Source organism: Danio aesculapii, chromosome 3 (genome assembly GCF_903798145.1).
Source record: "Danio aesculapii chromosome 3, fDanAes4.1, whole genome shotgun sequence".
NCBI classification, from domain to species: Eukaryota; Metazoa; Chordata; class Actinopteri; order Cypriniformes; family Danionidae; genus Danio; species Danio aesculapii.
In genome coordinates this window covers 49562425-49850782 of record NC_079437.1, presented here as the reverse complement: position 1 = coordinate 49850782, position 288358 = coordinate 49562425, and the positions used below count along the sequence as shown (strand labels likewise).

Sequence of the window (288358 nt, the reverse complement as noted above, 5' to 3'; positions counted from 1 at the left end):
CCTGACGTGCTGAATATGTTCCTGGAGAGAATGGGAAAATATCAGTATGTCATCCAGGTAAACATAAATGAACTGATCTAGCATATCTCTCAACACATCATTCACGAGTGCTTGGAAGACTGCAGGGGCGTTGGACAGACCGAAAGGAAGGACGCAATACTCAAAGTGCCCCCTGGGGGTATTAAAAGCAGTCTTCCATTCATCGCCCTCTTGAATACGGACCAAATGGTAAGCGTTGCGGAGATCTAATTTTGTAAAAAAGGACGCCCCCTGCAGACGTTCAAAGGCAGAAGACATCAGCGGCAAAGGATATGTATTCTTCACCGTGATAGCGTTCAGCCCTCGGTAGTCTATACAAGGACGGAGGGAGCCATCTTTCTTTTTCACAAAAAAAAATCCCGCCCCTGCTGGTGATGAAGAAGGACGGATGATCTTAGCTGCTAGAGAATCAGAAATATATTTCTCCATGGCCTCCCTCTCTGGAGCGGAGAGCGAATAAAGTTTGCCTTTAGGCGGAGACGTACCTGGCAATAACTCTATAGCAAAGTCATAGGGACGATGTGGATGAAGAGAAGCAGTTCGAGACTTACTGAACACTCTCTTCAGGTCGAGGTACTCACTGGGCACGTTTGACAGATCCATGTGTTCTTCCTGAAAAACAGAACGAGACACAGAAGAACAGGCAGACAACAGACATGTAGCATGACAGCTCTCACTCCAAGAGATTATAGACTCCTGTCTCCAATTAATATGTGGATTGTGCATTACCAACCATGGGTGCCCAAGGACCACTGGAGTGACAGGAGCTTCTGTTAAAAAAAAATGAATAACTTCAGAGTGGTTACCAGAGGTGATCAATCTTATAGGACAAGTGGAATGAGTAATGGAAGGAAGAGAGAAACCATTGAGAGCATGAACAGATATGGGTTGGGAGAGAGAAATCACAGGAAGTCCAAGTCTTTGAACTAAATCAGAGTCAATAAAATTTCCCTCCGCACCAGAGTCAATAAGTGCTTTAGTCATAAAATTCCCAGATGACCACTCCAACTTAACCTTCAAAAGTGTGGCTGCAAGAGAGGATTTGTCCAAAGATACCCCACCCGTCAGTAACCTCTTACCTACTGACGGGCTCTGGCTTTTACGGGACAATGCGCCGCGATGTGACCCGCACCAGCGCAGTACATACACAGGCCCTCGCTGCGGCGTCTGCGTTTCTCCTCCAGCGACAGCCTAGAGCGGCCCATCTGCATGGGTTCAGGTTCCGAGAGGGGCGTGTCCACCAACCCCGGAAATACAGTGGCAGCCGGAAGAGGGGTATTCTCCAGAGCGTATGTGTGTCGCGTGTGTCTCTCCCGGAGCTGAAGACGAGAGTCCACGCGAATGGCTAGATCAATAAGCCCATCCAGGGTTTTAGGAAGATCCAAAGCAAAGATCTTGTCCTTTATGCGATCCGCCAACCCGTGAAGAAAGACGTCCCATTGCGCCTGAGCGTTCCACTCACTCTCCGCCGCCAGGGTGCGAAACTCAATGGAGTAATCAGCAACACTCCGCTGCCCCTGTTGCAACTCCGTGAGCATCCGGGCCGCCTCTCTGCCCGCCACGGCTCGATCGAAAACCTTCTTGAGTTCCTCTGAAAAGGCTTTAAATGAAGAACAACATGGCAGTTTCTTCTCCCACACAGCGGTTCCCCATAGCGCTGCTCTCCCGGTGAGAAGCGTGATGACGAACGCCACTTTAGACTCCTCCGTGGAAAATGAGGAAGGCTGCAAGGAAAAGTACAGCGAGCACTTCGCTAAAAAGGCACGACACAACTCCGGTTCTCCGGAGTAGAAGGCCGGAGGTGGGAGACGAGGCTCGGAAGATCGAGCAGCTTGATCAGATGCGGACACAACAGGTGGACTGATGTTTGCTGCAACAGGCTGTTGGACACCAGCAGTATGAAGATGCTGCAGCTGTGTGGTGAGTTCAGACACCTGTGTGACCAACGCTTGGATAGCGCGACTGGTGGTGGTCATCTGTTCATCTTGCCTGTCCATGCGTGTGGTGGCTTGCGAAACAAACTCAGCCAGGCCGGAGATACTTGCTGGATCCATGTTTGATCAGTCCGTTCTGTCACGATTCTTAGACAGGATCCAAATGCAAGTTTTTTAATGAAGAACAAAGGGAAAAAGTCTCAAAGGATACCACAGGAAACCACGAATCTTTCAACGCACATCGAAGGAATCAGGGGAACAATAGACAAGGACAAACAACGGACTGATAACCAGCAGATACCACAAGCTGAAATATATAGTCAGCAAACAAGGATCAGCTGGAGGATGATCAAGTCAGCTGACGAGTCAGCTGATAGAAAGCACGCCGTCCACACCAAAGGTAAACAAATAACACACCCTCGCACACGACAACACACAAGGCATGACACATAACATACAGAAAGAACACACAAACCCATCAACCGTGACACCTTTCTTGTATGCTGCTTTTGTACTAAACCATAAATACAATCACCTGTTGACATCACCTGTTTCAAGTCACATCATTATTCAACCAATTTACCTAATTACTAGCCCTGAACTGCTCCTGTCCCAACTTTTTTTTTGCAATGTGTTGAAGGTCTGAATGACAGGAAAGGATGTATATTTACAAATGAAATGAAGCTGACCAGACAAAACATCCAATATTTTGTGTTCGTATTGTCATTCATTTAAACAATTATTATGCAATATATTAAATCAAACAAACTGGTATTAGGGTCACTTTTTACACTTACATATTACTTTTAATGGGCAGAACATTATATTCCTGTCATTGTGCAGAAACAAATGTGATTTATAGTGGTTGGCAGAGGGATTGTGGGAAATGCATGAGGAAAGCTAGAGTTTGCTGCGATGGCTCCTGACAGCAAAGACAGCATGGGGAGCCATAATGATAATCATTTCTCTTTAGTTTCCACAGCAGGCAGTCTCCACATAAACACCATCTCAGAGGACAAGATAAAACCATAACCACGCTGATGATTCCACCTCTCAAGACTGCAAAATACTGTTTTGTCAGACATTAAAAGAGTGATTGGTTAATTTATGAAGCTGTGTTATTTTCAAGGTAGACATGTCAAAAGCCTTACTTCTCATGACAGACAAATGCCTCAATGACAGTGAACATCTTTTCTTTAAAATCAACACGGCAGAAATAATGAGCAAGTACATCATAACTCCATCTGCCAAACTGTGCTGTTGTCATATGGGGAAGGCTATAAATAATAAGTGTTTATATTTGTTGGGATGGATTTCATACACACAGTGGTGTGAAAAAGTGTTTGCCCCCTTCTTATTTTTTGCATGTTTGTCACACTTCAATGTGTGTGACTTTCAGATCATCGAACAAATTTAAATATTAGTCAAAGATAACACAAGTAAACACATCTTGCAGTTTTGAAATGGGTGTTTTTATCAATAAAGGGAAACAAAATACAAAAGTACATAGTCCTGCATGTTTTTGCCCCTCTAATCTGATGGCCCTGTCCACCCGGGCCACATGGGGATTTTCAAAAATGAATTTTTTATGCGTTTTTTTTGCTTTTTCCACATAAAAACTGAGTATCGTGTCATTGAAACAAAAACTTTTTGAAAACCCTGGGCTGAAAATTTTCTGAACTGTTTTCTCCTTACTGATTGACTCACACCAAATGTGAAAGATGTAAACAAGGCACATTTTGCACAGTCATGGTGAATGCATATTCCCCATTGTTCAACCTTGGGACAGTAATGCGGAAACAACTCCAATGAGCATGAACCACGTTTTAAGGTCATGTCACATCAGCTCAATTGGATTCAGGTCAGGACTTTGACTAGGCCACTCCAAAGTCTTCATTTTGTTTTTCTTCTTCAGCCAAGTTTTCACAAAGGGCTATAGTTTAACTGCATGATGTGTTTACTTGTCCCATCTTTGATTAATATTTAGTTTTGTTTGATGATCTGAAAATGAAACATTAAAGTGTGACAGTGTGGGGGCAAACACTTTTTCACACCACTGTAAATGTACAGTATACAACAGAAATATGTACATACCCAGTGGGTGTGATTGGACACATATCATACATATTGTGTAGTATAGTGTGGATGAAGAGAAATACCAGTCTGGACAAGGAGTGCCATTTTAAAATAAAAAATGCACTAGTATAAGCTAAAGGCTCAGTCTTAAAACTTAACCCTATATACATTTTTGGAGAGCACCAAATACCTCCCAGAAGGTACGTTTTTTTTGCAGTTTTTGTTTTCGCGATTTCACCAGAGGCCGATGTGTACGCTTTTTGAGATCTCAAATTTCTATCACGAGTGCCATTTGTGCCTGCTCCTCTTGTGTAAATCCACCAGAGGCCATTGTTTTTTACCATGTTTTCAGATTTTTCCTTATTCTTACATTGTTTTTACTTGTTTATTTTATTTTTTGGCTGTTATTTATGTCTTACCTGCTTTCTGGAACTGTTCTTCACTGGACTTGAACCCCATCGTCACTGTCAACTCTGCTCCACACCACAAGTCCGCTGACATACGCAGCGAGGCACTGGACAAACTGGTATCAGCGGAAAAGTCGTCCATACTGATGTAAACCATACCTCTGGCTACATAATTTGCGATCTCCAGAAATGTATATAGGGCTACATTTTCAGAAAAAGCCTATGTTGAGTGTAAATGTAGACCATGTGACCTATTTATCTAGTAAACATGGCAACAGTTGTCATAGCTCAGGATAGCTGATAATGTTAGTAATGCTTGGGACTCGTTCTTGATGTCAGTACTGTCAGCATGACAGTACATCCTTTACTTCTACTGTCACCATGATTATCTGGGGGACCTTTGCAGCTCAGACACTCAATGGCTGCATGTGTGCCGAGTGCTTGCAGAGGGTCAATGGCCAACAGAGATACTGTCTCTGAGATTACTTGATGTGGGATGTCAAGAGATAATTTTTTCTTGTATAGAGCGTCACAGTGAACTACCTACAATGGAACTGACAAGAAGACTGGCATGTTCAATTTTCATGGGTTTCATCCATAGACTGTAAAATATATGGACGGAGTATCCGTGACGTCACCCATAGGTTTCTGAAGAGCGCAAAAGAAGCCACAAGTAGGCGCGGCCAACCGTCGCCATTTTGTCCGCACGTCATCGCACCCACGGCGGGATACCAAACAAGGGCAAAGAGGCGGAGAGTGGGCGGAGCTACAGACACCTGCTGGCACTTTGCTTAGACCTGGCAGACAGACTTTACTTTGGGAGAAACGCTTGATACTCTATTACCTGCGACTCGTTTGTGTTCTTACCACATGTGCTTGGCTGTACATTATATCAGTAAAGTGATTAGACTTTCAAAAACACTGTAGTAATACATTGAGCCACTAAACATTGCTCTTATGAGGTTTTTCTACAGGAGGAAAACGCGAATTACTTCCAAACACTTCAGATATAGTCTGTGTTAGTAAATGCAAGACTATTGATAAAATCCAGCACAACACTGTATGACAACGATTCAGATGACTGTTCTAGAGCCTACAGCTAATCAATCTGTCAGATTCTGGAGTGCTTTACGGGTCTAAAGAAAAATATTAATGATAAATGATCTTAAATAAAACAAATACATTTATAGAGATGGTATACAAGTATATAACTTTACTCACATGGGAAACGGAGGCCACGTGAACGGTTTGTGAGTACAATTAAATGCACACAGCATCCCATATCATCTGATAATTGTAAGAAATAAGTCCAAAAGGCAGCTGACTGTGTAAAGCCACATAAAACAACACAAAAATACGATGAATATGCCGAGATCAGTGGCTAATCTGCCGGATTCAGCTGAGGTGAAGTGACGGCGACCAGCGAGACCTAGCTGTCACTCAAGTGGCCACGCCCTTAATTATGCAAACTTAATATAACCTAAAATAAAGGAAATGGATGAGTTATAAAAAAATTCACCCCCCTCACAGTTGTCATGAAGGGTAATAATAGCTATATGAACCAAAATCGTTCTTTGTACCAGGCTGTAAACACCTTTTTTTTCTGCTGTAAAGTTGGCCATTCTAACAGTGGGCTCAATTGCAATTTGCTCTATTATGGAGCCAGGACTAGCGGAATTTTGATGAATTGCAGTTTCAGTTACTTCCGTATTGGCCTCCCGAGGGAGAGCGGGAGGTTGCCGCTTGGTTTCATCACATATGTTGATCAGCACTGAATGTGTTCTGCTTTCAGCTTTCAAAGGTAACAAAATGAAAGAGAGACAATGGTTTGGTGGGAATATACAGTGAAGAAAAGCTTCATGGAGTTTTTTTATTAGACATTCAATACAACCCTGTTAAATAAAACAGCATATGCTTAATAGGTAGGTTTTGAACCATGGCTGCTTATTAAGCTAGTTCTTACCTGGTTCTTTCCATAAGCTGCTCCTGAGCTCATGACTAGCAAGAGTCAGCTTAAATCAGCATGGTTCAAAACCAACCTGACCAGCATATGATGTTTTATTCGGCAGGGAAAAAATACCACTTTGGTTTGCTACATTCTTGATTCAGGAAGTACTGACTTTTTACTGTGTCATAATGAATGCTGTTAAAGCAGAAAATTATGGCTGGTGCTGATAGTTTTGTGGGCAGTGTGCTGATATGTAGCATCATATGATAAATTATTGTCAATACTGGATTATTTGCACACTATGGGCCCTATCATACACCTGGCACAAGGAGCAAGGAGAATTTTAATTTTCCACGTTGTTTAAATAGTAAATCCATTTGCGCTGTGTTGTGGGCTTATGGGTGTGTTTTGAGTAACCAAAATAGACTGCGCAATTGAACAGCTGAAAGCTGGTCTAAAGTCCAGCCAGAGCGTGTTAGTTGTGTGCCTTAAACGCATACACATTGCTTTTCACTTTATTCATGACAATTTGCTTTTGTATAATGTTATTATTATTAGTAGTAGTGATTATTATATGTGTATTTATATTTGTTTTAATAAACACAAGCTTAGATTTGTCCACCTGTAAGGTTTTGGACCATATGGGGCATAGGATGTGTGTTTGGATATAACTCAGATTTTGACCGGTCAGTTTAACTGCTTTCTCACAAAGTCCGCCATGTAAATAGCAAATGCGATGCACCTGACTCTTAAAGGGAATGGTAGATGACACTGGTTAATTGGTTGACTGGTGATTGGTTTAATGCAGGTTGTGCTAAAAACACACCCATAACACATTAAAGGGCACCTAGTTTACCCCGTTTTCAAAATTTAATATTAATATTATGGTTCTTCAGAGTGTGCCAGTTTAGGTTCAGTTCAAAACACAGTTCAGATATTTTTTATTATAATGTGTTAAAAAGTGTCACTTTGGGGGCATGTACACAGGTTGTTGTTTTAGGGGTGTGTTGCTTCACATGAAAATTAGTTTCAACTTCCCGCCCAACTTAACAAGGGGGCGGAACCAAGAGCTCCCCCGCTTTGTGTATGGCAACAGACAGGTAGACAGAGAGAAGCAACATGAGTGAGAGGACCAACATTCAGCCATACACGTACAACCCGGACTCGGACACAGACCAAGCAGAGACTACTCTTGAGGAATCAATATTCCTAATGTGCCAGAGAATGTTAGAGTGGCAGTTACAAAATCATTTGTGTCTTTGTATAGTTTTACAGCCACTATGTAACGATGCATGCGTCATCCATATAGGGATGTAATGATTAACCGGTTTCACTATTAACCGCGCTTTAATTTGTCACAGTTAAGTAATCATAAAGGCTTCTCAACACCGTGTTTCTGCAAGGAACAAAACTGCGACAACTAAACAAAGTTATGCCAACTGTGTGCTAGTTTAAAGTTCCGAGCTTGTACACCGAGACTTATAACCATGCACACTGGATTAACTTTGACTGAGGCTATAACTTAGGCAAGTTCGTTATTTCCAATGAAGGGACGCGCATGTGAGGCAACGCGCTCACGCTTTACAGCCTCACTTAGTTGAGATGACAGGGAGCTAATGTGTTTTTTAATGGCCCAAATCTCGATACGTTGCATTCACAGCGTGTTCAGCGCAAATGGCCGATAAATGTAAAATCTCTGTTGCTGATTCGCAGAAAGACAATGATGGCTCTTGTATTGAGCCCAATGAGCCTTACATCCAAAAATAGAGCAAGGGTGTTCCTATGGTGACATCGCTTTGGCTCACACGCTGAAAATGGCGGATGTGATACAACAAACTGAGGATATGGATTTGCGCACCTGTGTATCAATATTGGTGGGTGGGGGGACCGCAATCCTACATCAAGTTGTGGTCAATCTCAAAACTGCTCCAACTGGTCCACCGTTTTTATGCTGTTAAATTGAAAAAAAAAAAAGGACTGGGTGTGTTCATATAACCCCAATATGATGGTCTATACACTATACCTACACCCATGTGTCCAAACAGCTTGAAAAGAAGATTTTTCGCCATAGGTGCCCTTAAAGAGAATAAGCACAACCCTGTTAGACCATGCACCGCAGCGCAAACCTTATTTTTTCGTCCTTAAAATAGCAAAAGTGGATTCGGACCCTTAATGCTTTTGAACCATGCACTTTAGACTTTGCACCTAGATCGTTAAAATAAAACCCTATAAGTCGAAAACACACATTATCGTTTTGTTTCCTACATACCGATGATTTTGTATCCTTTTGTTATGTTGTGACATATCAGTGATGTATGGATTACTGTTTCCAGGTCCAAGCCGCTACTCATTTGAATTGAGAAAATATTAGTTTATGACCACTTTGTCATATCACACACGGTGATGCACCATGACAGTCTCTGGACTTGCGGCATCATAGATATCAATATTTTAACAAATTATAAAAAAAATAATCACGTTTTTGCTATTGTACATTAGGCATGGATATGGTCTCACGGTGGCGCAGTGGGTAGCAAGATCGCCTCACAGCAACAAGGTCACTGGTTTGAGCCCCGGCTGGGTCAATTTCTGTGTGGAGTTTGCATGTTCTGCCCATGTTTGTGTGGGTTTCCTCCGGGTGCTCTGGTTTCCTTCACAGTCCAAAGACATGTGCTATAGGTGAATTGTGTGAGTTAAATAAGTGTAGTGAATGTGTAGTGTCTGTAGTGTATGTGTGTGAATAAATGAGAGTGTATGGCATTTCCCAGTCATGGGTTGCCGCTGGAAGAGCATCTGCTGCGTAAAACATATGCTGGATTAGTTGCTGGTTCATTCCGCTGTATATATTGTATATATATATTGCTATCATGATTTTTGAAAGTATTACAGCACTTTGTAAACATTTATTATTACCATTTGATGAGTCTCCCCATACAGTTTGATATGGTACAGTACTTGGACCCGGAGGCCGCTTTGCATGACGTCACACTTAACAAGTAAGAGCTTTATTAGGTAAACAAAATATGAATATGATTTTGTGCAACTCTTATTATGTGTCATTTGCTCAGTTATGTCATGACAAACTGACATTATCAAGAAAACATAACTTATAAATTCTAAACATGACTGTCATGACATGACGCCATTAGAATTCTGTCATGAACATTTTTTCTAAATCACTTTTTAGTGGAACAAACAGTATTTGTCATTAAAATGTCTCATTATAAGTTTCATTACTCTGTAAAATAAGTTTTAAGAGTTTCATCAATAGGAATGTCATCTATCACTGTGGACGGTCAAATATACATATTTAAATGGCTTCATGACAATCACGTTTATGACAGATTTATCATAAGTTTTGTTGACTTGGTAATGACAAATTGTCATGACAAAGATAAAAACAGGTTGTGATGTATTTGTTTTTGTCAAGTTGTCATAAAAAGTTATAACTCAGTGAATGACACTTCATGACAGTTGTTATAAGCATGCATAAAATCTCATTCACATTCATGACAGTCTTGGGCTGGCTCTAACAGCAATAGAAACTCGCTATGTTTACAAATGATCTAATATATCCATCCATTTACCACAGATAACTGTTGACTGATTAACTAATTGTTTTGAAACTTAAAAAATCTCAATGGACATTAAACACATCAGAGTCTAAAACCAATAATGCTTCCACACTAGACAAAATCAAGCTATTGATCACACAGAAAAGAGCGCAAAAATCGGATCACATTAACAGACACACGGCTTGAGGGAATTAGGCGACTGGAAAAACACTAATTGCGCTCTTAGTATAATTTCAGACATAAAGTGACATTTAGTAGGCATAATATGCTGTCTACACTTTTAACCTCTCTATTTATTGTCCTTTATCCACTAGAAATAAATAGCACAATGGGGAACACCAGTTTCCAGATAATATTGTTATTCAGGGCTTTTCTTGTGATAAAATGTGTTATCAGTGCTGGAGAAAACACATCGCTGTCATAATGGAGACCACAAATGGAGGAGTCTTTATCAGTTGAGTTCCTCTGACAGCTAATATTTGTGGTGCTGCCATCTACAAATGGTAAGTAAATGAAGACAATAGACTGGAGGATAATAAGTCTGCGTATAGTGAGTCACAGTATTTTGTTTGTGTGCTCTTTCCTACTTCTTTGTTATTAAAGATACACACAAAAGAATTCACAATGAATGCTAATGAAGCTCAGTCAAGGACTCACAAAATATACTTCGATCTTGATCTGACAGAAAAATGAACACTAACCCTCATCATATACAGCACATTCATTAATCCAGTCTACAATTGTTCTATCAGCTAACACTGTGTAATAAAGGCTTAGTCTTTTGGTGCTTATTATGGCTTGCAGTCAGAAAAGTATCTTCAAATACTAGTGAAAGTCTCATTAACCCACATAGCATATGTTTTCTGGACCAGCCCCGGGCCACACAATAACTTTTTCCTCAGCCCAAGTACCGCAAAGAATGACGGTTCAGACAAGGGCCACACATGGGCCATAACCGGCCTAAATCTCAGCCAATTCAATACCCTTAACAGGTTTATTATTGGTACCAATTCCCAGCTATAAGTTAACCATATCAACACCACCCTTTGACCAGAAACCCCAAAAACTTAGCCATAACCCAGCCTAATGTTACCTAAACAATGTGAACAATCGTTACACTGATCTGGGCCACACACCTCCCATCCACAACTGGTCCACATTCGGCTGACATTATGCAAGCCAGTGCTGGCAACACGCTAGCAGTGCCATAGTGAGACCACATTTGGGCCAATTCCGTTTGCTATGTGGGAAAGAACCTGTGTAGGCCACCAATTTAATTAACAGTATGACGAAAGCATTATCTTTAAAATCACCGAATATATAATGGAAAGTTAAATGCAGAGTGTTTGTTCAATATTATTACAGTTTTGCTCAGTTGCTTTGGTACATTTCTCAGATCAGAATTGAAATTCTCAAAACTACCTGTCCAATCTTCAGATCAATTCAATTCATCTTTATTTTATTAGCTCCTGTTTATCTAACAAGCCTTCTGTCTCGCTACAATCCAACTTGCTCTTTAAGATCTCAAAACTCAGGGTTTCTGGTAGTACCTAGAATATAAAAGTCGAGTAAAGGAGTTAGAGCCTTCTCATTTATGGCTCCTAAACTCTGGAATAGCTTTCATGATAACATCCGAGGCTCAGACACACTCTCCCAATTCAAAACTAGATTTAAGACCTATCTGTTTAGTAAAGCATACACTCAGTGCATCACTTAGCAGGTTTCCACACTGGTTTCTGCATCATGTTTATGTATACTATTAACAGCAGCTACGCTAATTATTCTCTTTATTCTCCATTTCCACCTGGCGATATTCTTCCCGAGGCCCTCAGACTATGCTGAGTCACTGATTCGATCCAAGACCAACGACGAGATGATCCCAAGGTTTCCATATCCTGGACCAGGCTGTATCCTGAGCAGCTACTGTTGTGGTCATGGAGCAGTGGAGAACATGAGACTGATTCCTGTGATGCTCCAGGGACAGACGAGGCTTCGCTGAGGCCAGCTTCCAGCCTCGGCCGCTGATACTGAGAAATCAAGTTTAACCAGATTAATTGAGTCTGGTTTCTCTCAAAGATTTTTTTTTTCTTCACTTCACCAATTAGTGAAGTTTTTTTCCCTCTCCGCTGTCGCCTCTAGCTTGCTTGTGATTGGTAGAGCTATGCATCGTTGGATTTGCTCTTCAGTGTTTGGACTCTCAGTAGTGATTTTTAAACCACACTGAACTGAGCTAAACTGAACTTAAACACTATAAACTGAACTACACTGTTCTAATTTACTATGACCTTTTATGTGAAGCTGCTTTGACACAATCTACATTGTAAAAGCGCTATACAAATAATTGAATATTTCTATAGCGCTTTTACAATGTAGATTTTGTCAAAGCAGATTAACATAGAAGTTCTAGTAAATTGAAACGGTGTCAGTCTAGTTTTCAGAGTTAAAAGTTCAGTGTAGTTTAAATTTCACAGCTGAAAGTCCAAACACTGAAGAGCAAATCCATCGATGCGCAGCTCCACAAGTCCCAAAATATTATCGTCCGTGTGTAAGATTATCAAGTTTCTCATTCCTTTGAACAAGTTGCAAATGCTTTTGTACATCCACGCAAATGATTGTGCAATTCTATGATGTTTCTTACATTATCAATGGCTAATGTCATGTTTATCAAAATTATACGGTTTCTGTCTGAATAGGCTCACCCTGTCATATTTAATTGTTTGTTTGTGTCCTGGAAGGACTCTGGAAACCAGGCTAGTGAATAAATAGACAGTTTATGAGATTAAGGATGGCAGTTAAGACATAGAACCAGAGACACAGGGAAACTTGCAATGGCATGAGCGGAGGAAGGGAGACCATACATGGAGATCAAGCGGCTACCAGACAGGGAACCAGGAATGAGGACCAGACATTGGAACACAGATGATGACCAGATGAGGATCCACATTAGGAATGAGACATAGACATGGGAGAGAACACAGAACCAGTAAAGGTGAATAAACTTTAGAAAGTACCTACAACACTGACCGTAATAGAGGTAAAGTCCTTTGTTGAAGCAACGAGGTCGAACACTGAGTGCTGGGTGACTATGGTTTTTATGGTGCTGGGGTGATGAGAATTAATGATGTGCAGGTGCGGGGCTAATAGGCTTCAGGTGAGGGTGATTGAGAGAGAGAAGAGCCTGGTCTGACTATGACAGTAAAGCTGCGGTCACACTGAGCTTTTCCCTACCATAGACTTCCATTCATACGCACGCGAATGTGTCAGACCGGAAACGCAGGGTCATGCGTTAAGTTTCGCAGTTCGCTGTGGTGCAAAGTTCAAGCTTGGTGAACTCTCTGACCTCTCTGATCGCTTGACTGCGTGAGACCAATCCAGGATCAAAACAGGACCTCTCTGGACAGAAATTTAAAACATGGAGCAATCGCTCGCTTTTTTAAATGTCTAATCGTCTTGTTTAAGTAGAATTTCGCACACACAAAGCCTAGTGTGACCGTAGCTTAAAGCTGCGGTCACACTCGAGTTTGAGCATGCAAAATTCTGTCCTACGGCGCTGTTAAAGGGGACAGGATTAAACAAGATGATTAGACAATTAAAAAAGCAAGCGATTGCTCCATATTTCAAATTTCTGTCCAGAGAGGTCATGTTTTGATCCTCGATTGGTCTCACGCAGTCAAGTGATGTGATTTTGCAGGTCAGAGCTCACCAAGCTTGAACTTTGAAACGCAGTGAACTGCGAAACTTGATGCACGAACTTGTGTTTATGGTCTGACGCATTTGCATGCGAATGAATGGAAGTCTATGAGGAGAAGAGTGATGGGTGACCGCAGCTTAAGTCTTTTCATGCAAAATGGCTGACATAATGCATTTTTCTAGGCATTTCCATTAGACCTATTTTCTAAATCTGTCAACTGGTCAATTTCTTCCAGGTGAATCTTGACTTTTTTTCTAATTAAGGTGCATGTCAGAGGAGATGCCTATGTTCACATTTCTACTTTTGTTTAGATTTTTTCTTTGTGCTATGCAGTGTTGGTCCTTTCAAAAAGCCATAGTTTACAACAGAACAGCCCTCCAGAGTACACTGTTGTATTGACAACATGACTAAGTAATTTGACTGACTTATCCGTACAAAATGAAACAAGGACTTGTCATTCTGATGACATTGACATGTTCATTGAAACAGAAATTTAGTTTTGAGAGATGAACTAAGGATTTTGAGCAAGATACTAGCTTTTGCAGGCAATCCATGGTGTTTTGCTTTTTATATGCTTTGTTTTAAGAAATGCACTTACTGTACTTACTTATGAATTTCAATTCTAATATGAGAAATGTACAAAAGCAACTGAGAAAAACTTTAATAACACACTACCTGACAAAAGTCTTGTCCCCTATCCAAGTTTTAGGAACAACAAATAATAACTTGACTTCTAGTTGATCATTTGGTATCAGAAGTGGCTTATACTGTATGAAAGGCAAAGGCCTCTAAATTACTTTTATTTTATCAAAATAAAATATAATCATGCCTTGATTTTTAATTATTAAATTAGGACAGTAGGGTCTGGCTTTGCTTAGGCAAAAGTCTTGTCACTTAACATAAATCGTGTACAGTATAAAATATAAAGTCATGGTGCAGAGGAAAAATAATTAATATTGTGTATGACTCCCATGAGCTTGGAGGACTGTATCCATATATCTTTGCAATGACTCAAATAACTTACTAATAAAGTCATCTGGAATGGCAAATGCTCAATAATATTCATGTCTGGTGACTTTGACCTTCTTTGATTTCGGGACCTTGATGGAGGCTGAGGTATGAGTAGGAGTACTATCCTGGTAAATTTGCCCTCTTCTGTGGTTTGTAATGTAATGGACAGCACAAATGTCTTGACACCTCAGGCTGTTGATGTTGCCATTCACTCTCCAGATCTCTTGCATGCCCCCATACTGAATGTAACCCAAAACCATGATTTTTCCTTCACCATACTTGACTGATTTCGGTGAGAATCTTGGGTCCATGTGGGTACCAATAAGTCTTCTGCAGTATTTGTGATGATTGAGATGCAGTTCAACAGATGATTCATCAGACAAAATTAGCTTCTGCTAACTAGATGTCAAGTTATTATTTGCTGCTCTTTCAATTGGGATTGGCTATAAGACTTTTGTCAGGTAGTGTAGTTGTCGACTTGGCTGAATCACTCCAGGCTGTATTTTAATACAATTAAAGGGTATTCAGGGTATTCTTGTTATGCCTAAATATATTCCCTGCTTATTGTAAAAAAGGCTATATGATATTAAATTATTTAAATATTAAAAACTTTCATGAATTTTTTAATTCTGATGACCTGTTTCATCACCACCTTGTGAAAATGATTACTATATTATTATTAACCTATTCTAACTTAACCTGTTATTAACTTCAATTGATTTACAAAATAAGTGTATGAAAAGCAGAAATTGTGTGCAAACTATGTAAATAATTTGTACTCATGTAAACAATTTGTTAAAATTTCAACAATGCACATGAATGTTTCTCACACATACACTTAAGTCTTAATTGTTTATTTATTTTTCAAATTGTATTTTTTTCTTCTAAATGCCCCTTTAGATGATCTGTATAATAGAAAGTCTGTTTATTTATTTATTTATTTTTTTTACAAAATTTTCCCTCTAAAAAAGTATATGGGTCTCTACCTAGCAGGCACACAACGTCTTAAGACATTAATATTAGGTAAGATTTAGGTTGTGGTGTCAGATGACCAAAATTCAATGTCTAGCCAGCCTCTAAGGACAATATTATTTTGACGTCCAATAACAACTTTAAATGATGTTGATATTTAGTTAATCTTAGGATGTGTTGGAAAGTGACCAAAATCCAATGTCGAGCAAACATCTTAAACCAGCGTCATATTGACGTCAAATACTGATGTTTATTCGTCAGGCATGGCAACCAAAATCCAACATCTGATAGACGTCATAGTGATAATGTCCATACAACGTCATGCTGTAACATAATTGGACATTGATATTTGGTTGATTTTAGGTTGGATGTTGACCTGATGTTAGCTTCTGACAGCCTGATCTCACGTGAAAACGTAAGTATTTTACGTTTTGTCAGTTTAATGGCTAATTCATACGAGTTCAGTCGTACGAAATTGTATGATTTAAAAAAAAAGGAGGCGTGGCACCTAACCCCACCCCTAAACCCAACCGTCATTGGGGGATGAGCAAATCGTACTAAATTGTACGAATTAGATTGTACGAAAATCAAAAAATTACAAATTGTCGTGAGATTGTGTTGGTTCTGACGTCAACCTCATTTTCATTACCAAACAAAATAAAACGTCCCCACTTTGTTGGGGTACAACGTCAATCTGGTAAAACAGAGTTTGAAAATGAACATAAAAAACTTTGAGATTCAGTTTTGAAAGTCTCAGAAGGCCAATATAACCTACATTCTGAATGTACCAGAATGTGTGTGGAGAAGCAGTACCCTAAAACACATTTCCAAGTTACAACAGAAGACAAAATATGCTTCAATTTATTGCTTTAAAATTGTTTTTCTAATAAAAGGCTGCATTTGCTGAAGGAATTGAAAGCACACAGGTTTTCAGAATAGCTGACCACATCTGCCATGCAGAAACACACGCAGTTGCCACTGGCCATGTCTAAACTCTCCCATTCGGGTCAAACAAAAAGACTGAGCTGGTATATCAACACTGTCATTCTTGATAACACTTAAAAGTAATGAGAGTTGACAACGGATCTTACTCTGCAAAGGTATTATGCCTATTCTAGGGTGCCAGAAAATATTTAATCTGTATATTCTAATATCACAAACATGATTGAATTTTATGACTGATGATGATACCTTTTTATTGCATTCAGCAGGGCAATTACAGGAGGGTGTCTTTCAACACAGGCTCACTGTAAACACAAGAATTAGTTTACATTTTTGTTTTGTTAACCACAAAAACATATCTATTATGCCTCAAGTTTATGGCGGGAAATAATTATTAAAGCATAATGAATAATGATTAAAAAAAAAAACATGGGTTGTGGTGTTTGTCACAAAAGGGGGACAAGACCAGAGCTGTGAGTATGAACAACAGTATATTGAATAGGATGTAGTAAATGACTGAATTCAGAAAGTCTATTGCAGGAGTGATGATGCAGTGGACCAGATGATAGTATTATTGGTGCTGCATTTGATACAATCGATCATAATATTCTCCTTGATAGGCTTGAAAATTATGTTGGTATTACAGGAAGTGCATTGGCCTGGTTCAGGTCTTATCTATCTGAATGCTATCAATTTGTGTCAGTTAATGAAGAGGCATCATACAGATCAAAAGTACACTGTGGGGTACCACAAGGCTCTGTTCTTGGTCCCTTACTTTTCACACTATTTCAAGAGTTCTAGCTGATAATCAATAAAGCGTATTTGGCATGCTGTCCCGGGAGAAAGCCCTGAGCTCGTATTATCCTTAAGCCTGGGGCTCCCTCCCGGTAGAAGGGCGAAAGGGGAGTTCGAGCTCAGGTAGGTCTCAGGAACTCCCCTGCTTGTTGCCGTGTGAGAAGTGTGAACTAATGTTGTCTTAGGTGATAATTTGGTTTAGTTGATTGGCTATGGTTTATGTTTTTTGACGGTGGGAGGAAACCGGGGAACCCGGGGGAAACCCACGCAAACACGGGGAGAACATGTAAACTCCGCACAAAAACACCAACCAACCCGATAGGAGGTTAGACCAGCAATGTTCTTGCAGTGAGGCAACAGTGCTAGCCACTGGGCCACCGTGTCGGAAAAGGGGGAGGAAGTAGGGGTGGAAGGGGGGGAAGCTTCAAGACGAAGGTAACTGGAGGGAAAAACTCTGGTTATTTATAATGCTTCCGTAAACATCTAATGGGGCAGATTACGGAGCTAATGAGGAGCCAGCCATGTTGATCTTCTGAGGGGTGTGTTAGGGTTGGGGAGGTTGCCTAGCGGAAGGAAGGAGCGTAGCAGAGGGACTTGATGCTAGAAATAGGAAAGTAGCGGAGTAACTCGACGCTGAAGGAAGAAAAGGAGTGGAGGATCTCAAAGCTGAGAAAGGGGTAGGGAGTGGGAAGTGGAGAGAAGTTGTAGAGGGAGTGGAGAAAAGAGCAGAAGCATTCAACACTGGAAGGAAGTGAAGGGGATGCGGAGGAACTCAATGCTGGGAAAGAGAGAGCATGTGATGCGGAGGAACTCGACGCTGGAAAGGTAAAGAAAAGAAATCTACTGGGCCTGGGGGGGGTGGAGTTTTGTCTGAGACTCTGAGCTCTGGGGACGACTCCGTGGGAGTTAGAGCTGTAGGATTGCACTACTACTGGAGTCTGGGAGGGGTGGGAGTGGTGGAGACTCCTGTAGGAGATGGACTGAGCGGGACTCCGGGGGAGTCCAAGCGTGGGGAGTGATGCTATTGTGAAATATAGAAAGAATAGTGGAGGAACTCAACACTGAAAAGAGTAAAGTAGTGGAGAAACTCAACGCTGAAGAAAGAAAGTAGTGGAGAAACAACGCTGGAAGGGGGATTTGGGAGTTAGAGGTGGGGAGAGGAAAGGAGTTTTAATGGAGGGGGGGGGGAGGAAAGAGCGGAAGCATTCAACACTAGAAGGAAGGAAAGGAGATGCGGAGGAACTCAACGCTAGGGAATATAGAACAGGAGATGCAGAGGAACTCAACGCTAGGGAATATAGAACAGGAGATGCAGAGGACCTCAACGCTAGAAAGGTAGGAAAGATGCATATTTGCCGAGCGAGAGACTCTGTGGGAGTTAGAGCTGAAGGGTTAGACTCCTACAGGAGTCTAAATAGGGAGGGGGTGGTGGAGACTCCTGTGGGAGGTGGGCTGGGCAGGACTCAGGGGGAGTCAGAACTTGAGGGGTGATGCTTAGGCTGGAAAGGTAAGAGTAGCGGAAAAACTCAACGCTAGAAGGAAGGGATAGTAGCGGAGAAACTCGACGCTGAAAAAAGAAAGGTAGCGGAGAAACTCGACACTAGAAAGGGGGTAGGGAGTAAAAGATGTTGGGGGGCTGGTGGAAGAGGGAGGGGATGGAGGAAAGAGCAAAAGCATTCAACGCTAGAAGGAAGAGAAAGAGGTACAGAAAAACTTGACGCTAGAGAATTTAGAACAGGAGATGCGGACGATCTCAATGCTAGAAAGCAAGAAAGATGTATATTGGCCAGGGTGGGGGGTGGGGTAATTGATTGACTCCGGGGGTGGGGGTTAGATCTTGGAGAGTGATGATTAGGTTGAAGAGATGAGAGTAGCGGAAGAACTCAACGCTTGAAGGAAGAGATAGTAGTGGAGCAACTCCACGCTGAAAAAAGAAAAGTAGCAGAGAAACTCAACGCTGGAAAGGAGGTAGGGAGTAAAAGATGTTGGGGGGGTTGGAAGAGGGAGGGGATGGAGGAAAGAGCGGAAGCATTCGACGCTTGGAAGAAGGAAAGGAGGTGCGCGAGAAGGGAAGCGAAAGACTGGGTGATTTTCTGGGGGGCTAGCCTAACAAATGTTGTATTTCTTTGAGGTGTTTTTGGAACCAAAATCGAGTTACTGGACAGTTAGCGTCATCAGCAAAAAGTGGGTTGGGGTCTTGTGATTTCCTCAGCTGCAGGAATGCTAGGAGGATTTGAAATGGGAGTGTGGGAGAGGGGAGGTCAAAATGTAAAGTGGCCATTGTAGATTTGATCTGTTTTGCTCTGCAGGATAAGGAAACCATCTTCTCCCCCATTAAGCAAAGTTTAATCAGAGATGGTGGGGTGGATGGATTAGTTATAAATTTTGAACATCCAAGAAGTCGTAAAAGGCTAGAGTGAACATGGAGTTGTGAGTGTGAGCTGTGTGGAAAGACTGAAGCTTTAGCGTAATGCGTGTATACATTTGGAGGGATGTTATGTGTAATGGGGGCTAGTCGATAATAATGGGTAAATACGCTCCCGCGGAGGCATTTAACTGCTGTAGCAGTCCTGGGGAGTGTGTCAGTAATGGTATGTTAAATGGAAGTGTGTGTGAGCTAAGGTAGAGTGTCACTGCCTTGGCAGTGGTGCAGAGGTAGAATAAGGCTCGGCTGAGCATCTCTGCTGATGAAAAGGTGCGGTGGTAGTCAGTATTACAGCATTATGAGTGCTCCCGCAGAATATTAAATGCTGCCAGTAGTGACATGTGGACATGAAAGGAATAGGGGCTCAGGTAGAGCGTCAGTACGGTTGTAGTGGTGCTATGGTGAGTGTAGCTCAGCGGAGCGCATCTGCTGTTGAGTGCACCCACAGGAATGTTAAATACTGGCAGTAGTCATATGTAGAGATGAAAGTGAATAAGGGCTTAGCTAGAGTGTCACTGCAGATGCGGTGGTGCTATGGATGAGTGTAGCTCAGCGGAGCGTCTCTGCTGCTGCAGAGGGTCAGTATGGAGGCAATGTGTGTTCCCACAGAAGCATTTACTGCTGTATTAGTGCGGGGCAGTGTGATGCTAGTGGTATTGGACATGTAAGTGTATGTAGGCTTGTTTAGAGTGTCACTGCTGCAGCAATTGAAAATTGGGGTGACTAAATGAGTCTGAGCTGTGGTGAATGAGAATGAATGGCTGTATGGGATAGTTCAAGTTGTGCTTATACCTAAAAACACATCTGAAATGTTCGAAATGTGAGTGGGGGAGGGGATGTTGCAAATGTATAAAGAATGTGCTTTACGGAATTGATCGGTTTTGCTTTGCTTAATAGAGAAAGATAAAGTTCCTTCTGTCAGATCAGATATGGTGAGGTGGATTGTCAGATTGAGATTGATGTTAGTTCGGAGCATCTTAAAACCCAAAAAGGCTAGTGTAAAAATGGCATCGTGGATGTGGGCTGTATGAGTGGAAATGTATCCTTTGTGTAGAGAGTGATTGTATTTGGAATGGATGTGGAATGTAATAGGTTGGATGAAGGTCAGCTTCTGGGGCCAGCTGTTATGATCTCTGGAATGAGAAATGAGAGAGAATTAGAAATTAAATCTTACAACATGGTACATGTACAGCAGACATAATAAATTGTTTTAGCTGATATCCATGCGAGGCATCTTAATAAGGGTATGGGCAACTGTGAGCTTCGTTGTTGCCGTGTGCGAGCATGGTAGGAGTGGGCATTCATCCCCCCACAGGATGGCAGATGGAAGCAGAGCTGAGGATATGGGTTGTGGCTTGTCTGGTGGTCCTGGAAGTACCTCTTGAAGACTGAGTGGTGGAGTGGAGTTTAAACCCCTTAGTGATATAGAATTTGTTTAACATGCAAATGTATCTAATGCTGAGTCAATAGATGAAGCATTACTCCATTTATCAGAAATGTCCACCTTCATTCATAGCAGTCAAGCGGGAAGTTTGTTTTTTTTGCCATTTTCACCTCCAACCAATGTGCCATTATAAGGTTAAATATGACACTTGTGTATGGACATATGCGTCACTGGCGTATTACAATTGGACTTCTGTGCTCGATGTGGTAAATGTATCTCGCTGGTTGGGTAATAATCTTTTCAGAAGTGAAATGGCAATTTTTTTATTCATTTATTTATTTTAATAAAATATATCAAATGCCAACATCAAACTCTGAACTTTAAAAAGTCACCACTTAGTAGAAACTGTGTTAATGCAAAGTTTGTTATGGGCTTTATTTTAATCCATGTTTAAATAACATGTTAGGGATCTTTACGTGATTAAATTCACAAGCATATCTGGCACCAATTCATTCACAAAGTCTTTTACAGCTGAGTTCATCCATAAATTGTCGAGAGAGGGCGGAACCATATCGAGTTTTTGGAGCTCATTAGATGGTGTCACCACTCCTTTCAGCTATTGGCTCAATGGAGTGTCAATCAAAGATTGGTGGCCATTTTGTTTACCAAATACTAGTGTACACTACTGCACACCAGTGACTAGTTTGGATGATAACAGCACAATTCATGGATGTTTATCGACGTATGAATATGTCGTGGACTAATGTTTTCGGATTAGGTTGCCTGGATCATTGCAGTCAAATTATGGATCTGTGGACGTGTGGGAGGCTTGAAGGGTGAGTTCTTTGTTTGAAATCTTTCTAGTCACGCGAGTCTTGTCTTTCAAAGGATTTATAAAAGGTTTAGTCTTTGTTGGAGACTAGTTATTTTTGCGAGGCTTCCTTTTAAAGCGTGTTATATACGTTACCGAGGATGCACTGCTAGGAGAGCAGTGAGAATTCGGCTTTATTGCATGGTTTGGATCACCGACGTCTTGGGAGTTTAGTTGGAGTTTGTAGACTGCGTTTGTGTGAGGCAGTTTGAAGTAGAAGGTGGAAGAGCTTGTGGGCCGGCGTTTTGCGGGAATTCAGGCTCGATGCTAGAGCATTTTGTAGCGGGAAGCAAGCTTCAAGACGAAGGAAACTGGAGTGAAAAACTCTGGTTATTTATAATGCTTCTGTAATCATCTAATGGGGCAGATTACGGAGCTAATGAGGAGCCAGCCGTGTTGATGTGATCCTCTTGAAATTAGTTTATAAATAAACCACACATATGCTACCGCTAGGCGATATCATTAAAAAACATCCACTTCCACTATTATAGTGATGATACACAACTTTATATCTCCTCTCAACCTGATAATTTGTATGAATTTGCAAAATAAACAGATTGTATAGCTATTGTATAGATATTACATTTGACCTCTCCCACTGAGCCTGGTCTCACTCTAGGTTTTTTTTTCCTTCACTTTCGTCAATTGGTGAAGTTTGTTCCTCGCCACTGTTGCCACTGGTTTGCATGGTTCGGGACTTGTGGAACCGTGCATCGATAGATTTCTGGATTTTGCCTAATCTACATTGTAAAAGCGCTATAGAAACAAAGATGAACTGAATGAGACGGAGGGACCAGAGGATGAGATGAATCCAGGTACATGGAGGGATCGGAAAGCACACAACCAGATGAGACCAGGAGGGAACTACACTAGGAGGGAGAGATGCAGACACTGGAGATCATAGGAAAACAAGACTAAGTATAACTTAAGTGTTTTGAGTTCACTGCCCATGAGAGAGTTTGTCCTTTGTCTTGCAAAGAGGCAGGACACTGAATGAAGTGAGGTGCAGGTATTTATGGGGCTTGGGATGGCTTGGGATGATGTGCAGGTGCGGAACTAATCAGAATGCGGGTGAATTTGATCAGAAATATTGCCATGTCTGTAAGCGGGGAGAACCTGGCCTGGCATCACATTGTTAGATTTCCATAAAAATAGCTGGATTTTTTAAAGGAAAGGAGCATCTCTTCCGCGCAAAAAAAGAAACATGAAAGAACAGGAAGCTCACTTAACTCCCTTAAGAACCTAAAAATCAAACTGATTATCAAAAATAAATAGGCAGGACATCCTAACAGCTCAGATTTTTAAAAGATCTTTTAAACACATCAAACACAAACACACACACGCACGCACGCACGCACGCACGCAAACACACACATTGTCATTGTATTGACAATAAATCATTCAGATGTCATTCAGAGGGGGAAATCAATGAGCAACATAATTTATGTTTTGCAAAAAAAATAAAATAAAATAGGCTGAGGCACATTTTCAAAGAGAGCCTAAATTTGGATCATTTCTGAATATTATTGTTTACATTTTTTAGATGTCCCCATAATGAGTCTGCAAAGATTTAGCTTAATATTTTGCACATTTAAGTTATATTATGCTGTGGATTACGATTGAGATTGAATGCAAAAAAATATACTTTTGTCAAGTTTCTTTAAATGCAAATGAGCTTCTACATCCCAACCCCTTTTTTCATAAGAGGGGGGAGCCTTTACAGACTGTGTCTTGGATACTGTCAAGACAAAACATCTCTATGGTTTCTTTTGTGTCCACATAACTTTTGAGGCTCTGGTAAACATGAAATTTGGTATTTGGATCACAGTGATACAACCCAATGTTCTTTTTAAAAAACTGTCATATAAGTAAGATAGATCAGTTAATTCTGGATAGCTAAACCTGGGATTTCCAAATCAGGGGTCCATTGTTCTTACCTTGCTTAAATAACCTAAGATGATTTGGCAGATCCTGGATCTTTAAATCTTGATAACTGATCTCAGACTAATTTGGTTCTTTAAACAAGTTTGTGAATCGGATTAAAATGTCTGGATGAACTGATCTGAGATCACTGGCTGTTTATCAATTGCAGAGAACAGATTGTGTTCTTGTGGAGACCTGTCTTGCCAGGTCACCTGGGAAGAACAAACTCGGGAGACTGCGAGAACAGAGAACGCGTCCTGTGACAAATGAACTGCTGCGTTCTTCCTGATTGTAACGCGATCTTCGCACGTTTTTAATGGAAAATTATTTAAACATTACAGCATTCATACAATGATTTTTCCCCTTTTCACAATATATGCTGTGCATAAAGACTTTACAAATATACGTTGCACGGTACAAATAAAACAAATTTCTGCAAATAAACATCCTTAATGTGTTAATGCCTTTATTAAGATTTTCATGGTAATGTTTCTATTCACCGTTTCATTTAGGGAAACTCCTGAGACAAACGAGTTATATCTCTGAACTTTAATAATATAAAACTATATAAAATACTGCACTTCACACCTCAAGTCGCAATGACTTCTGGGACTTCTAGAGCGAGTCTGCCTCCATGTGTCCTCGATATCAAGAACACATCCGGGAGGTTTCATGCATCCTCCGTTCTTGCAGTCTTGAGTATTGGAACTGAACTTTGGCAGTTGATGATGACGATACACGAGGACACAAGATCGCTGAAGAATGCATATTGAGAAACAGTGTGCGTTATGAGGGACAGATCTATCGATCCTCGAAATCATGATCAGCAATGCAATGATTGGCCGACGGCACAGCAGCGTATGACATCATATGATTCATATTCAATTATCCATGTGAGGAAAATTACACACAATTCAGAGTAAGCGGTTTGTTAAATATGATACACAATAACTGTTCACCTTTATTGTGGGCTGCAGGCTTTACAATCTCATGTGTTAAGAGTATTTAGCAATTTATTTAGTTTTACATTTTAGATCGGATTTTCTTTATTAAAGTAGCCTAGGCCTATTTTAGTTTCTTAATCAGTGTAAGGACTTTTAATTAATTTTGTTTGAAAAAAACATTTTGATATCAGTAAAGGTGTCTGCAACTTTTACAAAGCATCAAATCACTGGCATATTAGCGGTCAAAACATGTGCATAACTGCATAAATTATTATTCCTTTATAAAAAACAAACAAACAAAAAACAGTTGAATATTGTTTATGTCTACAATCTTTCAGAAATTGTACTAAAGCTGGATCGGTACCTTTAAATAGTATGCATTTGTATCTAAAAAAATCCACATTAATAAATGTCCTCTTTGATCCCCTTAGGGAAAACCACCTCATTTTTGTACTTTTTTTTTTACAAATTTATATATATATATATATATATATATATATATATATATATATATATATATATATATATATATATATATATATATATATATATATATATATATATATATTTAAACGTATATGTATTGAAACATAAATATTATTAATTATTTAACATTAAATATGATTAGGGGGACGCAGTGGCACAGTAGGTAGTGCTGTCACCTCACAACAAGAAGGTTGATGGTTCGAGCCTCGGCTAGGTAAGTTGGTGTTTCTATGTGGAGTTTGCATGTTCTGCCTGTGTTCGCGTGGATTTCCTCCTGGTGCTCGGGTTTCAGCCACAGTCCAAAGACATGCGGTACAGGTGAATTGGGCAGGCTAAAATTGTCCGTAGTGTGTGAGTGTGTATGGATGTTTCCCAGAGATGGGTTGCAGCTGGAAGGGCATCTGCTGCGTAAAACATGTGCTGGATAAGTTGGTGGTTCATTCTGCTGTGGGAACCCTGGATTAACAAAGGGACTAAGCCGAAAAGAAAATGAATGAATGAATAAATATTATTAATTATTATAAATGTGTATATATAAACTTTTTCAAAACTATTTTACTTTTTTTCTCCAGTGTTTGTAATCTATAGGTTACCACTGTAAGAAAATACCAAGATTCAGTACATACTTTCAGTATTATCTTTGCTTGAAATGAGCCAATCTAATCCTGTCTACATGATATAAACCTGCTCCCGAGCAGGTTTGAGCTAACAGAACTGTTGCTACAACAACAACTTGAGTTTTGAAGAACGAAACGATCCTGAATCATGTCAAATCGTCAATATCCAAATCCAGCTAACTGAGTACTCCATGTATGAAGAACAGACCCCAGGATCAATTTGATCCAGAGTAATTTTTTGTAGCTGAGCCTGACACCTAAATGGAAGCAACAGTGCAGCCTACTGGCTTAGCAAAGAAAAACAGGTAGGCAAAATACCAGTGGCCACAGTCATTGTTTGTTTTAATGGTAAGAAACAGAAACACTGCAATCAACAAACATTTTATATTTTTTAGTTTGTTTTAATATAATACTGCTTTGATAGTGTTTTGTTGTTGTTTTTGTTGTTTACCACCTACAAATATGAAGGAATTTATATATCATTCGTGACCATTAAGTTTGTGATCATTCACTTAAAAAAATATAACTTTTTGTATATTTTATTTAGGTATTTGCTTCAAAATAATTGCAACAGAATACAGCCTTCTGTTGGGATCAGGATAATCCTGATTTTTGGATATTATGTAAGATTAATTTACATTGTCTGATCTTAATTCAAAATTGCTCTGTTACTTTTGAAAACCCCATTTCCAAGATTTGATCCAATCTGTGATCTAAAATCCCCGTGGATTACTTATAAACATTACTATTTTGTAAGTGCACAGGAGTATTTCTATGTCAGTAGATGGATCAGAATGTCTAATTCAGTAGTCTGTAATGTCTAATTAATTTTAAATACTCAAATACTGGAACAATATATTTTCAGACACATTCCTTGATTTATGGAGATTATAAATAAGGACTATTAGAAGTTGTGTGTTTATGCACACTGTTTAGACAGACATTAGTGTTAAAGATAAAGTTCACTCACCATTTACTCACACTCAATTTCTATGGTTTTATTAATTTACTGCTTCTGTTGAACAAAAGTTATTTTAAAGGATGTTGGAAAAAAGAAGCCATTAACATCCATAGGATCAAAACATGAAAGTTAATACCTGCTGTTTTTCAATATACTTCAAAATAGCTTCTTTAATGTTCAACAGAAAAAACTCATAAAGGTTTAGAACAAATAGGGAATTAGTATGATGACAACATTTACATTTTTGGAGCGAACTGTCCCTTTAAAAGCTAAATATAAGTAATAATGGATAATAGGTCCACTTTCAGTGAATTAAATTAGTATTTAAATGGCATTTCATTATATTCAAACTGCACTATATCTTCAAGTTTAAAAGAAATATCCTGCTTTTGTAGCTAGAATATACCCATTTCTGTCTCTCAAATGTTTATGATGTGCTGACATAATGTACTGTGGTTATAGCCTGTAGTGAAATGATGATGATATTGCAAATGTATTATGCTGGCCAAAACAAGATGTTCACATCTGTCTGTAGTTAAGGCACCCATTATAATTTTATGGTTATGCATATTTTGAAGTATTAAATACAATGAAGATTCTGCATATGAGGCACAAAAAAGAGAGCAGGACCAAATGGCTCAATGTGAAATACTGTTGCTTTTCAGGTTTCTGGTGTAACTTAATACATTTTTCATACATTTAATACATGGCTTCTAGGTAAAACATCACATTAAGACAAGAGGAGATTAATTATATCTGAGTGCTGTTTTTGCCTACTCCTATAACCGTCTCAGCCACAGGAGATGGAAGGAAAACAGTGTAGATGTGTGTACGTCTTAAGGTTGGCATGTATGTTGATCATCTCATTAGGTGTTATGATGGTGCCATGGCACGCACTGAATAACTCAACCATGAACATTTCTAAGAAATTATTATTTTTTTAACAATTAAAAATAATTCCTAAATGTCATATTTTCACATGCTGTCAGTTGTACATATAGGTTGGCATGAATAACTGGTGTACTCTGCAATACAAATAGTACAAATTGTACAAGTTCTAGCTTTTCACATGACTCTCCAAATTGGAAAAATGCCTTAACATGTTGTAGGAAGTTGGAAAATCAGACCATCCAAGTTGAACAAAATGGAGAAAAGCTGCAGCTGTTTCTTTTTTTTTATTTCATTACCTCAAAAACTATGAAATAGAAAAACATATCATTCAGAAAAAAAGGTTATTTGTTTATTTTTTCCCCAGAAGGCTCTGGTCTGATTGACTGAGACACCGGTCGCCTGGAGGGATCCCTGGTCTCAAATTTACTTAACTTTGACCTTCAGCAGATTGTCTTGGCCACGTCTACATGCCTCAATGCATTGAGTTGCTGCGATGTGATTGGCTAGTTTAGTTATTTACATAAGCAGTTGAACAGGTGGCCAGTGAATGTACAGTCAATCTGGTCCATGTCCATGTTGCGAAACACACAAAAGGCAAGATAATGGCTGTGTTTGAAAGCCAGAAAATGTTGCCTTAGAAGAATTCATTCTAAGGTAGAAAGCGATCAAGGCATATTCAAATCCAAATCAAACTTCACTCCCTGTCTGCTGAGTTTCCTTCATTTGCCTGAATTTTGAAGGCAGCATAGTCTTTCACATCCTTTGACAGCCCACAATCATTTGTGCTCAATTCCTGACAGCTAGGCTTAAAAAAATAAAAGGGCATCCAAATGTATAGATAGAAACTGGTATTGTTGCAAAAAAATATTTCCTTAGTTGTTACCAAAGCACTTTCTATTTTTTGGTACATGATTAAAGGGTTATGCTGTCTCAGAATTCTTTCTGAAATCAGTTTTATGATGTGCCACTTAGCACAACACCTGACCATTGGCTTGGTGTGTCACAATTTGGGTTATGGAAAGGACAAGGACTCAATCGCAGGACAAAAGCATGAGTTTATTAAGCAAAAAACAAAACAAAAAGACAAAAACAACTCTGAGGGGGCAAACAAACAAACAAACAAACTTAACTGGGAAGGCTGGGAAGGATTAGGGCTGGTCAGAACAGGACAAGACTGGACTGGATAACAACATATGAGGAACTGGAAAAGGACAGCAAACAAGAGGGAGCTATAAAGGGGCGCAAATTAAGAAACAAATTGGTGAACAAGATAAACTAATAATGGGTCAACAAGGAGGGTGGGACTAGACAATAGACAGGAGAGCACATGACACAAAGAAACAACACAAGCCATGTGCTCATGTAAAACGGAACTAGAACATGCAGTCAATGAGAGAACCCATTAACCACATGTTCTCATGAAATACACAACCCAGGCATATTCTAAAAACGTTTCGCTATATACATTTCTGGAGAGCACGAAATACATCCCAGGAGCTATGTTTTTTTGCAGTTTTTGTGTTTGCCAATCCACCAGAGGTAGCTGTGTACACTTTATCAGATCACAAATTTCTTTTGCGAGGGTCATTCGCACTTGCTGTTCTTGCGTAAATCCACCAGTGGTTGCTGTCGACTGACTGATTGACCGATCAACTGACCCACCCTCCTCCTTTCCTAAACCCAACCAATAGTGTTTTCACCATTTGACCAGAGAAACCAGCTTGACTGAAGTGCTAGGAATGAAACAAACATAAGAAAAAGGGAGCATGGGTGAACCGAGCCTTCTTGGGAGCCTGAGGATGCTCGCTACAAAGACAAGAACAATGAACTATGATAGGAGACAGCGAACAAGACAGGAAATACAGTAAGTGTTCGGCCAGAGAAAACTCAAGCCAAGCACAACATACAGGACAAGACAGGACTATTGTCTGGACTCTGCAACCAAAACAAGACTCAACAAGCCTGAAGGGGCAGAATCCTGACATGGTGTGTCCTGGTTTTAAGCTTTTGGATGAAGCCTATGTCAGTGCTGCAGGTGCGTCACGTCTGGGTATGGGCCGGTATAAGATTCTGACGATATAACCTTTCGAATTACCTTGGATAAAAATATCACAATTTCACGGTACCACGGTACTGTGATTACTGCTGTAAAATATATTCTTTTTAAATGTCTGGGTAAAAAAACTAAAACTTTTTTCCCCTTTGAACACAAAATATTTTATTTTGAGAAACATTTAAAATATTTTGGAGCATTAAACATGTCAGGCCGAATAATTCAAATGAATCATTGACTTCTGCTGTCTTCATTTGTTTCAAAAACAGATGTCTTTACCATTTAAATGACTTTGGATGTTTTTCTGCTGGAGATACTGTTGTCCTAAAAACTAAAAAAGAAAAAACATCTTACACAAACCTTAGGAACGGTACTAAAATGTTGGCAGTTTTAAAACCTTGACTTTTTTAAACCACGATATAACTAAAAAACAGTTATCGTCCCATGTCTAGTTGCGTCACATAATGACTGACAGGTCCCTGAACCAGTGACAGCGCACAGAGAGCAAATAAAACAACAACGTTTCCAATAGATTAATAAACATCACCATAAATCAAAAGAATCATGCAGCCATTGGCTAAATTCTCCATCAGTCAAACTAGGAAGTGGCTCACAGATACTGTATGCATTTGCAGAACGTCAAAACACTCAACTACTTTGTTTAGATTTTAGTAACTATAACTTTGACTTTTTATTCAGTTTGTGGTCTCATTTTATCTGTAACGATGTAAGCTATGTATGACATTGAAAGCTGTTTACTACAAAGATGCTGTTTTCGCGTGTAAGAAACATGATAAAACATGTAATAACAGATCGCTGGCAGAAATGGTGACATAAACGAATAACCACCACTATTGTGTCAGTGGATTAAATTTATTTGATGGGATGTTGTTCTGTGGACTCTTACCATTCAAAATGAACTGTGATGTACAGCAATGAATGCATGTGTGTCTTGTTATTATGATGATGTTCACTCCATATTTAATAATGTTTTTTAGTAATCTAAAAACAACTAGCTGCAATTGCTACTTGAGGGTTGTAACTTTAGACTAATGTATAGTTTGTCAAGATTACGCATGTTCTTTTTGGTGTAATCTATTCATAATCATTGACATGTGCAAAAACAGCACAACAGTGCATCCATGTCCTGACGCTGACGAAGAGTTCAACATTTTTCTATTCTGTCTGGGTTGTTTTTTATTGAACTTTTACCTATGCTAACATATTAAAGCATATGTATAATATGTAATATGTATTTTGTATATTGTATTTTATGTGGTTTTGGTAGATGGGTTAGTCATTTGAGGATTTGAGGCCGTTGGCTTTTGCCGGTTACTCTGCTACTCATTCCCATTGCAAACTCAAGTTTGTTGAACGAGTTTCTCGAGTCACCTTGAAGAGCAGAGCTGCATGTTAAAAGAGGGTGTGTGTTTGTCAAAATCAGTCAAATTTCTAACAGAACAAGAAAATTGATTGCCATATGTAAATATATACACAGCCTGTCTTTTGTTCCACAAAATTTGTCCTTGCTGGTGAGTCAAGGGGTTTCAAATGGTTGTACTATAAATACATCTTTGGAAGGTACAACTTCTTATGAGTCAATACTGTGACAAAAACAAGGGAATAAGTACAAAAAGATCTTTACATCCCCAAGAGTACAGACAAATCAATACCTATAAAATGAAAGAAAAAAAAAAACTCTACTAAGAGCATCATATTCCCAATTGATTATACAAGTAGGAGGCTATTCAGAGAGATAGACACCAAAAGACCATCATCAGTGGCTAAAACTGGAGAGATTCACCAGGGTAATTCACAGTTTTATGGAGAATGGAAAACAGAAAGGCACTGTTTACAAAAAAACACTCTAAAGTCTAATGGAATCCTTGAGTTCTGCAGCCTTGAGTTCTGCTCAATTATTTCTCTTGTGGATGTCCATAAAAGAAAAGTCTCCATAACTCCTCAGTTATTAAAGAAGCACTTTTAGATTAAGTTAATTTCATGGTGGACATCTTTGTGTTTTTAATGAACCAGGAACTATGTGTCTCACATGATCATTTTAAATTCAGATCCTGTTACGAGACACTGTTGTAAAGATCCTCCACAAATTGTTTTTACAAAAGCCCCTAACTTGCGACAAATGTTGGTGAGAGCAGATCAAGTTTCTGATTGTTCTGATAATCCTTTCTCAGTACCTGAAGGTAATAATAGATGTGGTCAATGCGCACAGTGTAACTTCACAACTAAAGCCCTGCTCACCCTATGAGATTTTAGCCATGATTTTGTCATCTGAGACAAATTTGGGAAATGCTAAAAAATTCCTGAATCTAGGCTTTGATTCATCGTTTGACATGTTCAATGACAGCCACTTAAAGCCCGTTGCGATCAGATTTTTTTCTCCGATGAAGTTCTGCCAATGTCAGAAGATTTCAGACACATTCCAAGAACCAATAAGAATGCCGAATTTGATGATGCAATCGATACGACAATTCAAATGACAGCAGGGAAATGTCAAAACTGTTTTTTTCCCCTAGTTATATTATTGAGACATGCTGTGTGCAAAATTGCCGCTTCAGATTGTTTATGTTTGCTGTGAGGAATCATTTCAAAATGCAGGACAGTGAAAGTGTCACGGGTGAATGACTTCAAGCTCTTTCTTTCCTGTTTGCTGCGTCTTCATTGTCGTTCAGTCTAACTTTATGATAGCTGAGATCTTACAGTGTAACATGAGAGCCATGTTCGAGCAGTCTGACAAGCGTTCAGGATTCTAAATAAAATTGCACAGTGTGAGCCAGTCTTAAATGTCAGTTTTTTAGTAATCGCCATTCAGGTAAGCGGTTAAAGATTATAGGCGATAATCTATAAGTGATCTATATGATTACATTTCCCTGTGGTTTAGCTTACGTCGATTAAACAACACAAACATTAAAAACATTAATTGCTGAACACAGAAGTAATATACGATTGATCAACAAAATCCTATTTCTGTTCATTTTAATGCATTGAAACATGACCTTTCAACATTACAATATATTGGCATTGAACAAGTAAAGGTTCTGAGAAGGGGTGGAAATATTGATAGACTTTTATTGCAGAGGGAAGCGTTTTATATTTACACATTGAATACTTTGTCTTTTTGGATTTGGATTTTAATTTGCAATCTTTTTTGTAATTGTATGTATGCAACTCATATTGCCATATGTATTCTGTTCTTTTAAGCCTGTTGGTTGATTGATGTGATTCTCGTTTGCAGGTGTGATATGTTGTTGTTATGGATGGTTCAAGTAGCAGCTTCAGCTCTAGTGATGAAGTAATTATTATTGTTCACCAGTGCAATAAGCAGCTCCACGTTCATATCACCTCTGGGCATCTTCTTCAATGTGCGCTCGCATTGACAGTTTTGCACTTGAGCGCCTCCAAGTGCTCTTTACTGTAACTTCAGCAGCTCTGTGCACATGAACAAGAGTGCCAATCAAAAAAAACGAGCATGAGGCATTTCTGAAAAAGTGACGCTTTTACGCCTGCCGTTTTGCGCGTTGGTGTGCACCAGGGCTTAATTTGTGCCGATCTCATTTTACCGATCTCCCTCCTCAACCGCACTGCTCGCCTGTCCACCGTTCAGTTTCACTTTCGTCCATGACACCCCTTCGCCATCCAACGCCCCGCATTCCCCCCACATCCCTCTTCCTCGCTCTCTACTTTCGTGCACAGACACCTCCACATCCTTGGCGTTCTTTATTTAGTCACGAGGTGTTAAACGTCGATGGAAAACGTGAGCAAAAAGCATCCCGGTGTGCACAGGGCTTAAGGCTGCGTCCCAAACTATCTACTACTCAGTAGGTACTGCAATTGAATTTAAACTTACTACTCGGCCGTTAGAAAAGTACGTTCTATACAGTATGAAAGTGAGAAGTATGAATGGAATTCGGATGTACTACATCCACCATTTTGTCATGTTCACGTGATCTACCTGCGTCAATTGCATCGTTTCACTCCCATTCATGTATTCTTTTGCAGGGCATCATGGAATAGCGCAGCATGCATGGGATGCGCACTTCAAAATCTCGCCGGAAGTAGTAAGTCATCTGGGTTCTTCCCACATAGTGATTTTCGAATTCTATGAATTCGGACATACTATTCAGCTTGCATACTGATTTTAGCATACTATATAATATGGAAGTATGCGGTTTCGATGCAGTCTAAATACTTTGTCTCTGAGGGAGTTTAAATTTGGATTTTGATTGAAAATCTGTTTTGTAATTGTATGTATGACATTGTCATATGTATTCTGTTGTATGTGTGTGTGCTTGTTTTTGGTTTTTTTACCCCCTTGTTCACTGTCTTGTTGGTTGATTGGTGTAATTATTGCTTGCAGGTGTGATGTGTAGAGGTTGACATTGGCTGTTTCTCATTATGCATTCCTCAGCAGTCTTGTGTTCTCGTGTAATGTCATCATCAACTGCCAAAGTTCAGTTCCAATACTCAAGACCCCGAGAACTGAGGATGCGTGAAAATTCCCGGATGTGTTCTTGATATTGGGTGCAGACTTGAGCATCGATCTCACTCCAGAAGTCCCAGAAGTCATTGCTACTGGAGATTTGAAGCACAGCATTTTATTATCAAAGTTCAGAGATATAACTTATCTCAGGAGTTTCCCTAAATAAAACAGTGAATATAAACATTACCATGAAAATCCTAATAAAGGAATAAACACATTAAGGGTGTTTATTTGCTGAAATTTGTATTAAAATCGGTTTTATTTGTACTGTGCAACGTATATTTGTGAAGTCTTTATGCATAGCATATATTTTGAAAAAGGGAAAAACAATAAATCGTTGTATGAATGCTGTAATGTTTAAATAATTTTCCATTACAAACACGTGAATGTCACGTGACCATCAGGAAGAATGCAACATCTTATTTCTCACAGGATGGATTCTCTGATTTCGCAGTCTCCCGAGTTTGTTCTTCCGAGTTGACCTGGCAAGACCGGTCTTCACAAGAACACAAATCCGTTCTCTGTGTTCTTGGAATTGAGAAACAGCCTACAGTATTTCTTGAGTTTTACAATTGTCTTGTTTAATCTGATGAAGACCACGTAGATTGAAACATTGTTACATTGAACGTTTTTTGAGAGCTAAAGTGGCAGCATGTCAATTTTCTTTTGACCTTTTGCCACTGTGTTTGTTTTTGATTGAGCACCTGCCTTTGAGAATCCTAGATGTGCGCACATTTCTGTGTCTTGGTTGTTTAATCATATAATCATTCACATGCTCCGTCAGATACTAGTGCTTATGTGGGATTCTCAAATATGGTCCTTGATGGGCAGAGTTTAGCTCTTCAGTTCATTTAACTGAAATTCAGAAATGTTCATTCAATATTGTTGTGAGGTGTTTTAACAATTCAGAGCCACAGGACAAGCAGCAAAAGCCAAACTCTAGAATGGCATCTGACAAATAAAAGCACTTCGTCTCACAGCACAGAATAGTTTGACAAACAAAGTGTGAAATAAAAAGATTGTTTTTTTATTTAGCCTATTTTATGCTCGTTTCAAAGCCCAGTGCGCGCTGCACGCCTTTACCATCCTGTTATTTTGGTGTATGTGTGTCCACACAATTCAATAAACACAATATTTCCACTTTTTTTTTTTTGAATAGAGAAGAGAACACTACGTGAAGCTTCCATTATATATTGTTTGGCATTTTTTTCATAAAAGTTTCATTAATTAAATTAATATTTTGAGGATAACAAATAGAAATATGATATTTTTTCCCCCTGATCAGACTCCAACATTTATACTCTGATCAAACTCATGCTAGACATAAGTTCACGTGGGGCATCAACACTGGAGCCATCATGACAACAACCAACTGGACATGAACACAAATCTAGTTAGTCAACAATAAACTGAGTACATGAACAAATTTTTAGCACTTTGGTATAATAAGTGTCAATCTTTAACACACAAGATTCTGCTTTTCTAACGCAAATGACCATGATGTGCAACAATACTGTGTGTTTTAGTGACTAAAAGTACTTATAAACAGGGGCAGATTTAACCAATAAGTGAGGTAAGCAGCTGCTTTGGGTCCCAGAAAATCTGGGGACCCCCAATACATACCTATACGTTTCTATAAATTATATATAACATAGTTTTCTACAATATTTTGTATGGTGTGAGGTTCTAACAAATCAAATTTGATAGTAATTATTACATTTGTGTGAATGTATCCTCCCCCAACTTCATAATAATAATAATAATAATAATAATACCACTGTGGCGACCCCTGATTGATAAAGGGACTAAGCCGAGAACAAAATGAATGAATAGTAATAATAATAATAATAATAATAATAATAATAATAATAATAATAATAAATTTTATTTATAATGCCCTTTTATAAAACCCAAAGCTGATAGAATAAAACACATAATAAAATACAAGGATTCAACATAGAAAAATACTAAATCATGAACACATATGTAGCTAATTAATCTCATAAAATTATTAATTTTAATAATTATTAATATCAAGCTATTATTTAATTATGAATATTTGGGTTGACTTTAATGGTAGCTGAATTAAAATTACATTACATTGAACTGCTCGTCTGTTGGAGCTTACAATTTATTTATTAATTCTTTCTTTTTTAAATATTTCCCAAATTATGTTTTACAGAGCAAGGAAATCTTCACAGCATGTCTGATAATATTTTTTCTTCTGGAGAAAGTCTTATTTGTTTTATTTCAGCTAGAATAAATGCAGTTTTAATTTTTTTAAAACCATTTTAAGGTCAAAATTATTAGCCCTTTTAAGCTATATATTTTTTCGATAGTCTATAGAGCAAACCATTGTTATACAATAACTTGGCTAATTACCCTAACCTGCCTAGTTAGCCTAATTAACCCAGTTAGGCCTTTAAATGTCATTTTAAGCTGTATAGAAGTGTCTTGAAAACTATTATGTTTAGAAATGTGTTGGAAAAAATCTTCTCTCCGTTAAACAGAAATTGGGGAAAAAAATAAACGGGGGCTAATAATTCTGACTTCAACTGTAGTTCTTTGTCTGTGGCTTACACAGTGTGCGTGCTGGCCTGGAAGTTTCATGAGAGGTTGCTGGTCCGTCTCCATTCTGGGGTGGGTTTCTAAAACAATGACGTAACTCGCGGCTGAACTATCATAGTACGATGCATCGTTTGGAAAAAGAATGATGTAGTAACGAGTGTTTCCCAAAACGCATAGTTTCTCTGTCGCAGATCCATCACTTAAATCAAATTAAATTTTTAAGGTTCAACACCCAAAATGACGCTCTAAACGGGGTAGAGAAGAACCCTATCATTTCTTTGTGCAAATTATTTTGTTTTACACAAACATGCATTTAAACTAAAATCCAATATTAGATTTGGTAAAAACATGTACTCGCTTTCCAAATTAACTGAAATATAACATATAATATAACTGAGAATATGACATATCCTATTCTAAAACATAAAATCACTTACAAAAGCTAACACATATTCTAATATCATATGTAAATCATATAAATAAATAAATAAATAATGAGGCTATTTATTATAAAAATTATAAAAATTTAATATTTATTATGTATTAGAAATGAAAAAAATAGTTTTAAAATAATATTAATGATGAAAATGATTATTATTATTAAATAGGATATTGTTTATTTATTTTTTGTTTCTTTAGAAAAGTCTTCTTTTACAATTTGACACTTGTAAACCACTGCAGAAAGTTCTAACCAGCAATCCCATGTCATATACAGTACAGATACTTAATAAATAATCTACTATAAATTTTAAGAATTAACGTATGCTTTTTGTTTTCACAAGCTTTGGAGACGTAACATAAATTCTGCTTTTAAATAATAAGTCACCTATAGCTTTCGCCATGAGGCTGTATTCAAAATGACATCAATGTTTTCAAAGTGCACTGCGAAGGGAGCACATTTGTAAACATGAAGATCACTAAAACTGAACTGTAAAAATAGTTTGAAAGCAAATTACACCTAAGAGAGATGATCTTAATGCCTTTTTATTTTTAACAATTGCAACTTTGAATGTTAGAATGTTCTAAATGAATAGGGCGTAGGGGGGATAAGTGGGAATAGAACACAGCCAGGAACTATGTTTCTAACTACAGCTCAAGAGCTGTAGTTGCGAGTGCTTAAGTTTGCGACGCAGTTTGCGAAATTTCGTTGGAGCGACGGATTTGGGAAACAGCAAATCAACAAACTATGTTTGTAACAACGGAACTTGTGACCTTAGTTGGCTAACGATGGTTTTGGGAAACACACCCCTGATCGGCTGATCAGCTGATCAGATTTGAGATACAGAGCGTAGCTGATCACAACGACGGGGTTCGAGTCTGGCGTGTTTTTCAAAAACACTGCGATTGGATTTAGGAAAGTGGGTGGGCGGGTCAATTGGTGCTTTTCAAAATACTATTGGTTGGGTTTAGGGAAGAGGGAGGGTGGGGGGATCGGTCTGTTGGTCAGTCAGTCAGTGATTTAGTCAACAGTGGCCTCTGGTGGATTTACAAGAGAACAGCAGGCGCGAATGGCACTCGCGAGAGATATTTGAGATCTCAAAAAGCCTACACAGTGGCCTCTGCCGAATTTGCGAAACCAAAAATTGCAAAAAAAAAACGTATTTTGCTCTCTCCAAAAATGTATATAGGGGTACGTAATCAAAATGAGCCTGGGTTGGTTTAGTTGTTTTGGGCACTTACAAAATGACTTTTATTGATCTACATTATAAATGCAGAGATGTTGATTCAGACAGCAGTTTGTAGGTACTTTGGCTGGGGATTTAAACGGCTATAAAATCTCCTAATACCTCCTGTAAATAGTAAAAATGCTGGCTGACTCTGTGTGTGCAAGACACATTCGTAGCTGAAGCTCCACTGAGAGTAGATTAATGTAGATGACTAAATAATAAAATGTTATACAGTAAGATCAAGCTAACTAGTTTTCTTGTTGGTCATCATCCTCAGTGGTTAACAAACTGTGTGGTAAGTGGTTCTTGGATGATGCGTCTATATCACAGAATTGCCAATATAAATGCATTTTACGCCATGTGTCATTGAGAAAGTGTCATAGTGCTGTTTCAGAGAAAGTGGCAAATTCGGCAGGCTATGGAAATTTAATTTGAGCTTCATAAGCCGTGCACCTTAGTTAGTTTCAAAACAGATTTACGTACTTTTGAAACTAAAAATAAAAAAGGCCACTACCCAACACCATTATACATCCCTGCAAGCACAGGACATCAACATGACATCATATTGACGTTGTACCCCAACAGAACCCAATGTCTGGTCGACATCAATGTCCAATGTACAACCTAAAATCAACCAAATTTCAACATCTAATCATGTTACACATTGATGTTGCGTGGATGTTGCCACTATGACATCTATCAGACATTGGATTTTGATCATTTTCCAACAACCTAAAATCAACCAAATATCAACGTAAATTGACGTTGTTAATGGATGTCAAAATAACGTTGTTCTTAGACGCTGGCTACACATTGAATTTTGGTCAACTGACGTCATGACCAAAATCTAACCTAACATTAACGTCTTATGATGTTGTGTGCCTGATATGATCATGGAAGAGCAAGGATAAAATTTAAAACCACTCCGATTGTGTCTTTGCGGCAGAAGAAAGCCATATACATCGAAGATGGCTTGAGGGTGAGTAAATCATGATGTAATTTGTATTTCTGGGTGTTAGGGTTAGGGTTATTACGGTATTACATATTGTTATTACGGTTGTGTTATTACGATTATTACAGTATTGACATATTTTTTATTTATATATTGTGCTTCAATGTTATTAATGATATATTATTTATAAAACATAATTTTAGAATATAAAAAATATATATATTATGTCAAACTACACTGAAAAGAAGGGAAATTAGCAGTTTTCCGTATGTTGAAGTTCATGTTTCCTCCATTTATTTATGCTTTTGGATTGAATTATGGGACCTTGATCTTTCATACAACAACTTTTAACCTTGAAAAGTTTGAAAAAGTGACTTTTATTAACATTTTTAATAGTTTAAATTGATATATTGTCTGGATCAGTGTTGTACAGTATGTCACGGTACAAAAACCTTGTAATATGTCAACTGCCAGTACATTTTCAGTTTTTTTACAGACTTATTTCTCTATATATTATTTCTTATACATTATTTCAAACTACTAAAATGTCAATAAAAGTCCCTTTCTTAAGCTATAGTTGAATTTTCAACTTTAAAAGTCGACAGGGCTGAGATCAAGGTCCCGTAATGCAATTCATAACTATAAATAAATATAAAATACTTGTGAAGAGATGAGAGACAGGATACGAAAACTATTAAATAGCAGATATTTTGTTTTGCATTTTACTACACCTAGGCATCATCTTTACCAAGGCATTGTGACATATTCTGATATAAAGACATTAAAATACTCCCAGGAATTTAAATGCACAGTGTTGTTTCATATTGACTACATATTTCTTAAGTAAAACAGCATCAGATGCTGGTGAGCTGGTAGTGAGCCATGTAGAATTGAACACATGCTGTGTCCTGGACTGTACCAGCTGGTCAGTGTGAGTAATTTCTAAAAGTAGATGCTTTAACTCAATCTCCAACCACACTGACAGAGCGAGGTGTGAAATCAACCTTAAAAGCTTCAGCATGTTACTTTATAGCTCTCTGAAAGAGTGCATAAACAAAACAATAGTAATTTTCCATTAATAACCTTTAATGTTCAGACATGTTTATTCCTCGCACTTTCATTAAGATAATGGATAAATGATAATGCCCTGTTGCTTAATGCAAAAATAATTCAAGTCACATAAAAAATATAATAGCTCATGGGATGTTTATCTGTTTCCATAATTAACAGCACGTAGCGAGCTGTGTTCTGGGGGATTTATATGTATTAATTATTGATAATTCATTAGATCATCAGACATTAAACAACTCACAAAGTGCATTAGAAGATAAAGAAAACATGCTTAGGTTATTAAAGTTAAATTTAAATGGATTAGGGGTTACAGATTCATGAGGAATTTAGCTTTTGGTTGTGATTGCAGTTACCTAATGACTGCATTAATGAATTGTTTTGTAATTTTGAGGATGAAATAATGAATACTGTTTGGCATCCTTTAAGATTTCATGATGACAACTTGTTCACATTTTCAGATGCTTTGCATTTAGCAAATGTGCTATGCTTGTTTCATAAACCTATAACTTCCCACATGAAAAAACAACAATAAAACCTTAGTATCCAATAGTAAATAAACGTTTTGAGCCATTCTATTGTAAAGATCTTGAATTAATCTGTTACAGTCATTCTATATTTGCTGTGGTAATACAACTATTGTCACGTGTCCAGTGTTTTGGTGTGTTCATGTTGTTTCCATGTTTATGTCATGTAACTTCCATGTGCTGTGATTCCTTTGTTCCATTTTCCCGCCGTTTGTTAATGTTTCCACCCGTGTCTCACCCCTGGGTCTAATTAGTTCCCCTTCGGATGGGGAACTCCAATGCTATGTGGAAACTTCCACTATGGGGATTTCATCAGAATCCAATCATCTGAAAGAGTATAAAAACGGGCCAATGAAATGCCAATGAGTTGGCAGCGTCAGCGTGCACAGCTGGCGTCAATGACAATCAGTCATGCTATAAAGACGCAGCCAGTGCCATGCTCGACATATTTTCGCTTTCAGAGCCTTTCACGAAGCTTCTGAGAGAGTCTTTGAGGGTATCTCCAACCTGTGTCTACAGAGAGAGATCGAGAAGCAGCTTCTCCCGGTCCAGAGCGCGTATACGCAGTGGCAGATGGTCGAGCTGGGTATTTCTCCCTTGCCTGGCGTCCTTTGGGTCCGGTCCTCCAAGAGCGGTTTGTATATAGGAAAAAAGCTTTCCTAAAAGAGCAACACGGTCGTGCAGCGCGTCTTTTTCAAGACGTCACTCCGACCGTGCATTTCTGGATGCGGTGGTTTCCTATCCCCGGATGATGGGCACGAGCACAGCGTTTCATGTCTGGGGGTCCAGCATGTTAATGCGGTGCTCGCGGGCAGTGCATGCCATCACTGATGTCATGTCTGTTGCGCAGTTAAGATCGCGGCTCGCTCTTGCAAAAGAGCCACCCACCCCAGTTGTCCCCCGCACTGCGGTTGGCACTCGGGCAGATCTGAGGGTTTCAGTGAGAGTAAATCCGCCGCCCCCGGGCCGCGGACCTCTCGCTCCTCCACGCGCTCCATCCAAGCTTCAGGTGAAGAGAAGCGCTCCGTCCTTGGATGGTCGCTCTCTCACCTGATGACACCGGGGGTCAGATGTCCATCGCTGCATCGGAGGATGGGCTGTCATTGTCTGATGAGGATGCGAGCCCGCTCGCTCCCTCCCTCCGGGGTGGAGAGCGCGGCGTTAGCATCTAAAAAGCAGACGTGATGGCCGTGCTTTCTCGGGCTGCTTCGGCCGTGGGTCTGGTGATGGTTTATCCCCCAGCCCCGCGGCCGGACCGACTAGATGGGTGAATGTGGAGGATATAAGGAGGCAAGACCTTCAAAGCCTCCCGTCCCCTTCTTCCCGGAAGTGCACAGTAAACTCACGCTGTCCTGAGGGCACTTTTTTCTGCCCGATCTGCGTGCGCTTCCATCCTCACCATCCTTGGAGGTTGGGCTGTCAAGGTCTGACGAGGATTCGAACCCGCTCGCTCCCTCCGGGACTTTGAGCGCGGCGTCGAATCCAGAAGCAGACTTTGCGGCTGTGCTTCCCCAGGCTGCTTCGCCCGTGGCTCTGGAGATGGTTTATCCCCCAGCTCCGCGGCCGGACCGATTAGAGGGGTGTGATGTGGAGGATGAAGGTGAGACCTTCTAAGCCTCCCCATCCCCTTCTTCCTGGATGGGCACAGTAGGCTCACGCAGTGTGCTGCGTGCGCCTTCCCCCTCACCATGCACGCTATGGCCACCTACCAGCGCTACCAAGCGCAGGCGCTGGCCCGGCTGCGCGAGGATGGTTCTGACCCAGGACTGAGCATGCGCTCCGCACCGCAACCGACTATGCTCTTACAAAAAAAAAAAAAAAAGTCGGCTGTGTGTGCCCTGGGAAGGACGGTGATCACATCCGTGATCCAGGAATGCCACCTCAGGCTAAACCTGGTGATGTGCGTGACGTTGACAAAGTTCGCTTTCTTAACTCACCCATTTCCCAGGCTGGCCTGCTCGGCGACACTGGCAGTGAATTCGCCCAGGAATTCACGCCAGTGATAGAGCAGTCGGAGGCGATGGGCGAGGTCTCTATCGGCGGGATTGTATGACCGCTCCCCCCCGCCGAACCATCCACATCCGCTGCTTTTTCGCCGAGGACGCCTGCCCGCAGCTTTGCTTCGCCGCCCCGCCTGCGCCTCCGGCCACGCGGCTGCGCCGAGCATCGCGCAGGCAACCAGCGTCCCCCGCCCAGGGCGCCGCTAAGTTCGGTAAAACGGACCGCGAAGCGTCCCTGAGGCGGGCCATCTGGGGAGGAGGGAATTTGCTCTTTCCCCGCTGGAGGGCGGGGCACGTTATTTAAAGGCGTAAAAAAAAAAAAAAAAAAAACGCCATCAAAATCCTCAGTGAAAGAGCACTTTTCCCCTCCTCCGGATGTGACAGCCCGAACACTGCCAGTCTGGGACGCTATGCCTTCCAGCTCGCAGGATCGGTGCATTTCGCCAATGGCTCATGGAGCGTGAGAGAACGGTCTCCTTTCTCTCCACTCCCAGCCCCTCTCCTGGAGTTTGAGTGCGAGACGAGAACATCTCCTCTCCTGTGGGACCCCAGCACTCCCCGGATGAGCCCACTCACTCCACGCTGCCCCGCCGCTGGCACGTCAGCGATCGTGCGGGTGGGACCATTTGCGGGGGCTCTGCCTGCCTGGTTAGCGCGGGCCAGCCCATCGCAATGGCTCATCCATACGACCAGACTCGGCAATGCGATTCAGTTCGCGAAACAGCCTCCCAGGTTCACGGGCGACCAGGGTCAGTCCTGCGTCCGCCCCTGTCTTGCGAGAGGAGATTGCTGTCCTCCTGGCGAAGGATGCAATCGAGCCGGCCCTCCAGCCGAGATGGAGCGCGGGTTTTACAGCCCGCACTTCATCGTGCCCAAAAAAAAAACAACCGAGAAAAGAGCAAGCTCGCCTCCGTGCAGAGCATCTCCTTTCTCGGGTTGGAGCTGGACTCGATCACTATGGAGGCGCGCCTCTCACGAGAGCGCGCCGAGGTAATGCTGAACTGTCTGAGAGAGTTCGACAGGAAAAAAAGTGGTCCCCCTGAAATTATTTCAGAGGCTCCTGGGGCATATGGCATCCGTAGCCGCGGCCACGCCGCTCGAATTGCTCCATATGAGACCACTACAGCATTGGCTTCACGATCGGGTCCCCAGACGCGCATGGCACGCGGGCACACACCGAGTGACTGTCACTGCGCTGTGTCACCGCACCCGCACCCCCTGGAAAGGACCCCTTCTTCCTACGGGCCAGTGTGCCCCTAGGTCAGGCGTCCAGGCAGGCTGACGTTTCGGCAGATGCCTCCAGTATGGGGTGGGGGGGCCGTGTGTAGCGGGCATGCTGCTGCGGACCTGTGGAGGGGAACCCAGCTGCATTGGCATATCAACTGCCTAGAGCTGTTGGCAGTGTTTCTCGCTCTGCGCCGCTTTTTACCGGTGCTGAGGGAGCAACACGTGCTGGTCAGGACGGACAGCACGGCCGCGGTAGCGTATTCCATCCGGATGGGGGTATACGCTCCCGCTGCATGTCTCAGCTCGCTCGCCGTCTGCTCCTCTGGAGTCATATGTGGCTGAAGTCGCTGCTTGCTATTCACACCCCGGATGGGCTCAACCGTGCGGCCAACAGGCTCTCACGGCAGCTCCTTCCCCGGGAGAATGGCGACTCCACCCCGAGTCATGCGTAAGTATGCACTCCCCCCAGTGAGCCTACTCGCGCAGTTTCTGTGCAAGGTCAGGGAGGACGAGGGGCAGGTCTTGCTAGTTGCGCCCCTGGCCCAACCGGACCTGGATATCAGAACTCTCCCTCCTCGCGACGCCCCCCCTGGCGAGTCCCTTTGAGAGAGGACCTACTCTCTCAGGGACAGGGCACCATCTGGCACCCTCGCTTAGTTCTGTGGAACCTCCACGTGGGGTCCATATGACGCGACGAGGAAGACTTAGGTAACCTACCGGTGGCGGTGGTTAATACCATCACTCAGGCTAGTGCACCCTCTACGAGGCATGCCTACGCCCTGGAGTGGAGTCTATTCACTGAGTGGTGCGCTTCTCGCCGAGAAGACCCCCGATCTTGCCAGATCAGTGTTGTGCTTTCTTTCCTTCAGGACAGGTGGAGCGAAGGCTGTCGCGCTCCACACTGAGGGTTTACATGGCCACCATCTCCGCTCATCATGATGCGTGGATGGCGGCACCGTGGGGAGGCATAACCTCATCATCCAGTTCCTCAGAGGTGCGAGGCGGATGTTTTCCCCCGCCCCCCTCTCATACCCTCTTGAGATCTCGCGGTAGTGCTGCGAGCCTACGTGGGGATCCCTTCGAACCACTCGACTCAGTATCCTTGAGATTTCTGTCCTTGAAGACAGCTCTGCTGGTCGTGTTGGCATCGGTTAAGAGGGTTAGGTACCTGGAGGCATTTTCGGTCAGTGACTCGTGCCTAGAATTCGGGCCGGCCTACTCTCACGTTGTCCTGAGACCCCGGCCCGGCTATGTGCCCAAGGTTCCTACCACGCCGTTTAAGAATCAGGTAGTGAGCCTGCAAGCGCTGCCCGCGGAGGAGGCAGACCCAGCCCTTTCATTGTTGTGTCCTGTTCGCGCTTTGCGAATATATGTGGACCACACTCAGAGCCTTAGATCCTCTGACCAGCTCTTTGTCCATTACAGTGGTCGGCAGATGGGAAGTGCCGTATCTAAACAGAGGTTGGCCCACTGGATAGTGGATGCCATCTCCCTCGCCTTTGGGCCAGGGTGAGCCGTGTCCCCCGGGGGTGAGAGCGCACTCCACTACGGAGCATCGCATCGCATCCTCCTGGGCGTTAGCACGCAGCGCCTCTCTGACAGACATTTGTAGAGCTACGGGTTGGGTGACACCCAATACATTTGCAAGGTTACAATCTGCGAGTGGAGCCGGTTTCCTCAAGGGTATTAGGCAACCCTTGGTGATTGAGGAAACGATTCGGTTGAGGTGTCGAAACACGCTTGCTGCGCCACTCTCCCTAACCCGGAGATACGTGCGCTTTTTCAGCTTTGTCAGTTTAGTTCCCCATTTCTTTGGCGAACCCTGCAGAGTTCCTCCGAGGCCCCCAGCACCTGACTCAGCGGAGGAGTCAGGTGTTGGCCCGTTACGTTGTCGGCATGCCCGCTGGTCAGCCCGCGTTCTGGGTATAGGTGCCTGCTATGTGTGATCCCCGCTGGCGATCCCATACGTTCACTCAGCCACGGTATAGTCCCCCCTTCTAGGGCAGGCTCGTGTCTTCCCTCCCCGCTAACCATCCTTATGCAAGGACTCCCCATCTCTGGGCTAGTCCATAGGTTGTCACCAGGTCTCCCCTCTGGGTAACAGGTGAGCTCCGCAGCGTCCTCCCTATCGGGACTGAACGCTTTCCCAACGTACTGTCGTATCAAAACCTATTTTACTGGGTTATTGCGACTCCCCGAAAAACATAACTGTTCTGAACAGGTAAGTGAGGGCCAGGGGACACGTTGGAAGACTGTGTCTCGGGGCGTTGTAGGTGCGCTCGCTCTACTGCGTGGCACACCCTTCGCCAGGGACGCAGTAAGGTTCTTTCGTTGTGGCGTTTTCCATAGATTTCCCCATAGTGGAAGTTTCCACATAGCATTGGAGTTCCCCATCCAAAGGGGAACGCTACGGTTACTAAAGTAACCCTTCGTTCCCCGAGGGGGGGAACGGAAATGCTATGTTCCTTCGCCACAACGATTGTCCCTTAGCTGTTGAGCGTGAAAGTCTCTTCAGCTAGAAAAGGATGTCGAGCATGGCACTGGCTGCGTCTTTATAGCATGACTGATTGTCATTGACGCCAGCTGTGCACGCTGACGCTGCCAACTCATTGGCATTTCATTGGCCCGTTTTTATACTCTTTCAGATGATTGGATTCTGATGAAATCCCCATAGTGGAAGTTTCCACATAGCATTTCCGTTCCCCCCCTCGGGGAACGAAGGGTTACTTTAGTAACCGTAGCGTTATATTATGTGCTGTGTATTTAAGTCCTTGTGTTTAGTTCGTTCCTTGTCTGGTATTGAAATGTCATGATTTGTCATTACACCTTTGATTCCAGTGTGCCGGTGTTTCAGTGTCTCCAGTGAGTGTTTTGTAAATAAATGTGCACTACAAATTTAAGATAGTAGATTTAACCACTTTAGAGTTAAAATGAACACTCCCTCAGAGTTTATATGGGAACCACTATAAAAGTGTTAAAATAACACTTTTGAAAGAAACATCGAAATATTAACACCACAAAGGATCATATGAACACCACTCAGTGTTATGTGTTAACACTCTTAGGTCAAATTTTCAACACTGCACGGAAATAAAAATATATCTTGTTTAATATCGGCACTTTATTAACTATTTAGTTAATGTTTAAGGAAAACAATTCAAAACAGTCACAAACCGTATTTTCACGTATTTCAACCAAAAGGAGCAGTTTAAGACAACTTTATTTTCTTTAGTTTTAATGTAACATAGCTAGTACAGAACAAAATAAAGATGAAAAATTATGCTTTTTTTGTGAGATATTTAAATCTAACATGTACATATAACGATTTGGATGTCAAATGTCTATATACAAACATTTTAAGTACTTTTACTCACTAGTTGCTTCTTCTCAACACCGTATTAGCGCTATGACAAGGAGGCAAATCAGCTTCTAACGCTGAGAGGGTTATTTTATCCTTATCTATCTCTAGAATTTCAACACTTTACTCTGAATTACCGCAACACTTGAAATTTAACACTAATGAATTTGCTGTGTATGTTTTGGTAATTTTTGGTTTTTGGTCCAGTGCTTCTGTTTATAGAATGAGAACGTGACGAATATAGTAATATAAACTTACCTAATAAATATATATTTTTAAACAAATAAGGTATACTATACAACAATACACAACAGTTTACTGTAGAAAAAACTAAAGTATATGATAGTACTTATTACAGTTTATCAGTCTGGGACAGTTAATACTGCTGTGCTGTAAAAAAAAAATAATAATAATGAGTTGTAAATATTATATACAGCATAATTTTCTATAGTATAGTTCACACAGTACAGTATAAATTACACACAGTATTTATTATAAATTACTGTAGTATTTTTTGTGTGTTTTTAAGCTTGTAATGCATCAAAGCAGCTTTACAGAGATAATTGGACAAAGTCAAAATATTAAGCAGTTTCACACAGCAAACAATCACATGATCATCATTACAACCATTTCAAGGTGACAAAAGTATTTCTAGTAATCACTAAGCATTTTTGCTCTTTTGCATAAAATACATCAAAGTCAACAAATCACAGAAATACTAACCATCATATAAATGTAAATCTGGTTCACATGTTCAGTTTAGGGTGGGTAGCGCTGTTGCCTCACAGCAAGAAGGTCGCTGATTCAAGCTTAGGCTGGGTCAGTTGACTTTTCTGGGAGGAGTCTGCATGTTTTGCCCGTGTTTGTGTGGGTTTCCTCCGGGTGCTCCAGTTTCCCCTCACAAGTCCAAAGCTAAATTGTCTGTAGTGTATGAGAGTGTATGGGTGATTCCCATTGATGGGTTGCAGATGGAAGGGCATTCGCTGCATAAAACATATGCTGGATAAGTTGGTGGTTCATTCTGCTGTGCCAACCCTTGATTAGTAAAGGCACAAAGCCAAAAAGAAAATTAATTAATGAATATTCAGTTTATTCATTTTTTGTTTTCATCACCAGACAGACAATTAATCTCCATGATCACAATGGCTTGTAATTAATTGTCAGACATATTTCATAATCGTGTCAGCTCTATTCACATCCCTGTTTGGAAATTTAAATGCAAAGATTTTCCTTATGAATGTATACATGAATCGTTGACTTAAACGATTAGTTCCAAAGCAGATGGATTCAAGGGTGAAACACTGAATATGTTTACATGGACACCAATAATCCGATTTTTATCCGATTAAGACAATACTCTGATTAAGAATCTACCACGTAAACAGCAATTAAGGTCGTAATCGAACTAAACAGAAATCAAATTAAAGCCGCGGTCACACAAGAGTTTGAGCTTGCAAAATTCTGTCGTACGGCGCTGTGAAAAGGGGTGGGATTAAACAAGATGATTAGACATTTTAAAAAGCGAGCGATTACTCCATATTTTAAATTCCTGTACAGAGAGGTCATGTTTTAATCCTTGATTAGTCTCACGCAGTCACGTGGTGCGATTTCGCAGGTCAGAGTTCATCAAGCTTGAACTTTCCAACGCAACGATCTGCGAAACTTGACGCATGACTTTGCGTTTCTGGTTGGATGCATACGCGTGCGTATGAATAAAAGTCTATGGGGAAAAACATGCAGTGTGACCGCAGCTTCAGACATGTGGAGTATGCTGATTTTAATCCGCTGTTGAAGAACAGTAAAGACATGTAAGCTGTTTGAAACTATTCTCTGCATCTACCGAGTCAGTGAAGGACCATAGACACCTGCATCGCAAAATGCTGAGTTTTTTTTCCTATACAGTGTGTGAAATTACCTGAAATTACATGAAACTCTGGAGGAAATGTGGATAGCGTGGTGACGCAATGACATTTAATCGAATTATGTGCTATAACATGTAAAACAAGATCATAAAAGAAACATTCAAAAAGCATCTCGTGTAAACACCTTAATCATAATATTGTCTTATTCAGATTAAGGCAAATAATTTGATTACTGATGTCTATGTTAACACCCAAACAGTCTGACATTGTTGACATGCAAAATATTTTTCAAGAAATATTTGTAACGTAGCTGTAATCAGATGGGCTTCCTCACAGTCAATGCTTCTAGACTCTCAAGACATATCATTCTCGCCACTAGAGGGTGTGTATTCACAACAAACAACGGAATATTTTGATGATGCTGTGACAAAGTGTAAAATCATGCAATTTGTGGTCTGCTTTTGCAATTTTTTCAATTTTTTTAATAAACTAAAGTATTTAAAAGTGTATTATCAGGGTAGTATTAAGCAAAGTAAAGCTGGTAAACTAAAACAATTACTGTTGAGAGACGAGTGTGACATGGCACGAAAGCAGTGATCTTGTGATCACATGGGAAGAAGCAGTGCTGTTACCATAATAAATACATTTTTGGGTTTTGTTATAATGCTACTATGTGCAGTTTAATTAAGTGCACAACAGTTTAAAGAGTCTTTGATGTTTTAATATTTGCTATAAAACCCAGATGTAAATCGAGGGTGTGATTTTAGTATAAAGCAGGGGTCACCAATCTCAGTCCTGAAGGGCCGGTGTCCCTGCAGGGTTTAGCTCCAACTTGCCTCAACACACCTGCCTGTGTGTATCAAGTATACATAGTAAGAGCTTGATTAGCTAGTTCAGGTGTGTTTGATTAGGGTTGAAGCTAAAATCAGTTTTGCTCCAACCCTAATCAAACACTGCTGATCCATTTAATCAAGGTGTTCAAGACTACTACAGACTAATAAGCAGGTGTGGTTTGGAGGTGTTTGGAGCTAAATTATGCTGAGCTGTGGACCTCCAGGAATTGAGTTTGAGACCATTTTTTTAACACACAGGACACTGTTCTTGTCACCAATAAAAACAGCTAATTTCTCTGGATTTGAAAATTCTTCAAAACATTTGGGATAATGTAAGCACATGTTCTAGTCTTTGTTTGTTTGTTTTTTTTTTTATGAAAACATCTAACATTTTTTGCCTTTAATGTCAGCTCATCTATCTGTAAAAACAAGAATTCAGATATTATTGTAGACAATAAATATTGCACAGCCCTAGACAGATGAACCCTGCCTTTATATGATGTTTTTGGTTCATAGAAAGTGTTAATTTACATGTCATTTTATCTTATTGGGAACCATGTGGTTTTATTTCTTCAGCAAGAAGTGTTTTATCAGAAGTGACGGCCACGTTGTACACTTTCAATCTGTTGTGAGCTGAATGCCAAGAAAATTTGCTTATTTTTTTATTTTAATAGAAACAGGGTTCTGTCCATAAACTAGATGATTTAAAAAAGAAGCTGGACAGTGTGTAACAAAATGTAATAGAAAACTGGAGGTAGAGTTATATTACTTTTGAGTTACATTTAAGTTACTTTTCCTTACGTAGCTGAGGTTCTCTTTCAGAACTTTCAGGTGTTTTTTCACCTTTTTTATCAAGAAGCTCTGCATTTAAAAGCCACCTATAGAACCTACACCAAAATTTTCCTTAAAAAAATGCAGGATAAAATTTTGTTTTGAAAACTTTCTGAGCCCAGAGAAATACATGGTGCACATACAGATTAATGACAGCATGTAATGTGTTTGCTACCTTTCAATGTTTTGTGTTATTAGTTAAGTAATTTTATTGTCCACTGAGATAAAAGCAGCTTTCACACAAAAACAGACCTTTATGGAAAATTACCAGCAGCTTTCCAAAAAGGTCTGTTTGTGTGAACCGGCCCTTTTTGAAAATACAGATGAATTTGTTCCAGCAATTTTCCGGAAAGAGAAGTTCTAACATTACCGGTAATTTGCCACAATGCTGGGAGGAGCTAGAACAGAGACAAAAAGTCTAGAACGTGCTGGCATGAGTCGTCTACTTTAGCCAATCAGATTTCACATCCGTGCGGTTTAAGAAAATAAAAGCTTTTGAATATTTTTAAAGACACATTTAGCTGCTAGATGTTAATCAGATAACATTTCTATATTCCTTCTTAATGCCAACCATGTAAAAGAATAAATGATAAAATGCTTATGATAAGCCGTTGTTTGTTTACCTTTAAGCTTTGACGCATGTACATGTAAAGCAGCCTGTGAGCACCATGACGCACACTTATTTTGACATGCGAAAATGTTTTCATCGAAGTTGTTCACAATACTTATCCATCCACATAGTTTGTAATGTTTACAAATACAAGCACAGCCGTTTAGAGGTCAGTTCTGGTTATTGATGTCAGAATTTACCAGTATTTTGGTATGGATGTGTAAATGGTCATTTCTAGAAAAATTCCTAAAGTTTTCCAGATATTTATCGGTATCACTGCGTGAAAGGGGCTAAAGACTGCAAAAAAGCCTTAGAGTACTAATAAGAAATAATTTATTGAGGCAAAAACAGAGTTTAAACCTTTTAGTTTGTTTAATAACAAAATTAACAGTAAGACGATAAAAAAGTCCTCAAATCAAAATAAATCTTTGAGCTTTATACATTGAATAAATTACTTCACAAGGCCTTAACAAATGTGTAAATAATTTCCCAAAAGAGAAAAAATCTTACTATATTACAAAACGTAGTGGTTTCTACTGTACTGTTAGACAGTGGCTGCATCTCCTCAACAGTAAACCAATAACCATTTGTTAGTTTAGTCGAACTAATTGTTTTACCTGGAGAACGTGAACTGATATCAATCATTTGTTGTTTAGCTGGAGGTGACCATTCTGACTGTCTGTAGTGATGACAGGCATTTCATGAATGAATCGTTTGTCTTAACTGGATTTTCTAATTGAACTGGTTGAACCTGTTCATTAAATTGAGTTGTCGTGAAACGGTTTGTGTCTTCAGTAAGTCCTAACCTTATATCATTAGATATTCAGTTAGTAAAACAGTACACTGACTTATCTGCTATAAAAAAGGAGACCTGATAATGAGTGCGAGTCGACTCTGTTCCCTCGCGGCATGCTTTCATTGAGTGTGACTAAAGTAATTTTTATTCCACAAAATGTTTTTAAAGCCAATTAAGCAAGGTAAAAAGTAAGTTGCATTACATTTTTTTAAAGTAACTCAAATAATATTACTTATTTTTTAAAAGTATTGCGTTATATAACTCGTTACTTTGGAAAAGTAATATTATTATGTAACATGCGTGACATAATATGTTACCCCCAACACTGAATTTTTCCATAGCTATGTTTCCATCCACCTACTATCTATGTACATTTTGGAATATTACAAAAAATTGTTAATAGAAGTGCCAAGATCTACATATACTATGATGAAAACACATTAACCTAATAAATTCCAGCATGAGCATGAAAAATATGTGATTTGTTTTTAAGAGATTATGTAATAACAGAAATAGGTGATGGGACAGCAATGGATCTGCAGGCTGACAACATAATATATCAGAATGTAATATATCAGAAATGTTGTATAGGTCATTCTAAAATGCCTTAGCCAAAGTCTGTCAAAAAATCTCTGTCAGCCAAAATGGTTCAGTATTATTACCTCCAGAACTGTCTTAAGTGACTGAGCTCCCAAAGAGCATCTCACGCCTTCCAAGATTCACTTCATGTCATCTAAGGTGCAAGTAATTTATAAGAAAACAGGCCCACGTTGGTTTATCTTACCACAGCAAATTCCAATTTCAATTTTCCTTTTGGATGTTTGCTGCCAGTTTATCAGGAAGCGACAATTTTATTGTCTTTGACTGATGGGAAAAAAACAGTGCTTTATTTACAAATGTTTTATGCAAGGTTTCAGTTTTTGTGCATAAATCCAATTGGCATCTTTGGATGGAAGCAGAGCTAATGTTACAAACTCATTTAAGTGCCCTAAAAGGGCTGCTCAACCACAAAATACAAAGGCACGGAGGACAGGATAATGTGGAGAATCTCAATGGTCAATCAGTTCCACACTGCTGCTGGAATTAATCTCAGTTTAGGTAGGTAAGCATCTTTTTGACATACATGAGACATACATAAGAATTTGGACACACAAAAAAGCCCTGCAGTGACCACATCTTCATGAGCAGAAAAAAAAAAAAAAAAAAACTAGACTAACTTTTGCTTAGGGGCATTATGCACAGAGAACTAGTGCAAAGTTCACTTCAGTGATCATAGCAAGTTTAATTTATTTGCGTCTGAACATTGTTTTTTTTTTTGTGAAACTGGGGTAAAAACTGTGCCCGCAGATGTGCTGAATTCATTCAAAACAATGACCTCTACACTTTCTACTATTTTTGGCTGTTGTAACCTTCAGAAATTTTAGTTGCAATCTTTCTTTGTGCTACAGTGATGTTGAGCTGTGTCTTGCTGTGTTTTTGCACAAAATAATGGGTTTTTGTTTAAGTGTTTTGTATGTGTGTTTGTGTGTGTGTGAAACCCTCAGCTATATCACTAGCTTACTGTATTTTAAAATAATTTAAACAAATGCAATGATGAAGGTTACACCATTTCTAAAAAAAAAAAAAACTGAATGTGTAAAAATTCTTTCCAATTTTGATTTCCACTACGCTACCTGACAAAAGTCTTGTCCTTGATCCCAGTATAAGTGCAACAAATAATAACTTGACTTCTGTTATTATTAATGATGTATTAACTTGACTATTAATGTATTATTACATTTCAGTGGATCATTTGGAAAAGTGGCGGAAGATTTTTCTGATTAAAAATCTGTTGACCTGCATCCCAATTATAACAAATGCTGCAGAAGACCTGGCAACATCAACAGCTTGAGGTATCAAGACATTTGTGCTGCTCATTACATTACAAACCACAGGAGAGGGCAAATTCTACAGCAGGATAGGCACTCATACTTCATACTCATACACTCATACTCATACTCATACACTTCATATGGAGATAGAGCCAATTCGGTGGATGGGGATGATTGAGAGGCTATGATCGAAAGGGCCGATTGAGGGACTTTGGCCAGGACCCTGGGGTTTCACCCCTACTCTTTATGAGAAGTGCCATGGGATTTTTAATGACCACAGAGAGTCAGGACCTCGGTTTATCGTCTCATCCGAAAGATGGCGCCCACTGACAGTATAGTGTCCCCCTCACTTTTACTGGGGCATTAGGACTCACACAGACCGCAGGTTGAGCACCCCGTGCTGGCCTCACTAACACCTCTTCCAACAGCAACCTAGTTTTTCCATGTGGTCTCCCATCCAGGTACTGACCAGGCTCAGCCCTACTTAGCTTCAGTGAGTAACCGGTCTTGGGCAGCAGGGTGATATGGCTGTGGAAGTTTTAGTATTACTGCAAATGCTCCATGCAAATAAACAAACACTCTGAAGGACAAATATGAATATAGACATTCACTGTGAGGTCAAACTGAAAGCTACACATATTCAATATAATGCATGACTTAGTGAACTCAAGCTGAAATTTGCCTGTAGGGGCAAATTAACTCTGAATAACTCTGAATAATTATTAGTTTAGCTACTGACAGTAAAAAAATAACAATTTATAACACATCAAAACTCAAAATGTAACTGAATATAACATATTTTACTACTATTTTAAATTACTCATGGGCAAAAATACAAATTATTAAAGAAAAAATATCTGTTTCACTTATGAAAAAAAATAATTAGAATAAAAAATGTAAAAAAAAAAATAGTAAAATAAATATATTTTGTCACTTTAAGGTCACAATAATAAAAGAACTGGACTAAATCCTGGTTTCACATCCTGGGCTTGACTAAAGTTTAATTATGCCATAATTTAATTGGGACATTTAAGTAATTATTTAAGCCTTCCAAAAAATATATATATAAATAATAATAATAATAATAATAATAATAATAATAATAATAATAATAATTACTAGTGTTCATCACAAATTTATTTTAAGATTAGTCAGTGCTAGTTCTCCAGTTGAAACTACCTAATCTTATCTTTTAGTCTGGGACTAGGTTTAAGTCCTGTGTGTGAAAGTGGACGTAAAGGATTGGTAGAAGGATTACATAAAAATCACAACATTATATGTAAAAATAATTTTAATGCACCATAGATTAACTATTTCAAGTTGTCAATAAGTTTAGAATTAAACTGAAGTGATTTGATGGGACAGTTCAACCAAAAACGAAGAAGACTTCACCATTTATTTTCCCTTATGTGGTGTTAAACCTTTATGAGTTACTTTCTTCTGTTGAACACAAAACAAGATATACTGAACAATGCATTGATTGACTTCCACAGTAGGAAAAAAATGTATATACAGTTGAATACACAGAATTATCAACCCCCCTTTTAATTTTTATTTTGTTTTTTAAATATTTCCCAAATGATGTTTAACAGAGCAAAAAATTGTTTACAGTATGTCGGATAATATTTTTTCTTTTGGAGAAAGTCTCATTTGTTTTATTTCAGCTAGAATAAAAGCAGTTTTTAATTTTTAAAAACCATTTTAAGGACAAAATTATTAGCCCCTTTAAGCTATATTTTTTTCCTGATAGTCTACAGACCATCATTAAACCATACCCTATCCTGCCTAGTTAACCTAGTTAAGCTTTTAAATGTCAATTTAAGCTGTATAGAAGTGTCTTGAAAATATCTAGTAAAATATTATTTACTGTCATCATGGCGAAGATATAAATAGAAAATAAATCAGTTATTAGAAATGAGTTATTAAAGATTTTATGTTTAGAAATGTGTTGGAAAAATCTTCTCTCCGTTAAACAGAAATTGGGAAAACAAATAAACAGGGGGGCTAATAATTCAGAGGGGCTAACAATTCAGGGGGGTTAATAATTCTGACCTCAACTGTACTAAGGAAGTCAATGGGTGCCAGAAACCAGTATTTCAAAATATCTTCTTTTATGTTCAATAGAAGAAAAAAACTCAAATGGGTTTTGAAGAAGTTAATGGTGAGTAAATGATGATAGAATTTTCCTTTTTGGGTGAACTGTCTCTTTTAATTGCCATGTAAAAATATATTGAGTTTAAACATTCAAACAGCAGAAGAGATCATTATGATGTACCAAAACGTGGAGTTAATTTAAAAGTTCCACTCTTATCTCTGCAAGGAAAGACCTGTGAATAGTGCGGATTATAAGATTATGGCCACAAGTGAACTCTTAATCAGCTTCTTTAAATTCATGGAGGCTTGGTAACATCTAAGAGAATCTGCAACTCTTTCGGAACCCCTCAAACTAACAGTAAAACCTGAATGGTTAGGAAATAGAAATAGAAATAGAAATAGAAATGGACCAAAATAGGTTGAAGCTTAGTTGCGGTCAAATGCATGAAAAAAGTGGCCCATCTATTTCTACTCTGGGTTTATTTTTATATGAGTGTGATTGTTTGTGTGTATTTGCGCACATATTTATGTCAGTGCACATCTCTGGAGTATAATGCCTTTTGAATGGATCTAAAAAAAAGTCGAGATGGAGTCAGAAAGCGTGAACATTAGGTCTTTCCCTCCGGCTCAGAGCCTGAGTGCTCTGTTTGCTGGAAACTTTTGATTCATTACCCTTCACAAGGCTGTCACAGTTAGACTCTAATACTGATCTGGATCTTATGTGCGCTCAGTAAGCACAGATACACAAGTCAACGCTTTCTGTCTCGCTTTCCAGCTGTTCAGATTTGCTGCTCAGTGAGAGACGCAGCTTGCGCTCATTATGATGTTCATTAACAAAACTCAAACAAAACAGACTGATCGGGACACTGTGGTTTGGAAAATCTCTGTGATAATATCAGTGACAAAATGAGTTGCAAGTCTGTTCTGGGACATGCATAGCTGGAAAATATAACAAATAGAGAGGAAAATCCCATGACTTTTGTTATGACTGTAAATTTGTTCAGCTTTTTTGTCATATTATACAAATGTGTGACTCGCCATGTTTTAAAAATTGATTAATTATGAATGTCAATGTAGTCACAGCGGCTTAGTGGTTATCACTGTCGCCTCACAGCAGAAAGGTCGCTGGTTTGAGTCCTGACTGGACCAGGAGGCATTTCTGTGTGTAGTTTGCATGTTCTCCTCGTGTTCATGGGAGTTTCCTCCTGGTGCTCTGGTTTTCCCGATGGTCCAAAGACATGTGCTAGGTGAATTGAATAAACTAAATTGGCCATAGTGTATAAGTATGTAAATGAATGTGAGAGTGTTTGGGTGTTTCCTATTACTGGGTTGTGGCTGGAATTAGGGGGGGAAATGAAAATCAATCAAAAACAATGTATCAAAGCCAATGTTGTTTCACATGTCCAAGACTTTGATAAAATGTAAAAAAAAATCCAGTCCACATTTACCTTCTATATTAAAAATTGGTCATTTTGTGTGTGTGTGTGTGTGTGTATGTGTGTGTGTGTGTGTTTGTGTGTGTGTACGCATGCGTGTGTGCGTGAGTGTGTGTGTGTTTCACCAAATCAGTGGCATTGTTTATGATTTTGGCAATTAGAGAGTTAAAATCCTGTTATACTTAATAACTAATAAAGTAAAAGAAATTTCTTTTAAACTTATTCATAAATATTATTCCAGTAATTATTTTCTTGCAAGCAGCCTTAATTGTGATATTGATACATGCTGTACGTCTTGTGGTCTACATACAGAAACATATTATCATTTGTTTTGGAGTTGCCCATATGTAGTTAATTTTTGGTTGGATTTCTGCTTTTATTAGAATCAACTTTATGGCCAGTTTTCAACTGTGTTTTAAAAATGTTTTATTTATTTTATTTTTTTTACATTCAACATTACACAAAGAGTACTTTTTGATCAATTTATTACTTTTGTTGGAAAAATTCAGCATACACAAAAGCAAGTACAGTGATTGCAAGCCATTATTTTAAATTCAGAATCATATTTTGAAGTCAGAATTTAAGCCTAATATACAAACTATCTAGAATTTGACAAATAAGTAAGCTGTTAAGTGTATTAATGTACGCAAACGTTTACAAGTTTTTATTAATTTTTTTAGTATTTTTCTTTTTCCTTGACTGTTATCGTCCCCTGGCTTTTTCAAATTAATATTAATTTTGAATTGCTCAATATTTTTTTTTTTTTTTAAGTTCAAATCCTGTAATTTTCTAAGCAATTTAATAGTTTTGATCATAACTGAGGTTCATTAACAGATTTATAAAAAAAAATAATTGATTTTTTTTTACAGCAGTTTAATTTATTGGATGTTTTCATCCCCAACAAAACAAAAGAGAGGTACATTTGCCCAGAGTGTATCATTGAGGTTTTTTTTTTTAATCAAAGCATTTTCTCAAAATTCATGTCAAAATAACATTTGTCACCAAAAATCATTCTGCTAGCTGAAACACATAAAAAAGTTATGGCCAAATTAAGACTCAAAATCAGCCCAAAGTGAATGAAAACATCCCTAACAGTACTGTACATAAGAATTAAGTGTTTTATCATTACTTTTACTTCGCTATTTACCTTCAACATGCAGTTAATGCGTCATGTGTTTATTTTTTTCTTGTCTACAGTGATTGGCTGAATAGAATAATCAGTCTCGTGTTTCTTGTCCAATCAAATCGCACATCAAAAAATTACATCAGAAAGATCAACCTCAATACATGAATGCTTTATACACGCAGCAGATATGTAGAGTGAAGCATTTAAAGTGTCCAAGACAACATAAAATCATAATATTCAACAAAATGAGAGCTTGTTTAGACTGTCACTGAAGAGAAAATGTAGGATGCCTACTGTATGATGACTAAAATCGCAAAATGGTCTTAAATAATAATTTAATGCACTACAGAATGTTACATTTTCAAATACATGAACAAATAAAATGCATTCTATCAGTGTGGCACAAGCTTGATTTGTGGCGCCAAATGCTGGAAACTCATAGCTTGTTAGTCAGTGTTCAAAGTGCATAACCTAAGCATTAACATATCGCACAGCTAGTTTTGCTTTCTGTTAGCTTATTATTGGTCATATTTTAATATAACTGTTCTCTCAATAATTTGATCCCACATTTTAAATTTATAGTCAATGAATGGCAAATAATTTAACTTACACTTAGAAATGGAATTAAATAAAAATAACGCTTTTGTAAGCTACAATTTTTTTCATTTGCAGGGTATAAGGTGGAGAAACGTTTACAGGGTAATATAGTGAAGGGAAGTTCGGATCATTTTACTGACTCTGAGCTTTGAGTCTCATTTATCGAAATGAACAAATCTTTTCATTCAGTTTGCCAAAATAATATTAAAATGTTAAAAGATGCTACCAAACACATCTACAACTAGTCCAAACGTTGATCACACTATAAATAAGTCATAACTAGAATGTCACCAAATACCTAGACTAGCACTGGTCCTCTGTTGTATTGGCTGGTGGCATATCTTCTTCCCTATTAGCAATCAATGTGGGACAATAAAAAAACGATAGCAAGGATGTTATGTGTCACGTGTCCCACCCCAGTTTCGCTGTTTGGTTGACTGTAGTAAAGTGGTGATCCTTTTATTTGCCATCTTATCTGGAATGCCTTCAAATTTGAGTCTCAAACCGTGGAATCAAGAGATGAACGGTTCAAATCTTTTTCTGGTTCTAAATGCATATGATTGGCTTCTGTCTTTAACGTGATAAATGGATGACTCAAACCGAGGATTTGAGAGATGAACGAATCAAATCTTTTTCCAGTTCTAAATGCAAATGATTGACCTTTTCCTTTTACGTGATGAATGAACAACTTAAACCGAGGACTCGAGAGATGAACGGATAAAATGTTTTTTCAGTTCTAAGTGCATATGATTGGCTTCTGTCTTTCACATGATGAAAGAACAACTCAAACTGAGGACTCTTTTTAAATGAACCCATCACTAGCTTAATAGTCACAAGTACTTTTAGAAGGGTTTTTTTTTACTCAGCCATTGAGTAGTATTTAGAACCAGTACTTTTATTCCACTTGCTCTACATTAAGGCAAGTAATGTACTTTTACTTGAGTGTGTTTCTCCTTTTGAGAAAGGGTTAGATAAAGTTAGATAAAACCAATTCAAAATCAAAGTAAGATAATGTAGTCGCACTTTTCTCTTACGTTTGCTTTTGAAAACAATATTGACTGGCTTTAGGGAAGGGTTTAGGTCAGTGGTTTATTAGGTGATCTGTACTAGCTTCACCTTTTTTACAAGAAGGACATGTATCCGAAATTTACAACAAAATATACCCTGTTATATATTTCAGATTGTAGAACAAAATATAGGCAGCACCCTCTAGTGGATTTGTCATCTGAAACTTTCAACAAAACGTATCCAGATAAACAGACTGAGGCACGAATTTCCACCTCCCATGTCAATCTTCACAGAAAGAAAACACATGTTTAGTGTGCTCTGAACTACATTCATGAGGTAACAACTTTATGGTCTCATCCCAAAGAGAGACCATAGTTTGAGCTTTAGTAAGGATTCAAAATAGCATGTTTATTTTGCAAACAGGACATGAGATGAACATATTTATTATTTTGTATTTGAATTCAATACCGATTTACTATTTACATTTCAAATTACAGTAGGTGTTTTATTATTTAATTAATTCTCTGTGTCAAATATTTACTAATAGATCAAGATATTAGTCAGGAAATTTAGTTTAATCCTGATCCAAGAGTCAAACAGAATATGAAGTGATTTGGGGAGAGAAGAGTATTTTACAGCAAGCATTATACAACAACTTTCACTGTACCATAAAATCACTACCATAAAATAGGAAACTGGGGTTTGGGCTGTGTACGTGAGGAACGAGTGTAAGCGATACGTGTAGTGGAACAGATGGATTGTGTTTTCACTGTTATATTTGTATCTATGGCAGCTATAGATATGAAGTGAAGTGTCAGACAGATGCCATTGGAGGGTGGGTTGAGGATTGCACGTCCTCTCCACCGCGAGGGCTGTGAAAGGGCAACTGGCCCTGAGCTGAAACAAGCTAAATCTTGAGGAAGGCAGGAAGGAAGTGCTAAGAGCACAGATGAATGCCTGGGAGTCCACTCCACATTCTAGCTTTGTTCATTAATCCATTTGTCATCTTTTTTTATGTTGAGTAAGAGGACCTTAAAGGAACACCCAACATTTAAAAATATCATTTACTCACCCTCATATTGTTTCAACATCAAACGATAACTCTTTCCTTTGTAAGCCAAAAGGCAAATCTTTAAATAATGTCCTCAATCCAACTGCATAAACAACTATTACAATAATAATATCACAACACATTAACAAGAGCTCTAAATCCCAGGCCTTGCACCCCACTTCTTTGCCCATTTTGCATATCTCATATTTAACACACGTGATTCAGATAACCAGTTTGCCCCAGCAGAGCCCCATGCTTGAACTGTGTCCTGATTGGTAGGGGGTTCCTATGTAGTATGTGGGTAAAACTCAAGATGTGCTATAGCGACAAATTTCTCAGAGGTTGTGGTCTTTAACCTCCTTGTAAGAACATCAGCTTCCCTTGCTAGAATCACCAGTTTGAGCCCTTCTCATGGCAGGTTTTCGTTGGACCGAAGAGGTTATATTGGTGCTGTGACCCGGATGGTCATTAGGTTTAGGGGTTGAGCGCATTGGAGGCAAGTTGAAGTGTACTGTGTGGGTAAACTTCACACTCCTGATATCAAAATATGCTCTAGCTTCAACCCCTACAGGCCACAGTCTTTAGCCTCCTTGTTAGAGTCAGTTCAAGCCCCTCTTGTGGCATGTGGGTGTCAGACCTGAATGTTAACACCTACACAGTGTTGATTGCTCCCTACTCCCTACCCAGGGGATATCTTTAATTAACTTCGTGCATTTATTCAAAGATCTGCACAACATCACTGTCTGCATCAGACGACACTTACTATTTTAACAAATATGGCTGGTCAGAAACATAATTATTACTATTACGATTCCAAGGTATTTATGACACAAAGGAATGCTCAGAAATGGACCCACAGACATGGTCAAAACTACTAAAAGCTTCTTGCTTAAGACTTGCTTTTAATGTAAACCTTTATTCTCTCTTTATGTGTAATCAAGTGTTTTGAAACAAGTCTCTTGCTCATGTATTAATAGGATGCTTTTAATACTTCTGCAATCAATGTTTAACTCTACCATAGCTGAACAAGATCATAGATGGTTCATGTTTGATGTCCCTGCAAAGCTAATTTGGTATACTGAACTATTGTTTACATTTTATGTTAACATGTATGCATTAACATTTTAATAAGCTTTGAACATTTCTGCATCAGTTTACACCCAGAATGCCAGATGGCAAATCATTACACTATGGAACAAAGACTACAAAACGTGCCTTGGGAGAGTTAACTTCTCATTGGTCATCTCGGCTCCGGAGGGTGGGTACAAAACCAACCATATAAAAGCTTGTACCTAAGGCCGCACTCTAGAAGACTAGAGCCCAGACCAGATTGAACCCAGAACTAGAATCCAGGACAACTCCAGGGAGCAGGCGGAGACCCAGACAAAATGGGTTAATCGCACAGCTCAGACATTCCTATCTATAATACCTTTCTTTCTTTTTTTGCAGAGTCTAGTAAAGTTCAGTGCACTGCAAAGACAATACCACCTCACTTCAAGCCTCGCGAGGACAAAGAACTGACCACCAGCTAACCACATGCTTAACAGAGGGTGATGTTGTGATTCTTCACATCACAAAAGGAATGCAAGTAACAAAAATTAAGTGTAACCCTACAGAGACCATAGAAGGATTCAATTGATTATTTTTGGTTTGCTTGGTTTGGTCTTACAAAATCTGTGTTTTTTCAATCGTTACACTCTCTCAAACTCTTATTTTACTTTCTTTACTCTTCTCTACAACTGTATGAACGTGTGTTTGTGTTAGGTGTTAATTTCTGTTAGATTAGTCAATCAAGTTGCATTTTGTATACAGATAGGTGCCTGTGCATGTTTATGAATCTAATGTCTTAAACTTCGATTCGATCTTGTTACCCTGCTTAAACATAAATGGGTTTTTATTTTTGATAACAATGGCTGTAATTGAAGTCAACTGTCCATCCGATCGATCACTGGATAATTTGTTTGTTCGAATTTAAAGTGTACATTCTTTTGAAGCCCCAAATCTTTAATTCCCTTTGAGCTAATTCGCTACACTAGCAAAGTGTGAAATATGACTAATATACAGTACCTCTGTATTTAAATACCATTTAAATTTACATACACTCTCAGAAATAAAACAGAAATAAAAGTACGCGAGCTGTCATTGGGTGGTACCTTTTCAAAAGGTACATGTTTGTACTTGAAAGGGTTCAAATTGGTACCTCAAAAGTATTTATTAGTACCTAAAAAATTAAGAGAAACACTTTTGTACTTTTTAGGTACTAATATGTACCATTGAGGGATTAATATGGACCTTTTAGGTGCAAAATTGTACCCTGTGAAAAGGTATAACCCCAGTGACAGCTCACATACCTTTATTTCTGAGAGTGTATCACACACTAAATTGTCATTTGAATGAAACAAATATGCTCCCTTCAAACTAGAATCAAGATAGAATCTTCACTGGTTCACTTGGTTTAGAAAACTCAAGGCCCGACCCAAGACCAGAGTAGGTTTGGGTTCTTCCTTGGGTCTTCATTGGTTCTGTCTCAAGTTGAGTTTTTCTTTAAAAAAATATGTTTTGGGTTTGGGTAAGAATTGATTTGGGTCAATTTGTGTTGGGTATAGATTTTAGAACCTGAGAAAACCTCTACTTTATATAGCACTTATGGTCAAATTAGAACAATGGTCCAAAGTAATGAGAAACCATCAAAATGTACAGAGAGGTGTGGTGTGAGGACTGGGACTGAAAAACACTAGTCTTACAACAATGCATGTTTATTTCCAGAAAATGACCTAATGGAAATATCTGAACTGTAACTCACATTAAGCCCTGCCCCTCAGCCCATTCAAGCCTCTTCAAGTGTACACTTTGGTGACATAACGCTGTACAGACTGGTAATAGTATGCAGTGTCTACACCAGTGCAGGTTCAGCCAAAGGGCACATGCAGGACACATAACTGTAACAAGGGCTCTGATATCCTGTGCTTGTGCTCTGTGACATGCTTGAGCTCAAAGGCTAAAAGACCAAAACTCCACATTAAGTGTGGAGTTAGGCCATGGGCAAGAGAGCTAAACTGTGGATTATTTTCCAATAGATTGGCACAAAATGCATTCATTGACCTAATCTTTCAAATTGCGCTCAGTGACAATGACAATGACAATGACAATGACAAACTCTGTGTACAGTATGCACAGCCAATTTTTTACATTTACTTAATCTTTTCAAAACTGTTAATGGTTTAAACAACTGCTAGGACACTGTTGTTTATTATTTGTTGATCAATTTTTAAAACTTTTAACACAGTTGGCTAAACAGCAGTCTATTTGGGCATTTTCTATTGCTTTGGTACCAAATGACACAACTACATGTTCAGAGAACAATATTTGTTTGAATTTCTCCTTAAGACATGCAATACCATCAAAACTCAATAGATCCAAAAGATCTTAAAATTGCTGTTAAAAAAACTGTTAAGCAGGAGATGAGCACAACCAAGATAGAAACAGGGACTCATCAAGTGGGGGTAAATTTAGTGAAACTGAGGATCAAGTTGGAGTTGTAGAGAATGAGGAACATGATGCAGTCTGAGGAATATAGGGACGAGGCACATCCAGAACAGTGGAACAACATGGCACTTCCGACCATCAAAATTATTACCGTGTATGCCACCTTCTAGTAACAACATAGGCTCATTGTTATAACGTACCCTCGTATACATTTCTGGTTAGTGTGAACTATGTAGCCAGAGCTATGTATGGCTGCATTTCATCTTTTAAATGAACTCTACAGGGTGGTATAGCGCTGACGACTGCTTCTGTACCAGTTTGCCCAGTAGCTTGCCACGTACGTCGTTGGACTTGAGACACAGAGAGGAGTTCACCGCGACAATGGGGTTCGAGTCCAGTGAAGAACAGTTCCAGAAAGCATAAACAAAAGGCAAAAAATTAAAAAATAAACAAGTAAATAACAGGGTGAAAACGTGGTAATATCTGAAAATGTTGTAAAAATCAGGCAGCCACAAGGGCTTTTCTTTCTCAGGATTGCTTTTGAAAACACTGTCAGTTGGGTTTATGGAAGGCGGGTCAATTGGTGGTTTTTAAAAACACTATTGGTTGGGTTTAGGAAAGTGGGTGGGTGGGGGTATCGGTCAGTTGGTAAGTCAGTCAGTTGACAGCGGCCTCTGGTGGATTTATGCGAGAAGAGCAGGCACGAATGGCACTCGCGAGAGAGATTTAAGAACTGAAAAAGAATACATATCAGCCTCTGGCAGATTCATGATAACAAAAATTGCAAAAAATAACGTACCTCTGGGGACGTATTTTGCACTCTCCAGAAATGTGTCTGAATAAAAGAAACGTCAACAAGGACGAATCCAATTGCAAGTGTGGTTTTATTGTGACCTGGATCGCAGAGGAACAGTGCAAAACAAACTAAGAGCACAAACAGCAGACCGCTATTGCCAAAATAAGGGCTGTGAAATGTCCCATAGACAGTCGATACCAGTGAAAGCAGCACTAAGGAGAGTCCGACGCACAATGCTACAGAGTGCCCTGACAGAGACACAGAGAGTAACGTGAATACACAACAACGAACTGACAGTGAAACTAGGAAAACCGCCCTGAAATAGATCCGATCTGAAATAAAACCGCTGATCAATAATGAGCAAAAAAAATTTTAATAAATAAATAATGAAAATAAAAATAATAATAATAATAATGAGCATGACACGTGACAACAACAACACTACACACCACAACAAACACACATGGGGTAAGGAAAACAACACATGTGACAACATGTGACAACATGTGACAACAACACAACATGCAATAAGTGACACAAACACAGAAGGTGCGCACAAACCCATGATCTCAACAAAATGTATGCATCCATAATGAGCCTGGGTTGGTTATTTTGCCAAATTATTTTCCTACTTACATTTTTTGTTTACTTTCGGGTCCAAATATCTGACAATTCTTAAATCAAGAAGCATTTTCTACACAAGCCAAAACAATTGTCTTTTTTTAAGAAATGAAGAGATGCAAAAGCCGTTAAACGGCACTTCTGACAAAAATGAGATGATGACATTGAGCGAATGCTTAAGGCACATAGTACATGTTCAACAAATCATTTAGCTTCAAGCCATCTAAATCACAGCGTCAGCACATTTAGAAATAGCAGTTTGTTGGCAAAAGCCTCTATATGCCACTTGCCTTTGATAGCAAAAGCCGCTATGTCACGAGAACCAATCAGAAGGTGTATCAATCAAATCAAATCAAATCACATGTTGTCAATGTAGCAGTGCGCTGATATGCTGGCTTTTATGAGGAGACTGGTTTTATTCTGCTTCCGATTTAGATTTTAAAATATGGAGTTTGATGTACTGCATGAGCCTGCCCGTCTGTCACTGAAAGGCAAATGAAATGTCCCTTGCCTAAAAACTCATTATAAGTAAAAGAAAACATATTGTACCGACAGTAGAATGTATCATGCATTCATATCGTTTTTTGTGCAGAGACGCTACTTTGAGTCCGATTTTCTATATATTAAATGGCAACTCCATTTCATGAAAAATGCAAGTTAAACAAAATGTTGTTCTTTTCACATGGATGCTATGACATGACAGGAGAGATGAAAAAGAGATGATCAAGACTTTGAGTATGGTAAGGATGAATGAATGACAGCTTCTAAAAGTGTCCGAGAGACACTTCTTTTTTTGCACAGTAGCCTACTTTGTGTTTTATTTGCTAATGTAAGCTATTTTTTAAAAGATAAATATAATGTACAAAACTATACATTATTCATATTGCTTTATACTATATGTCTGATAAGCTTTTCTATAAATGGACATTGCACAGACATTGATGTTTCTGAATGCTTTGCTCTGTTCTACTTGCAGTACACCAAAATATTTGAATTGTTAATATTTTTATTTGCATTTTGCACATAAAATATGATAGCAAGGGGAATGTTTTTATTCATTTTATTTTAATGTTAACACACAAAAGGTTTTTATAAAGAATGTTTTGCACTGTACATTTTACACTAGCTACATAATTTTAATCTAACAAGCTTAGTTGGCAATGTTTACATTGTTCTATGTACATTAAATCTAAATACCAATTATCAGAAATGACAACAGACCATTTAGATTTTATTAATGTCAATTTTAATGTTATTGGCTTAATGCACTTACCTAAAAGATTTCATTCATTAATTTTTCTTTGGCTTAGTCCCTGGTTTATCAGGGGTCACCACAGTGGAATAAACCACCACTTACTTGACAGATTTATGTGTTTTTAATTGTAGGTGGTTTGTGTAGAGTGTTTTATGTTTGGTAAAATAATTTGTAATTGCATCCTTGGTGATTTTCTACTAATTACACTGTCTTGTCCCGATAGGTGGATTTAGAGGTTCTTGCAAAAAAGCACAAGTGCATTTAGCTGGTTTTGAGCAAAAGAAAATCTACTTTGTTAAAAAAATAAATATTTTATTTACTAGCTTAAAAACCTTATCATCCCCTATAAAGTGACACTGCTGAACCTAATCAGAGGAGCCTGATAGAAAATGCTCATTTACAAAAAAAAAAAAAGAGGTCTGATGGATTTAGAGGGTTTTGGTTTTTGCACTCTTCAAATAATGTGCCTAAGTTAAGTTTTCTTTAAAACAAACTAAATAATTTGCCAATGGAATAAGCAAATTAATCTTGTTTTTCTTTTTGACAAAAGATTTTTCTTACCCAATTGACAGTTTTTTTTTCTTGTTTTAGGGAAAAACTCATCTAAGTTTGACATTAATTTCCAAAACAAGACAATATGTTTTGCTTGTCTAGAAAAGGCTTCTTGGTTTAATAATTTTTTAAATATTTGGACTGCAAACAACAAAAACTGTTAGTAAGAGAAGCATTTGTTGCAGTGTACAGTTACTAAAATAAAAATAAATACTTTAGAAATACAAAATATTTTACAAACAAATAGATTTAGTGTTAGAGATAGGGATTCAGTGATAGGGATTTAGTCCATCTAAACCAGTGATGTCCAAACTCTGTCCTGGAGGGCCGGTGTCCTGCATAGTTTAGCTCTAACTTCCTTCAACACAACTGCTTGAAAGTTTCTAGTATGCCTAGAAAGAGCTTGAGTAGCTGGTTCAGTTGTGTTTAATTGGGGTTGGAACTAAAATATGCAGGACACCGTCCCTCCAGGACCGAGTTTGGACACCCTTGATCTAAACCAATGGTCTCAAACACCATTCCTAGAGGGCCATAGCTCTGCATAGTTTAGGTCCAACTCACACTTGCTTAATAGTCTCTGGTAGTCATGAACACCTTGATTATTTGGATCAGCTGTGTTTGATTGGGGTTGGAGCAAAACTGTGCAGAGCTGCGACACTCCAGGAATCGAGTTTAGGACCTATGATCTAAACATTTAACGCAATATATACTTCAAACATTAGAGTACAATGCTTAGTATAATTCATTTGCTGTATAAAAATGTACACAAATGCTTTGTGAAAAGTTACATTCCCATCAAGGTTGGTATTCACTTTCACTGAGAACAAATAGTAAATTCCACAACAAATGAAAGAAATTGACTCATAAAAGTAAACAAAATAGACTACTTCACTGATGCTGGATAGATGTAAGTTGCACTGCTGTTCCCACTCTGTTTTTGTGTTTCTGTTTATCTTTCTATCTCTCTCTCTTTCTACATCTGTTGAGTGAATCTCCAGCCTCCGTTTTCTCCCCTCAGGCTCCACGCATCCAGCTGAAGGAGATGCTCCGTCCAGACGACAAAATGCATCACAATGAAACCATGTAGACTTGTCTTCAGTGACAGATGGAACACAAAGAGAGATAATGAATGCATTTTCAGCTAGTTATTTCAAAAAGCTGATGTGCTGTCCCTGGTGTGCTTTCCATTTAACCAGATGCTTTAGCTCACAGATGCTGTTTGTCAGTGATGAGTATTACCAAACAATACTTTGATACTGACCTGTGTGAGCTTGCATATGTTGTCTGCATTGGTTGGAATGGATGCATTATGATTCTTTTTTCGTTGATTCAGAACATTTCTTCAAGGACGTGAACATATTTATGACCCTGGGCCACAAAAGCAGTCATAAGGAAGACTGAATAAATTTTTGAGTAAAAAGTCATTGATACATTGAAATTGGGATTTGAAAGCTGAATAAATTGTTCATTTATGTATGGTTTGTTAGAATGAACAATATTTGGCTGAGATACAACTATTTGAAAAAAAAAATCCATCTATTAAAGAGCCCTTATTGTGCATTAAAAAGGGTCATATTTTGGTTTTGGGGGTCTCCAACAACAGTCCGATGTGCATGCAAGGTCAAAAAACACTTTGTCTCATAATATGCATTTATTTTTACCTAATTATCCCAACAACTCCCATATGATTCGTTCAGCGATTCATTTGTTACCAAACCCCTCCTTAGTGCAATGCTAATCTGTGCTGATTGGTCCGATGACCCAGTCTGTTGTGATTGGTCAACAGCTGACGGTGGCCATAGCAAGGACAAACGGCATTGGATCGCGAGCTCACAAACGCATTTAAATCCGAAAACAAAGCGGCACGCGTCATGTTTTCAACGTGTTTTAGACTATTCTGTCATGTCAACACATCTAAAGACTCATTACAGCAGCGATTCATTCAAAACACTATGAGTTGATTCTTTTATAGATTAATCAGAAGGTTTTAAACACAGTGCACTTCCAGATTAAAGCCTTAGCTTGATATTTTACTTCACTTAGAGCTGTGTTACACACGGCATGGAAGGTGATTTTCAAAAACCCATAATAGGGGTTCTTTAAGAAAATCACATTTAAAGATGCCTAAATTAAGTTCTTAGCAATGCTTATTATTAAACAAGATTTACGTTTTTATCTATTTATGTTAGTAAATTTACAAAATTTCCTCATGTAACATGATCTTTACTTAATAAGCTGCATCCCAAATGGCACACTATACACTATGCATTATGTACTTATGCACCTACAAACTCAACAGAATAGTATTTAAATGTAGTGTTGTCTCGAATTGAACACTAAAGTTTTTTTTACTACGTAGACATTCAAACCATTTCCCAGATGACCTTTGACGGTTGCCAAATAATAAAATTACAATTGACAAAATAACAAAATAAATGACCAAACTACCAAATAATACATACATACTACTTCCCAGCTAACAGATCATTGCGTGTTGTGTCAACCATCTACGCATCATTTAATTTAAACAGGTTTAATTTCCTACCTTATTGGAAAAGCAGCAGGTTAATCTGCCATTCACGTGTCTTTCATGCAGAAAAATCTCCTCAGGTCTTTGGATAATTATGCATTCAGATGTTAGTGTCCAAACACATCTTTATATAAGTTCAGTATTGATGTTGCAGATGAAATATAACACAGAAGACGCAATTTAAATATTTTACATTTGGCTAGATATTAATTAACAGTCATACAAACATCTTTACCGAAGCCTCTCTACTTGACGGTTGGTCTCGCGCATCCATCATGTTTGTAGTTTATTTAAACTTTTGTAGTTCTAATCAAATTCACATCCAACACGCAATGTATTGTGGGCAATATCAGCGGTTAGAGTATGACATAGATATTTACATTAGAAGTCGCCTATGCCGTTGTTGTCTATTGGAAGGAATGTGTCAATAGAGCCACCATGTAAGTACAGGGTAGCGCTCCTTTGAAATGAATGTGGCACCAAGGTGCAGTGGAGGACTGGCCATCCAGCCAGAGAAATACACATATATACATTTATCTTTGATCGGGAGTTTTCCTAGTGGTCAGTATGTAAATATTTTTTTCAATTACGAAAATTATAATTTTACATCACTTTTCTTCATCGATGGATGAGTGACCGCATGGGCATTGATGACAAAGAGCATGTGTTTGTGTGCATGGAAATGTATTATTCTCCCTACCTGTTAAATTTGATCTAGTTTGTGTCCTGAAACTCTCCTGCTTTCACTTCTAAGTCTATTGGGGGGAGCGATTTGTTTATGAATGAATGCCCATTATGAACGACTCGTTCACTTGGCCGACAATAATACAAGTTTCTTGCACCGCAGCATCTTGTCATACATCATTGTTTGCTGATTTTATTCAACAAAACTAGTATAATCTTACTTTTGAAATATTCTGCCTTTGTGCTCTGTTTTCTTTGTTTGCTCGTTACTACACCTATGCACAGCGCAAAAGCCCAGCATCTTCAGATTGGCTTTAGTCTTCACTAGTGCGGTTGAATAACATTTGTCCTTGGAGCACTGTAAAAATGTGGCGGCGCTATTGAAGCATGCTCAAGGTCTGTATTCGATATCTAGAGTATAAATCTATGAGAGTATGGACGATTTGGGACATACTAATTCGATTTTCAAATACTATGTAGGACGGATAGAATGTGAATTGGGACACGGCAAATGTAATCCAGTGTCCGAAAGCTCCACCTCTTTTTAATGGTTGACTAAGTGCATCATCTTGGTATTTAAAGTGCACTTATTCTTTTTATAGTTTTCACTGTGAATGCACTACTTAAACTATGTGTACTACAAAATGGCGTAGAATAGTGCATAAGTATGCGGGGCGCAATCTATAGTTATATTTTACTAGGTAGCATCTTGTTGTCACAGCCATGCCAGGTTCTCCCTTTCCTCAATCACCTCACCCCACACAATCTTCTTCTTTGTTGTTTAATGACGGTCAGCAAGCAACGTTAAGGTGCATTACTGCCACCTACTATACTGGAGTGTGAGCCTGAGTCAACTACCTCCCAAAAAACACAAAAAAAAAACAAACAAACAAACAAAAAAATAAATAAAAAATAAGACTTTCGTCTTTTAAATTCTGTTAATTAGTCCAGTTATTCTTAGATAATTTAATAAACTCATTGTTTAATAAATTCATTGTTATGGCCCCCAAGCATAATTTTAATGCTGATTTCAAAAGGTTCTTGCTTCAGTATTTCTTTCTTTAATATTTCACTTTCAATTTTTTAATTTTAATTTTTGACAGTGACATAATACGTGTTCGACTGACTCCTCCTGACAATGATCACATAAGCCAGTTGGATTTTTCCCTATTATTCATTTATTCATTCATTTTCTTTTTGGCTTAGTTCCTTTATTAATCTGGGGTCGCCACAGCAGAATGAACCGCCAACTTATCCAGCATATGTTTTACGCAGCGGATGCCCTTCCAGTTGCAACCCACCTCTGGGAAACATCCATACACACTCATTCACACTCATACACTACAGACAATTTAGCCTACCCAATTCACCTGTACCGCATGTCTTTGGACTGTGGGGGGAAACCGGAGCACCCGGAGGAAACCCACGCAAACGCGGGGAAAACATGCAAACTCCAAACCTGTGTGTCCCGTTCTCAATCGTGTTATTATGCCTTCTGTTTTTATTTCCTTTACCTATCTTCCAATTTCCTACTTTCTTCTGATTTCTATAGTAGTGTCTACCCGTTATATCCCTATCTCAATTATATTGCCAATGTTTTAATATTTATTCATTCATTCATTCATTTTCTTTTCAGCTTCATCCCTTTATTAATCCGCGGTCGCCACAGCTGAATGAACCGCCAACTTATCAGCACATGTTTTTACGCAGCGGATGCTCTTCCAGCTGCAACCCATCTTTGGGAAACATCCATACACACTCATACACTACGGACAATTTAGCCAATCCAATTCACCTGTACCACATGTCTTTGGACTGTGGGGGAAACCGGGGCACCTGGAGGAAACCCACACGAACGCAGGGAGAACATGCAAACTCCACAAAGAAACGCCAACTGACCCAGCCAAGGCTCGAACCAGCGACCTTCTTGCTGTGAGGCGACAGCACTACCTACTGCGCCACTGCGTCGCCAATGTTTAATATGTTATTCTTAGCTACTTTTGCTTCTGATTTTCTAAATAGGATTTTCATGATTTTGTCTTGCTTTCATCCCTCTTTAGCTAAAACATCTGCAGCTTCGTTCCCTTTAATTCCTGTGCTGGAATGTGCTAAAGTCTAAAAAAAAATTCATATATTTCATATATGAAATCCTGCCTGTGCTTTGATAATATTGACTTAATTGACCTCAATGCTGAACTGGAATCTGAATATATAATTACTCTCTTCATGCCACTTTCCTCTGTTCAGTACAGAGCAGCAATTATAGCCATCAGCTCTACTGTATATTGCCAGGTGATCTGTAGTTCCCTTCTTTATTGAAATACCTAATTTTGGTACAAAAACAACAAAGCCTGTCCTTCATCGTATCCAATCCCTCACTATTCCTCACCTTGCGTCATTCAAGCACATTATTCCCTCACTATAAAGTCACTTCAGTCAGCACACTGTGTCCGACCTTGTCAATACTGAAGGATTTCACTCTATAAACAGGCAATGGTTTCAAATCACTGAAATAGTAACTTACCTGTCTCCGTGTGATTCCCAGTGTCTGTGTCCTTTTCCTAGTGTGATTCTCCTGTAGTGATGGTCAAAAGAAGCTTCCTGAAGCAGTGAACCGTTCAACTCAATTGCATCAGAAAAAGATTTGTTACTTAAAGCTTTCCAAATCAGATCTCAATGAGAACTTCTGCTGATTAAAGTGTGGGAAAGCACCGTGTTGCAAAAATGTCAAATGTTCACAACTGACCAACTCATTCATGTAGTAATACAACAATATTATAAGCAAATTACACAATTACTGTAGTTTTTTTACATACAGTATATGGTAAGTTACATTACACCACCGATTACTATAGTAAAATCCAAGGTATTCATAAGTATTTATCTATTCTAACTGATCCTACACCCACACACTCATTCTGAGCGGGGATCGAACAGGCGATTGCTGCATGGGAGGCAAATACTCTAAGGAGGAGGCTATGAGAGTGAAAATTGTCCGCTGTATTTGTCAGCTGCTCTCCATTACACACTATACTGCAATATGCAGTGGCATTCTTTTAAATTAGTTGTAAATAATATGCTTATACACTTAAGTATGGTTCAAAAGCTTTTTACTATGAATTACTATTGTATTTTAGTTGAATTACTGCTCCGTTGGACTGGTGCAGTGCTTTTGAAACAGTAGAGACGTATCGACACCTAATGTCTCACTATACACTTTACTAACCCACGAGGGTGTTTAAACCTTTGAATCAAAACTCGAAAGCAGTTATTGATCACGTGACCATGGCTAAATGAATCAAGCTCCGGTACACTGCTTCACTGCAAGATGTATAAATTTTTTGATACTTCAAAGCCTTGGTGCATAACGTCACATCACTAGTCTCCTGTCTGGTTGTCCGTTGGTCTTCAAGCCTAGTCTCGGAGTCTCCTCATTCCTCCAGCATCCCCAACTGGTGATTTATTCTTTCATCTGCCATTCAGATGAACTCCAGCCTCCTGCGCTTAGACTGCAGCTCTGCACAAGAAGTTTGGCCAGAGAAGAAATGGTCGTGCCCAACTGAGCCTGGTTTCTCTCAGTTGTTTTTTCTTCCCTTTCGTCATTTGGTGAAGTTTGTTCCTCGCCGCTGTCACCCCTGACTTGCATGGTTTGGGACTTGTGGAGTTGTGCATCGATGAATTTGCTCTTTAGTGTTTGGACTTTGAGCAGTGAAAATTAAACCACACTGAATTGAACTAAACTGAACTTAAACTCTGAAAACTGGACTGACACTGTTTCAATTTACTATACTATTCCATGTGAAGCTGATTTAACATAATCTACATTGTAAAAGTGCTATAGAAATTAAGATTAATTGAATTGATATCCTCTTTAATAACTTAATACTTTCAACATACCATCCATGTCTTGGTCGTTCTGTGACACTCATATTTAAATTTTTCATATAAACATGATATGAAAGCACTGATTCACAAAAGCCATGTGAAACCATTGCTTATAAATGAAGCATTTTTGCAGAAGTAGATAGAGCTGATAGATATGCAAAGGCCAGATTGTCTAAAACTAACTTGAGCTCTGCAGCTAAACTTCTTGCCAGCAGAAATGTGTTAAAACTGAACACAGAATATGTGCAGTTGAGAAAGGCTTAGGCTTTTAATGTTTTGCAGAGAATTTATAGAAAAAGAGGACACATGTATGGGTGCGGCAAATGGAGCACTGGAGAATGATTGACAACTGACGAATTTCACTAAACTCCACCTATTAATATCAGCTGCCTATATAAGTTGAAGTCAGGAAATGAAAATGGTTGGGCACCCCTGAATGTAACTTTTGCATTGCATTGTGGATAACAGAATTCTGTGAATCGAATTATTCATTTGTATCCAATAAATTGCTAATATGTTAAACCTTGAAGAAAAAACTTCTCCTGACCTTTTTTATTGAACACGCATGGAATTGATTAAATATTCCAACAATTCCCATCTCTAATAATAGCACAAGCATACATTTTCCTGCATAATACATAATTAGCACTTTGCTTTGTTAAAAAACATGGTGCTATATACATATTAAATTAAGTCCTCATCAGCTAAAATACACCTTGCTTCACATTGCACGGAAACTAGGTGTAGTTTAGCAAATGAAATTTTAAAATTCATACAGCACAACTCTTGCACATTTAGCTCCTATATTAGAGGATTTCATGCTGAAGTACCGCATGCCATCATGTCGCAGCTGTTTAGTGAATTTGCCTCTGAGTGTGGCATTGAGCAAAGCAATTATTCACAAAACCCATCCATTCTTTGTTGAACGAGAGAACTTTGTCATTGTTCTCATAGCCAGTCTGAATAATGAACTACAAGACTGTCACGGATTGGCCAGGCTCTTCCACCAACATCACGCACCGAGCACCTTCACCTGAGTATTAACCACGCACAGCTGCACCCAATCACTCCCATTCACTATATAAGCACACACCTCACTTCACTCATTGTCCGGTCTCGTTCCTACGAAGCGGACTCTGAGTGAACCACTTCCTAGGTTTCACTCCCCTACGATCTCAGCAATTATACTTAACGTTATTCTGTTTCCTTCTAGTCTGTCCAGTGTTCCCGGTGTCCTGTCAGCGTTGTGTGTCTCGTCAGTCTGTCTTCCCCGCAAGTCCTCTGGTGTGTGCATTCGGTCATCCTTCAGTGTTTGTCATCCCACCTGACAAAGAGGATCATCAGTTCCACTAAACTCCGTTCATCGCTCCATCAATATTCATTAATACTCTACTGTTGGAATAAACATTGTTTATACTCACTCCCCTTGTTTGTCCGTCTGCTTCCGTAACAGAAGACCGGACCTTAAACTACCAACAGCATGAGCACTCACGATCCCCTTCAGGAATTGGTGGATTCATTGAAGAGAGTGCTACTACCATCTGCTCCACTTCCCGAAGCACCACCAGCACCGAGCACTTCTTCACCGTCCATCCACTCATCCAGTCCCATGGCTCGACCAGCGCCCTACTCTGGCGGGGCGGAGGAGTGCAATGGATTTCTCCTGCAATGTTCGCTGGTATTCACTATGCAACCCGAGTTATACCCTACAGATCGGTCCAAAATCGCTTTCATCATCTCCCTCCTCTCTGGGTCGGCTCTTCGGTGGGCTGAAACCATCTGGCAACAGTCTGGGCCGGTAACAAATTCCATTCAGTCATTCACAAAGTACTTCAAGGAGGTTTTTGGTCGCGCGGATGCTGAAGTAGCAGCTGGAGAACAGCTATACCATCTCAAACAGGGAGCCATGTCCACTCAGGATTATGCTCTCAGGTTCCGAACTCTGGCTGCTGCTAGCGGCTGGAATGAGCGATCTCTCCTCACAACCTACCGGTTCGGACTAGAGCCCAGCCTCCGGTTACAGCTGGCCGCCCTCGACGATACGATGGGATTGGAGAAGTTCATCCAACACTCTCTGCGCTGTTCCGATCGTCTGAGGGTCTACCAGCATGATCCTCCACCAATATCCCAAGCACTCCTCCGTTCGCCAGAGCCAGCCGTCCCTCCAGAACCAGAACCCATGATCATCGAATCTGGTAGACTCACGATCACCGAGCGACAGAGGAGGCTGACCCGGGGTCTGTGCATGTACTGTGGCGCCAAAGGACATGTCAGGCTGGACTGTCCCATTCGTCCAGCACGCTCTGTGGTGAGCTTGTTCAGTTCTCCTATTGAAAAGATGCATCCTCTCACCACTAATGTCCAGTTAACTACCCCTTCTGTCTCAGTTTCAGTCACAGCCCTCATCGACTCCGGGTCAGCAGGAAATTTCATCTCGCACGCCCTCTGTCGCCGACTCCAGCTTAACACAGAAGCCTCGACGCACGTCTATCAGATTCAGCCCATAACCAAAGATATCCATTGTCAGGCACGTATCCATCGAAAATGTGAACCCGTCAATCTCCAAGTAGGACTGCTCCACAAAGAGGAGATTCAATTTCTGGTTCTGGAGGGTGCATCGATGGATATCATCTTAGGGCGCCCGTGGCTGGTGAAGCACGATCCCATCCTCTCTTGGGGCACAGGAGAAATTAAGAGATGGGGAGAAGAATGCCGATCCAGCTGTTTTCCTGATCTACCCTTACAAATTCGAAGACCCCTTACCGTCTACGTCACGTCTGTCGAAAGTCCAGTCGAGAAAATATCCATTCAGATCCCGAAGATCTACTCCTCATACGAGGATGTGTTTTGCCCCAAGAGAGCTTCCCAGCTACCTCCACATCGGCCATGGGACTGCGCCATAGACCTGCTTCCAGATGCTCCTATGCCCAGAGGTAGGATCTACCCGTTGTCCCTTCCGGAGACCAAGGCAATGGAGGAGTACATCCATGAGGCTCTGAGTCAGGGGTATATCCGTCCATCCACGTCACCTGCTGCCTCAAGTTTCTTCTTCGTGGCTAAGAAGGATGGAGGGCTGCGGCCATGTATCGATTACAGAACCCTAAATCAAGGTACAGTCAAGTTCCGGTATCCCCTTCCTCTCGTCCCTGCGGCCCTGGAACAACTCAGATCCGCCAAAATTTTCACCAAGTTGGACCTCCGCAGCGCCTATAACCTGGTGAGAATACGTGAGGGGGACGAGTGGAAGACTGGGTTTGTGACCCCTACTGGACACTACGAGTACCTGGTCATGCCCTATGGTCTGGTTAACGCCCCCTCCGTATTCCAAAACTTCATCCACGAAGTCCTCCGGGAGTTCCTCCATCTCTTCGTCATTGTATACATAGATGATATCCTGATTTACTCCCGGAGTGAGGCCGAACATCGCCACCACGTTGCGGAGGTCCTGAAAACCCTCAGGAAACACCGCCTGTACCTCAAGGCTGAAAAATGCTCCTTCCATTCACCATCTGTTCAGTTCTTGGGGTACATCATCGATCAAAGAGGGGTTCGTATGGACGAGGGGAAGGTCACTTCCGTCATCTCCTGGCCCGAACCAAAAACCATAAAGGAACTCCAACGTTTCCTAGGATTTGCTAATTTCTACCGACGTTTCATCCAGAATTACAGTCTCATCACCGCTCCGCTCACCAACCTGTTGAAAAATAAACCCAAAGCACTACCCTGGCCTCCCGAAGCCGCCGCAGCCTTCCAAAACCTAAAAGAATCCTTCACTCAAGCCCCACTGCTGACTCATCCTGATCCTGACTTGCCGTTTGTGGTCGAAGTGGATGCATCGACCACCGGAGTGGGAGCCATCCTGTCCCAGTACCACGGTACTCCTTCATTACTCCATCCATGTGCCTATTTCTCCCGGAAGCTCAGCCCGGCGGAAAGGAACTATGACATTGGAAATCGAGAACTTCTGGCCATCAAGCTCGCCCTGGAGGAGTGGCGACACTGGTTGGAGGGGGCCAAACATTCGTTCCAGGTGATCACAGATCATAAAAATCTCCAATACCTAAAAGATGCTAAAAGACTCTGTCCTCGTCAGGCCCGTTGGTCATTGTTCTTCTCCAGATTTCAGTTCTCTATCTCATATCGACCAGGTTCAAAGAATATCCGAGCAGACGCACTTTCCAGAATTCACGACCAGCATGAAATTATTGAGACACCGGCCAAGATCCTTCCCGATCAGATCACTATCTGTCCCATCCAATGGTCCGCTCCTACAGTAATCGCCACTCCAGAATCCAGAACTCCGCCGGGCTGTCCCCCCAATCGACGCTTCATCCCTGAAAACCAACGGGTAGATCTCATTCATTCCAGCCATACATCTCTGGGCACAGGACATCCTGGGGCCAACAACACCCTCTCGCTGCTATCCCAACGCTTTTGGTGGCCGAACATGGCGAGGGATGTGAGAAGATACGTCCAGGGCTGCAGAGAATGCGCTATGGCAAAGAGTCCTCGCCATCTACCTGCTGGTAAACTCCATCCCTTGCCCATCCCAAACCGCCCCTGGTCACACCTAGGAGTTGACTTCATGACAGACCTCCCATTGTCTGAAGGTAACACCTGCATTCTAGTCATCATAGATCGATTCTCTAAATTCTGTCGTTTGATTCCTTTGAAAGGTATACCCACAGCCCTAGAGACCGCCGAAAACCTGTTCAACCACGTCTTTCGAAATTTTGGGTTACCAGAAGATATAGTCTCGGATCGAGGACCCCAATTTATCTCCAGACTATGGAGAGCATTCTTCAGACTCCTAGGTGTGACCGTAAGCCTCTCGTCTGGCTATCACCCCCAAACCAACGGCCAGACAGAGAGGAAAATTCAGGAAGTGGGGCGGTTCCTCCGGACCTTCTGTCACGGTCACCAAAACTCCTGGAGCCAGTTTCTGGGCTGGGCGGAATACGCCCAGAATTCCCTGCGGCAACCTACCACCGGACTCACGCCATTCCAGTGCATCCTAGGGTTCCAACCTCCACTCTTCCCCTGGGATGGCGCACCATCTGATGTCCCCGCAGTGGATTACTGGTTCCGGGAGAGCGAGAGAGTCTGGGACGATGCTCATCATCATCTCCAGAGGGCAGTACGCAGAACAAAGGAGGTATCGGATAAGAGGAGGATTCCAGGCCCCATCTATACTCCAGGACAAAAGGTCTGGCTCTCCACCAGAGATATCCGGTTGCGACTGCCCTCCCGAAAATTAAGTCCCAGATTTGTTGGTCCCTTCACCATTCTGGAACAGGTCAACCCCGTCACATACAAATTACAGTTACCACCACAGTACAGAATCCACCCCACATTCCACGTGTCCCTTCTAAAACCCTTTCACGATCCTCTGATTCCCTCCACAGAGCCTGGCCATGAAGAGGAACCTCCTCCCCCCCTGATGTTAGAAGAAGGGGCCATCTACCAAGTCAAGGACATCCTACGGTCCCGGCGTCGTGGTGGTCAGCTTGAATACCTCGTCGACTGGGAAGGATACGGTCCAGAAGAGAGGTCATGGGTCTCCAGATCCGATATACTAGATCCCGCACTTATGGAAGAGTTCCACTCCAATCACCCAGAATTTCCAGCACCTCGAGGACGAGGTAGACCACCACGACGTCGGAGGTTCAGGCCCTCAGGAGCGGGCCCTGGGGAGGGGGGTAATGTCACGGATTGGCCAGGCTCTTCCACCAACATCACGCACCGAGCACCTTCACCTGAGTATTAACCACGCACAGCTGCACCCAATCACTCCCATTCACTATATAAGCACACACCTCACTTCACTCATTGTCCGGTCTCGTTCCTACGAAGCGGACTCTGAGTGAACCACTTCCTAGGTTTCACTCCCCTACGATCTCAGCAATTATACTTAACGTTATTCTGTTTCCTTCTAGTCTGTCCAGTGTTCCCGGTGTCCTGTCAGCGTTGTGTGTCTCGTCAGTCTGTCTTCCCCGCAAGTCCTCTGGTGTGTGCATTCGGTCATCCTTCAGTGTTTGTCATCCCACCTGACAAAGAGGATCATCAGTTCCACTAAACTCCGTTCATCGCTCCATCAATATTCATTAATACTCTACTGTTGGAATAAACATTGTTTATACTCACTCCCCTTGTTTGTCCGTCTGCTTCCGTAACAAAGACATGAAGCTCTCAACAAAGACTGCATGTGGTGCGCAGTATGTTCCATAACAGATGGTGTTGGAGAGGAAGTTTTAATTAACATACCTGATTTGTTTAAGAGCAGACTTGTTTGTTTATGCAAATTTGATCCCATTATAATATGTGTGCTTAACTACTGTGTATATACAGCCTGATCTCATGAGGAAACGTAACTATTTTATGTTTTGTCAGTTTAGTGGCTATTTGGTACAAATTTGTATGAATTCAGTCGTACGAAATTACAATTTTGAATTAAACCCAATCGTCATTGGGGGAGGAACAAATCGTATTAAATTTAATGAGATCAGGTGGCGCAGTGGGTAGCACAATCACAAGAGGGCCTTGGCTAGGCCAGTTGGCAATTCAGTGTGGAGTTTGCATGTTCTCCCCGTGTTGGCGCGGGTTTCCTCCGGATGCTCCGGTTCCCCCCACAGTCCGGTTCCCCCCCATTCACACTCAGACACACTCATACACCTGTACCGCATGCTTTCTTTGGACTTGTGGGGAAAACTGGAGCACCCAGAGGAAACGCGAACACGGAGAGAACATGCAAACTCCACACAGAAATGCCAATCAACCCAGCCGGGGCTTGAACAATAGCAACCTTCTTGCTGTGAGGCGACTGTGCTACCCACTGTGCCACCGTGCACATTCAAAGAACAAAAAAAAAATAGAGTATATTGTTTTATAATTTATATGCGAATATAAAGGGAAAGTTTTTAGAACTTAAATATGTTAACTGTTGTTCTTATTGTGTTCCTATTGTATTTTTCTGCTATTGAGGTAGTATAGTAAATATATATTTCTGCTATTGAGGTAGTTTTGCTAATAAATTGCTAATAGGGATTTAGTGGTATAACTAATTTGGATATAGGTAAGGTTAGGAACAGGCTTAGGCCCAATCCCAATTCTATTTTTGTACCCCTACCCATTCTTCTTCCCCTTGGCCCTTGAAACAGAGTGTGAAGGGGAAGGGCTTCAAAATTTATGGGACGTGGTGTACAACACCTGCACATTTCATCATACTGTATGTCATCACGATCTCTTACTTCAAATGAGATTGACGATGGCGACTGCTGTAGTTATTCCAGTTGCATTATTTTTTGGTATTTACCTTCAGGAAATCACTAAAGGCAACTATACCATGTTACTATAATGATATAATGTTTCCACAAGATTGTAACTGTACTATGCATTTACACCATGGCCATATTCATCTATGTAAACGCAAGAAAACAGCATTAATATTATACCAGCCACTAGATATTTCTGACAGGGCATTGAGTGTCATCGAGTATCAGATGTGAAAATATGTTGTGGGACTGCTATACAGGAGTTATTATTAGGGATTATAAATAGCAAAAATTAAGCGATTTTTATTTTATACATTTTTTTAAAAGCATATCAAGGAGGGGAAGGGGAAGGGGTACAAAAATAGGGGCTACAACAATAGAATTGGGATTGAGCCAAAGAGTTCAGGGTGCGATACAGTTAGAGACAATGGTATAGTTATATTAAACAAATATTTCACCTAAAAATGTACATTTACTCACCATTTACTCACCCTAAAGATCCAAAGCTTTATGTGTTTTTATCTTCTGAAGAAGATATTTTGAAGAATTCTGAAAGCCTGTAGCCAGCAACACTCATTGTAGAAACCCCCCCCCCCCCCCCCCCCCCCCAAAAAAAAAAAACTGTCAGGCTTAGTGGTATGGAAAGGGTTAAGTGTTGGTTAGTGGTCAAGGGTGAAATATAGTTAGAGGACAGGCTTAGTGGTAATGTATACACTGTAAAATAATAAAAAAAATATATATATATATATTTTTTTTTTTAATTGAATCAAACGATATTTTCTAGTCATCTCAAACTGATTCAAAAGTTTAATAAGTTAAACTTTGTATAACTTAAAAAATGTTTAATCCTGATTAATTTATTAAAATTAGTTAAATGAACATACAGCTATTTGTTGTCTTGACTTTTTGTCATTTGTTTTGAAGTCCAAACACATGCACTATAGGTGAATTGAATAAGTTAAATTGGCCATAGCGTATGTGTGTGAATGCAAGAGTATATAGGCGTTTCCCAGTGATGGGTTGCGGTTGGAAGGGCATCCACTGTATATAACATATGCTGAATAAGTTGGCGGTTCATTCCGCTTAACAAAAATAAATTATTTTGAAATAAAAATCAATCTGGTGACATACTGTAACTTGACTTTCTTCTTCCTATTTCCTTAACACCTATGACGAATATCATAGATGGCTAATGAAACTTAAAAATAATCATTTAACAGTATGACATGATATAGTAACAGTTAAATAGAAGTATAGTTATATGTGTTCTAATGGTAAATGTAATACATAAATATTTTACATTTTGGTAAATTAGTGGCAACTGACATTTAGCCACTAAATAGCCAAAATGTAAACAGTCTACTATTGATCTGATAGTTATTATACATTATAGTGTAAGTGTAAAAATGCACTCTAAACTCAATCTCTTCATCTTTCTTTTCTCTTTCTTTCTCATCCTTGTACTCCACTCAGACTCCACAATCCATGACATCAGCATGACATACAAAGCTTTGACTGCACTTCATGTTAATGTTAAGATATAAGATCTTTGTGCTTGTCATTCATGAAACTGCATAACTACCCTTTCAATGTTTCTCTGTGTGTGATATTTCAGTCAAATCAGCCTTCAATTCTGCATCTCTGCGTGAAACCAGTATTGCACAATTCACACAGTCAGTTCAATAAAAAATGAAAATAAGTTTGTTAATTTAAATGATTTTGATTAAATAGAACCAAAAATGACGTGTTGCATTTCCTTCTAATATGCTTTCACATCCACCAGTGGAATGGTGAACCCATCTACAAGGTTGAAGTTAACTTACCTTTTAAAAAACAGCATAGATAGCTTAAAAGGTTGAAATTAACTCTGTTTGTTCTTTAACAATTGAGGGTTTCAATATATGCAACAAGATCAAGCTCTTGCTATGTGTTGAGCAAAATCTAGCTTTAAAATCTAGTTGTTTGCTTCTGGGAGTTTATAGGCAGAAAGGGAGAATGTGAGACCAAAAGACATCAGAAAGAGAATTATAGAGGATGGTCCTGTCTTTGGAAAGAGCATGGGTTGTTGTAGCTCTTCTGAGTCACATATAGTAGAGAAACAGCCCACAGTACAATGACTGAACTACATATTAATCAATGATGCCAGGATGAAAGAACCAGATCTAATGTACAGGAGGTTTTGAAAGGCTTGCGTGTGAGAATAAAGGCCATTGGATTTATGATGGAAAACACTGTTAGTGGTGTAGCATGTTGGTTCAGTAGTATCTGCATTGCAACAGATCTGTTATTCTTGTAACATCTACGCTGTAAAAAATAAATCCATAAAATTTATGTTAAAAAAATGGCAGCTGAGTTTGCTGGAAAAAATACAGTACGAACATAAATGTAATTTTTACATTGTATAGTAAATAACTGTATTTAGTCAATTATTTTTTGTCATACAGCAATGTTTTGAAGTATTAACATCAACACTATCTTACAAAAGTATTGTTGCTTATCCAAGTTTCAGGAACAACAAATAATAACTTGACTTCTAGTTGATCATTTGGTATCAGAAGTGGCTTAAATGAAAAGCAAAGATTACGCCTCTAGATTACGCTTATTTAACCAAAATAAAATATGATCATGTCTTGATTTTTCATTATTTAATTAGTCAGTAACAGTAAGGTCAGACTTTGCTTTGATAAAAGTCTTGTCACTTAATACAAATAATGTACAGTATAGCATATAAAGTCATGGTGCAGTGGAAAAAGAATTAATATTGTATATGAGTCTCATGAGTGTGGACGACTGCATCAATACATCTCTACAATGACTTAAATAACTTATTAATAAAGTCATCTGGAATGGCAAAGAAAGTGTTTTTGCAGGACTCCCAGAGTTCATAAAAATTTGTTGGATTCATCTTCAATGCCTCCTCCTTCATATTTCCACAGACATGCTCAATAATGTTCATGACTGGTGACTGGGCTAGTCAATCCTGGAGCACCTTGACCTTCTTTGCTTTCAGGAACTTTGATGTGGAGGCTGAAAAGCAGATAAGCAGCACACTAATATATAGATGATGTTCAATGTCATTCATACAACTTCTAAACACCATCATGGTAACACACATTAAGTGATGCAATAAACATTGTTTATCAACATTAGATGTAGCATAAAACTCTAATAAACATAACTCAAGAGAAAAAAAAACTTTGCCACCGATGATTTTAGATAAGAATCACTGTCCTGTGAGCCTCTGTTGATATTTATAGACATGTTGTCAATATTTACTTAAATGGATGGTTCACCCGAAAATGATCTACTTACCATTCTATCACCCTCCTCTTGTTCTAAACCCATTTTTGGTTTCTTCTGGAAACCAGTAGCCAATAGCTACATTTCCTTCCAAAGATGTGAATAAGACTTAAGCACAAAAGTGGAAAATCGCATAAAACATGATAAACTGAAACAGAATTAATAAAAAAAAAGAAAAATAGAATTTGCTGTGGTAGGAAAATGGCAACCCAGGCTCATTCTGAAAACGTACTGCTACAGTATACATTTTTTTCTCCACAAATCCACTAGAGGCCACTGTATACACTTTTTGAGATCTTAAATTTCTCTCGCGAGTGCCATTCGTGCCTGCTCTTCTTGCATAAATGTTGTGCGCAGTGTGACGCCGTTCCTTTTCGCGCTTACCAGCTGACTGCTTACCTCCGTATGGACGGCATTCTGGCTGCAACCGGTTTGTTTCATTAGCGCACCATTTACGTCACTGGACTAGAGACATAGAGAGGAGTTGTTCACGACGATGGGGTTCGAGTCCAGAGAAGAGCAGTTCCAGAAAGCAGGTAAGTAAAAATAAAACAAACAAGTAAATAGCAGGGTGAGAATGTGGTAAAATGTGGTAAAAAAAAAAATCAGACGAGGACTTTTTTTTTTTCTTAAACCTGTTGGTTGGGTTTAGGGAAGTGGGTTGGCGGGTCAAGCGATTAAATTGGATGGTTTTATGTGAGAACAGCAGGCGCGAATGGCACTCGCGAGGGAAATTTGAGATCTCAAAAAGCGTACACAGCGGCCTTTCGCGGATTTGCGAAAACAAAAACTGGAGAAAAATGTGCCGCCAGGACGTATTTCGCGGTCTCCAGAAACCTCTGTACGTTTTTAGAATAAGCCTGGGTTTAGTATTTTTATGAGACATTCCAAAATGCGTAAAACTAGGTGGATAGAGACATAGCTTTATATATATATATATATATATATATATATATATATATATATATATATATATATATATATATATATATATATATATATATATATCATATTCTACCACAGAATATGGTTTATCCATTTAAACTAATAGAATTCAAGATTTCAAGTATTCAGATTTAAAAAAAAAAATTCTGATTTGTTTGTGTGCATGCAATGATCTGCCAAAATAGGACACAATTTTAATCAGGTTCAGCGCAACAAGTTCTTAGTTCAAACTTACAGGTTCATAATATGTTGTGGTCCACCCAAATGACCCTGGTGTTGCATTGGCTGACTTCCCAAATAAACATTCCCAAATAAAAGGCAAGGCAGAACAAACAGAGGTGGTATCTAAGCTTGAGTGTCAACAGGATCTGGAATTCAGAGCCAGGAATCAAAAACAGAGCACACAGAGAAAACAATCACATGACAGACTCAACAATTCATAACACCACAATCTCTAATATTGCTCTTTTATATGGGACACTAATAGTAGATTGGATTTGTTATTGTTGACAACGGTTATCATTGAAATGGGCTGTGAGACAAGGCTCAGCAAATAATTTATATATGATTTTTTATATGAAAGGGGCAGCACGGTGGCACAGTGAGTAGCGCAATCGCCTCACAGCAAGAAGGTCGCTGGTTCGAGCCCCAGCTGGGTCAGTTGGCATTTCTGTGTGGAGTTTTCATGTTCTCCCCATTTTAAGTGGGTTTCCTCCATAGTCCAAAGACATTCAGTATAGGTGAATCAAATAAACTAAATTGGCCGTAGTGTATGAGTGTGTCTGAATGTGAGAGTATATGGTTTCCCAGTACTGGGTAATGGCTGAAAGGGCATCTGCTACGTAAAACATATGCTGGAATAGTGCGACCTCTGAAATGGAGACTAAGCTAAAGAAAAATGAATGATTAATTATATGAATATTTCATGTAAACTGAGAAGTATTTTGAAGAGATATTAGCACTTTATATTGTTAAAATAATAATCACTAAAACAACACAAAGTTTTTTACAGATAAAAACTGCACAATGTGGCCAAATGTAATTGACATTATATCTTTATGGACTATAAATTTTAAGTCAATGAGCTTAAACAACAACATATTTATATTTTTAGTGAACTGCATCGGGTAAACAAGGATGTCTGGTCACTCTAGGTTTGGCTCACAGTTGAGATTACATTATCTCATCAATCTTTGAACTCGCTTGATGGCTTACAATGAGAAATTAGCTATACTGGAGTGATAATGAATGATAATGCATTCAACACAGCGTTTAGAGTATTAACTCACGCTGACAGCAGCCAATGAAAGTTCTCCAGAGACAGAATATTAGGCCAATTTACAATTGATGATCAAGCAACACAACAGAAGCAGCCCATTTACCTTATCAACCGAAGTCAATGAAAGCCAGTTTAACTCAAAGAAAGAGGTTTAAGAGCTTTATATGTAAGAAGCGGCCAGTAATCACATCATGAATGAGTCCATTAAGCTCTAATGGAACTGATAACAACCTGAGAGGAAGCAATGGTCCCTATTATAAGCAATATTTATAGCAGATACAAAATTGCCCCTCTATCATTGTCATCATGACTTTTGACAATTATGTCTGTACGTCATGGGCATGAAGAAATAAAGGGACGGAAATTGCACTTGACGCCGCCATTTCCAATATTGTTTGATGGAGGGCACGGATGGTCAAATTTCAGCTATTTTTACCGGCAGGTACAGATGTAAACAACAGTGGGCATTCAGAGCCTGGTTCATCAAAGCAGAAATCACTGAAATTAATTGGCACAAATTATTTAAGCACATAAATGTGCACATCACAGTTTCTATTGAAGTTTGTTGATAAAAATTTAGGGTAACACTATACAATAACAATACATGAATAATGATGTATCATTATATAAATTAAACATTACTTTATTATGAATTAATGATGAGTTAAGGTATGCGCTAATCATGAGCTAACTTTAACTACAACATGATTCACATGAGTTCATGTGTGAATAATGGCTAATTGTTAGTACATGTTTTTAATTAATGTATTAATTAACTTTTAAGCTAAATGCAAGCAACATGAACTCATGAGCTGTTAATGTATAATTATGTCATGACGTTACTTGGAGGGGCACATCTTCATTAACTCAACCAGGCCCAATCCCAATTCTACCCCTTAGCCCTTCCCCTTACCCCTACCCGTAATTTTGAGCGTTCCTGTGAAGGGTTAAGGGTGTCCCAATTCTTTTTAGCTTGAAGGCGTAGGGCTAAGGGGTAGATAGCCCTTCGAACGGATAGTTTTCAGGACCACACTCGAAACCAAGTGGTAAGAAAATTTCAGAGAATACACCAGCTACAATGCCAGTATACAGTAGCTGCACCCAAAAGTAAGGAGTTCCACCAATTAGTATTTTTTTCTAATTCTTACGAATTTTTACAGCAAACAAGCACATGTTTTAATATATTCATAACCGCGTTTATGTTTTACCATCATGCTTAAATAAAAAAACGCTAAAATAAAAACCACTAAATTTTGCTATGTATAATCCCTAATAATAACTCCTGTATAGTAGTCCCACAACAGTCTGACACTCGATGACACTCGAATACCCTGGCAGAAGAGTTTAGTGGCTGGGAATGACCTTTTCACAGTGTCTTCCATAATGTTCATGTTGTTTTTGGTGTGTTTACATAGATGAATATGGCCACTGTGTATAAGCGCATTATAGTTACGATCTTATTGCCACATTAGATCGTTATGAAAACATAATATATGTCTTCAGTGATTACTTGAAGATTTCCAAAAAATAACACAACTGGAATCACTACAGCAGTCGTGATCGTCTGATGTCATATGAAGCAAGAGATCACGATGACATATGATGACGAGTGCAGGTGCTGTAGTGCTGTCCCATTTCTTAAGCAAGTCGCACACTGCTGCGACACGACGTGCACATGACAGTTAAAAGTATCACACACCAGATGCGGACACTCGCATGATATTTAACATGAAACTAATCAGATGGACTTGCGGTGCCGGTGTGTGTACCCTGATAGAAACCTATATTTAGAATTTTAAAAAAGTTAGAACTTTACGAATTCTGAAATGTATGGCGCTGCGTAGCGCTACTGGTGTGCGACCTACTTTATGGGTAAACTTTGAAGTCCTTCCCCTTCACACTTGGTTTTAAGGACCAAGGGGAAGGGGTAGGTGTACAAAAATAGAATTGGGATTGGGCTTTACTGTAACTACTCATGACCTCCTGTGTTTGAACTGTTGATGTTGACAGAACACTTTTATATTGTTATTCAGATTAGTCTATACACACATGGCTTTCTGACGATATGTTACCTACCGAGTGCATCTAAGTTACCGAGAAATGCTGAGTTTTTTTTTTCTCCCACAAATTCTCAGCATTTGTTTTATGCAGCGGATGCCCTTCCAGCTGCAACCCATCACTAGGAAACACATACACACTTATTCACACACACACATACTGTACACTACAGACAATTTAGCATACCCAATTCACCTGTACCACATGTCTTTGGACTGTGGGGGAAACCGGAGCACCCGGAGGAAACCCACGCGAACGCAGGGAGAACATGCAAACTCATGTCACAGAACACAGAAACGCCAACTGACCCAGCCGTGGCTCGAACCAGCGACCTTCTTGCTGTGAGTCCACAGCACTACCTACTGTGCGACTGCGTCGCCCTAAGTTTAATATCTATAAATGTAAATATATGCTACCCCTTTTTAGCATAATCAAACAAGAAGTATTAGCCTAAAGAGGTATGTTTAAACTCCTAGAATTTGAGCTTATTGCTTTGTATTTAATATGCCTATTCATTTTTAGGTTTATATTACCCTCTCGTTTACCCTTTTTTCTCTCATGCATTTGTTATATATTTAATTCATAGTTCCCTTATAGTTTAAAATGAACTAGTTTGTAGAGACTGTATTCAGTTTTATTTGTACTGAACATTTTTTGTTATTATAAATTTTTAAAAATCTAAAAAATGATGATGACGCCATGTGATCGGTCATGATGACTGCCGCAACTTTGAGCCCCGAAGTGTCCGGCTGTTTGGCTTGACGGCTCCATTTTCAACTCCGCCTCCACCTGTGCTCAGCTAATCTTGTTGATCACCAGCTGCAGCCATGGTTCAAGTCGAACGCACTTATAGCGTTAAAAGATTTAATGCAAATGTGACAGGACTGACAGAAACATGGGGACAAATTGTTAAATAATATTTATTTGTAGAATTTATTTATAATTTCATGATTTTAATCAACTGATGTCAATGATAACAGCTTAAATTTCTGAAGTATTTTTTTTAAACAACAGTTTTTAGCATAACAAAACTATTAAAGCTGTAGGTGCTATTGGACAATGACAAGGATAATGACATGGTTTGTAAATATGTAGTGCTTTTAATAAAGAAAAACAATCTGAGAACCAAATGAATGACATATTCATTTACGGAACAACTCGAATCAACCATCAGTTTATTTTTGAATTTCTTTTGGATTAAATACTTTTTATTCACTGTATTTTTATTTTAAGGACAATTAAAATAAAATAAAATACAATTTAAATACAATATTAAATTAGTATTTTACAAATTAAAATACAATAATGTATGTTTCTGGTAGAATGTCCAATATACATTTCTTTAAGTGTTCAGAATTTCAGGAATAATTACTGCAGTCTGATGTAAGGGGTCACACAATAACTGTCTATGTTGGCTCTATGTTGTCGTTGTTTAACGTGTCTGTGTTTATCTTGTGTCTGAGCACATGGCTCAACCTGTGTTTCATGCCCAGCTCAATGGGGGGTGGAGGGGGTCTGGGTGGGCCTGACACACCCATTCAGCAACTTGGCCCACTCTGGCCCCACATCAGGAAACAAATTTTTTGTGTGTGTGATGCGTTTCATAACAGAAAGAAAGTAGCATACATACGATGCACATTACTAAACGCACTTCCCTTTTATATCATTTCATGCTGTCGTAATTCACACAATAGTAAGTCTTAGAGAACGCACACAGTTGAGCAGCACTGAGTAGGATAATTATTAGGCCCGCTTAAACTTTCTAGCATTTTTCTCATGGAAAGAGCAAATATTTAGTTCACTAGCTGGTAACGATGCACAGAAATTGACAAACCACAGGTAGTTTCAGTAGAGAAGTTTGTGCAAAGTGCAACATACAAAATAAAAACACGTGTGCAAAGCACTTTGTTGCAGTTTGTGGTCAAAAATATAGATATTTCGATACATATCCACACATAATCTTGCTTTCGCTTTGCTGTCTCGTGCACTCTCTTCTCTTGATGCGCATAAACAATATTGACCTGTATAAACAATATTGAGATGTTAGTAACTGAACTCATTTCAATATCACTGATTCGATTAATCAAATAAGAGAGCTGTGTAAAGTACTGTCGGTTGCCGATATTTCCCTTTAAATCTCTCGTATTATTATTTGTGATCTCCCTCAGTTATTGGACTTTTTAGCTGACAAGGGAAAAACATCCAAAACATATACACACTACATCCTAAACTGTTATTGTTAACTATTGTGCTTAACAGTAGTGCAATACAATATTAACAATTCAGGATTCAGAAATGAATACTGAATAAATATTGAGAATTCAAGATTTTTTAGCGAGCAGGTCGATGCACACACATAGAGCGCTATGGTAAAGCAGGCTTTACCACAGCGCTCTATGAGCCATATGTGCATCGATTAAAACATGTTATATGATTTATATGCGAATTAAACGCTCTGATGCATTAAATAATAATTAATAATAATATTAGGTAAGGTAATAAAAAAAAACCCCACTGTTTCGAGCTTTTGTAGGCCTACAGTTCAAAATTCATGTTTAACTGAATAAACTGTAAGTAAACACAAGTACATCTTATTGAACATCATTTATTTTCATCACCAATTATCATAGTAGAACAGTTTGTGATGCATTTTGGAAACAGAAGATGAGCCCCTGGTCTAATGCACCACCTGGCTTGAGAAACTCGTTCTCAAAGAATTATTATTTGGGTAGCACACATTTTCTGTATGCCTTCGGCAGAATTCAAATAAGCCATTTTATTCTAGATTAATCTAGATTTTAAAAAAATGTATCTATGCCCACCTATAATATCCTTTTTTGGCCCACCTGGAATGTCACTTGGCCCAACCTAAAGTTCCAAGCTGGAGCCAGGCTTGCTGTTTATGTGTCTGCCATGTGGTCCTCTGTTCCTCCTTGTTTCCCTTTGCCCCGCCCCCTTGATTAGCCCTCATCTAGTCCTAGTTAATCTAATTGTCTCCACCTGGTCCTCGTGTCATTTTCTCCCATTAAGCTACGGTCACACTGGGCTTTGTGTGTGTGAAATTCTGTCGTACGGTGCTGCGATAAGGGGTGGGATTAAATAAGATGATTAGACATTAAAAAAAGCGAGCGATTGCTCCATGTTTTAAATTTCTGCCCAGAGAGGTCCTGTTTTGATCCTCGATTGGTCTCACGCAGTCAAGTGATGCAATTTCGCAGGTCAGAGTTCACCAAGCTTGTACTTTGCACTGCAGCGAACTGCGAAACGTAACGCATGACCTGCGTTTACGGTCTGACACATTCGCGTGCATATGAATGGAAGTCTACGGGAGGAAAAGCCCAGTGTGACCGCAGCTTTATATTGTGCTCTCTTATCTCATGTCTTTGCCAGTTCATTGTTGCTGTTTTTTGATTCTGTGAGTCTGTGTTTTGTTGTCTTTGTGTGTGTGTGTGTTTGTTCTTGTGATTCTGGTGTCCACACTATCCAGTTTATTCTATATCTAATTTGTTTAAGTAATTATACTTACTTTATCTTGTTTATAGTAGCTCCTAAGTGTTTTGATTTTTGTTTTAATTGGTTTTATTTCTTCCTGCTTTTCAGTAAGTTAAGTTTAATTTAATTGTATCCCTTTTAATTTTCTAGAGTTTTAGTATTTCTTTTTGTTTAGTTTAGTTCCCTCTGTTTTTTTTTTTGTCTCGTTTACTTTGTTTCTGACCCGCCCTGCCCACTGTCTGACCCGCCCTGACCCTGTCGCTGGCTGCTAGTATCCTCAGTTAGGCTGCAACTGGGGAAATGACTACTTTCCATATCTCTGGTCTGCAGTGCATCTTTCACGGCGTTCACCACCTCCTGCCTGGCATTCTGTGGCTTCCGACTGAGTCATCCTGGACTCTCTGCCACTACCTCTTTAATCTGTCTGCTCCATCCAGGATTCACCAGCACTAACCCATTCATCACCCATTGAACTTTTCTTTACACAACCCCTATTTCATCATCACTTATCAAACACTCCCTGCACTCATGAATCCTGAATCCTTGACGAATAACTAAATGATAAAAACCATAATGGCATGGGTGTAGGTAAAATGCCTGTTTGTCTTTTCTCATGCTTATCTTAAATTTGTTTTGTGTGTTTTTTTGTTCTTGCTCAGAGTTTAATCTTATTTCAACTGATCATTAAATTAAGAATTTAAAAAATTTTGTTTCTTAAATTAGGGAAGGATCTCAATCATCGGTAAAAAATACATTTAGATAATTGACTTTTGTGAATATCCAAGATACCCTGAGATGCTTAGAGTCTTGTGCTGGCCAAATACACATGCTCACAGACACCACCTCATCAGTCTGAGTCATGATTAGAGGATAAAACCGTAAATTGATATTCCAGCGGTTGGATGCATAATCATGCATAAAGAATAATTGATTTAGCCACTACTTGATAAGTCAGTGATTGCCAGAAATCAGCAGGTCCCATATATCGAGCTCTAAGGTCCTTCCACTGTCCATTTGACCCATTCCGGTCAAAAGTCTTTAACACCAGGTTAAATAATATACACGATAAAAATAATTTCAGTAGAAATCGAACTTAATCTAATAGAACATTTTATTTGTCAGTACAGAGTCACCATACCAAGTACATAATTTAATAATAATAATAAGGCAATCAAGGTTATAATAGTTTTGGATCTTTCATTAGTTTTATTTTATTTATTTTTTTACTTTTTTTTCAAATTCAGTTAGTTTTAATTCATTTTAGATGTAGATTTTCTAGCTTTATTAGTTTTTATATTTTGAAATTGCTTAGTTATAGTGGAGTTTTTATTAGTTTTAGTTTTTTTATTTTTGTAAATTAGGATATTTGTTAGGTGCAAGATTCAAAATCATCATTATAAATATTGTTTTTGTGTTAAATTTGTTTTTACACAAGAACACTACCATCTACTACTACCATCTATCCATCCTCAAATTCAAATACAACATCCCACAAAATAACAGCCCTAGGTACAATATGTGTGCAAAGCTGCTTCTGTGGTTAGATACACAGTAGTGATGACAATCTTTCCATGTTTGAACTTATCAACAATATGTAGTCAGTAATCATATCTTCAGTCAGTTAAAACATCACCGTGATCTGAAAAGTTTCTTACAATTACGCTTTGCAAACGAACTGAAGAATGTTTCACTTATTTAAAGAAATAAACTTTCTGTTAACTAAACATACATTTCGCCAGATCATCTCATTTAAGCCCTTGGTTTATTCGAGCTTAGTTAAATTACAGGAGGCTGTTATGTACTGTTTGTGTTCAGTTCACTGAAGCAGACATGCGCAGCATTATCGGTTCACCGATTATCAAATCTGATCTCAGAGTACTGTTCTAATACCTGAATAGCTCAGTATATTGGTTTATTTTAAGTTAGAGGGGGGTATCAGGCATCTTAAAAAGTAAGTAGTTTGTGGATAAGTGCCTAACATTACTGGAGACGCAAATCATTTCAAAGGATTCAGTTTTATTTGGTGAATTAGTTCACCAGTTCGCTTGGAAGATCTGGCTAAAAAGAACAATTAGTTTGTGATCATGATCACTGTACAAAAAATAAACCCCATCATTGGTACAAATGTGTTAATACTTTTAAGTGTCTGCTCGTTGTATTTAATGTTGTCACCATGCTGCTGTCATGTCCAGCCATTTTTTTTTTTTTTTGGTGCGGAAGCAACAGCAAGGACTGGCTTGATCTGGCCAATGGCAGCAGGATTACAGACTCTGAGGTGCCATATGGGTCAAACATCTGGCAACGTGAAGTAAATAGATTTACTTCTAAAAGGTTTACATTAGGCTTGTGTTTGCATTAAGCCTGTACAGGATGTTTTAGCTGTAATTTTAGTTAGTTTCAATTAGTTTTGTATGTACACAATACATTTTCAGTTAGTTCTAGTTTTCAAAAAACTTGTTTTTATTTTTATTTCAGTTAATGAAAATGTTTCTTCAATTCTAGTGTCTGTTTTTTCGTTTGTTTTCGTTGACTATAACAACCTTAAAGCCAATTCAGAAATCAAAATGTATGACATCAATTAGTCAAGCATACATCTAAAAGTTGTGTGGATAGCGTTAAAAATGGATAGCGGACCATATGTGTGCTGCAGCATGTGAGTCCTTATGACATGTTCTGGCTGCAAAATTCCAAAGGCACTTTTGCATCACTTCTTAAAGACATTTGTTTGGTCATATATTAACTTAAAAGCCAATTACCATCTGGCATACAAAATGACAAAGATTTCATCAATTTCTCACATCAGTAGGACACAATAACCCCAAACATGAAGGAACATCATAGAAATATCATATTTTCTCACACTGAGACCTTTAAAATGATACCCAAAATGACAAGTTTAAAATTCATAAATTAGACAGATAATAGAAACTTGAATTCTGGGGATGACGGAAGATGGAAGACCACAACTCCCATCATTACACTTTCAGTCACTGTATCATCAAGCTACATCTTTGTTTGTTATGAATATGCACCCTATAGGGATGGAAATTACATAATTTACCTACAATATTCAGGTTTGTGGCTTATTAACATTTAAGATTGACCGAGAGCATGGCGGTTGTTCATTAATAAATGTATTTCACTAAATTACCCAACAATTCAGCACAGTGTACATCTGAGTGACTACAGTTGTCAGTGACTACAAACACTAGAGCATGATGAATGGCGAGGCAGTGTTGTAGGACCCAAAGGACACGAGGGGTCAATAATGGAGCACCTCATCTGAATTACAGCACTCTTGAGCAGGACAGCCACAAACAAACAGTCTTGCTTGAAAACACAGGAAAGACAACAAATCAAATGGTTAGAATCCCGATCTTCTCAGCCAGACGACATCAGACGACTGAATGCTTCAAGGGGTTCTTTGGTTTTGTTATTCTCTAATGGTGAATCATAAATCACGCTGTGAGGCGGCCCGGTGTGGTGATATGATAAATGATGATTCATGCTAGCATTTAAAGCAGCGTGTGATAACAATGCCCTTATCAGGTCATATTCCTCCAGAGAATCAACACCTTGACACATCTGTTTTTCCATGCTGGGTCTCTTAGCCCCTGCTCAACCAATCCTTAACCGGAGGGGACATGCTTTTAAAAGTCAAGGAGGTGAGGAGTCTGTTGAAATGGACAGGTTTGTTTTGTTAAAAGCAGGACAGAAGCTTGGTCTGCAGTGTTAAAGAGTACTGAGATAAATAAACGGATTAGAAAGTCAAGCACTAATGGACTGAAGGGATTCATGTCCGCTCAACACTAAAGTCCAGTGTAAACACAGGTTTTTTTTAGGCAGTTTTATAGCACTTGCTGTACTTAGAGCATTACAACAGTGTGAGATATAGTTTCTAAATCTACAATGCAGTAATATTTTGATGTCTGGATCAAATGACATTTAGAAAAGTGATTACGTGTGCATGAAAGTTGTGTCTACACTGATGTTCAGAAACTAAATGTCAAAATATTAGTGGTTACTAGTAGTGTAATGAATCACAAATCTCACGGTTCTAATCACACTATGGTTTTTGAGTCACAGATCAGACCATTTTTTGGATCAGCAAAAAAGAGAGGAGACAATGTAGTTTGCTTTTCATTTATACAAAATATAACTGCTAAAACTATTGATTTTAACAAACATAACTTAAAACCTGTAATTAAAAAAAATAATAAAATCAAGAAAGAAATAACCAACTGAATAAAGGCAATCATTCAATACGAAAAATTATCTTTGCTAATGTTGCTGATAATGCTAAATATAGAAATCTAACATCTTGTACAACATATCATTTTTATTTTCAATTAATGATTCAACAATTCACACATAAAACTTCATGTTTGATTATAGGTGTATCATTTTTGAAAACCTATTCAGTGACATAATTTTGATAGTTGTTTGTCGCCACCTATTGGTTACACAGTGTAATTGCTACAACATTCACCATCGTCAAGTTTCATTAAACTGTGATTTTAATCTTTACCATAAACTGTTCTCTCGGTACTTCTGTGTTATTTAATTGTTTGTAACTAATTAAAAAAATTAAAAAACTGAATCTCTCTCGATCAAATGCAAATTTAAATGCAGTGCTTTGAAGGATTAATAAACAATCATTTATCATTCATGTTGCGCAGATTTGAATTGAGATCATGATCTTTTAATGTTTATTTGTGCAGCTTTACACTGAATGCATTAATACAGGCTAAACAAACAGTGACAGACAATACCTTTAATTAATAGCCTAAGAAAACAATTAGTTAGGTCCCACCACAACTTTTTCCATCATCATTATATTTTACAGGGAAGCTAAAATGCTTTCATACACGTGATTTGTGATCTCTCTGCAATTGTTATAAATGTTGGATTAACCTACAAGTTAAAAAAGTTATTACTCTGCGGGTCACGAACTGTGGCTTGTGATCCGTAACACCCCAATGGTTACCAATGGTTGGCCACTGAGTTCCATCAAAAGTATATTTCACGAATTCACACTCACAGATATTGACTGAATAGAATGTGTATTTGGTGTGCTGTCTGGGGAGAGGATTCTGAGTTCGGAAAGACACTCTAACTCTTGTTATTCCCCTTATCAGGATAGAGAGAGAGATGGTGTCCAAGCACAGTGTCTAGCCCGGCTCCAGAATGCTCCTACCTCGGATTTATGTGGTTATTGTGTTTAATAGTGTGGAGTTGGGGTGGTGGAAGGATGCTGAAGTCGAGAGAAACAGAGGTTTGACGTGTTTGATTATTTATTGGAGTTTGGTCTTAATTTTTTTTATAAAACATCACATATTTTTATATCTAATTATAAATGTAATTTATATATAATTTGTTTATAAAACAACACAATATTTTTATTGTATTTCTTGTATGACACATCCATTTATGTGAACCTGAATAGGGAACCAAAGATGACAAATGCATAAAACCTAGTGTTTTGAATGATAGGTACAAAGTATAAAGACCAAACCCCCTAGTTTTTTGCGATTTCGTGATCGCTGAATCCAACACAAAAATCAACAAAAAGTCGCACATTTTTGCAATCCTGCAAAATTTTTAATTAAACACAAAATAATTGTAAAAAATTTTAATAATCTCCTAAAACATTTAATTTCAAACCACATTATCAAAATGTATTTATTTCAGTTTGCAATTAATTGTTTTACATGACTTATAGATGATGCATACGCAGCGCACGTAATGTATTTGAGTGTCTCTCGAAAAATGATGTCTCACCTGTGCCCTCACAATCATTACATTACATGAGAGTTATTTACTTGTGAAGGCAATGCAAATATGCGATTAGACATCCTGTGGTGCAAATTGGGCATTTTGTATGTTTGACACCATTCAGACTGCAAAAGTGTGAGCAAACATCTAAAAACAAAGTAATGGAGAATGATGGAGATTGGTTCAAGGTTGACTGAAAGACATTATTTGTGCTTTAAATGTATGGCTGGTATTATGATGTTCATGAAATCGATAAATGTTTTTGTTTAACTCTTTCCCTGCAGTTAACGTGAGAAAAAGTTTCTTTGCCGTTGACGAGTTTTATGGTAATCCGTGTTTTAGGTGTATTACGGTAGGGGAAGCTATGGTACATAGTGTCAGGTGCTCTGGGGAGCGAAATCTGAGAGAGAGAAAAAGTAAGATCGTTGATAAAAAATATCCTTTGGCTTAATCCCTATCGTTTGGATCAGTTTTAGATCTTGTCATGACTATTTTTACTATTTGTGTCATTGTGTCAGATTGCACACCTAACATGGTAGGCTACCTAATATGGTAAATATATATATTTTTATATTTATAAATATATTTTTAATCGCAAAATTGTCCACAAATTTCTGGGAATTACCACCACAAAATAAATCATTTTGTATACCAAAAAAAATCACAAAAAAAATTGTGAAAAACTAGGGGGTCTGAAAGACTTACTTAAATACAAGTAATATGTGGCTGTATTGTAATCTCTTTAAAGAGCCAGAAGTGCCACATATAGCAACCACCTACACTACCAACCACTCAATACAACTTAATTATATATGCATTTGTTGAACCTATGAAATTCCATTAATTCAACAGCTGTGTTTACTAGTACAAGTTGTGCAGGAAAGTAGTACATTACATTACAATAGATGTGCTAATGTTCATTAATTCACTATACTGTAATAATGAATATGTGCAATTTTAGCCTGTGAGTCAGGACTACAACAGAGTTGAGGGTCCAAACAGCTTACTGTAAATTTTTAAAGTAATTTTGTAAGTTAAATATTCTGGCCTTGCGATATTCTAAGAGTAAAACCACCTGTACCAGTTTACAGTTTGTATCACTAAACCTTCAGCGTTCCACACTGCAAGTTTACTTCTGCATTTGACATATTTTTTTAGGTTTGGTTTTAATTTGACTTCAAATACACTTATTTTGGAACTTACCGCTGTCTTTGATGTGTATGTCTATAGTGCTTTGACATGACATATAATTTGATTAGATATATGTAATAGTTAATCTTTATATGTATTTACAGCTTATTATTTACAGCTTGGTCAGGCAGGCAATGGTCAACAGAAACAAACGGTTTCATGAGGGTACAAAAGCGAAATCCATAAAGACAGCCATTATCAGGGCAGACAGAAAACACTTCCAAAATTCCAAAACAGAACAAAAATCAAAACACATAAAACAAAAAGTCAGGAACCAGGAAACCGCTGGGCAATGCATACTAACAGTGATAAAAGACTCAGCACTGTGTGTGTGAATGTGATGTGTATTTAAAGCCTTGGTAATTAGCCTATATGGTGAGTTTTCAGCTGTATGTGTGCAATCAGTGGGAGAACTGGAACTGGTGTGTGTGAGGTGCATGATGGGATTTGTAGTTCTCCAGCAATCTGGAACTGCTTGATCGCAGCTGATTGTGGCAGCAATATTGATATCATGGGCACTTCAAAACACCATGGACAGTTATTTATTATTTAAACTTTTAGACTGACTTTTAAGAATATTCAGATTGTTGTATTAGGGCTGTTCATTATATCAGCAAATGCTTGGAGACGTAATGAACTGTTTATTTTCAATCATTAACATTTTTACATGGTGATCTGGTTTATCTGATCTATGTTGAAATATTGATTGAAAAATATTTTATAGAACAATTTTTAGTATAATAAAGCTCAATTTTATTAACATACACAAATACACAAAACGCATAATGCAACATATATATATATATATATATACATATATATATATATATATATATATACATATATATACATATATATATATACATATATATATACATATATATATACATATACATACATATACATATATATATATATATATATATATATATATATATATATATATATATATATATATATATATATATATATATAATGACTTTTATCTGACATTAATTCCTTATTTATTGCCGGATATTGAAGTATTTTGTGGTTATTATACCTGTAAAAGTAACTTTTTTAGCTTTAGATCAATGATAATACCATGTCAACAATGAATTACAACAAGAAAATTAAATACTGCAGAACATTTCACCAATCAGAGAGTCATAGTGAGCAAAGTGAATCTGTACCTCCACCCACTACGAAGCACCAAGAATTATGTAGTTGGGTTGAGTAATTCCAGCCTTGCAATATTCTACCAGTAAAACCACCTGTACCAGCTTGTATCACTCCATCTTCAGCGTTCCTCACTGCAAGTTGATGTCATGGGTCTATGTTACATGCTTTGTCTATGTTTATCTTGTGTCTGAGCACATGGCTCAACCTGTGCTTGTGTTCACCATGTGCTCCTCTGTTCTTCCCTTCTTGTTTCCAGATGCCACACCCCCTTGTTTAGCCCTCATCTAGTCCTCATTAGTCTCAGTGTTTACACCTGGTCCTCATGTTGATCCTCCCTTTATATCGGTCTTTGTCAGGTGACGTCACCCTCGAAAACACCAAATTGCATTATGGGACATAGCCGCCATTTGTGGTGTATCCGAGTTAACGTGAGCTGTTTCATGGGTTTAGCGTCTTTCGCAGAGTAAATACAGTGTTACGTTCTTGTTGTGTTAAGGGCTGCAAGTTAATAGCAAATCACGCGATCGAAAAGGTAAACAAATTATCATGACGACAGATATATTAAATTTCCCACTCAGAAGAAAGGATATTGACAGACTGTAGCGGTGCATCGAGTGCCCTGGCCTGCTGCGTTGAGGCGCAAAATATATCTTTTGCTAGCATATCTCCGTTTATGCTCTCGACATTTTCACAAAGGTAAGTACATAAGAACATTTAAGTAACTTTACAATTGTCATTGCTTTAGCTTCAAATACTTATTTTAATTCAGTGTAACACTTTAGTATTGTGGGTAGAACTGCATTTAAATCTTAACAAATCAACTTTGTGCATATGGATTTAAGATTGTGAAGTAATTGATTGTTAAAATGTTGTAAAATACTTTTGAAATCTTAGTTACAACTTACATTTGCTGATTTACTCACCCCCTGTCAAAAAGTACATTTTCGACTTCTTTTCTAAAACAAATAAAGGTTTTTGTTGAAAACATTACATGAAATATTTTAAACCTTCAGACTGTAGCGTCATAAAACTGCAGTTTAAAAACATAAATATATTGGATGACAAAGGGATGAGTAAAGTATCAGTAAATGTTCTTTCTGGGAGATAATATTTTAAAAGTTCAAAATTTAATTCACGTTTGCTCAAACTGTCATATTTCCATAAGCATGTAGCATTATAGTACATTTGTTTTTACTTATTCTTTCTATGTGTTATTTTTTGCAGTATATACATGTCTAACTTTGTCATTGCCAGCTAACCTGCATATGAGATGATGGAAACTGACCCAGACTGAGCACCATCGCTACATCTGGGCCACACAGATACTACACAGACAGACACCGCACACTCTGCAAGACAAACTAAGACAAGGAAATAAAACCAACACTGCAGTCAGCTGAAGATGTGGACGAACAACATACAGAGGAGGAGACACGTGAGGTTGAAGATGGTGAGAGACACTGATGAGGAGACACCAACACAATCTCACGGCAATTCGTAACTTTTTTTTAGTGGCTAATTCGTACGAATTCGTACAATCTAATTCGTACAATTTAGTACGATTTGCTTATCCTCCAATGACGGTTGGGTTTAGGGGCGGGGTTAGGTGCCACGCCTCCTTTTTAAAATCGTACCATTTCGTACGACTGAACTCGTACGAATTAGTCACTAAACTGTCAAAACGTAAAATACTTACGTTTTCTCGTGAGATCAGGCTGGAGACACACAACACTAAGGAGGTAGCCGAGACAAACTGAGCGTAAATTCTGTATGGACAGATGTGTAGAAGTACACCGCTTGTTGGAGGAGATCTTACAGCTGCTGTGTGAACTTGAAGAATACAGGATGTCTGATGGATTTTGTGACAAGAATGATGCTCAAGTGCCAAACAGTAAAAAACACAATCTTAATAACAAGCACTGACCCTCAACATGATACTGCCTTGTGAAGGTGAAGATGTCACATTACAGCATAAGATTGTAACTGTCTGTTGTGCTCAAACCAATGTCCAACTGCAGTGTAGAAGAGCTGTAGTTGTCAATAAGAGTTAAAAGCTCAGGTCTATAAATGCATTATGTGCTTAATTGATACATTCTTTGCAAATTCCTTTCCATTTTTGTAGCTTTGTTTCTTTCAATGTGTGTAGGAGTGTGTTTTGCTGATGTTTCATCCTGTCTCATGTAAACAATATGATGCATTCTTCCAGAAATGAATTTTCCCTCAGTGCCTGAATAAAAATATCATGTGTATAAATGTAAATAAATGGAGGATGACTTAAAATTTGTTGTTAATTCATTTATTGTTCTTCACAATAACAAAACTGGTACATCAAAACACAAGGTAAGCAGTTATTCCTTGAACTGAATAACCCTTTAAAGAACTGAGACGAGTGCTTTTGCTCAAAGTTAAACATTAGATCAATCAGTAGTTTGAACTGAATAGATATTTCACCCACAAATTTAATGTGCCTTACTATTTACATGCCATCAAGTGGTTCTAAACCTCTATGAGGTTATTTTTTTTCTCTTTACACTAATAAACGAACTAATTTGACGAAGGCTGAAAATATGTAACCACTGACTCCATAGTAGGAAAACCAACAAATACAATGGAAGTCAATAGTTACATGTTTTCAGCCTTCATCATACTATCTGTATTTGCGTTTAACATATCTTAATATTTGGGTGTATTCATTTTATTTAATGTTTTTTTGTTGTTGTTCTCTGTGCACTGTGTATTTGACTAAATAAAATTATAATAGTATTTGCATGTTTTGTTCTGTTGCTTTCATTACATTTATTGTTCATATTTGTAAAATACTTTGGATACAAACATCTTTCCAATAGTTTGTTAATGTAAATATTGGATGTTACTAATGAAATAAAATGAAAAACTGCAATAAATAATTAAAAATACTTACTGTGATTTAATGGTGTTTAAACTAAAACAACGTATATTAAGACATTGATGATATACAGTATGTAATGTCAGCAATGGGAAGGCGGCAGAGCACTCTCTTGGTTTGCAATTAATTTAAACGGATCTATATCCTGAATATAGAAAGACAGTTTATCAAAATGACGATCCCTGGCATCTTTGTTTAGTTTATTGCGGTCTCTCGATTTTCTTGTACTTCTCCAGCTTGACCTTTTTTTGGCATGGATCTCTCTCGCGTTATTATGTCTCTCAAGTTGTCTCGGGAAGCGATACCACCAAAATGGCGCAGGTGTGACGTCACACACAACAAACGCATGTGACTGACAAAGACCGATAGTGCTCTCTTCCCTCTTGTCTTTGTCAGTTTATTGTTACCATGTTTTGACTGTGCACATATTTCTTGTTGTGTACTGTTTGTTGTAGCTTTGTTTTATGTTTGTATGTGTATGTCATGTCTGGTATATAGGCTCTAGTTCCCACCCCATTCAGTTTATCCTTTTATAGTGTTCTTGTTTTAGGTAAAGTCTTGTTTCTTTATTGGTTTTATGTCCTTACTGCTTTTGTTTCAGTAAGTTACTTTATCAGTTAATTTCTTTGTTTCTTAGTTTAGTTCCCCTGTGCATGTCTGTCTGCTGGTGTCTTCTGTCAGGCAGCTACTGGAGAGACAATATCTCTCCAGAATTGCTAGTCAGCAGTGCCTCATCCAAGGCCTTCAACACCTCCTGTCTGGCCTTCCCATAACTGCTCAGTCTTCCATTCTCCCAGCACTCTGTGGCCTCTGCCAGCTCCATCCAGGACTCTCCAGAACAACCTTGTTCATCATAGTCAGAATGTGTTTCACCTAAACCCTACTACATATCGCATATTGGTAATAAACACCCCTGCACTCATTCAGCATTTGGGTCCTCCTTCCTATAACCATGACAGTTGATTTCCACATTTGACTCAAATTGTTTATTAGGTTTGATTCCTGTTTGGCTTGAAATACATTTAATTTGGAATCTACCACTGACTTTGATGTGTTTGTCTATAGTGGTTTAATACGACATATAATTTGATTTAGTTTAATTACTTTTGTGAGAATCAAAACCAAATGTTTTTGTTCCACTTTATATTTTGTGACCTTAACTAATAGGTCAGGGCTTCTCAAAGTCTGGACTTCGGTTCGGATCTGGACCGTGAGAGTATTCAATCTGGACCCGACTCCATTTTATTTTATATATATATATATATATATATATATATATATATATATATATATATTCTAAGTTTTCCTGTATGGCTCTGACATTCAGTGATCATACAAGGCTTCACATGATGAGCGGGCTAATCGCGCGCACCTGCTTTAACGCATCACAGCAAAGCGATCATTTGAATGGGTGAATATGTGGGTGTCATGGAAAAGAAAACCTGATGAAGAGAAAAGACATTTCAAAGTTTAATGGACAGATAAGTATGCGTTTATATTGCCTCAAGCCAGCACAAAACCTTTCTGCTTGATTTGTAATGAGACAATTGGAGTTGTAAAGAGTGTAAATGTGAAACGCAACTATGAATCAAAACATTTTGAACGGCAGTACCCACAAAATACCCATCTTCACTACACACCTTTTGTATTTTTCACCTTTTTTGGAGAAGTCTGGATGCAGACCTGGTGCAGTTGCAATCTGAGCTGCGATGCTTGTTAATGCCCACACCAAACCTACCCCTCACAGTGATGTCCCTAGTTCCATTGAGTGCATTGTGTCTGACATTGCATCTCTGAGACATGCAATCTCAGCTTGTACAAAAAATGCACTTATATTAGTGGTTTTGCCACATTTGCATTGTATTTAATGTGTTTTGAATGCAAATGCCACTTTATTAAAAGAAAATAATAGTGTGACTTGTGATGCATGTTATTGATTCTTATTAAAAACAAGTTATGTAATATCAATTTTTCCATACCTTTGACCTTAATAAAAATTCAGATTTGGACCTTTTAATGTAGACATTGAGAACCCCTGTAATAGGTACTTTGATAACAAATAATTACAATGCACTTATTGATCATTTATTGCAATGTGGTGATAATGAAACGTGATATGGGTAAGTTTGGTGGTATGAGTCGATTAAAGAGTAAGTTAAGATGTAAACAGTGTAACTACAGATATGTACAATATACAGATATGTAATTACATGGTCACATTTGTGTTTGTGTTTATTAATTTATTTTTGTCTTTCCAGTAATCTAAGATGGTATTTTCATTATAAAGTATACAATATTTAAGACAATGTTCTATATATCTGACTACTGTATGTGAGACTTTAGTATCAGTTATTCCCTTTACTTTGCATGTTACATTGGCATGAGAGTTCAGAATAAACTGTAACTTTGGCATCTTCAATATATATATATATATAAGAATTTGTTTAATGCGTCATTTCTTTAAAACATATAATCCAATAACCAGTTTAAAGGTTTCACAGACAACCTCGGAAGTCAGTGTGCTCATTTTGGTAATCAAACAAAGGAATCACTCAGATCAACAATCTTAATTATAGCCCCTTTTACAAAAGACATAAACTTTCGACATTGGCATTCATACATTCATTTTCTTTTCGGCTTAGTCCCTTTATTAATCAGGGGTTTTCACAGCAGAATGAACCGCCAACTTATCCAGCATGTGTTTGATACAGCCACAACCTAACACTTGGAAATAGACATTGGCATTTTCTTCTGAAACTATTTATTAATAGTAATAAAAAAGACAATTTTTTACTTGAATTTATTTATTCACCATCTTGATATCATAATAAAAAAAAAATCACAAACACAGATTTTACTCTACAGCATGGCAGGCTTTCTGATAATCTTCGACTCCATGTCAGGCCAGTCACACCATCAGCCCATTGATACAGCAAGTGAGCTAAACAACACAATACCAGAGCACACCCATTACAACAAGCAAAGCTTTGTCTGTGTGGATTGCAATGGGGATATTATTTTAATATTCATTTGTGATGTAGCTGAGGTGTATGCTATGAAACACCAATACCGTGATGAATCGAGGAAAACAGAATAAATCTTTACAAAACAAAAATGAGTTCACAATACATTCAACCAAAAATATTGCAGCCAGAGAAAGACCAAGCATTCTGGGGAAAACAATATCATTCACAGTGTAGCATTTTTGCAAGAACAGCGAAAGAAAATAAATTTGTGCTGTCATCTTTGTTTTTTTAGTTTTGCCAACAACAAAACTAAAAAGAAATAAGTTTACTCAAAACTCAAAAAAGACAGAAACCATCACAGAATGTTTACTGGTTTCCACTATCCACTAATACATTATAAACCATCCCGTTTTGATGATTGTAATGGTTCCCAATTTGTTTTGGGACATATTCTATTAGGATTCATTAGCTTTAGCATGCCATCAGTACGGTGACCAAAAAATGCAAAACAACATTACAAAGTGTGAAACACTTTTACGAAGCTCGAGACAAATTTACATTTTGGAAAACATTTTTACCTACACTTTTCACAGTCCCAAAACAAATTTATAATGACATTCTTTATGTAAAGGGAATGTACCACACACCAAAAGTGACGCGGGGAAAAGTGTTGTCGTTGGTGGTGAGCGTGGTAAATTCGAGTTGTGGAGTACATGGCGTACATAAAGTTTATGGTGACCGAAGATGGACTGCGGTCGAGAGTTGTTTTGCCCGTTTTGTGGCAAACACATGAGCAGCTTAACACAGATTTGCTTTTACGCAGTTTGCAGATTGGACATCAAATGATGTCAAGTCTACATGGTGTTAACATCTGCTTGAGGACTCAAAAGCAAACCAAACGAAGCCGGTGTTATGGGTTAACTGGTGCCCCTTTCCAGATGTAAACTATTCACATTTGCAGATTGGCAGATTTGTCACTTTTTCACAGCAACGAAGCATGCCCTTACCAAATAAATATTCTTATTACTGGGTGTCAGTGTCATTGTAAACATTATTGATTATAATATTTGTGTGGCAGAACAGTATATAACCGTCTATAATTTAGACGACGCAGTGGCGCAGTAGGTAGTGCTGTCGTCTCACAGCAAGAAGGCCGCTCGCTGGTTTGAGCCTCGGCTTGGTCAGTTGGCGTTTCTGTGTGGCGTTTGCATGTTCTCCCTGCGTTCGCGTGCGGTTTCCTCCGGGTGCTCCGGTTTCCCCCACAGTCCAAAGACATGCGGTACAGGTGAGTTGGGTAGGCTAAATTTGTCCGTAGTGTATGAGTGTGAATGAGTGTGTATGGTTGTTTTCCAGAGATGGGTTGTGGCTGGAAGGGCATCCGCTGTGTAAATATGTGCTGGATAAGTTGACAGTTCATTCCGCTGTGGCGACCCCGGATTAATAAATGGACTAAGCCAACTACACGTTAAGGTCAGTTTTGATATTTTTATCTGTCAACATGTTGTGTTTTGGTTGTGGACTCGTGTTAACTTGTTTCCATAGACTCATGTTAACTAGTTTCTATGTACTCGCATTTACATGTTTCTCTCACGCTGATATTTTCTCAGAAAAGCTTAAATGACAAAATTATGTTTTATCGCAGTTGGGTAAACCATGATTTTTAAAGATTTTTATAGACTCATTTTAATTTGTGCCTTTGGAATAGTGTTAACTTGTGTCCCAGGTACTCCTGTTAACCTGTGTCTACAAAGTCACACACAAGCTGATATTTTCCGGTGTGTGGTACATTCCGCATCATTTCTGGTGTGTGGTACATTCCCTTTCCATAAAGAATCTGTCATTGTAAATTTGTAAATTAGTTTTGCGTCTTGTTCAGTTTTTTTCTAAAATGTAAATTTGTTTCGTCCTCTGTAAAAAAAAATTCCTATATAATTGTGTCTTTTGATAGGTCAAAATGTTTTCCAAAATGTAAATTTGTCTTGAGCACTGTAAAAGTGTTTGATGTAGAAGGTCGCTGGTTCAGGTCTCGGCTGGGTCAGTTGGCGTTTCTGTGTGGAGGAAACCCACGCCATCACGGGGAGAACATGCAAACTCCACACAGAAATGCCAACTGACCCAGTCGAGTGGAGTGTGTGGAGTTTGCATGTTCTCCCCGTGATGGCGTGGGTGAAGGTAAATTGGGTAACCTAAATTTTCCATAGTGTATGTGTATGAATGGGTGTGTGAGGATGCGTAAAATATTTGCTGGATAAATTGGCTGTGCATTCTGTGGTGATGACCCCAGATTAATAAGGGGACTAAGGAGAAAAGAAAATGAATGACTTTGTAATGTTGTTTTGCACTTTCCGGCCACCGTACATCAGGGGCAGATTTAACCAATAAGCGAGGTAAGCAGCCGCTTAGGGCCCCAGGAAAGCTGGGTGCCCCCAATAAATATCTAAAGTCTAAATTATACCTATGAACTATATATAACATTGTTTTCTATATTTTTTCCATATTTTTTTGGTGAGAGTTAAACAAATACAATTTTAACGTAATTAAATATTATTTAGTATGCAATAAAATTTAATATTATTATAATAATGTAATGTTATGCACTAATAATAATAATAATAATAATAATAACAAATAAAATATTCATCATGAAGTAGATCAGCAGTCAAATTTATAAAAAAATTAAAAAAAAATTAATTATTATAGTTTAACGGAGAGAAGATTTCTTCAACACATTTCTAAACATAAAAGTTTTAATAACTCATTTCTAATAACTGATTTATTTTGTCTTTGCCATGATGACAGTAAATAATATTTTGCTAGATATTTTCAAGACACTTCTATACAGCTTAAAGTGACATTTAAAGGCTTAACTAGAATAATTAGGTTAGGCAAGTTATTGTAAACGAAAAAACATATAGCTTAAAGGGGCTAATAATTTTGGCCTTAAAATGTTTTAAAAAAATTAAAAGCTGCTTATTCCAAATTATTCTAGCTGAAATAAAACAAATAAGACTTTCACCAGAATTTTTTTTTTTATCAGACATACTGTGAAAATGTTCTTGTTCTGTTAAACATCATTTGGGAAATATTTAAAAAAGAAAAAAAAAATTCAAAGGGGGGCTAATAATTCTGACTATATATATATATATATATATATATATATATATATATATATATATATATATATATATATAAATATATATATATAATTTTTAGTTGAAAATTCATTTTAAGAAAATGAATCACTTAAAATGTAGATTGCATACATTTAAAATGTTGAAAGGATGATTGAGTGATATAAAAAAACAGCAATATGAATAAAAACTAAATAAAAGTAGAAAGAGTGCATTTCAGGACTTTGGCCCCATGGCTGGAATAGCTTAGGGCCCCAAAATCACTAAATCTGCCCCATACATGCCATCAATAGAAGGCAAAAGAATTAGAAACCCATGCAAACAACCATTGCAGTTTCAATTCTGCAACTTCCACTATAACCATTAAGAATTCTGTGGCGGTTTCTGTTGTTTTTTCCCTATTCCATTCCATGCAACATAGGCTCATTCTGAAAACAGAGCCCTATATACATTTCTGGAGATTGCGAATTATGTAGCCAGAGGTACGCATGGCTGCATTTCATTTTTTAAACGAGTGCTACAGGGTGGTATACCATTCCTTTTCGTGCTTTCCAGCTGACCTCTTACTTCCATATGGCTGACTTTACCGATGTAACCAGTTTGTCCGGTTAGCTCGCCATGTACATCGGAAGCCCTGAGATATACAGAGGAGTTGACCACGATGATGGGGTTCAAGTGCAGTGAAGAGCATTTCCAGAAAGCAGGTACGACAAAAACAGAATCCAAAAAATAAATAAACAAGTAAATAACATGGTTAGAATGTGGAAAATCTGAAAACGTGTAAAAATCAGAGGGCTGTTCTTTTTTTGAATTGCTTTTGAAAATTGTTGGTTGGGTTTTGGAAAGTGGGTGGGCGGGTCAATCAATAAAATTGGTTGGGTTTAGGGAAGGAGGAGGGTGGGTCAGTTCATCGGTCAGTCAGTCAGTCAGTCAGTCAGTCAGTCAGTCATTCAGTCAGTCAAACAGTCAGTCAACAGCGTGAATGGCACTCGCGAGCGAATCCACGAAGCTGCTGCATACACAGACAAACAAAAACTGCAAAAAAACGTACCCCCAGGGATGTATTTCGTGTTCTCCAGAAATGTATATAGAGCTTTGTTTTCAGAATGAGCCTAGGTTGATTCCATGATATTCCAACTCAACATTTTCATCAAAGTGATATTACACATATTGTTTAAACTACTTCATACATATTTTCCAACAAAAGCACCAACAAAGCATGAAATTAGTCAGTATAATATAATATAATATAATATAATATAATATAATATAATATAATATAATATAATATAATATAATATATGATTTAAAATAACATTTACTGTTTAAAAAAGCATATAACAAATAACCTAAATATTGGCATGCGCTGAATGACTTTTAGCAAGCTCTGAATGATTTTTAGCATGATCTAAATCATAGTAAAAAAAAAACATGATTCTCATTATTTTTTCTCATTATCATTTTTGTTTAAAAAAAAAAGAATGCATTCTAATGTGCAGAAAAAAGCAGTATTACAATACTTCAATTGTTTTGATGCTTGGAAAAACTTTTTATCATTGAATTTAAAATGTTATAATTTTTATATGTGACCACTGCAATCAGATTAAAAATGACTGCTTCAATTTATAAAACTCACATTCTCTTACACAGTTTCAGCTTTCCATCTCCACTGCTTTCAGATAATGGCTCTGGTTCTCCAGAGAAACACTTGGCAAGTTGATTCCTAGATATTCCAAGAGGTTCTGAAAGCAGAAAGATGAGCATAACAGACGCTTTGCTTCTGCAAGGCATCTGGCATCACTTCAGCTTGGCTGCAAGAAACAGGCCTTACGCTCACACTGAAAAAGAAGGCAAACCCATGTATGCATGATTTATCAACTTCCACGATTACTCTCATGCTTGGATAACAGTAAATGATGCCAATTTTGGAAAATCTGTTTGAAATATACAACAGGATTGTTTTGCTTTGGCAGACAACCTCAGACAAGTAAGTTCATGGTTTTTGATCCCTTGTGGCGATAAAGTATATCCCCTTTTTTGGAAAAGAAAAAAATCCAACTGAATTTTGTAACATTTAGCACTTTATGTACCTGCAGTCATTACAAATTAACCACCAATGCATTACTATTAATAAATGAATAAATTGTCTCACTCAAAAGGCAAAACTGGTCTTGAGTCTTGGAGAAAATGCCTCTTTTTTTCTTTGACTGAACTCAAAAGCAAAGTTGCTCTCACTCTCCACAACGCTAGTCAAAACACAAAATACACATCATGTGCACAAATAACATACACCACAAAACAAAGTCATTACAAATCTCAACAGGCGTTTACCGATATCTACATATCTAACAATTATAAATTAAAACTGTGCAAATTGACCCACATAGTTATCTGCGATAATCATCGTCATGATCATCAAGCGTTTGATGACCTAAAGAAAATAAAAATGCGCATCATTATGCACACAAATGCCACAATATGGGGCATCAGCTGCTCTTTGTCATTTAAGGTGAAGTATGCCATTTTAACGCCATTAGTGGCTCTAAACAGTTTACAAATTTCGAATTCTCCTTTACACTCCATTTAATCGGACTGAGGACAATTCAACATCTGTAAGTCTTCTCATTCAACTTAAATGCACTCAACTGACATCTAATATAATACAATAAAATATTTGCAATTAAAATGTTTACTTTGCCAGAATATATAGCTACTTTTGAATGGCTTTCAATTAAGCTTTTTGCTTACATAGTGATGGTTTATGTGGCCCCAAGACAGAATATTGACATCAATTACATCCCCCTTGGTAGAAGTCTCTTTTCATCTCTTTTCTATTCATGGATATTGGAGTTGTTCTACCATTTATGGTACCCTTGGGTGTAAATGCAGCATCTGCCAGCAGGGGCTCATTGTTGATTAAAACCCACAAAACTTGACCCTATATTTCATACAGATAGTCCCAGCCAAAACTCAAGCTGTTGGCAGAATCGATGTTGTAGTGGCACAGATGGGACACTTGGGTGGTCACTTTGGTGGCGTTAATGCCGCATAAATTACACGTGTATCCTTATCGGAATCTCCTTTGAGTGTCTTGCGATTGTATTTCTATGAAATATTGTGTTGTAAATCTAGCATAAAGATGCTCTCCGAGTGAGGAATGATTTTGATCGATGTTCTAGGTTGTAATTTGTTCGAAATCTTCTCTGGCTCTCACAGTTCCTCCTACACATCCTGAACATCTTTCAAAGACTTGTGGCAAAGGATTCAAATGCCATTTGGGAGACGAGAGGCAATCGAGAGAAGAAGCAGTTGCTAAATAATACTGACTCTTGAACATATCAACAGTTCTGGTGAACAGTCGTCTCCTCTGACATAGGGGAATCAAATCTCGCATACTAGGCCATTAAGGCAGTGACCTAGTTCCTTTGAAGCCTTACACATATGGCTGTATTTTGCATGCTTGAACATACTATGCTTGCTTTCTTGAAGGGAGAACTTCACTTTGATTAATAGTGGGCAAATGCTTCTAATGTGTGCTGGATGTTATCTTTACTACACACTAGAGTTTGCTTTAAGCAACTTTTACCTCTGTGAAGGAAACTGATGGATTTGTACTTCACTTTTTATGGTCAATCTTTGATTTTGTTTTAATACTGGGGTCTATGACCTATAATAAAAGGCACACAAGCGAAATTAATCAGTCTAAATCTACACCTTGACCATGGCCATTAAAGTGAAGGACGATTTAATTAAACTAAACACAAACACTTACTCTTTACATGTACCCAAAAGCGTTGATTAATTCCAAAATATGCAAACCAAACTCCTGGTGCACAAAGCTTCTTCATTATCTTAACCAGCAGAATCAGCTTAACTCAAAAACACAAAGCTTTGCTAGTGTTCTGGCACCAAATTAGCATAAATCGTCATGGGAATTCTTGTTTAAGTTGGTCTTTTCTGGATGGAAGTGTTCACTGAGTTCTACACAAACTCACTGTTTTAGTTATCTTTTTAAAAGTTCAGTTAAGTGTATCTCTTCAGTTCATCCAGAAAAGTTGGTCAACAGTTTGTTTGGCTGGTTTCACTTGGACCTTGCAATCCAGATGGGTTTTCACTACTAAATCACAGTTAAATAAGACTAGAGGTAAGACTTTCCATCATTCAGTTTGTTAGCATGTACATTTGTGCAAATCTTTGTTAACATGTCCACCTTCTGCTCACCGCTGATCCTGGGACAGTGTCAGCTGAGCACCTTGTAATTTGAAGGACAGGTGTCCATCGTGAGTTGCCTGTTGAGCAAACTCGCACAACTGCCAGGGACACACACACATACACACGCCTCTCGCTCCAGCTAGGGCCGAGGGTCTGGAGCCCTCAGCCAGAGGAAGCGAGAGTGATCTGGTCTTCGGGTGAGACATATGGAGTCTCCTTCAGCTCACAGGTTGCTCTCAGAATTTCCCTGTGCAACGCTACAATACCTTTCTCTGTCCACCACCACTATGTCCTCTGTTATAGAACTGCAGGTGGAGCCATCTTGTTGTGTGGAAGTGAACTGCAGGCATCCTTGCCCAGTACCCATGCCATTCTGGCTGCTGGACACCAACATCTGCTTTTCTTCTGGACTGCCGAGCCGGGAGGTAGTGGTAGCAATGTCAGGAAGCCGCGAGAGGTTGGTGGGATGGACCATGATGCTCCCACTCTTCTGAATCTGAAGGCTCTGGCTGTAGGTGTGACGATACTCCTCCTCAATGTCCCTCCCAAGCTTCCAACGTCTCCATTTCTTCAGAATCTCAGACTGAACCTGTGCAATAAAGAGCATGCACAGAAGATATATGTGAGGGGTGATCTTTGTGAGGGGGTGTATATAGAAGAAAAGAAAGATGAACTCACTTCCTTGTTGACGAAGCAGTATAAGATGGCTACCAGCAGCCCCTGTTAACATGGCAGAACATGAGTAAAAATATTCAAAGAAACCATGCAAAATCAACCTTTGGAAGCAAATCAAGTCCTTTTTAATTCCTATGTTATTTCAGGATCCAAATTCCAGCACTGTACTGGCAGTGAGCCAAATTTCCCTGCCCACCGAACTGATCAATTAGGCGCGTATTAGCCAACATAGGCTGATTCTATATACATTTCTGGAGAGTGTAAATTATGTAGCCAGAGGAACGTATGGCTGCATTTCATCTTTAAAATGAATGCTACGGGGCGGTATAACATCGTTCCTTTTCATGCTTACCAGCTCACCGCTTATGTCCATGTGGACGGCTTTTTCGCTGTTACTAGTTTGTCCAGTGGCTCGCCATGTACGTTGGAGGCGCAGAGCAGTGTTGACCCTGACAACGGGGTTTGAGTCTGGCAAAGAACGGTTTCAGAAAGCAGGTAAGACAAAAATAAAAGCCAAAAAATAAAACAAACAAGTAAATAACAAGGTGAGAGTGTGGTAAAATCTGAAGACGTAGTAAAAAATCAAGCTGCTACGAGGACTTTTCTTTTGCTGAGTTGCTTTTGAAAACATTGTTAGTTGGTTTAGTGAAGCCGGTGAGCGCTGATTAATCGGTGCTTTTAAAAACACTATTGGTTTGGTTGAGGGAAGGGGGTGGGTTGGGCCATCAGTCGGTCAGTCAATCAGTCAGTCGATCAGTAATTCTACAGCGGCCTTTGGTGGATTTACGCAAGAAGAGCAGACACAAATGGCACTCGAAATTAGAGATCTCAAAAAGCATACACAGTGGCATCTGGCGGATATGTGAAAAAACAAAAAATGCAAAAAAACGTAGCTCCTGGGACGAATTTCGCATTCTCCAGAAATGTATATAGTGGTACATTTTTCAGAATGAGCCTGGGTTAGTATTAGCATTTCTCAGTATCAACAGATATTATCATGTCCACATGACAGGATTTGCAAAGAAACTGCATGTCAAGTATGAGTTTTACATGTTTATAAGTTTTTTTGTTTTTTTTTTAAACAGTGCACTGTTGGCATGTGCAATCGCTATGTAAATCATAACTGCTAATAATCACCACCGCTGCATAGTGTGAGTACAACTATAAATTAAGATGCTTCAATCACACAATAGGAGTTCTGGTTTCTGGACGTTAAATCAGGTTTATTTGTACAGTAGCATATACAGCTGCATATTTACTTGTATCCTGCCACATTCGCTGCAAGTAGATGAGTAAAAAACAGCTTAAAGTTAAACACGTGTGAGTCAGGTGGGTGTGGGTGCACAGAAAACATTTGTGTGTGGTTCATTCTTTGCAGGAAGGCTAAAACAACTCCACGGGTCCAGTATATTACTGTGGTATTTTAGACTGAGAAACTACATCTCTGCATCATCTGTGTCTGAGTGGCTGTCTGTGCCTGTTATTGTGCAGTGTTTATCTGTTGTGATGCAGGAGAAGCAGACACGCATGTCAAAACGTGCATAGAGAGAACCGGCACATTTTCGTTTAAAGGCACAGGTTACAAAAACAGCTACAATGCCATCCAAAATGTCCTTTTTCAGCAGGGTATAATAATTCATCTGATGGGTTTTTTGAACTGAAACGTCATAAACAAATTCTGGAAACACCAAAGATTTTATCTTGTAAAAGGGGTTTAAGAGGAGCTTTTTAATGTACTGCTAAAACAACATGGTATAGGTGGACAACTGACTGAAAATGTCAAGGATACATTTTTTATATACTGATGTATTGCTGGATTCAGACTACACAAATTTTAACTTAAAGCTTGTGCATACTGTGGCGATTATCATGCATGGTGATTGTTCAAGGCCTCAAAACACACTTGACATGCAAAACAGCAGGCATAAATGTGTAATTTTGAAAAAAAAAAAAATCATTAGGGTCGTTTTTTTGGTTTGACTTTAGTTTGATGCGTTAAAAGCTTAAACATTAAAACCACTTTTGGTCATGAGCCTATAGCTGCTTAAGTTACAATAATACATGAATTGGTGGCACTCAAACACAAAACAATCTAAGCAACCACAAAAGAAATGTAGATGAAATTGTATTTGATGTGAAGTTTCATTGGTTGTCTAATACATAAAAATGACCATAGTTGACTTACAAATATTTAAAATACAATTTAAATATTTATGATTTACTCATAGCATTAGGTGGTTGCCCTGTAGGTCTAACTAACAAACTTCAGCTGGTTCAAAATAAAGCTGCTAGAGTGCTTTCTAGAACTAAGAAATATGATAATATTACTCCAGTTTTTTCAACATTGCATGGGCCCCCTATCAAACATTGTATACATTTTAAAATATTATTGACTACCTACAAAGCCCTGAATGACTTTGCTCCTCAAATACTGAGGAGCAAAGTCATTCAGGGCTTTGTAGGTAGTGTAATTTTTATGTACAGCCCTTCACGTCCACTACACCAAATTAATTCTGGACAATTGATTATTCCTAGAATGTAGGTGGTAGATCCTTTTCATATCTGCCACCTAAACTCTGCCTTTCAAGTGCAGTTCAAGAGGCAGACAGACTCTGTCAGTTTAAAATTAGACTAAAGACACGTCTCTTTGCATTAACCTAGACATAAAACACAAACACAAATAAAACACAAATCTTCTAAAGTATTGCTAGGCTGCATTGATAAGGGCAACCGAAGTCAGGAACACTTCATGAAAAGACATTATAATTCATACGGCTTCTACATTTATGTTAGTCTGTTTCTCCTTATCTCGCAGACTACAAAATCTTGGATAACTCCCTGTTTTAGTGTTGTTTTAGTGTTGTTATTTAAAATAAGATGTACAGTACTAATGATCTGACATCATTTTGAGTTTGAAAGAAAAACTACAGATGACCAACCAATAATTGGTCAATCAGTCTAAACTAAATATGTCAACTAAACCCACATCTATAACATCTTTACAGTATTGTGTTGAGCTTGTTCACAATCATAAACATAAAAACTAAATACTTTCAGACACATTCAAAAGTAATCATCAGCCATTTTATGAAAGAGCTAAACCTGATATGTAGACACACGTCGGATGATTTCAGTTGCTACAATCTATAATTAACATGTTCAAAAGCCAATAAGGATGAAGTGTCTAGAGATGGATACTTAATAGTGAAGCTTTATGGCCTCTCTCTCCCTTTCTCTGAATCCTTTACGCTTGTGAAAAGTCTCATCAGGGCAGTTCCTCCAGGCACACGATGCAAATTCGACACATTGCAGCTGCGCTCCACTTGAGTGTCATTATCAGTTTGTCAAAGCATGAGTCAACTCATTTGTAGCGCCCGCTCTCTCAAAGCAATTAGTCCTGACAGTGCAAAATAAGCTACGAAATGTCAATTTATATGTTTTTCAAAGCCACTGCCCGACTAAGGGATGTTTGCACGCACTGCTAATTTGCAGCATATGGGGCTTTTAGGGAGATTTTGGCAAGGTGAAGTGAATTCTCTCTTTATCTGTGACTGAGTATGCCATATTGAAAACATAATAATGTCTAATTTTTTATTACACCTGCACTTGTTTTGACCAATTCAAAGCTTGTTAGTGAGGGTTTGAGCTGTGAGGCATTCAGAAATTAACTGAAAAGTGTTTTTTATGTATTCATTTATTCAGTTTAGTCCTAAATTTGAATTGAGATGACAAACTATATATACTACCTCACAAAAGTCTTGTCGTCTATCCAAATTTTAGGAACAACAAATAATAACTTGACTTCTAGTTGATCATTTGTTATCAGAAGTGGCTTATATGAAAGGCAAAGGCCTCTAGATAACATTTATTTTACCAAAATTAAAAATGTGATCATGTCTTGATTTTTTTAATTATTTAATTAGGACAGTAAGGTTTGACTTTGCTTAGACAAAAGTCTTGTTACTTAACAGAAATAATATACAGTATAGAATATAATGTCATGGTGCAGTGGAAAAATAATTAATATTGTGTATGACTCCCATAAGCTTGGATGACTGCATCCATAAATCTCTGCAATGACTCAAATAACTTATTAATAAAGTCATCTGCAATGGGAAAGAAAGCGTTCTTGCAGGACTCATAGAGTTCATCAATGTTCTTTGGAATCATCTTCAATGTCTCCTCTTACATCTTACCCCCAGACATGCACAATAATGTTCATGTCTGGTGACTAAGCTGGCCAATCCTGGAGCACCCTGATCTTGTTTGCTTTCAGGAACTTTGATGTGGGGGCTGAAGTATGAGAAGGAGCGCTATCCTGTTGAAGAATTTGCCCTCTCCTGGTTTGTAATGTAATGGGCAGCACAAAAGTCCTCAGGCTGTTGATGTTGCCATCCTCTCTGCAGATCTCTCGCACACCCCATAAGGAATGCATCCCCAAATCATGAATTTTTCCTTCACCAAACTTGACTAATTTCTGTGAGAATCTTGGGTCCATGCAGGTTCCAATAGGTCTTTTGCAGTATTTTTGATGAGTTGGATGCAGTTCAACGGATGATTCATCGGAATTCATATATATTTATATGTAAAATCTATAGTAATTCTATGGTAATTTGTGTGTGGTATACATATTTTAGATTACACTCAATATACATTAATAAACTGGTTTGTTGTAAAATAGAGATCTTAACTCAATATAATTTTATTTAATATTATTGTTGTGCTTTGAAATTCTTTTATCTCCTCACTGCACTTACTGTGTGATTCCATAGGCTCCCTCCTTCGTAATGTGGCTATAGGTTGTTGATACAGTGACTTCCATCTCATGAAACTTTGTCTTATTGTCAACACTGAGACTGTCAATGTAAGCATGTTTGAGGGGCTGAAAACAAGAGCATTAATGGCCCATTTCCACTGAGTGGTACGGTACGGTTCGGTATGATTTTATGGTCGTTTCCACTGTCAAAGGGACCAAAAAGCGAACTGTACCATACAACTTTTTGAGTACTTTTGCAAAGGGTGACTAGCATGACAAAAGGGTACCAAAAGACAGAGCTAGACGCACAGCTGAATGCTATTGGTTTACAGAGATACGTCAAATGAAAACAAAGGAAGCGCCATTTTTAAAAACACAGCCGAGACATTACACAGTAATAATATATTCATATAATAACAAGCCATGGTCGACCTGAGCTCAAACAAACATTGTCGTTGTCTTGATGAACAGCCACAAAGCCAAGAAAAACTAAATCTGCTGTGTCCTGTTGTTGGTTTACGAGCCCGTCTAAAAGTGTGGGCGGTTTCACTTTGTCTAGAGCGCTTGCAATCACGTCTATATTTGAAATAACAAACTACTTGAGCTGATGATTATAACGTGCTCGTGATTATTGAAGTGCTTCTAACATCCGATCCTTTCAGAAACAGACAAACGCGAGAGTTAAGCACAAAAAACAAAGGAGAAGCCGGAAAACCAAACGATGAAAAAACAATGATTCTTTCAGCAACCAAAAACATGAACAAATTGCCATGTTTAACTATTATCATCACCTTTTGGACTATTACGAACTCAGGAATGATGGAATTACTTTCTAACAAGAGGTTACATGTGCTGCCGAAGAATAAAGATGCAGATGAGAGGTCTACATTTCATGTTGTTTTTGAACCCAAATAAGGACTATATATGCTGTATGTAGTTTTACTGTAATTGGTAACATATCGAAGACTGTAAGGGTCTGTATGTGTTCATATATGTTGCACTATTTATTTTATATAATTGCAGATGTTACAGTAGGCTATATCATTGATCTGCAGTTATAATCAAATCATGTTCAAAGAAAGGTTCGTAATTAACATTTACACACAAGTATTTATGGGTATAAGGCATCTGTTTTGTGAGAAGAGCTTCTCATACGATATGTGAACAACCCGTACAGCTTTACTTTGACATTTTCTCAAGCAAGAATAACGTCGTTTGAAACTTTTTTGTCATACACCACGCTACAATGCAAAAATGCAAGCCTGATAAAGGTGACCCGTACCGTACCGTACTGTACCACTCAGTGGAAACTGTCAAACGGGGTGACCTGTCTATTTATCTGAATGAGTAGTATAACTTTGTTTATATTTAAGGAATTTAGCTTCCTGTAATTTTCTTAAGATATAATTGTAGGTTTCTTTTGTTTTTTAACGCCACACCAGCAGAGGGAGCCCTCGCCCGACTACTGACTCAGCTCTGCTCCCTCTGTGCTCACTTCCTGTTTGTGCTGGATTTCAGTGAGAGCTCAGGCCATGTTTCTTTGCGAAGTATTGCCAGTTTACCTGCCTTACCAAGCGTTGTTCTAAGTAGTGTTAGGCAAAGCGAGGTTTCATGAAAGACTGAAACAGTCTAAGCAAATGTGTCGAAGCTTCGAAATGTTTTGAAACCCCACTCTACAGTGACACCCAGTGGTCATTTTTTATGTATTGCACCGGAATAGCTTCAGCAAAGAATCGTTGAGCAAATAGAGGTTTTAAACTCCACTTTGTAGAGTTAAGCCATCAAGCGATTTAGTGGCACGGTGAGAGTTCCAGACTACCATGCAGGGATAGTGGGTTTGAATCCAGGCTGATATTGCTATTTTGAAATGCTTAATATCAGTTTGAAATGCTTTGTTCGTGTATCGTTTTGTTTCAACATTGGTCTGACATCCAAATAAACACTTTGTAAATAAATATGTCTTGTTTTGGTCATAAAACAGGGTTGTTGCTATATCAGACACGGTTGTGGCCGGAAGTTAACAAGAATTATTCATAGAATTTCCAAATTATTGTATTTTATTAATGTCTACCCAAACCCTAAACCCAACCATCACAGTACTGTAAAAATATTAATTATTGTTTTACAGTGTTACAAAAAGGATGCTAAATTGATGGCGTATCTGCAGCTGTATCCTATCTAGACTAGACCATAAAAAAGTAACATTATTAAAATACATAAAATCATGATTTCAGAGCATTTGTACAACTATGCTTCAGTTCAGTGTTTCGAAACACTTGTGCTTCGGGATCTCGACACTGTGTCGAAAAGTCAGTTTCACATCAGCCATCCTTAGTTCCAAGTGACTTTCATGACTGCTATCCTGTGTATGACCCTGCCTGCCTTGATCACGCACGTTCTCTGTCTTGATCTGTTTTGGACTGATTATTGTTTTAGTGAACTTCTGCCTGCACTATCACTACATCTACTGGATTTGCCCCTGTGTATGTCGATTGGTTTGGACTGCTTTCCTGTAGCCAACTATCTGCCTTCTTACACGTTGATGTCTTTGTCTAAGCCCTTTAATAAACTTCCGCATATGGATTCTAACACTGTCTTAGACCCCTCATTACTTGTTTGTTGTTTTGCCCCAGGGCCACCCTGAAAAGATACTCCTTACTACTTCAACCTATTTAATTAACCTCAAGTGAGTATGAATGTTTGGTTGTTGACCAAATGTGATATTTTTGGAAATCTAATACCACAATCCAGTTCTTTTTATTATGGCCCTTTAGTATTATTTTTGTTCCTCTACACTCCGTGTGTAATAGTTCTGAAAACAATGTTGGTGGAACTAAAGAAAATGAATTTTGCTCAGCTTGGTGTGAGTGATGCTGTATTGAGACTTTCTGACCTGGAAGGAGTTGAAGAAGAGGTCGATGAAGAGTTTTGTGAGGCGTAGGGGCAGAGCACCATGTGAGGTAGACTCATCAGTAACAAATGAAAACAGGACCGAATGAATCCCTAGTAACGGAATCAGGGTGAGCGTGGACTTTGCAAGCCTGAAAGTGTGAGAAAAACACATGTAGTTAATCTCAAAACATTCACACAAAATTGTCCTTTCCAAAGATACGGTCAAAACTGAGCTTTTCATTCTAGGGGTCATAAATGAGCATGTAAAATTAATTTTTGGAGAATTTTTAACTTACCCAGCAGACACACAACATCATAAGACATTAATATTAGGTTAGATTTAGTTCATGACATCGGGTGACCAAAATTCAATGTCTAGCCAGCGTCTACGGACAACGTTATTATGACGTCCAATAACGACGTCAAGTTATGTTAATATTTGGTTGATTTTACGTTGTGTCGGAAAGTAACCAAAATCCAACATCTGCTAGATATCATAGCGGTAACATTCACACAACATCAAGGTGTAACATGTTTAGACGTTGATATTTGGTTGATTTTAGGTTGGACATTGACGTTGGCCTGACGTTGGGTTCTAACGTCAACCCAATTTTCATTTCCAAAGTAAATCCAACATCTCGATGACATTGGGGTACAATGTCAGTATGACGTCATGTCAATGTCCTGTGCCTGCACGGTACCTAAGCCATATATCTACTATGTAGATATCAGAGAACAATTTAAATCGATGTACTCTATGGCACCTTTAAAGTAAATATCTCACCCCGGCTCATCCGTATAATGGCCATATAAACATTAGACTATATTAGTGGCACAATTCACTCTGACTGTCCCAGTGAAACCACACAAAAGTACAGATTTGCTTATTCAAGTTTGTTTAATCAGGATGAGATAATAATGACTAAAAACTAACTTCAGCACACCCACCGGAACTTGTAGTCAGAATATCTCATCTGATGCGCCCTCAGTTTGGACACGAGGATCTTGATGATGTGTATGAAGATGAAGAAGTTAATCTGGATGGAGAAGAAAACATCATGATGTCCTGGTTAAGACCATTATATCATATTAGCTGTACAAAACTGACAATACAGCTTCCTCACAACAAATGAGTCAGGACTGTGGGGGAAGGAAGTGAGCAGTGGAAACAGCAGTGCAAACGTTTCAAACAGAGGATATTTCTGCCCACCGCAGGAACACTTGAGGCGTGGACAGAAACATCCCTACACATTGCTAAATGCTCATCGGCACCACACAGTCAATGTGAGCATTATGGTTGCCTGGAAATTGTGCCTTGCAAAGCAATCATGTGTAGAAAGACACTTGAGGAGGGAAAAGGAGTCACTGAAATCACATCTGAGACCATAAGACATATTGCGTGTAGTTGCTTCCTGATTTACTAAGAATGGCACTGTGATTCATGCATAATGGAAATGATTTGAATTTTGAATGTTGTGTTTAATGTTAAGGCAAATGCAGTGTAATTGGGTGTGACAGTGTGAGTGTAAAGGGAAACTGCTGGGCATAAAACAGCGTCCCACATTTAACCTAGACTTGCTCTTTATATTCCTCCTATTATGCAAGGAAATTCAGCGAAAGCTAGGTCACAATTACATCATCATTTCATTGTTTTTAATGTGGTTATGGTTTGGCTGTACAGGAATGGGTAAAATTTAGACTTTAAGAACTGTCCTGTGTTACACTTTACACTCTGTAAAGTATTGACATTACACTGTAAAAACATCTATTAACAGTTTCCATATTTAGTGTTTAACAAGTACTTTTCATTTATTTACAGTTGTGAATTGCATTATGGCACCTTGATCTCTCCTCTGTTGGTTTTGATATTAATGATTCAACTCTACAGTTTAACAAAGTGACTTTTATTAACATTTTAGTAGTTATAAGAATATATTATAATGTATATAACTATTTTCAATGAAAAGGCGGTAAATGTCGCTAGATTAGGTCATGCATCAATTTGCATATTGAACATTACGACGCGTTTTTCCTTGCCTTGTCCTGCTGTGTATTAGACCCTCGCCTTGTTTTGTTTGTTTTCTGTTATGATTATCAGCGATCAAGCCAACGGACTACAAATCTGCCATTATGGACTACAAAATCAGTCATGATCAGGAACCGGTTGTGAATGTGTGTGGTGCATGAATGGATCTTGTAATCTCTCAGACATAATGAGCTCAGACAAAGTCCAAAACTTTCACTAAAATATCTGTGTTTGTGAATAAGAAAAGAATAAATGAGAGGGATCTGGATGCAGACCTGGTGCAGTGCAATCTGAGCTGCATCCAATGCTTTTTAATGGGCTCACCTAACCCCACCCCTAACCCTACCTCTCACAGTGACGTCACTTGCTCCATTTGAGTGCATTGTGTCTGACATTGCATATCTGAGTGATGCAATCTCAGCTTGCATCATAAAGGCTGCATCCAGATACTGGAATAAACGGTCAAATTAAATAGGTAAATTTAAAATAAAGGAGAAGCAGATCGGTTTGACTGTTCAAGGTAAATACCTCACACTCCTATTTACTGTTACCTTTTATGTGAAGCTGCTTTGACACAATCTACATTGTATAAGCGCTATACAAATAAAGGTGAATTGAATTGAATTGAACACTCGCAGTGCTAAAGTATTTGCCATTGGTACAAAGAGGGCTGATCTGCTCTCAGGCTGCAGGTGGGAGAAACTCCTGTATGAGGACTGGGCGGCCTGTGAGTGCTCTGAGGCGGGCCGACGGCATCGCCCGCAGCTCATTGAGAAGAGTATGAATGGTACAATATGGACAAACAAGTCCATAAAGATCTCCAGTAACACCAAAAAAAAGTCGATTTATCACTTGTCGATTTTTAAAAAAATTGTTGCTAAGGGGTTCTGAAAAGCTGCTAAATATAGTGACAAAGTTGCTAAGTTGACAACACTGTGTTTAAGAAATAATATATAGAAAAATATGTTAAAATAAACAAAAAAAAAATGTACTGGCGGTTTCTTACAAGTGTTACTTGAAACTATTAAAAATGTTAATAAAAGTCCCTTTTAACATTGTGAAAGTTTTATGAAAGAAAGATCAAGCTCCCATAATGTAATTCAAAAGCATAAATAAACCTTAGTAAAAAAATAAAAACAATCACAAAATACGATAAACTGCTATATGGATATTTTTTTACAGTGATGAGTTATATTTTGATAAATTAACACAATCAGAGTTAGAGGTTCATTTGATCAGTGTAAAAGTCTAGGAGTTACAGGTAACCAACACTTGGTGGTTTAATTTCTAACATCTGGGAATTCATGCAGCTCCAGTGACTGAAGTTTTTTTGAGACGCCATTTTTTTATCCGAGTTTCAGAATACCAAATGGTGAGTCAAAAGCCTCAGCGTTTGCATTTTACTGACTTTCTCCAAGGAAATACAGTTACAAATGTATTATTAGGTTAATTACATAAGATTGATATATTTATCAAAAAGAGTGGCAGTATAGTGTTGCTCATAGACCCACACGGAATCAGTGCATGCAGAAATTCAGCCCATCATTGAGTCTATTCATTTAGCTGTGTGTAAATGTGTGTAAATTTATATTAATAAGTTTTTTAATTAATTTCAGTAAGACTACTGTCTAATATGAAAACGTTCATATGATTTACTTACAATACAGTTTGTAAATTAATGAGTTCTGTCTTTTAGTAGATATATGGTAGATAAATTATATGAGAGACTTGCTTTGTTTACCAAATAAGTAGATCTAATTGGATTTGCATTGCAAACCTTATATAAAAGTTAAAATTGTTTTATTTTTAATTTAACATATTAAGTTTTTAGTTAAGATACACCCAAAATCATTCAGATAGATTTTTCACAATATTCTGTGCAGAAATAGCAAGAAATGTCTGCAGATTCTGATTGGCCCTACTGATGGCTTGTAGCTTTTGTATTTGTCCTAATCCCAGTCCCAATGAGTCCTTCAACTTTCCAATCCAGCCATCAGTATGCTACATAATTAAGACTAAAAGCCAATTTTGACTTCACTTTGACTTTGAGGATGAGGTGAAGTGGTGTTACATTAGGTAAAGTGTCATTAATAGTGCTGTAGATGGGGATACTCGGGCAGACGAGTAGAGCTGAGAGACACTCATAAACGACTCTGACACTTACCAACACAGCCAGCAAAATGGGAGAGCGGATGATCCACCAGTACTCCATGTTATTATTCTGCTCCCAGCATCTGATCAACAGCAAAAAAGCAAATACATCACTGTAGATGAGCACATGTGGCCTGCCTCAATAAACCCAAATCTTACTAAAGTAATAATTCAGCTACTGTGAACATATATAGGATTGAAGCAAATTACGCTTGCTTGATTACCCATGAATCATGCTCAAACTCGAGCATCCTATATAATAAATCATTTCTATTTATTCATTGCATTGCCATTTACCAGCATGACATAAGCTAAAAAGCTTTGTGAATAAATTAAACATTTTCACATTTTAATCTTATCAATGTTTTGTTTACAGAACAATAATGTGCTAAAACACAAACTTCCTTAATGAAAGTTTCAATGATCCCTATTTACACAGATCAGAAAAAGATCTACTAAGAGTGCTGTTATCATGCCTGCCAGGCTAGTAAATGGTGATGCCAATTTAGCTTACTGCTAAAGACTTAACATTAGTCCCTTATTTATCAGTAGAGTAACTACATGGGAATGAACCACCAACTATTCCGGCATATGTTTTTACGCAGTGGATGCCCTTCTAGCCATAATCCAGTACTGGGAAACACCAATACACCAATTCACACACACACAAAGGTCAATTTAGTTCATCCAATTCACCTATAGCACATGTCTTCGGACTGTGGGGGAAACTGGAGCAACCAGGGGAAACCCACGCGAACACGGGGAGAACATGCAAACTCCACATAGAAATGCCAACTGACCCAGCAACCTTCTTGTTTTGAGGTGACAGTGCTAACCACTAAGCCATTGTGCCGCCCTCATTGCAATTTGTAATGTTAAGCATTAGGGCTGAATGATATTGGAAAAATCTGACATTGCGATATTTTGTTTTGCTGCAATATACATTGCGATATAAATATAATTTCACCAGATAACTTGCATAGCCCTATTTGGAAAGATTTTATTAATTTAGATCCAACTAGGTCGATCAGTCTTTTTCTATGCCTTACATCTGCATAAAATCAAATCCAAAATCAAAAACCAGACCCACTAGTTTTTCATGATTTTTTGGTGATTTTTTGCAATAAAAATTCCCAGAAATTTTCAGAAAATTTTGCAATTAAAAAACAACCCCCCACAAAAAACTATATATATATATATATATATATATATATATATATATATATATATATATATATATATATATATATATATATATATATTATATAAAACGGTGGGGTTAAGCCAAAGGAAGTTTGTATAACTCTTATTTTATCCACAATCTTTCTCTCTCTCAGATTTCACTCCCTGGAGTATCTGACATCAAGTATCTCACTCAAGACATGTGATAAAGGGAAAGAGTTAAACTACATAATTTATTGATTTGATGCACATCATAATACCAGCCATACATGTAAAGCACAAATAATGTCCTTCAATTCGGTCACGTCCAGCGGCCGTAATCTGTGAACCAATCTCCATCTATTTGCTCCACTGCCCCGTTTGTTAGATGTTTGCTCCAACTTTCTTTTGAATTTGCACAAATTGCCCAATTTGTACCACAGGATGTATAATCCAATCTTTGCTATGACTTCACATGTAAATCACTCACGCTTCATCTGCGTCTGCTTACTGCACAAGCTCAAAACTCCCTGATTGTGAGGGTGCAGGTGAGATGTCATTTTTCGAGAGACACTCAAATTCATCACGCACGCTGCGTATGCAACATCTAAAAGTTATGTAAAACAATTAACTGTAAACTGAAATAAATACAATCCAATTATATGGTTTGAAATTCGATGTTTTAAGAGATTGTTTACAATTTTGTGATTGTTATGCGTTTGAATTAAGAATTTTGCAGGATCACAAAAATTGCAACTTTTTGTTGATTTTGCGTTGGATTCAGCGATCGCGGAATCACTCAGATTTCACTCCCCGGAGTATCTGACACTCTCACTCAAGACATGCGATAGGGCTTCCCCTACCGTAATATACCTACAACACAAATTACCGTAAAACTCGTCAGTGGCAGGAAATTGTTTTCTCCCGTTAACTACAAGGAAAGTGTTAAACAAAATAATTCATCGATTTTACGCACATCATAATACCAGCCATACATGTAAAGCATAACTAATGTCCTTCAATTCGGTCATGTCCAGCGGGCGTAAACTGTGAACCAATCTCTATCTGTTTGTTCCACTGCTCTATTTGTTAGATGTTTGCTCCAACTTTCTTTTGAAGTCTGAAGCGTGTCAAATGCATAAAATCCCCAATTCGTGCCTCATGATGTCTAATCCCATCTTTGTTTTGACTTCACATGTAAATCACTCACGATTTGTCCGCGTCTGCTTACTGCACAAGCCGAACCCCCCACCCCTGCCCCTGATTGTGAGGGAGCAGGTGTGATGTCATTTTTCGAGAGACACTCAAATACATCACATGCGCTGCGTATGCAACATCTATAAGTTATGTAAAACAATTAACTGCAAACTGAAATAAATATAATTTCATTATATGGTTTGAAATCTATGAGATTTAATTTTTTTGCGATTATTTTGCGTTTAAATCAAGAATTTTGCAGGATCGCAAAAATTTGCGATTGATTCAGCGATCGTAAAAAACGATATATTGTTCAGCCGTATTAATACAATATAATACAAGAGGGAATTGTATGTGTAATGTATGTGTAATGTATGTAACATGTATGCGTTTCCATAACTAAATACTGTGTATATACTTAAAAAAAAAATTAAATACTTAAAAAAAGTTACTATGTTAATTTGTTGTTATGTTACGTTTACTTTTAAATAAAGGCAAACATATAAGAAAACATACATTTGAACATAGTGCTTACATAGAACTTTTTCACAACAGAATAACCTAAAATGACAAAAATCATTTTTAGAGGAAAATATGGACGTGTTATTATTTTAGCTTGGCTCAAGTTAGATTCTTTTACATGGAGAGGTCAGGTTTATGACCTATACTGCAGCCAGCCACCAGGGGACTCTAATAATACTTTAGTATAATATTTTTCCGTATGTGTGTCAGACTCTTGGTTTTAATACAGAAATTTCGATTTTTTCAGTTTGTGCAGTTTGTGCAGTTTGGTTTAATAATGCATCATGAACAAGATGATGAACACTGTGGATGGTATTATTTCCGGTTCATTTGTCACTAGAAATGGAAGGTCGAATTAAGTGCTCTGCAAAGTGCAGATGTTCTGTAGCATATTGCACATTTGACTAAGACTATTCAGAGCATACAGAAAACCTTATTATCTCAGCATTTGGAGTAATAGTGTGGAAAAAGTGCAGTGATGCGGCAACACGTAGCATCACATACCCATGACAGATGACAGTTCTCTGATGAGAATGGAGACAACGCTTAGCTTATCAAGAGGAAAGAGCAATTCCACTATCTGCTCTAGACAGCTAAATTCAGCTGGATGGACAGGTGATGAGTGTGGGGAAGCACAAACCTGTCCTCAACTTTAGCAGAGCATGACATAGTCAAGTACAGCCACAAATATACACAATTCAAGGCTTATGGGCACTTTATTAGTTACAGCTGCTCACACCACACACCAGCTATACAGTAGCAGCTCTCACATGGTTGCTCACTTAAGCTAAGCAGGGCTGTAAAACTAGGTTGCTGCTGCAAGAGGTGTTAGTAAGGCCAGCAGTGGGTGCTCTCCTGGTGCTTTATGTGTGTCCTAGAGCCCCAGTATTGTGATAGGGACTCTATACTATCAGTGAGCCTTCGAATGAGATGATAAACTCACCTAAACTGATTCTCTTTGGTCATTAAAAATCCCAAGATATTTTTTATCCACCATTAAGCTGGTGTGTGGTGTGTATGGTGCAAAATGGCTGCCGTCGCATCATCCAGGTAGATGCTGCACACTGGTGGTGGCTGAAGAGATCTCTCTACCCCAAAATATGCAAACTGCTTTGAGTGCCCTGAAAAGCACTGCATATGTATGTAATGAATTATCATTTTTATTTGTTTCAATTATAGTTTACACAATACTAGTTTAACAGAGTTATCAGGACATGTTCTGTGTTGACCAAAGCAGTTTAAATTTTGCAAAGTTTGCATTAAACCATTACCATTTAATTAACATCCATTTTTTTTCATAAGTGAAATCTACTAAACAAAGTAGCGAGTAATGTTTTTCTATATTTAGAAAACTTTGGGTCATTTAACTCTTAAGTAACAAACATTCAAGTGTCTAGTTTCAAACAAGACTAAACTTGTGAAAATACACCTCAGAGTTCAAAAGCTACATGCATTTTTATTTGGGCATGGCGTTTTTTAGAAAATGTTCAAAAATAGGGCCGCTGGTTTAACCCATGTGCAAAACTCAATTGTTTGAAAAAAATAGTTGTTTGAACAAAGACTTAATCTTTGCATATCTGAAGGTGGAGAGGAGAGACAGTGATACAGCCAGTTCAGTGGATGGAGATGATGTGAAGAACCAATGGAGAACATTTGGATAGGATACTAGGTACACACTATGCTTTACAAGAAGTGCCATGGGGTAATTAATGACCACAGAGCATCAGGACCTTGGTTTAAAGTCTCATCTGAAAGATGACCAAACACTAGAGGTGTCAAAATTAATTGTTTCTTCGGTGCACCGCAATGCAGACGTGGACATTTCGCTATCGGTTCAGTAATAATCATAACCGGTACTTACGTCATTTATCTCACATGCGCTGTCATCGTAGCTTACTTTGGTAATGAGTATGTACAATGCTCCAACTAATTAAAACGCAGAAACTGTGCACAATTTCACTGTGTATGTGTTTGCTGGACAGTCTTTCACTGACACTTACAATAGAAGCCCCTATTTCACAGCGATTGAGAGAATGAAAGTAAACTCCATTTCTCTCTCTTACTGTGGCCCATTTGACTTGCTGCGTGACTTTTTCTCTCCTTTCGGCTGTTACAGCAATACTTCTGGAAACAGACACGAGCACGCAAGTTTTCTCCACCACATTTATCATGGATCAGCTGTGATCGCTGCTGCAGTGTAGTCAGACGTAGCTAACTGATTCCAGCCCAAAACCTATCCAAAATCCGCCGAAATGCCTAAAACCGCCCAATCTGGCAACACTGCGCCACTGCAGTTTATCAGTGTCACTCATCGGTGGACTCATCGTCAATGCACTGTGATGCACGAAATATCGAATTGAACCGTATCGATGGCACGATAATCGCAACTAAACCGAACCGAACTGTGAGACCAGTGTAGGTTCAACCTCTACCAAACACTGACAGTATAGTGTCCCTATCACTATACTTAGACATTAGAACCCACACAGACTGCAGATTGAGAACCCCCTGCTGGTCTAACTAACACTATTTCTAAAAGCAAACAAGTTTTTTTTACAACTGGTCTCTTCTTAGCTTCAGTGACTTTCCAATCTAGCTTCAAAGATCATATGATATATGTAGTTAAACATGCCTTGTTTACATTTTTGGCAAATAAAAAAGATAGAACACATTTGATGTTTATACAAAATATGTTTTTTTTGTATATATAATCATGCGCGTTTGGATGTATAAGTGCCATCTACAGGTACTTTTATAACCAGCTACAGGTCAGATTTTTCACAGCAGAATGAGTGACTAATTGTGCTTTGTGCGAATTACTATTTTATTTCAGTTAGTTTAACTTTTAGTTTCTTTAATTTGAGTTTTTTCATGCAATGTGTTTTTTGTGAATGAAAATGTTTTTAGACCAATAGTTTGTCTTATTTTTCTTTTCATTTACTAAAATAATATTGGTGTGGACAAAGTAGAACAAAATGTTGTCTCACAGGACCATGTTGCTACAGTACATAGTTAAAAATAATAAATAAACGTACAACATACAGTACAAAAAAAGCAATTATATTGTCAAACTATACAACAGTTAAACATCTGACTACAGGTATACTATTTAACCAGATAGTAATGTCAGAATTTGCTATAAAAAGCATAAAAGCATAGATCCATCCTGCCTTTTATCAATGTTTCAGGCAGCTTTTGGCACACTTTGGGCTTCACAGTAATAACTGTGTCATTTAAACATCACTGCACAACAATATAGAGCGGAGTATACTAAGAATGACCTTTCCTTTATGACCACAAGTGAACTCATATTTGTATGGCCATTTTCTGCAGGAAAACATGTCATGTCAAAAAGCTATTCTCAAACTAGTTTCTTGAGCATGACCAGGTTCACTACACTTATATGCCCTCCAAGGTCACCATATCGCAATCCAAAAGAGAACCTTTGGGATGTGTTGGAACAGGAGATTCACATTATGGATATGCAACTGACAAGTCTGCTAAAAAATACGTTATGTTACTATGATAATATCAAGTTAGCATAGGCTAAAACTATGGAATGTTTCCAGCACCTTGTTTAATTTGCTTCGAAAGCAAAAGGATACTAGCAAGCAACACCTCATAAAGTGGCCAGGGAGTGAACATTTTACAAGGGTCATGGAATTTATTTATGAGAATGCTACTTGTGATGTATAGCAGCAGATGGGAATTACATTCTGCAGTCAGGCCGTAAAACATGAATGAAATATATACTATTAAATATGTAACCCTAGCACTCCCAAAGGGTCATTACAATAAATTTATCTTGAGAAGCCTTCCAACCATAAGTATAGTTGGGTGAATGATTTACAGATTTTACAACACACTTTATTATTATTTTTTTTTCCCGAAGACAGTGTAATGTGCTGGCTTCTTCGAGCAAAACTCAAACACTGGAGTGGACGTCGCAGTTACATATAAATGCTCAATACTCATTTATCATAGAGTAGCTGAAGATCTGCTTAGCTTCAGAGCTTTTGACATGGTATCTGGAGTAAAGGTAGCTTTGTGTTCACAATTTATGCATTTGATTTGTTATAAAACAAACGCAACAGTGACAGAGTACTGTTGTCTGCCAAATCTCCGACCAGCAAAAACACACTGACTGTTTCATGAGTGCTGGCTTTCATCAGTCCCAGTAGCTATGTTTCCATTCACGTATTTATATACACATTTTTGGATATTACATAAGAAAACGCTGGATTTAAACACCAAGCTGTAAATTTGAAAAAAGAATTGAGACTGAATACAAAACAGAATAGAGAATAAACTAGGAAGGAAACATATTTCTTGGATAAATTCCTTCATCAAAAAGCTGTATGACTTTACTGGTCATTAAGGCATGCACAGTGTTGGGGAGGTTACTTTGGAAATGTAATAGATTACAGATTACAAATTACCCTATTTAAAATGTAATAAGTAGTGTAGCTTTTCAATTACTTTATAAAAGTAAAGTAACTGATTACATCTGATTACTTTTTGATTACTTTTACATTTCAAATGGGTATTTTTAACTAAATGATTTTCAAGCATTTATACCAAGCAGATGTGACCTTACAGTAGCACTCATTAATTTATTTTTAAAGTACAGCCACCACAAAACCAGAACTTTAACAAAAAAAATGTTCACTGTTGTTCCAAAATCCAAATTTTAGTTAGTTGTGCAGGGTGATTTTTGTGCCATTTGCAATAAAAAAAAAATACATCTAAGCTATTTTTGCAATTTATATTTTTAAATCAAAGCAATTTTAATTCAATTCAGTCATATCTTAGTGATCAATAAAACAGTCAATGAACATATAGCCTTTACTAAAGTAAACCATATATATATAGACCTCCTCTTCCTCAGTCATCTTTCGTTCAAGCAAGTTTCTTGTGTCAGCAAAATGATTGGTTGGCAACATCCCAGACCAGAGTAAGAGGTGGCAGTAGCGCACCAAAATGTTTGTTGTCGACCACCGTAAAACAGGAAGAAGAAGAAATCGTTATTCAAATGGATTTACAGTACTTTCATCGGCTAGACACGGGTTTCACAGCTCTGTGAATGTCGGTGCCATCACTTATTGATCCGCAATCGGTAAATGTAGCTTGTGTGGATGCTACTGCGCTACTTGACTAATAAAATAGCTTCGCTACTGAAAAGTTTTTTGGTTTATGAAGTAGTGACGCTACCGCCACGCTACTGCGAAATGTAGTTAAGCTAGTAGCGTCACTACTTGTAGCGTAGCTACTGCCCATCTCTATTAATGTGACAAAAGGCTGGTTGTAGTAACTGTAATTTAATTACACATTTTTTCTCAGTAACTGTAACAAATGACTGTTACTAATTTGTAATTAAATTACATAACACCGTTACATGTAACTAGTTACTCCCCAACACTGGGCATGCACATGGTCATCAACATTATCTGTGCAATCTGTGCTGTTAAAACAAGGCTCGGTTTGTACCAAAGTAGGCCAATAAAATACCTATTTCACAATATTACACCACTGGCAGCCAAAACTACTGATACAAGACAAGAAAAATACATTCTTTCATGTTGTTTATACCTAATTCTGAATACTATCCTGATGTTGCAGCAAAAGTCAAGGCTCATCAGACCAGACATCCTCAGATTGCTTTTGTTTTCTGACTGGTGTGTTTTCGGCTGTTGTAACTCATCTGCTTTAAGGTTTGACATGCTGCATGTTCAAAGATGACCATATGCATAACTAAGTTGATTCGAGAAGTTATTTGAGTTAAGTTTATTGCACACTGAATTTGAAAGTTTAGCACATTAAAAAATATTTTTTTTGTGTTAATTGTATTGACACACCGCCTCCGAAACTTTCGTCTGTCATAAAATTTTTTTACCCGGGTTAGATATTTTTCCACTTTTTATCTTAAGAAGCGCTTTTTTTTGGTATTTCAACACTTCAGAGCCATCATACAAGTGAAAAGCTAAATACAGAATGATGTAATTTAAGCTACAGAAAACTTTATGACAAACACAGTGCATAAAATAAAGACAGAATGTGGCGGACAGTTGAGAACCCCTATATGCTGGATTCAGTGACTGACACACCTTGCCCTGCTGCTGTTTAGTGTGTGTGTGTGTGTGCGTGTGTGCGTGTGTGTGTGTGTGTGTGTGTGTGTGTGTGTGTGTGTCCATACATTTGATGAACTGCCCATAGAAAATATAATAGAAAACATGGTCTGCTTTCGGTCCATTGATTCGATGTGTCATGTATTTATAATGTCTATAAATACTGCCAGTCTATGTTCAGGATTTGTTTATGTATTTTAATGTGTGAAGTATCACAAGCAGTGTATCCAAATTCCACTGATTACCAACACACACAAACTATTAACAATTGCATTATATATACTGCCGGTCAAAAGTGTTGTTACGATCACCAGTGATCTAAACACTATAGATCGCTGGAAAACATTCACAATTACACGAACTACAAATCTGCCGGTTTATGGACTACAGATCCCAGTCATGCAACACACACACTCACCTGCTCCAAGTCACCATTGATTAAATTCACACAGCTGAAGCTCCTCATGTACTGATTACACGGACTATAAAGTCAACACACAAACACACAGAAGTGGCTGAGTCTTGTCTACTGTTTATGTGAAACTAAAACGCGTTTTCCTTTGTCTTGCTTTGCTGTGTTTTTGATCCTCATTTATTTGTTTATTCCTGTTTGCTGCCTGCTTGTGACCATCTGCCTGTTATTTTGATTATGACTCTGGATTGCCTGTATACATCTGTTTACCCCTGTGTTGACCATTGCTTGCCTGACCATTCTAATAAACCTGCATTTGAATCCGCACCCCTGTTGTCAGCGTCACTTTCCTGTTACAATCCTGCTCACCAAGGCTGCTCTAATATTAATTATTATTATTATTATTCATTAATTAATTTTGGATATGCAACTGAAAATACAGAAATCCGTATTATATGGAAGTATCCCTGTTGAAAATAGCAAATATGAATATAGCTACTTCAACACTTTCTTATAAACAACCCATGTTTCTGGAAAAATCCTGAGTGTGCTTTACACAGGTGAGTGGGCTGGACATATCACCTGTAGGAAACAGATGCACCAGACACTTTCTTACAAAAAATACTAATAATAAATAAAATGAATTAATTAATAATAAAAAAAAATTAGACTTGTTATAGCATGTATATATTGCTGCTCTCTTGTGATTTCAAGTGCTTTTTAATCCTCATTTGTAAGTTGCTTTGTATAATAGCATCTGTTAAATGTACTGACATGCTTGACATAAACACTCATTTCCAAAACTTACTCTTCATTCTCGTACAAGTACTTCACGATCACCCAGGGCAAGACAAATATCAGAGGGGCACCTGAGGGAGAAAGAAGTTAGAGAGCATGTAATTCAACCATCTGCCAGGCTCTGTTTGAACATGCTAGATCTCAGTTAATGAGTTCAAGAGGTAAAAGCGCTGAACTTCTCACCCCAGCCGATGCTCAGGTAAATGCTCAGGTAGTTTCTCTCGGACAGGACAGTGACAACCAGAAGGCTGTGCAGGTAAATACCCTCCACCAGCAGCCAGTAGCTGTTCGCCAATATGCTGTACTGCATCATTACCACCGCAACTCTGCAGCCCACTGCTGTCTGGAAAACACACACGGTCACATATTTCAGGTTAACTTAAAGCCTTGAGGTACATTTTAACCTGTCACCTCAATTACCCATATCTGTACTAACATGCATTTCAAAGAATATTGCCAGATATTTACAAAAGAAGAGCACATTATTGTGGGAAATAATTTATGCAGACTAAAAGCAATAGCATGAGTAATTTACAGTTGGAAGTCAGTATTATTAGCCCCCTTTGAATTGTTTTTGTCTTTTTAAAATATTTTCCAAATGATGCTTAACAAAAATACAAAGATACAGATGAACATACAAAAATGTTGAACTAGTTGTTGAAATCTGGCAAGCAAATTTTATATAAAAAAAAAAAATCCTGAAAATGTCTTTTAAATTTAACAATTTCATGAATGATTTACAGATCTTTATATGTTGTAGGTTCAGTTTCAATATGTACTGCAATATTGTTTACAGTTGTGCACAGCTCTACCCAATGGAAGTTTATGTTTGTTGTAAATAAGGGTGTATTTATTCTTTTGCACAATGCTATGAATCACTTAGTTTTGCAAAGAGCTTTTGCAGTAAAAATGTGAAACATACATACTCAGTGTCTTGTACTCAGATACTTCACTAAATGCAGTCATGTCTAACTTTACTGTAGTTTTCAAATGGCTGTGCAAATAGTATATAGTGCTGTAATGAGCATTTTCAGGAAGTGTCACCAAAATCTGACTTTTTTTGCATTGGACCAAATTAACAGATTAAACTGTCATAATGAAAACATAACAAAGCCATTTGATCTTGTTCATAAACAATGGTGTCGGGACTTTTCATCTTGATGACACTGACACGTTGATTGACATCAATACTTGCTTTTGAGGAATGAGCTATCCATTTTGAGCAAGTGACATGCTTTTGCAGGTTATCAACTAGGTTTTGCAGTTATACATTAACTGTTGTGCAAATGTAAATAGTGTTGTGAGAAATGCACCAAAGCGAATGAGAAAAACTGTAACAGTAATTATGGATTAAGTAAGTATTAAAATTATTATAAAAGTTTTAAATGCAATTATTAGTTATTCAATTATTAAAAGATTCAGCTGTACTGTCTATCCAGTCGACGTTTCTAGGGATTTTAAGATGTAATTATTCAAGTTACTTATTGAGTAATTAAAATACTTTTCAGACAATTATAAAGCATTTTAAATACTACACTGATGTAATTAGTAATTGGAAATTAAATTAACTTACCCAACATTGCTTTCACAGTATATAAATCGTTGCTATGAATGTCAATGGAGACTATAAACCAACATTCTTCAAAATATCTCTTGTTTAGTAATTGAAGACTAATACTGTGTTCCATTCAGAAGGGCTCATTCCTTTGCCCTCATCCCTTTAAAAAGATAGCTTTAATAGAATTAGGGCATAAGGGTGAGCCCTTCCGAATTGGATTTTGTTTGTAATGAAAATTGGTTTGACGTCAGAACCCAATATCAGGCCGACGTCAATGTCCAATGTCTAACCTAAAATCAACCAAATATCAACGTCTAATCATCTTACACCTTGACGTTGTGTGGGTGTTACATCTATCAGAGGTTGGGTTTTTGGTCACTTTTCAACACAACCTAAAATCAACCAAATATCAACGTAATTTGATGTCGTTATTGGATGCCAAAATAACATAGTCCTAGACGCTGGCTAGATGTTGATTTTTGGTTACCTGGTGTCATGACCTAAATCTTACAGAATATTAATGTCTTAAGATATTGTGTGCCTGCTGGGGAGTGTTACACCAAGCATCTTCCCTGCACAATGGATCATGGGGCACTAAAGTGTACCCCTTGCAATCCTCCATTCCAAAGGGCCCTTTGAAGTGGCCAGCTCCGAGAACTTAGATTTGAAAGGACACTTCAATATGGAGGCGATGATTGTTTTTACTCTTGAATGGCCTTTTGAGGGTGATTCATCCCATTTGGAATGCACAGTAAATGTTTTTGGGTGAACTATCCCCTTATCACAATATATACCACAAATTAACAATGAACAAACCTTTTATGGCATAATTTGCTTTTAAAAAAAAGTTTATACAGAAATAAAAATTTTAATACGATGAAAAAAAATGATTCAAAGATGATTACTAGGATTTTTAAGTTAAGTAGTTGTAAACAATTTATTTAGGTTGAATTTAAACAAACAAATTAAGCTGAACATTACTAAATGTAATTTGTTTGTTTAAATTAAACACATATAAATTGAAATAATTTTTCAGTACTTAAATATGCTAAACATAATAAAAGTATTACCAGTAATTGTATAGCAATATTCAATTAAATTAATCTTTATTTCTATAGTGTTTTGTTAAATGTAGATTTTGTCAAAGCAGCTTAACACAGATGAAGAAAAAGTAGTAGTAAAAGCCCAATTAGTAAGTAACATCAGTGTGAACTAATTCTTGCAAACCAGGCTCATTATGAAAACCTCTACAGATGTTTCAGGAGACTGCGAAATACGTTCCAGTGGTACATTTTTCTGCAGTTTTTGTTTTCGTGAATCCATGAGAGGCCGCTGTGTATGCTTTTTCAGATCTCAAATTTCCCTCATGAGTGCCATCGCCCTGCTGTTCTCACGTAAACCCATCAGAGGCCACTGTCGACTGACTTTTTGACAGACTTTTTGACTGACTGAGCAAACTATCGACTGACCCAGCCTCCCTCTTCCCTAAACCCAACCAATTTTATCGATTGACCGCCCACCCACTTCCCTAAACCCAACCAACACGTTTCAAAAGCAATAAAAAAAAGCACTCATCTAATTTTTTTTAACCACGTTTTCAGATTTTACTACATTCTCACCCTGCTATTTACTTGCTTATTTTATTTTTTAGATTCTGCTTTCTGGAACCACTCTTCACCGGACTCGAACGTGTCCGTGATCAACTAGTCGTGATCAACTCTGCTCTGCGTCTCAAGTCTGCCGACATACATGGCGTGCTAACAGGACAAACTGCTTGCAGCTGGAATGCCATCCATACGGAGGTAAGCGGTCAGTTGGTAAGCACGAAACGGAACGGCGTCACACAGCCCCATAGTGTTCTTTTAAAAAAATGACATGCAGTCATACATACCTCTGGCTACGTAATTCGCGTTCTCCAGAAACGTCTTAGGACCTTAAGGTTAAATTTTTTCGAATTTCAGAACGTAGAATATTGACTCTATGATAATCATGCTGACACTACAAACCTCAAATTTAAGTTTTGCAATTAGAAATAATGTGCACTTAGCTGGGAGAGATCAACTCACACTTCTCTCTTACCTAATAGACCGACCTTTGGCCAGCACCCAAATTTTGACTATAAAAGTGAGGGTTTCTTGCTGAAACATTGGAAGCTCAACCATGGGATAAGTGCACATCGCCCGCCATTCTCAGACACATTCTTTGAAGAGGAAAATGATGGCACGTCTCTGAGTTGCATATATTAATATTGGGGCTTCATTATCTGTCTTTTATTCATGTATTCCTTGTTACTCATCTTTATTTCGCATTATAAGCCTTTTATGCAATTTTGTTGTATTTCGATTAATGATGTTCATGAGTATGATTCATGATTATTGACTATTATTGTGATAACTGATATCAGCTGTGTGTACCAGCAATAAACAGTAGTACTGCTTGATTAGTATGGTGTATGGACCGTTATTGGTGCCTTCTCTTGTCAATTAGTACCATACTTGTCTCACTTGCATAACCACAAACCATACTAAAAACCTTTTTGGTATGCTGAAACATTTTACATACTAAAATTTAGGGCAAACTAAAACATTCATTGAGAGGAAAGAGTGCAGAACTTAATTACATACAAGTATATAAGCATTCCTCTCAGCAGTGTGGACATCATCTGGATGCCAACTATTAATATATTACAGCAAATGTTTTTCCAACATCTTTTTACTTCGATCAAAAAACAAATTCGCTTTGAGTATATCATGTCACTGAATGACAGGGGTATGAATGTGAGCACATTCACCACGCTGCAGTTCATTGAATGGCCACTAATAATAAGGTTTTCTGAATTCTACATATAGGCCTATATTTTAGAGATACATCGTAAAGAATGACAGCGGGTTATAGGACCTCGTTTTTAACCAGCCACTCCACCTCCAGTTCAGTGGTGATGTCCTGGCCAACAGGGAAGGTATCAGGTCTTTCCGACAAGGCGTCTTTGATGAGAATAGAAGAGGCGCGCAGGATGAAGGAGGCGAACAGGTTCATGTGAATGTTGTTTCTCATGCAGTGCAGCTTTCTGCAGGATCAAAGTGCAATGAATATACAATCAGAACGCATTACGCTGTTCACACAGAGAAGCCTGAACACGAGCATAAACTGATGCAAAACACGTTTTTTATTACCTGAAGGCCACCAGGATGCCCAGCGCCAGCACAAGCGCCCCGAGAGATAGAGAATATCCAACGGTGTACATGGTGCGAAACTGACGGAGGATCCGGCCATAGTGTTGCTGCACACAGACAAACACATACAGTAAATCTGATTAGATATTGACGCAAAAACATGGCCCAATGTAAATATTGTTGCTATGACAATGCATCTCTCTGCAGTCAAGGACTAAGCCGAAGGAAAAAGAATAAATGAATGATATATGTGATTATCTATGTAATTTTACATTAAACCAACACAGAAGTAAAAAACTGCAATTCATCAAATTGAGAAAGTGCAATTCATTAATTGGCGTACCGCTCCGTCCAACGAGCAGCTTTGGGACACTCTGACCATTGTTTGATTCATCTCATTCCAACCTACAGGCAGAAACTGAAACAGCCAAACCTGTATTAAGATCTGTGAAAAGATGGACTAACGAAACAGAGCGGGATCTACAAGCCTGTTTCGACCTCACTGACTGGAGTGTTTTTGAAGCTGCTGCAAATGATCTGGATGAGCTCACAGAGACTGTAACATCTTATATCAGTTTCTATGAAGACGTGTGCATTCCTACCAGGACTCAACTCACATACAACAATGACAAACCATGGTTCACTGTAAAACTCAGACATCTACGTCAGGCCAAGGAGGTTGCTTACAGGAATGGGGATAGGGCCTTGTATAAGCAGGTCAAATACACACTGGAAAAGGAGATCAGAGTCGCAAAAAGGAACTATTCTGAGAAACTAAGGAGTCAGTTCTCTTCAAGCGACTCAGCATCTGTGTGGAAAAGTCTAAAAAACATCACAAACTACAAGACACCATCCCCCAGCACTGTAGACAATGAACGACTTGCAAACGACCTGAATGAGTTTTACTGCTGGTTTGAGAAAACCCCCCACACCCACTCTGAACTGCTCTTCACGCCACCATTAACACCTCCACCACCCCCCGCCTCCCTCATACCTGCCCTACAGTTCAGTGAAGAAGAGGTGCGCCAGGTCTTCCGGAAACAGAAGAGGAAAAAAGCACCAGGCCCAGATTTTATAACACCAGCCTGTTTAAAATCCTGTGCTGACCAACTGGCCCCCATCTTCACCCTGATCTTCAACAGATCACTGGAGCTGTGTGAAGTGCCCTCCTGCCTCAAACGCTCTACCATCATCCCCATCCCAAAGAAACCCAAACTTACAGGACTAAATGACTACAGACCGGTGGCACTAACATCTGTGGTCATGAAGTCTTTTGAAAAACTGATGCTGGCCCACCTGAAGGACATCACTGAACCCTCACTGTACTCTCTTCAGTTTGCCTACAGAGCAAACAGGTCTGTGGATGATGCAGTAAATATGGGACTGCATTATGTTCTGCAACACCTAGACAGAACAGGGACCTATGTGAGGATCTTGTTTGTTGACTTCAGCTCAGCGTTTTACACTATCATCCCAAAACTTCTCCTGCCCAAATTAACTCAGCTCTCTGTGCCCACCTCTGTCTGTCAGTGGATCAACAGTTTCCTAACGGACAGGCAGCAGCTGGTGAAGCTGGGAAAATTCTCATCTAGTATCCGCACAATCAGCACTGGCGCCCCCCAGGGGTGTGTCCTCTCCCCACTGCTTTTCTCCCTGTACACGAATGACTGCACTTTAAAAGACTCCTCTGTGAAGCTCTTGAAGTTTGCAGACGACACCACACTTATCGGCCTCATTCAGGACGGTGACGAGTCTGCTTACAGACAGGAGGTTAAGGAGTTGGCTGTCTGGTGCAGTCACAACAACCTGGAGCTCAACACGCTCAAAACAGTGGAGATGATAGTGGACTTCAGGAGAAACTGCCCTGCTCTCCCCCCACTGAGCATCATGGACAGCATTGTGGCAGCAGTGGAGTCATTCAGGTTCCTGGGCACCACCATCTCTCAGGACCTGAAGTGGGACACTCACATTGACTCCATTGTCAAAAAAGCTCAACAGAGGCTATACTTTCTTTGTCAGCTGAGGAAGTTTAACCTCCCAAAGGAGCTGCTGAAACAGTTCTACACCTCCATCATTGAATCAGTCATCTGCACATCAATAACTGTCTGGCTTAGCTCAGCTATTAAATACGACCTCCAAAGACTACGTCGAATAGTTCGGACTGCTGAGCGAATCACTGGTACAACCCTTCCTACTCCCCAAGAACTGTACTTATCCAGAGCGAGCAGAAGGGCTGCCAAAATCCCTCTGGACCCCTCACACCCAGCACACTGCCTCTTTGAACTTTTACCTTCTGGTCGACGCTACAGAGCACTGCGCACCAGAACAGCCCGACACAGAAACAGTTTCTTTCCTCAGGCAATCCATCTCATGAACACTTGATGATAATAATTGTGAAGCCAACATCACTACTTGTATACACTTTTATACACATATACACTTATTTAACAACACACTTTACATGCCAATTTGCACATAACAGCTGCACATATAACGTTGTATATAGTAATAAACATGTACATACACTTGTCAATCTGTATATTTGCACTCACTACTTACTTGTATTTTTATTTTTATTTTTTTTATATATTTATTATCGGTTTTTTGTCCTGTCTCTGTAATGCTGTTGCACTGTAGAAGCTTTGTCACGAAAACAAATTCCTCGTATGTGTGAACATACCTGGCAATAAAGCTCTTTCTGATTCTGATTCTGATTGGCCACTTGAGGCTGGCTCCTAAAGGAAGTCGACTCCATATACTTTGCATTAGTTTCAGTTTGTTTTGTTTTTTTACAGCAGAAAAGAAAAAAAAGTTTACAGCCTGTAACGAAAATGACTCAAAAACTTAAACGAATAGTTCACCAATAAAAATCTAAATTACCTCATGATTTACTCACCCTCAATCCATCCTCAATGTATACAACATCCTCCTGTCAAACGAACTGCCGTATACATGTGTCTACCTGTCTCATGCGTCAGATGTTGTATTCAGCCACCACCAGAAGTAAGTGATTGTGTTGTAAATTACAAATTTATAATTTAAAATTATGAATTATTTTGTTATAAAAACACATTGATCTACTTCAGAGATGTGCATTAACTCCCCGTTGGTGTATGGCTTAGCTTGTCAATGAATTAATGTGCTTTTGGAAGATTCAAAATAAAAGCCACTATCCAACACGATTAAACAGCATTTCAGGGATAGAACTTAAAACTATTCCGACTGTGTTTGTCTGACAGAAAAACAAGTCATACATACAGAGAACTGCTCAAGGGTGAGTAAATTTGGGAGTAATTTTCATTTTTGGATGAACAACTCTATTAAGTTACAGGTGTCAAACTCCTGGAGGGCCACACCTGATCAAACTAATTCCTAAACTAATGTCCTTCAGGCTTCTTTGAAACCTTCAGGCAAGTGTGTTGGAGCAGGGTTGGAACTACACTTTGAAGGGCGGCTTGCCTCCAGGAACTGATTTTGACATTCCTGGTTTAGGGTGACAGGTATCTGCTGGTCACGTCCCTTCGGCTCAGCTACTTACAACCATTAAAGCCAGGTTGGGCAAACTCGGTTTTGACATTAGCTCCAACTCTAACCAAACCCACCTGCCTATAGCTTGAAGACATTGATTAGCATGTCTGGGTGTGTTTGATTAGTGTTGAAGCAAAACTCTGCAGGACAGTGGCCCTTCAGGACAGAGTTTGCATATCCCTGCACTAAACTAACTTTAGATTGTAAACAGTTTGAAGTGTAGTCATTAATGCTATGCTTGCATCTTCTAAGTAGTTACTAACACATACTATATTGGAGGTATTTAGAAGTAATCACTCGTTAAATGTTTTCCTCTTGTAGAAAAGTGCATTAAAAAAAGAAAAATGCTTAATGTGGTATGATGTATTAAAGGTGCCCTATAAAGAAACCTGGCTATACCCATATCTGTCAACATTGGGATGTTAAAATAAGAGATACCCTCTAAAAAAAACTCCTGAAATATGACCTCAAACTCCTTAGTCTGTTAATTCAGAGCAGTTTAATTGTATACAAGCCTAGTCGAAACCATTAGAAATATGGGGAGGAAATTAGCTTCAGATGATAGAATACATACTATAACAAACATTAGAAAATTTCAATTTTAAAAAATAAAAGCCTATTAAAATCAATGGTCAATAGAGAAATTCATAAAATCCCCCAATCAATTCCTTACATTTAAATTTCTAGTAAATTTCTATAATTTAACATCTGTTATTTAAAAGTAAATTTCTGTAATTTAACAACCGTTATTTTACATTTTTTTTTTGGCACCCTAGCTGCCGAAAAAACCCCTAAAATTACAGATTTTTTACAGTGTACATCAGCCAGACCTGCATGAGCATATGCATCATCAGAAGTTACAGATACCTGTACAGGATATCATTAACCCTGAGGGGTCAAAGCGTTTGATTAGCCCCAACGTTTACTAGTGAGAATACAACAATGCTCATTTACCTCGTTTAATTTTAAGTTTATCTAAGTTTATATTAAACTATAATATGTATGTGGGACTCTTGTTTTGAAAACAGGAGATGCAGTAAAGTCCCTTTGAATAAAGTCAAAGTGAGCCATACAGATTGTTTTCTATGCATTGCTAAACCACAACTCCATGAGCCATTGTTATATAGCAAGTCAGAAGGCAAAATCTGAAATATACAGATCATAAATTTATTCAGTTCCATCCTGAATAGGCATAAGATACCTTTAAATGTTTATTGTGAATTTTGCCATGCATGTTTATAATGAGACAACAAACAGATTTGTATTTGGTACAGTAGATTCTGTAGACTCAGTATCACTTAGCTATTACTGTCATTTTTCTAAGTAAAAGAATACCAATACACTTCATTAAACGTCATCTATTTTTATTTATCTAATTATATATAATTAAATTTAGATTTGATTTTTATATCTGTTTATTTAATCTTTTAGCCAGTGAAGTGAAAAAATGTAAGACATCTGCTCTGTTTGTAAAATATTTTTTGACAAATGAAGTGTGATTATTTTGTTAATGTTTTTTTTCCAGAGTACATCATGCTGTGTTTGTTTGTGTGTGTGTGTGAGAGTGAGAGAACAGGTACATAGCTCATTAATATTCATGCCTGTTCCAAATATGGTCAATGAGGACCTTTTGATTCTAGCGGTATTTTATAAGGTAATAAATGACCATATAACTGATTCTGAAGAGGTTTTGAACTTACCTAAGCCACATACCTACTATGTAGATAACAGAAAACAGTATGTCACCTTTAAAACTGTGCTTTTAAAACATCAGAATGTACTTACGTTATTAATAAAGCTTACAACCAAGCATATGTGCGAGAATATTATCTATAATTTATTATCTTTTTTTTTTATTTGGCAGTGAAGTGCCGTAACACACTGCTTAGATGGTGACGGCCATTTTGATCTTTATATACGCTCTTCACAAAACCTATGGGTGTCCTGACAAAGGATGAAGTCTCTTTCCACACTTAAAAAAAAGGTTTTAAAGCACTATTATTTTTTAAAACATCCAGATTTCTAATTACAACCATTAATTTATCCAGCATTAAAACAGTGCCAGTGTTTCTGACTTACTATGTTGTCATGTGACAGACATTCACTGGCATCCTTCTGCTTGCTGTACTGTCCGTCTGCATCACACTCCACATGCACAAGCCCATGCCGGACTGAAACACACACAAAACGAGAGCGAGAGACATTACACAGTGTGCATATGAGAGAATTATATGAGCATAGGATAAAATTCTATCTGGAGTGATATAGAGAAATTGCAAATTTGAAGTGTTATCATATTAAATGCATTTTTTCGACCCATTATTGAGTTCATTTGCATTTACTCATGAATATAGTTAAACATCTAAAGACATTTCCAGCCAGAAGGTTCACCGGAAAATTGTTTTGGACAAAGAAGCCTAGTTTTTACTGTTTTGTTTGCTTATTTATTTGTTTTTTGCACAAATGAAGGCTTTTTTCTTAGTGTCTTATTCCTGTATATGTATGTATATATAGATATATACAGTTGAAGTCAGAATTATTGGTCCCCCTGAATTATTAGCCCCTCTGTTTATTTTTCCCCCCAATTTCTGTTTAACAGAGAGAAGAATTTTTCAACACATTTCTAAACATAATAGTTTTAATAACTCTTTTCTAATAATTGATTTATTTTATCTTTGCCATGATGACAGTAAATAATATTTAACTGGATATTTTTCAAGACACTTCTATACAGCTTAAAGTGACACTTAAAGGCTTAACTAGGTTCATTAGGTTAACTAGGCAGGTTAGGGTAATTAGGCAAGTTATTGTATAACGATGGTTTGTTCTGTAGACTTTTGAAAAAATATATAGCTTAATGGGGCTAATAATTTTGACCTTCAACTGTTTTTAAAAAAATGTAAAACTGCTTTTATTTAGGCCAAAATAAAACAAATAAGACCTTCTCCAGAAGAAAAAATATCAGACATACTGAGTAAATTTCTTTGCTCTGTTAAACATCATTTGGGAAATATAAAAATTATAAAGGGGGCTAATAATTATGACTTCAACTATATATATATATATATATATATATATATATATATATATATATATATATATATATATATATATATATATATATATATATACACAAAAGTTCTGTCTGGTTCTCGAATCTGTTTGGCTGACAGCAGTGCGATATCCTGCAACATCACCCTTCTGTATTACTCCGCCCACATAGAGTGACAGCAAAAACTCACTACAGTTTGACAAATATTGCAGCTGTTGGACAACATAATGTACTTTTGAGGCTTTTTAGGCGACAATGTGGTTATTTAGATTGCAACTATGCAGCACTATACACAAGAGGTGACAGAGACCGCATAATAACCCCTTAGAGGAAGAAATGATTATAAAAACTGCTAAGTGACTTTCTAAGTCGATCTCTCTCTTTTGTATGTTCTAGTGCTGTATCAATACTACAGTAATTGTAGTGTGTTGAATGTGAGCTGGGACTCACTGCAGACTAGTTCCATAACCAAAAAGATTGAAGAAATGCCCGCATGTGTTTAGCGTTTTTCCTCATCGCAAACACAACAGTAATCTGGTAGTGTTGGCACTGCTTTAGCTTTTACGGGGTTAATTATTGTTATATCTAGATTGCAAAAGAGAAATACTGGGAAACATTTCTGTAGACTGATGGCATTTCATGCCGTTCAGCCTTATAATCTTAAAATGTCAGCAAAATAGACATTACGCTTGAGAATCATTCAAATACTAGCTCTAAAGTGATGTTGGTGAAGTAGCAATGGTTTCTGCTGCTCTGACGCCAGCTGCAGATGTAAACGAATGGCGGAAGAAAGTATAGAAAGTATCCATGTACAAAAGGGTTTTTAGACTCACAGTGTTTTCTTTTTTATATACATGATTATGCCATCGAACTGTCATCATATTTATTTATTTATTGTCTATATAGTTACCTTTGTTTATTTTAAATAAAATACATATTATAAATACTGGCTTGGTAAATAGCTGAAATCAGTAAAAAGTTAACTACAGTAAACTACAGTACAATAACTATTGCGCTTTGCTACTATAGGTATTCATTTAAACTAACAAACTGTAAACTGATATTGCTTCAATCATATTTAATTTCAAGTTTGTACGAATGAAAATAGCTGTTAAGTTTGATTTTTGTTTTTGTAACATGAAAACTGTAACACTAAAAGTTTATGGTTTCACACAACAAATTATTCGTACTACCAGAAAATGGTGAATACAAAATGGCTCCAACCCCAATTATCGTTTACATTTTTAAGAGTAACTATAGTGTTGATTATGAAGTGAAATATGACCTTATAAATGTGAACACTTCCAGTGCCCTTACCCTCCTTGTGCCAGGGCAGGTACCAGGGACAGGCCACACTCACTGTGGTGTTGGGCAGGGCATCGGGCCAGCAGGCGTACCGGTCAAATGTCCTGTTGCACACCACACCTGAAGAGCAGACATTAATGTTACCTTCTCTGAGTCACTGCATGCCGTGACCTGTAATCTGAGGTCTGCGCAGTGTTTCCTAACAGCACTGTGACTCACACTGCTCCCTGTGGAAAGAGGCTCAGCAGCTCACCTGTCATCGGTGCTTCTCTGCTCATATTTCGGAAACATTCATCTCGGTACATCATCCATCTTTCCATCATCGTTTTGAGGGATACAGCAGATGACACCTGTAAAGTCCAATCAGGTAAAGGTTATCAGAAGCTATGCTTCCACCCACCTATTTTTATGCACATTTTGGAATATCACATAAAATACATTTTGAAAATGAGCATAAAAACTAGAATGTACTTTTAATTGGATATAGAAAACACAGCATGTCTATCAAGAAGATCATGGGATTCTGTTTTAACAGTGATAACAAAACTGGGCATGATGGAATTCTGCAAACCAGCAGAGTAACTACATTGCATAACATCTGAAATGTTGTTTTTGTCGAAATTTTGTTATTCTGTCCTAATAGCAAATGTAAAGGCTCCACCTTCTTCTGGAAAGCAGCAGCTCATTTCATTTAAAGCAACACACACAAAAGCTGTGTATTTGTTCACCTAAATATATTAAACTGACAAGGTATATTAAGGCCCAATCCCAATTCTACCCCTTAGCCCTTCCCCTTACCCCTCATTTTGCGCGTTCACATCAAGGAGTAAGGGTGTTTCAATTCTCTTTAACTTGAAGGCGTAGGGCTAAGGGGAAGGGGTGAATACCCCTTCGAACAAAGATTTTTCAGGACCACACTTGAAACCAAGGGGTAAGAAAATTTCCCAGAATACACCAGCCACAACAGCAGTATTGCTGAACCCGGAAGGAGATCCACAAATTAGTATTTTTGTCATTATTACGAATTAAACACATGTTTTATTATTTTCATTACCGCGTTCATGTTTTACCGTCAACGCCTCTTAAAAAAACGCTAAAATAAACACTAAATTTCGAAATTTATAATCAATAATAATAACTTCTGTACAGCAGTCCCACAACATACTGTCACTCGATGACACTCAAATACCCTGTCAGAAAAGTTTAGTGCCTGTGAATGACCTTTTTACAGTGTTGTTTTTAGTGTTGTTTTTAATGTTGTTTTTAGTGTGTTTACATAGATGAATATGGCCATGCTGTAAATGCGCAGTATTACGATCTTATTGCAACATTACATCGTTATGATAACATAATATATGCCATCAGTAGATTCCTGAAGATAAATACTAAAAAATAACACAACTGGAATCACTACAGCAGTCGCCATCGTCTGATCTCATATGATGACATATGATGACGAGTGCAGGTGCTGCAGTGCTGTCCCAATTCTCAGGGGTAAATTTTGAAGCCCTTCCCCTTCACACTTAGTTTTAAGGGCCAAGGGGAAGGGGTAGGGATACAAAAATAGAATTGGGATTGGGCCTAAATGTCAAATGACCAATGACTTATTTTTCATCTTATTATAAGCATTTTTAATCTATTTTAACAATCTAGGTGCAAAGTTTAAGCGCATGGCGCAAAAGCATTAAGGGCATGTCCGAATTCACTTTTACTATTTTAAGGATGGAAAAACACACTTTGCACCCCAGCGCATGGTCTAAGAGGGTTGTGCTTATTCTCTTAATGAGTTTTTGGGTGTGTTTTGAGCATAAACTGCATTAAACCAATCAGAGTCTCATCTCACATTCCCTTTAAGAGTCAGTTGCGTTGCGCCATGGCGCATTTGCTATTCACATGATGGACTTTGTAAGTGTAAAAACTAACTAGCAAGAAAACCATCTGCAGCGTGAAGATAACAATCCTTCTCCATTCGGTCTCTTTATTTTCTCTTTACTTTAATTTTACTCTTTACTCTGTTACTTTTGTGGAGTAAGGCAGTGTTTCCCAACCCTGTTCCTGGAGGCACACCAACAGTTCATGTTTTGGATATCTCCCTCATCTGACCCATTAACTTCAGGTTTTTGAGTCTCTTTTAATGTTCTGATGAGTTGTTTCAGGTGTGTTTGATTAGGGAGAGGATGAAAATGTGTGCTGTTGGCGTGGCTTCAGGAACAGGGTTGAGAAACTCTGCATTAGAAGAGACTCCAAAACCTGAAGTTAATGATTCAGATGAGGGAGACATCCAAAACATGAACTGTTGGTGTGCCTCCAGGAACAGGGTTGGGAAACACTGGATTAAGGAACTCACTCCACTGAAGACATCCATTAGCCTACATATTTAATTTTGTTTGTTAAGCACAAAGGTTCGTTTCAAAACTATTTCTAAACTCAGTTCTAATTTACAGCAAATGAATAAATTAACAATAATAATGAAGTGTGGTCAAAAAACAGAGTTATATTCAAACACACATCCTATTCTTGTGCCCCATATGGTGATGTACATGTCTCCTAAATCAGACAGTTGGACAAATCTAAACTTGTTTTTATTAAAACAAATATAAATATGTATTTAATAAATACTACTACTAATAATAATAACACTATACAAATGCAAATTGTCATGAATAAAATAAAAAAAAAAATCCCCCTGACATGAAGAAGGCATGGAGGTAGTGGTTTTTATATTTATGTAGAAAATAATAATTTTTGTAACATTTTTTCATATGTAAATATATTTGTGTATTGCTGTACATCCTGTGTGTCTTAAGCAATGTGTAAGCGTTTTAGACCTGCATAGATGCATAACTAACGTGCTCTGCAACGGACTACAGACCAGGTTTTAGTTGGTCAGTGGCACAGTCTATTTCAGTTCTTCAAAATAGCAACGCGCCAACAATGTGCCTTAACACACCTCCTTTTTGGACCAGAACACCCATGAGTCCTCAAAGTGGCGCAAATGTATTTGCTATTTAAACGACATGGCACAAACCATGAAAATTACTGTCATGCTGGTCTGAAAATAGCAACAAATCACACCATACGCATCTTGCCTTATTGCGCAGGGTGTATGATAGGGTCTCTAAATGTGAGATGGTTCAACCACCCTTTACTCAAACTCAAGTGGTTCTAAACTTTTCTGAATTTCTTTCTTCTGATATATTCTGAGATATTCCGAAGTAAAAAAAAACAGACATTGACATTCTTTGTAGGAACCAAAATACTATAAAAGTCAATTCCTGTGTTTTTCCCAACATTATATCTTGTGTTCAACAGAATCCAGAAACTCAAGCAGGTTTGGAGAAGGGGAAGAATGAGTAATTGATGGCAGGAGTTTCATTTTTAGGTGAATTATTCATTCATTCCTTTTCTTTTCGACTTAGTCCCTTTATTAATCGGGGGTCGCCACAGTGGAATTAACCGCTAACTTATCCAGCATATGTTTTATGCAGCGGATGCCCATCCAGCCGCAACCCAACACTGGGAAACAGCGATACACACTCCTTCACACATACACTACAGCCAATTTAGCACACTCAATTCACCTATACTGCATGTCTTTGAACTGTGGGGAAAGCGGAGCACCAGGAGGAAGCCCACGCGAAGAAGGGGAGAACATGCAAACTCCACACAGAAATGCCAACTGACCCAGCCGGGGTTTGAACCAGTGACCTTCTTGCTGTGAAGCGATTATGCTACCCACTGCGCCACCGTGACACCCTATTACCCTAAAACACAGTTGAGTAAGTTTATGGGACTGGCAACCATACTATACAACCAAATTATACTGCAGGCAGAGACAACTATTATTATTACAGAGACAATTATTAGTATTATTCTACTACTGGCAAACTCATTTAACCTGCTCTGAAATTCTGGATATAGAAGTTGATTCACGTAATCTCTAGTTTATGAGTGACATCAAATGCTCCAGCTCATTTATTCTTTCTCCCCTCACTCTTTCAAATTGTTGTGGTTTCCAAGTATTCATGGTCAATGATCCATACATATCAATAAAAGGATGCATTTTCATTATTCATTGTTAGCTGTGCTATATTTAAAAGGCAACAAAATAAAACCTGCAACCAAAATTTTGTGACCTGCTTAATTTATGACTGTAATCTGAGCCAAGACAAAATATGTTAAATAAGAATTGGTTATGCTTAGTGGACATGGCAGCACTTAAGTCAGCACTCTCTAAATAATTTAGGCTGATTTAAATTGCCAAGAAAAACCCAACTTTCATCATTATATTATGTTGGTCAATAATAGTCCCACTAAAGCAATTTTGTGTTAATAAGTGTCTAATAGAAATTTAAACATATTTTATGATTTGTCCTTCCTGACAAAACATTAAATATTTACGTTTCCTTGTGAGATCAGGCTGACATGTTAGCCACTAAACTGACAAACCATTAAATAGTTACGATATTTTATGTTTTTTTTTTTTTGTTTGTTTATTGGCTAACATGTCAGCCTGATCTTACAAGGAAATGTAACTATATTATGTTTTTTTCAGTTTAGTGGCTAACATGTCATCCTGTGCTCATGAAATAACGTAACTATTTTATGTTTTGTCCATTTAGTGGCTAACATGTCATCCTGTGCTCACAAGGAAACGTAACTGTTTTACGTTTTGTTAGTTTAGTGGCTAACATGTCATCCTGTGCTCACGAAATAACGCAACTATTTTATGTTTTGTCCATTTAGTCGCTAACATGTCATCCTGTGCTCACAAGGAAATGAAACTGTTTTACGTTTTGTCAGTTTAGTGGCTAAAATGTCGTCCTGTGCTCATGAGGAAATGTAACTGTTTTACGTTTTGTCAGTTTAGTGGCTAACATGTCATCCTGTGCTCACGAGGAAACGTAACTATTTTACGTTTTGTCAGTTTAGTGGCTAACATGTCATCCTGTGCTCACGAGGAAACGTAACTATTTTACGTTTTGTCCATTTAGTGGCTAACATGTCATCCTGTGCTCATGAGGAAATGTAACTATTTTATGTTTTGTCTGTTTAGTGGCTAACATGTCAGCCTGTGCTCATGAGGAAACGTAACTATTTTACATTTTGTCAGTTTAGTGGCTAACATGTCATCCTGTGCTCACGAGGAAACGTAATTATTTTACGTTTTGTCAATTTAGTGGCTAACATGTCATGCTGTGCTCACGAGGAAACGTAACTGTTTTATGTTTTGTCAGTTTAGTGGCTAACATGTCATGCTGTGCTCATGAGGAAACGTAACTGTTTTACGTTTTGTCAGTTTAGTGGCTAACATGTCATCCTGTGCTTACGAGGAAACGTAACTATTTTACATTTTGTCAGTTTAGTGGCTAACATGTCATCCTGTGCTCACCAGGAATCGTAACTGTTTTACGTTTTGTCAGTTTAGTGGCTAACCTGTCATGCTAAGCTCACGAGGAAACATAACTGTTTTACGTTTTGTCAGTTTAGTGGCTAACATGTCATCCTGTGCTTACGAGGAAACGTAACTATTTCACGTTTTGTTAGTTTAGTGGCTAAAATGTCATCCTGTGCTCACGAGGAAACGTAACTATTCTACGTTTTGTCAGTTTAGTGGCTAACATGTCATCCTGTGCTCACGAGGAAACGTAACTATTCTGCGTTTTGTCAGTTTAGTGGCTAACATGTCATCCTGTGCTCTTGTGAAATGTTTTCAACTCGGTGTGTCTGAAAGGCGCGAGCGCATCGCTCCGCTTGCGCATGCAAATTGGCATTTATTGTAATCATGGAAATAACGAATTTGCGCACAGGAAAGACGCGGTACGTGAACGGCCCGCTGCTATAGTTAATCCAGTGTGCTTGCATATTGCCTTGGTGTAGCTATAAGCTCGGAACTTTAAACCAGCACACAGGTGGCATAACTTTGTTTATTTGCAGCAGGTTCGTTCTGTCCAACAGAAACGTGCCGTTGAGAAGCCTTTAAGCTTAACTATCCAAATGTTTTTGGCTGCCCGCGCCACTCGCTTAATGTCAGGTGACTCATGCTCAGCGCAGACTTCATCTGCAGCTCGTGCTGTATTGAACAGACGCACTTCACTTCATAACTATAGCAGCCGCTTTTCGACTGAACAAAATTTATTTTTGATGTCTTGGTCACATGATTTGGAGGGCAGAAACAAATTGCCTCGCAGGCCGCCAATTGAATAGCCCTGCTCTTTGGTTTCCCAACATGTGGAGAGCATCACATCACCTTCCTGTGTTTGTTGCAAATTACTTGACATCACCAGGACAGAGAAGCACCCGGCCCAAACCAATCGAGAAAAATAAATATATTTATACTTTTATGGAGTCAAACACTTTGGACAATGCTAGAACGAAATTTAAGACCTCGTAAAAACACGATCAAGACTTTTTAAGGGCCTTAATTTTCTCATAATTGATTAATCAATTTTTAATACTTTTTAAGACGGCTGGCTATATTTTACCACAAAACTGTGTTTCAACCCCTTATAAAAGTGATATTTGGATAATAGTTCCCCTTTACAATGTTACCATAGAATATAAGTCTCACATTCAAAACTAACTATAGCCTTGAGAGCCTTTAAAATTGACGTAAATGTAAAATGTACGTACGTGCGAACTGAGCAAACATGTAAATAATATTTTTTTCTTGCTGGTTTCTTCAGTATTGGCTGGGAATAGCTATAATTTCAGCAAACCACTTCGAATGAATGCAGACAGTGTAATTAACATTTAGAAGCCCAACAGATTATCATTAGCGATAGTAATAGTAGCAACAGCATTAGTATTAATAGGTTTTTTTTGACTCTCACTGTGCTGGTAGACCCAATAACTTGCATTGTATAAATCACTAAGGACTATGGATTTAGCTAGATATAATCTGCTGAAGAAAATCAAATTCCACTGTACATCTGTGATGGCCTGAAGGCAAGCAAATTAACATCTATTCTTTTTAAACTATTGTGAACTATTTAACTATTTACATATGCCAAAGTGATATCTATTTCTCTAAAGCTCAGCTTTAATAGGATTCACTCAAGTGCCTGAAAATGTTAATTTATATTCCTGTAAAGTATATAAACTCTGTGAAAGATCTTCTGTTTCCAAGCATGCTAAACTGTGTTTCTTTTGCAATATGGAACGGGGGATTCAAGCTGCTGTTTGAGAAAGAGTAGTGAGTGACCAGATGTCCAGATAAAATCTGCAAAGCCATGATTATACCAGACATACTTGTCCAGATGGAGTTACAGGCTAACATTTGCCCCAATAATTAGTTCTGTTTTTAGTCTGATTGATAAAATAAGCATTTTAAGCTCACATTAGCAATGGTAAGAGTTAGCGGTAGCACTTTACAATAAGGTTGCATTTGTTAATGTTAGTTAAAGCATACCATACTCATTATAGTACTCATACTAGTTCTAGTTAAAGCTGTTCATTGTTAGTTCATGTTAACTCACGGTGCATTAACTAATGGTAACAAGCATGAATTTGTATTTTAATAATGCATTAGTAAATGTTGAACTATGATAAATAAATGCTGTACGGGTATGGTTCATAATTAGGTCATGTCAGTAAATACAGTAACTAATCAAAGCTTATTGTAAAGTGTGACCGATTTATCCACATAAATACAATATAACCTCTTTTTTCCCTTCTTTACAGTATATTTATACGTAGGTATGTAGCAAACATGCAGTTAACGTGTGTAATTGCGCAAATGACTGGTTCGATTTTGAACAGTCATCAGCCTCAGAGAGAGTAATGAAGTAAATAGAGATGATGTCTTACCTGGATGCAGGAGTTGAAACTGAGTAGAGTCAGAAGGAGAACTACTTGTGACATCCCTTAGTCCTGCTGCTGATGGCACTGACGGGAGCCGACGGGCCGATGGGATACGCTCACCTCATAGGACGACTTCAGCTGTCTCCACACAACCTAAAAACACACACAGAGCCAACACTGGGTCACACAGCAATTCCCGACTCAATTCGTGAATCAAATGATTACAGCAGAGTGAGGCTTAAATCTTAAATCTAAATCTAATAAAAATTTGCATTAGGAAAAAATCCAGAAGAATTCTTCTATCTAACTTTAAATAGATTTAAACAATATTATTATACACTTTATTAGGTACTCGTTAATGCAAATTTTATTCACTCATTCATTTTCTTTTCGGCTTAGTCCCTTTATTAATCTGGGGCTGCCACAGCGGAATGAACTGCCAACTCATCCAGCACATGTTTTTACGCAGCGGATGCCCTTCCAGCTGCAACACATCTCTGGGAAACATTCATACACACTCATTCACACTACACTACAGACAATTTAGCCTACCTAATTCACCTGTACCACCTGTACCACCATACTCAATTATATATTTCAACTAAACCTGACGAGATGTCTGAACTATCTAAGCTAACTGAGTGTATTAAAGATGTTAAAGACTGGATGACCAACAATTTTCTTCTCTTAAACTCAGACAAAACAGAATTAGAACTTATTGGGCCTAAATCCTGTACACAGCAGATCTCACAACTCGACCTACAATTGGAGGGATACAAAGTTAGCGTTAGCTCTACTATAAAAGATCTGGGTGTGATATTAGACAGCAATTTAACTTTTAAAAATCATATATCCCATGTCACAAAAACTGCTTTTTTTCTTCTGAGAAATATCGCTAAGTTACGAAGTATGCTATCCATCTCAGATGCAGAAAAGCTAGTCCATGCTTTTATGACTTCTAGGCTGGACTACTGTAATGCACTTTTTGCTGGCTGCCCAGCATCTTCTATTAACAAACTTCAATTAGTACAAAATGCAGCTGCCAGAGTTCTTACCAGGTCTAGAAAATATGATCATATCACCCCAATTTTATCCTCCTTACACTGGCTGCCTGTTAAGTTTCGTATTGAATTTAAAATATTGCTTCTTACATATAAAGCTTTAAATAATCTAGCTCCTGTTTATCTAACCAACCTTCTGTCTCGCTACAATCCAACTCGCTCTTTAAGATCTCAAAACTCAGGGCTTCTAGTAGTACCTAAAGTAGCAAAGTCAAGTAAAGGAGGTCGAGCCTTCTCATTTATAGCTCCTAAACTCTGGAATAGCCTTCCTGATAACGTCCGAGGCTCAGACACACTCTCCCAATTCAAAACTAGATTAAAGACCTATCTGTTTAGTAAAGCATACACTCAGTGCACCACTTAGCGGGTTTCCACACAGGTTTCTGCATCTTGTTTATATACACTATGAACAGCAGCTACGCTAATTATTCTCTTTATTCTCCATCTGCACCCGGGGATACCAACGACGAGATGATTCCAAGGTTTCCATATCCTGGACCAGGCCGTATCCTTAGCAGCAACTGTGGTGGTCATGGAGGAGTGGAGAACATGAGACTGATTCCTATGACGCTATAGGGACAGACGAGTCTTCGCTGAGGCCAGCTTCCAGCCTCCGCCGCTGAGACTGCAACTCTGCACAAGACGTTTGGCCAGCGGAGAAATTAAAATGGTCGTGCCCAACTGAGTCTGGTTTCTCTCAAGGTTTTTTTTCTTCACTTTCGCTAATTTTTGAAGTTTTTTTTCCCTCTCCACTGTCGCCACTGGCTTGCATGGTTTGGGATCTGTAGAGCTGCGCATCGATGGAGTTTTTGCTCTTGTCAATGTCAATGTCTGTTTGCTCTTCAGTGTTTGGACTATCAGTAGTGATTTTTAAACCACACTGAACTGAGCTAAACTGAACTGAACTTAAACACTACAACCTGAACTACACTGTTACAATTTACTATGACCTTTTATGTGAAGCTGCTTTGACACAATGTACATTGTAAAAGCGCTATACAAATATAGGTGAATTGAATTGAATCCTGTCAGCTAAGAACAGGAAACTAAGGCTACAATTCGCACAGGCTCACCAAAATTGGACAGTAGAAGAATGTTGCCTGGCAGTGTTGCGGAGTCTCGATTTCTGCTGTGATATTCAGATGGTAGGGTCAGAATTTAGTGTCAACAACATGAAAGCATGGATCCATCCTGCATTGTGTCAACGGTTCAGGCTGGTGGTGGTGTAATGGTGTGGGGGGTATTTTCTTGTCACACTTTGCGCCCATTAGTACCAACTGGGCATTGTGTCAACACCACAGCCTACCTGAGTATTGTTGCTGACCATGTCCATCCCTTTATCACCACAGTCTACCCATCTTCTGATAGCTACTTCCAGCAGGATAACGCGCCATGTCATAAAGTGAAAATCATCTCAGACTGGTTTCTTGAACATGACAATGAGCTCACTGTACTCTAATGGCCTCCACAGTCACCAGATCTCAATCTAATAGAACACCTTTTATGGTGGAATGTGTACCTGAATACCTGAGTACCTGGAATGTGGTGGGATGGGAGATTATTATGGATTAATATGGAATTGCAGCTAACAAATCTGCAGCAACTCATGACGCTATCATGTCAATATGGGCCAGAATCTCTGAGGAATATTTCCAGTACCTTGTTGAATCTATGCCACAAAGGATTAAGGCAGTTCTGAAGCCAAAAGTGGATCCAATACGGTACTAGTAAGGTGTACCTAATAAAGTGGCCGGTGAGTGTATCACTAAAGCTATATCTATACACTAATTATGAGACATTTTAAAATAGTATTTTTGCGCAAAACCACTGTCTGGCTATTGTTTTCAAGCATTTTCCAAAAGTTGCGTGTTTACACTGACTCAATGCATTGCATCAATGTTAAAGAAAGGCACAGAGCTTTTTAAATGGATGACAATTAGTTGAAGTTGTTGCTGTTTGCTAACATGAGTGTAAAGTTGCAAAAGCAGGTGAAATATTGACTGACTAACATGGCAAAACAAATACAGTGAAATTTTTGATGACTTTAAAGAACATAATACTGCTAATGATGCAGCTTACCCCTACATTAACACTAAACTAACAATAACAAAAGACTAAATGCTATCAGGGCTGCACGGTGGCGCAGTGGGTAGCACGTTAACTTCACAGCAAGAAGGTCAGTGATTCAAGCCTCGGCTGGGTCAGTTGCCGTTTGTGTGTGGGTTTCCTCCGGGTGCTCTGGTTTCCCCCACAAGTCCAAAGACATGTAGGTGAATTGGGTAAGCTAAATTGTCTGTAGAGTATGTGTGTGAATGAGTGTGTATGAATGTTTCTCAGTGATGGGTTGCAGATGGAAGGGCATCCGCTGCGTACAACATATGCTAGATAAGTTGGTGGTTCATTCTGATGTGGCGACCTCAGACTAATAAAGGGACTAAGCTGAAAAAGAAAATGAATGAATGAATGAATAAATACTATTAGGCTCAGCTACAGACACATGAGTACATCAAATGACTAACAATGTTTCACTGCCCACACTACAATGCCAGAAAACCATTTTTAGTTCATCTTTCCACTAAAGCCCTTCTCAAACAGCTAAAATTTCCTTGGCTAAAGCTTAACCTATGTGCACAGGGGAAAAGAAACAAAAAATCTCATTTTCATAGTAGCATACAACAAAAAATTTATCTCAAACAAGCAGATCCCATTTATTATGGTTAATCTCCTATTAATAACACTGGTACAGAATTATCAAATTAAATCATTCTTCAAATCAACTGCAATCATTGCACTGCATGAATCATTTAAAACTGTCCTCCCAAATGTGTCTGACAGGGAAACTTCTCCAAATGCATGTTATATGGTCTTCATTAAAAACAACATGCTTTTTCATTCATTTTTTCACTGGATTTCATCTGAAATAAATCCTAAAATTACACTTTTTTATATTCCAAAAGCTGTTGCTTAATTTGCCCCAAGTCTGTAAATGCTAATATTTTATTAATTTGATGTTTTAGTCTACTGTTTTTTTCTCCTTGTATCCTATCCTACTTAAGTAGTTTTGTGTAGCACTTCATGTTTTGAAGTGCGTGACCAAATGTATAAATTATAATTGGTAAGTTGATGAAAATATAATGCCATGTTCCTACAAATAAGGGTTCAAATCTGAAAATTGTAATCTATTTGAGCTGATTAAGGTAAAATGTAAATGATACAATCGCAAAAACAGGTATCATGACAATATAAAAAGCCACCTCTGATGATCCAGTGTTTATTAAAAAAAAAAAGAAAAAGAAATCATCAAATGTGTTTCCATCACCCATTATTCACATGAACTCTTTATCATCCAAGTCCAAAACCTCCTCAAGCAAGCATATTGTTTTTTGTGTGTGAAATAAGGGATTTTTATTTAAAATTAAGGGCTTTCTTCACTTGTTTGTCATGCGATGCTTCAAAATATGCATTAAGACAGAGTAATGAAATCCCAGTTATTGGCTCCCTAAATTCACTTCACTATTTGCTGAAAGTGTATACAATCATGAGAGCATTTAGAAACAAAGAATTTTTGCGGTGAAATGAAGACTGATGTAAGGTATAAAAACAACAGGCTGAGATCTACACTGCTGAAGCCTGTGGGATCAGGAAGGTCACAGACGGTTGACCATGTCGCTGTCTTTGCTGCGAGCTCTTGCTTGCGTGATGAAGCAGATAGTAGTGGACAGCAAACACTAACTCTTGCGCTACATCCAGCTCAATTACTCGCATGGTTCACAAAGAGATGATTTGAGGTAAAAATAAGAAGACGATGGTAACTGATATGATTGCAGTACAGATACAGAGATATGCTTTTAAAACTGCTCACGTAGACTGCGTTTTGAAGTTCTAATTTACGTATATATATATATATATATATATATATATATATATATATATATATATATATATATATATATATATATATATATATTTTTTTTTTTTTTTTTTTTTAGAACCTGTATGACTTTCAGAATTAGCAGTGGTGTTGGTGACCTATGATTTTCACTGTAAAAGCTGAAAAAGATAGAGCTTGACTATGTAAAGTTTGACTCTTCTCTTTAGTTACACTGTGTACTAAGACAGACAGAAAATAAGAAGTAGCTATTTTTAAGTAGGATTTAAGCTCTTATTCCCTCGTAATAATCAACCATTGTTGCTGTCGTACCATGGCTGCAGAAGAAGCAATGATATTGCGCAGTACCTGAAATAGCACTTAGCTACATTATACTACCAGAATGAGAGTAAAGTTGTTACAAACATATTAACCTGGAAAATAGCAACTTTTATTTTCAATAAGTCTTAGTACATGATGTAACTACTGACTAGTCAAGCCTAAATATGTAAATGGAATAAAATATGAAAATATGGAAACTCGAATTTTTGAGGGAGATGCTATTGTTCTAATTTGATTTAATGATCCATGCTAAGTATTGCTAAAATTGCTCCTGCCAGACCCAGAAAGCATCTAAATCTGGGGTCTCAATCTCCCAGCCCGCAGGCCATTTATGGCCATCCCTCCTCCTCCCGCAGGCCTGCAACTGACATCAAAAATATAAGGAAATTTGTACCCCCAAAACATATGTTTTTGAATCACTATCATTGTTGTGCAAATAGCCACTTGTGGTTTTGATCCCCCACCTATTGGACATTTAAAGTACTACACTATACTGTATTTCAGTTTTACTTTCGTTTTAATGCACATGCATATTATTTCTGTTGCTGATTTAAACATTGATATAAATGTGCATACATGCTCTATTTTTACTAAAACTCTATTTTTGTAAATATTCAAGGGTCATTGATTATTATCAGTTTTATACCATCTGTATTTTGTTGAACAAACACTTTTTCATGGCTTACAAATTATATTGCTGGTGTAACAAATATGCTAATTCTGCCAATATTCGATTAATATGATCTCATTTAATTTGATTTTCCTCATGTGTATTGAGATTTCAATAAAAAGTATGTACATTTTACTGCTGGTTGAATTGAACATATTCAAAATAAATGTGAATATTTATTTATACTTTTCCCCTCTTTGTTGTAGTTTTACAAAAAAGAAAGATACCCAGAAGAACAATTGCTAGTAAAGTCAGTAAAGTTACCCAAACAGTTTTTGCTGTTCTTATGCTATCTGTTAAACTTTTGGTAAAGCAACAATTGGTTGGTACAGAATAATAATAATTATTTAATCATTATTATGACTATTTAAATGTAAAAATGCTAATTTAAACAGTCACCGCCATTTTGAATTTGAGACTCTTGGTCTAAATAGATTAAAAAAGGCAAAACTCAAGAGTTTAACTCTAAGGGTCTTAAAGGGACCTAAAATGAAAAAAAAAAAAAAAGTTTAGTGTTTTTTTTAAATAAGAATCTTACCCTTATTCAACTACAAACACAGTGTCATAAGAGGTTAATATTAGGTAAGATTTAGGTTGCCAGTTTTTAAGGACAATGTCATTTTGACGTGGATATTTTGATGATTTTAGATTGTGTTGGAAAGTGACCCAAATCTAACATCAAGCTAACATTTTAAACCAATGTCATATTGACGTCACATACTGACATTTATTCATCAGGTATGGCAACCAAAATCCAACATCTGATAAATTTCATAGTGATAACACCCACACAACGTCAAGCTGTAACATCATTAGATATTGAAATTTTGTTGTTTTTAGATTGTGTTGGAAATTTACCAAAATGCGACATCTGTCTGACGTTGGACATGGACGTCGGCCTGATGTTGGGTTCTGATGTCAACCCAATTTGCATTTCCAATCAAAACGCGATGTCCCACAAAATTGGGGTACAATGTGAATCTGACGTCATGTTGATGTCCTATGCCTGCTGGGATACTATGCTACAAATACTACTTCTAGTGACACAACTGACCAAAACACAGATCTCCTAAAAAGAGAATTCCCTCATAATTTCCTCAGACTCAATTGGCTCCATACTTTTAGTTTTATAAATTTATTTCTTCTGTTGAACACAAAGCAAAATATTCTGAAGAATTATGGTAATGAGCAGCCACTGACATCAATATTATGAACAACTACAACAATAACAACAGCCAACAAAAAACTATGGAAGTCAATGGCTATTTTTTCCAACATTGTTCAGTATTTTTTGTGTAAGTTCACCAGAAGAAACTCAACCAGGTTTGGAACAAGTGAAAAATGAGTAAATGATGACAGAATTTTTATTTTTTGGGTGAACTGTCCTTTCAATACCAAACGTATATAAAGCCAAACTGCAAAAAACAACAATGGCTGCGTCTGAAATCGCTTACTAGTAGGTACTGAGTTTGAATTTAAATGTACTACTTGGCCATTTCAAAAATATATTCTATACAGTATGAATGTCAGTGGTATGAATGGAATTCAGACATACTACACCCACCAGTTTGTCATCAACACGTGACTTACCCACATCAGTGGCGTCCTAGGTCATTTGCAAACTTTTTAGCGTACTATATAGCATAGAAGTATGCGATTTCCCACTAATCTATTTACAATATAATACAGAATATGAGTACTGTATGTTTTTGTTTATTATTAGGGTATAATACTGCCAAGCTTTACAAAATCCTAACAGCGAGCTACTAAAACACATTCCAGAATTTTCAATGGTTTCCACAACAAATTACATGAAACTATTGACTATGTTCTCTTTAGGATATTACAACAACAACAAAAACCTCTTTGTAACTTTCTGGGGATGTTAGTTTTAGGATATTCTTAGTTGCCCTCCCTACCATACAAAAACCCCCCAAAACTATACAGTGGAACATCATTAGGCATTAGAGTAATGCTCTGAGTTTGCTACTTTTGGTGCATTAAATTCTTTTTCCAATAAGGTGCTGTCTACCTCTGAACTGTGATCGACTGGGTGCCCACATAATTTGTCATCCAAGCATGTAGAAAGACTCACTCACCTGATAATTGATCCATATTTCACCCCCTACTTCAGTCGTAGTTGGAGAACAGAACGAAATCTGAAACGTTTCTGCAAAAAACACCTTTACCATGGAAACATTTTTGGCTAAAACGTTTCAAATTCCATTCTGTTCCAGTCTGTGGGCAGGTTGAGGCAGGTGTGTCCCTTTAATGCATTCCTTTAAATGCACTTATTGTGATGAAACTAGCAAACAGTAATGCCAGTTGATAGCTTTGGAAGTATTCCAACATGACGTCCAAAACTAAACATTTGTTTTTTCAAAAAAGTTTTTCTGTTCACTCTGATAGAAGTTGCTCTGTTACCACAAGACCCCCTCCAGAAGTACAAAGCTAAAGTTTGTCATATATGCTTACAATATATCATTATTTCACGCATAACAACTTGTAAATGGGTATCAGGGTTGCCAAGTCTGGGATTTTCCAATGAAATTGGGCTACTTTTAACAACTTGTTGTGGGTTGATTTTATATTGCATTAATACATGTTGCATTAATTATATTTATATAGTTGTGTTGAAATATTTTACTGAAACGGACTGTTGTAATCCTCTAGAGGAGGGGAGAGGAGGTTTTTAGGGTAACAGATTGGCAGGGCTCTCCAGAATTGTTGCAAAATAAAGACTAAAAATGTCAGTTGATTTACAATTTAATTAGTAATAGCTTGAATGTTTGCTAGGTTTTAAAAATATCTGTACTTTAAAAATAATTTCACAAATTTGGATTTCACTTTTACCAGTATTGTTCTGTATTTACTCATAGTACCCATAGTATTTAAAAAAGTTTTGAACTGGAAAACTTCACACGGCAGTAACATAAGAGACTCATTGAGACACATAAGAGCTGTGCATTCAATATTCAGAGAAGATAATTTATTAAAAATACATAAATATACACAAAATACAGTTATTAGTCATTAAAAAAATTATACTATGTATAACGTGTATATATTGATGGTGTATTTTTTATATTATTTAGCTGGTTTTGAGCTAGGTTTGATTGGCCATTCAGCTAGTGCTGTTGTGAAAACCTGGCAACCTTGATTGGTATGATAATATTAACATTTTTGGTCTTGATTGACTAGATCTGACACATGCTACTCAGCAAGTATGGACTTGCTTCTGCAAGCATATACACAGATCTGTTACTTTGAACAAGATAACTGGTTATAAACAACATTGGCAGCAGATTTTATTTGATTCCTTTATGGAAAATACAGCAACTGCGATTTTTAAGGATAGTACACATTCCCCTCACTCAGCTTTTGAAAGCTTTTTGTTACTATCAGGATGTAGGTTTCCTAGAGCCCGAAAAAATGCTTATAAAAGTCATTTATCCTAATTGCAGTTGTTGTCCTAAATCGGATCACTATTTGATGTGAATGGGGTCGTTGTTAGGAATGATCTACATTAAGATGTAGGGGTCTAATATGTTTTATGCAAGCAAACTTAACCTTAAAGCAACTGTGCCATCAGAGTTGCAAGAGCAAAAAGCAAAACTGATTTTTTTTATTCTCAATAAAAAACACTATATAAATTCACAACTCTTTGGAATGCTTGATTTTAAGGGGTTAGTCACACAATTCCAAGGTATGTTTTTTAGAGAACTGCTGTAACTAATAACAAAGGCTCGTCTGAGTACTTCAAATCAACTTGATGGTCAGAATATCTTTATATCCATTTAAATGCTGTTCTTGACTGTTTGGGTCCATTTTGTGACTAAATATTATTCATGTTAGTGTATGCTCCATTAAGCCATTTTCATTTATGTTGCTTTGTATTTGATTAAACAATGAAACTAGTTTGGATCAGAACAATGTTTTGTGACTAGTTTTTTAATTTTTTGGCAAGTAGCCATGCAATCTCATTCGCGTCCAGCTGCTTGTTAGTCTGTCGGGCTTTATTCTGTGATAAAAAAACAAAACAAATGAATGTAATTTATCCCTGTATAATACTGCATTCAAGGCCTCCTGAGATCTTCATACTTTCAAACTGACAAGTTTGAATAACAATATCAGGTGCGTTTGAGACACTCTCATTGGCACAAGATGACAGTGCACCTTCTTTCTTTTTTTTTTATAAATTACAAGAAAATACATAGATTTGTTAAATTTGCTTGTAGAAAATCAAGTGCAAGTAATTTGTATGATTCGCATTTTGGGTTTTTAGTATTTTCCAAATAACTTTATGAACCCATTTAAGCTGTATTTTGCAGCCTCAAGATGACTCTCATTTGAGGAATAAAATCACATTGTGTTCAAGTCAGGTGATTGGCTGGGCCATTCTACAGCTTGATTTTGTTTTTCTGAAAGCATTTGCGAGTTTCCTTGGCTGTGTTTTGGATCTTTGTCTTGCTGAAATGTTCACTCTGCTTTCATCTTCATCATCCTAGTAATGTAGATGTTGAACTGGAGCAGCTGATGTTAATTTACAATGAGGAAGGGTTGCTAAAGAACTACTGAGAGATTTCAGCTGCTGTCTGGGCTTTCACTGCATTTCCACACCTCCCTTTCTTCATGTGTTCAATACTTTTTTCCTGTGTAATTTAATTTTATTACACATAACTTAATTTGTAATCTAATTAGATTTGTTTTCTTTTCATATATGTTTTTCTTTGGTTGTTATCAACATCTGGTGAAAATTTGAAGTCAACAGAACCTTTAGAAATATGCTTTCTGAGAAAAATGGTGATGTGTTGAATACTTATTTCCTCCACTGTTAACTATATATAGAGTACATAAATGTACATTTCACTTCTGCATCCATCAGTTATGTCATGTATTTCATTGACACAAAGCTTGGGGCTTAACGTTTTTTTTCCCCCCACTCTTAATAGCAACTTTGTGATGGCATTCATGTGTGTTTTACTCAAAAATACAATTTATCTGACATGACTTGTACGCACTACAATATTGTTTCATGTTGTTTTCAGGCTAAATGAGCGCATAACAGCGATCTAATGAGGTTTTTGACTTTAATTATGTTTTGTGCATTCCGTGTGACCACACAACTTCAGGTTCACTATCATTGTTGATCTTCACGGTAAGTAGAAAATGTTCTGTTTATAAATAACAGCAGTTTAGACAGTTCATGCGGTACAGCCGAATTAGAGTGACACATGCCTAAAGGGATCACCCGCACACCCCGTGCACTGCTGGACGCTCAGGAAGGTCAAATCACCAAAATGAGCTTCCACAACATGACACAGGGCAGAAACAATTAGAGACGCTTCTGATCCTACACTTCTAATCCAAACGCTTCCACTTTGATAATAACGGCAAAAGAGCAAAAGACTGGATCAGTGAGGAATTAGATTCTGGTTTTCAAGTATCTTATTAATCAGTAATTCAGCCTTGTTTTCCATTAAAAATATCCAGACATCCTTAAAACAAGATGAAGTCACTTGTGAAATTGACAGTGCTTCTGAGAATATATATTAGGTTGATCATTTGCAGATTTCATATATATATATATATATATATATATATATATATATATATATATATATATATATATATATATATATATATATATATATATATATATATATAGTGCATCCGGAAAGTATTTATAGCACTTCACTTTTTTTTACAATTTTGTTACAGCCTTATTCCAAAATAGATAAAATTCATTTATTTTCTCAAAATTCAACATAATTGTACATAAGTATTCACATCCTTTGCCGTGAAGCTCTAAACTGAGCTCAGGTACATTCTGTTTTCACTGATCATTCTTGAGATGTTTCAGCAGCGTAATTGGAGTTCACCTGTGGTAAAGTCAGATGACTGGACATGATTTGAAAAGGCAAACACCTCTTAAGGTCTTAGGGTTGACGGTGCATGTCAAAGTACAAACTAAGCAGGAAGACAAAGGAATTGTCTGTAGACCTCCGAGACAGGATTGTCTGGGGGCACAAGGCTGGGAAAAGTTACAGAAAATTTTCTGCTGCTTTGAAAGTTCCAATGAGCACAGTGGCCTCCATCATCCATAAGTGAAAGATGTTTGAAACCACCAGGACTCTTCCTAGAGTTGACCGGCCATCTAAGCTGAGTGATTGGGGGAGAAGGGCCTTAGTCAGGGAGGTGATCAATAACCCGATGGTCACTCTGTCTAAGCTCCAGCGTTTTTCTGTGGAGAGAGGAGAACCTTACAGAAGGACAACCATCTGTGCAGCAATCCACCAATTAGGCCTGTATAGTAGAGTGGCCAGACAGAAGCCACTCCCTGCCTGGAATTTGCCAAAAGACATCTGAAGGACTCTTAGACCATAAGAAACAAAATTCTGGTCTGATGAGACTAAAATTAAACTCTTTGGAGTGAATGCCAGACGTTATGTTTGGAGAAAACCAGGCACCGCTCATCAACAGGCTAATACCATCCCTAGAGTGAAGCATGGTGGCAGCACCATGATGTGGGGATGTTTTTCAGCAAGAAGACTAGTCAGGATAGAGGGAATGATGAATGCAGCAATTTACAGAGACATCCTGAATGAAAACCTGCTTCAGAGTGCTCTTGACCTCAGACTGGGGCAGGACAATGACCCAAAGCACACCACCAAAATATCAATGGAGTGGTTTCACAACAACTCTGTGAATGTCCTTGAGTGGCCCATCCAGAGCCCAGACCTAAATCCTATTAAACATCTCTGGAGAGATCTGAAAATGGCTGTACACCGTCGCTTCCTGTCTAACCTGATAGAGCTTGAGAGGTACTGCAAAGAGGAATGGGCAAAAATTCCCAAAGACAGGTGTGCCAAGCTTGTTGCATCATATTCAAAAAGACTTGAGGATGTAATTGCTGCCAAAGGTGCATCAACAAAGTATTGAGCAAAGGCTCTGAATACTTATGTACATGTGATTTTTCAGGTTTTTTATTTTTAATAAATTTGTAACAATTTCAAAAAAATCTTTTTTCACATTGTCATTATGGGGTATTATGTGTCGAATTTTGAGGAAATAAATTAAGTAAATCTATTTTGGAATAAAGCTGTAACATAAAAAATTGAGGGAAAAGTAAAGCGCTGTGAATAATTTCTAAATGCACTGTCTAGAGCAATACCGTAATCTTGTTTAAAAGTCATGTTTAATAAATCAGAAAACTTGCTGAAATACCAAAGGCAAAACAAAACTAAGTCTGCTGAGTCATGGTTTTGATTTCAATTTTACAGAGATGACTTTACGTTGGGGGGAAAAAAACAAAGCCTTTCTCAAACCAATAATACAACTCCCGAGGGTACAACAACTCTTTCAACAGAGGCAATTTTACCCAACTAAAACTCTGTGCGTTATGTTCTCTATTTACATATTTTCAATGAATTTTGAGTGTTCACTGAAATTCATCAATTGCTCTATTGTCCTGGCAACACTCAACCTGCTCTCCTCCAATCTTAAGCCCCAGTAGCTTTACATGAGGCTCTAGTCTAAATCTGAAGGTCTTGTCGCCTGCAGAATCCATCAGAATGATTAGTTAGTCAGGGTGAGGCCCAGTCAAACTCATTCAGCGAGACGAGGTCACCCAGTAAACTCAAACAGACAGACAGAATTACTGCATGAACAGTATTCATTAACCAAGCTAACTGACCATGGACGTCAAGGTGATGTATTAATGAGCAATTTAGGCACAGAAAAAGGTTAAATGACCATATAATTTATTTCAAGTGCATTTTAATGTGTTGGCCTAAACAAAATTCAAGGTTTTTTACTTTCTGAATGACTTATCACCATCAATAAGACAAGCAAATTTAAGCAAATTTAAATTAAGTCAGCTTTAAGACTAGACTTAAGAAATTAAGTTGTTAAAGGCCATATTATTATTATATTGACAACTGTGTATATAACGTTTGTGTTTGGAAAATTAAATGTAATAATAAATCGAATTTTGCAGTATAAAAAAACAGACAAACTGGTATATCAGACAAACTGTCAAACTGTCAAACAGACAAACTGTCTGTAAAACTATTTGACATTTGATCTATATAATGAAACATTATTTATGATATTAAATTTAGTATTAAACAGAAGTCAGAACTGTCCAATAGACAGACATTTGTTCTTGACTTGTGGCGTTAAAGTCTGACTAAAGTCACAGTTTTTTGGTCAAGCACGCTCGACTGCCTGTCTGACCAACACATGAAGCAGCAAACCATGCTGTTTAAGCAATTGAAAATCCAGCCGGCGGGCCAGAAAAGTCCATGTGCACCAGAGGCATTTTAAACATTCATTCCTCAGTCATCGCTAACGTTGTGTGACAGTTTCAACACCTGAGACCAGGCCTCTAGCTCATGCTTTGCCCACCAACAACACTTGAGTCCTATTAGGCTAATCTTGCTTAACAAGACTCAGTAAAAATCTTCAAGTCTACCTAAAGCTGCAACTTGAGCCAACTTTCAGATCAAACATTTAAAGCAATTTCTGATGAGAATTACTAAACAGTACCGGGGGGCATAGATGCACTCATTAGACAAAGACCCAATGGGTCTGTTTAAAACTGTTTGTGGGAAGTGCAAATAATGACTGGTGGCTTAAAGGATGTAGGTAATGAGATACAAAAAAAAAAAAAACACAATTAATGGTATGTGAGCTTATATTTGCATCCCACAGGCTTTATTTCCACCTCAGTTGTTTATTCACAGAGTAACTGTCAGCATAATTTTCTTCCAGCAAGCTCAGAGATTTTAATGCATTTAATGCTAAATATTTATTTTTAATTTCATTATGTTGATTGATATCACTAATTGAAATGAGTTAATGTTTATGTTTGTGTAGCAAGATAATTTAACACTATGAAAGAGGGAAAATTACCTCTAAAAATTATCTACCAAAAATGGCATTTTTCGTTTCAACCAAAAAAGAAAAACTGGCTAAAACATTTGCCAAAAATGGGCTATGCTGTATCACTCTCAAATATAGTCACCGTACAGTGACAGCCAATGAGTACTTTTTCTAATATTTTGGAGGTTTAATTCTATTTATATTACTCCTAATTTCAGTGCCACTGGTGCTGGACGTAAGAAGCATCAAGGGGTGCACCAAAGCCCACATAAGTACACGATGTGTCCAAGCGGCAACCTCCAGCCCACTCTCGTGCAACCAACACGGAAGCAACTAAAAATGCAATTCATCGACTGGCCTTTGGGGACTGGCTCCATAAACTCCAGATGTTCACTGACTGTAATGCTAAGTTGGCTAATTTTACAGCTAATAAAAACATGTTTACATCCAGGTACAAAGATGGTTTTGGTTCAAATAGCTAATACTCTTCGTGACAACTGTGAGGAGGTGAATTTTTTTCTAACTTGTGTTTCATTTATATTCAGTTTTATTAAGGCTGCATAATTAAGGGCGTGGCCACATGAGTGACAGCTAGTTTTTGCTGGTCGCAGTCATTCGGGCTGATTAGCCACTGAACTCGACATATATATCGTATTTTTGTTCTGTATTATGTGGATTTACAAAGTTAGTTGTCTTATGGGATTATTTCCTACAATCATCAGATAATATTAAATAAAATTGTGCTCACAAACCATTTAAGTGGCCTCCATTTCCCAAGTGAGTGATATTATATATACTTATGTACTTATATCAATAAATGTATTAGTTTTTTAAGATAAAATATCATTTATAATTTTCTTTAGACCTGTAAAGCACTCCAGAATCTGACAGATTAATCAATTAGCTGTAGGCTATAAAACAGTCATCTGAAATGTTGTCATGCAGTTTTATGCCTGGAATTCATAAATAGCCTTGCATTTACTAACACAAGTGTTTGGAAGTAATTTGCCCTTTCCTCCTGTAGAAAACATCATAAGAACAATACTTAGCGGCTCAATGTATTACAACAGTGTTTTTGAAAGTCTAAACACTTTATTGATATAGTGTGCAGCCAAGCACATGTGGTAAGAACACAAACGAGTCACAGACAATGAAGTATTAAGCGTTTCTCCTAAAGAAAAGCCCGTCTAAGCAAAATAATAGCGGGCGTCTGAAGCTACGCTCACACTCTACCTCTTTGCCCTTGTTTGATATCTCTCGGTTGTGTGATGACACACGAACAAAATGTCGACGGTTGGCCATGCCTACTTTTAGCTTCATTTGCACTCTTTAAAAACCTATGGGTGATGTCCCGGATACTACTTTCATATCTTTTACAGTCTATGGTTGTGTCACAAAATCTTTAAACATTTACAGTAATTCTAAACAACTTTGAAGGATACAATTGTTGCTTAGATATAGAAGGGAAAGCATGCAGTATGCCGCCTCCGGTGAGTGACTCCCTTCATCAACACGAATGATCGCATTTATCAAATTCGCTTAAGCTAAGAGTTCTGAAGTATGGCTATATTTTACAAGAAATTATTCTGACACACCACCGTGAAGCAGATGCTTTACAAAGGTTGCATGGAAGGGGGAAACACGTCAAACTTGATGAAACATTTAAGGGCACAGGGAATCAACGAAATGTCTTTGACAGCTTGAGACATCTCCTGGCACTTTCACTGACTATGCTTACTTTGAAATCAATACTCTGATTTTAATATTATTAAGACTACTCTGAATAGGAGCGATTTTTGATTACCTTAAGGACACCAGACGCCCGCATTTTAAAAATACTGAATTTTTTTCTTTCCATTAGCCGTGCGGTATGAAATTCTATTAAAACAACACTCTTCCACCAGTCCTTACTTAAAACTCACATCAAATACCTCAGTTTCAACCATCCAACCAACCAACCAAACCGACCGATCGACCGACCGACCGACCGAACCAACCGGCTAGCCAAACCAACCAACCAACCAACCAAACCGACCAACCAACCAATCAACCAACCAACCAACCAAACAGATCGACCGACCGACCGACCGAACCAACCAGCCAGCCAGCCAACCAAACCAAACCAAACCAAACAACTAACTAAATCAACCAACCGACCAACCAACAAATCGACCAACCAACCAACCAACCAACCAACCAAACCAGCCAACCAACCAACCAACCAACTAATCAAGTTAAAGAAGTTAAACATAAATAATTCCTGTTTCAAATGCAAGATTGGTTGGACTCAGGATTGGTTTAAAAATATCCTTTGGAACTGACCATGATGAGTGTAAAATGAAAAAGTGACTTTACAAAGTAGCACATGGAATAGTAAAATGCTTTCTGGGTGAATGAGCCCCTCAGTGTGATCACAATAGTCATTTCTAAATTGTCTCTATTGATTGTGTCATTCAGTAGTGTGTATTTTGGACACAAATTTAGGTTATATATAAGTGCAAGACCAAGTAGGGAACTTTTGTGCGCTGGGAGAGAAGAGAGAGAGAGAGAGAGAGAAACAACATTTTGCAATTGTTATAAGCATTAACTGTAAATTGGGCTTATGTAAACATCTGAAAAAAGAACAAAGTGAAATTGCTGTGAGCCACAAAACATTAAACCGAGGATGGCTGAGTGCGTTTAAAATATTTCAGAATCAGCTCTATCAAATCAACTCTATCAATCAAAATACCTATACTTTTAACAACACTACTGTGGCAAGAGTGACCCAAACCTGAGCGGATCCATCAGTAGAAAAAAAATAGTGGCATCTCCTGGCACTTTCACTGACTATGTTTACTTTGAAATCAATACTCTGATTTTAATATTATTAAGACTACTCTGAATAGGAGCGATTTTTGATTACCTTAAGGACACCAGACGCCCGCATTTTAAAAATACTGAATTTTTTTCTTTCCATTAGCCGTGCGGTATGAAATTCTATTAAAACAACACTCTTCCACCAGTCCTTACTTAAAACTCACATCAAATACCTCAGTTTATCATGGGGGCAAGAATGAAATGTTCCTGAATGAAAGTGAAACTGCCGAACTGCAGTTAAAGTCGAAAAATTAAAAATGCCCGAAATTAAATGAAACTCTGGAGGAAACATGGATAGCCTGGTGACGTAATGACGTTAATGGATCTATGTGTTATAACATGTAAAACGGGCTCATGAACTGAACATTCAAAAAGCAACTTATGTAAACACCTTAATCATATTATTGCCTTATTCAGATTAAGGCAAATTATTACATTACTGATGTCCATGTAAACATAGTCACAAGCTCCAACCCTAGAAAAAAAAGGAGTTCACTGATTTTGATGGCAGCCTTTTCTTGTTTGTTAATTACATAATGCAAATCCTGCATTCTTACTAACAATCAAATAATCAAAAGAAATATATTAATGCAATTCAAATATATAAAATATGAATTGATGTATACTTTAAGCTTTAATTATATTGTTTAATTAAAATGATTAAAATATTCTTTTTTTTGTCAAAAGTATTGATTCAGGCACCGTTTTGGCACAGGTACCATTTTAAAAATAGCGATTTAACACAGATATCGAAATAACCTCAAATAATACCCAACCTTACTCCTAATACAACATTTTATTTCAAACAATTAAAATGTAAAAGTCAAGTCCATAAAAGTGAATTTGTTAAACTGTTGAGGTACATCTTCAACATTTCAAAAGTTGTCAATAATGCATTCTAATAAAGTAAATAAACTGGAAAAAAAACTGAAACCCCCCCAACGCAAAACGCGTCCTCTGTAAGTGGGCCCTTGGTGTTTTTACAAAACTGGAAATAATAACTTAAATTTCTGATACTTCATAACATTTTCAATGCCAAATATTAATATCAAAAATCCAACAACTTAACTTAAATTTACAATATTTATGGAAGAATTTGTTTTCCATTATCCAGATTTAAATCCTCAACCTTGCTTTCAATGTTAAAGATTTTTACTAAAGGTAATTTGTTCATATTTACATTTGCCATTCTAACATGTTCCATTAATCAATCAATCAACCAATCAATCAGTCAATCAACCATCCAACCAACCAACCAAACCGACCGATCGACCGTCCGACCGACCGAACCAACCAGCTAGCCAAACCAACCAACCAACCAACCAAACCGACCAACCAACCAATCAACCAACCAACCAACCAACCAAACAGATCGACCGACCGACCGACCGACCGAACCAACCAGCCAGCCAGCCAACCAAACCAAACAACTAACTAAATCAACCAACCGACCAACCAACCAACCAACAAATCGACCAACCAACCAACCAACCAACCAAACCAGCCAACCAACCAACCAACCAACTAATCAAGTTAAAGAAGTTAAATATAAATAATTCCTGTTTCAAATGCAAGATTGGTTGGACTCAGGATTGGTTTAAAAATATCCTTTGGAACTGACCATGATGAGTGTAAAATGAAAAAGTGACTTTACAAAGTAGCACATGGAATAGTAAAATGCTTTCTGGGTGAATGAGCCCCTCAGTGTGATCACAATAGTCATTTCTAAATTGTCTCTATTGATTGTGTCATTCAGTAGTGTGTATTTTGGACACAAATTTAGGTTATTTATAAGTGCAAGACCAAGTAGGGAACTTTTGTGCGCTGGGAGAGAAGAGAGAGAGAGAGAGAGAGAGAGAGAAACAACATTTTGCAATTGTTATAAGCATTAACTGTAAATTGGGCTTATGTAAACATCTGAAAAAAGAACAAAGTGAAATTGCTGTGAGCCACAAAACATTAAACCGAGGATGGCTGAGTGCGTTTAAAATATTTCAGAATCAGCTCTATCAAATCAACTCTATCAATCAAAATACCTATACTTTTAACAACACTACTGTGGCAAGAGTGACCCAAACCTGAGCGGATCCATCAGTAGAAAAAAAATAGTGGCATCTCCTGGCACTTTCACTGACTATGTTTACTTTGAAATCAATACTCTGATTTTAATATTATTAAGACTACTCTGAATAGGAGCGATTTTTGATTACCTTAAGGACACCAGACGCCCGCATTTTAAAAATACTGAATTTTTTTCTTTCCATTAGCCGTGCGGTATGAAATTCTATTAAAACAACACTCTTCCACCAGTCCTTACTTAAAACTCACATCAAATACCTCAGTTTATCATGGGGGCAAGAATGAAATGTTCCTGAATGAAAGTGAAACTGCCGAACTGCAGTTAAAGTCGAAAAATTAAAAATGCCCGAAATTAAATGAAACTCTGGAGGAAACATGGATAGCCTGGTGACGTAATGACGTTAATGGATCTATGTGTTATAACATGTAAAACGGGCTCATGAACTGAACATTCAAAAAGCAACTTATGTAAACACCTTAATCATATTATTGCCTTATTCAGATTAAGGCAAATTATTACATTACTGATGTCCATGTAAACATAGTCACAAGCTCCAACCCTAGAAAAAAAAGGAGTTCACTGATTTTGATGGCAGCCTTTTCTTGTTTGTTAATTACATAATGCAAATCCTGCATTCTTACTAACAATCAAATAATCAAAAGAAATATATTAATGCAATTCAAATATATAAAATATGAATTGATGTATACTTTAAGCTTTAATTATATTGTTTAATTAAAATGATTAAAATATTCTTTTTTTTGTCAAAAGTATTGATTCAGGCACCGTTTTGGCACAGGTACCATTTTAAAAATAGCGATTTAACACAGATATCGAAATAACCTCAAATAATACCCAACCTTACTCCTAATACAACATTTTATTTCAAACAATTAAAATGTAAAAGTCAAGTCCATAAAAGTGAATTTGTTAAACTGTTGAGGTACATCTTCAACATTTCAAAAAGTTGTCAATAATGCATTCTAATAAAGTAAATAAACTGGAAAAAAAACTGAAACCCCCCCAACGCAAAACGCGTCCTCTGTAAGTGGGCCCTTGGTGTTTTTACAAAACTGGAAATAATAACTTAAATTTCTGATACTTCATAACATTTTCAATGCCAAATATTAATATCAAAAATCCAACAACTTAACTTAAATTTACAATATTTATGGAAGAATTTGTTTTCCATTATCCAGATTTAAATCCTCAACCTTGCTTTCAATGTTAAAGATTTTTACTAAAGGTAATTTGTTCATATTTACATTTGCCATTCTAACATGTTCCATTAATCAATCAATCAACCAATCAATCAGTCAATCAACCATCCAACCAACCAACCAAACCGACCGATCGACCGTCCGACCGACCGAACCAACCAGCTAGCCAAACCAACCAACCAACCAACCAAACCGACCAACCAACCAATCAACCAACCAACCAACCAACCAAACAGATCGACCGACCGACCGACCGACCGAACCAACCAGCCAGCCAGCCAACCAAACCAAACAACTAACTAAATCAACCAACCGACCAACCAACCAACCAACAAATCGACCAACCAACCAACCAACCAACCAAACCAGCCAACCAACCAACCAACCAACCAACTAATCAAGTTAAAGAAGTTAAATATAAATAATTCCTGTTTCAAATGCAAGATTGGTTGGACTCAGGATTGGTTTAAAAATATCCTTTGGAACTGACCATGATGAGTGTAAAATGAAAAAGTGACTTTACAAAGTAGCACATGGAATAGTAAAATGCTTTCTGGGTGAATGAGCCCCTCAGTGTGATCACAATAGTCATTTCTAAATTGTCTCTATTGATTGTGTCATTCAGTAGTGTGTATTTTGGACACAAATTTAGGTTATTTATAAGTGCAAGACCAAGTAGGGAACTTTTGTGCGCTGGGAGAGAAGAGAGAGAGAGAGAGAGAGAGAGAAACAACATTTTGCAATTGTTATAAGCATTAACTGTAAATTGGGCTTATGTAAACATCTGAAAAAAGAACAAAGTGAAATTGCTGTGAGCCACAAAACATTAAACCGAGGATGGCTGAGTGCGTTTAAAATATTTCAGAATCAGCTCTATCAAATCAACTCTATCAATCAAAATACCTATACTTTTAACAACACTACTGTGGCAAGAGTGACCCAAACCTGAGCGGATCCATCAGTAGAAAAAAAATAGTGCATTTATAGGCTTCTTACAGAGAAATTAGGATGATGCTCACCCAGTGAAGCTGTGTATCTGTCTTAAGGGGGTTGCACACCAGATGCACCATGACACGGCGCACACATGACAGTTGGAAGTATCGCACATCAAACACGCACATTCAAATGTTATTTAATATAAAACTATTCCGATGGCGCGGCAGAAATATTAACAGTGTCCTGAATAGTAGTTGGGAACCGCAGACAGGTGCCGGTGTCCGTACCCTGATAGAAATCCATGTTTGGAATTCTAAAGTGCATGACGCTGCATGGTGCGGCACTGTGTGTTGCCACGTGGTGCATCTGGTGTGCAACCCCCGTTAGAAACAGCTGATAACCTGCCAGCGAACAGGAGCCAACAGATTTTTAGAGGAACACGGACCAAGGGCCAATGCCAATTCCAACTAAGGTTCATTCTAATCTTACGTACCCTTATATACATTTCTGGAGAGCACCAAATACATGCCAGGAGCTGCTTTTTTTTTTTTTTGCAGTTTTTGTTTTCACGAATCTGCTTTTTGAAATTTCAAAAAAGTGGTTAGCTGGTAAGTGAAAAAAAGAACTGCATCATACAGCCCTGTAGCGCTAGTTTTAAAGATGAAATGCAGCTGTATGTTTCTCTGGCTACATAATTCGCAATCTCCTGAAATGTATATATGGGTATGTTTTCACAATGGGCCTATGTTAGCCAATTCATTGTTAGTAATATCCAATCATTCAATACCCAATATAAAAACAATCCAATCTCCAATTATCTGTAGATTTTCAGAAAATAATGCTATTTTGAGATCAAAGTATTACAGTTTGTTAAAAATATTCTGAAACAAATACAAATTTTAGAATTGTGCAGAAATAGACCAAAATATCTATTTCTGACTTTGGACTACAAAATCATTCAAAAGTGTCATTAAGAAAAGAGATAAAGATATTTATACATCACATGAAAACGGATAGGAAAATATTTGGCCAAGATACAACTATTTGAAACCTGGGGGTTAAAATAATATGAGGGTTTAAAATAATATATTGAGCAAATGTTTAGTTTTAATATATGTACAGTAGGAAAATGTTCAGTCTGGAATTAAAACATTTGGGGGGAAAATCCATATACATTCATTTTTTAGGGAAACACCAATACACACACACACACACACACACACACACACACACAGACACACACACATGCTTTTGGACTGTGGGGGAAACCAGAGCACCCTGAGGAAACCCACACAAAAACGGGAAGAACATGGAAACTCCACACTGAAATGCCAACTGGCCCAGCCGAGATTTAAACCAGCGATCTTCTAGTTGTGAGGCAACAGTACTAACCACTGAGCCACCGGCCACCCAACCCAGATACAGATAGTTCTTATCCATTCATCTGTTAATTTTAATTTTATGCATTGTAATACATTTTACTTAGACAAAGGCTTTGTGTTGTAGACGCATAATGAACATCATTGTTTACTAAGTTATTTATATGCAGACAATCAGCTAGCGTGACCCCCAAAACACTGTCCGGCCATGACCTTTTACCCTATTTAACTGGGGTACGAGAAAAAAATAATGTTGTTCCCACTGGGACGTAACAGTCAGGGGCCCGTGATCTGATTAGGAACTCGCAGAGGCTTCAGAGATACCGATGTCATGAACCAGCATGTTGGCGCAGTTGTATGCCAGCGAGGATCACGGTAGGAAATGTCTGAGATTGCCAGAGCTGCACACCCCTGTCACATCACACCCTGCATGCTGTCACTTCATCGAGGTTCAGATTAATGTCACTGCTTCTGTGCCTGTGTCTGACTACTGCTGACTCCATCTACAAGTCCACCATGCCATCTCTATCAACACCACATCTGAAATGCCTCAGATGAGACTCAAGGGCTCTGTTTCAAAGCCAGCTGAGTGAGCTTGCTGTCTTATGTCTTAAGCAGCAGCATATGACATCACGCAACCTGCATAAAAACATGAATATGATGTAAAACAGTGAGTTTTTTCTTACTTCATTCACAATGTTACTTCATGATAAATGTAAAACTATATTAGAAATGTTTTATTTTTAATCTGGTAGCTGCATTATTGTAGCTTAACTATTGATCTTGCCAATTATATTCAAAACTGATTCATATTTAACACTAAATTTCCAGGTAAAAATTTCCAGGTAAAAATTTGTCCCTTCAGAAATACTTGTTTAGCATAAGAGCAATAAAACACATTTTGCTCTGATTTACCGTTGTCATGAGAGTTACAGAAAGCTGTTTAGTTTGAAAGTGACTTCTGTGTGAGCTTTATCCATTGCTACAATTTTCAGTGTTTATTTTCATTCTTGTGTTTTTTTTTTATTTTTTATATGACTGTTAATAAGTCTGCAACCTAAGGTTGTTTATACAACCCAGGCTCATTCTGAAAACGTACCCCTATATACATTTCTGGAGAGCACCAAATACATCCCAGGAGGTACATTGTTTTGCACATTGTTTTTTGTTTTTGCGAATCTACGGTGGCCGAGAGAGCTTCAGGTGCTGCAATTTAAGAAAATGTGCAAATACAAAAAAAGGCAGCAAATTAAGAGATCTTCCTCCATTTGACAGCACTCGTGCTGCAAATCCTCACAATGCATACACATTAAACAGGGTTCTTACACCTTTTCCAACTTCAAATTCCAACACTTTTCAAGCACTTTCAAGTAGCATTTTTATGTTTTTTCAGCACCTAACAATCATGATAAATGACATTTATATTTGCTGTATATACTTTTTCACATTTAAATCCATTGTGCTATTTTAAAAAACACAATATGATGTTTCAACTTAAACTGTTGAATTCGTTGGAGCACAGATTTATTGAAATAGTTCACCCAAAAACATAAAAAAAAGTTCAGTTATTGGATGAAGTATCTTTTTAAGTTAGGTCTCTTTCTACCTAAAGTCTGACAGTCAGATTGTGTTTGGGTGTAGTACCAAACTTTCATGTCCACTACTATTCAAAAGTCATGTAACAAATTATATCCTTATGAGTCAGAGAATATTCCTGCAGCAAATTAATGAACTATGACAACTGTTTCGAAATTTAGTCACCAAATATGGAATCCACAGTTTGAAAGCTTTCATCAATATTACTCTTTATTATTGTCAATACAATTTTATGTTAGGACTAAGGTACTGTTTTTACTGTATGGCAAATGTCCCACTTGTCAAATCCTTTTTGTTATGCATTTTAAGCTAAAAAGGAAAACTACTCTGTAAGATAAGTTATTATGAAAGCAATGCAATTTCAAATTCAAGCAGGTTCAAGTACTTTGTCCAAAATGCAAGCACTTTCGTCGGCGCCAATAGCCTAGTGGTTAGTGCGTCGACATATAGCACCCAGGTGCTCGCAGTCGACCTGAGTTCGATTCCCGGCTTGAGGTCTTTTGCCGATCCTTCCCCTCTCTCTGCTCCCCACACTTTCCTGTCTGTTCATCTCCATTGTCCTGTCATTAAAGGTGAAAACCCCTAAAAAAATTATAAAAAAAACAAAATGCAAGCACTTTTCTAACCTTGAAAACACTATATTAAAAATCAAGCATTTTCCAGGATTTCCAGCACCCGCACGAACCCTGATTAAAAAACGTGGTGCATTTTGACACAACACAAACAAATTAATAAAACGCACTGCATTTTCTCACAACACAAACAATTCACAAAAACACGTGGTGCATTTTCTCACAACACTTGCAAAAACATCAGAACACAACAGAAATGTTTCAAGTGGATCCAAAAACGTGACCGCTGCTGCTGTGGCATGACTATTGCTCAGTGAAGTTGTAAGTGATCCTCAAAGGTGAGTTTTTTGTTTCCCTTGTCTTTTGTATTAGCCTAAACAACCATAACCTAACTAACCGGGTCTGTCATGTTTTAGGACAGAAACATTGAAACATCTTGAAACATTTCCATTGTATTCAGTGCTATTTGAAAGTGTTGTGAGAAAATGCAGTGTGTTTTTGTAAATTGTTTGCGCTGTGAGAAAATGCAGTTTGTTTTATTAATTTGTTTGCATTGTGTAAAATGCAGCATGTTTTTTCAAATTGTGTTTGTGTTGTGAGGATTTGCAGCATGTATGCTGTCAAATGGATGAAGATCTTTTCTTAATTTGCTGCCGTTTTTTTATAATTGCATGTGTTTTCTTAAATTGCTGCATGTTAAGGTCTTTCGGCCACCATACCAATTCACTTGAGGCTGCTGTGTATGCTTTTTCAGATCTCAAATTTCTCTTGCTAATGCCATTTGCACCTGCTCTTGCGTAAATCCACCAGAGGCCCCTGTCGACTGACTCACTGGTTGATTAAGTGATCGACTGACCCACCGTCCTTTTTCTATAAACCCAACCGATAGTGTTTTCAAAAGCACAGATTGACCAGCGCCCACTCACTTCCCTAAACCCAAACGACAGTGTTTTCAAAAGCAATCCAGAAAAAGAAAAGCCCTCTGATTTTTACCACATTTTCAGATTTTACCACATTCTCACCCTGTTATTTACTTGCTTATTTTATTGTTTGGCTTACCTATTTTCTGGAACAGTTTTTTTTTTTTTTTTTGCCAGACTCGAACCCCGCTATTAACTCTTCTCTGCATCTCAAGTACACCAACATAAGTGGCGAGCCACTGGACAAACTGGTAACAGTCGGAAAGCCGTCCATATGGAGGTAAGTGGTCAGCTGGTGAGCACGAAAAGGAACAGCATCATGCCGCCCGCAGCACTCATTTTAAAGATGAAATGCAGCCATACATACCTCTGGCTACATAATTCGCGATCTCCAGAAATGTATATAGGGGTATGTGTTCAAAATTAGCCTATTTTGGGTTTATTACCTTATATATTTTAGATATTTACATTAAAGAAGATTTTTGTTGAGAACTGAGAAATATGCATTATCCTCTCCACATTTTAACTGTGGTGTACCACAAGGTTCTATACTGAGACCATTTTTTGTGATACTCTTCAATTACATTTTATAATTTTACATTACATTTTTACATAGCAATTACATTAAAGCATTGTATTTTGTATATCTGTTATGCTAATGATACACATTGTCTTTAAAATAATAACAGCTGGATAGCTACACATTTATTTATTTAATTTTATGATTAGATGACAATAGTAGTTTTTGAACAGAGCCCCCTGATTTCTGACCTTCATTCATCCACCATTTCATGCTGTTTTTTACGGATATCTGGCTATGTAGTGCACAAGCAGGCACATGTTTGATTGCTTCATACAGAAACCACTTGCTGTGAAAAGCATTCTTTTCTCAGAAAAAGAAAAAAAAACAATAAAGATAAGTTTGAATGATTCATCGCTATTGTTATCTTGAGCATCATTTGCAATCATTTTTAACAATAGAATCAACATTGTAATCCGCCTACACAACTGCTTTAGTTCGAAAACAGCTCAGGTTAAAGCAATTGTGTTGGCAGATTACAATGTTGATTTATGTTGCAAAAATAAGAGATTTTTAAAACCACTAGCGCTAAGTTAAGAGCATCCTGGAGAGATTAAGCTACAAATATAAGTGTTAACTCAAATTTTCCAGGATGTTTAGAAGAAGTGTGCTGGTTTTATAAACATTACAGTATGACTGCTTTAAAAACAAAAAACAAAAAAAAACTTTGCAACCAAGCTAAACCAACCAAAGCAATGGAGTTGTGTAAGCAAGTTTTGCACTGCTCACATTTTTCCCACAAGTGAACCTCCAAAAGTCCCCTTTGGGTACATCCTTGCGAAACAAAAGCATATATAAAAAATGTGTAATTACTTAAATAATATATTAACATTCTTACATTTGAGTAGCAATGATTTCATACATGTGTTTAAATTCATTTTAAATATTTTGTGGGACATTGGTATAAAATGCTAATGTAATGTAACACACAGTCCAATCTGAAGTATAAAGCTGTTTAGTATGCATAAGTGTAGCTTTTATTTAATCTTTTTAATTGACATCTTTGAACAGTACAGTATGTTTTAATTTAAAATGTGAACTTAAGTGTATTGAACTTATACTTCACGTCTGTGCAGTCACCGCCATTGGAATTTTTTGGGCTAGATACTTCCAGTCTCATTCACTTTGATTTTTAAACATTAAAAACAGCTTGTTATGCTGATTGATAATGCAAACTGATATGTCCTTATTATATTATTCGTCTTTTTATATATAGTCATGAGCACACTTGTTTGTAGGAAAGCAGTTTGACCATTTTCTGCCGTTTATTATTCCTAGTCATTTCTCATTTCTCTCAAAACTGAATTAGAAGTTGTAAAAAAACACAAAAACAAGCACACGCCCCAAAAGTTCTGAAAATTGATGTTTGTTTTAGTATTCGGAAGTGGGTGTGGCAAAATGGCTCAACAGCATCCCCTATGCACTTTTGACGGAGTGGCCCCCGAGAAACATTTCATGCACAGATACGAAAATTGCCACACACATGCCAATGCCTCCTGGAGCACAATCTCAAACCCAGCAGGAAGTCAGATTTTGTTAACTTCCTCTGCCCAAAAAAAAAAATGCAGATCTTGCCATTTCCATTCCCTAGGTCCTCCTAGGGATTTTATCAGATCAACACCAAAATTGGGTATTGTCATCTAAAGGCCTTGTTAAATTGCGAAGATCTAACGTTTTCGTCACAGGGTATGTCCGTGGCAGCTTCAAAAACTTTGATGCTTCACCACAAAAGAGGAAGTTGTTATAACTCAGACATATATTGTCTTATCTGCCTCAAAATTCACACGTTTGATAACAGTCCTGACCTGAACAAGTTTACATGCCAACATCCAGTTACAGTCATAGCGCCACCTGCTGGCAACCGGAAATTACATGTTTTACACTGTAACATACTCCTCCTAGAAATGTAAAGTTTTGTCAGTATAATCCAAAGTTCTTAGTGAAGTTAAATTGTGACAATCTAGAGTTTTCATCAAAGGGTGTGTCCGTGGCGGACTGACAAAGTTCAGTGTTTCGCCATGGAGGAGGAAGTATTTAAAACTCAGCCAAACAATGTCCGATTTGCCTGAAAATTCACATGTTTGATGAGATTCCTCTCCTGAGGACTTCTACATGCCAATATTGAGTCACAGACATAGCGCCACCTGCTGACAGAAGGACGTTTGGAATAAATCAGTGATTTCTCACTGTTCTCTGTCATCCTAAGGCCACCAGGCTGCGGAGAGCCCGGGTGCGAGGTCTCTTTCATTGCTGCTTGTAGCTTTAATATTAATCTTATATTTTTCCAGATACAGTTGCAAGTATTGTAATATTGTTGCTGTGTTCACCCATTGATCGTATTGTACACTGTAATATATTATAATAACAAGCATATTTTATCAAAAACTTATGAAAAAAATTATGTATGTGTAATGACTGCTCTGCATACCTTAAGTCAGGAGTTTCAAAGCCTCACAGCCTGCACTGTTAAGTTCCAACCCTGCTTCGATGCGCTTCCATGTAGGTTTCAAACAGGTCCGAAGGAATCAATTAGTTTGATCAGGTGTGTTTAATTAGAGTTAAAGCTAAACTGTGCTGAGCTGTGGCCCTCCAGGAACTGAGTTTGACATTCCTGCATCACAGGAATGCAGACTGCACTTTTTTCCTCATAGACTTCCATTCATACGCACGCGAATGCAGCAGACTGGAAACGAAAGCTTGTGCGATGGAGGCTACTGACGCTGTGACACGTTAACTGATATATTCAAAAGACAGAAGAGTCGTAAGATAGAGACAAGATTATATAAATATCACGTTTAACAACTATAGTGAGATGAGATCCAGCAGTACATCCTTAACAAACTGTCTGACATGCACTGCTCTATGTGGTTTTGTGCTCAAAGCACCCTCTGACTGCCTGGAGCTCAGACGTACACTTATGCTGCAGTGCATGCAGGGTGTGTGTGTGGTCATGTGATGTGCGTTTTCATCGGTATAGTGTGGACGGAGGGCTTTTCAAAAATGCTAGATGAAACGCCACTGTGGACGTGGAACATTTTCGTTCTAAAATTTAGTTCCATTTTAAAACTAAGACGTATTAGTGTAAACAAGGTCTAAGTGTGCTTTTGGAGCGCGGGTTGCTGCTGCGACGAGGGTGGGGAGGAGGATTGCGATGCCGGCTTAGCATCGTGATGTCTATTGGCCATCGGCGATGGATGATGGCATTGTCTATCAGCCCAACCCTAGTTTGCTGCATTGCAAAGTTCAAGCTTGGTGGACTCTGACCTGCGAAATCACATCAAGTGACTGCATAACACCAATCGAAGATCAAAACTTGACTTCTCTGTACAGAAATGTAAAATATGGACCAATCGCTCGCTTTATTTTATGCTTAATCATCTTTTTCAATCCCGCCCTTTTTCGCAATGCATATGACAGAATTTTACAAGCTCAAACTTTAGTGTGACTGCGGCATAAGCCCTCAGACTATTTTGACAATTTGTTTTTCTTTTGTGAAAGCTTTGTCTAAGTTAGATGATAAAATATATTGGCTCAAATCAATATTTTACATATACTTTTATTTTATATTAAACAATTAGGTAATAAACCAGATAATGTACAAACGGCCAAACATTACAGCAAAACAAAGCTCTTCAAGCTCTTCAACACAAGACTCACTGCTTTGCATCAGGGCCCTAATTACTTTTATTTGGGGGTTGATTCTGCACATAAAATCCTTAGTGATAATAAAAAAAAACATTAGTATTACAGATCAACTGAATTGAGGGCCCCCTAAAAATTTTGGTAAAAAATTTGACTTGGTTTTGGCTGTAAGAAAAAAAGGCATATTATACAACCTCAAAATTGATGTCACAACCCATTCAACAATTCAGGCTCATTGGAAATATGTACTACAGTCTACATTTTTCTGAAATGTAAAATACATTGCTTCAGGCATGTTTTAGATGGTGCTGCCTACATTTTTGTGAATCTGAAATACATTACTTAGGGTGCATTTTGTTTAACATTTCAGATACATGTCCTTCTTGTAAAGAGGAAAGTGCACTGCAACCATAAACTGTACATTTACCTTGATTTATATATTTCATCAGACTCATAACTGAGCCCTCTGCATTACAAAAATAACACTCAAAGTATACTACGGAGATAGATATAGTTGGTGAATGAAGTGTATTTAAAGTGTATTTAATTACAAATCATAGACAATAAGTTGTTTTGTGGTGTTTATTTGGTGTTGCGCAAAGTACTACACAAAAATATAAAATATAAATTTATTCATCAAAAATACGTCTCCATAAATATCATTAGTGTGAAAAGAAACACAAAATGTTGTACTGCCCTGTAGCATTGATTGTACCTAGAAACTGCAGTCAGACAAATGTTTAAATATATTTTTGCAGTTTTCCAAAAATGTAAGCGAGCGACACGGTGGCTCAGTGGTTAGCACTGTTGCCTCACAGCAAGAATGTTGCTGGTACGAATCCCATCTGGCGCGACGCAATTGTTGTTTGTTAGTTTCAGCTTGGCGCAAGAGTCGTTTTGACATTTTGCTCCATGCTGTTGAAATAGCAAATGCATTTGCGCTCATATGTGCGCCCATAGGCGTTCTAGACTAAAAAAGGAGGCGTGTTAAGGCGCATTGCTGGCGTGTTGCTATTTTGAGAAACTATAATAGACTGTTCAACAGACCAGAACAAAGCCGGTCTAAAGTCCAGAGCAGAGCGCGTTAGTTGTGTGCCTCGGTTACACATTGCTTAATACAGACAGGGTGTACAACAATACGCAAATATCTTTACATATGAAAAAGAATTAAAATATTAAGGATATATATATAGGATATAATAAGGATATATATAGGATATAAATATAAAGGATTAATATATTACAAAAATTATTATTTTCTAGCCTACATAAATATAAAAACCACATACAGTAAATATAAAAACCATACTTTCATGCCTTCTTCATCTCGGGGGGCTTTTTCAGTTTATTCATACCAATTTGCTTTTGTATAATGTTATCATTATTAGCAGTATTAATTATTAGAAGCATATTTATATTTGTTTTATTAAAAACAAGCTTAAATTTGCCCACCATATTAGACGAAATGGGGCATAGCATGTGTATTAGGATAGAAACTCAGTTTTTTGACCACACTTAGTTATTATTTTTCATTTATTCGTTTGCTGGAAATTAGAACTGAATTTAGAAATAGTTTTGAAACAAATATTTTCGCTTAACAAACGAAATTAATTATTTATAGGCTAATGGATGTCTGTGCGTACAAGAAATTTCCCTATCCACGAGAGTGAAAGTAAATAATGAGAAGGCTCATCTCTCATTCTCGCGCTGTAGATGCTCTGTTTAACTGTTTTCTTGCTAGTGAAACGCTCAGTTTTTCCACTTACAAAGTCCGAAATGTAAATAGCAAATGCGCTATGGCGCGACACAACTGTCTCTTAAAGGGAATGTGAGATAAGACTCTGATTGGTTTATTCTCAAACACCTATAACTCATTAAGAGAATAAGCACAACCCTGTTAGACCATGCGCCATGGCGCAAAGCCGATTTTTCCATCCTTAAAATAGCAAAAGAGGATTCCGACACGCCCTTATTGCTTTTGCGCCCTGCGCTTTGCACTTTGTACATGGATCATCAAAATAGAGCCCAATGATATCACAAATATTCTGATCAGAGCATGACTTTAGGGACTTTTTGAATGCAATTTATTTTTTTCTCTGAAGGCATTTGACAACATTGCGCATTATCTCCCAGTCAATGCTTTATTGAGTAGAGTCATACATACACTTTTATTACTGTTTTTCATGATTAAGGGTAATGAGCAATTCCTTATTTTTCAACAAACATGTGCCTCTAAACAGTTTAGAAAACACTATTCTCCCCAAAGATCAGGTACTTAATTTAACTGTCCACAAGAATAATGACTGAAAGAAATCTCCCTATAAGGTTTTCAATCACTGCAGCAGAACAACAAACAATTTACTGCATGACTGAACTTAGACACAAGCACCAAGTGCATGTGTATGTGTGTCTAACTCAGGATCTGCCTATCCTGAAAGAACTAAAATATTCCCTCAAGAAGAGTAAAATGTCATTTAAGCTATATTTTAGAAGCAGGCAGCAAGGAGAATGTTTACATAAACATATCAATGTATGAATTATCTTAACAAAAATGCTTTTAGGTGCTTTTAGGAGAAAAGTGCTTTAAGGAGAATGCGACAAAATATATTACTAGCTTGGTATAAAACAATAGAGGTCAAAGTCTAAGTGCTCGCCAGAAATAAAGTTAAGCTTAAGAGTACATATATTAGTACCTAAATATTTCAAAAGGTGTACCATTGTGCTACTTGGGTAGTATGTACCATTAATGTACCAATACAGACCCTTTAGCTACAAAAATCTTAAAAAAACAAAAAAAAAAAAAAAAGAGTAGCAGCTTATGTTACTTTATCTTTGAGAGTGAGAGAAAAATAAAGGGGTGTTTTTGTTAACAGTGAATCAAGACAACTGAAAAATGAATGTGACTGGTTTGTTGGTTTAACCTCAGTGCACCTACCTATAAGGCATCATTCTTGTATAAAGTATCCTAAAATAGTAATATCAACACTTTAATCCACATCGACAGCCCTGACAACATGCATTGTCTGAATAAATTCTGAAGGCACAACACGAGTGTGTGTTTTTGAGGACAGTGGAAACAATAGTAAAGACCCCATGAAACCCCTGAGATGACATGAGTCATCAGTATTTCATGCTGTACACACTGTGTGCAAACTCAAATAATAGATGTTTCGTGCCGATTTGGTTCAGTTGGCACAGTTTCTTTTTCCACTGTGGTGCTGCTACTAGACACAAACACACAGAATGGTATACAACAGTGGTGTAGTTCTTGCTATACGCACTTATACTCAGTACAGCAACTTTTTTCCACGAGCTGTTTGGGTATCACAACTTCTGAGGATCATACACTCGGTATACTCACTTGTTTTGGTGATTAAACTTCCCTAATTTATGTGTATTCGCATCTCCTTTAACTGCATACCAAATGTTTTTTAACTCGCATCCTTATTTGTTGCAATTGATGCATTTCTGTTTAATTTGCACCATTCCCCGCCCCCTGACGACCGCAGCAACTGTGAGAACATTTCGTGAGAGTTTTTTGAAGATCACAACAAATCAACTGAATGATGTCTCGCTGAAACATTCAAGTAAAATTATAAAACAGCATGGGCGTCACTTTAGCCCGCCTATATTTCCATTCAGCCCCCCTAAAACTTTTGTGATTACCTCATGAACTGTACACTACTAAATGATCGCCTCAGTCCCCTTTAAATTTGATATAAAAACGGCGGCAGAATTCTGTTACTCCGTTTTCAACTTGTTGTTTCATTTAGTCAGCAAACCACAGCTGTGCAGACTGCGAGCACAATGTATGTTTATCGATAGATTGTTAGAATATCTGCATATTTGCAGTCTTTGCTATAGAAACACTTGTTTACTCTGCGCTCCCCTCATCAGCACAGCTGTTTTCTCCAGCGAAAATGTAACTCTTAACAGACATGTTGCTGTTTATTTCACAGTTAACAATGAAAATAAAACACAGTGCGTGTGGCATTAAGTATATCATACATTCATGCACAAGATTAAACACAGTAACAGAGCCACCTAATCAATGTACTCATTTTAACTGCATATCTGAGCGACATCAGAGTGAAACATCATTTTTTGTCTCATATTAAAAAATATTCCCTATCATGACTTATATTACAAAAGTGAAATATGTAAATTAGCTTTTAAGTTTCTAATATGTTTATATTTATGCCATTATGAATTTAAAAAGTGGCAGTTTTATTCAAAAATTTGGAAACATGGAAAAATTTACTTGAGTATTGACTAGTATTTGGGTTTTTGAAGAAGTGTGCTTTGCTTTTGTTTTATAGATTAAAAAAACAATATATATATATATATATATATATATATATATATATATATATATATATATATATATATATATATATATATATATATATATATTTTTTTTTTTTTTAATCAAAGAAAAATTGACTTTCATCGTTTCTACTTTTAAAATTTGGATTAGGTGGGTAATAGTAGACCACCTTTTTTTGGAACTACACCACTGGTATACCAGCTCATAAAGTAGCTAAAAAGTAAATTTGCTTGTGTTATGTGTTATTAATATATTGTAACAATACAGATGTGACAGCAGAGGTGAGGATCCAACTGCAGAGTCTTTATTACACAAGGAATGGTCAGGCAGGCAAGGGTAAATCACAGGAGCAAACAGTATTATGCAGACAATCCAAAAGAGAAGTCAAAAACAGGCAATGAGGTTGGTCCAGGTGGCTAGCATCAGAAAACAACTGTTCACTGTTTTATCCTACAAAACTTGAAGGACGTCCTACACACAGTAAATACATCATCAGAAGTATGTCTTTAAATGCTGTAACCAGCAGACCATATAAGTAGAATATATTATAGAATGCAAATATTATCTGATTCACTCATTTAATACTGCACATCTTTATAGCCCTTTACTCTACTGATGGATAGTGTCTGGATGTTTCATAATTGACTGCATGTTTTACTGACAGAAATTAAAAGGTAAAAATTCATTCAGTCATTCATTCATTTTCTTTTTGGCTTAGTCCCTTAATTAATCTGGGGTCGCCACAGCAGAATGAACCGCCAACTAATCCAGCATATGTTTTACACAGTGGATGCCCTTCCAGCTGCAACCCATCGCTGGGAAACATCCATACACACTCATTTACACACATACACTACGGACAATTTAGCTTACCCAATTCACCTTTACTGCATGTCTTTGGACTTGTGGGGGAAACGGAGCACCGGGAGGAAACCCACGCGAACACTGGGAGAACATGGTAAACATTAAATTTTTCAATCTGGCCTTCATTCATAGATTCTTGGTAATTATACATGCCTCAAAGTTACTTTCCTTTTATTTAGCAGGCTAATATTATTTCAGTATTGAATTAATGACTTAGACATCCTCTTATTAATAATGTGCATATCAAGCAGAAAATAAACATGGGAAAGTGAGCATGATTAGCACATTGAGTCAGTGTGAAATCAAAACTGAACTGCCTTGATACAGTTTCCTTTTTTTTAGAGCATCCTAAAACAAGATATTGTGGGGAAACACATTTGTCTACTCAAATCAAGTCAAGGAAAACCAGTGTTTTTTTCTGAACCCATTGACTTTCACTGAATTGAGCAGCTCTTTGTAGCTTGTTTTCTGTTCTCACCAATAAAATCAAAGAATAAGAAGAAAGAATAAACCTGCAATACAATATTCCAAACCTGTCCAGAAAGTCCTAAAGCCTTGACGTCAGATCATGTAGCTATATATGTGATAAACGATTTGATATGAAGGTAGATTCTTGAGATTGGAAAGCTCTGCCATTTGTCTGCAAGACTCCATTAACTGCCATTTGAAGTGGTTTCCTGGGGTTTCTCTCTGCCTGCAGACACTTCACAAGGTATTGCCTGTTACATCATCCCATAAACTGAACATCTGGAGTGTTTTAGGCTAGCATTATTATTCCTAAGCATTAACATGAATGCATTAAAGTGCACATAATATGCTATTTTCTTCTCTAACACATTTACATGCATCCAAAACCTACAGCCCTGAAAAAATTAAAGAACTACTCTCTATAAAAGATTAACAGAAATTTGCTATCATTGTCATGGTTTTAATGAGACTTCAAGGACAACTCATACGAAGAGATGATGCCAACAATCAAGAAATTTCACATACATTTAATACAAAAATACACTTATTTAAAGGGGTGGTCCAGAGTGTATTTTTAAGACTTGGTTGTGTTTATAAAATGTGTGCTCATGCTTCATTTGTAAATCATGTTATTTTTTCATATATTTTACTTTGATTATATACTGCTACTGAGATAACATGAAAATGACAATCATATTTCCTAGTTTCTCTGAAAGGCTGCCCTCAAGAGGCTCTGATTGGTCAGCTAACATAGTGTGCTGTGATTCACGAATCGGCTCCACGTCATTAGGAAGTGTCACGTCCACTCACTAGAATGTGCTGTGCCTCTGCTGTGTAAATACTGTCAGTCAGTGTAGCTGTGTCAGTGTGAGCCTGAATTAGACATAAAATGAAGAGGACACAGCTGAACCTTATGCCTGCTCTCTAAAATAAAATCTGACAAGTGTCTTTCATACATATTCAGGTTATAAGCATTTGTAAGTAACATGAAATGTTCACATATCTTTTGCAAGTTTGTTATTTGAGATGTAGAATGCACAGAAAGCAGTCGCATTGAGAGACACTGCAGTGCTGGTAAAGATTGTGAGTGTTTACAGGGGTTTGATGGATAAATATGAATTTGTAGCTAAGTTGTTTACGGTGCCAAACAGCATTTACCGTTGTTTACATCCTTGCTACAACATACTGTTAACACTTGAAACTATGCGTGTAATAGATGAATTTTAACAAATAAAAAAACAGTACTTCCAAGCCACAGCTTCGTCTGTTATGGTTGTAACTGTTTCTTCTTTGAGGAGCTTTTAGCCAAATCCAGCACTGAACTGAGAGAGATTATGGAAATTCTCCTTTGTGAAATGCTAGCTATATCTTTTTAAAAATTAAAATTAAATGGCACTTCTCTCTTTGTGTCGTGTCCTTTGGAAGACTAAATACAGAACAAGCTCTGTGGAAATTGCAGTGTTTGGATGGCATTTTAGCTTTTTCTACTATAACATTACAGTGCTTCTGGCCACACCCCTTCGCTGCGTGGCATTTGTGATCTCAATAACCTGGATGTATTTTTTTGTAGTCCCCAAACTTTGCTAAGCTAACTCTGTAAAAGCCAATGTCTCCCTTTGCATTGAACTGAGCATTTTACATTCAGAGATGTTGTTTATGTTCACACAGCTGCATTACAGATCAGCTAAAGTTTAAAAATATGATATCGTAGTGGATCACTTAAACATGTACACATAGACATCACCTATATGCAATAAAATTGCAGATTAATTACGTCTGTAAATATTAACTTATATATGATTGCAACTTTAACTTGATTTGGTAAAGTTTTAATGCAATAATGTGCACCTTTTATAACGTTGCTTTTAAAAATAATTATTATAAAAAGTGCTATACAAATAAAATTTGAATTGTATTGAATTGGATTGAAGTTAAGGACAAAGTTGAGGCTTAAATTAAACCACCAGTAAGCAGGTTTAACTTCAGATTAATGACATTTGAAGAACAAATGGGTTACTTTGACTTTGAATGGGTTACTCTGTCATCAAGGGCTTTTTTTTTGACGAATCAGATTTTTTGGATGACCTGCTTACATTTATCATCTTTTAAAGGTGACTCGTATCTGATTGTCTGCATTTACACTGAACAGGAAAAAAGAGCGGGCGCTGACTGATAGCTGATAATAAAAAAGCGCTCTTTTCTTCATTCCTGTATGTATTTTATCCGCATGGTTTCATTTTTTTATTTCCTTTTTTAGTTTCACTATAGTTTATGACAGAAAAGTTTTCATTTTCCTGTCTTTTAATCTAGGCTGTTTTAAACCAGTAGCTATTTAATGTCATGTATATGGCATGATTTATGCATGTGATGTATGCAATAGCTTTATATTAGTTTAAATTGTGAGTGGGATGTTGCTCTCTCTCTTCTTTTTCTCTCTCTCTCTTTAAACATGCTTAAACATTTGTGCTACATGCTGAAGTCTGTTCTGAAATGAAAATGTCAGAGTTGACGTCATTTACTACAGACGTGTGACTCACATTGACAAGTGAAAATCCTGTATACCTGCTTACACTGCAGACATGAGGTCACGGTTACGATTCATATCAGATACATTTCCACATATGAACAAGGTCTGAATCTGATTTGAGTAAATCGGACACACTGTGATTTTTTCCCGCTCACACGCACATGGGCCATCTGTGCCACATGGGAGAAGAAAAAAAACAAATTTAAACCAAATGGTTATGTCACACTCGCCCGCCCAACCTAGTGACGTGCAACACAGAGGCCAGTCTTACCAGGTGTGTGCAAAGCAATTTGTGGTCCAAATTCAATCCTGCTTTCAATCTTCAATGTTAATTTCACCCTCATGCTCCTTTATGCAAACATCTCAACTTTCACCTCGACGACAAATCTCATTGCGATTTAATCCCTAAAATGTATATATATATATCCTTTACAGGCTTTTTACATTCACAAACAGATGCATTATATACCGCATGAAAGGTGAAGTCTGATACAGCAAACTTTAAATTTTGGCCCGTTTCCATGAGTGGACGGTACGGTTCGGTTTGGTACGCTTTTATGGCCGTTTCCACTGTCAAAAGGCGTACTGAACCGAACCGTACCGTACCACTTTTCCGGCACCTTTTTGAAAGGGCACCAAACACGAGAAAGGGTACCAAAAGGCAGAGCTAGACGCGAAGCTGAACGCTTTTGGTTTACAGAGATACGTCCTTTGCTTACGCAACAAGCCAGAATGAAAACAAAAAACCTGCCATGTTTAAAATACACACACAGCAGAGAGATTACAGTGGAATTATTTATACATATAATAATGAGCCATGGTCAATCCAGGCTCAAACAAACCTTGTCGTCGTCTTGATGAACAGCCACAAAGCCATGGGGTAGAGCAGAATCTACCCTGTGCCTCGTAGTTTTTTACGAGCCAGTCTAAAGTGCGAGCGGTTTCGCTTTCTTCCTTGCGTTCACCGCATGTCTGTATCTGAAATAACAAACTTCTTGAGCTCATGATATTAACCTGCGCTTGATTATTGATGTGCTTTTGAAACCCGATCCTGTCAGACACTGACAAACACGAGAGTGAAGCGCGAAAAAACAAAGGAGAAGCCGGAAAAGGAGCAAAAAGGAGAAAAAAGGAGCACATTATTTTTCAGCAAACATGAACAAAATGCCATGTATAACTAACTTTTATCTTCCCCTTTTGGACTAATATGAACTGGGAATGATGGAATTACTGTCTAACAGAGGTTACTTGTGCTGCTGAAGATTACAGACACAGATGAGAGGTTTTCACTGACTGTAGGCTATATTTTGTGCTGTTTTTGAACCTAATTACGGACAAAATGTCTGCTTCTGTAATTGATAACATATCAGAGACTGTAAGGGGCTGTATGTGTTTATATATTTTTATTTATTTATTTATTTAATATAATTACAGACGTTACAGTAGGCTATTTTGCATTGTCATTGATCTGCAGTTATAATCAACTCATGTTCATAGAAAAGTTAGTAATAAACGTTAATACACAAGTATTTATGTGTATAAAACATCTGTTTTGTGAGAAGTGCTTCTCATATGATATGTGAGTGACCTGTACAGCTTTATTGTAGACATTTCCTCGAGCGAGAATGACGTCGACTGAAACCTTCTGTCAAATACCACGCCCACCAAAAGGGTACCCTTGTTAGTGGAAATGCAAGCCTGATAAAGGTAACCTGTACCGACCCGAACCATACCGTACCGTACCAGTCAGTGGAAACGAGGCATTTGAGAAATATATTTATCCACATTTCTTTGTGGTCTAGTGTTGATGATGTGCATGTTAATGCCTCCAATGAATACTAAGAATATTAAATCAGCCATACATAAATGTAAATGTAATATTGATTATTCCATATTTATACATTTCTAACAATATGACTGCCTTCCTTACAGGCAAACAAACAGGGGATTTACTTATGCTCTATTAGCCCAAGTCATCAATATTTAACATGACTGCCATTAGCCTCATTTAACAGTCTCTGGTGATTTATGTGCACAATCAGATAAAATATGGATGCATGAAATGTGCATTAAAGAGACAGACAAAGAGCAAAGAGAACAGATGGGAAAAGAGAGATTTATTAATATGAATGTTGTGTTAATGGTAATTCATATGTTAAATAGAGAGGTACTTTAGTAATTCTCAAGAGAGGATTTAGTGTGTGATGTGACAGTTAATTCACAGTTTGTCAGAGGAAATTACAAAATGCATTAAAATGTCACATTTTGATTTGTAAATGCATGTATTGGACAAAATCATACGACACTAAAGACTAGAGTTATGATACTGGAAAAGCTATATATCTTTTTTAGTGTTACTGTATTAACAATATTTTTGATCAAATAAACATTTCATAAATATATAAAAATCCACTTTTCATTGATAGTACACTAATTTAATTTTGCATTAATACACAATTCAAGTTTGTCGAAATTAAATGTTGAATGTATACGTTTCAATAAAAAAAAATTCTACTTGTTCGAACTACTTATTTAAAATAAGCTAAAACAACACAATTGGTGAGATTTTCTTGGAACAACTTAATTGTTTTATGTTCAATCCACTTAAATTTGTTAAGTTAAATTGATTGATTTTGTTGTTACAACATGAATGAATTGTGTGAAACCAAGCATTTTTTACAAGCAATTCTTTAAAAAAATATCAAAGTCATAGAGTTACAGTAAGTAAAACATACTCAACATTTTGATATTGGTGTTCTTGTCATGCACTGAGGCACTTATTTTATTATTATTATTATTATTATTATTATTATTATTATTATTATTATGCCAAATTATTATGCCAAAAAATTCTGAATGCCAATAATTGAAAACGACTACCAAAATCTGTAATAGTAAAACCTTTTTAATAATCTTTTTTTAATTATTTAATTAAATAATATCAATTTACTTTGTGAGACTTTGTCAATTTAACTTTAATTATACTGATTTAAAAAAATTACAGGAAAATAAAATTCACATTTAATTGACACGTAATGAATAAGGTGTCATTTTACCAAGACATCACAGTAGTGCTATTGCAAGCAGGAACAAGCAAAATCTAGAAATTTCCTGCCGGCACTTTATGTAAGCAGACTTTGTTTTTCATACGTGTAAATAAGCAGAATATTCACAGAGAGTATCCACAGAGAATAATTTTGAGCTATTTTGAACTTTGCTGCATTGCTAGTCAACATTGCACTCTGCTGCTCTTGCAGCAACAAACTGCACGGTAAAAACATTGAAATCAATAGCCTTAATAGCACAGCGTTTTCCGCATCTTGTGTAAAAGCCACATCACACAGTGCAGTAACTACGGTTGGAGGGAAAGAGAAACTGCAGTGCAGTATAGCCCTTTTTGGTTCCCCTACTTGCCTTTCATCGATTTTTCAAAAGATGCAAATTAAATGCATTCCTAATTTACACTTTTTTTGTTGTTCCTATTTTGTGTGTTTTTCTTGATTGAATAAGATGTTTTATGATATGGAATTCACTCAATATTGACACCTATTGAAAAACACTGACTGTCACCGTCAATGACTGTACTAATGACATTGGTCTCAAGCAGTCAAGTGATGCGATTTAGCAGGTTAGAGTTCACCAAGCTTGAACTTTGCACCGCAGCAACCTGCGAAACTTATGTATGTATGTATGGAGGAAAAGCCCAGTGTGACCGCAGCTTACAACATGAACCGATTGCTTTTTTTATTGTCTAATAATCTTGTTTAATCCCGCCCCTTTTCACAGCGCCGTACGACCGAATTTTGCACACACAAAGCCCGGTGTGACCATAGCTTCAAGTGAGATACGAAGCACGAACCCCAGATGCAACGCCCCCTTGTTTAAGGTGCGGTCACACTTGACTTTTCCTCCCATAGACTTCCATTCATACGCATGCGAATGCGTCGGACCGGAAACGCGGGGTCATGCGTCAAGTTTTCGCAGGTTGCTGCAGTGCAAAGTTCAAGCTTGGTGAACTCTAACCTGCGAAATCGCATCACTTGACTGCGTGAAACCAATGGAGGATCAAACAGGATCTCTCTGGACAGAAATTTAAAACATGGAGCAATCGCTGGCTTTTTTTTTAATGTCTAATCATCTTGTTTAATCCCGCCCCTTTGCGCAGTGCCGCACGACAGAATTTCGCACACACAAAGCCCGGTGTGACCGTAGCTTTAGCCCTCATCTAGTTCTCGTTAATCTCAGTGTCTACACCTGGTCCTCATGTTCTTTCCTCCCTTTATATTGTGCTCTCTTCCCTCATGTCTTTGTCTGTTCATTGTTGCTTGTGTTTACATGTTGCTGGTTACTCTGCTGTATTCGTTTCTCTGTGTGGCTGTTTCTGAGTTTGAGCTGTGTTTGTGCTTTGTCTCATGTTTGTCTTGTCTGTAGCCTTCTAGTGTCAACCCCGTTCAGTTTATGCTTTTGTAGTTTTCTTGTTTGAGTGTTTAGTTCCTTTTTGATTGATTTTTATTTCTTGTTGTTTTCAGTAAGTTAATCAAGTTATTATTTTTAAAAGCTAAGTTCCCCTTGTCTGTCTTATCTCTGTCCCAGGCCAGCCCTGCCCCTCTGTGAGTCCCTGGCTGCTGGTGTGCTCTGTCAGTCTACTACTGGTGAGACAACTCTCAAGGGTCTCTGGTCTGCAGTGCCTCGTCCAAAACCTTCACCACCTCCTGTCTGGCCTTACCATCACTGCTCCGTCTCCTGTCCTTCCAGCATTCTGACTGTGCCATCCAGGACACTCCAACACTACCCCTTTCATCTGTCAGCTTCATTCAGCACTACCCTGTTCATCAATGTTGGACTGTTTCACCTAACCCTTACTAAATATCACATAATATTGTCAATAAACACCCCCTGCATTTATGCTGCATTTGGGACCTCCTTCCTCTAACTGTGACCTACAAACCGAGAGTAAAATGTTCTTGAAGCAAAGAACTGCAAAGTTAACTTCAAAAGACTACCTACAAATTATGCAACAAACAATGCTATTTTTGCACCAATCTATAATTAACACTAACAATGCTCAAAATCTGCCACGTACAGTAAGTTGTTGCTAGTTTTTAAGTGCACATCAGAGTCACTAAAAGTTGAGCGAAAGACTGAGCAGTACTGGATTTACTCAAAGATTACTGGTCTCGTCAAATGCCAGGAAGATTTTTACAGAGCCTCAGAAAAGGGTAGTCACTGAGTCACCTTTACACACGTGCTGTATAAAACTTAAACACAAGGCCTGATCTGATATCTCATATCTCAAACCCTGTTATATATAAAGTGAAAGACAGAAGTGTGTTGAAAATTAGCATACTTGGAAAAAGTACCTAGATGACCTATTCTTTCTGCTGAGATTCTGGAACGTGCATCTGATAGACACTTTACTATCCCATAAGGCCACAGAAGAAGAACTGGAATTTGCTGTGATTTATTCCAGTATGCTAATGTACTTCTGACTGAAACCGAACACTGAATAGGAGCAGGGCTTTTATTTGTGTATCATTACCTCAAAGCAAATGCAAAATTTTAGCCAAAGCCATCAAACTGGCATCCAAAAAAGACGGTCAATCAAACGTGGAAGCAAATGATTCACACAGTTTTCACATTGTTTTTATAATGATGTTAATGATGTTTTCAGCATTAAAAATTTAATAACTATATTCTTGAGCATCAAACTAATCTCGTGTTGTCAAAATGATTGATTATGATATTAAATAAAGATCATATCCCATGCAGTCATTTTGTTAATTCACTGCTGTACATATATTTATTACATACATTAATTTGTGATTAGTCGTATAATGGTAAGTAGGGCTGAACGATATTGGTAAAATCTGATAATGCAATATTTTTTTTTGTTGCAATATATATTGCGATATGAATTCCCTCACAAGTCCAAAGACACGTGGTACAGGTGAATTGGGTATGATAAAATTGACCATTGTGTGTGTGTGTGTGTGCGTGTGTGTGTGTGTGAATGACTGTGTATGGATGTTTCCCAGTGAAAGGTTGCAGCTGGAAGGGCATCCACTGCGTAAAAAATATGCTGGATGAGTTGGCGGTTCATTCCGCTGTGGCAACCCCAGGTTAATAAAGAGACTAAGCAGAAAAGAATAAAAGAATATATATGAATGAATGAATATCTTCATCTTTTAATCCTTAATAAATAAGATAATCCTGTGACGTGATTATCGTGGATACACACATTGCGATACTGATGCTCAAATGATATATTGTTCAGCCCTAATGGTAAGAACTTAATTTGTTTAAATTAAAAGGTGATTTGTCTCAATTTATTTTTGAACCCTCAGACTCCAGATATTCAAATAGTATATAGGGTTGGGTCAACAGATGATGCCATCGTCCATCGCCGATGGCCAATAGGCAACACAATGCTGAGCCGGCATCACGATCCTCCACCTCCCCCCTTCGCAAACCCTCTCATGAAAAATACACCCTGTTTACACTAATACGTCTTAGTTTAAAAATGACATTTTATAACAAAAACGATCAACGTCCACACTGGCGTTTCATCCAGCATTTCTGAACAGCCATTCGTACACACTATACCGCTGAAAAAGCACCTTGTCACCACACAAACACAGACACACATACTGTCATGCGCTTGTCTGAGCTCCAGACAGTCAGCGGGTGCTTTGAGCACAAAACCCCAGAGAGCAGTGCACGACGGACAGTTTATCAAGGATGTACCGCTGGACCGCGTCTCACTATAGTTGTTAAACTTGATATTTAATTAATCTTGTCTCTATGTAACAACTCTTCGGTCTTTTGAATCTATCAGGTAACGTGTCACAGCGTCAGTACACTGCTTCTATCTTTCACGCATGTACTTAGTAATTTTAGCAAAAACCTCAGATACTGTTGGTTGTGCACCTTTTTTACCAACCAATGTCTATGCCATTATAACGACACAGATCACTCTGCCTAGTCATGCCAGAGTCCCGCGGAAAAAGTGATTGACAGGTGGTAATTTGTGTAACTAGTCTTTATTTATTTATGATTTGTTTATTGGTAAAACAAAGACCATGTAGGTTGAAATGGTAGGCTACAAATAATTAATTCTTCATGAATTATTTAATTATTCATAAATAATTAATTCACCAATGCCATCGTCCATCCCAACTCTAATAGTATCACTGATGAATATTGTCATATTGTAACACACCATATATCAATGAAAAAAACATTTTTTTTTACTTTCATCTGACATTTAAATCTCAATTTTAAAAAAAATGGTTTTGGTTTTGTGGTCCAGAATCACATGTTAGGATGATTTCTGAAGATTGATAATTCAGAATATTTCACAATATTTTTTATGTATTTTGATCAATTGAATGCATAAGCTTGGTGAGCAGAAAATACATCTTTAAAAAAAATTAATGGTTTGTTATTCCAAAAGAATATAAGGACAACGAAACGTACACAGGTAGAACAAGACCTTTTTAAACTTTTATTTTTCAGGATTTACAAAGATTTTTTTTCCAGTCTCCCTGGAATTAGTGACATTAATTCAGTCAGTAGACAGAGTTCCAGAAAAAGCCTCCAGCAGTCGATCTAATAATGAAAACAGGGAACAAGACGCACAGCCCTGGCAGCTCTTATGACCTTTTGAGCTCAGTTCAGAGTCAGTTCTTCACCTGCTGATAACTCTTCACTAAACCTCATGCTGCTTCTGAGACTGTTTAATATACAGAAGAAACCACTGATCCTGAGCTCACCTGTTTATACCTGCATATCCAATGAGAAAACCCTTTGTGTGTGTATGAGGCATTTACAGGTACTACACTTGAGTATAAGGATAAAGAGTTTGCAGGGTGTTTTTCTTCCACTGAGCTGCTATAGAGGTCAAATAACACATCATCAATCACACAGCATGAGTTTTTTTTACTTTTCACTCAGATGCACACATTTTCTGGTTTACTATCATTTGGAGCTACAGTATATTCACGGAAGAAACTGAAAAAAAAAACATGAAATGCTGTGTAAAATATCACTCTTTATATTAACTTTGCTGAGCATTTTCACGTTTTTAGTCAAACACAAATTTATTTTTGAGATATAATATATAAAACCATTGGATTTTCCATTTAGCGATTTTGCATATTACTTAAGTAATAGTTCAAGATTTAATTTATGCTGTGTAGTTATTTATAATTAGGAATAGTTTGAAAGTTTGGAGAACCTTGTCTGGCTGTGTCATTATGTTTTTTGATATGGATGTAAATGGCAGTTTTATATAATGTCTTCATTTGTCTTCAACAGAAGGAAGAAACTCAGAAAGTTGAGGTCAAACCTGCATGCAAAATCCTAGAATACTGTCTAACCCATCATGGATTTTCAGTTTTCAATTTGGGGATGATTTTTGATAGCAACCTGAAATTGTTATTATAATTTTTTTTAAAGCTCAAAATTCAGCCGGATCTCACGAGGAAACGTAACAATTTTTTAAAACTGTAACGTTTTGTCAGTTTAGTTGCTAATTCCTACAAGTTCAGAAGTACAAAAAGTAACATTTTAAAAGGAGGCATGGCACCAAACCCCACTCCTAAAATGTCATTGGGGGATTAGCAAATTGCACTACATTGTACCAATGAGATCGTACAAATTTACAAAAAAAAAGTCAAAAAGTTATAAATTGCAGTGAGATAGAGTTGGAAAATTAGCTTTTTGTCTTTTCTTTCTGTCTAATAACACTAGAAATTGGCAGTGCTTAATTTTTGAATTCAAGGTCCTGGAACAGATTGCGGTAACAGATCTGGCATGTTACTCGAGGATGGAGAGGTGTCGTGCAGGAAAGTGGAGAGTGGAGGGGGGGTGTCACGGACGAACATGAAGAGTGTTAGGGAGTCGTGGAACAAAGTGAAAACAGCAGACGGGAGGAGGGCGGTTGAGGAGGGGGATCGGTAAAATGAGGTGCCGGATCAGATTTCAGAGGTGCCGGATCCAATCCGGCCTGTTCTGACACAAATTTAGCCCTGGAAATGAGTATTTATAGACATCACACTTAGCTAATGACTGATTATAAAGCTTGTTTGGCATGATGTTCCAAGAAAGAGCACTGAGCTCAAAAGATCCTCAAGCCTAGGGCTCCCTGCCATTTGCAGGGTAAGAGGGGAGTTTGAGCTCAGATAGATCTAGAGAACTCCCCTGCTTATTTATAGCTAAAGGCAAATTAGAAATTGCTATGAGGAGAAATACTGATGAAATAAGAGCTTATCTATGGTGCCAATCGACTTATGTCGCATGTCTTTAGACAGAGGGAGGAAACAGGGGAATTGGCCTGGTAAGGAGTTGGACTGGGGTGCCATGCCACCCTATATAGGAAAAGGGAGGAGGACTAGGGGTGGAAGGCGGGATTCTTCACAATGAAGATGACCAAGGTATGTAAACTTTTCATTCTTCGTTATTTATGGTGACTTAGGATTGGTCGGATTAGTAAATCATTTGTTAGCTAATGCAGGACCAGCTGTGGTCAATCATAAGCATCTGATCCTCTTTGTGAATGTTTGCATTTACTTGACCATATTCATCTACACCAATTTTTACTGCTTTAAACCACATTTACACCAGTATTTAACATCATTACCTATTCAGACCTGTGTCTTCAATCAGCAGACACTTCCCTCAAGTCATTCTGGAAAATCCCAATTCTATTTCATAAGCCTACATTACACCACACACCTCCCCCTTTAAAACAGAGTGTGAAAGGGTACAGATAAAAATATTCCCCTAAGAAATGAGACACCACTATTACTACTACTACATACAACTGGTGGATCATGCTGTAATAAAGATAAAACTGCTGTGTACTTACGCCATTCTCATATTCATGGATGTAACCACAAGAAAAAATAAATGATAGCGTTATATCAGATGTGCGAAATCACTACCACTAGTCTTTTCTATCAGGGTGGTCTGTTCTGTCAATGGGAATTAGAATTTAAAATATGTTTTGTAACTATCATGCAATGATTTTATAAGGGACTTTCAAGAGTTCACATTTAGCTGATGACTGACAATAAAGCTTGTTTGACATGCTGTCCCGGGAGAGGGACATGGAGTTAGCTTCCACTGTTATGCTGATAATAAACAACTTTAAATCTCCTCTCAACCTGATAACTTGTATGAATTGTATAGCTAATATAAAAAATTGGATGACTAATAACTTCTTATTACTCAATTCAGATAAAACTGAGGTTTTGCTTACTGGACCCAAATACCTCACACGCAAAAACCTAGAACACTGTCTAACCCTTGATGGATTCATAGTTCAGTCCTCATCTTCAGGCAAAAATTTGGGGATGATTTATAATAGCAACCTGGCGTTTAAAGGCCAGATTTCAAGCATCTGTAAAACTGCATTTTTTGATCTTAAAAATATTGCCAAACTTCGACATATGCTATCAATGTCTGAAGCGGAAAAGCTTATTCATGCTTTCATAACCTCTCGATTAGATTATTGTAAGGCGTTACTAGGTGGTTACCCTGTTGGCCTAATTTACAGACTTCAGCTATGTCAAAATGCAACTGCTAGAGTGCTTTCTAGAACAAAGAAATATTATCATAATACTATAGTTCTTTCATCATTGCATTGGCTCCCTATTAAATATCGAATACATTTTTAAATTTTTTATATTTATTGACTACTAAATTTTTTTATAGTTTTTTTTTATAAATCCCTGAACGGCTAAGCTCCCCAATATTTGAGGGAGCTCCTGGTGTATTACAGCCGCTCACATCCTCTACACTCAATTAATTCTGGACAATTGATTATTCCCAGAAAATCAAAATCCTAGCACAGTTCAGGTAGCAGACACACTCTGTCAGTTTAAAACTAGATTACTAGCATACACATAAAACACAAATGCTGTTGAAATCCAAGTCCTCTAAATGATTGTTAGTCTGCATCATTTAGGGCAACCGGAGCTGGAAACACTTCCCAAAAAGACATTATAATTTGAACGGCATCTGCACTTACGTTAGTCTTTTTTAAAATTATTATTATTCCATAATCCTGGACCAGGCCGTATCCTGAGTAGCTGCAGTGGAGGTCATGGAGGAGTGGAGAGCATGAGACTGATCCCTGTAAGACCCTAGTGACAGACGAGTCCAGTGACCACCAGCCAGTGACCTCTCCCACCTGCAGCTTCTTCACGATGGATGGCCAGCGCTCTCCAGCCTCCTGCGCCTAGACTGCAACTCTGCACAAGACGTTTGGCCATAGGAGAAATTGTCATGCCCAAGTAAGCCTGGTTTCTCTCAAAAGTTTTTTAATTCTTCACTTTCGCCAATTGGTGAAGTTTTTTCCTTACTGCTCTCGCCACTGGCTTGCATGGTTCGGAACCTGTGGAGCTGCGCATGGATGGATTTGCTCTTCAGTGTTTGAACTCTCAGCAGTGAATATTAAACCACACTGAACTGAACTAAACTGAAATTCAACTCTGAAAACTGTATTGACACTGTTTCAATTTACTATAATCTTCTATGTGAAGCTGCTTTGACACAATCTACATTGTAAAAGCGCTATAGAAATAAAGATGAATTGAATTGAGAGAGCTCTAAGCTCAGAAGATCCTAAAGCATAGGGCTCCCTCCCATTTGAAGGGCGAGATGGGAGTTTTAGCTCAGGTGGTTCTCGAAAACTCCCCTGGTTTAGTCTAAGACAGAATGTAGAAATTGCTATGGAAAGATAAACTGTTGACTAAACCATAGGTAGGAGCCTGGTTAAGAGCTTATCGATAGTGCCAATCTGGTTAGTCGAAGGAAACCAGGAGAAACCTATGCAAGCAGAACATGATAACTCAGCACAGAAACATCGACTGGCCCAGAAATGACTCGAACTGATGATGTTCTTGCTGTGATACAACAGTGCAAACCAATCTACATTGTAAAAGTTATACAACAACATTGCAAACTAAGGATCCTCCGATCAATCAGCTGAAAATCGGTATCGACAGATAATTACATTTAATGACTCAATCAGTACTCGCCAATCTGGCTGATCGCAGGGGTTTGTTTATGTTTACAAGCAGAGGAACCAGTTTTTATATCTGTGTTATATTATTTTCTGCAAAGCTGCTTCTGGCCATGACATATCCACACTAAATGGTTATAAGAGACGTGTTAGAGGTATTACATTATATGATTACCATGACAAGAAATTAGTACTCTGCATCCCTAGCGCTAACCACTGAGCTGCCCTGCCGCCCAATGTAGGATAAGGAAGGAGGAGTGGGGTGGAAGGGGGATTCTTCAAGAGAAAGATAACTAAGGTAAGAAACTCTGGATATTTACTTTGTGTAGGATTCATCTGATTGATAAATCATGTGTTAGCTAATGCGGGACCAGCTGTGGTCAATCATAAGCACGTGGTCCACTTGAAATTAGTTAATAAGTAAACCACACATGGATAGTTAAATTTTACATTAAAAAAAATTATTCTTTGAAGATCATGACAAATGCTCTTTTGGATATAATAAAAAAGTTTGTTTATATAAAACATTTGTGGGTCTCCTTGCTCGCTTTGGCAGCCATGTTCCTGCTGTAGCTAGTGTTTTCAACAAAATTTCTCAAACATCTTCATTTGCGGTATGGTCCCCAAAAAATCCTAATTTGAAGTGCTAATTGGAAACTTCCCCCTACGACTCCAACCAAAAGAGAATCAAGACACCCCTACCCCTTCATTAAATGTGTGAAATGGAGGGATAGGCTGAAGTAGAAGTGCTAAGGGGTAAACATGGGTTTGGGCCAAAGAGAAATACACTAAGAGACAACGGGGTGTTTTCTTCCACTGACCTGCCATAGAGGCCAAAATAACAGATTATCAAGCACAGCATGAGGTTTTAGGTTTTTCTGTATCCAGCAGAGATCTCTGCGAGGCTGTGGATTACAAGGGTGAACTCAGATGCACTCTGGGGTTTCCAACAGGAGATGTTCCTAAAACATATTGCACAAGCTTATGGTCTTAAAAAGAACAGATGCGCTCCAGTCCTAAAGATGAATCACGGGGCCACTATAACACTGTCTGTATTTTAAAGGTCTGGGGCTTGTAAGGATGCTACTTTTAGATGTGTTTGAAATCTTACTCTGTGTCAATTTTATATGTAGTAAACTTGTAGGAACAAGTTGTGTGTTGTTGTGAAGTTGAAGGGAAAACATTGCTGATGTAAACTAAGAAATATTTTGTTGAATATGTTTTTGTGCTGACATTGTAAATGATTTAGACCTGTCATAGATAAACAAATAACACTAAACCCCCAGTAAGTGGCAACAAGTCCCCGTGTTAAAGGGGTAGTTCACCCAAAAATGAAAATCATTTATTGTTAACATTTACATAAAAGGTGTTAATAGGACTGCTTCCAGTACAGTCATTTATCCGTGTGCAATTCGTCAGATAAACAAGGCTACAAAAAAAAATTGTAAAAAAAAAAAAGGAATCCTATGACATTAAACTCACCTTTCAGATCTCCAACACCATCGCAGGGTCTACGACACAGTTTCCATTGTGGTCAATGCTATTTGTAAAATGTTTCAGTATTTGCGTGTGTTGTCAGAATTTGTGTGCGCACGTGTTGTCAATGGATGATGATGTTCTCTCAGTTTGTTAGTACTTTTCGATATGCATGTGTTTTCTTAAATAGCGGTCCATTTGAGCTCCCTCAGCCACAGCCCCACAGGGTTCTATTCTTGGTCATTTTTTGGTTTTTCGTTAGTCATCAAAATTAACCCATAATCTCAGGAATGATACTTTTTTGCCATCTTATATTAGAAGCATTGACTGTTCCCCTTTCCAGTACTCTCAGGTCTTCTAACATGCTAATTTTATATCTGTGACTGAAGTGGAAGTTTTATTTATGGTCACTACTCATCGCCTCTGGAATAGGCTCCCACGGGCCAAACTTGCCTTTTAAAAAGCCTTTAACTGTTAATTAGTTGTTATTATTATTTGATGTCCTTGTAATTTATATCCTGTCTTAATCATAATTGCTTTAATCCTCTTTTAAGTGCTTTGTAGTATTTCAAGAAAGTTTTTTATAAATAAACATCACTTTTCCATTACTTACCTCTTACTTTACTTTACTTTACCACTGTAATCAGCACCTGTATTTAGCATTATTGAATTGTGATCATATGGAAATGCATCTTAAGGTGTAAAAAGGATCTAATAGACATAATCATCCTCAGTAGTATTTCTGTTTAACGAAGAGATTTTTTCGACACATTTCTAAACATAATAGTTTAAATAATTAATTTCTAACAATTGATTTATTTTATCTTTGCCGTGATAACAGTAAATAATATTTTACCAGATATTTTTCAAGACACTTCTATACAGCTTAAAGTGACATTTAAAGGCTTAACTAGGTTAATTAGTTTAACTAGGCAAGTAAGGGTAACTTGGCAAGTTATTGTATAATGATGGTTTGTTTTGTAGACTAATAGAAAAAAATAGCTTAAAGGGGCTAATAATTTGGACCATAAAATGGATTTTAAAAAATTAAAACTGATTTTATTCTAGCCAAAATAAAACACGCAAGACTTTCTCCAAAAGAAAAAAATCAGAACATCACTTGGGAAATATTTTTTAAAAATGTAAAAACATAAAAGAGGCGCTAATAATTTTGACTTCAACTGTATATATAAAAATAAGTCAAATCTACATTATTTATTATGTGAAATAATAATTATCAATAATAATAATAATAATAATAATAATAATAATAATAATAATAATAATTTCTTACATTTATACAGTGCTTTTCTGGACACTCAAAGCACTTTACACATTTTGGGGGGAATCTCCTTATCCACCAGCAGTGTGCAGCATCCACCTGGATGACGCGATTGCAGCCATATTGTGCCAGACCGCACACCACACACCAGCTAATTGGTGGAAAGGAGTGATGAAGCCAATCAGTGAGAAAATTTGGCTAGGATGCTGGGGTTAAACCCCTACTTTTTTCAAAGAAAATCCTGAGATATTTAGCAACCACAGAGGGTCAGGGTCTCGTTTTAATATCTCATCCAAAAAATGGCATTCACTGAGCACTATAGAGTCCCCATCAATATACTGGGGCATTAGGACCTACACAGACTGCTGGTTGATGGCAGCCCTTCTGGTTTCAGTAACAACACCTCCGGCAGCAACCTAGCTTTTCCATATGGTTTCCCAACCCGGTACTAAACATGCGCAGCACTGCTTAACTTCAGTGGGCATAAAAGTTCATATCACCCCAATTTTACCCTCCTTACACTGGCTGCCTGTTAAGTTTTGTATTGATTTTAAAATATTACTTCAAATCTACAAAGCATTAAATAATCAAGCTCCTGTTTATCTAACCAACCTCCTGTCTCGCTACAATTCAACCTGCTCTTTTAAGATCTCAAAACTCAGGGCTTCTCGTAGTACGTAGAATAGCAAAGTCAAGTAAAGGAGGTCGAGCCTTCTCATGTATGGCTCTTAAACTCTGGAATAGCCTTCCTGATAATGTCCGAGGCTCAGACACACTCTCGCAGTTCAAACTAGATTTAAAAACCTTTTTAGTAAAGCATATGCATCACATAGCGGTATGATGCATGAAGTGCTCCACGCATCTCGTTTATATACACTATGAACAGCAGCTATGCTAATTATTCTCTTTATTCTCTATTTCCACTTGGGGATACCCATCTCAATGCCCCCAAAGATTATGCAGTGCCACTGAAGCAATTCCAAGGCCTGTGAAGACATGATCCCAAGGTTTCCACAATCCCAGACCAGGCTGTAGCAGCTGTTGTGGTGGTCATAGAGGAGTAGAGAGCATGCGTCTGATTCCGTGAGACTCCAGGGACAGACGAGTCTTCGCTGAGGTCAAGCGTTCTCCAGCTCCCGGTGCCTAGACTGCAGCTCAGGCCAGAGGAGAAATGGTCATGCCCATCTGAGCCTGGTTTCTCTTGAGGTATTTTTCCTTCAATTTCGCCAATTGGTAAAGACCCCCCCCCCCCCCCCCCACACTGTCGCCACTAGCTTGCATAGTTCAGGACTTGTACAGCTGCGCATCGATGGATTACACTTCAGTGTTTGAACTGTCAGCAGTGAATATTAAAACACACTGAACTAATCCAAACTGAACTGAACGTAAACGCTGAAAACTAATCTGACACTGTTTCAATATACTATAATCTTCTTTGTGAAGAACAATCTACATTGTAAAAGCGCTATAGAAATAAAGATGAATTAAATTGAATTGAATTAAAAGTGGAGGTATAAAAATCAATTTTTAAAAAAATATAAATTTGTTTCAAAATATCACATTTAATTAGGCTACATAATAATTGTGCCAATTGTAATTAATGGAAATGGGCACAATGTTTTGTTTCTTGCCTTTTAATATATAAACAAATCAAATCGTTTAAATAATTTACAGAAAAATAAAAATATAAATACAGATGAAATTATATAGGCTATATATACAGTACACTGTAAAACATTTAATGACAAAATTCCACAAAACAAATATGTTTATGTTGCTTTATAGGTTTCAAACTCGATTCCTGGAGGGCCGCAGCTCTGCAAAGTTTTGATCCAACCCTAATCAAACACAGCTGATCCGAATAATCAAGATGTTCAATACTACTACAGACTATTAAGCAGCTGTGAGTTGGAGGTGGAACTAGTTTGGAGTTTGGAGCTAAACTATGTAGAGCTGCGGCCCTCCAGGAATTGAGTTTGAGACCACTGCTTTAACTTATTTAAGTTAATCAGAATTCAACAAATTTTTTTTACTTAATATTTTTGGTCAGTTCAACTGATGCAATTTGAGATGACTAGAAAAGTTCAGTTGATTCAGCTAAAAAAATGTAAGACAGTTTTTTTTACAGTGTATATTACAATTTAGCAGGAGGAGTTTCCAACAGCATTAAGTGTTGTGACATAAATTGTAATGTATGACAGTAAGAATGTTTCAACTCAGGCTGTACTACTATATACATTTCTGGAGAGCACCAAATACGTCCCAGGAGGTACAATTTATTGCAGTTTTTGTTTTCGTGAATCCGCCAGAGGCCACTGTGTATGCTTTTTAGATCTAAAATGTCTCTCGCGAGTGCCATACGTGCCTCCTCTTTTCGCATAAATACACCAGAGGTCACTGTCGATTGACTGACTGACCAACAAACCAATTTCCCCACCCACCCCCTTTCCTTAACCCAACCTATTGTGTTTTAAAAAGCACAGATTGACCAGTGCCCATTCACTTTCCTAAACACAACTGGCAGTGTTTTGAAAAGCAATCCAAAAAAAGAAAAGCCCTCGACGCAGCCTGATTTTTACCACATTTTTTAGATTTGACCACATTCTTACCCTGTTATTTACATTTTTGTTTTATTTTTTGGCTTTTGTTTTTGTCTTTCCTGCTTACTGGAACCATTCTTCGCCAGACTCGAACCGCATCATCATGGTCAACTCCGTTCTGCCTTTCAAATCCTCCAACATACACTGTGAGCCACTGGATAATGTGGTAACAGCGGAAAAGCCGTCCATACGGAGGTAAGTGGTCAGCTGGTAATTGCAAAAAGGAACAGCATCATACTGCCCCTGTAGCATTCGTTTTAAAGACGAAATGCAGCCATATGTAGCTCTGGCTACATAATTTGAGATCTCCAGAAATGAATATAGGGGTAGGTTTTCAGAATGAGCCTATGTTGGAATGTTTAGTAAATGTTTAATTTATTCGAAACTTACTTTAATAGTCTTTAATAGTTATAACGTAAAGAAATTGCTTTGACGTTTAAATGTTCAGCTTTAAGAACAAGATTCCTATAATGCATAGTGCTACATTACTGAGAGGGCATCGGTAACCATAGTAACCGACTCAGTGTGTGCATAGATATTTAGATTAGATGTTGCCTACGCTACTGTTGTCTATTGGAAGGAGTGCGTCAATAGAGCCGCCATTTTAGTACAGGCTAGCTCCTTTGAAATGAATGTGGGACCAAGGTGCAGTGGAGGACTGGCCATCCAGAGCCAGAGATATATTCACATATATACATATATCTATGATCGGGAGTTTTCCCGGTGGTCAGTATGCAAATATTTTTTTAAATTACAAAAATTTTAATTTTAATCCAACGTACACGGTGAGCCACTGGACAAAATGGTAACAGCGGAAAAGCCGTCCACATAGAGGTAAGCGGTCAGCTGGTAATCATAAATAGGAACAGCATCATACTGCCCCCGTATCATTTGTTTTAAAGACGAAATGCAGCCATACGAAGCTCTGGCTACATAATTTGAGACCTCCAGAAATGTATTTGGGGTAGGTTTTCAAAATGAGCTTATGTTGGAATGTTTAGCTAATGTTTCATTTATTCGAAACTTTTTTTAATAGTTATAACATAAAGAAACTGCTTTGACGTTTAAATGTTCAGCTTTAAGAACAAGATTACTATAATGCTTAGTGCTACAGTACTAAGAGAGCATTGGTAAGCATTGTAACCGACTCAGTGTGCAATGTTCTAATGTGCAAACTTCAGTAAACTTCAGTAACTTCAGTTTGTTTTGTACAAATCCAAGTTGCCAGAACAGAAAAAAAGTTCATTGCTTGCTAAGAAGAAAAAACAGAAAATTAGTGAAGGAGAAAAGCACATTTTCAGTGTTACCTGTCTGCAGCCTGTGACTCGCGGCTAGAAAATGCTGCTGCTGTATCTTTAGTATCAGTTATGTTGTTGTGGGATTTTGACTTATAATAAATCAATGTTTTTTGATACAGCTTCACATTCTTCAGTCTCTGTCTTTTGAAGTGCCTTTTCTTGCTTATTGCACAAGAATATGTGTTCAACTGATTGCTAAATTTATTATGGAGCTGTTTAGATAAATCCGAACCTGGATGTTCAAAGAATATTAACACAATGCTGCAAAAGTACTGCAGTAAAGAAATAGGGTGCAGTGACAAAGTGTCTTTCTCTTCTGCTCAGCATGATTAATCAGATTGTAATCATGATCATTTCTGCTTTTGATTGGTTACGGATAATAGTGCTTTTAAGAATAATCAAGTGGTTATTTATTGTGAAAACAGATTTGCGGAGCTCAAATTACTCAGTGAGAGGTTTTGCAATCTTTAATAGATTCTTTGTTTGTCTACATTTCTTTTCTTCTCTAACCAAGAGAAACTGGAATTGAGAATATTTTGACCAGGCTCTTTGACAAAATTGCTTTTTTTATTTTTAAAGACACTTCTATACAGCTTAAAGTCACATTTAAAGGCTTAACTAGGTTAATTAGGTGAACTAGGCAGGTTAGGGTATTTAGGCAAGTTATTGTTTAATGATGGTTTGTTCTGTAGACTATCGAAAAAAATATAGCTTAAAAGGGCTTATAATTTTGACTTTAAAATGGTTTATAAAAAAATGTATAACTGCTTTTATTTTACTTTCTCCAGAAGAAAAAATATTATCAGACATACTGTAAAAAGTTCCTTGCTCATCATTTGGGAAATATTTAAAAAAGAAAAGAAAAAAAATTCAAAGGGGGGCTAATTATTCTGACTTCATTTTTATAATCTAAATTTAGATTATATTATGTGTGTAATTGTATTTACTGTAATTTTTTTTAGAATTCTACTTGTTGTATTCATATTATATGTTAGGCACCTAGGGTCGGAGAGTAATTCATTTTCGATTCTCTGTATATCCTGTACATGTGGTTAACTTGACAATAAAGCTGACTTTGACTTAAATGCATGAATGTAAATTTTCTGCTCGGACTTCAAAGAATATCTGTTAAAAGATGCCAGCTGCTCTAAAACTGTGAGCATACCTAATGACTTAACGTAATAACACCAAACACAATCAAGTTAGTTGTAATTTAAAAAAAAAATGTTTGAAAAGTTAATTGTAGCTGTGAATACATTTTAAACCTTTGTTTTTTATTAATTTTAAATAATATAATTTTAGGTTAGGGCAACGCGGTGGCGCAGTAGGTAGTGCTGTTGCCTCACAGCAAGAAGGTCGCTGGTTCGAGCCTCGGCTGGGTCAGTTGGGGTTTCTGTGTGGAGTTTGTATGTTCTCCCCGCGTTCGCGTCGGTTTCGTCCGGGTGCTCCGATTTCCCCCACAGTCCAAACACATGCGGTACAGGTGAATTGGGCAAGCTAAATTGTCTGTAGTGTGTGAGTGTGAATGAGTGTGTATGGATGTTTCCCAGAGATGGGTTGCAGCTGGAAGGGCATCCGCTGTGTAAAACATGTGCTGGATAAGTTGGTGGTTCATTCCACTGTGGCGAACCCGGATTAATAAAGGGACTAAGCCAAAAATAAAATGAATGAATGCATTTTAAGTTATTTTGAAGTAATATTACGAAGCTCATTGTTTGAGAGAAGCTGTTTACAAGTTTTAATAACGCATATGATTAAATATAGCCTTATATATGTGGAAAATAAACAATGAGCATTTTGCTCATTTTTCAGAGGTCAGTAATAATTATTAATAAACACAGTCACAGTTTCTGAGCAAAATAATAATGGCTGAAACCACTGCTTTTTCAAGTTTGAACCTGTAAAATTTGCTTTCAATCTATATATTATATTAATCATAAGTGAGGAGAGGTAAATTGCAGAACTGCTGGCATTTTGCTAAAATAAAAACTAAATTGCTGAAAATTGCTGCTTTCAATCAGGCTGAACAAATCACTTTAACCAAAGAAACCCAAGTGTTTGCTTCTTTTGATATGTTTTCCAGAGAATCAATCTCTCAATGTATGGCTGATTTTACTCTTTAACTACAGCATTTCTGTATTAAAAACAACACATCAAGTTTAAAAGCTCACAAAAACAAGCAATATGCCAGCGCTATTTAAAAACATCATTTTTTTATTATTAATAAACTTTTTAAATACTTTAAAGTAGAAAAGTAAAAAAATTATTATTTAAATAACTCATATAGATTTGTTTTTTTATTCTCAGAAATAATAATACACAAAACTGGTAATTGGGGCAGTGCTCATACATTTTTCCATTTTATATATATATATATATACTGTATATATATTTGAACAAATATAAACATGCACTCACCAGCCACTTTATTAGGTATAAGTCCAACTGCTCGTTAATGCAAATTTCTAATCAGCCAATCACATGGCAGCAAGTTTAGGCATGTAGACATGGTCAAGATGATCTGCTGCAGTTCAAACTGAGCATCAGAATGGGGAAGAAAGGTGATTTAAGTGATTTTGAATGTGACATGGTTGTTGGTGCCAGACGGGCTGGTCTATTTCAGAAACTGCTGATCTACTGGGATTTTCAATAACAACCATCTCGAGGGTTTACAGAGAAAGGTCAGAAAAAGAGAAAACATCCAGTGAGCGGCAGTTCTGTGGGCGCAAATGCCTTGTTGATGCCAGAGGTCAGAGGAGAACGGCCAGACTGGTTCCAGCTGATAGAAAGGCAACAGTAACTGAAATAACCACTCCTTACAACTGAGATATGCAGAAGAGCATCTCTGACCGCACAACAATTCAAACCTTGAGGCGGATGGGCTACAACAGCAGAGGACCACACCGGGTCCACTCCTGTGAACACTGAGACCACAATTTGCACAGGCTCATTAATAGTGCACAATAGAAGATTGGTTCTGAAGGAACCGTTCTGAAAGAGTAGTCCAACCTGATACTAGTAAAGTGTTCCTTATAAAGTGTATTTGTAATTCCAATGGTTGAAATTATGTCATATAAGTAATTTGCATATATTGAAATATATCAGATATCATTCATTCATTCATTTTCTTTTCGGCTTAGTCCCTTTATTAATCTGGGGTCGCCACAGCAGAATGAACCGCCAACTTATCCAGCATATGTTTAACGCAGCAGATGCCCTTACTGTCACCACAAACCAACATTGGGAAATATATCAGATATCAAGTGTCTGTATTTGTACCCCAAAGGTACATTGTAACACCTTATAAATTAACTTTTGTATTTTTTAAGTTCTACTACAGTTTGTTCCCATATAGACCCTTGGGACAAATGTCTAAATTATAAAAATTTTCTTCCCCAGTGACATTGGCAGCTTTTGTAACTATTTCTAAAAGTGTATATTATTACAATAATATACAGAGAGATTTAATGGTCCTCGTGATTCCCTTCTGCAAAACATATTTTGGTAAGAGTATCACAGTACAGAAGTACTATCAAACCATCATAATCACAGCAGGAAAGTGCCAAGACAAGAGGATTTAAGGACGCTAAATGCACAATAAAAAAAAAGAAAGCACATAAAAGAATGTGTGTGCATGCTTTCTAGCATTTACCGGATAGACTGTCAGGACAAGAGATTAAAATGCAGGGTACAGTTTCACCTCCTGGAATTTGAATTGAACATTGTTTCATGCAACCAGACTCCAAAATAAAATAGCATGCAAAAACATAAAATAAGCTCATTCTGGGGGCAACTTAAAACTATATAAACTAAGTTACAATATTCTAACTCGATTACAAACCACAAAAAAAGTTTTTGAAAGTTGATAATATGGTCATTTACATGCTGGAGAGGGTCAGTTCACACCTGGTCAAGCCTGGCAGTGCTGTGAGAATAATGTTCTCTGATTTCACCAGAACCTTCAACACCATTCAGCCAACATCACTGAGAAGGAAGTAAGAAGTAATGCAGGTTGATGCCTCTTGGGTTACTTAGGCTGTCACTTAGATGCAGTTTTTCCCTGCATTGTTTAAAATAAAAATGATATGTTCCCTTTGGGATCTAAACCTGCAGCGTCTCTTTATTTGCCAGGGGCTTTTATGCAGTCACAGTGTATTTAAAGTACAAATTTAAAGCTCTGGTGTACTCATGTGCAAAATTATTTTCCTTCCTCACTCAGAAGTAAAAAAAAATGTTGTAAATACATTTGAACCCATTTACTGTTGCTTAAAATCCAGGCACTCTCCAAGCTGTGGTATTAAGATGAGTATGTATATATGTGATTTACTCTTTCTTCTCAATATCAAAAAAGGTTAAGAAAGCATCATATCATAGTGACGTGGACAAAACTCTGATCCAGAAGCTTAAGGCTGCATTTACACTGCACGGTTCAAGTGACTCAATTCTGATTTTTTTCTCCCATGTGGCACAGATCGGATATGGCCCATGTAAGTGTTAGCAGGAAAAAATCACATGGATTCTGATTTACTCAAATTAGATTCAGGCCTTGTTCATATGTGGAAATCCATCCGATATGAATCGGATCTGTGCCCTCGTGTCTGCAGTGTAAGCAGGTAGATTAGATTTCACCTGTCAATGTGAGTCATGTATTATTAAAAATCATAGCGAATGACGTGAACTCTGACGCTTTCATGTCAGAACAGACTTCAGCAGAGTCCCAAACTTTAAATCTCATACAGGAGGGCTAAAGAAGCTTTTATACTGTCATGTAGCACAAGTATTTAAGCATGTTAACGAGAGAGAGAGAGAGAGAGAGAGAGAGAGAGAGAGAGAGAGAGAGAGAGAGAGAGAGAGAGAGAGAGAGAGAGCAACATCCACCACATAACCAATATAAACTATTATAAAACTGTAGAAACTGTAAACTGTACGTCATGTGCTATGGACATTACATTAAGATGCCTAATGGTTTAAAAAGGCCTAGATTAAAAGAAGATGGGCAAATGAAAACGTTTCTGTCAACTGTAGTAAAACAACTTGTCAAAAAGGATAAAAAAATGTAAACCCTGCAAACAGATTAAATACAGGAATGAGAAAAGATTGCTCTTTAATAATCATCTGTTAGTCATCTACGAGTCACTTTTAAAAGATAATGTAAGCAGGTCAGCAAAAAAATCGGATACAGTCACAAAATCGGAATTGACCATCAAGACCTGCAGTGTAAATGCAGCGTTAGTTGTGCGATATTGCTCATATATATATATATATATATATATATATATATATATATATATATATATATATATATATATATATATATATATCCTCAAAGTAAGTGATTCTGAACTGCCTGAAATTAGTCATCAGCAAGCTGCACTGTAACTTCATGCACAAACTTGGTTTTCATTGGTTTCAAGTGCTGTATGCAATATTGTTAGTCTGTAAAATTATGAACCATTTCCTTGTCTTGCCTTTTCTAGCCGTGTTTTTGATCCTTTGTGCTGTTTTCGCCGCCTGTCCTGACCATTCGCCTGTATTTGACTACGTATTTTGGATTACCTGTATGCTTCTGTTTGCCTCTGTTTTGACCATTGCCTGTCAGACTGGATTCTCCATAAATTCAAATCTAAAAACTAAAGATGGGGCAGCACTTTTTTTTTAAGTACAAATTTATATATACGATCAATATTGGTATCTAAAAAGTAGACATTATTACCTAATGTGTACATATTAGTCACTGAAAGTACAAAAACACCACCACCATGACAAATTGTGAACTTTTATTTTGCAGCATAGAGTACATAACAGGGGCTGCAAGGTGGCGCAGTGGGTAGCACGTTCACCTCACAGCAAGAAGGTTGCTGGTTTGAGCCTCGAGTTTACATGTTCTCCTAGTGTTCACGTGGGTTTTCTCTGGGTGCTCCGGTTTTCCAAAAACATTTAGTATAGGTGAATTGGGAAGGTTAAAATTGTCTATAGTGTATATGTGTGAATGAGTGTGTGTGGATGTTTCACAGTGATGGGTTGCAGCTGGAAGGGCACCCCGTGCGTAAAACACATGCTGGCGGTTGGCGGTTCATTTCGCTGTGGTGACCCAAGATTAATAAAGGGAATAAGCCGAAAAGAAAATGAATGAATGAATGATTACATAACAGTTTTTAAAAATTGTAAAAAAAAAAAATTGATTCCAGGATGAGTTTTGAAGAAAGAAACTAGCTTAATAATAAATTAAGCTGAATAATAAGAACAGAGCCCTAATTTTGAATAGATATTCACATCAAAGAAGGCAAAGCCTGAGCCACACCTACCTATGATGTAATCGCTTTGCACCATTTAGAGTTTGAAAGTTGATTTCGGCAAGCTATTTCAAATGGAAATGAGCGGTGTTCGTATTTGTGTTCAAACGTCTTGGCCTTTAACCAGAATGTGCCACAGTCATATCACCCTGCAGCCCAAGACCAGTTACTCACTGAAGCTAAGCAGGGCTGAGCCTGGTCAGTGGTCTGTGTGAGTCTTAATGCCCCAATAAAAGTGAAGCGGACGCTATACTGTCAGTGGGCGCCGTCTTTCGGATGAGATGTTAAACCGAGATCCTGACTCTCTGTGGTCATTAAAAATCCCATGGCACTTCTAGTAAAAGAATAGGGGTGTAACCCCGGTGTCCTGGCCATAGTCCCTCAATCGGCCCTTTTGATCATGGCCTCCCAAGCATCCCCATGTACCGAATTGGCTCCATCACTTTCTCTTCACTCCACCAATAGTTGGTGGGCTGTAAGCGCAGTGGCGCCATTGTCCTGTGGCTGCCGTTGCATCCTCCAAGTGGATGCTGCACACTGGTGGTGGTGTGGAGAGACCCCCCTCATGATTGTAAAGCGCTTTGGGTGTATGGTCATACACAATAAGTGTGCTATACAAATACACATTACATTACATTTAAACTTAGGAAATAAGCTCTTAGCACTGATGGTTCTCTTGTATATTTCTGCTCACTGTATATGTAAAACATCACTTCACAATACGTATAATCTCACTGTTACTGAACAGCAAAGCTCCTGAGCTGCCAGCAGCCTGTGTTTGTGTTTTATGACACATCATTTTTTTAAACAGCTCTTGTTTTAAACAAAATACCATAGTAATCCCATGTTCCAGAGTTTGATGATGCTGGTCTTCATCAAACTCTCAGCGACTTGCCCAGATTGTGACTGCGTTGAGTATGAACAAAGTCCCTTTAAGGAAAATCACTTGCCTCTGAAGCTATTTAATAAGTAGGAAACAATTATTACTAGTTTCCTATAAGACAACTAAACATGGATTGCTCAGAATCTCCAAATCTGTCTAAATGAAGCAAACACAGATGAACACAATTCAATTCATGTTTATTTATTTAGCACTTTTACAATGTAGATTGTGTCAGCAGCTTAATATAGAAGTTATAGAAAATTGAAACTGTGTCAGTCCAGTTTTTAAAGTTGAAATTCAGTTTAGTTTAATTCAGTGTGGTTTAAATTTCACTGCTGAAAATCTAAACACTGAAGAGCAAATCCATTGATACGCAGCTCATATAACAATGTGATAATAAGAGTCAAAATTGTCTAATATGTATTAAAAATACACCACAAATCAATACCATTATGCAAAATATTAATTCTGTAAAAGCAAATTAGTTTTAGTTGTTTTGTGAGATTCGCTTTTAGGTGTCTTATTAATACAGTATCAATAAAAAATAAAAAGCAGTTCATAAATGATTGGAAATGATCAGCGAATAAAGCACAGTCTTTTTTATTTATAGTATGCTTCGTATATACCGAGCATGAAATAGCTTTTACTATCACTCCACTAACATTATTTATTGATTGAAGTGAGACTAAGATCAAGGATAAAACACATCAAGTTGACAGCAGGTATAAGGATCTCAAAGAAATCACCCTGACTGACCGTCAGGTGAACAGTGAAGGAATCAAGAGGTTAAAAATAAGCTTTCCCTTAGGATACTATTTAAAGTGGAAAGTTTGATTCATTATTTAAATGCACTTCCCACTAAAACTCTTTGATTTTTTTTATTAGAGTTTGAATTCTTTATCTTTACATGACATGATATGAAAATACAAATTGGCTCTTTCAACCTTATAAGCATTTGTTTAGAGAAATGTAGAAAGGAAGAGGGGTTCCCCTTCGGATGGGGAACTCCAATGCTATGTGGAAACTTCCACTATGGGGATTTCGTCAGAATCCAATCATCTGAAAGAGTATAAAAACGGGCCAATGAAATGCCAATGAGTTGGCAGCGTCAGCGTGCACAGCTGGCGTCAATGACAATCAGTCATGCTATAAAGACGCAGCATGTGCCATGCTCGACATCCTTTCGCTTTCAGAGCCTTTCACGAAGCTTCTGAGAGAGTCTTTGAGGGTATCTCCAACCTGTGTCTACAGAGAGAGATCGAGAAGCAGCTTCTCCCGGTCCAGAGCGCGTATACGCAGTGGCAGATGGTCGAGCTGGGTATTTCTCCCTTGCCTGGCGTCCTTTGGGTCTGGTCCTCCAAGAGCGGTTTGTAAATAGGAAAAAAGCTTTCCTAAAAGAGCAACACGGTCGTGCAGCGCGTCTTTTTCAAGACGTCACTCCGACCGTGCGTTTCTGGATGCGGTGGTTTCCTATCCCCGGATGATGGGCACGAGCACAGCGTTTCATGTCTGGGGGTCCAGCATGTTAATGCGGTGCTCGCGGGCAGTGCATGCCATCACTGATGTCATGTCTGTTGCGCAGTTAAGATCGCGGCTCACTCTTGCAAAAGAGCCACCCACCCCAGTTGTCCCCCGCACTGCGGTTGGCACTCGGGCAGATCTGAGGGTTTCAGTGGGAGTAAATCCGCCGCCCCCGGGCCGCGGACCTCTCGCTCCTCCACGCGCTCCATCCAAGCTTCAGGTGAAGAGAAGCGCTCCGTCCTTGGATGGTCGCTCTCACCTGATGACACCGGGGGTCAGATGTCCATCGCTGCATCGGAGGATGGGCTGTCATTGTCTGATGAGGATGCGAGCCCGCTCGCTCCCTCCCTCCGGGGTGGAGAGCGCGGCGTTAGCATCTAAAAAGCAGACGTGATGGCCGTGCTTTCTCGGGCTGCTTCGGCCGTGGGTCTGGTGATGGTTTATCCCCCAGCCCCGCGGCCGGACCGACTAGATGGGTGTGATGTGGAGGATATAAGGAGGCAAGACCTTCAAAGCCTCCCGTCCCCTTCTTCCCGGAAGTGCACAGTAAACTCACGCTGTCCTGAGGGCACTTTTTTCTGCCCGATCTGCGTGCGCTTCCATCCTCACCATCCTTGGAGGTTGGGCTGTCAAAGTCTGACGAGGATTCAAACCCGCTCGCTCCCTCCGGGATTTTGAGCGCGGCGTCGAATCCAGAAGCAGACTTTGCGGCTGTGCTTCCCCAGGCTGCTTCGGCCGTGGCTCTGGAGATGGTTTATCCCCCAGCCCCGCGGCCGGACCGATTAGAGGGGTTTGATGTGGAGGATGAAGGCGAGACCTTCTAAGCCTCCCCATCCCCTTCTTCCTGGATGGGCACAGTAGGCTCACGCAGTGTGCTGCGTGCGCCTTCCCCCTCACCATGCACGCTATGGCCACCTACCAGCGCTACCAAGCGCAGGCGCTGGCCCGGCTGCGCGAGGATGGTTCTGACCCAGGACTGAGCACACGCTCCGCACCGCAACCGACTATGCTCTTACAAAAAAAAAAAAAAAAAAAAAAAAAGTCGGCTGTGTGTGCCCTGGGAAGGATGATGATCACATCCGTGATCCAGGAATGCCACCTCAGGCTAAACCTGGTGATGTGCGTGACGTTGACAAAGTTCGCTTTCTTAACTCACCCATATCCCAGGCTGGCCTGTTCGGCGACACTGGCGGTGAATTCGCCCAGGAATTCACGCCGGTGATAGAGCAGTCGGAGGCGATGGGCGAGGTCTCTATCGGCGGGATTGTATGACCGCTCCCCCCCGCCGAGCCATCCACATCCACTGCTTTTTCGCCGAGGACGCCCGCCCGCAGCTTTGCTTCGCCGCCCCCGCCTGCGCCTCCGGCCACGCGGCTGCGCCGAGCATCGCGCCGGCAACCAGCGTCCCCCGCCCAGGGCGCCGCTAAGTTCGGTAAAATGGACCGCGAAGCGTTCCTGAGGCGGGCCATCTGGGGAGGAGGGAATTTGCTCTTTCCCCGCTGGAGGGCGGGGCACGTTATTTAAAGGCGTAAAAAAAAAAAAAAAAAAAAAAAACGCCATCAAAATCCTCAGTGAAAGAGCACTTTTCCCCTCCTCCGGATGTGACAGCCCGAACACTGCCAGTCTGGGACGCTATGCCTTCCAGCTCGCAGGATCGGTGCATTTCGCCAATGGCTCATGGAGCACGAGAGAACGGTCTCCTTTCTCTCCACTCCCAGCCCCTCTCCTGGAGTTTGAGTGCGAGACGAGAACATCTCCTCTCCTGCTCTCCTGTGGGACCCCAGCGCTCCCCGGATGAGCCCACTCACTCCATGCTGCCCCGCCGCTGGCACGTCAGCGATCGTGCGGGTGGGACCATTGCGGGGGCTCTGCCTGCCTGGTTAGCGCGGGCCAGCCCATCGCAATGGCTCATCCATACGACCAGACTCGGCTATGCGATTCAGTTCGCGAAACGGCCTCCCAGGTTCACGGGCGACCAGGGTCAGTCCTGCGTCCGCCCCTGTCTTGCGAGAGGAGATTGCTGTCCTCCTGGCGAAGGATGCAATCGAGCCGGCCCTCCAGCCGAGATGGAGCGCGGGTTTTACAGCCCGCACTTCATCGTGCCCCCAAAAAAAAAAAAAAAAAAAGCGGTGGGCTATGGCCAATCCTATATCTGCACGTTTTGAACCGCTGCCTTCACAGGCCGCGCTTCGGAATGCTTACGCAGGTGCGCATCACGCGATGCGTTCGTCCTTAGGATTGTTTTGCAGCAATAGATCTGAAGGACGCGTATTTTCATATCTCCACACTTCCACGCCACCGGCAGTTTCTGCGGTTTGCGTTTGAAGGTCGAGTGTGACAATACAAGGTCCTCCCCTTCGGGCTCTCTCTGTCTCCTCGAGTTTTCACCAAGCTCGCGGAGGGTGCCCTCGCGCCCCTTCGGCTCGCCGGCATCCGCACGCTCAATTATTTCGATGACTGGCTGATTTTTAGCCCACTCTCGGGAGCAATTGATTATGCACAGAGACAAGGTGCTCCGGCACCTCCGCCCGTTGGGGTTTCAGGTCAACTGAGAAAAGAGCAAGCTCGCCCCCGTGCAGAGCATCTCCTTTCTCGGGTTGGAGCTGGACTCGATCACTATGGAGGCGCGCCTCTCACGAGAGCGCGCCGAGGTAATGCTGAACTGTCTGAGAGAGTTCGACAGGAAAAAAAGTGGTCCCCCTGAAATTATTTCAGAGGCTCCTGGGGCATATGGCATCCGAAGCCGCGGCCACGCCGCTCGGATTGCTCCATATGAGACCACTACAGCATTGGCTTCACGATCGGGTTCCCAGACGCGCATGGCATGCGGGCCCACACCGAGTGACTGTCACTGCGCTGTGTCACCGCACCCGCACCCCCTGGAAAGGACCCCTCCTTCCTACGGGCCAGTGTGCCCCTAGGTCAGGCGTCCAGGCAGGCTGTCGTTTCGGCAGATGCCTCCAGTATGGGGTGGGGGGGCCGTGTGTAGCGGGCATGCTGCTGCGGACCTGTGGAGGGGAACCCAGCTGCATTGGCATATCAACTGCCTAGAGCTGTTGGCAGTGTTTCTCGCTCTGCGCCGCTTTTTAGCTTTAGCTTTAGCTTTTGAGGGGGCAACACGTGCTGGTCAGGACGGACAGCACGGCCGCGGTAGCGTATTCCATCCGGATGGGGGGTATACGCTCCCGCTGCATGTCTCAGCTCGCTCGCCGTCTGCTCCTCTGGAGTCATACGCGGCTGAAGTCGCTTCTTGCTATTCACACCCCGGATGGGCTCAACCGTGCGGCCAACAGGCTCTCACGGCAGCTCCTTCCCCGGGAGAATGGCGACTCCACCCCGAGTCATGCGCAAGTATGCACTCCCCCCAGTGAGCCTACTCGCGCAGTTTCTGTGCAAGGTCAGGGAGGACGAGGGGCAGGTCTTGCTAGTTGCGCCCCTGGCCCAACCGGACCTGGATATCAGAACTCTCCCTCCTCGCGACGCCCCCCCTGGCGAGTCCCTTTGAGAGAGGACCTACACTCTCAGGGACAGGGCACCATCTGGCACCCTCGCTTAGTTCTGTGGAACCTCAACGTGGGGGCCATAAGACGCGACGAGGAAGACTTAGGTAACCTACCGGTGGCGGTGGTTAATACCATCACTCAGGCTAGTGCACCCTCTACGAGGCATGCCTACGCCCTGGAGTGGAGTCTATTCACTGAGTGGTGCGCTTCTCGCCGAGAAGACCCCCGATCTTGCCAGATCAGTGTTGTGCTTTCTTTCCTTCAGGACAGGTGGAGCGAAGGCTGTCGCGCTCCACACTGAGGGTTTACGTGGCCACCATCTCCGCTCATCATGATGCGTGGATGGCGGCACCGTGGGGAAGCATAACCTCATCATCCAGTTCCTCAGAGGTGCGAGGCGGATGTTTTCCCCGCCCCCCTCTCATACCCTCTTGAGATCTCGCGGTAGTGCTACGAGCCTACGTGGGGATCCCTTCGAACCACTTGACTCAGTATCCTTGAGATTTCTGTCCTTGAAGACAGCTCTGCTGGTCGTGTTGGCATCGGTTAAGAGGGTTAGGTACCTGGAGGCATTTTCGGTCAGTGACTCGTGCCTAGAATTCGGGCCGGCCTACTCTCACGTTGTCCTGAGACCCCGGCCTGGCTATATGCCCAAGGTTCCTACCACGCCGTTTGAGAATCAGGTAGTGAGCCTGCAAGCGCTGCCCGCGGAGGAGGCAGACCCAGCCCTTTCATTGTTGCGTCCTGTTCGCGCTTTGCGAATATATGTGGACCACACTCAGAGCCTTAGATCCTCTGACCAGCTCTTTGTCCATTACAGTGGTCGGCAGATGGGAAGTGCCGTATCTAAACAGAGGTTGGCCCACTGGATAGTGGATGCCATCTCCCTCGCCTTTGGGCCAGGGTGAGCCGTGTCCCCCGGGGGTGAGAGCGCACTCCACTACGGAGCATCGCATCCTCCTGGGCGTTAGCACGCGGCGCCTCTCTGACAGACATTTGTAGAGCTACGGGTTGGGTGACACCCAATACATTTGCAAGGTTACAATCTGCGAGTGGAGCCGGTTTCCTCAAGGGTATTAGGCAACCCTTGGTGATTGAGGAAACGATTCGGTTGAGGTGTCGAAACACGCTTGCTGCGCCACTCTCCCTAACCCGGAGATACGTGCGCTTTTTCAGCTTTGTCAGTTTAGTTCCCCATTTCTTTGGCGAACCCTGCAGAGTTACTCCGAGGCCCCCAGCACCTGACTCAGCGGAGGAGTCAGGTGTTGGCCCGTTACGTTGTCGGCATGCCCGCTGGTCAGCCCGCGTTCTGGGTATAGGTGCCTGCTATGTGTGATCCCCGCTGGCGATCCCATACGTTCACTCAGCCACGGTATAGTCCCCCCTTCTAGGGCAGGCTCGTGTCTTCCCTCCCCGCTAACCATCCTTATGCAAGGACTCCCCATCTCTGGGCTAGTCCATAGGTTGTCACCAGGTCTCCCCTCTGGGTAACAGGTGAGCTCCGCAGCGTCCTCCCTATCGGGACTGAACGCTTTCCCAACGTACTGTCGTATCAAAACCTATTTTACGGGGTTATTGCGACTCCCCGAAAAACATAACTGTTCTGAACAGGTAAGTGAGGGCCAGGGGACACGTTGGAAGACTGTGTCTCGGGGCGTTGTAGGTGCGCTCGCTCTACTGTGTGGCACACCCTTCGCCAGGGACGCAGTAAGGTTCTTTCGTTGTGGCGTTTTCCATAGATTTCCCCATAGTGGAAGTTTCCACATAGCATTGGAGTTCCCCATCCGAAGGGGAACGCTACGGTTACTAAAGTAACCCTTCGTTCCCCGAGGGGGGGAACGGAAATGCTATGTTCCTTCGCCACAACGATTGTCCCTTAGCTGTTGAGCGTGAAAGTCTCTTCAGCTAGAAAAGGATGTCGAGCATGGCACATGCTGCGTCTTTATAGCATGACTGATTGTCATTGATGCCAGCTGTGCACGCTGACGCTGCCAACTCATTGGCATTTCATTGGCCCGTTTTTATACTCTTTCAGATGATTGGATTCTGACGAAATCCCCATAGTGGAAGTTTCCACATAGCATTTCCGTTCACCCCCTCGGGGAACGAAGGGTTACTTTAGTAACCGTAGCGTTCTCTGCAACATGAACATTAGTATGCATTAGAAACATCTTTTAGATTTTCCTGGAAAAACATCATTCATATAAAAATAGTAAACCCATTAAGTGAAGGAAGTATTTTATTATTAATTTTCATTCTTTATACTGTTGAACACAAAAGAAGATACCCAGCAAACAAGTTAGTGTTTAATAAACGTCTAATAGACCTCTAAACATAGACAACTTGGCTAAAACAAGGCTAAACTTGGGCTGTCAGTGAAAATCAAATAGACATCTAAGAATAGACCAAAACTAGACTAGGCATCAAATAAACAGATTAGACAGACTTTATATGTGTTGTCATCAGAGATGAGAGCAGAAGTACACACATCCTTAACTCAAGTAGAAGTACAGATATTCATGTTTAAAATGACTAAAAAAAAGTTGAAAGTACTCACTACACTTTTGTACTCAAGTAAAAGAAAAGAAGTATGAACTTATATAAAATGTACCCATTACTACTACATGTTTTAGTTTCACTTGGTAGGTAAATATCCTGTTCAATCCCCACCCCCACCCCCCCCCCACCCCACTGTATCATCATGCTGATGCAAACTCACAGCGTTCATCATGTAATTTTGCGACTGTTGGTTTGAAAACAACAGCAGTCATTCATGTTCATACACTGTAAAAATAATTCTGTAGGCCTGTACATTTTATAAAGAATGTCTTACATTTTACACTGAATACTGTTTTATATTTAAATATTTTTATTGAATATATTGAAAATATATTTTCTTTTGGTAAAAACAAATATTTATCATGTTTGACTGCAAATTTTCTTTTTGCATTATCAGCTCTCATACATAACCTGTAATTTAATGGGGGGGGGGGGGATGGGTTCAGAGTATTGTGGATATTTTATTTAATGGATAAACATTAAATCTGTTAATACATTGATTCCTTGCTAAAAGCTACATACACAGGCATGACTACAACCTACAAAGAACCTTTGTTCTTTTATTCACGTGATAAATTCAGGATTTTTTGCATTGTATTTGTATTCATGAATTGCCCAGTATAGTTACTAACAGTATAGTAATGTTGTGAAACATTTGTAAAAAAAAATAATTGAAGATTAATATGCCTATATGTAAAATTATATAGTAAATTAAAAAAATGTTAAACAGCATAAATTCTGTATTTGGAAATATGAACTCATCAGAAAGAAAGGAAATGAATCTCAATGCATAAAGTTTTTATAAAGTATTTGATTGTTTAAGTACTAAATGTTCAAATCTGTACAAAAAAGCACTTTTTTCACAGTATTAGATTGAAAGACCAGAGAAATCCTGAGCAGTATGATCGGAAGTGGCATATTTTTGAACTGGAATGTGTCTCTCTTGTTCACCTGTGATCTGATTGAGCAAAATGTGTCTTATTACCGTATAAACAGGGCAGCATCAGTCATGTTAAATTTGCCGTCTCCCTCTGCCTCATCTGCGTAGTTATCCTTGCCTTTCTCATATTAATCTTCATAAACTAGCCTACATACGGTGCATGATAGCATTGGTTGAAAAGCACCGCACTGCAGCATGCATGCATGCAATTACAAAAAATAGACTGTCTGCATCAAAAAGGCACTCAACTTGCACAATGACAAGAAATAATATAGATTGCACCATCAAACACATGAAAACGAAAGTAACGAGCCTGATTTAAAAATGTAAGGAGTAAAAGTAAAAAGTTGTCAAAAAAATAAATAGTGGAGTAATTGATATCAGAAAAATCTACTTAAATACAGTAACAAAGTATTTGTACTTCGTTACTTCCCATCTCTGGTAGTCATTCGTTTCTGTTTATTTGATGACTAGTCTAGTTTTGGCCTATTCTTAGACGTCTATTAGATTTTTACTGGCAGCCCAAATTTAGCCTTGTTTTAGCCAAGACGACTATTTTTAGACGTCTGTTAGACATCTATTAGACATCTTTTAAAAACATAAAATGCTTACTGGGGACTTGGAAAAACTTGGAAACCAATACCCTAATTTCCATAATATGTATATGGACTATGGATGTCAATGGTTTTAGGTTTTCAGCTGACATCAACATTTCATCTTTTGTGATCAACAACAAAACAAAACTCATAAAGGTTTGAAACCACTTGAGGATGAGAAAATAGTAAGTTCACATTTTTGGGTGAACTATCCTTTTAAGCCAAGTCATGTGTATAGTGCTTTTTACAATGTAGATTGAGTTAAAGCAGCTAGATAGAAAATAAAAAAGTCATAACAATATTTCAGATTCTGGAACATTACAGCAAATCAGGCGGGAGAGTAGTGGAAGAGTGTTGGTGTAGTGCTAGAAAAATGAAAACTGATTCAGTTCAGTTTAAAGTTCCAGATGTATCAGTAAGTTGGTCATTTGATCACCTCATCTTACTGCACATGATTCCGAACAATCTGATGCTATTTTTACAGAAAGATTGAAAGCTGTGTCATTTTAGGCTACTGTAGGATCAGCTGGAAGTATGTATATAATATCATTCATCTGTTCTCTCGCTTCCACATCTGTGAAATAATACAATTGCTTGCTTGGTTTAATTTCCCCCTCCTTATCAGCTAATTTCTCCTCTGCTGTTGTCTTTCTCATTCCGCGTTCCCTGAATCACACTTCCACTTTTTTAGAGACATGCTCCCATATGCCCTGCCAGATGCTCTCAGACACAATTATGTAAACCACGTCCAATTGCCTGGAGCCTCTAGAACTTCCTTTCTTATTTTGGGCAGTGAGGAAGGTTTCATTTGTTCCCAAACGTTTTGGAGCGGAGCATAGTTTAGGGTGACACGGCACAGTGAAGTTTTCAGAAGCTGGCATGCAAACGCCTCAGAACATAAATAATGGATTTATCAAGTTAAGCATCCAGCCATGCAGCTGTACATACCAAGCAGCATTATCTTCCCAGTTACCGTATAATTTATCTCCCTTCAGAAATAACTAGAGCTAAAAGCAATTCAGAGCGGAATTTTCCATTAATGAGACCATAGTACTAAGTTAAATCAACATTTATCCTCTGTCAACATGCTTCTTGAGAGGTTGTCACCAAAATAAATGAAGGTTTTTTCTGACATAAAAGAGAGAGGGTCACAAACAGCATGCTAATTGCAAATAATAAAATTAATGTATTATGCAGTCTATCTAGTGTTTCTTATCCATTGCACTAAAATGTTTGTATATCAATAGCGGGGTTTCTATTCCCCTTTGTTAATGCACATGTGCGATTAATCAAAATCGAATCACTATTGCGATTTGAAACGATGAAATTAGCTTATTATAGATTATATAATTTCCAGGGGCATTGCTAGATACAATTTACTAGGGCACGTGCCCCAGTAAAAATCGCCAGTGCCTAAGTAAATGCTTTGAGATATGATTTACTTCATATGCAAAGTGTGTTTATTAAGAGTGATAATCCCGTAATAAAGGCATTATTCTCTATGTGCAACCGACCCAACGCTGGTGAAAGCAATGTGTTTAATCAAAACAGCAAACTGACGCATCTCTGCATGTGCGCAGAGAACCATACTCGCGCGCCTCACACACCGCTCCTGCAAGTCCCGGTTGTTAGCCTGCACACGAAAAAAAAGTACTTACTGCTCACGCGTTGTGAAACTAGTGTAACAGCCTTTTATGTGGAGGTGATAGCACACAGTGAGTTTTGCAAGACGACAAAACTAAAGTTGCTATGAGGGTGATCTTACTGCCTCCTGATAGATTTTTTGTATGAAGTAAAAAGGAAAGATGACGAGTCAGGGAGGTAAAGACTTAATAAACCTAATTCTCTGCCATAAGTCCAAGTCTAAGACAACAGATAATTATATAAAACATTTTTTTGTATTCTAGAACTGTCTATAGAATTTTATTCAAATGAACAACACTGTTCCAATTTACTATGACCTTTTATGCGAAGCTGCTTTGACACAATCTACATTGTAAAAACGCTATACAAATAAAGGTGAATTGAAAAAAATTTGAATTATTATTCATGCAAAAGACTTCTTAAATGAGCTTAGTATAATAACTTTTATTTATTTATAATAAATATTTTTGGTATTATATATATATATATATATATATATATATATATATATATATATATATATATATATATATATATATATATACTTATTTATTATAAATAAATAAAAGAAAATGAATGAATGTTTAAAATCTAATTTGAATAAACGTTGAAGGTATTATCTTTCAGTTCATTTTTTTTATTAACACTCACTGCATTTTAGCAGTAAGAAGCTACGATACAGAATATTGAGCTGAAGCTTGATTACAAAATTAAATCGCCAATCCAATTGAAATTGCAATATCTGTTAAAAAATTGTAATTATATATTTTCCCCAAATCACACAGCCCTACATTAGAAACAAGTTTTTATGCTCACTTGTGTTTATGTCAATTTTAGGTTTTGGACTGCAAAAAAGTGTATTAAAAGTCCCTAATACAGTGATGCCGATAAATATCTGGAAAATTACCAGTAAATTCAAATGTTCACACAGGCAAAGACATTACAGAATATTTCTGGAAAGGGTCATTCACACATCCATTCCAAAATGCCGGTAAATTCTGACATCATTAACCAAAAATGAGCCCTAAACCAGTGCTTACCAAAGTGGGGGTTGCGGGACAATGACGAGGGGTCACTTGGCAATTTACAAAACTCAAATAAATTTTTTCAAACTATTAGAATGTTCATATGTTGTTGCCACAATAGCCTAGTGGTTAGCATGCCGATATATGGTGCAGCAACACGTAAGGGACAGCAATTTTACAATAAAGACACAGCAACAACAACATAGAAATAAAAATCGCATTTTTGCTGTTGCATGCTGTTCGCTCGTAGTGGAAAAAAGTCAACTCTGAGCGGAAAAATCACGTTACATCAGTCGCATCTGTTTCATTGTCCAATTAAATTGGCTGTTGAGGTGACAGCAGTGTTTGTGTTGTCAAGACAAGAATTTTTTTGAAGATAGAGGAGAGACTTGTGGTTGCTGTTTTGAGTTATCCAGTGCTGTATGACTCACAAATCTTGAATATCACAATATTATTAAATATTAAAATTATAACAATATCAACAGCAATACTTGCGCACAATAAGCAGCTGAACAAAAAAGGTAGTGTGGTGTGCCTCGCGTTTTTGGAACGTAAAAGTGCGTTCGGTGTGATCGGCCTCTAACAACTTGACGGACAAACACCTACAGTAATTTGGGATTTTTTCTTTTTGTGTGAACTTTGAAAAGATTCACGTCACGATAGGATGGAAACCCAGCTACTAAACTTGGAGCAATTTAAATAATTAAGAACACTTAAAATGCAATAAGATCTTTAAAATAAACCATATGAAAGATTACAGGTCACATCAGGACAGCTCCTAACCTCTTAGCCCTTATTAACTGTTTATTTACTGTAAATCTCCTAGTTGGTTCTATATGAGGGCTGAAATGCATCCCAAAATACAGGGTAACTGGTAAAATGTGATGCAAGGTCATATATAAAAAAAAAATGTAGGTAAATAAAAAATATATATATAAAATTTCAGCTAATTGCCAAGAAAATATAGATTATTTTTCGGTACTATAAAACTATTCATTATTAAAATACTGTAGCTAAATTTAATACGATAGTTTAAAAAAAGATTATAATAAGGAAAAATATTATAATTGACAAAACAACATTTCTAAAGCATTAACTAAAATAAAAATGAAATATAAGATTACAACAACTAATATAATAATGGTATCGCTTTATTTTGATGGTCCCTTTAAAGCATTTTGTTGAATTTAAGTTACATTGCATCTACATGCCAACTAATTCTCATTACCATATCACCCCTGTACTTCAGCAACATCACTGGCTTCCTGATAAGTCACGTATTGATTTTAACATAGAAAGCAATGCATGGGCTCGCACCTGATTACATTTGTGGCCTGGTAACTCTCGCCATTCCCACCCGCAGTCTTTGTTCTGCATCTGGACTTACGTTGTATCAGCCATGCTGTAAATCAAACGACCATGGGTGGTAGAGCTTTTTTGTAGTGTGCCTAAGCTATGGAATAGTCTACCCATCAGCATCAGAAATGCTGCTTCTCTGGACTGTTTTAAGAAACTGCTTGCGACCTTTTTATTGTTGCTTTTAACTTAGATTATTTTTGTCAATTTAATCATTAATTTGTTGTTCATATTTTATTTTCTTATTGGGTTTTTTTTTTTTACAGTTTTTTTTTTTTTTGTTACTGTTTGTTACTGTTTGCCTTGTATACTTTGTAGCGCTTTGGGTCTGAGAAAAGCACAATATAAATAACATTTATTATTATTATTATTACTATTAGATTATAAATAGACTGTTAGGTTTGGGTTAGTGTAAGTTTAATTTACTTGCAAAGTTTCTTAATATAATGAGTTAAATGTCTGTTGAAGGGGCAGTATCAGCAGATATTATGCAGACAGACTCCTAATACTCAAATGAGAATTAGTTGGCATGTAGTTGCATTTAGGCTTTTGCAATTTGGGGAAAATGTCTAATTGCGATTTTTTAACAGATCTCTGTAGCTTACTTTATATTTTCTAAAATAAAATATTTATCACAGATGCTACACAAAATATTATGACGTTAAACAGCTGTGGTACTCCAAAATGGCTAAAATAGGTGCGAGACGGAAGTGTATATCTCCAATCCTGCATTTAGATGAGTTTTTTTTTAAATCCCTCTTTGGTCAGTGCATTAAAAGGCACCTTATCTTTAGAGAGGTAGTGGGTTATGGCTTTAGTTATCTCCTGGGTAGGGTTGCACTAGATGTTCGTAAGTTCTTTCTTAAACTGGAAGGTAAAGTCCACACTAGGGGCTTTGTAAGTACTAGCTAGTTTGTTAAAAAATTTGTTAACATGTTCTTAAAGCAAACTGTGGTTAGTAGGTTGTAAGCTCTTCGTAAAGTCATTTGAATAGTTGCATTGAATGACGAAAAGTCCAATAAGAAACATTTAAATCGTTAAACTTTTTTAATATTCTGCAACTAATGCATCTTTATATAACTGTCCGATGAAAATTAAATGACAAATTTGTTTTCTATAGTACATTACATTAGTCAGTCACACCAGATAACGCACATACCTGCATCACAAGCTGTGAATGCACGCGAAATACACATAAAGTTATCAAAACATTACACTTAAAATGTTTGTGGCCAAAATATTCCCATATTACCGATGTCCTGTATTTTTTTGATATTAATTCGTATATCATACTTCTGAAGCGGCAGACGCCATCACATAAGTTGGCTAGTAAGACTGTCTCACACACAGACACCATACACACATTTGCTCTGGGTGGGGGAAATGAAATAATATATATTTCATACCGCAGCCTCTCGCGATTAGCTAATCGCGATTGCGATTCGACTACTCGCACAGCCCTAGTTGCAATGCAACTTTTTATCAACAAAATGTGTAATAGGGACCATCAAAATAAAGTCACCATAATAATTACTATTAATATGAGCTAATGGTCACCAAGCCTTAGTTTATTAATCAAAATACTGTAAATTGATTCGCCAAAAATGCTGTAGAAGCAGTAATATTCATCAAAAATTTCATAGAACGCAGTAATATATATATATATATATATATATATATATATATATATATATATATATATACAGTTGAAGTCAGAATTATTAGCCCCCCCCTTTTAACTTTTTTTCTTTTTTAAATATTTCCCAAATAATGTTTAACAGAGCAAGGAAATTTTCACAGTATGTCAGATAATATTTTTTCTTCTGGAGAAAGCCTTGTTTGTTTTATTTTGGCTAGAATAAAAGCAGTTTTAAATTTTTTAAACTCATTTTATGGTCAAAATTATTAGTCCCTTACGCTATTATATAATATTTTTTCGATGGTCTACAGAGCAAACCATCGTTATACAATAACTTGCCTAATTACCCTAACCTGCCTAGTTAACCTAATTAACCTAGTTAAACTTTTAAATGTCACTTTAAGCTGTATACAAGTGTCTTAAAAAATATCTAGTAAAATATTATTTACTGTCATCATGGCAAAGATAAAATAAATCAGTTATTAGAAATGAGTTATTAAAACTTTTATGTATAGAAATGTTAGAAAATCATCTCTCTGTTGAAAATTGGACAGATATTGGAGAAAGAAATAAGCAGGGCGATAATCATTCAGGGGGTCTAATAATTCTGACTTCAACTGTATATATATATATTTTTTTTATAAAATTACTTAATTGTAAATAATTATTGGACATAATAAAATATTTATTCAAAGGACATCAACGCTGACTCTTCAGTATTATTACTCCATTTTTCTGTCAGGTGACTATTCAAAAATCACTCTAATATGACAATTTGATGCTCATTGTTGCTTAAAATATATTTTGTAAGTTGTAAAATTAGCATTCCTCTGAAAATATTATTCTTTTTCAAATATTTACAAATTGATGATTAACAGAGAGCAGGTTTTTAGTTTTAATAAGTAATGACTAATTGACTGCTGCTAAACAGACATTTAACTGACTATAAGAAACTTTGCAAGTACATGTCAGCTTACACTAACACTAACCTCAACCTAACAGTCTACTTATAATCTAATAAGAATTAGTTGACATGTACAGTATATATATATATATATGCAATGAAACTTAAATTCAACAAGCGGACCATCAAAATAAAGTGTGACCGTAGTACTTTCTAAATAAATGTTGACAAAATGTTAATCATTACTACTATTAAAGGTTTAAACTCACTGGCCTCCCATCACATTTCACAATTCCCTTAATCTCCTTGGCATGGTCCTATATGTAACGACATCTTTGCTTTGTCAAAGACAACTGTGATTACATTTCTCTACAACATGAACAATCGCTGGTGGCAAAACTCATGCCAAGGTGAGCTGGTCATCCTTCACCCGGCTGGATGAACACATGTCCGCCAGCAGCAACACTGGATGGAAGATGGATCGTCTGACATGAAATGTGAAGGGTGCTCGCTAGTGCGAACGGGGAACGGCGTTTGCGTTCATTCATGCTAATTAACCGGGACGTATTCCAAAGAGAGAGTTTGGAAAGATTGGACAGGGCTATACAGACGTACAGAGAGAAAGAGTGAGAGAAAGCAGGAAGGACAGGTGAATGAAATGTGCTGCAGTGAAGGTCTTTAAGTGAATCTCAGAAACATGTGGGGAAAAAAAGAATGTGGGAAATGCAGCTCTTATTTTAAGATGTTAACTAAATTAAAACTGGATAAATAATTTTTTAATTCATTCATAAGCAATGATTTGGCATTACTATTGTTGTTTTTTTCAGCTCGGTCAGTACTGTTGTTTTACTGCATTAAATTATATTATTATTATTATTATTATCATTATTATTATTATTATTATTATTATTATTATTATTTATTCACTCATTTTCCTATGGCTTAGTCTCAGATTTATCAAGGTCACCACAGCGGAATGAACTGCCAACTATTCTAGCATATGTTTTACACAGTGAATGCCCTTCCAGCTGCAACACAGTACTGTGAAACACCCATACACTCACATTCACACACATATACACTATAGTTAATGTAATTCACCTATAGCTCATGTCGTTGGACTGTGGGGGAAAGTGGAGCACCAGGAAAAAAACCCACGCCAACATGGGGAGAACATGCAAACTCCACACAGAAATGCCAACTGGTCCAGCCCGGACTCGAACCAGCGACCTTTTTGCTGTGAAGCAACAGTGTTAACCACTGAGCCACCATGCTGCATATTTTTACTTTTATTATTATTATCTATAATATTTGAACATATATGTACATATCTGTAAAATTCCAATGGTTAAATAAAAATATGTAAGCTGCCTGTCAGGTCCCTGTGTTTTCGTCATGTGACCTACCCCATGTGCTCCTTTGTTCCCCGCCGTTTCATTATGTTCACCGGTTCCACCTGTGTTCCTCCCCTGTGTATCATCAGTGTCATTATGTCCTTGTGTATTTCTATCCCTTAGTTTGGTCTAGTCGTTGTCCGGTATTCTTGGTTATGCTTTGTCAACATGTCGTTCTTGGATCTCCTGTGTTTCCTATGTCTTCCAAGTGAGTGTTTGTAAATAAATCTACGTGTTTGATAACTCCTGCAATCCTTTGCTTTGTGGGAGGCCCAGGCGTGACATAATACAGAAAATTATGATAATTATGTACAGATACAGAAAAGTTTGCGACGTGTTTTTCCTCATTTTATTTTTATAGTCTTTTGCCCCAAGTATGTTATTTTCCCTTCCCCTCGTGTTCATCATAAACTCCATCTACACCAGGGGTGACCAACCCTGTTCCTTGAGATTGACCTTCCTGCAGATTTCAGTTGCAACCCATATCAGACACACCTGCCTGTAATTATCAAGTGCGATTCAGGTCCTAATTAATTGGTTCAGGTGTGTTTGATCAGGGTTGGAGCTGAACTTTGCAGGAAGGTTGATCTCCAGGAACAGGGTTGAGCACCACTGATCTACACCCTTGAATACCTCATCCTTATGCTGCAGCGAAGGGAAGCAGACTCGAGGACCATAAAGACAGATTTTTGCTCTTAGCAAAATACTCCAGCTGGCCGGACAACGAGCTCTGCTGGTTCTACAACTCCAACTTGAACACCACTTGCAGAGCACTGTCGTCCGAAGATGGTCCTTGAGGCAATCTTGCCGCTTTTGTGGAGTGGACACTGGCGAGGAACAGACCATCGTTCACCCCCTGTGTGGAAAAAGACCTAGTCAGTGGCACTCCAGACCCAGTTACCAGCCTAACAACCATCTGCAAGGAGCGTGCGCCAGAGCCCACCGCAGACGGAGAGCCACCCGCAGTGTGTAAGCCCTCGCCATTGAGAGCGACAGAACCAGAGAGCACCGACCAGGAAGAGTTCAACCAACAATCTGACTAGGTGTGTGAGCTGGCAACAACGGCGAATGTGTGAGTCCTGGTGGACACCGAGGGACTGAGCGAGAGTCCCTCCCAGCTACCCACCACAGAGGGTGAGCCAACAATGGACAATCAAATGCTGCTCATCGACTTCAGGAATGAAGTCACGCCCCTTCCACTGTTCCCAGACAGCAAATGTTAATTCTGAGTTCCAATGAGCTGTTCCCAGACAGCCTCCCAGCCCTGTTGATCCCCGTGGACGATAGCTCCAGGGTCAGGAGTGGCATCCCACCCAACCCACCCTCTTCACCTCCGCTGATGTCACCTCCGCTGATGTCATCAACAACAGCCATTCAGCCAACTCCAGCGCTGCTACAGTCAGCCACTCCCCCAGCTCACCCTCCAGCTCCAGGAGAGAGGGTCTCACTGAGGGCCTGTCTACCTGCTTTGCCGACCAGAGGTTGTCGCCCGATGTCATCTCCTCCGAGCTGTGGACTCCACCTTGGCCCTCCGACCCTACAGCTCTACGTTGGCTCTCTCCTCCCTCATCTCCTCTGTGGGCTATCAGCCCACCATCTCCACCAGGCTCCCTGATCCCTCCGGCTCCGCGTTGGTCTGTTGTCACCCTGCCTCCACCTCTAGACTTCGCTCCTCTGTTGCGCCTCGTCCCTCCGTCCTGCCAGGTCCTCTGTTGCTCTGGCTCCGCTGCGAGCTTCCGTGTCGTCACTTTGGTTGGGTGAGCCATCCGCTCCTCCTCGGCCCTCTGGGACCCCTCCAGCTGCGGCATCTCCCACTGTCCGCCCCCTGGAGTCGGCGACCCCTCCTGCTCCCTCCGTCGAATCCACCCTGGGCTGTCCTCCTGGCTGTGTCCTGGGTCCTATGCCTCCTGCTCCAGCTCCCTTCCTGGCTCCACCCTCCTGTGACTCCTCCCTGGCCCCCTCCTTTTCATCTTGTTTCCTTGTCTCTTCTGTTAAAGGCGTAAAGTCGGTGATGTCAGGGCCCTGTATTTTTGTCATGTGACCTTCCCCATGTGCTTCTTTGTTCTCTTTCCTGCTGTTTCATTATGTTTATCAGTTCCACCTGTGTTCCTCCCCTGTGTATCATCAGTGTCGTTTTGTCCCTGTGTATTTCTACTCTTAAGCTGCGGTCACACTGGGCTTTTCCTCCCATAGACTTCCATTCATACGCACGTGAATGCGTCAGACCGGAAACGCGGGGTCATGCGTCAAGTTTCGCAGGTTGCTGCAGTGCAAAGTTCAAGCTTGGTGAACTCTAACCTGCGCATCACTTGACTGTATGAGATTAATCGAGGATCCAAACACGACCTCTCTGGGCAGAAATTTAAAATATGGAACAATTGTTCGCTTTTTTTAAATGTCTAATAAGCTTGTTTAATCCCGCCTACATGAAAATTTCATTTGGGGAAATATTTAAAAAAGAAAAAAAATTAAAGGGAGGCTAATAATTCTGACTTCAACTGTATATCCATTTGAAGTCAGAATTATTAGCCCCCCTTTGAATGTTTTTTTTTTTTTTTTTTTTCATTTTTAAACATTTCCTAAATAATGTTTAACAGAGCAAGGAAATTTTCACAGTGTGTCAGATAATATTTTTTTTCTTCTGGAGAAAGTCTTTTTTTTGTTTTTATTCTGTTAGAATAAAAGCAGTTTTACATTTTTAACACCATTTTAAGGTCAAAATTATTCACTTCAATTGTATATATTTAAACTAATTATTTAAAATACTTATTTGGGAGAAAACCCAAATTTTTTATGTTCAGTGAACTTAAATTTATTGTGTTAACTTTACTAAAGGAATTAATTGTGTGGAATCTTGCATTTTTTACAGTGTGGCATCACAACAGTGCACGATTTTAATGTGTTCATAGGGCCTGTGGCTGTGTGAAAAACTGTGTGAGTTTCAGCATTCAGGCACAAGACATTGTAAAAATTGTAAAACTAAATAAATAATTTTAATAAAGTTTATATATATATATATATATATATATATATATATATATATATATATATATATATATATATATATTTATTTATGTAGTTATTTTACATTTGATTATTCAATTTCTGTATCTGAATACTAAGACTCCAAAGAAAAACATAAAGCACCGTTTCTTTCACTTATATTGACTCTGTTGTATTTATATATGCGTGTAATATGTTTATTAATATTTATGCATGATTCACTCCTCTGCATAATTATCTCGGTCAACCTAGATGAATAATTTTTTTTTTTCAAAAAAGAGCTATTTATATAAGCCATCTGGTGAAATTGTACTTATATCAGAAAATATAATCACAGAAAAACCACATATTGCAAGTTTTATCCAATAATCATGCAGCCCTAAATCAAATGAAATGATTCATGGCTTTATTGACAGCCACTGTGCATAGTAAGCATCTCAAAACATGCAAGGAGCAATTTCATCACTTGAAAGAAGCAATAAAACAATATCGTTGTGCATAAACATCATCACTAGCATGCAGTCAGCTGCTTCTTTTAAACAATATTGTAATGGACGCAGCTTCAACAAAGCTGTAAATAAAAGACCAGGAATTTCATTGCCTGAACTCACACTCTTTTAAGATTTAAATGCTGTGCTGGGCTGTAACTCAACAAACAGCATGGCTCTCTCTCCTGCCGCTGCACTGTAGAGTCTAGCAAACCGAAGGAAACTGTGAGGTGAGCTAATGTATCATTAGCACACATCAGGTTTACATCACTGCACGCTCATTTATACTGGTGATGTGAGGAAATTAAGTAAATCACTAGCAATTAATCATTTGTTTCACTGAAGCGCAATGCTAAGCTGGGGTGTTTTTTTCTCAAACAACAACATAACTCGCGGATGAACTATCATAGTACGATGCATCGATTGGTAAAAGAATGATGTAGTGACGAGTGTTTCACAAACCCAGTTTCTCAGTTGCAGATCCATCGTTTGAACCACATTAGTTATAACGTAAAACGCCCATAATGCTCTAAGCGGCGTGGGGTAACAACTTCTTTAGAGAAGAACCCTACAATTTCTTTGTGCAAATTATATTGTTTTACACACAGATGCATTTAAAAAAAAAAATTATATTACTTTTACTATAAACATGCACTCGCTTTCCATATTAATTAAAATATATGTAAATGGCACATATACTGTAGGGCCTGTGTTTCTTTTACAAATATAATTGAGAACATTACATATTCATCATATATAAATCAAATAAATAAATAATGAGGATATTTATTGAGAAATTAAATTTAATATTTATTATTTATTAAGAAATGAAATAAACACTACTTTAATAATAACATTAATAATATTAATGATGATGATGATTAAGTAGGATATTGTTTTTTGCTTTTTGAAAAGTCTACTTTTACAAGTTGACACATGCAAACCACTGCAGAAATGTGCAGTACGAAAATATTTGTTTTTATTACGAAAATTATAATTTTATATCACTTTTCTAGATAAATAAGTGACCGCACGGGCATTGTCGACAAAGAGCATGTGTTTGTGTGCATGGAAATGTATTATGCTCTTTCCCTGTTTAATTTGATCTAATCTGTATCCTGAAACACAACCCCTCTCCTCCTTTCACTTCTCATTCTAACGGAGGGAGCGATTTGTTTGTGAATGAATCTCCATTTTAAATGACTCGTTCACATAGCCGACAATAAAACAAATTTCTAGCACTGCAGCATCTTGTTTTCATATTTAATTTACAGTGTTTGCTGATTTTAGTCAGCAAAACTAGCATAAACCTAGTAATGAGTGCAAGTTGGTGCTACTTTGCCTTATGGTGAAAAGACTTTATTATCATCAATAACGTTACTTGTTTAGCACAAAAGTTCATAACATACAAGAACGTAAAAAACGAAATCTTACCAATAAAATGTTCTGCCGTTGTGCTTTGTTTTCTTTGTTTGCTCGTTACTACACCCGTAAGCAGTGCTAAAGTCCAACATCTTCACATCGGCACACTGTCTTGACTAGTGCGGTTGAATAACAGTTGTGCTGGGAACCCTGTACAAATGTGGCAGCGCTATTGACGCATGCTCAGGGTCCGTATGTGATATCTAGTGTATATATCTATGATTTAATAGTAACATGTGAGTTGCTTGTGTAAATAACAGTTACCTTAATTACTTGTTAGTACTTGATTGTTTGATAATTATTGTATGAATTGCTACATTAGTTTATGCTTAATTCAACTATCCAACCCATGTGCTGTTAATATAGAATTATGTCATGACTTTACTTGGAGGGGCACATCATCATTAGCTCATTCTTAACTACTCCTGAACTTCTTATGCACGTCCAACTAGTGAGTTTTCTGTAAACTGCATAACAATAGAAACGCCAACATCAACATGAACAGTTTAAACACAGGAGTTGATGAGTAGTTAACTATGGGTTAAAGATGATGTGCCCCTCCAAGTAAAGTCATGACATAACTATACATTAACAGCTCATAAGTTTATGTTGGGTACATTTAGCTTGAACTTAAATGTTAATTAATACATCCATTAACAACATGTACTAACAAGTAACTATGGTATCCGTTTTTCACACATGAACTCTTGTGACTTATGTTGTAGTTAAAGCCGGTTCATGATTAGCGCATGCCTTAACTCATCATTAATTCTTTATAAAGTAATGTTTAGTTTAGTTAATATCCATGTACTCTTTTTGTAAAGCGTTCGTGTTTAAACTATATGTGTGCTAGCTTTTTTGATTTCAAGATCTGTGGTAAATTGAAATTTGCTGCCACTTTCAGTATGGAAATGAATGTCAAATAAAATGATATTCAAACTCATACTGGTAACATTTAACAATGAATAATGCACAAATTCAGCATCTGAGGTGATCATTATCATAGTAGTTTATGCTCTTGTTCAAACATCACCATCATGGTACATAAAACTCTTTAACATGGAAAATATATATTCTGAAAACGTACCCCTTTATACATTTCTGGACATCGCGAATTATGTAGCCAGAGGAATGTATGGCTGCATTTCTTCTTTAAAACAAACGCTACAGGGCAGTGTGACGCCATTCCTTTTTGTGCTTACTAGTGTTGCACGATATATCGATACTAAAAAGGTAGGAAAAATTAGGAATTATTTTACCCATGTTGCTGACAGTCAGGGCGAGCCCACGAATTTCACAAAGCCTGTGGGTCCGTGACAGCCCATGTGCAAAACACATCCAACTGTGCCCTGCTTGGATCTTGGAGGATGAATATAAAATAAACGTAGTCTCTGTGTGTACAGACGGAGAACCAGTCACACCTCCAAACTTTAACCGAGTCAATCGCGGTGGCCTGACGGCGGAGGATCACACTGCGCAGCCGTAAGCAAAAATCAGTCTCAAGAATGACGTTCTGCTCTGCTGCACGATTGAGTGAACGCCGACATGACACAACTGAACCGAATAACGGAAATGACTCCCACGTATAAATTGATAAATCACGTATGAATTGGTCAAACATCGTTTATGCGCTTAATCCCTAAATTTTCTACATTACAATGATGATAAATAGACTCATGTGCTGCTTAGTGTTAACCGGATGAAAACGAAGCAACATTCTCCAAAGTTCAGTCGAGTCAATAGCTGATTGTGCTGTCCTTGATCTGAGATACAGAAAAGCAAATCATATATTTAAATTATATAAAGTATTTTATGAAGTTAATGTTTTATTTTATGAAGTTAATTTCAAAAATATTAAAATATCATACATGCACAAATATTTTATATATTCCAATATATTGCGAAAATGGATGACATAAGCCTGAATTTTTTTTTACATGACAAATATGTAAGTAGAGGTCTGTAAACATCAACTAAAGCTGTGGGATGCTGTAATAATATTTTGTCAGAGGAACAACATAAATGTATATCTTTTAACAAATACCCATTTTTATTAGTAGACGACATCAACCGTGAGTTTGCGATGCAGTCTTCACTTTGCACTTGACGTTTTTGCGCCTTTCACTTTGTGACCCTGATTTGACAAAGGGACAGAGTCAAGGGAACTTGGGTGTTTACAGCAGGCCTGGACTTACTGAGCTGTAAGAGCACCTTGGTGATACTGTGTCTCCAGGTGATGACGTTGCTTAAATGGAGGCAAGAAGTTCCTGCTCAAATTAAGCACTGATTTTTATACATTTATATATTTATAATGTCCCACTGGGCAGCAACTTAAAATTTTTTTTTGAAGTGTTGTGAATGAAGAACGCTAGGACGAATGAAATGAGGCAGCCAGCAGGCACGGAAGAAAATACTCTATGACAACACTGCTGAAATTTCACTGAGAAATGTTTCTCTGCCTGTGTTAAGCCGATGTCCCGCCCCCGAGAGCCATATACCCCACCGTGATTGGTGGGTTCGTTCAGCTCCAAACCCAACACTGTAACATATCAAACTCGCAGGCCGCACTGACATTAAACTTTCAAATTAAGGCGGGGGCCACAAACGGGCTGTGAGTTTGAGACCCCTGCTCTAAGCTTAAATTTTCAAACCTTACATTTCAGCAAGTTTAAAATTTTAAATAAATGGGTCTTTCCTATGTTTTTTAGTACTATTTTTGAAGTTATTATGAAGCATGCTGGATTGTGTTTTTTAATATTGTTTGTAAGTGATTTGTCACTTTATGTGTTTGTTGTATCGTGAAATGCTACTGCCCTAATTTGATTGCCCCCTGGTGGGATTAATAAAGTTGTTAAAAAAGGAAAAAAAATAACATTAATGAAATATGGAAGTTTACTATAAAAATAAGATTTTTTTTAATGATTTCTACCATTTTTTTTACAAAATAATTCTGGCAACCACAACTTGTTATAGATTTTTTAAACATGATGAAATCATTGTGTAGGTACAAAAGAGAAAAAGCTAAAGAGGAAAAAAAGAAAAGCACTAATTCAATCATGTAGATTTCCAAGTACAGCACTTGAAGTGACAATGAAAATGAATGGAGGCTCTTGTCGAATTTCAAGAGTCGAAACTTCATTAATCTGACAATCTGAAGCTCCAGTCAATAGAGCAGCGAGCGAGCATAGGTAGACTCTTTTGACTATGGAGTGTGTTTGTGTCCAGCAAATGAAGCTTCAGCCTTCAGCACGTAGAGCACAGATCAAGGTCAGCTCTTCCTGTCTGTTTACACAATAACACAAGCCATCCAAACCACACGGACAACAGGAGCCACTCCAGTGACGCAAGTCAGCTGTGTTTTTCAGACACTCGTGAAGTCCAGTTCACCTGAATCAATGCTACGCGCGCTAACAGAAACACTCCAGTCTGTTCAAGAGCAATGCTGCAGAGATGCTGTCCCATACAGTTAAACACACAGGTAATTAATTTGAGCCAAAGAAGCAATGACTGTTATTTATCAAGCTGTTCGTGAATAATGGGTTCAATTATTTCAAATAAAAACAACAATGGCATACAATTTATCAAGTACTTTGGCATTTCGGAGAAGTGCCGAGTAGAGTACATGAACTCAGTCCACAAACTTGTTATGGGTGGCTCGTGACCACAACTTTGAATTTGGTATAGTTGCAGAATGTATTACCTCAGTGTCGATAATAAATCGATATCATATGACAAACAAGCACAAAAGATAAATTGTGAATAAAAGTGAATTGAAATTTATATTTAAAAAAAAAAGATTTTTTTTTCATGTCCTATTCATATTATTCATATATTAATACCTTTTTAGCAAACTGTAATGAAAATGTTCTTTCATTCATTTCATGCAGATTAAATCTAATGGAAAACAGAGAAATATAGAATAGTGCTGCATCCCAATTTGTATACTATTTGTCATAAATAGTATTTGAAAGTAGAATTAGCATGTCCCAAATCACAGTTTGTTGAAAAGAGTATGTCAAAGATTCTCGGATGGTTTACTATTTCAAAAATTTAAGTGTAGAACCGTCCATACTCCAAACACTGATATTGTCCACAGTACATTGCAAGTTGGACGTGAATTTGATTAGAACTACAAACGCAGGTAAAAAGTGTAAATAAACTACAAACGTGATGGACGAGCGAGACCAACCGTCAAGTAAAGAGGCTTTGGTAAAGATGTTTGTATGACTGTTAATTAATATCTAGCTAACTGGAAAATATTTAAATTGCGTTTTCTGTGTTATATTTCATCTGCAACATCAATACTGAACTTATATAAAGACGTGTTTGGACATTAACATCTAAATGCATAATTATCTAAAAAGCTGAGAAGATTTCTCTGCATAAAACATGCGTGAACTGGCAGATTGACCTCCTGCTAAGTACATAGGCTGCACGGTGGCGCAGTGGGGAGCATGTTCGTCTAACAGCAAGAAGGTTGATGGTTCGAGCTCTGGCTGGGTCAGTTGGCGTTTCTTTGTGGAGTTTGCATGTTCTCCCCGTGTTCGCGTGGGTTTCCTCCGGGTGGTCCTGTTTCCCCCACAAGTCCAAAGACATGCGGTACAGGTGAATTGGGTAGGCTAAATTGTCCATAATGTATGTGTGTGAATGAGTGTGTATGGATGTTTACCAGGGATGGGTTGCAGCTGGAAAGGCATCCGCTGCATAAAAACATATGCTGGATAAGTTGGTGGTTCATTCCGCTGTGGCGACCCCAGATTAATAAAGGGATTAAGCTGAAAAGAAAATGAATGAATGAATGAATGAAAAAGTACATACTTTTAGGGCATGGTATCAGTATGCGAATTGAGACGCAGCACAATTCACTCTTTACAATAATGTTTAATTAATGTAGTTTGCAGTAATGCATGCGTTTTAGTAATGTATTTATTTACATGACAAACAACCAAACTGAAACATGGTAAATGAGAGACAAAGTAAATTAAACTGTTTTCAACAATCGTGACATTGTTTGATGTTTAACTGAGATTTTGGTGTGCTTTATATTAGTTAATTCCATCTAATTATGTGATTGAAGTCAGTTGTAGTTTTGTTTCTCTTCAGTGATTATGCTTATTACCATTATTGCTCAATCAACATTCAATTAATCACTTTAATAATTTATTGGGCCATATCATACACCCGGCACAATAAGAGGCAAGACACGTTGGCCGCAACGTGTTGCTATTTTCAGACCAGCGCAACCCTAATTTTCACATTTTCCGCCACATTGTTTAAATAGCAAATCCATTTGCGGCACTTTGTGGACTCATGGGTGTTCCGGTCTAGAAAAGAGGTGTGTTAAGGCGCATTGTTGGTGCGTTGCTATTTTGAGGAACTAAAATAGACTGCGCGATACACCAGCTGAAAGCAGGTCTAAAGTCCAGCGTAGAGCGCATTAGTTGTGTGCTTCGTTTACACATTGCTTAATAAACACAGGATGTCTTTACAATTATATCTTTACAAAAGATATAATAATTAAAGGAATTAAATATTACAAAAGATTATTACTTTCTACACAAATATGAAAACCACTATCTCCATCCCTTCTTCATTTTTTCAGTTTATTCATGACAAATTGCTTTTGTATAATGTTATTATTAGTAGTAGTATTTATTATATGCATATTCATATTTGTTTTATTAAAAACAAGCTTAGATTTGTCCACTCGGCAGCTTTTGGACGATATGAGGGACAGCATGTGTGTTTGAATATAACTCTGTTTTTTGACCACACTTCATTATTATTGCTTATTTGTTTGCTGAAAATTAGAACTGAATTTAGAAACGAACCTTTGCGCTTAACATTCATTCATTCATTTTCTTTTCGGCTTAGTCCCTTTATTAATCTGGGGTCACCACAGCAAAAAGAACCGCCATCTTATCCAGTATATGTTTTACACAGCGGATGCCCTTCCACCTGCAACCAGTCACTAGGAAACACCCATACACTCCCATTCACACACATACACTACGGACAATTTAGATGTGCTGGAAACTGGAGCACCTGAAGGAAACCCACGCGAACACAGGGAGTACATGCAAACTCCACACATAAATGCCAACTGACCTTCTTGCTGTGAGGTCGATCGTGCTACCCACTGCGCCACCGTGAAGCCACCTTTGCGCTTAACAAACCAAATTAAATATGTAGGCCCATGAATGTCTTTATTGGAGTGTGAACAACACCATTTCCTTATCCATGAAAGAGAGAAAGAGAATGTAAAGGCCGAATGGAGGACGCTCTTTTTTTATCCTTGTGCTGCAGATGGTCTGTTTAACTGTTTTCTCACTAGTGAAGCATTCAGTTTTTCCACTTACAAGGTATGTAAGTGGAAATAGCATGTAAACAGCAAATGCGCCATGGCGTGACGCAACTGACTCTAGGAATGGGAGATGAGACTCTAATTGTTTTAGTGCACATTTTGCTTAAAACACACCCATAACTCATTAAGAGAATAAGCACAACCCTGTAAGACCATGCATCATGGAGCAGAGCGTATTTTACCATCCTTAAAATAGCAAAAGTGGATTCGGACACATCTTTAATGCTTTTGCTGACTGACTTCAACACTACCTCAGTGTTATTACATTATGTCTGATTATATGAATGGATATGGATTATATAATCACTTAACACTGGTTATATAAACACTGGGGATTATGCCGTGAACTAGTTTCTCATGCCTCTCCCTGAAATCCTTATATTTTGTTTTTATATGATTTTTGACAGTTGTAGAGTGTGAATAATGTATACTAGCATCAAACTTTATTCATGTCAAAACCTGACCAGAACTTTAGCTGTGCATTTATCTGAAAACACATTCATCTTTACAGAGTGAAGGCATCACAGAAACCAAACCTGAAACAACATAAAATCCCAAAAGTATGATATTACACAGACCGTTTAATGCGGCTTAGTATCTTTATACTGAATTCTGAGCAGACACAGACCTGGTTTAGGACTTCCTCCAATCAGCTGTGTAATGACTCATTCACACAGAACCCCTCTTTGCTGCTGAAACCCAAGATGTAACGATTTTAAATGGTTTGAAAAAAATCAATCACAGCATAAAACATGAGGGTAACCCGGGCACAGTCACTGAATGCTTGTCAAGAGAAATTACAAAAAAATGGTCCACTGCTGTGGAACTGACAGTGATTTGATGTGATGTGCTGCGCTATGTGTGAAAGTTGAAGTTGTTTTTACTTCACACAGCATCTAAAAAATGTGTCTCGCTTCAAAAGACGCAATACGCAGGATTAACTGTCACACACATTTATCAAATGCATTTTACAATGAAAAACAATAATAAAAAGCGCATTGGAGAAGAAAAATGCATTCTGTGAGAATGGCCCTGAACTTGACACAGAATCAAAAAACTGCACAATATACATTTCTGGAGATCATGAATTATGTAGCCAGAGAAACTTTAAAATGAACGCTACGGGGCGGTATGACGCCATTCCTTTTCACGCTTACCAGCTGACCACTTACCTCTGTATATGGACGGCTTTCCCGCTGTCCATTTGTCCAGTGGCTCGCCACAAACGTCAGAGGGCTGGTCAATCAGGCAGTCAGTCGACATCGGCCTCTGGTCGATTTATGCGAGAAGAGCAAGGCGCGAATGGCACTCAAGATAAATTTGAGATCTCAAAAAGCATACACAGCGGCCTATGTCAGATTCGCGAAAACAAAAACTGTAAAAAAATGCAGCTCCTGGGACATATTTGGTGCCACTCAGAAATGTATATAGGGGCACGTTGAAAAAATGTGGCACTCAAATGCGGTGATTCAAAAGATGCAAGACGCGAGTGTAACACATTCGTTGAGTGCGTATTTACATTGAAAACAATTTGGAGAGGAAAACTAAATCTGTGTCAACACTATTGTGCATTCAGCTCTGTAGTATTGCTATCATTAGTTCATTATCTTTGACTTTTAGTATATTGAGACGTCATTTTGTCAATGAACTGAGGTTGTATGGACATAGCTGAATGAAGGTTATTCAAATAAAAAATAAAATAAAAACATATTTGAGTCCACCTCAGACTAAATCATTATAGATGTGTCATTCAGTTCAGTTGCACCCTAGGTGGGATATGAACTGTATGAAACAACAATTACCCTCTTTAACCGAGCCAAACTCTCCTCCGCACAACACAGCTGAGGTGTTTCTGATTAATAACAGCAGTTTGGCTGCTAAATATAGGCTAAACTAAGTATAAAATGTAGTCAGCCACTCAAACTTTGAGAACCATGCAGATACAGTTAACATTTGCATGGACACTCAAACATATATAAAATGTAAGTCATTTATGATTGTAAAGATTTTCATATTCATAGCTTGACCAGTGTGAGATTTTTAAACTTTGTTTATGAATAAGTATCAGCATTTATATGAGAGTATATCTTTAGACATTGGTTTTGATTCAAAAAAGAAATTTAAATGTGAGTTTGTTAAGCATTTATACAAGGATTCACCTTTTTTAATACAAATGATTGGATGTTGGATGTCCAAAATAATGATTATGACCGACAAATATGACCAATTGTACAAACTTTCTTTGAAAGAGACTTGTACACCAAATAATCTTTGTAATAAATAAATAAATAAAACAGTTCGGGAGAAGCTGAGGTAATAAATAATAATACCACTTGTCAAACTACAAAGATACAGTTGAAGTCAGAATTATTAGCCCCCTGAATTATTAAGCTATTATTAAAATAGCTTGAAAGGGCTAATAATTTTGACTTTAAAATGGTTTATAAAAAATTAAAAAGTGCTATTATTCTAGCCGAAATAAAACAAATAAAACTTTCTCCAGAAGTAAAAATATTATCAGACACACTCTGAACGTTTGCTTTCTCTGTTAAACATAATTTGGGAAATATTTAAAAAAGAAAAAAAAAATTAAAAGGGGAGGCTAATTATTCTGACTTCAACTGTATACTGTAAGTGGTATGTAAGTATGACACATTTTTGGGTTTACCTTGTATCACATTAACTGTTTAAATCAAGAAAAAAAGCTGTTTTGTGATAAAATGCTGTATATCAGCATACAATACATAAACATTAGTCGATATATATGAAAATACTATAGAAATTCTTAGTAAACACTATAGTGTTTTTAAACCTGTAACAAAATGTATCATACTGTTGTTTATATTAAATAGTATTCAAAAGTATCTCTTTGCTTATAAGTGCTACATCATAATTTGTAGGAAACTACAGTTTTGGATCATTTCTTTATATGATTACAGTGGTTGTATTTAGGCATGGGACGATAACCGTTTTCAAGGTATACCGCAGTTTGGAAAAGTCAAGGTTTTAAAACTGCCAAAATTTTATGTAATACCATTCCTAAGGTATGTGTAAGATTTTTTATTTATAAGATGTCAGTTTAAATTGTCAAGAAATCTGTGTTTTTGAAACTAATGACGACAGCAGAAGTTGTTTTTTTTTTGCCCAGGCATTTAAAAAATATATATACTAGAGCAGTAATAACAATACTGTGAAATCGTGATTTTTTTATCCAAAGTTATCATACCGTCTTATCTTAATCTTATACCGGCCCATGCCTAGTTGTATTACCATAGCAACTATAAAACTACCATAATTAATAGATTTAAGTGCTTTACTAAAGTATGGCTCAAAAACAATATAGCATATACTACAAATTACTATAGTATTTGTTTAATATGTGCAGACAGTTTATTAAAGTAATCTTTTATAGCCAGAACATGACAAACATGTTAACCCGATTTCACAGATATCAGGTACAATTTTTTTTAATGATAGCTATTTGGCAAAATAAACGTAAATCTGCTAAGTTCCTTAATTCAAGCACTTTTTCCACTTATTCAAGACTATCCACTTGTAAACTGACAAACTTGCAGTCTGTGTGGCACAAATGAGCATTGCTGTTTAGTTCTGTTTTGAAGCAAAAATATGGGTTGTCATTTTTTCCAGGAAAAAATATTGTATATCATGTTAACTCTTTTTATTGCAACACACATATATATATACAGTATATGATTGGCTGATTCACATATATATATATATATATATATATATATATATATATATATATGATTGGCTGATTCTGCAATATCAGCACTCGTACAGCCTCTTCATTATGACAAGCAGAGGAATACGCTCACTACAGTTTGATAAAATATTGCAGCTGTTGGACAACATAATGTACTTTTTTAGGCTTTTTAGACAAGGATGTATTTGTTTAAATTGCAACTATCCAGTTTATTTAGTGCTGGATAGTGTCATTTTTAAAATATTTATAATTTAAATGATTCAGCACATTGGCGGCCATCTGCAGAAAAAAGAAATTTACGGTTGACGTTCCGCCACAAGATGGCAACAGAGATCGCTTTATAAGTCTGCATTATAACTTAGCATAAATTTCAAAGGGCAGCACGGCCGCCTCACAGCAAGAAGCTTGCAGGTCCGAGCCCCGGCTGGGTCAGTTGGCATTTCTGTGTGGAGTTTGCATGTTCTCGCCATGTTTGCATGGGTTTCCACCGCGTGCTCCAGTTTCCCCCACAAGTCCAAAAAACATGCACTACAGGTTAACTGGGTAAGCTAAATTGTTCCTAGTATTTGTGTGTAATAGGGTGTGTATGGATGTTTCCCAGTGATGGGTTGCAGCTGGAAAGGCATGCGCTGCGTTAAACATATGCTGGATAAGTTGGCAGTTCATTCCGCTGTGGCGACCCCAGATTAATAAAGGGACTAAGCCGAAAAGAAAATGAATGAATGAATAAATTTCACAATAAACTACAGCTGAACAAATCATTATAAAAAGTGACATTCTAAATAGATCTATCTCTTTTTTGTTGTTGTTGTTGTTGTATTGTATTTATAAAATAGTAATCTGATATTGTTTGTTTGCTTTGGCTTTTCTGGAATTGTTGTGATCTCCCGATTGCAACAGAGAAATACTGGGAAATCTCTGTAGACTGATGGCATTTCATGTCATTCAGCCTTATAATCTTAAAATGTGAGGCATTTCAACTGTTTTGTCATCACTTTAGACATAGGGCTGGAGAGTTATTTAAATACTAGTTCTAAAGTGATGTTTGTGATGTAGCAATGGCAGTTTCTGCTGTTCTGACGTCAACTGCAGACCTGATAGATATATAGGTGACGGTGGCGTAGTGGGTAGCGCAGTCGCCTCACAGCAAAAAGGTCGCTGGTTCAAGCCTCGGCTGGGTCAGTTGGCATTTCTGTGTGGAGTTTGCATGTTCTCCCCATATTCGCATGGGTTTCCTCTGGGTGCTCCGGTTTCTCTCACAAGTCCAAAGACATGTGGTATAGGTGAATTGGATATGCTAAAATTAGTGTTTGTGTGTGAATGAGGTGTATGGATGTCTCCCAGTGATGGGTTGCAGCTGGAAGGGCATCTGCTGCGTAAAACATATGCTGGATAAGTTGGTGGTTCATTCCACTGTGGTGACCCCAGATTAATAAAGGGACTAAGCCCAAAAGAAAATGAATAAAGGCGAAATATATAAAATGAACATATGAAATTCCACAGTACTGAGAAGAATGCCTGAGGAAATGGCCATTTAAAAAAAGAAATCAGACAACAATTTAAGATTTTTACATCTTAACTCTTTTATATATATATATTTTCCCTCACATACACAGACCTGGCCAATTATATCTAGTGATTTTCTTCTTTAAATTTCAGATTTTCCACCCAAAATCAGCCACATGGAGGTCCATAAAAAATTCTCAATCAGCCACATGCACAGAGACAGAATGTTTGTGCATGCAAATTTGAATGATTGTAGTAAAAATCAGTGAACCACTGACCTAAACCTAAAACCAATAGTATGAAAGGATGCAAGAAAGAGCACATGGTTTCACCTTTTTTTTACATAGTTTTTAAATTTTTTTAGAAATGTGATTAACTGGACTCAAACCCAATCACTGTACATCACAAGTACAACACTGTACAAAGGGATTTACTGAGGAAACTGACCACGAAAGGTTGTCCATATGGAGATAGATAGTCAAGCCAAATATATTTGATTCCTAATCATAGAGAATTTTAAGTTGTTTTGTGTTATGTATTTGGTGTTGTGCAAAGAACTGCATGAAAATAATCCTTTATTTGTTGATAACGTATCCCTGTAAATATCATGAGCGAGATAAGGAACAAAAGTTATTGATAACTGCAGTCAAAAATATGTTGAAGTTCGTTTTTGCAGTTTCACAAAAACGTCAGCTGAAGCACGTATTTCTAATGAGCCAGTAAGTGTTGAAACAGAGACAGTGGCAAGAAACCAAAACTCCACCAATTGAGGAATATGGAGTAGATAAAAAAAATAACTTGTGAGAATCCAGGCTCAATCAGCAGACCAGCTCTCCTCTGGATTGTGTCATCACACTGAATATTGGCTTTCAGTTTAGACGGACGAATCACTTCTTGTCTCATGGAGTCACGCCTGGTTAAGACTGATTAAGCTCCAGATGACAGAGGCAGATTGTGTTAGCGTCGTGTATGTCTGTCTCTCCACAGGACAAATGACAGTGGTAATGTGATTTCACAGGGAGATAAAGAGCATGTGTGTTTGAGGACGTTTTATTAAATGAGCCCTGACCAGCATCCAGCTTGGTGCGCAGTGTTTCATGTACTTGGACAGATTTAATAAACTCGGAGCTGATCCGTTTAACACGCCTCGAAAGAGAAAGCGGGAATGATTGGCAATAAAATTTGAGCTGGTTAAAAACAGAGGACTCAATGCTAATTCGGTAAGCGAGGCGTTATTGTTTCCTACAGCTCTCAGGAACTGTTTGTACTTGTTGAGCACCTGTAAGTGTGCATGCAGCACACATGAACGCTGGGATACGTGGAGCTGTTATTATCTCAGTATATGTGCACTGCAGCACGTGCGATCGCTGAAACTCTCTGTGAACTCCTGGACCGATGTGTAACCCCATGTCACAGGACAGCTGGTGCTAACAAGCTCTTGCTACATCATGACCATTACAATTCAGTGTGGTCCAGCCTAATGATCTTAAAAACAGTGGAGTGGTCCAGCCCGGAAATTAACGCTCATCAACCATTAATGCACTTCATTTTTTTCAGTCAGAAAAACTGTAATATGATTGGCTGGCTTTTCATAACCTCCAGATATCTTGTGAAATTATTGAATTATTTATACATCACAGCCTAAACCAGAAAAGCCAAAAAAAAACAGACACTTAAAAATGGGAGCTGGGCAAAAAATTATCTCAATCAGTACCAATAAATTAACTAAAATGTTGTAGATACTTCAGCAAATGCATTTTTATCTCACAGTTATGTATCCTTTTGTTAACACTATCAGTTAAGACGCCAATAGAGTTCGATGTATGTGCTATTTTTAATGCAGTTGAGCTATTAATATAAAGCAACACAAAATATTTCTTTTCTAAACTGTCAAAATACATGCAGACATAACTAAATATTAACTGTCTATATATATTAACTGTGTTATAGTGTATAAATATAGTGTTTATATTTGCTGGGTTGAGAATCTGGCTATAAAGGGCCAAATTAGAGAGCACCTATGATGAAAATCATCTTTTGTAAGCTGTTTGGACAGAACTCTGTGTAGGTATAGTGTGTCCACTATCATATTGGGGTGATATAAAGACAATAAGTCTCTTTTTTTTTTCTTATGTTAAAATAGGATCCAAATCCCTGCCATTTTGAGGCCCATGGCAACATGAGGTAGGAGCGCTGTTTCCCTGCCCACCTAATTGATTGACAGCTGCGTATTAACATTTCTCTGTAGTAATGTAGTAATTATAATAATATCAACAAGACAGGACGTGTGCAAAGCAACTGGGATTAAAAGATCTGTTGAGCTCGCTGTGATCATCAATCATCATCAAATGTAATCAAGAATGAGTTTTACAAGTTTAAAACTTTTTAAAAACACTTCTGTGGTGTTAAAAATGTGATTTTACCATCTTTAACACCACGGCTGCATGTCAGCACAATTATAAAATCAGACGCTTCAATCCCGGTTTGTAAACGTTAAATGAGGTTTATTTTGTACATTAACATAATGGATATCCATACAGCAGTGGATGTTAACGTGTATCCTGTCACATTTGATGTGCAAAAAAGTTAAACGTGCACACGTGCATTACTTTGTAACAACATTGTGAGTGACTCATCATTACAGAACGGCTTGAACTCCAAAACAAAAACATCAAATAATCATTGGGAAAGCTCTTACTGTAGTATTTCTCACAAACGTTACGTGAGATCTGCTTCCTTCATGTCACTGTGTTGTTTATCTGATGCAGTCGAAGATTAAGGCACAGTCTGACAGGCACATGGGAACGGTGGGTGGGGAGAACTACAGGCAACAAAAACAACTACATTGTGTTCAGAGCAGAATATCCAATATTCTGAAAGCTATAATAAATAATCTGATGGATGTTTTGAGCTAAACTTTACAGATACATTCTGGAAAGGGGTCAAATCTTTGCCAATTAAGTAACAAGTCATGTCTAATTTTGGTTGCATTTACTTCTATTTTTTAGCGTTAATACAAATATAATGGTGTGGTATGACACAATTACAAACTGTGCTTGGGCTGAAATTCTAGGCATGGTTAAATAACCGTGCTGAGCTGTGCTGTTAGAGTGCGTGTGCGAGTGACATCACCAGTCTTTGCCTGGCTGCCATTTTTTCCTTAGCTGCCTAATCAAAAGCACACTATTTATTTTCTGATCATTGAATCGGATCATCTTCCATATCGCAGGCAACAACTGACGCATCTGTATTACAATTTTATCTCATACATTGTCCGCATGATCTCTTTTACACTGTGAAAAATAAAACCATATTAGTCAAAAGCCTGACCTCAATCCAATTGAGATCCTGTGGCATGATCTTAAAAAGTCAGTTCATGCTTGAAAACCCTTTAATGTGGCTGAATGACAACAATTCTACAAAGATGAGTGGGCCAAAATTCCCCCACAATGCTGTAACAGACTCATTGCAAGTTATAGAAAATGCTTGATTGCAGTTGTTGCTGCTAAGGGTGGCCCAACCACTTATTAGGTTTAGGGGGCAAAGACTTTTTCACACAAATCTATTCAGTTTTGTATTTTATTTTCCCCTAAAAATAGACATTCATTTCAAAACTACATGATTGGTGTTATCTTTTGAGTAATATTTAAGTTTGTTTGATCTGAAACATGCAAAAAAGTAAGAAATCAGTACTTTTCACACCACTGTTCATAAACACACATACACACACATATCAGCACTATACATGTACTGCATTTGCTTTATATGCTTTTTTTCCCTTTTAGTCTAATTAAAAATATGTAAATTATACACCAATAGAAATTACTTTCTAAATTGATTTCTGATTAAAACTGGACTGTATAAATCATCAGTAAAACAGTTAACAGTTTCAGAGTATTCCGCACCACAGTAAGCTCTGGTGATGCACTCTGTTTTCTTGTCCCAGTGTCTCTTTTGACACTGACAGCTCTCTTATGTCTCCTGCTGTTGTGCTGATGTATAAGTCAGTGATATAGCTACTGTAAACTCTAAATGTAGATAAAGCAGATACTGACTACACTGTCTGAACAAACAGATGTGATGCAACAAAGCAGAGCGAGAACAACTACACTGCAAAAAGCAATTAGTTGACTTTAAAAAAAAGAATAAACTTGTTTCCTTATACTATTAAGTAAACAAACTATTTAACACAATGTAATTGGAAAATTTGCAATTTCTGGACAAATCACATGGTACTGTGAATGAAATCTTCACATTTAAGACATGTGCTTTTGCTTTGCCACCTGATCTCGTCTTATGATTCATCAAATAAGGAAATTTATTTTTAAAACATCCTCTTTGCTGGCTTTTAAAAGCCATTTTGGACAGCATCACAGAGAAAACCATATTGCTAAAAATATCACCAATGTTAAGCACAGGCTAGTTTAGCAGCAATAATAAAGCTGTAATCACCATGCAAAAAATACATAAATAAAAAATAAAAGTAACAATGAACATTACAGATCTAATGTGATGCTTCTCACCTGAGAATGTGAAAATTCAGCCTACGGCATCTACACTCCAGAAATAGAGGCACTGATATTGATTAAAACAGGAACTATTCTTGTGGTTCCCACAATTATTGTGGGTTCCACACTTTGCTTTCAGACTGGTTATGAATCAACCTCACAAATAAATGAATTATTCATACACTGATGAATTTTGAGAGTCTAAATAAAGCATATGCACGTCCTTAATGTGCGAATGTGAATCAGCGATTCAACCAGTTTACACTTTCTACATTATTGAAACTTATAATTCATTTATTTGGTCCACGAGATTGCTAGACATGAATGATTTTTGAGGGTGGGTACATTAAAGCCAGATGCAAATCAACCTACAGGCATTAATAATTCAGTTGTACCTCAACACATGGTCTGAAGAGATAGAGGTGTGCAATGATCAAGTTGTGCTCAGTGTGTCATGTTCAAGTCAAGAAAAATTATATTAGAAATTACTCATTTATTTTTAAAAAATGGCTAAAGGTTTTATATTTTTATTCTGCTTATTATTTTATCATCATCTCTCTCTCTCGCTCTCTGTCTCTCTCTCTCTCTTTCCTCTTAACTCAATTTACATTTACCTCATTTATTTATTTATAAATTACTTTACGATTTTATTTGGTTTTTATTGTCATAGTTAAGCAACATGTTTTTATAGACTTTATTTTAAGGTGTCTGTTACATACTGTGTGTTCCAAGTCATTCCTGTAGTATTTACAATTAATTATAAATAATTACATGCAACTAAACCTAACCCGCATTCTAACTCTTACCATATAGTAAGTACATATAATTATCATTTCTTAGTAGTTAAATAAAGACTGTAACAAGGACATCTTAAATAAAGTGTTACCAAAATTATCTGTACTTCAAAATCCAAACGTACAAGGATGTTTTCAGCTGCACTTTATTTCGAGGTGTACTTTGTACTGTGTAACTCTTCATTTAACTACTAATTAATATTAATTAACTACAAGAATTTAATATATGTTAGAATGCAACTTATTTATAGGAGTTAATTGCATTTAATTAAACATAATTCATAATCAGTAAAGTGATTACATGCAACCCGTGTAATATTATGTTTTATCTATTTATTTGTTTATGTATTTACTTGGACTGTTAAATTACCTGAAAAACGTTTTGAGGGCTACTAAATGTTTGCATTTTCAGTAATTCTTCCTGCTATTGATACTATATTTTTCTGCATTGTTCAGCTGCTTGTAACTACAAAATTGTCTAACGTTTTTCAATTCAGCGCTGCCTGTTCACCAGAAGCCGAACTTAAACTTAGCCGAAAGTACGACAATTATGAACCCAGCAGCAAGTACTTTGTTTACTTGTGTTTTATGTGCTGCTTCTCTCTGTACTTGCCATCACTCCCATGTGTTAGTCTGAAGCCTTGAGTTTACATTTGGCCTTTGGTATTGTTTGGACTTAAACAGATAAAACATTTGTTAATTTTTTGTTTGTGTGTTCTCTGTAATGGAAGCCTCAAACAAGGCTTCCTGAAGGTTTCCATATAAAGTACAATCAAAAGACTTACTGTACACATTGCCATCATTAGACCATGGAGGAGACTGAGAATTCATGTTCAGCTGACAAAAAGTGATGTAAATGCGAGATCTAACTTGACCTGGAGGTCTATATTAAGCAAAATCCATGACTGACAGACAGACAGGCACAAGCATCTTAAGTAAGATCACCAAAAAATTCAAATTTCCACATCATTTACTTACACTCGCACTTTATGTATAGGGATGCAACGATTAACTGATTTCACTAATAATCGTGCTTTAATTTGGCACTGATAATTAATCGTAAAGGCTTTTCAACACCGTGTTTCTGTTAGACGGACCAAAATTGCTGTAACTAAATTTGTCAACTGTGCACTAGTTCAAAGTTCCGAGCATATACATCGAGGCTAATATGCACACACACTGCATTAACTAAAGCTAGCAGCATAAGGCCGTTCACATATCATGTCTTTTTCATGCACAAATTTGTTATTTACAATGGAGGCATGTGGCGCAACTAGTTGAAAACATCTTAACTTTTAGAATGCTTTCCACGCACTTTTAGACACAATATTTGAATGCCCCCAATAGGGGTGTGATGCGATTTCGCAGGTCATAGTTCACCAAGCTTGAACTTTGCAACGCAGCGAACTGCAAAACTTGTCGCACAAGCATGCGTTTTCAGTCTGACGCATTCGCGTGCATATGAATAGAAGTCTATGGAGAGAAAAGTCCAGTGTGACCGCAGGTTTACTTGAATAAAATACATTGGCAAGAAATTAAATAATAACGTCAGAATCAATGCTGTGGCGATGAGAGTTGTGCATGGCTTTCAGTGCAATGCAAACAACTTACAGAAGACGAATTATTTCAAATGATAATGTATGTATGAAAGCAGATGACAATAGCAGTTAAATTTATTTAATATTAGTCTTTTTTTATTGATAATAATAACATTAATATTATCTGTCATTTATTTTCAGTGTAAAATTATTACTTACAGTATCTTTAAATGTCAAAAACTTGTCCAAAAACTAGTCCAAAAAGAGAAATGGACTATTGTTTGTTTTCTTCTTATTATTATTATTATTATTATTTTGTGCTGTATTATTTGCTTACTGTGCAGCAATAAATAACACTTTAAAATATTAGGAGTTTTCATGTGATTTTCTAAACTAGACGTGTTTTGAAATTAATAAATGCATAATAATTGTGATAACCGTGAAACCGTGATTATTCCTCAGACTAACTGTACAACCAAAATCTATAATCATTGCATCTCTATTTATAAATTAATTTCTTCTGTTGAACAAAAAAATATCTATTCTGAAAAACTCTGGAAAAAACACCAATGGACATCCATAGTCGGAATAACAACTTCTATGGAAGTCAATGGCTGTTTTTCCCAAGATTCTTTAGTATATTTTCCTTTGTGTTCAACAGATAAAAGGAACTCAAACAGGTTTAGAACAAGTGGAGGATGAGTAAATGATGAATTTAAATGAATGAATTTACGTAAATGAATTTATGTTTTTGGGTAAACTGTTCCTTTAAGGAAATTGTTGAGATCTGGATTTTAACATGAAAGGAAAATGATATCAAAACCACACTAAATTACACAGTGTCACATAAAGTCAGCTGGTAACTTTAAACAAGGCCTAAATTACTTTAAATTATTCAAGTACGACATGCCTTAGTTCATGCTCTCTGAACCGAAAGACCTTTTCTCTAGCACTTAATTGCTTGTTATGAAACCCTATCTTGTCTTGTAACAGCTTCTGTTGATGTCGTAGCCTGTAGGAAGAACCTGTAAATGTCTGAAAGCATCAGATGGTTCACAGCCACTCCAGATCTCCTCAAGCATTAAAACAGTCTGAATGGGTTTATGTTTGCACTGCAAACATAGTAAACATGTGTACACTCATACTGTAGATAATTCCGAGTTTTTAGACACCAGTAGAAAGCAGATGTTGAGTCCAGATACACATCTATGACGTAGAAGCAACCAGTGTTTCCAGCTTAGCTTGTTATCCACTCAATTAGGCTGATTTTCATCAAGGAAGTCTACAATACCTGGAGAGAGCTGTCCATTAGCATTGCCATTCAGCTCAATGGCATCTGCTCAGCTGGTGCATTTGCTTACAAATAACCAAGTTAAGTTCAAATGTCCGGGTTTTGAAAGTATTGGTATTTTTAATCTATATTTCTTTGCATCCAAAGAGTTAAAGACAAAAAGTTCCAGTATTATATTGAATCACACTGACTTTCAATACTGTACGTGTGCAAAAAAAAAAAAAAAAAGATGTGTAAAGTGCAAGTACTACACATTTTTAAGTAAGCTCAATATCAAACACTGAAGAGTTATACATTTATTTAAAATGTTATATATATATATATATATATATATATATATATATATATATATATATATATATATATATATATATATATTATTTTTTTTTTTTTTTTTTTTTTACCCTTTAGTTGGGATTGTCTGATTGACCTTTTGTGAATTGGTTATTATTAAAATGCGCTGAGTGTGCTGTCAGGAACACAACCTTAACATTAAACAATTTCAAAACATTAGTTAAGTATATGAGTTTTGCAGTGACATTATTAGTTTGATTAGTTTGAAACATTGCAAATTTATGCACAGAAAAATTTTAAATCATATTAAAGAGTTGACATTTTAGAGGATGAAAATTTGAAGGTTTGTGTATTGCTTTAATGGGTGATGCACATCTACAAAATGGTGAGTACTGCAAGAACAGTAAATGTTAATTTGCAGTATTAAATCAGTTTTTAGGTACTAGAATCCAGATCAGAGGTGAACACTGATGACAAAAAAGTTGTCAACATAACCAAGGTTTTGAAACACTAACCGAATTTATTGTGAAACTTGGGCTATAATAATAGCAATCAATACCCAAAAATATTACCCGTTTAATAAAAGAAAACCATGGTTATTTTGCTTGAGGTTTATGTTGACAGTTTGAGGCAAAGGTGACACGAACATAACCAATCATAACAACCGAGAAAATGGCTGTTTTATCTAAAAGCCAGTACAATCGATGTAGAAACATTTCAGCAGATCTAAGTATCAATAGCAGTCAAAATAAAGGTCACAATTACCAGCTTATCAATATATTTTAAACTGCATGCGATCCTGTCAATTCGCGCTTTGCATCTTTGATGGGTTTTGGTAAATATCTATGTTAAAACGACGATAAGAAAATCAATACATGATATCCTAATTTTATTACATTATTAGAGGATAATTAAGTTAATACACAATTGGAATTATGGGTGAATCAAAACCTGCAAAAACTGTCCGCTAAATCCTGTAATTTCTCGTGCCACGCGCGGTCTGTTGCGCGCTCCTTCTCTCCGCGCGTGGATTTATGTTCACAAGATAATGCTAGTGTTCAATCTACATTATTTAGATACATGTTCTATCATCTTATTACCAATTTTAAAACTGCATTTATTTGGTGTACGTTTAAAGGCAAACTGCAACTGGTTTGTGAAAGTTTAACGTGTGTTATTAGCTATTTCATCCAAAAACATTTTATAGTTTTAAGGATTTCTTTAGGTGTTTGTTTACACAGCGCAGGCGACATACTTTTTTGTCCTATCACTGTATTGATAAGACTGAGGTTAAGCAATCAGACAACATGTTTTTACGTTTCTTTCGCAAGACTAACCTACATAAAATGGTAGATTTACTTTGGGTGTTACTTTTTTCAGCATAAAAATTAACTGTTTAATGATCTCCACAAGACAAAAAATATCGCTTTTACTTATCTTTAACTCTCCAAAACACAAAGCAAAAGCAACATAATGTTTAATAAACTACTAAAGACAACATTTAAACTAGAAGCAAAAGTCACAACAGGGGAATAAATTAAAACTGACTTACCTTTAGCACGTTTAATTCCGCGAAAGTCCCCAATCTGTGATCCACAAGCGGGCATCTTCAGAGGAACGAAACTGAATCCCGGCGCAGGATTTAACGCGTAATCCAATCGTGAATGGATTGATGCAAGATGAATCCCTCGGCGAGTATCAATCTGCTCTTCAGATTTGGTGTGACTGAACTGCGGTGACACTCATGAGTTCCAGCGCACGAGCACAGTGAAGTGCTCAAAGTGAAGCTGCGAGCGCGCGCCCGCATCATCAGCCTGACGTCAACACTCGACCACTATTATCTGAATTATACGTGCTGGGAAATTTTACTTTCACAAACAGGTTCCTTAAAAAGTCCAATCTTTATAGAATTCTTATGTGAAATAAAACATTTAATTAAATCACTTAGATTAATTAAAAATAAGAAATGTGCTTCTTTCTTGAGCCAATGTGATAAGATATTTCATGCTACTTGAATAGTTATCTTTTAATTTTTTTGCTATATTTCTCTTAATTATTTTAATATGCATTTTATTTTGGTTTTGTTCTTTATCTTGTGTATCTAATGTGGTTGTTGTGTAAAAGAACTATCTTTTACTGTATTCTAAGTTGTATGTTACAGTTTCTTGAAATTAATTAAAATAATAATTACATGATTGACTAAATCACAAAATTACACTCAGTGTAATTAGATTAGCATAATACAGTTTAATGTGAAAGCAGTTTATTTTAGCTTCTGTAAACGAAATATAGTCTACCATAGTACCTTTATGTTAATATATCACCCATTCATTCATTCATTCATTCATTCATTCATTCATTCATTCATTATGGTAAGTGTATCATTTTTGTTTACTTAAAGCTATATATAGAAGATTATAACATTTAATTATCATAGCTAACAATGAACAATACATTTTTAAGTAATTTATTTGTTGATAATGTAAAAACGTTTAGTGTTTTTATCAGTTTACAGTTTATTCATGTTAACAAATACAACATCTGTTTTGTTTTGTTTTGATTTGTTTTGTTTTAAATATGTTAGTAGACTATATTGTTATATTTTTTAAAAATGTGTTTAAATGAATCATTTAATATGGCACTTTGGAGGGTTACTATTACATTTTAACTTCCAAACTAATTAACACCTAACTAACCAACTAAATAAATAAATAAATAAATAAGTAAATAAATAAATACTGTTTCAATCAGGTCTGCACGGTGGGTAGCACGTTTACCTCACAGCAAGAAGGTTGCTGGTTTGAGCATCGGCTGGGTCAGTTGCCGTTTAAGTGTGGAGTTTGCATGTTTTCCCCAGGTTTGCATGGCTTTCCAATGATATGCGATACAGGTGAATTAGGTAGGCTAAATTGTCTGTTAGTGTATGAGTGTGAATGAATGTGTGTGGATGTTTCCCAGTGATTGGTTGCAGCTGGAAGGACATCCGCTGTGTGGAACGTGCTGCATGGGTTGGAGGTTCATTCCGCTGTGGTGGCCCCGGATTAATAAAGGGACTTAGCCGAAAAGAAAATGAATGAATGAATGTTTCAATCCAAATTTGGGAAAAATCTGGAGGAAAAAAAAAGAGAAAGTTAAACATTTAAACATTTTTAACCCAATATTTGGGTTACTCCATATTTTATAAAACTCATATGACTTTCAGCATTAATATAATGATAAGAAATCTTTCAATCATTGTTTTGTCAAACAAAAACAGTAAGTATTAAATTGAATGAAATGAGAACAAATTGTTTGTGACATTTATGAGAACATCTTTGTCCTGAACTCTTTGTTCATAAATTATATTTGACTGATACATGAATGTCAGTGTCGGTTTACCCAACAGTTGCGTTATCAGACAAATGATGACATAAGACAAACACTGAGTCTATCTGAAACACTCAGATTTGGTTCTGTTTTAAAAAACACCCCATTCCTCCCCCTCACACCCTCCTCAAAAGTCCACAGTACTCTGATTGGCAAACTGACAGGAACCACTGTGTTTGGCCAAATGGCTTCAGCATGTACAGGAAATGTAGCACACCTTACAAAAATCATCAGTTTCAGCTTCCAATGTTGCTGCATCTAAAACACAGCCAATTATAATGTTGCTTTGATGATGAAATGATACTGTATCATTTCAAGCCCAGGTTAGATTCTAGCGGTGAGAGTAATCCAGCAAGGGCATGTTTTTCAAAACCATTATTTGGCATTTAAGTTTGCAAGATTTTTTTTACCTGCACAGTTCATCTATTTATTGTTTACAAAATCCATAGTTCCAACAAGCATGACAAAAGTTGTGGTTGTAACTTCAGCATAATTCCTCCTTAACATGACATTTATGACAACAAAACTATTCATAATGGTGAGCTTTTGGAAATGAATAAATCTAAATAAATCAGATTTACTTTGATGTTAAGTTTGTTAGGACAGAATAATATTTGTCTGAGATACATATATCTGAAAACCTGAAATTTGGGGGTTAAATAAAATCGAAATACTGAGAAAATCTTTAAAGTTGAACAAATTGAATTTATTATTCCACACACATCATCATTTAGACAGCATAAACAGGCAGAACAGCATATTCAGTTGTACATTAACTGTACAATCATGATATTTATACCTTAGTTTCACCAGTACAGCTGCTCATATAAGGACCTTACTAAATCCTGGCATAATGTTAGTGTAAACCCTCTATATATGACCAAATTAAGCAAAACACACTGGTAAATTATTTTGTAACTCTCTGGAAACTCAAAGCATTTGAATAATATGAGAACAACACTACAATTCACTGAAGCCTGGACTTATTTATTTGCATATGCCTTTGGGTGGCATTATGCTAATGTTTTTCAATTGTGTTGTAGATGTTCGCACAAATAATATCTGGATTTGTATTTGTCTTGGAAGAATCTCCTCTCTGTTGAATAGAATAAATCCTCTTTGTAGAAAACTTGAACTTTGAAACTTTGCAGATTGTATTACAGATGCACAAACAGATATATTACACATATTACACATAGGTATATTACACAAAGAAAAGAATTTCACTGCACCATATGGCCTAATGAAACTAAACATTATTAAAATGACAATTCTGTCTAACCCAGACTCATTTTGATTATGTACCCCTATATACATTTCTGGAGAGAGCAAAATACATCCCAGGAGGTGTGTTTTTTGCAGTTTTTGTGTTCAAGAATGCACCAGAGGCCGTTGTGTATGCTTTTTGAGATCTCAAATTTCTCTTGCGAGTGCCATTTGCACCTGCTCTTCTCACGTTAATCCACTAAAGGCCCAGACTCGAACCGTGTTGCAATCAAGTCCTCTCTTCGGGCCCTATCATACACCCGGTGCAATAAGGCGCATATCTTTAATATCTTTACAAATTAAAAAGAATTAAAGGATTAAAATATTACAAAAATTATTATTTTCTACATAAACATAAAAACCACTTCATCTCGGGGGGCTTTTTCAGTTTATTCATGACAATTTGCTTTTCATTCATTCATTTTCTTTTCGTCTTAGGCCTTATTAATTAGCAGTCGCTGCAGCGAAATGAACCACCAACTTACCCAGCATATGTTTTACTCAGTGGATGCCCTTCCAGCCGAAACCCATCACTGGGAGACATCCATACACTCTCATTCACATACATACACTACGGACAATTTAGCTCACCCAATTCACCTGTTCCGCATATCTATGGAAACCGAGCACCCAGAGGAAACCCATGCGAACACGGGAAAAACATGCGAACTCCACACAAAAACGCCAACTGACCCAGCTGAGACTTGAACCAGCGACCTTCTTGCTGTGAGCCAAGAGCGCTACTCACTGCGCCACCGTGCTGCCCCACAATTTGCATTTGTAATATGTTATTATTATTAGTCTTATTTATTATATGCATATTTATATTTAGGCGATGCAGTGGCGTAGTAGGTAGTGCTGTCGCCTCACAGCTAGAAGGTCGCTGGTTCGAGCCTCGGCTAGGTCAGTTGGCGTTTCTGTGTGGAGTTTGCATGTTCTCCCTGCGTTCGTGTGGGTTTCCTCCGGGTGCTCCGTTTTCCCCCACTGTCCAAAGTGGTACAGCTGAATTAGGTAGGCTAAATTGTCCGTAGTGTATGGGTGTGAATGAGTGTTTCCCAGAGATCGGTTCGGCTGGAAGAGCATCCGCTGCATAAAACAAATGCTGGATAAGTTAGCGGTTCATTCTGCCGTGGCGACCCCAGATTAATAAAGGGACTACGCCGACAAGAAAATGAATGAATGAATATTTATATTTGTTTAAAAAAAAGAAGCTTAGATTTTGTCCACCTGCAGGTTTTGGACCATATGGGGCATAGGATGCGTGTTTGGATATAACTCAGATTTTGACCACACTTTGTTATTATTGTTCATTTATCCGTTTGCTGGAAATTAGAACTGAATTTAGAAATAGTTTTGAAACAAATCTTTGCGCTTAACATGTAGGCTAATGGATGTCTTCAGCGGAGTGTGTACAACACCGTTTCCTCATCCACGAAAGAGAGAAAGAGAAAAAGAAAGTAAAGAGGCCGAATGTAGGAGGCTCGTTCTTTATCCTCGTACTGCAGATGGTCTAACTGTTTTCTCACTAGTAAAGCATTTTTTGATGCAACTGACTCTTAAAGGGAATGGAAGATGAGACTTAGATTGGTTTATGCTGAAAACACACCCACTTGGGGCCAGACAGAATTTCTGCAGAGAATTTTTTTGCAGAATTTCTGCAGGGAATCTGTGGATTTCTGCAGAATGATTTTGGGAGTATTATAACTAAAACCTTAATATGTGAAATAAAAAATTATATCTTTTTAACTTTTATTTAATCTTTAAAATGCAAATCCAATTAGATCCACTTTTTTGGTAAACAAAGCAAGTCTCTCATATAATATATCTACAAAAAGACAGAAAATATTACTTTTCAAATTGTAAATAAATAAATAAATCATATGAACATTTTCATATTAGTCAATAATTATACTGAAATTAATTTAAAAACAGAATACATATAAATTTACACACATTTACTTAAGTAAATAAACAGAATTATTGATGGGCTAAAAATATGCAGAAATCTGCGCGCGTAGATTCCGTGTGGGCCTACTCATAATTCATTATGAGAGTAGGCACACACCTGTTAGACCATGTACTGAGGCGCAAAGTGCATTTCTCCGTCCTTAAAATAGCAAAAGTAGATTCAGACACACCCTTAATGCTTTTGCGCCATACGCTTTACACTTTGCACCTAGATCGTTGAAATAGAGCCATTCGTCTGAAGTCCGCTGACGTACACGGTGAGCTACTGGACAAACTGGTAACAGCGGGAAAGTCTTAAGAAATAAAAAAAGGAACTGCATCATACCGCCCCAAAGCGTTCGCTTTAAAGACAAAATGCAGCCATATGTACTTTTGGCAACATAATCCGTGATTTCCAGAAAGGTATATAGGGGTACGTTTTCAGAATGAGCCTTCAGAACCACTTGAGAGTGAGTAAATGATGAGGGGATTTTCATTTTTGGGCAAACTGTCACTTTAAATGTGACTAAAAAGAAACTCTCCATTTAGGGGCCTAAAGAAAATGCTGTCTGTGTTGTAACTCACTCGTCATATATACAATGTACCAGCTCATGCAATGTCCCATAACATCTTCAGTACATAAACAACATATTCTTTAACTTAAATGTTAGGATCTGTCATCATGCAACAAACATGCTGGGAGCGAGATCCATCACTGCATTGTGTGTGTGTTCAAATCTGCTGCTTTCAGCAGTGTGATTTATTTGTGTGTGTGAGGAATCGCTGGGAGGTCCATCATTACAGTCGAAGCTTCACACAGAGCAACTCAGTGTTTTCTTAAGCACAAAGTAAAATGTTAAAACACTATTAGCAGAGCTGTTTCTTGAGAGGTTGTGGCACACGACACAGAAGCTAAATGCAGTATTGTGTGTGCACTGTAAAAATAATTGCGTCAATAAGTTCACAACTTAATATTTTGAGTTAAGTTAATTTATGTGGATTGAATGTGTTGATGTAACTTATATATCAAAGGTTTTTTTGGCTGAACTCATTAGACTCATTGACTTAAGTGCTTCAAACGCATATTTATTTTTATTTATTTATTGTAATACTTTTACTTAAATTGATATTTGTTTACTATTGGATGACGTCAGACAATGAACACTTTCTGAAGGTTCAGAATTTGATTGTGGTAAAAAATGGCTTAAACACGTTAACAAAACTTGGGCCTTGGAGTTCAGACAACTTCACTATTTAAGTGAAGTAAACTTAAAAATGTTAAGACAGCATGAACACTTCATTTTCAAGTTGAAACAACATTTTTTTACAGTGGGTGTAGTAGAAATACAAAATCAAAATTTATATATTTGCAAGATGAGACATCCTATTTTTGTGCATACATCAAATTTAATTTAGAAAACAGTGAATGCACATATTAACTGCAAGTAAAGTGTGTAATAATGTTTGAAACAGCATTTTTTTTTAAAAGTTCAAGCAAAAATGAAAAGTCTTGCGATTGCATTTGAAAATTGTCCGGGATATCCCACCATACAAAGATAAACTGAAGAATTCTGGGAAAAACAATCATTGACTTCCATACTATTTTTTCCCTATTATGCACGCCAAAGGCTGTTTTTTTCTAGCATACTTCAGCATACTTAATTCATCAAACAGTATAGAACCACTTTTCTGTGAGTAAATGGTAAGGGAATTTTCAGTTTTAAGTAAACTATCCCTGTAAACTGACCTGTTTTCATTAAAATACATTTTTACAAAATTGATGTATGAAATATTGTCACAATGAATCATATTTTAGTATGTGGATTGTAACAACAATCTGTTAATTAAAAATAGTGTGAATACAGACACACATTTTAAGAGAATGTGTCTATAGTGTGTATATTTATTTATTGCATTCAAATCCATCTTGTATTATGGAAACGTGATCTTTGCTCTGAAAACTTTTATGCTGAGAATATAACTTCAACAAAGTGAGATTTTTTTTTTGTTTTTTTTTGAAGGTAAAAGCATTTCATTGTCTTGAAAAAGTACCAAAAATGTAACGAGCTTCTACTGTCACATTTAGGTTCTGTTTTTGTTTTAATTCCCTGTTCCCATTTGATTGAGGTGTCAAGTCAGTCTCTTTGGTGATAAATTGGCTGATACCTTACCTTCTGTTTCTTCCTGATTGCATTTCATTATTTAAGCCCTTGTAGGTTTTATACTTCAGTATTTATTAACAACTATTGCTAGCTTTTTATTATTATTATTATTATTATTATTATTATTATTATTATTATTATTATTATTATTATTATTATAGTTGTTTAACCTGCATGACTAGGCAGTTTGTTTGTTCAAGTACAGATTTCTTTTCTTAGAGTGGTCATGATAATAATGATTTTTTACTGATACGGAAATTCTGTTCTGCAAAAATCCTGTTTCCATCACAGAAACAAAACTACACTAATATATATATTGCCTGATTTATGCAGATTTCCCTAGAAGAAGAGACAAAACTCTCACTGTGTCATGGCTGGTTTCAAGAAAGCGGACCCAGTTGCGGCAATGAACAAAACAAGGTGTTTGACCGAATTAAGCACAAGTAGACAGACAAAGGGATGACAAGGTCAAAGCAATATAGCCACTAACACAGGAAAACCAGTGGTAGGGACAAGATGACACCAGAATCAACAGGCAGCCAGGAGTAGGAGCAACAGTGGTCAAAACCAGCGCTAGATACTGGGAGCAAGCCATGTAAACTCCAGACTTGCAGGCCAGGGAAGTCAAGACACAGGAGAGGACTGGAAATGTATAAGACAGGGCAGCAATTATTATACAATAAAATAAAACAAAATCTGAAAAACTAACGAAATTGAATATAAATCCTAGTAGCAAGAAAACTAGTCTGATTTGGGCAAAACAGATAAAATTGAAATAAAGACTTCTAAAATCTTAAATGTAAACAATCAAAAGACAACTAATAAAATTAATAATAATAGAGTGGCGCAGTAGGTAGTGCTGTCGCCTCACAGCAAGAAGGTCGCTGGTTCGAGCCTCGGCTGGGTCAGTTGGCGTTTCTGTGAGGAATTTACATGTTCTCCCTGCGTTCACGTGGGTTTCCTCCGGGTGCTTCCACAGTCCAAAGACATGCGGTACAAGTGAATTGGGTGGGCTAAATTGGCCGTAGTGTATGAGTGTGAATGAGTGTGTGTGGATGTTTCTCTGGAAGGGCATCCACTGTGTAAAATAAATGTTGGATAAGTTGGCGGTTCATTCCGCTGTGGCGACCCCAGATTAATAAAGGGACTAAACTGACAAGAAAATGAATGAATGAATAATAATAATAAGGATTGACAGAAAAAAATGAACCTAAAATGGTTATAAGGATAAAAGACAAGGATTAGAACACAAAATTGAGTACTAGGCACAAACAAAAGAAAGAAGAAGTTACAAACAAACAATATGTAAACAAGAGAACTAAAAGAACAGGCAAGACAAACACTATAAGCATACAAGGCTATGATAAAAGATAAACAAAGACAAGCTCACATAGAATAAACCAGCAAAGAAATAAGAACACACAGCACAATATATAGAACAAAACACATAGGACACAGGTGAAAACAATCAGAATAACAAGGTGTAAATAAGAAAGTAGGAAAGACAAGAGGAGCACATGGTCAACACAAATTAAGGGAAAGCCATGTAAACAAGCACATGACAAACAGGGAAACATTAAACACTATCTACGTTTTCATCGACCTGCGCATTTTGGATATGCGCATAAAAAATCGGTGGATGGAAACTCCAAGATGAGCATTAATTTTGAAAATGCGCATAAAAAACATATGCACATATCTGAGTAGAATAAACTTTTTATTCGATAAGAAAAGATGCGCATACACTGCGACGGAAACACTGTTACAAAACAAATTCCAGTATGTGCATTAAAAAAGTGTGATTTTGTTATAAGAGATCATGTGATGATAAAAATGTGTGTGAATGGACAAACCAGCAGGCTGCATGTATTGTAAAACAAATGAAATGTTGTTTTGGTTATTCTAAAATGCAGTAACCGTTTCAGTATTAGTGTTATTATATTTATTAAATGAAGAAAAGTGTTATTCATTTATTAACGCACGTCGTTAATGCGATAATCCAGTTTTGCGCATAAAGTTAATTTGCATTTTTGAATGGAAACATAGCTGACTGTTAGGTCAGAACCATGACAGACTGACCCCAAAAGTGGTAACTTGTTCTTATTTCTGTGAAACACAAAAGGTAATTTTTTAAAGCATCTTAGTTGGTGACACTATCAGGGCACAATTTTCTCAATCAATGATGTAAATTATTATATGTATGTTTTAGAAAGATGAGGAAGGATGCATGCAAACACAATTGATATAAAAAACAGCTTCATGAATGCTGTTTAATATTTTTTCTTTATACTCCATTGAAAATAAAAAGAATAGTTAACCTAAAAATGAAATTGCTGTCACCATTTACTCACCCTTCACTTGCACATTTCAGTTACTTTCTTCTATTGAACACAAAAGGAAATATTTTGAAAAATGTTGGTAGCTGCCTTCCATAGCAATTATTTTTCCTACTAAAAATTAAAGACAACCGATAATTCCTAATTAATAAAGTTAATAATAAATAATAAAGTCCTAATTCATCTACTTATACTATTGTACATCCTAAAAGTATGTATCTTCATGTTAAGACAAAGTACTTTTGAGTGTGTAACAGAAGAGTATGTACGCTTTGGGGCATACTACTTCCTCATTAATGGACCGTTATGTTGCATAATTACATGCCTTGTGAATCACTGTGTTACATCATCCACAATTCTTTCATATTAAATTCCCTACCATATAGAAGAAGCAGCAGCAGGTTAATCTGCCATTTGCAGGTCTTTCATGCAGGGAAATCTCCTCAGTTGTTTACATAATTATGCATTCAGAAGTTTGCCAAACACCTCATTATAAAAAGTTCACATTGTTGTTGCGTATGCAATATATAACTTGGAAAATGTGATTTAGATTTTTTTCCATCAGATATTTAGATATTATTGAATGACAGTCATTCGAATATCCTTACTGAAGCCTCTCCACTTAAAGTTGGAATAACATTTTCTTTTTTTCTCAATTATTTTTTATAATTAATAACTTGACTTGAGTTGATCATTTGGAACAGTGGCAAAAGGTAGATTTTTCAGATGAATTATCTGTTGAACTGCATCCCAATCGTCACAAATACTGCAGAAGAACTATTGGAACCCGCATGGACCAAATACTCTCACAGAAATCAGTCAAGTTTTGTGAAGGAAAAATCATAGTTTGGAATTACATTCAGTATGGGGGCATGCAAGAGTTCTGCAGAGTGAATGGCAACATCAACAGCCTGAGGTATCAAGACATTTGTGTTGCCCATTACATTACAGACCACAGGAGAGGGCAAATTATTCAGGAGGATAGCCCTTCTCTTCTCCAGCCCAGTCACCAGACATGAACATTATTGAGCACCTCTGGGGTAAGATGAAGGAGGAATCCAAAGAATTCCAAAGAATCTTGATGAACTCTTGGAGTCCTGCAAGAACATATTCTTTGGCATTCCAGAGGACTTTATTAATAAGATATTTGAGTCACTGCAGAGATGTATGGATGCAGTCGTCCAAGCTCATGGAAGTCATACACAACACCATGACTTTATATTTTATACTCTACATTATTTTTGTTACGTGACACTGTCTAAGCAGTGTCAGACCGTACTGTCCTAATTAAATAATTAATAATCAAGGCATGATCCTATTTTATTTTAGTAAAAATAAGTGTAATCTAGAGGCCTTTGCTGTTCATAAGACAATTCTGATTCCAAAAAATCAACTAGACATCAAGTTATTATTTGTTTTTCCTAAAAGCGACAAGACTTTTGTCAGATAGTGTATATTGTTATAAATAATGTATCTGTGCACTTCATTATTTTGTAAAAAAAAAAAAAAAAAAAAAAAGTATTTGGCCTCAGATTCTTTAATCAAACACTATAACTTTCCCTCCCGCTTGAAATAACATTTTCTTCACTTCTGGTCAGATGGAATGACCATCATGGCATGTCTCTTTTCTGCTCTTCCTTTATTCATTAATCAATCTTCTTTCATTTTGTTAGCAACACCCATCGTCCAATTATACAGTAATTTCCAAAAGATCGAAATCATGCTCAGCACTACTTTTTTTTCTCATTTCAAGACAATATCAAGTGCATATACGTCACGATAGTGGGTAAAAAGAACAATCTTATCTTCCGGTTCATGGCAACTTTAATGGTTAGTCTCATGCATCTGCCATGTTTGTAGTTTGTTAGTACTTTTGGTAACACTCTATTTTGATGGTCCATTTGAGTATTAGTTGACTGTGTGCTTAATATCGGTTAATACCGCTCCTTCGACAGATATTTAACTGACTATAAAAAACTTTGCAAGTACATGTCAACCTACACTAACACTAACCTCAACCTAACAGTCTACTTATAATCTAATGAGAATTAATTGGCATGTAGATGCAATGTAATTAAATTCAACAAACGGACCATCAAAATAAAGTGTGACCGAACTTTTTACCACATAGTTTGAATCAAATTTAAGTCAATTTATCACACAATGTTGGGGCAATGTTAGCTTTCAGAGTACAAAGGGAACTACATATCGAATTTCTCAAGTCAAGCCATGTCAAGTCAAGTAAAGTTGAGCTTTATTGTCATTCTGCTACTTGTGTGGACACACAGAGAAACAAAATGTTGTGTCTCGCAGAACAACGGTGCTACATATTTTAATTATACAAACACAAACCCAACACTGGACATAAGAGCTATTTAAAAAAAATAACACCTATGCATAACTAACATACAGTTGAAGTCAGAATTATTAGCCCCCCCTGAATTACTAGCCCCCCTGTTTATTTTTTCCTCCAATTTCTGTTTAACGGAGAGACGATTTTTTTTTTTCTACACATTGCCAAACATAATAGTTTTAATAACTCATCACTATTAACTGATTTATTTTATCTTTGCCATGATGACAGTAAATATTTTACTAGATGTTTTTCAAGACACTTCTATACAGCTTACAGTGACATTTAATTAGGTTAATTAGGTTAACTAGGCAGGTTAGGGTAATTAGGCAAGTTATTGTATAACGATGGTTTGTTCTGTAGACATTAAAAAAAATATATAGCTCGAAGGGGCTAATACTTTTGACCTTAAAATGTTTAAAAAAAAAAAAAATGCTTCTTGCCAAAATAAAACAAATAAGACTTTCTCCAGAAGAAAAAATGTTATCAGACATACTGTGAAAATTTCCTAACTCTATGAAACATCATTTGGGAAATATTTAAAAAAGACAAAAAAATTCAAAGGAGGGCTAATAATTCTGACTTCAACTGTACACTATATGATACTTAACTATATTTTTCCAGAAACATAGCCACCTACCATTTCAACATAGCCTACTATGATCTGAGACTAATTCTATTTTTGAATGCTAAATAGGATGAATCGAATGTGAATTGGAAAGCAGCTACCAAAATGAGTACAATAGAAGAATTAAACTCAAAGGTTTAAAATTACTTGAGGGAGAGAAACTGATAAGGTATTGTTTTCATTTTTGAGGGAACTATACCGTTAACAGCACACAGGTTGGGAAGGCCACAAGGGAGAATAATTTGTATTTCTGGATAAAGTATGAATGACTCGACTGAACACTTCTCCTCCGAGGCTTGTTCTTGAACTCGTCTGACCTGAAAACAGCTCCACTCATCTCAAGCGCTGTTCCTCAGCTTTTTAGTTGCTCACGTGCAGCATCGTGATCCTCCGCTTACGGTGACACCGCAGTAATTGTGGCTGTGTGAGAGTCATCGGGCCCACGGATGCATCTGTTAGTGAGCGCCACCGAAAATGCCAAGCATAAATAAATACCGCTGTCATGGGTTATTGACCCCGTGATGAGTGACTAGCCTACTGGGGAAGTATTAATAATTACCAAGCAAGCATGCTAATTTGAGAGCAGAGGCTGTGTTTAAGTTCAAGTGATTCAATTTAAACAGGGAATTTACACTTGGATTAATTTGCATTAAGGTTTAAGAATTTTTTTTTAATCAATATCACAATCTAAGTACATTTCATATAGAAAGAATCACATAAAACATATTTTTTTATAACTTCACATTTGTTCCAAATAAAAGCATATACTGCCATTTTCCTTTGAGTTGATTAAAGTTACATTTAAATATATCTCTGTTTTGATTATTATTTGTTTGTCTGAGAACACATAATCTGAGATGACTACACTGCAGAAAAGTGTTTGACACAAAGTTGCTTTAAAGGTTCAAGACACCTGGAGTGCTTTATTTGAGCTTTTAGCAGATTTGTGTGTGTTGAGCAACAATTAAGAAAATGCTAGCACCTGTCAGCTTTAATTGTGGGAAAACTGGATCATTTTGAGCTTTTGTCAGCTAATTTCATCTTCCGGGTTTAAAATACTTTTTGACGGGATCAAAATCAGTGATGTAGCGCAAATCTGCTAGTGAAGTGATGATGCGTCGGTTTCTCATTATTATTCATAGCAAAGTTTTCTTATCCCATGAGAAGACCCTGCTTCTTAATTATTCATGAGAGCACATGCTTTCCAAAAGCAAGGCAGACCTGCCAAGCTGTGAGACCGTGCACGGCACGGTTCGTATGTGTTTGTTTAAATGATCCACAAGGCTTGCTGCATGGTTTTCCCTGTGATGCTGTCAGGGCCGATACAGCAAAGCTGTTTGTGTGCAGCAAGCATTTTTGTCAGGAGAGCTGTATGAGAATTGGAGAATGGCGGACTTTCAGGTTTTATATTTTCAATAAATTTGCAACAATTTCAAAAAATATTTTGTCACATTATCTTTATGGGTTATTGTGTATAGAATTTTGGGGAAATAAATTAATTTAATCCATTTTGGAATAAGGCTGTAACATAAAAAAATGTGTAAAAAGTGAAGCGCTATGAGTACTTTCTGGATGCACTGTATAAGGAAAATCAACTAAATGAGACCATTTGAATCGAATATAACCAAAATTATCATATCTGTTACACCACCAGCATAACGTGTAAGCCATGAAGAAGTGTTTGTACAACAAAATACAAGTGGTATAAAACTGATAATAATCAAATTAGATATTGTAAATATCTTGAATATTTACAAAAGTAGAGCTTTAGTAAAAAGAGCACTTACAGTGCGGTGGCCGGGAAGTGCAAAACAATATTACAAAGTCTGAAACACTTTTACAAAGCTTGAGACAAAAATACATTTTGAAAAACATTTTTACCAATCATAAGACACAATTACATAGGAAAAACAAATTTACCAAGGACGAAACAAATTTACATTTTAGAAAAAAATTAACAAAACGCAAAACACTTTTACAAGTGCCGAAACAAATTTACAATTACAGATTCCTTACGGAAAGGGAATGTCCCACACACCGGAAGTGACGTATTATGTACCACACACCGAAAAATATCAGCTCGTGTGTGACTTTGTAGACACAGGTTAACACGTCTACAACAATAAAAATCATGGTTTTATCAACTGCGATAAAACATGGTTTTGTCATTTAGAGCTATTCTGAGAAAATATCAGCGTGAGAGTATGTAAAAACATGTAAACGCAAGTACATGGAAACAATCACAGCATGACATATGTTGACTGATAAAGATATCAAACCCAACCTCTCGATGTAGACCTGGATAGCTCAGTTAGATAGGTCGGTTGATATCTACGTTGAACCTTTTGACAAGGGTTCGAATCCCGTTGATGAGATGTCAATTGTAATTATTTATTTACATTAATTTTGGTTATATACTGTTCTGCTACAGAAATATTAAAATTAATAATGTTTACACTGACACCCAGATATAAGAATCTTTATTTGGTTTGGGCATGTTTTGTTGCTGTGAAAAAGTGACAAATCTGCAAACGTGAATAGTTTACATCACCAGTTAAAACGGACACCAGTTAAACCGTAACACAGGCTTCATTCAGTTTACTGTTAAGAGTTCTCAAGCAGATGTTTACACCGTGTACACCTGACATAATGTCCACAATTACAGCGTACAAGTGGCCCTAAAATATTGAACACATTGATGGAGTGATGCAGTATGTCTGGTGTTTCCGTCTGGTCTGCGTCCTTTATAAACTCCAAGGACCGACCACACATAAAACAAAACCGCGTTAAGGTGCTCATTGTGTTTGCCGCAAAACATCCCTCGACCGCAGTCCATGTTCGGTCACCATAGACTTTATATACACGTATTCCACAGTACGAATTTACCGCGCTCACCACCAACACTTTTCCCCGCCTCACTCCCGGTGTACGTTCCACGTCACTTCCGGTGTGTGGAACATTCCCTTTCCTTAAGGAATCTGTAATTGTAAATTTGTTTCGGGAAGTGTTTTGCGTTTTGTTAATTGTTTTCTAAAATGTAAATTTGTTTCGTCCTTGGTAAATTTGTTTTTCCTATGTAATTGTGTCTTATGATTGGTAAAAATGTTTTTCAAAATGTATTTTTGTCTCAAGCTTTGTAAAAGTGTTTCAGACTTTGTAATATTGTTTTGCACTTCCTGGCCACCGTACTTACAGGCATAAATTTTAACGTTTAAATTAGCCACAAAATTAAAATGCATGTGTGTTACTCTCGACCGCACGCTGAGGGAAAATGTAAGTAAAACTGCATTCAGAACTTTAAATGTCGACTAGGTGGTGGGTCAAAACCACAAGTGGCTAGACGCTACTGCACAACAATGATAGAGGTTCAAAAATTTATGTTTTGGCAGGCCGAATCTTGTTATATTTTTGATGTCAGTTGCGGGTTGGAGGGAGGAGGAGGGCGGGCCTGCTGGCCGGCAGTTTGAGACACCTGGACTAACGAATATTTACTCTAAAAAACTCAAAATAGGCTCATTCTGAAAACATAGTCCTATATACATTTCTGGAGATCGCAAATTATGTAGCCAGAGCTACATACAGCTGCATTTCATCTTTAAAATGAACACTATGGGGCAGTATGACACCGCTCCTTTTCTCGCATACCAGCTGACCGCTTACCTCCGTATTTTATGCTGTTACCAGTTTGTCCGGTAGCTCGACATGTACATCGGCGGACTTGAGATGCAGAGCAGAGTTGACCGCGACAACGGGGTTAGAGTCCGGTGAAGATCTGTTCCAAAATGCAGGGTTGGGTTTGGGAAAGTGGTAGGTGAGTCAGTCGGTGCTTTTAAAAACACTATTGGTTGGGTTTAGGCAGGGGCGTCGCTAGACCCAATTTACTGGGGCACGTGCCCCAGTAACAATCTCCAGTGCCCCAGTAAATGCATTGAGATATGATTTACTTCATATGCAAGTGTTTTTATTAAGAGTGGTAATTCCAAAATAAATAAGTTATTCTCTATGTGCAAAAAAACTAACGCTGGTGAAAGCAATGTGTTTAATCAAAAAGCAAACTGACGCATCTCCGCGTCTGCGCAGAGAACCCGCGTGCCTCTTGCACGCGCTGCTCTTCTGGCGGTGCAAGTCCCGGTAATTAACATGCGTGCCAAAAAAGCAGGCTACTTGCTCGTCACGCGCCACTCATGTGTTGTAAAACCGGCATAACAGCCTTTTTTGTTTTGCAAGTCGACATAACTAAAGTTTAAACAATATGACGGTGATCTTACTAAGCATGCCTCCTGATAGATTATTTAGTATGAAGCAAAAAGGAATGATGAGGAGATGAGGAAGGATGAGGAGTCAGGGAGGTAAAGACATAATAAACCTAATTCTCTGCCATGTGTCAAGTCTAAGACAACAGATAATTTATAAAACATCATTTTTTTGTATTTTATTGAATTGTCTATAGAATTTCACTCAAATGAAATTAATATTTATGCAAAAGATTTCTTAAATGATCTTAGCATATCATTCCAGTTGTGTCTAAACATTGTTTTTCAGTTACATTTAAGATTATTTAGAATAATAATTGTATAATAACAATATATATATATATATATATATATATATATATATATATATATATATATATATATATATATATATATATATACACACACACACACATACATATATAAATATATATATATATATATATATATTTTTTTTTTATGAGGGGTGGGGGGGGATATGGGCGGTGCCCCAGTAGAGCTTTATGTCTAGCAACGCCCCTGGGTTTATTGAAGGGGGAGAGTGGTGGATCGGTCGGTTGGTTAGTCAGTAAGTCAGTCAGTCGACAGCGGCCTCTAGTGAATGTAAGTGAGAACAGCAGGCATGAATGGCACTCGGGAGAGAAATTTGAGATCTGAAAAAGCGTACACAACGGCCTCTGGTGGATTCGCAAAAACAAAACGTAGCTCCTGGGATGTATTTTGCTCTCTCCAGAAATGTATATAGGGAAATATACAGATATATTATCTCCAGAATATTATCTCCAGAAATATATAACTTGCAAAGTTTCTTATAGTCAGTTAAATGTCTGTTGAAGGAGCAGTATCAACAGATATTAAGCAGACAGTCTACTAATACTCAAATGGATCATCAAAATAAAATGTTACCGGGGTATGTAATCAGAATGAATCTGGGTTGAAAAAACTGATGTGGTGGCATTTATGAAAGCCTTTCCTCTAAATCAAATGGGTGAACAATTGCACATTACATAATAAGAAGTCATCTTCTTCTGTATGTACTAAAATGTGTGAAGTCCGGGAATTTGTGTGTTTTATTGTTTTTTCCTCAGTGTTTATTTGGTTGTCATAAGCTACTAAATTTATAAAGCAGCAATGTTCTCTCTCACAGACACGCACATCCATTTTTCAGTCGCTCATCTTATTCAAGCATTAATCCACTGACACGCACAGACACAGACACAGACACACAGATGTAAGTAATAAAGCACATGTTGGGAGTCTTTGAATTGATCAAATGTAACCTTGGATCTTTTGAAGTAGAAAAACTACAGTTCTGTACTTTTTGTTGCAGTTATTTTACTTATATTTTTGTATTGATTTGAAAAATAAACTAATGCTCTACTAAATAAAAATCCTGACCTTCCTACAAGTAAACCATAAAACTGGACTGACACAGTTTCAATTTACTAGAACTTCTATGTTAAGCTTCTATGTTATAGAAATAAAGATTAATTGAATAAAACTATTGCCAGTGTCAACTGAAACAATATAAAAGTAGATTGACTTGTTGTACTAAAATAATGAAAACAAAAATACACTGTATGGATATATTTGTGTAAAGACTTTTAAAAATTACAAATTATTTTTTTAAATATAAAAAATATATCAATTTTAATTATATATAGCAATAAAGCTTATTAAAATATTGGCAATATAAACATTTTTTTAAAAATCATCATCACATATTTGAACATAAAATATTTCAAATGATGAATTGTGTCACAATGTTATTCAACCTAACATGTGGACTGAACATTAATATTCATGAGTCAAGATTGCATTGCTGTGACATTTCCATGGCCTTTCTCCACCAAGTCTAAAAACAAACTGACACCCAGGCACTGAAGGATAAAAAACAAGACTGGCAAAATGCTAAAGGCATATTTTGCTCCTGTTGTCTGTGAACTCTGTCCCAATGCAAAGTGCATTGCCCCACATTGAAGATAAGCTTTGGTGAGTCAAACTACTCTGCGTGAACAACACATGTCAATGATTCTTCACTCAATTTTTTCACCTGTTAGGAAAGAGATTATGAAGACAGTGTTGATCAAACTTTAAGTTAAGGATGAACCAGTTATTCTTGCAGAATAAAGCCCAGCAGCTGCTGTGTAAGCCTGTAGGGCTTTAATCTGTGAAAAAAACCAGCTGGATGTACATTATGCCACTTATTACACAGTAATTTTCCACAAAAGTAGATTAGACACAAAACATTGATCATAGCTGATAGTTTACTAGCTCATTGATTAAATATAAAGCTTGCAAAAAGGAAAGAAAAATCTGCCTCTACATTAACTTCTGTAATATTGAGTCACAAAATGGTGCCAAATAGTTAAAAACAGCAGCATGACCAAAGCAATTTCACCAAAATTCATAACCTCTTGATATAGTGGCTAATTTGTATGATCTCATTTGTATATTTAGTAAGATTTTCTCATCCCCAATTAAGGGTAGGGTTTGGGTTATAGGGGCATGCCTCCTTGTAAAAACTGTGCTCATTCTGAAAACGTACAGCTATATACATTGCTGGAGATTGCGAAATACATCCCAGGAGGTAGATTTTTGCAGTTTTTGTTTTTGCGAACCCACCAGAGGCCACTGTGTATGCTTTTTGAGATCTCAAATTTCTCTCATGAGTGCCATATGCGCATGCAATTCTCATGTAAAACCACCAGAGGCTGCTGTCAACTGACTGACGGATTGACTGACCCACCCTCCTCCTTCTCTGAACCCAACCAATAGTGTTTTCGAAAGCACCCACTGACCGGCCACCCAATTCCTAAACCCAACCGACAGTTTTAAAAAGCAATCCAGAAAAAGTAAAGACCTCGTCTGATTTGTACCATGTTTTCAGATTTTACCACATTCTCACCCTGTTATGTACTTGCTTATTTTATTTTTTGGCTTCTGTTTTTCTTACCTGCTTTCTGGAACCACTCTTCACTGGACTTTAACTCTGTCATCATGGTCAACTCCTCTCTGCATCTCAAGTCAACTGACAGACATGGCGAGCTAACTGGACAAACTGGTAACAGCGGGAAAGCCGTCCATACGGAGGTAAGCGATCAGCTGGTAAGCACCGAAAAGGAACGGCGTCATACTGCCCGTAGCAATTGTTTTAAAGATGAAATGCAGCCATATGTACTTCTGGCCTCATTATTTGTATGTATATAGGGCTACGTTTTCAGAATGAGCCAATGTTGTTTAAAGTAGTTACATTATGTTTCCTTGTGTAGACCCATATACAGTTGATGACAAAATTATTAGCTCTTATACAAAAATGTAACAATTTTTTAAATACATAAAGAATAAACAACTGTTGTTCAATGACTTGCATAATAAACATAACTTGCCTAGTAAACATAATTGACTCGAATGCACGAATTCTGCTGACGTGTTTCCGGTAGAATATAAGTCAGTCGCTTTGCTTCCGCATAGCGCGTTCTACAGTGAAATCTTATAGCGGTGAAACCTAAACGCATTCGAAGCATGACAAAGGAGGTTTTCATCCTTCATACATGTTGAGAGATCGAGTTTATTGACTTGATAAGGGAATATGTCTTGACATAATCCACACAGATGTGACTTAGTAAAGTGTGAAGTCATATAAGCTACAGGTGGGATGTCCGCTGACAGCTGAATAAGCTACAGGTGGGATGTCACAGGCATTTAATAAGCTACAGGTTCATTGAATATGCTACGATTGCGTTGTTCCTGGCAACTTGGGTGTTCTGAGGGCCTGATCGCCGATCGTGGCCACATTGGCATCCAGGGGGACTTGTAGGTCGTTCCTGGGCATTTAGGTGTTCAGGGGGAGAGATAGGCTGTTTGTGGCCACATAGGTGTTCGGAGGGACAGATAAGTCGTTCCCGGCCACTTAGGCATTCAGGGGGACAGATAGAACATTTGTGGCCTCATAGGTGTTCAGGGAGATTAATAGGCTGTTCATGGGAGGTGCGCGGGGTCCCGGCAAGGGGCACGGGCACTCGTCAGACGAATAGGCCGTAAGGGGGAGGTTTAGGCTGTCCCCAGACTCCCAGCCCTCACCTAGTTGGTGGGCCCCGCGTAGGGGGTCCCTGTCAGTCTGCTGCCACCCCGTGGTGAACCCCAGATTGCAACAGAATGGGTCGAAAAAAACGACCCCTTCAACGGCGTTCCGCAGGGCCACCGGGGGAGCTAAGGGCCCTCCCCCCTGGGAACAGCTGTCCGCTAACCCCCTATTAAGCGCCATGTGGGACCCGTCCTCAGTCGGCGCCCTAATGTGGGATAGAAATGATACAGGTAATTAAAATCTAACATAAAAATTTATATGGAGTGTGAGAAACAGGCACGGCTAAGGTTTTATTGCTATTTGGATATATAGCATGATAATACTCACCCTCAAAATGATGAATGTAACTCGAAATGTAGAATTTGAACCTCTTCTCTTCTTTGCTGCTTGGTGTGACAGATCTCTGTCTCACGATTCGATTAATGCCCTTCACGATAAGCCGAGGAAACTCTTAGAAACAGCAAGTGTAATCTATCATCCTCACCTGCGCCATCCGCTTAAAGCAAGCGCCATGCTGCACCGGAAGTAAAACACGAAAGAGATCGTGCATAGAGTCTATTAACCTAGTTAAGCTTTTAAATGAAATGTTAAGGCAGATTTATATTTCTGCATCAAGCACACGCATATGCTGCGGCACAGCGTTCACATGGTTGCATAGCTCTTGCCATGGCTGATGCCGATGCAGATTTGCACCTCTCAAAAAATTTATCCACATAGCAAAATATCTCTGGCC

General features: G+C 37.8%; 1 protein-coding gene across 2 annotated transcripts; it reads right to left on the bottom strand.

Annotated features, from left to right (window-relative positions):
* Positions 1–107749: 107749 nt before the first annotated feature.
* On the bottom strand, positions 107750–266976 carry gcgra (glucagon receptor a). Of its 2 annotated transcripts, none has more exons than XM_056454175.1 (15): positions 266780–266976; positions 158561–158707; positions 151005–151101; positions 150764–150871; positions 148474–148565; positions 142867–142973; positions 142592–142760; positions 138319–138478; positions 138146–138206; positions 127934–128003; positions 124692–124780; positions 123745–123892; positions 116099–116140; positions 112845–116009; positions 107750–108052 (listed from the first exon to the last, which is right to left on the bottom strand). In XM_056454175.1, exons 2-14 carry the CDS (start codon positions 158612–158614, stop codon positions 115644–115646), a joined length of 1563 nt encoding a protein of 520 aa, XP_056310150.1. In that variant the 5' UTR covers positions 158615–158707; positions 266780–266976; the 3' UTR covers positions 107750–108052; positions 112845–115643. The 2 variants fall into 2 exon arrangements, with proteins under 2 accessions (XP_056310150.1, XP_056310151.1); XM_056454176.1 differs by lacking the exon at positions 266780–266976 and adding an exon at positions 166595–166635.
* Positions 266977–288358: the final 21382 nt, after the last annotated feature.

What these genes read in the sequence shown, in the direction of transcription:
- gcgra (XM_056454175.1), bottom strand. Translation starts at nt 158,614, where the DNA reads ATGTCACAAGTAGTTCTCCTTCTGACTCTACTCAGTTTCAACTCCTGC. An exon ending in GTCTGTCACATGACAACATA is followed by an intron (nt 142,974 to 148,473) that starts GTAAGTCAGAAA and finishes GTCTGTGTGCAG; the next exon opens with CAACACTATGGCCGGATCCT. An exon ending in GGCATCCTGGTGGCCTTCAG is followed by an intron (nt 142,761 to 142,866) that starts GTAATAAAAAAC and finishes TTGATCCTGCAG; the next exon opens with AAAGCTGCACTGCATGAGAA.